Source organism: Dreissena polymorpha, chromosome 11, assembly GCF_020536995.1.
Source record: "Dreissena polymorpha isolate Duluth1 chromosome 11, UMN_Dpol_1.0, whole genome shotgun sequence".
Classification (NCBI taxonomy): domain Eukaryota; kingdom Metazoa; phylum Mollusca; class Bivalvia; order Myida; family Dreissenidae; genus Dreissena; species Dreissena polymorpha.
The window spans coordinates 43,048,837-43,337,194 of NC_068365.1; the positions used below are offsets into that span (position 1 = coordinate 43,048,837).

General features: G+C 35.5%; 4 protein-coding genes and 1 long non-coding RNA gene across 13 annotated transcripts in view; 1 reads left to right on the plus strand and 4 right to left on the minus strand.

The window, feature by feature from the left end:
- Nucleotides 1–2,255: 2,255 nt before the first annotated feature.
- On the minus strand, nt 2,256–31,830 carry LOC127850027 (protein lin-28 homolog). Its single transcript, XM_052382767.1, has 5 exons — nt 31,690–31,830; nt 18,919–19,019; nt 5,583–5,755; nt 5,217–5,337; nt 2,256–4,063 (listed from the first exon to the last, which is right to left on the minus strand). Exons 1-5 carry the CDS (start codon nt 31,700–31,702, stop codon nt 3,968–3,970), a joined length of 504 nt encoding a protein of 167 aa, XP_052238727.1. The 5' UTR covers nt 31,703–31,830; the 3' UTR covers nt 2,256–3,967.
- A 31,024-nt stretch (nt 31,831–62,854) lies between these two features.
- LOC127849791 (probable serine/threonine-protein kinase samkC) lies at nt 62,855–63,730 on the minus strand. The gene has a single exon (XM_052382543.1). The coding sequence runs from the start codon at nt 63,728–63,730 to the stop codon at nt 62,855–62,857; it is 876 nt and encodes a 291-aa protein (XP_052238503.1).
- A 9,560-nt stretch (nt 63,731–73,290) lies between these two features.
- LOC127850016 (synaptotagmin-like protein 5) lies at nt 73,291–219,533 on the minus strand. 8 transcript variants are annotated; one of them, XM_052382750.1, is made up of 17 exons: nt 219,454–219,533; nt 128,998–129,192; nt 122,160–122,297; nt 120,616–120,690; nt 119,597–119,706; nt 110,689–111,974; nt 103,695–103,770; nt 99,282–102,452; nt 94,874–95,046; nt 92,620–92,712; nt 89,236–89,420; nt 88,490–88,592; nt 83,307–83,468; nt 79,300–79,393; nt 77,675–77,792; nt 77,235–77,443; nt 73,291–76,724 (listed from the first exon to the last, which is right to left on the minus strand). In XM_052382750.1, exons 2-17 carry the CDS (start codon nt 129,108–129,110, stop codon nt 76,582–76,584), a joined length of 6,249 nt encoding a protein of 2,082 aa, XP_052238710.1. In that variant the 5' UTR covers nt 129,111–129,192; nt 219,454–219,533; the 3' UTR covers nt 73,291–76,581. The 8 variants fall into 8 exon arrangements, with proteins under 8 accessions (XP_052238710.1, XP_052238707.1, XP_052238705.1 ...); XM_052382747.1 differs by lacking the exon at nt 219,454–219,533 and adding an exon at nt 176,562–176,665; XM_052382745.1 differs by lacking the exon at nt 219,454–219,533 and adding an exon at nt 154,119–154,298.
- On the plus strand, nt 198,969–219,157 carry LOC127850030 (LYR motif-containing protein 2-like). The gene is made up of 4 exons (XM_052382769.1): nt 198,969–199,038; nt 203,000–203,140; nt 205,910–205,986; nt 218,864–219,157. Coding segments are annotated over exons 1-4 (255 nt in total). The 5' UTR covers nt 198,969–199,002; the 3' UTR covers nt 218,865–219,157.
- A 40,891-nt stretch (nt 219,534–260,424) lies between the features above and the next one.
- LOC127850032 (uncharacterized) overlaps nt 260,425–288,358 on the minus strand; it is a 34,135-nt gene continuing 6,201 nt past the window's right edge. The window contains exons 2-3 of one of the 2 annotated variants that reach the window (XR_008035001.1): nt 278,480–278,863; nt 260,425–261,455 (exon numbers count right to left, since the gene is read on the minus strand). This is a non-coding gene — a long non-coding RNA (uncharacterized LOC127850032). Of the gene's footprint in view, nt 261,456–270,033; nt 271,065–278,479; nt 278,864–288,358 lie in introns of those variants that run through there. The other variant, XR_008035000.1, reaches the window with a different exon arrangement.

Sequence of the window (288,358 nt, forward strand, 5' to 3'; positions counted from 1 at the left end):
CGCGTTCTGAGAAAACTGGGCATAATGCATGTGCGTAAAGTGTCGTCCCTGATTAGCCTGTGCAGTCCGCACAGGCTAATCAGTGACGACACTTTCCGCTTTTGTGGTATTTTTCGTTCAAGGAAGTCTCTTCTACACAAAAATCCAGTTAAAGCGGAAAGTGTTGTCCCTGATTAGCCTGTGCGGACTGCACAGGCTAATCTGGGACGACACTTTACGCACATGCATTATACCTAATTTGCTCAGAACGCGACTCATAAAGTAAATGTTGTTGTTTATTTAGATACCAATAACGAATAAAAAACATGTGATATCAATGATACATGTTTTCGTCATAATTTATGTTGTTTAATGTAAAATAAATCAACTCGTGTGAGTCGCTTTTTAATATTTGGAAAGTGGGATTAGAAAGCATTTGCCATTTTATTGTTTTTCTATATGCTTAAAATGATACATCAAATATGCCATAAATTAAACAAATCGCTAATTTTGGTGTTAGCATTCCTTAAAACATTTCCTTAGGATATTCTTCTACGTTTCGGTGATACAATAGAAGCAAATCACGAAATAGCGAGTGTTACTTGGTTCGACCAAATCCTTCCGCCGAAATTAACATTGTGAAATGAAAAACGAATTTTTCCGCGAACATGCTGTTTACTGACCCCAGGTTATTTAAAGAAAATTCGATTGCTAATCTACAAACACGAAATCCAATGTAAACACGATGTTAGATAAACGAGAAAAAACTACATAAATTAACATTTTTAATTGTTTAAAGCAATCCTGCATTTTCTCTGCAGTGTTATTGTTTTCCAAATTTAAATTCATAATAAAAATAAGTTTGATTCTGGCCTTCATATCCCAATCCTCCGGTTTGCATGCAACAAATGAAGATGACGAAAATGACAGAGATCGTTTGTTGTAAGCACATTAACATGTTGTTTTTCTTGCTCATAGTAAAATTTATTAAACGCCCAGTATTAACACATTCTTTATTTAATACTCATTTACATTTCACTACTCTTGTCTTAAAGAATAACCGCGATAATAACATATATAATTTTTTTTTACTTAAGAATAGTATAGTGCGGTGTTTATGATTACAGATCCGTGAAAATTTATAGCTTCCAACATAAAAGGAGAAGTAGGAGATACAATTTAAGTAAAACGAAACAACCGGAAATTTAACTATTTACGCCTTGTCTGAAGAAATGTTTACACAAATAATATAATAAACCTATTATAAAAATAATTGAGGTACTCTGGTTTAAATTGAGCTTCCTTGTGATAACTGACAGAGCCTCAAAAACAATCATCAATAATACACACGCACGTACTATAACCCGTGTTCTGGAAACGCAAAGCTTAATGCATATGCTTAAAGCGTCGCACTGGCTATTCTGGTACGACACTTTCCACTTGAACTGGATTTTCGCTAAGAAGAGACTTTTTTTTAAAACGAAACATACTGTGAACGCGGGAAGTCTCGTCCCTGATTAGCCTGTGCGGACTGCATGGGCTAATATGTGACAAGATTAACGCACATGCATTTAGCGCAGGCATGAGTGTTTGCCAAAATAAAAGAGTCATTATTAGCTACTAATTATGTTACATATTTCTCAAACTTTACACGAGACAAGTAATTTAGACGAATAAACTAAAGAAATGATTTACATCACATACAATATGTACATACAATAATTGTACACGCGTTACTCTTTTGTCAATAAAACTGCGAGGTAATAATAGTCTGAGGTAGAACAGTTAAATTACACAACAACAATGCGGGTGTGTAGCTCGACAACAAAGACCTGGCACTCGGGAAATCAATTAGCATTAGATAAACCCTTCGATTGTTTCCTATATTTGCACTGGGGTTGTGTTCGTTCACGTTTTGCATGGCTTTACTGAGACCATAAAAACAAACTTAGTGATGGACGCTTCTATCGATTATAATCGCTGTCCTTAGAAACTAATTTACTCTTCGTAACAATACTTAAATAAACGAGTCGTGTTCTGAGAAAACTGGGCATAATGCATGTGCGTAAAGTGTCGTCCCAGATAAGCCTGTGCAGTCCGCACAGGCTAATCAGGGACGACACTTTCCGTCTAAACTTGATTTTCGGTAAGGAAGGACTTCCTTGAAACTAAAAATACCATAAAGTACCGGAAAGTGTCGTCCCTGATTAGCCTGTGCCGACTGCACAGGCTAATATGGGACGACACTTTACGCACATGCATTAAGTCCAGTTTTCTCAGAACGCGGCTGATATAAATGCTTACAGGTCAATGCCAGGTATATATTCGCGAACTAGGACAAAACATACAATGGTTCCAGCACTAAATGCCAGCTTTTCTGCAGTTTATCTGTAAGTTATCGTGTCCTCAGATTGTCTATACCATGATCATGTTGGTTACGTACAGCATTGGTACAAATTTCAACTGGATGAAATCTTAATATCTTTAAACATGAGTGAACACTAGAAAGGTACGTTTTTAAAATGCGATATACACAAGATCGCACAATGCACACATCAATTAAATATTACTTAGCCCACACATATAGTAAAACGAAAATTCACGCATGGCCACTAAATAAAAATAATAATTTGTATTAGCCGCCGGAATTATATGCAAATTCTGATCCCATCTGTAAATCATTTATCTAACTTATACAAACAATATTAACGTATATAAACATGATAATTTTGACCCAGTAACTGTCATTATTCTCGCTCGTTTGGTTAAAGCTGCCTTTGTAACACATCTTTGGGTAATGCAATATCATTTTGGAAATCATATCACCAATCAAAATAACAGTAATACGAACAAGGTGATTTTGATGAGTAATGCTGTCAATTATAAAGATCTTCTAAGGAAACACTTTCGAAATAACAATAAAACAATTACCAAAATCAATAAACAGTGAAATTGTGCTCATCTGTTCAAAGATCAAACATGTAAAAGTATATAATTACCTCGTTTGCCAATAAAGGGACATACATCAAGCATTTTATCAATTTCACTCTTGGCAATTTAGTAAAATGCATAAATGCAGCATTAACTATATACAAATTATATATTCACGAAAATGTTCATGATATTTTTCTCCGAATGCGTAAAATGAACGTCCATTACATGGCCACTGCACATGTGAATTATGTTAGCGTCTTTAAAAAAATATGAACCTCATATGTTTGCATTGTATTTCCAATGAATAATATTGTTCATCAAGTATAATGCATCGTCGCACATGATGGAGTTTACCGGGATATGAAACATATTAAAATTGTTAATCTCCAAAATTGCAAAAATTTACTCCTTGTAAATTGTATTTGAAATGTTACTCCCAATTGCATAAAATAAATGTGTATATATCTCTCTTTTTTTGTTGTACTGGCCCCTTACAATAAATTTAAAACAATGCGTCATAAGTCAAATATAGAACAAATTAACAAATATGAGTTACTACATACTTTACAAAAATATATGGCAAAAGTAAAAAATAAAGCGAGATAAAACAATATAAACTAACAAAAGGAAATAAAACGCAACTTCTGATAACCATAAAAAACTTGCCATCAGAAATATTCACTACTATAAAACAAAGTATATAACAAAAGTGACAGAAACATCGCCTCAAGTGTAATAATCAAACAACGTTGCAAAGCAAAATATGGGAATATAAGATTGAATCACGGTATTGTTGTTAAAATATTTATAATTATTTTGACATCTCTTTACTGGCTTTCCTTTCATTTTTCATCAAACAAAAATACCGAATAACGGGAATAGCTTTTAAAACTCTTAGGGTCGTCAAGGTTCGCTAAAATGTCAAACCATAAATCAACTATTTTGAGCTACAATTGTCATTACTACATTTCTATACAACCAAGTATTCTAAGAACATGTTAACAATAATTTTGATTTGGTTTCCAGCTTCAGCAGACTCTCCCACCATTGGGGCTCACGCGTATCCGGCCGCTCCCCCTGGGAAATCGTTACCACTTCCGGTTAAACTGTTACCGCTGCCTTTTCGCGATCCCCTGTTCTCATTGGGGTCCTTCAAGAACAAGAAGTTTTCATCTCCAATGCAGCCAAAGTAATGCAAATACAGGTATAAAGCATTTTGGAAACACTTCAATCAGGTGTAAAAGGGAAACCCTGAAGTGACAGTCTTAAATAAAGATTATAACAGTTTTAGGTTATTCTAAAGTTTATAAAGGCTATTCTACAGTTTACGAAGGCTGTTCTAAAGTTTACGAAGTTAATGAAGGCCATTGCATTTCAAAAGATCTGACATTGGTATCTTATTTGAACACTCACTTATGCAATGAATAAAAGATGCCAACACAATTTTAAATTGTTATTACCTTCGCTAGTTTTATTACACAGAAGAAGACCGTTCTGTTCTAGGAGGAGGGATGAGTTCTTTTAAAAAGTTGGACGTGATCAGGTTAGTTTCTACAATATACCAGGTGTCCTAGAATATAGCCTTTTAGGGATACCTCTTCGTGTCTCAACTTTGTGGAAACTATTTGAGCTTAGGTCTTGTGAAAGGGGCTTTAATGCATGTGCGTAAAAAGTCGTCCCAGATTAGCCTGTGCAGTCCGCACACGCACGTGTCCCCTTTTCCCAGAGCGAGACTCATTTGTATTATCTTTTTTGGATCACAAGATATACAGCTTTTCTCTATTTCAAAATAGTAATAACATTTACATTTAAGATTACTCATTAATATTTTTCCCCGCAAATACACGTGTATGATGCAATACATCTCCGATTGTTCTTATCATTGACCATTCAATACTCTCCGATTGTTCTTATCATTGACCATTCAATACTCTCCGATTGTTCTTATCATTGACCATTCAATTTGAAATGTCATATAATGAGCCTCGTTCTGGATAAACTGCAATGAATGCACATGCCTAAAGGGTGGCCCCAGATAAGCGTATGCAGTCTGCACATGCTAATCAGGGACGACACTTTCTGCTTTTATAGATTTTTTTTTAAAGGAACACCCTTCTAAACGAAAATCCGGTGTAGGCGTCATGTGTCTTCACTGATTATCCTGTTTGGACAGCACAGGCTAATCTGGGACGACGCTTTACGCACATGTATAATATTAGTCCCGTTTTCCAGAACGCGGCTCTTGTCTTTCGACTTTGACATTTTATCACATTTAAGTTTGATCAACATATCGATAAGCGTACCTTCAGCGGACAGTCAGCAATTAGGTGATCGGTTGACTTGCAGTTATGACACCTCTTTGGCAATGGTCCAAAAGGACACTTAGCAGCAATGTGGTTTCCAAAGTCACCGCAGTTATAACATCTGAAAATTATATATGATAGCTATTGATTGGATGACTAACATGACTAAGTGTATGTTGCCTTACCCTTTATACATGTAGATAATTTAAGAAAATATATGTTACCTGTTCATATAATTATTAAATAGTCATTTCCTGTTTGATACGATAACTACAGTAGAAATAAAACACATTAGGTCAGAGGGCTACATGTACTAATTGTGATTAATAACCAATTAAAGTAATCGAAAGGATCATTATGTCAAACCTTATTTTCCTGAACTTCTTCCTGGACATAGGACGCCTATCGGACCCCCTACATTCGATCCCAGACGGACCGGATACTAACGTCGCCTCAACTCCCTTATCCGACGGCACACTTTCAAACTCGACCTCTTCCCCATCGGCAAGGCTTCGGAAACCATTTTTGTGAATGACAGACTGAAAATTCAGTTGATATGTTTACGGTTTTTGAACTCTTATACGACATTTTGATTTTCTGTACTATTTCCTCTCATATGTCCTATTGCCATGGTATTCGGCATCAAACTATTAAAGTTTAAGAATAAATTACCAAATAATTAAAGATTCTTAGACATTCCAAGTTGCCAACCCTCAATCTTTTTCAACACTCTTTTTCACAACCTTTTTTTCCTACAAAATTCACTATAATGAAGCTAAATATTGATAACGCAAGCCTTTTTAGTACATATTTATTAATAAATACCTCATGTAAACATTCATTATAGCAAATGATGACAAAACAAGATGTATAAAGAAAATATAAGCACACAGAGAAAAATACCTCAATAATTTTCTCTGATATTTATTTGATCGAACAGAAATTATACTTTTTAGTTGCACCGTACACATTTTAGGTTCTAGCTTCACTTTCAAGGGTACCCACATTTGCACAAATGAATTTGCCGTTAAAATGCTGAAATATCCATTTCATATGTTACTTAAATTGATTTAAAATATTGAATTTTTATACACAGTTCAGAAAGTAATTTATCACCCAAAACCTTGGAATTTAAAACGCTCTTTATAATGTATAAGACAGGGGAATTTCGTGGACCTTTTCACTCTTTGTCATTTTTTAAAACGTCATGTTATGTATTTATAAACATCACTTTACTGTTTAGAAAATCCTTAACTAAGCATATAGCAAGAGAAACAGGAGGGCCAAGATGGCCCTAGTTCGCTCACCTGAGAAGAGTCGGTTCATTCAATCTTTACCAAACGTCAAACTTGACCTAGATATTGTCCAGACAAACATCCTGGTCAAGTTTCATCATTATTGAACCAAAACTCTGGCATATGGAGTGATTTTGTTTTTGTAAGATTTGACCAGGTGACCTATATTTTGAGTTGACCCCCCTTACCAAACATCAAACTTTGCATACAAAAATAAATATTATGACCAAGATTCATAAAATCTGAAACAAAATTGTGACCTCTAGAGTGTTTACAAGGATTTTGTATAATATAATGAAAATTTGGACAATCTAAAGGCAATAATTAAGGCATTAATTATGTGATATATATAAAACCAATCTTTTCACCAAGTTTCATGATGATTGGGCAAAAAATGTGACTTCTAGAGTGTTTACCATATAAATATGAGAAAACTGCCCCCCCCCCTCCCCCCCCCCCCGGCAGCCATGTTATTCAACTGACCGGAACCATTTTTGAACTCAACTCTCATATCAAGGAAACAAATGTTCTGAACAAATTTCATGAAAATTGGGCCAAAAATGTGACTTCTAGAGTGTTCACATGTTTTCACTATATACATATAGAGAACAAGATGTGTTTGTGAAACACTATGTCCCCGTATATGACGTTTGACCTTGAAGGATGACCTTGACCTTGACCCTTCCCCACTCAAAATGTGCAGCTCCATAAGATACATGTCAAATATAAAATTGCTAGCTTCAATATTGTAGAAGTGACATTACATGAGCAATTTTGACCAATATATTTGACCTTGAAGGATAACCTTGACATTGACCTTTCATCACTCAAAATGTGCAGCACCATGAGATACACATGCATGCCAAATATCAAGTTGCTATCTTCAATATTGCAAAAGTACTCATCAAATGAGCGATTTTGGCCACATATATTTGACCTCTGACCTTGAAGGATGACCTTGACCTTGACCTTTCACCACTCAAAATTTGCAGCTCCATGAGATACACATGCATGCCAAATATCAAGTTGCTTTCTTGAATATTGAAATATTGCAAAAGTGTACATTAAATGAGCGATTTTGACCCATATATTTGACCTTTGACCTTGAAGGATGACCTTGACCTTTCACCACTCAAAATGTGCAGCTCCATGAGATGCATATGCATGCCAAATATCAAGTTGCTATCTTCAATATTGCAAAAGTTATTGCAAATGTTAAAGTTGGCGCAAACCAACAGACCAACCAACCAACAGACCAACAGACAGGGCAAAAACAATATGTCCCCAACTACTATAGTGGGAGACATAAAAATGCCCCGCCCACTGGCGGCCATGTTTTTTCACCGATCTGGACCATTTTCAAACTCGTCCGAGATATCAATAAAACCAATGTTTTGACCAACTTTCATGATGATTGGGCAAAAATTGTGACTACTAGAGTGTTGATAAGGTTTCTCTATAGCCAAATTAGGAAAACTGCCCCCCCCCCCCGGCAGCCATATTATTCAACTGACCGGAACCATTTTCGAACTCAACTCTCATATCAATGAAATAATTGTGTTGACCAAATTTCATTAAAATTGGGCCAAAAATGTGACTTCTAGAGTGTTCACATGTTTTCGCTATATACATATAGAGAAAAATGCCCCGCCCACTGGCGGCCATGTTTTTTCACCGATCTGGACCATTTTCGAACTCGTCCGAGATATCAATAAAACCAATGTTTGACCTACTTTCATGATGATTGGGCAAAAATTGTGACTTCTAGAGTGTTTACAAGGTTTCTCTATAGCCAAATAAGGAAAACTGCCCCCCCCCCGGCAGCCATGTTATTCAACGGACCGGAACCATTTTCGAACTCAACTCTCATATCAGGGAAACAAACGTTCTGACAAAATTTCATGAAAATTGGGCCAAAAATGTGACTTCTAGAGTGTTCACATGTTTTTACTATATACATATAGAGAAAAAAGCCCCGCCCACTGGCGGCCATGTTTTTTCACCGATCTGGACCATTTTCGAACTCGTCCGAGATATCAATAAAACCAATGTTTTTACCATCTTTTATGATGATTGGGCAAAAATTGTGACTTCTAGAGTGTTTACAAGGTTTCTCTATAGCCAAATAAGGAAAACTGCACCCCCACTCCCCAGCAGCCATGTTATTCAACTGACCAGAACCATTTTCGAACTCAACTCTCATATCAAGGATACAAATGTTCTGACCAAATTTCATGAAAATTGGGCCATAAATGTGACTTCTAGAGTGTTCACATGTTTTCACTATATACATATAGAGAAAAATGCCCCGCCCACTGGCGGTCATGTTTTTTCACCGATCTGGACCATTTTTGAACTCGTCCGAGATATCAATAAAACCAATGTTTTGACTAACTGTCATGATTATTGGGCAAAAATTGTGACTTCTAGAGTGTTTACAACGTTTCTCTATAGCCAAATAAGAAAAACTGCCCCGCCCACTGGCGGCCATGTTTTTCAACGGACCGGAACCACTTTTGAACTCAACCAAAATATCATTAACACAAACATTTTGACAAAGTAACATGAAGATTGGGCATGAAATGTGACTTCTACAGTATTTACAAGTTTTTTCTTTTTTTTTACCTAGTGACCTAGTTCTTGACCCGGTACGACCCAGTTTCGAACTCGACCGAGATTTCATTGGGAAAAAGCTTCTGACCAAGTTTCATGAAGATCGGACAATAAATATGGCCTCTAGAGTGTTTGCGAACATATGTGGACGGACGACGGACGGACGGACGGACGACGGACAAAGACCGGTCACAAAAGCTCACCTGAGCAATCAGGTGAGCTAAAAACGTTTGTAACAATATTTTGTCTCTTACGAGAATCGAACTCTAGACTTTAGAGTGCAAAAGCGTTAGTGGTTGATAATTACAGACGTTTTAGTAAATGTGCTATTTATATGGTTTTGGTTAGGGGTTTGACAATTGTCTAAATAAACAATAACATTATCAATAGATGTGAGCCTATGACTGAGAAACTGCGATATGACATCATTTTAAGGTTGCTAAAGATACCCGAATATTTTCCTTCTGTTAAACAAATGATTTTGATGACAATATAATAATTTTAAAATTTCTAGATAAAAGTTCATACATCTTATTACAGGAGACAAGAAAACTCTGATCCTTGCTCTGAGAAAACGTCGTTAGACCGGATTTTCGTTCTTGAAAAAGAAGACTTCATTTAAACAAAAAATACCATATAATTTACAAACGGAAAGTGTCCTCCCTGATTAGCCTATGCGGACTGCACAGGCTAATCTGGAACGACACTTTACGCACACGCACAATGCCCCGTTTAGCTTGAACGCGGCTAAAAACTCTCCCCTGCCACGTTTAATTCTAATTTACGATGACCAACGTGTGAAGTCGAGACTGCTAGCCAATCGATGGATGCAATTCAGTCCAATCTAGCAGCTTTAAGTGTGACGGTTTGCGCAGGACATGCGCCCAGACGCATCGATTGCCAAGAACATGTTTCTGACCAGCGATGGACGAATCAATAGTGAACGAATTGGTAGTGAATGTAATTTCCTCTGAACTTAGACATTAAGTTTTATTTGCCCTAGAAATGGCATGCAAATCCTTGGTATGTGCAAACGATACCAACGATGTTAATGAACCGAATTCACAAGCATGCACATGTGTTAGGCCGTACATTCGGCCTTAAAGAATTCGTCGAGGGTTTCTTTTGTTACATATTGTGATAAACTTGTAGTATGTTAGAGTGTTTAAATAATTTGTTATTCAGAACGATCATCTAGTAACGTGTTTTACGTGTTGAACCATTGCATCCTCTAGTTTACGTTTCATAATCATTCGTCATGTTTTTATTAATTTGATAAAGAACAACTATATTTTCAATATTCTCTGTATTTAATACCATTGCAGTACTCTAATAATGCATATACATTTATTCAAAATAATAATCTCTTTAATTCACTTTAAAAGCTTTATACAAAATATAATTGTTACATTATGATTTTTTTAATACTTGAAAACATGTCAGTAGTGTATATCTTACACTTGGTTAACCCATTTATGCCTAGCGTCAAGAAAAAAGGCCTTGGCAAACAGCGTAGACCCAGATGAGACGCCGCATGATGCGGCGTCTCATCAGGGTCTGCGCTGTTTGCTTAAATGAATTTCTGTAAGAAATATTCTAAACATAGAAATAAATATTTTAGACATTCCTAATTTTTGAAATAAATTGATCCAATTTTGAAGGATGGGAAAGTCCATTAGGCATAAATGGGTTAATTTTTACAGCATGATGAGCTGATAGGTATCGCATATGAGTTTACGTTCGTCTGGAATACCAATTGTTATGACATAAAACTGCTAAAATTTGCAGCACATAATGGCAATCCCATTGTGACTAAAAATAAAGGAATGCAACTCCTCGGGTCTTGCACATGGATTGTTAACATATTTATGTATTTAAGCTTCTGTCCACATGTGCTTTTCATTGCGAGATTTCCTGAATTTTTAGACTGGCACCAAAGTTAAAGCATACATCAGGTATAAACTGGTCTTAAGCAATCTCTATGCAGTGATTTAATACAATCTATACCGTCGAGCAAACCACATAATTATGATAGTTCAAAATCTTATATTTATTTTTTTTAAAGTGTGCATTTAAAAGCAGTTATTTTATGTCCCTTTCGCATTATTCACTGCATGCAATAAATTTATCGAATTATGAAAAACCTTGAATCTAATATATATGGGATAAAAAGAAGACTAAAAGGTGAGAAAAGAGGAAAACTATACAAAGACATCATGGCGATGCACATAAGTGTAACCGTTCGATTCAATTCATTTTTGTCTTTCCTTTATTTCAGATTGTGCAAGCCTTGTATCAATTTGGTTACTTCTAAGAAAATAAATCCCTCCAAGTTCTGAATGGCATAACACAGGGCAGGGTTTCGGAACTGATATTTCGAGACACGCCCAGTATGATATTTAAAGCAACCCAAAACTTCTTCTTTCAACCTAGCCTGTTCAACCTGTTCGGAATTTCTAAGAAATCTGATTACACTATGATGTGGTGTCATAACAGACAGTTCAGGGAGCAGGATCAAGTGACTTTGTTGGGTTCACAATTGACCGTTTCAAGATGTTAAGACACCGGTGAGTGTTGCTTTTTTTCAAATATCTTTTTAAAACAATTTTTCTTAACCATTTCAACTAGTGCATATAAGACAGGTTATGCTGCTTATTTCAAAGTGAAATACATCAGAAATACTTAATTTAAACAGCCTTTGTTCTTGGCCAAACATTCGATGTGTACAGCATATATGTACATGGTTATGCTGCACTCATCGTGACATTTTGGCACCGATTTCAGACGTATTTATGGATTTATTTTTACATTTTAAGATATCGACACAAACTGCAGGAAAAACTGTCGTTAATGCACAAAAGATTTTTGCAAATGTATTTCAATAACTTGATATATGTGCAAAATGAAGTGTTTGCATTCTGTCCATGCCGTGAGTAAACTCCATGTTAACCCCGTTGATCTTGCACCCTTAGATAACTGATGAAATATAACTGGATATATAGGATCTGGCACGAGTTGTTATATCACACCATATTTTATTAAACGAGTTCAGGAATTTTGTTAGTAAGCGAGCCTTTGGCGAGCTTACTAACGAATTTCCTGGACGAGTTTTATAAAATATGGTATGAAATGACAACGAATGTCAGATCATTTTATCACATGTTTTTAAATGAGCTAATAATATAAATATTTACGCAAACATGATGATAAATTCCGAATGTTGTTTACATTTCGTGACGTCATTTCAGCAAAATAACAAAATGCGATTGGTCAATCGAACGAAAATAACCCAATGAAAACGCTTAATAAGTATATTACACATGTGTACGATAAAAATATTCGTAATGGTTATATTACATGGGAAACAGGGTATGGCATATGATAAAAAACAATTCTTATGATCGTATCGGTTTTTTTCAATCATACAATTGTTAGCGACCAGTCTATAACATGCAGCCTCAGCGAATTATAGTATTCTTGGATCTTTTCTGCAGAATCATTTCAACATAAAGATTGTATCACAGCATGTGATTGTACCATACATGCTTCAAAAGTACTTAAAATTTATATCTGGTAAGACGATGAATTTCATTCATAGAAAAACTGGAACAGTTTGTTACGGGTTCAAAGAGTGTATCACTTGTAGTTAAGTTGGGGCCTGTATTTTAAAACTTTGAAGCAAAACATATGATCTTCGCCTTAAGTTAAGTATCGTTTCTTTAGAACAATGTTTACTTATCGTAATATTTGAGAATTTATTACTTGGCAATAATTAATTTGTTTGGAACAATGTTTACTTATTGTCACATTTGAGAAGTTATAACTTGGCAATAGTTAATTTGTTTGGAACAATGTTTACTTATTGTCACATTTGAGAAGTTATAACTTGGATATAGTTAATTTGTTTGGAACAATGTTTACCTATCATCATATTTGAGAATTGATAACTTAGCAATACTAAATTTGTTTGAACAATGTTTAATTATCGTCTCATTTAAAAATGAACAACGTGGCAATACTTAACTCTTATGTTACTCTTACACTTTTAACAAGATGTGTTTGTGAAACACAATGTCCCCCTATATGACGTTTGACCTTGAAGGATGACCTTGACCTTGTGAAGGATGACCTTGACCTTGACCTTTCACCACTGAAAATGTGCAGCTCCATGAGATTCACATGCATGCCAAATATCAAGTTGCTATCTTCAATATTGCAAAAGTTTTCATTAAATAAGTGATTTGGGCCACATATATTTGACCTCTGACCTTGAAGGATGACCTTGACCTTGACCTTTCACCACTCAAAATGTGCAGCTCCATGAGATGCACATGCATGCCAAATATCAAGTTGCTATCTTCAATATTGCAAAAGTATTCATAAAATAAGCGATTTGGGCCACATATATTTGACCTCTGACCTTAAAGGATGACCTTGACCTTGACCTTTTACCACTCAAAATGTGCAGCTCCATGAGATACACATGCATGCCAAATATCAAATTGCTATCTTCAATATTGCAAAAGTATTCATAAAATGAGCGATTTTGGCCACATACACATGCATGCCAAATATGAAGTTGCTATCTTCAATATAGCAAAAGTTATTGCAAAATGTTAAAGTTGGCGCAAACAGACCAACAGACCAACAGACAGACCAACAGACCAACAGACAGACAGACAGGGCAAAAACAATATGTCCCCCACTACTATAGTGGGGGACATAAAAATAGCTACATAAAATAAGGTACATAAAACAATCAAAGTTGGTTTCATATGTACCAGGGCGTTAATTGTATAGTTATTTTCAAGGACTGGTCGATCAAAGATAACTAAATCAAATTGTCATGGGGACGAATTCGTATCCCACTATCGCGTGCAAGAGAAAGATAGTGAATAACTGACCGGGGTCTTCTTTATCGAAAATTGAATGTCCAAAGAAATCTGCGGGTACCATTAACCAGTTGTTTACGACTGGAAAATCACCGGATGTAAGGACAACATCTTATATGTGGACTCCCAACAGGATAAACGGCGATTAATATCAAATACAAGCGTCAAAGAACGAGTTCCATTTATAATTAATGGCAATAAATCTTGCACAAAGTAGGGCTTTTATTTTCTATCTACGGTTGGTTAAAGTAGTGGTTACCATGTTGGCGTCACGCCTTCGAGTCTGCCCTTTTGTAACCCTTTGACCAGAACGGATATAAAGCATGGAACAAGTGAATGTTGGTGCGAACGGACACGTTACGAATTAGACACGTTATTCGCTTCCCCACGGTGCTGTAAAACCTTTCCCTTTCGTTAATGTCTACTGATGAATCGGACCAGCTGCTACCGTATGATGAAGAAAAGGCGGAAACGTTAGCCTCTCTCTGGACAATCTGGGCTTAATGCATGTGCGTAAGTGCCGTCATATATAAGCCTGTGCAGTCCTCACAGGCTAATCAGGGACGACACGTTCCGCAAAAACTTGAATTTTGCTAAGTAGAGACTTCCTTTAAACGAAGATTACAATAAAAGCGGAGAGCGTCTACCCTGGCGACACTTTACGCGCATGCATTCAGCCATGTTTTCCCAGAGCTCAGATATTTGTTCAGTGTTTCATGCATAACTACCATTTCGCAGTCACATAGACCTGGAAAATTAAATTGAATTGTTTTTCTTCTTTCGAATACAAGGAATAAATTGATTATTGTTATGACGCGCGATGAATGCATCAGGTAATAATTACGAGTAAATGTAAAATTATGAAATTCACTTATTCATTACATATAAACAAACAGGAGGATGCATTGGCGCTTCACGTGACATCACTGTGGTTATAAATAAAACATTATTGTAATATATTTTAAGGTAACATTGAAAAATATACAATAATTAGTACTTTTAATAATTTGCAGTATTCAAACGTACTATTTCCATGGCGTAATCTTCAATCATTTATATGTCAGAATTTTATAATGAACATGTTATATGTAATTTATAATAAAATATAATAGTTTGGATGTTATGCATCGTATGCATGCACTACAGCGATTGTTAAGTCGTTGAATTCTACGTTTTGCACACAACACAAATCTTCCCATAAAAAAGCTAAATCAGTGCAAAGCCATTGTCACATCCACAGAAATGACGCCAGAGTTCAATATGACTCACTCGTGTGCATACTACGGCCAACGGACATACATGACATTTACATTTCTCCGGCCAAAGACAAACATTCCTTAATTACAATGTAGAACCAGCGGTGTTTGACAGTTTCGATTACCAGTTTTCCTCGGACAAAGACAGCCCCGATGAGATAATTTCTCTTTCTGATAAATCTATGGTATTGCTGTCCTCTAAAGCATCTCAAAAGCATACCAATCAGATATTCGCAAATTATTTCAAGTACACCACAATCTGCATGGAGATATTCGCCTCGTGCCATGTGGCCGACGAGAGCTGAGTAAACCCATTATGCATTGGTCATCTTCCCAGACCGTTGACATCGTGTTTGGGGACAGTTGGTCACGCGTCGGAGCTCATTAAGATGTCCCTTCTTTTGAATGGTATTAGCAGATGCTTGGATATTTGCAATTTGTTTCGGTCTCAATCTTCTAACACGATACAAAAAGCAATTAATTCCCTCTGTCACAACAGATGCAATTTGAACCAAACATTGGCACCCTGGACAACGCCGCTATGCAGCATTGCATTAAAAGGACATCAGATCAATGGAGGTGAATGGACTTTTTGTAATATTGTTCGAAATCCTTTGGACTTAATATTAACTTGATAATAATTAAAAGCTTGATGTTCGTGCAATATCCACGCCTAACCCTTTGAAGACGCTCGTCAATTCAAACGTCCTGCAACTTCCATATGTTCATTTTCAGTTTACACCGATAGTTCGTTTTATTTGAACAATATCATACTAAATAAAAGGTCCATTAGTGCAAAAGCTTATAATAAATAAATATACAATACGTTGAATATTTATATCAAAGGCTTTCTGTATGTATGTGAAGTTGATAAATCAATTAGCATTTGTCTGAATAAGACGACTTCGTAAAATATAACACGATTTTGATAAACTTTCCATCTAAACAATTCATGTGGTAATTTAATTCAGTACAGTTGAATATTCTTAAAGTTGTTTCTTTAAAAAAACTGGTTTCCTACTACAACAAACAATTGGCATTTCCATCCCTCCTGCTAAATAGGCTTTATGGTTTTTAACTGAACGAAAACGAACGTGTGGTTACTTAGTCACCGAGTTACAATCCCTTCACCTCATCTTGAGGATCTGTTTGCGGTTAACATGTTTGCGGTAATCACTCAAATTTGTTCATAAACTATTTCAGTTACGGGCTGTTCATACTTGCTGCAATTAGGAACCGTGTTTTATTTCTGCCAAGCAGTGATGAAATACCTTCCTCCTACAGTTCTATAAATTAAACTGTTTAGTTTACAATCGAGTTCTTAATTTAAACAAGAGGTGTTTGTATACATGCATCCCCCCATATGGGCTGTCAGTTGTAGTGGCAGCCATTCTGTGAATACGTTTTTTGTCACTGTGACCTTGACCTTTGACCTAGTGACCTGAAAATCAATAGGGGTCATCTGCCAGTCATGATCAATGTACATATAAAGTTTCATGATCCTAGGCGTAAGCCTTCTTGAGTTATCATCCGGAAACCGTTTTACTATTTCAAGTCACTGTGACCTTGGCCTTTGACCTAGTGACCTGAAAATCAATAGGGGTCATCTGCCAGTTGTTATCAATGTACCTATGAAGTTTCATGATCCTAGGCTTTAGCATTCTTGAGTTATCATCCTGAAACCATTTTACTGTTTCGAGTCACTGTGACCTTGACCTTTGACCTAGTGACCTGAAAATCATAAGGGGTCATCTGCCAGTCATGGTCAATGTACCTATGAAGTTTCATGATCCTAGGCCTAAGCGTTCTTGAGTTATCATCCTGAAACCATCTGGTGGACGGACCGACAGACATAAAAAGTTATCAAACTTTAACCAAGGTTAAAGTTTTTCATCCGGAAACCATTTTACTATTTCAAGTCACTGTGACCTTCACCTTTGACCTAGTGACCTGAAAATCACTAGGGGTCATCTGCCAGTCATGATCAATATACCTATGAAGTATCATGATCCTAGGCGTAAGCATTCTTGAGTTATCATCCGGAAACCATTTTACTGTTTCGAGTCACTGTGACCTTGACCTTTGACTTAGTGACCTGAAAATCGATAGGGGTCATCTGCCAGTCATGATCAATGTTCCTCTGAAGTTTCATGATCCTAGGCGTAAGCATTTTTTAGTTATCATCCGGAAACCATTTTACTATGTCGAGTCAATGTGACCTTGACCTTTGACCTTGTGACCTGAAAATCAATAGGGGTCATCTGCCAGTCAGGATCAATGTACCTATGAAGTTTCATGATCCTAGGCTTTAGCATTCTTGAGTTATCATCATGAAACCGTTTTACTGTTTCAAGTCACTGTGACCTTGACCTTTGACCTAGTGACCTGAAAATCAATAGGGGTCATCTGCAAGTCATGATCAATGTACCTATGAAGTTTCATGATCCTAGGCGTAAGCGATCTTGAGTTATCATCCGGAAACCATTCGGTGGACGGACCGACGCACCGACCGACGGACGGACCGACCGACATGTGCAAAACAATATACCCCCTCTTCTTCGAAGGTGGGCATAAAAATGATTTCATTTGCATTCCTTTCATAAATATTTACTATATAATCGATTTCTAAAATTAACAAATGAATTATACCAGGATGTTGGAACACAACGGTATAGACGGCTTACGCATCCATGAAGATACTAACTGTTAAAGGTAGGACATAAGTAACACAAATACCTTTCTAGTGTAAGTGAGCGATTAACGTTGTGAACAGCACAACATGACTTTAAACGCTTAGTTATCTAAGCACGTAACTTGTCATAAGTAATAAACTCATGTGTATTGGTGTTGTTTTTGTTGTTTTAAATAATATGTTGAAAATTATTAATCAATTTAAAATTTATAAGTGGAACTTAAATGTCTAATAGAATATCACTACCATTTATTATTTTAGTTTCATACGTCATCGACGCAAATCACATTCGAAGTAATTACAGTAGATTGGTATGCTTTGTATATAAAATATAGTTTCCTGGACTCGAGAGATAACATTAAATTTATTTCGACAATATGTGTCTTGTTCTGAGAAAACTGGGCATAATGCATGTGCGTAAAGTGTCGTCACAGATTAGCCTGTGCAGTCCGCACAGGCTAATCAGGGATGACACTTTCCGCTTTTATGACATTTTCCGTTTAAATGATGTCTCTTTTTAGCAAAAATCCAATTTAGGCGGAAAGTGTCGTATTTCAATATAATTCAAATATCTTTGACCACAGGCACATGAACTGTTATAACAAATGAGCCGCGTTCTGGGAAAATGAGGCTTAATGCATGTGCGTAAAGTGTCGCCTTATATAAGCATGTGCAGTCCACGAAGGCAATTTGAGACGACGGACACTTTCCACTTTTGTGTTGTTGTTTTTTTTAAAGAAAGTCTCTTCAAAAAGAAAATACAGTCTATGCGGAACTTGTCGTCCCTGATTAGCCCGTGCGAACTGCAAAGGCTAATCTGCGACGACTGTAAAGGCACATACATTAAGCCAACTTGTCCCTGAACAAGGCTAATTTCACGTCAGTTTCGATCACAGGCTCCTATATAGTCTTGATAATGCATAATTAGTTACATCGGGTTTGCCCACGACTAACCTGATGTACAAACACGTCCTGGCCGCCATCGTCCGGCGTGACGAAGCCCCAGCCCTTGGCCACGTTGAACCACTTACACTTGCCTCTCCGCCTGCCTCCACCTGCAATCACGAATACAGGTGATTTAACGAATAAGCGTAAATTGTCGTCCCAGATTAGCCTGTGCAGTTCGCACAGGCTAATCAAGGACGACACTTTCTGCTTTTATGGTATTTTTCGTTTACATAATCTGAATGTCTCCTCTATGCAAAAAATCCAGTTTAGGCGGAAAGTCCGCACTGGCTAATCAGGGACGACTCTTTCCGCCCATGCATAAACCGCCCTTTCACAGAGCACGGCTCAACTATAAGCAATATAAAGAAACACCACGGCGATTACGTAGCATATATGATTCACGTTCGTCTAGCTACCAGAAGGTCCAACGTTTTTAAACGCCAAGAAATAAATAATATAAACGGACTCGAGCTCAGCAAGCCTTCACAAAATGTGTTAACAATATTTTAGATAACATAATGTTTAAAAAAAACTTATTCATAACAATCTTGTCATATAACACCCGTACAGTCGTCTTCAAAAATATTTTAACGGACTAGTTTATGGGAAGGTTAAATTACAATTAACCCATTTATGACTAGCGTCCTAAAAAAAGGACATTGTAAACAGCGTAGACCCAGATGAGACGCCACATAATGCGGCGTCTCATCTGGGTCTGCGCTGTTTGCTTAAAAGGAATTTCTTTATGAAATATTCTAAAAATAGAAATAAATATACTAGACATCCCTAATTTTGGAAATAAATTGATCCAATATAGAAGGATGGGAGAGTCCACTAGGCATAAATGGGTTAAAAAAGACTGTATGCATTACATTCAAACAAGCAAAATAATAATCATGACTTACAAATATGCTAACAAAATATGTTCGTTTATTAAAAATATTCAATCAAAATATAAGTCAATCATTTGTAACGCGTTTCGTCGAAAATTCTAAAACATGCATTGCCGACAGTTTTACTCACAACTTCAGTCTGCGTGGTGCAATGGCAGCGCGTTAGAACTTTTTTGTTGGATAGGTCCTGAGTTCGACACGAGGATTGGCACATCTGTTTTTGATTTTTTTTCCGGGTTATCATAATTATTTCAAACTATTCCAAATGTAACAGATTTGTAATTAAATTCATTTAAGGACAGGTGCATGAGAAAACGAAAATCTGCGAAAAACTCCCATTAATTCATACGGAAACACTACTTTAACACCATGTTAGGTCACTATCACAACTCGAAGTTATGTACGTAATATTATGACAGAATAAAACATGCTCTCTCATCGTAATTTTACGATGTTATGTTACGGTATAAATAATATATACATTACAAATATGCATAATCGTGAACTATACATTCAAATATAAATTTTTAACAGGTACAAAGTGAAAACAATGTAAATGTATGGGTATATTTAAGAAACATTTATTTAAGGCGCGATTTAACCATTCTGCATGTAATAACTCTTAAACACGTATTCATTCTATATACTATTATGAATGCACTAAAAATCATTTAGTAAGGATGTTTATTGTTATCATAATCTTGGAAAATATTGTAATTTTCATAACTATTAAATGTTGTTATATTGGTCCAGTTTAGAGTACAATAATACACGTTGGAATACAAAGAAAATATCAGTTTATATAAATCGACATATTATTATTTATAAGATTCTATTGTTGAGTTTTTATCACAATCTACATAATCATCTTTTAAGGTATTTTAACTAACACATTTTTTTAATCGTTCGAATCACAAATGTATTTATTATTTCAGATTTACACCAAGGTTACTTCCCGCATTCAATTGATATATATAATAAGCACTGTGTTTTTAATTATTTAATATATTTATATTATATTATTTATATATCACTTAATTGATACTATTATTTAAAATATATATTAAGATTCCAAAAATAATTTTTTTGCTTAAACATGCTTTGATATACGCTAAAATTTATATTATATCATGGCATAAAATATGTAATTCAAAGACGCGACAATTTAAATATGGGATCATGAAATTAATTTACATTACCACATATGTTTCTCTATTCAACCAGAGTCACTAAGGAACACATGTCATCCAACAATAATTTCGTATCTAAAGTGAAAGGTGACAGGGTATTATCAAAGAGACCTTAGACCAGAGAAAAGCCAAAAGATACCAAAAGAAGTCAAAGAAAATGTAGTGACGGCTCGGTAATTACCGGTAGCGGGTAACGACTATGGCGTAAATTGAGCACGGGGAAAATGTTGTGTAATTATACGGATGCGGATTGTATTTTGATATGGAATTAGCGCGCAGGGTGCCGCCATCTGACATTTTTAATTTACATATGTGACCTTTCCATTTCTATTTTCTTCGGGCAGTTTTAATGTCTTCAAAAACAAATGTTACGTTATTGCAGGACATTCAATGGAAAATACTTTTTATAGTCGTTACGTCATATAATTAAACTTGAAATATTGATTGAGTTTGTCCGTTCGTCTCAAAAGTATACTTATCGGCACATAATTGTCCCTTATTGAAATGAAATGTCCTTATACTATAAAACACTACACACGATACATACATACATACGATGTTTTACCAGCTATATATGGCGGAATAATCCAAGATTGTATAACACCAAACGACGCTGAAACCATACTTTCTTATGCTAAAACGAAAACGCATAAAGTCACAACCGATGCCGTATTTTTTCCTTTATTTTTGACAAAACATAATTAACATTCCAAAAATGTACGGTACAGTACTTCATTTGCATTTATAATTACATTTTATAATTATTTTTTTAGTTTTTCTACTTTCTCTCTAGTTTTTGTACGTTATTGAGGACACCAATATCAGGCCACGCCTTCGTAGAAACAAACGCTGACGACACCGACTGATTATGCATATGGGCGGCGTTACAAAATATTCCGATCAATAGTCGGTTGATTAACATAATTTTCTCGCATAAAATAGACGCACCCAGCGGAATGGATTAGTATAACTTCTACGAAATTCGAATCGATGATTTCCTAGAGTTCAGTGTTAATCAATAAATGCTTGTATACGTGCATGTTAATGCTCAACACAGCGACGTTTATAGACTGAAAATGGAGGCTAGAGCCATTTATATAGGATTCCACACTATTATATATCAAAGCCATGACTATTAATATATATACCATTGCGTAAATAAGTACTTATTTTCATAAAGCACATAATTCTTTATCCAATATATACATATCATATATATAACCGACAAAATGTTGTAACAATATTTAAGTTTTTGGAGACGATTTGTCATGATAACAGTTACCTGTACTGATATTAAAAATACACATATGATGAATATTATTAAAATATAAATCAGGTCGTTAAATAATTTGTAACATTCAAACATACACTACTACTTGATACTTTATATAATTATTATTTTAGTTCAGCTTAAAGTCTTACATATTATCTTTGGCTTCTTTTGGAGTGGAAAAAGACGATGTGAAAATTGATATGGAAACATAAACATAAAGTTTTTTATGTTTACGCGAATTCCGAGCTATTTTGTACGAGAACATAAGGCTAACATCGTCAGGCAATATCGTTCATTTACAAAGAAGTTTAATATCGCCGTCTAGAGCCATACAAGAGGCGAAAATATTAAGTTGACCTCAGTACCCTGATAATGCATTTGTTTGGCAGGCGACACAAAGTGCGTGGACTCGAGCTGTGCGGCCAGCATGCCAATCCCGTGCATGTCATACGGCAGCACAGTGTTCATGACGGGGATGTGAAAGCCGGCGTTAGTGTTGCTTGCTATTTCTCCCGTTGTAGTTCTGGACGGGCATTATCTGCATGCTCAACATGGATAGGATTGCCGGGTATTCCTTTTCTTCCTGTAGTTTTAATTCTGTAGAACACTTAGGGCACTTTGTGTAAGCGACCCAATAACGTTTTGAAAAGATTCAAGAATATCGAAGCCAGAAGTGTTAATATTAATTGTATCTATTTTGATCTACGCCCATTGACTCTCACGTGATCTATTGGTCGAAAAAAAATTGAATTCCACGTTTTGTTTTCATAAGATTGTTTCAAGTTTTCCAAAATGTAACGCTCCAAACGCTACTTTATTTAAAATTTCTAGTATACACAATTTGTTTATATGAATATTATTGCATAACTGTATTGTAACACTGTCACTGTATTACATCTCAGTTCACTCCAAGTATCCATAAACTTTCAGACTTGGCATGGAATAAAATCCTCAAGTCAAGATTTGAAAATCACTAAATGTTAACCACAAATTGACACCAACAGGCATGAAACTGCTATGAAGCAACAGTCGTTGAAACAGATCTCAGATGCAGGGAAGGGGTTCGTCAGGTCAGTGGATACAAACAGAAGCTTTACAGTCATCGCTGGGTCATGACCTGGCCACGGTGACCTTTCACTATTCTACTACCGTGGCGTCGGTGCGCAGTAACACCATTACGACTTCGTTGATTGAAATGCGGGGTCACGAAGGGTCAACTTCAACATTTCAAACGGCAATTGCATTCAAAAAACATCTCGGAATACGGGTTAGAAAAAAGTCAAAGTCATTGAATCTGTCGCGGCACCTTTATAGGACATGATTTATTGCCACCTAATATAAAGGATGTTTCAAATGTTATAAAATACGGCGTATACATTTCGAGCATGAGAAATTGCCAGTGACGTTTCAATAAAAGTTTCCTTTCGATGATATTATGGTCCGGAGTGTATGATCAACCGTTATATAATGGCATATGTACTTCTTTCATATATAATCTGAGACTTAACCACGTTGGTATTGGCTATATATTGTCATTCAATGTATGCGTGTCGTTGTTGTTGCTTGCATAAACATAGCAAATATTTGTACCGCCCAGGTTAAATTTTATACAAAAAAAAACTGAATTATCATCAAAGCTTAATGAAATAAGGCATAAGTACACAAGACATCCGGATTTTAATTTAATAAATCATTAGAAGTAAAAGAAAAAATATGCGAACAACTGTGGCAGCGTTTCGAGCAATCATGAAGCTGTGTTGTTTATTTGTGTTTTTTGCGCTTTTGCTTTAATATGAGGATTATTAAAGACATTGCTTCGATGCAACAGAGACAAGTAATAGTCAGATGAGGCGACACTAAAGATACCCATATCTCACAATCCATATTCGACAAAGTGAATAGCTTAATTAAGATTGTGATAGGAATAAAATCAATTACAAGTGACGATAACACGGCTCAATTTTCAAACCCGAACGCTCCACATGGCCAAAGCGCTAGGCTAGTTCACTTTAAATAGCTTTTTGAAAAACTGCTAAACAGGCACCTGATTTCGAAAGGCCAGCTTTCCTCAAAACGTCTGACAGGTCCAATTGTGCTGCAAACAAAGAGAGCTGGCCGTTATTCCTTCAGAGAACCGAGAAACGCATAGTATCATAATACAACCCCATGGATTCGCAATGGCCAGTATTGATTTTCTCATGATTTTTCAACTGACCTTGATCAATCGTTCCAAGTTTGAACGCCAACAAAAAGTAAAATTCGTAGCAAAACATTATAAACAATTCATATAGATTAAACTGAGTTGGTGTCGGATGTACTTGGCCACGAAAGTGGCACCATACATTATCATAATTTATCATATTTATAGCGTGTTATTTCTAAGCTTGGTTTTGATGGATACTACTAATAATACATCGGTATGTATTGATTGTTTTAAAACTATCATGTTAACTTAAACTAAGTTTGAAAAATAAAAAATTAACTAACAATTGTACGGTGGTAATTATAAATTGCAATAAAGTAGCATTTATTGTAATATTACTGAAGAGTCAATGTTTATTGTTAAATGCAGACACATAGTATATGTTAATAAAAGAAACGTTATCAACACTAAACTTCAAAAATAAATTTAATAATAAAAATATTTTTTAATAATACTAATTAATACATCAATCCTAAATACTTGTCAATTAAAACAATACCTAATGCTTTTAATTTATCTCAACTTAACAAGGTAAAAGTATCATAATGCTGGAAAAAATATTTTAAAACTATGTTCATACTGGCATATAGTATCAATACATTTAACAAATAGATCACACTGATATCGCTCAAATTGGGCTAAGCATTATACATCATCTAAGAATACTTCTTGTTGTGAACTAACCAATTGCAAAAAAAAAATCATTTAATACTTATAGAATATTTTAATGTCAGGTATTTTAATAGATTTTACAAATTAGGAGTCAAAGGACCATGTGCTTAAAGTTTTAGGAGGTTAGATGAAATAATCAGGGGTAAAAATACCTTTGTGAAGAGTTATTTTGTGCAATATATTGGTCAAATATTCTGAATATATTGTTTTGTATATACTTAAATGAAATAAAATGTAAACAACACAAATTGTATGGTATACAATATATATTAGAATTTACTTCTTAGTCACATTTGCATCAAAATGACTCAAGGCAGATAATTTCAAATTAATTGCATTAAAAAGCAGGAATCTCCTGTCAATGGTTATCCCTGTTATGTATTCATTTATAATTATTACATATAAAAATGATATCAACAAGGACAAACCAACACGTACTAATAGCTTTGTGTACTATACACCGACTCCTTTTTTCATGTGTTGCTAAAAAACATACATGCATGGTTGTAAGATATATTTATAATATGCTCAATATGAAACTATGTTAATTTAGATTACAATAAATAACGCAATTGAGTTATTATAATTTAAAATATATCATTTATAAAGTATGATTGTGGTAGGGTGTTTATCATGGTCAGAATTTGATAAATAAATTTTCCTAAACTTTATAATTAACCAAGAACGATTCAATTGTGGTTGTATTGATTTTATCAAGGATTTGACAATTTTGTTAACATACAAAATGAAGTTATATTTCTGTTTATTTTAATATGTATATGTTTCGAAACTTCTTTTTGTGTTTTGGTGTAAAATTATGCTTTCTCTGAAAAAGCACCATTAATGTCAACCTTTCTAGAAATAATATCATAAATATTTTGATTTTCGAAACTACTTGTTGATAAGATAACGAACAAACTACTAGGAATTAATATATTTGGAGACTGATACTGATGCTGAATGGGAAGTATATAATGTTAAATAAAATCGGCTTATGTATGGTTATAATTAACAACGTCTGACATTATGTAAAAGTATACTATTTAATTATTCGCTTAAATTAAAATGTATTTCAATGTTTCCCTTCAACAAAATGAAATTTTATTTGTTTTACAATGCTGTGTGCATGAAACACATATGGGTCAATCGTGTACATAAAAACATTTTTCTGTGTGCAGAAACCACATATGGGTCAAGCGTGGACATTAAACAACATTAAGGATGTCTCAAAGTTTAGTGCATGCCAACAATGTCTTTCCATACCAATTTAACACATGGACCCAAACTACAACAAAATCTCCGTGTGTGCGCCATATTGGAAAAGCGTGTTGACAAGTTCCAGGCTTTGGCATCTCATTATGTCCGTATGTCTATTTTTCAGCCAATGGTCACTGGTCATGTGACTAGAATCGGCTGGAGAAACATGTACACACATTTTCATAACTACTATTGGACACTCCAGGACCAACGCGTTTGCTGTAATCACACCAACCGCGATTACATACAGCGCAGGGTGTTGAGAAGTAATACGAGACGAAAAACCCGGCTCTTGCAACAACTTCGTAGAAAAGACGTAAATAAACAATAATAATATCATCATGCAATAATAACAACAGGTCAACACGAACTAAACCAAACAGTTAACACCTACAGAAGCCTAGACGCAGCCCATGTGGCGATAGAAATGGTGCGGTATGTCCGTAGAAGAAAAATCCATGCATGACGGCGGTACACGGACACTTCACGGAGTCTTGCATGTCTCCACTGGGGCTCATTATCATAAGTAGCAACGGGCTGATGGAATTCTTGAGGAGAGGTAGTGTACGTGATTTGAAAGGTCGATGCTAAATATGAGTGTTCAATGTGGTTTGTTGTTTAGTTGGTTATGATTAATTTTGTACCAAATCTCAGTATGATCTGCTTCTTGTGATAAGCTAATGAAAATAATAGTCTTAACGAGTAGAGGTTTTTTTTAGAAATAAGTAAGAAATTAAAAATATGCCCAACACTATGTAACGATATATTCACAATATATGCCTGTGATTTTCAGATTGTTTTTAAACTCTCCATAAATTTTCAAATACATAAGCAATGATTGCCTTTTATTTTAAAAAAATTGTCCATTAATTTGCATTCAATGTATCAAGAATTGTGTCAATCAAATTGAGAAAGTTATTTTCAAATCCAAAGAGTGTTGAGTACAAGTAAACAATAATTTGTTAATAAAAGTCACAATGTGTACCGGCTACACCATTTATATTTGAGTATGTATTGTGTAATTTTGAAAGAGTACACAATCTCTTATTACTCTTATCCATAGCAATAGTAACAGCAAACACACTTTGTTTGTAATTCACATGGGATGTGCCACTTCAGCCAATAGTACCTTTGCAAGACTATTCAACATGTATTTTGGGTATGTAAGCATGAAAACATCAGTTAATAACAGAACTGTTTTCTGAATGCAATCATTTTTCAAACTTTCTAAAATGCCTTCCTTTATACTGAGCCATGAAAATACAAATGCACCCTTATACTTTGTTTTGATCCTGAGATTTATTTATAATTGTTAAACGAATCAAACTAGAAAAACTCTTTAAGCAGCAAAATCATACCTGTCCTTGCATTTCGATGACACAAATGAAATGAACTATATTAATTGTTTGCCATAAAGGAAATAATTGTAACTATTGTTACCTCTTTTCCAGAAGTTGTGAAATTTAGTAAGTATTGTTTTGTGGATTGTAAAAGCTATTGATGGTCCGTTGTATAAAGTATGTTTTAATAAGCACATATTGCTTTTCAACTCAGTAAGGTGTGGAGAGGGGTGCCCTCCGCCTTACACACCTATTAACGAGGAAAATAACTATATTTTGAACACTAAAATGAAATTAGGTTAATGTCAGCGGTATTAACCAGTGCAGTAAACGTTTATTCAATATATAATTTTACACATTAATATAAAATGGTATAGGTTTATACGATTAATTATTAACTATCATATTGCTCTGTGAAAAGGGGGCATAATGCCAGACACTTTACGCACATGCATTAAACCCCCTTTTCACAGAGCACGGCTCAAGCCATTTTGTGAAAGATAGTGCACTTCAGGATTGAATCTAAAACTATTTACTGTTCATGTTTAACGTGAAGTAACATTGATCGTAACATATTGTTGTGATAATCTTGATAACACGAGCCACAGTTTTCTTTGGTTGAATACTTAATTTAATATTTTATTTACTTAATGTTAATTTACCAAACAACATTGTTTTATTGATTTGATGGTATGTATTGCTATCTTGTTGTCGCCAATGGTATTTCTGTATTATTCTATTATTGTTTGAATAAACTAAATGTTTGGAATTTATGATTATGCAAGTATTTACACCCAAGTCCTCTCCTTTAAACAACGTTTTGTATTGAACTGTCAATTGATGCGTACTGTATGCAATTTGAGTGCATGGTTTTCCATTTTTAGATTGTATCTATTGTTTACTGCATTCGCAATAACTTACATGTAAATATTGAGTATACATTTAAGGAACAATGGATATGCATATACATGTATTTGTAAAACAAATTTTGTTCTGTTCTGTTCTGTAAAACAAATTGCAAAGGTATATGTGAATTTTAACAATGCAATTTGATTAGCGATATTGAATGAAGAATTTACAATATGTTGCAAAAATGATATGTCTTAACATAACATAATATGGGCCGTGCTCTGTTATGAGGGTGTTTTATGCATGTGCGTAAAGTGTCTTCCCAGATTAGCATGTGCAGACCGCACAGGCTAATCAGTGAAGACTCTTTCCGCCTAAACTGGCTTTTCGCTAAGAAGAGACTTTCTTCAAACAAAAAAATACAATAAAAGCGTAAAGTGTCGGCCTCGATTAGCCCTTTCGAACTGCACATGCTTATCTCGGACGACACTAAGCGCATATGCATTAAACACTTTTCTTAGAGCACGGTCCATATTTAATATAAAGCAAAACGCTTTGATGTAAAGGCTTAGTTTTGATTTATGAATGTGCATGGTTGGCGTAGGCAGTTTACTGACATGTACAAATAGGTCAATGACCCCAAATATCCTCAAAACCACATACCACGTGGGAACGCCGTTGTGCGCAACGAACATGTGAAAGCTCACTTTGTGTTTATAACAGACTACATGTATTTTGCTATAACAAAGGTTGCTGAAAACATCTATAACGTTTGGTCCCTTTTCTTTATGTTTTTTTTCTTAATCACATAAGTTGATTATGCTACATCAACAATAAATGTATTCGGGTAGACTGCAAAACCAATCAAGTAATATTCATATAATAGACTAAACGTTCAAAATCAAATAACAAATGTTGTAATATTTAATAAAGAATGCCGTAAACGGAACCGTTGTTTGTTCTGTTGCAATTGACATTATCCACAATGTTTTATATTATTCTACAAACTTTGCAGACGCCTAGATTAGCTCACACATTGACCACCAAACTCACATTAATTTCGACTTGTTCACAAACCAGCTCCTCATAATCTCACTTCTATCTCGTTACACTTGCATGAATTAATCGGGAAACGAGGTCAAACAGCTTAACGAGTTATGATCATGGTTTATCTAAAACTAGGTCATATGAGTTGCACGAATTTGCACGCATTTTGAAATTTCCGCCTCTATGTATTTGCAACCACTTGGCGTTGTGATAAATTTAACTTGCCAAAGACGTGGGCGCAATAATTCGGTCAACCACACAAACAAACTGAAATCCATTTTGATAAGATTTTCATGATAGAAATAAATATTGAGCAAAATTGAATTTAAATGGTAATTTCCCTACTGCGATATTGTCAAGCGATATAATGAAAACATTGAGAGGTTAACTGGTGCAAATTATTATTATTATTATTATTATTATTATTATCATATACATTTAATTGATAGTAAATTTTATCTACAACATAATAATTTGTCTCCCATGACTCTTAAGTCATTTCGATTAATCATTTGTTTTGTTAATTGATTTATTTGTTACGTTTTGGTATTGGGAACAATGACTAGGCCCTATTAAATCAAATGTGCAATAATAGCGCGTGTTTTATCTACACAAATAGATCACATCGGATAACATATAGTATATTCCATATGATATTTATAACTAATTCCAGAATGTGGTTTGACGATTCAAACATATCAAATGATATTATCAAACAAACAAAAACTGTTACTAATACAATATTATGCTGAAAGCCCATGCACATTCACAAGAGTGTAAAAATTATAATCTGAGCACACACACACAATTTACAAATATAAACATTAACCCAATGTGTTCATGCATGGCGTACTCTGGCGAGTATTTAAATAATAATAAAAATGGAAACCCAAAATAATATATATATATGCCAATCACGTATAAACTTTTAAACAGCATTACAGTGGCAATACATTTGTTAACTATTTTGGCAACACGTTCTTGATTATGTACCTTTATTTATATTTTTATTGTGATGTATGACTATTAATACTTGTTATTTTTGATGCTTTTATTTCCATTTTACACTGACTCTATCTGAGGCTTCCAGAATATATTCATGTGTTGGGTTTGTTAATAATTAAAAAATTAAACATATCACAACATGTTTGCCATCTATATATCATCATGTAAGTCGCATTTTGTTTCAACTGTTGAACAGCATAAAAACCGAATAACGTTTATTCCAAGCAATAAGCTGTTTCTACTCTACATCAATACATATGCTACTTATTTTCGGACTTAGTCAAGACATGGTTTGTGTTCTGAGCAATAATAAATTTCAGGTTAAGTAATACATTCCAGTTTATGTATTATATGTGGGCTAAAAAAACGCACACAAGCTCTATATTCCTATATTTGCTAAAACACGGATACTTCATTATATTAACAAAATTTGCACAATTGTAGTCGTTTCTTACAATAATCAAGCAATCATTCTGGTAATTTTCAAAACAATTGTCACACAATTGCAATATGTATCAGCTGCGTCATTTCATCCCAATTAACCCATTCATGCCTAGCGTCCTGAAAAAAAGGACATTGCAAACAGCGTAGACCAAGATGAGACGCCGCATAATGCGGCGTCTCATCTGGGTCTGCGCTGTTTGCTTAAAGGAATTTCAGTAAGTAATATTCTAAATATAGAAATAAATATACTAGACATCCCTAATTTTGGAAATAAACTGATCCAATGTAGAAGGATGGGCGAGTCCACTAGACATAAATGGGTTAATAGACAACTCATGTACTACTAAGGTGACTGACTCATTTGACCTCATTCTCATAAACGTATCAACCCAAGTACCGCATTTTGCGTCTTTACGACAACAACGAAAACAAAAGAAAGCATGTTCTAATATGTAACATTTCTAAGTAAGAAGCGCTAAACTTAGTATAAGACGTGTATTTCTTAATTGTTGATGATGAACGTGATATCCAAGCAGAACTGTCGTGTTACAAACAATTCGCATTTTAAAACAGTTGGATTACATAAAGTCAGTAAAGTTCAAACCTTGTCCTTGCATTCTTCATTCTGACTATGTTGTTATCGTTTAAACATACACTCCCGGGCAGCATTTATATTTTATCTTGCCTCCATTCAAAACACTGACCATCTGTATCACTCCCGTCCACACCACCTGAGTGAAATCGGTCTTACCTTTATTCTTTAAGATAAATTAAACGTTTAACGCACTCGTTTACGGCCCTGGTAATATTTTTACAACGTGTACATTCATAAATGCGGCCCTGGTGCCAGTATAACGAAAACATGTGTGTTTTACATAGCTCCACCCAATGTTGAATCACATTGCCGCATGTTATCCAATAGTTACAGATCTGGATTTAAATATCCAATGAGGCTTCACACTGTGTTTAATATAAAGTTCACAGCCACTCGTGTTGCTCAGATGCGCTTTACTACATAATAAACTGTTTAAAAACGTTGGCTCACATATGTAAATTGTGTGCCCGTAATATGTATCATTACGCATATTATCGGTATTGAGTAATCCAAAGTTGCACACAGTAATTTAATGCTGGAAACGAAAATAATCAATTTGCATATATATATATATATATATATATATATATATATATATATATATATATATATATTTGCGGAAATAACAGCAGAAAGAATTACCACGCGAAAAAAAAAGTTATTTCAGAAAATATTTGTAATATTTGTCACAATATTCTTAAGACGAAATATGTCCGTTTTTAATTACAATATAATCTTATTGCTATAAATATACTATTATTTTTTTTAATACGTGTCCAGTAAGCGTGTCATAAATTAGCAAATATGTAACATGATTTCAACCAAGATGCGTGGACAGAAACACATTGTTAAGGTATAGTCATCTGAGTGCGAGTATTTGAGTAAAACAGAACTATTTACTTTCGGTGTAATGACATTAAAATGGCCATGTTATAATGAAAGATGCATAAAATGTTGAACAACATTTCAAAAATGTATCAGCTTGTTTTAAGCGTAATTTAACAACATTTGATTCGAGTGGTTGCTATGAAATGGACGTTGCACTTGGAGCAGACAGTGGACGAAACCTCATCGTTCACTAACACGAACGGTTGGCTTAGCCCTTCCCACTCATAAGCAAAGTGCAAATGTGCTAAGTGCAAACAGCATAAAACCAGAACAGAATATCTCGCAGTCTATTCGGGTGTTATGCTGTTTGCTGCTCATCAGTATCTAAGGGTTGGCAATGAAGCCGTTAAAACTTGAATCTAGTAAGAAAGGTCTTAAATTAAAGGTCTACACACGCGTCAAAATACGTATCTAACGTCTAAGTGGTAAAGGGTTTAAACGAACGTGCATCAGTTAATTTCAATTTAAGGACATCAACAAAAAGGGGATAAATGCAATATCCAATAGCTCATTATGTGTAAGATTTGTGCAGACATAACCACTATAAACTAATAAACTTAGTAACATTGTATTAACATTGTAAACCGGAAATACATACATATGTCGATACAAATATATGCAACTGTACAGTTTTTTAAACAAATAATGCCCAAAATCATTGCCGTTTCGAAATGTATTTTCAATTGTACTGTTTTTCATTTACAATATTGAAATTTGAGATGTTGTATATTTTTTTATTTTGGTTCAATTAATCAGAGTTTACAATTTATTAAAGTATTCCAAAATAAAACAGTTTGAATACAAGAAATTATTTACGATCGTAATTCATAAGGTGTGTATGATTTATATATAATTATAATTTTATAATATTTAGATAATTTGGACACTGCTGTTATTTCTTATAGAATCCGTTGAACAGGATGCGACATTTGTTCTCACCTGAGCAAAAAAGAACTGTGCCACATTATAAAACCAAGTCTTATTACATGTAAATCCAAATAGTGCATCCATAACTGCGGATTGTTCACTTTCGAATAAAATGTTACAGTTGTTACATATCTCTTCATAAATAATTGTGTTTACATATTCATAAATTATATGCAAAATGACACTCGAATAAATTTAAAATTAAGCAACTGTGTATACTTAATATTGTCTTATACAGCATACGATGGTCCATCAAAGCCGTGTTGGTTATTATTTAAAAATATTAAATACTGGTGAAAATATGTTATACTTTCATTGCCAATAAATATATAAATATGCAAGTCACTTATTACTTATAATAGAGTCACACATCTACGTATAATTAGGTTGTCATTCGTTCAAAGTGGCATTCATTTGCCATGAAAATTGTCTATTGCTAGCATCGGCCGTTTGTATAAACAGGTATGCATATTCCACACTTAGAACATGATAGTGCTTTTTGACAAAACTGTCATGGCGGAACAGCATATATTACCGAAATAATTGTGTAGAACATTTTGTTAAGCCATCGCATCAAAGGTTTTGAAATAGCCATTCTGTACACAACTATTATTTCACACCGAATTACAACGCGTGCTATACGAAATCCATTGAAAAGTTAACAAAACAGAAACACTAACAACAAAATGGCTGACACTTATTGTGTTCCAGCCACGTCTTATCTACATCTACTGGTCAGCTAGCAATGACCGAAGCGGTCGGCGACCACTGGCCGCAACTCAGTATTGGTCAATAAGCGGTCAATATTGGTACATATATGCTGCAATACATTTGGTCAGTTGCATTGGCTGAATGACATGGAGCAAGTTTCTTGATCGAAAGTTATGTCGAGAAATGGTTCGTACAAGCAATCAGAGCACAACATATTGGATTGTTTTAGTTTGATAAGTGTACGCTGTAAAGATCATATCATAAAGGTCCTGCATTAAATTATGCGCAACTAATACGTCATGTAACACAATTTTGAGGTAAATATAGTTCACAGTTTGTTAACATACTTTCAAGAAATTAAGCAAATATACCTTCGTGGAGGAATGTCTGCGGAGTGATTGTAAATCCATACATTGCTAAAATATGTGTTCCGACTGGACTCACGAGAGAGAATAGCTTTTTCTTGGTGCAATTGGGATTGAAAGAGGAGAGAAAATGTCATTATTTTCTTATTGACATGTTTTTCTGCGACATCTACCGAAACGGTGTGAAGCATTCTTAGCGTTGGCATAAACTATGATGGCCATCTTTGACTTACATAAGGCGAACATATGCAGTTGTAGACCTAATAAAGCAGCAGCACAAATATTTTAGCCGCGCTCTGGGGCTAAATGTATGTGCGTAAAGAGTCGTCCAAGATTTGCCTGAGCAGCCGCTAAAAGCAGAATCATGGACGTCACTCTCTGCCTTAACTGTATTTTTGCTTAGAATAGACTTCTTTTAAACGAAAAATACGATTAAAGCGGAAAGTGTCGTCCCTGATTAGCCTGAGCGGACTGTGCAGGCAAAGCTGGGACGACAATTTACGAACAAATATTAAGCCCCGTTTTTCCCAAGCGCGACGAAAAGCATTCGGCATTGGTGCATGTTTACATTAACAACACAAGACTGGCAAGTTCTCATGAAACACGATACTTTGTTAACAACAATAAATATTAAACACTAAAGATGTGACACTTATTAAATTGGTTGGAAAATGACCGTGACGCCCGCGTTGACCTTTGACGGTCAGCTGTCGGTCACGCCAACCCGGGATATTGATTATGGTTTAAAATTGAAATCGAAACACCCGAATGCAGCGACAAATATTTATTAAAAGGAACATGGCGGCAAGTATAGTAAACACTCACTACTACTGTTAAAAGCGATTACATGTTTATACATGATGACTTTTAATGTCGACATTTTATTTTTGCGATATTGAACCAGCATTTGAACCCGGTATTTTAAATAATAAAAAATCAGTATATTTTAATGATACGATAAATCATGTGTTGCTAGCCAAAATGAAATTCACAACAAGCAGGTTATACCGAGACCAACACGTTCACCCAAATTTGTTGCAGAACCACATATTATGTGGATGTTTCGTATGAACAAATCTGAAATATCAGTGGTGCTTTTACAGCAGTGTCTTTCTTCCATGAATGAGTTTTCGACTGTTCAAACAAAAATTATTTAGTAAAGTGTCTTTGTGGGGTTCCCAATTAAACGTTAATGGATGCAAACACACCAATAAGTGGTGCTTTTTTAAAATTACTTTTTAAAACAATTTTTCTTAAGAACTTCAAATAATGCAAAAAAAGACAGATGTTTTTATGCTACTTACGGCAATGTGAAATACATCAGAATCACTTTATTTAATGAGCCGGTGTTCTTGTTCAAAAATTCCTTGTGTGCTGCACAGTTATGCTTAACGCAACGTGAAATTTTGTCACCGATCTCAGACGTATTCAAGTATTTATTCTTATACCTTAAAATATCGGCACAAACTGAAAGAAAAACTGTCTTTTATGCACTTAAGATTTTTTTTTCGAATGTATCTCATTAACTTGAGATATTTGAAAAAAAAATCTTAACAGTGAGTTTACATTTTGTCCAGCCCGTGTGTAAAACCCCGAAAACCCCGTTTATTCTGCCCCCTGATTACACGATTGATATATGGGAGCTCATGTGCACTAGACCCGTGTTTGGCCGGACAATGACCTTCGGTGATCTGACCTGAAGTGTTTGGGTGCACTGCATACTTGCGGTTTTATGTCACGGCCTCGGTTTTAGTTGTCAGATAAATATGACTTGCAACGTATTTTATGTGCTTTCGGTAGCCTGTCCTCATGAGTGCATTAAGATTGTTTAAAACACACGATGCTATGCATAGAATTATCCATACCATACGGTATTTTTTATATAATAATAAACTCAAAGTGTTTATGTGTGATCATTATACACACACAGCTTCTCGAACATGTACACTCTGTCCAAGATATTGTCAAAATAAACATTCTGACCAAATGACCTTAAGAATGGCATTACGATTTTTTTCTAAGATAAGACCTAGTGAAATAGTTTTTCAACGCACGTGACCCATATTTTAACTGGATCTCAATATTGTGAGGCTAGAGATTTCGACCAAGTTTCATCAAGAAAGGAATAACAATATGGCCAATAGAGTGGTAACAAACTAAACAATACAAAACTGACACAAAGAGTCGGTGCAAATACCAGTTGAGGGATGAAAATATACTGCATAGTTTGTGAAATTGCACCGATTTTTTTGCTTCTTTAAAAAGTACCGAAAAACGGATTTCCCAATTGGGGAAAAAATACAAAACTACAAATTTCACAATTGCTAAAAAAAAAATCCCAATTGAAGGTTTCAAAAAAAATATTTTTTTAAATAAAATGCACTATTAGGTTTCCAAATGCAGCTCTATGGCTTGAACCTTAGTAAATATAATATTCAAAAATTTACAACACTTAGTAATCAATTTTATAGTATTTGTGACCAAAAAATCAAATGAACCAATTTTCCAATGTGAAGACTTAGCGACGCGAATTTTCCCAATTTCAGCGTTTTTTCGCGCAATTTTTCCCACAATTCGCTGACTTATGTTATGCTACATTTTATGCAGATTATAAGTTTAGAACATATAGAAACGACGCAACGACTAATAAATATATATAGTAATTTTTTTTAATTAAGCATTTAAATACCAAGATTGTTGCATGATCGTTATTCACAATGTCGTCAAAGTTACTGAAAAACGCTGTGTTCCTTTTTAGTTTGGTATGAGTCGACGGCAATTTTGTTAAACAAAGAAGTCCATTGCCTCTATAATTTACTTGAATAAATCCCATTGAATGATTTTCTTAAAAAGAACTAAAAATCAAAATTTCGCAAGACGTGCCATGGCTAGTGGTGAGTACCAGCAATAGCTTCCATACACGCTTTATACTTATAAACATTGCAATAAAACAACATCAGTGCAACAAATTCTCTTTCATAAACATGTCTCATTAGTAGAACCAGTCCAATTTTAACCGCGTACCATTTTCCCGAGAACGTCAAATTGCAGGATTAACTTGGCAGCTGTCAAAACCAATTTGTCGGAAAAACACTCATATCAAGAAATAGATAGCAACTGTCAACGATACATTAAGGCCATCTATTGTTCCACTGACCAGCTCAAAGTTTCTGTCGTGTGTCGCGCGTGCGTAGATGACCAGTGGGAAATTCGATATCTGTAATGGCCACTGGTCAGCGACAAATTACACTGGACATTTCAATTATCTTGAAAGAACCCATTAAGCCCCATTATCTTTTGTTCCTATAATTCTTTGAAGATGTACACTTAGTAATTTTCAAGAAAATGAAAGCCCCTCATAACATGTCCATGTACCAAAGGGTCATTTAGTGAATAAATTTTCTTCACAAATTAACATATTTATGGGCTTATTTCAGCATGCGTTTGGTTTCAAAAGTAGAACGTACACAGTTTAATAGCTTCTTCTCAGTCAAATACTTGACGAAAGGGCCGTACACTAGACATATATGGGCCATGCACTGTAAAAAAGGGGTTTAATACATGTGCGTAAAGTGTCGTCCCAGATTAGCCTGTGCAGTCCGCTCAGGCTTATCAGGGACAACACTTTCAGCTCTTATGATATTTTCTGTTTAAAGAAAGTCTCTTCTAAGCAAAAATCAAGTTTAGGCGGAAAGAGTCTCCCTGATTAGCCCCAGAACAGTTACAACCTAATCGAATCTGCTAGCATGTGCACAGCCCTGCACGTGCATGTGCTCGAAAGTATGTTAAATAAGTTGAATGTATTTTGCATATAACGGATGTCTTTGTCTGTAACGCTCATACAATATAGTAGGCCCTTCTTGTCATTTGTTTAAAAAAAGAAAATACCGTAATTACTCTAAGTTTGTGGACACTTAAAAATTGTTTAAAAAATCGTGTCCGAAAATTTAGATTAAAAAATATATATAAATAAAGGAGTCCGAAAATGTATTGAGATAAAATAAAGATGTTCGAAAAATAAGATACACACTCAAATATCGGATACGGATTTTCTTAGTGTAAAGCGTCAAATGTTTCAACCTATAATAGAACGTGCATGTAAAATACCACGTTACATAGTATAAATTGCGTTAATATATGTTTCACATTTAGCTCTTATGTGAAACAATTGTGTATAACAGGTACCGGTATACACAGCTTACCCAATAACGAAAATGTAATAGTCAATTGCCCGAAGGCATTTGTATGTCAGGTTTTGTTACCATAATCCGGTTGTAAAATACACATGATCGAAGATAAGCGCAACCGGATAAAATTCGGTAAAAAAGTATTGTTAAATTAACTTTAATTAATTATGGACGAAAACCCGTATGTCCGAAAAATTAGAGTCACGAACAATAATTACTTTGGTTAAAAACGGGGGTTACCGAAAATTTAGAGTGTCCGAAAACTTAAGAGTTATTAAGGTAGATTATCTAAAATGTTAATATGTGTTACTATTCATAATACAAGATAAGTATTGATGCAAAGCATCAAAGGGCGTCGGGAATTTCAGTGTAAAAGGCACTCAATGAAGTTACATGGAACGATTTTTTTTCTACTTTAAATATTAATATATTGGCCGATTATTTTAAACAAATTTAAAATAGAAAAAGATACTGGTATAACCATTATCTATAATTGTGTGTTATAACCCCCAAATAACCATTATTTATGATGTTGTGTTATAACCCCCAAATAACCATTATCTATGATTTTGTGTTGTAACCCCCAAATATTTCATAGTTCATTTTATTTACATTGGTTTCTTTTTTTTACTGGCTTCCGTGTGCAGTTTTCATTAATGGAACAGAACTGTGTAGGTTTTTAAAAATCTGCTTCATCTTGTAAGCGTAATTTCATATTTTTTTCAACTTCAAGGGGAGATGATTCTGAAATTATTCTTACGTTGCTCATTTACGATAGGGGTTGAGTACTCATTGATATAAAAACACTGTAAAAGTTTGAAAAAAAAATTGAATGAAAACTGTAAATTGCATAAAGAAGCTGCATTTCACAATACTTTGTAATTCAGTAGAAGATCATAATAGATTTATTGCTCCGATATTCATCATTTTCAAAAGGGTTCGAGTAATACTGATATAAAAACACTTACCAAGTTTGGAAAGATTCAGACGAAAGTTGTGAAATCTTTTAAACAAGTCGAAATTGTTTATTTTGTCAAATTTAATCGAAAAAAATTCTGGACTTATTGTCCCGATGTTTCTCATTTTAAATGAGGTAAAAATGTTCATTGATACTGTAAGTTTGGAAAGAATCTGATGAAAAATGTTGACATAATCACCTAACCAAGCAGTTTTTCACTTTTATTTTTAAATTTAAAGAGACATAATTCTGGACTTAAGGTCCAATATTGCTCATATAGAGTTTGGGTTGGGTCCTCATTGATAAAAAACCTGTGCAAGTTTGGGAACAATCGGATGAAAATTTTGGACTTCGAACAACGATTTCAAAATTTCTCAAATTCTAAGGAAGATAACTATGGACGTAATGGTCGGATAATGCTAAAGAGCCCATACCACCTGGATAGTAATACGTGTCGCGCTTCGCGCTCTATATGTGGTTCTTAAAAAAAAACTCCGAGGAGTGCTTGACTCTAGGGAAACTGGTTGCTGGGACACAGCTCCTCCTTGATAAGCGGCTGCTTCCTTTATCGCAACTCATTGTTACAATCAATAATATGTGTCGCGCTTCGCGCTCTATATGTGGTAGGGATAGTACTTAGGGCCTTTGATAGAAAACCATCAAACTACATGGAAAATAGATGTGCTTTGCATTTATTTGTTAATATAAAAACACGTGTATTTTTTTATAAGATATTTAAGTGATGTAAGAAATTTTATTTAACGTTGTCACCACGCGGCATCCATTAATTTTAATAAAAATGTCCAATTGTAGTAAAATGGATTTTAAAAGGTCTACATAAAATAAAGCTTTATTATATTTATTAACCTGACTAAAAAGATTGTCTGCCCCCGAACTGTTCCGTTCGTGCCGGAACCCGGGATTGAACCGGGGGCCTTTAGATGATTGTTGCGTTAACAACTTCAGTCTAACGCTCTCCCAACTGAGCTATTCCGACTGACATTATTTATGTACTGCTATTTGGTGAAGTTGTGTATAGCGATTGTTATTATATGTCTATTAATAAACTAAAACATTGTACGTTTTCGTACCACTACGCCTTCCAATAAACTTGCTTGAACGATAGGTCGTCAAATATCGTACTACATTGATTTTCCACTAAATAAGCAAATAAGAAAAACCACAAAATAAATATATTTTGATTATGGTTTGTTTTTATACAAAACCAGAAAGTTTCGCGTATTTGCCCAGTCCCTGTGATCTTTCCCCTGTGATCAGTTGTGGATCAGTTATTAATTAAAACAATTAGCTTTGCATTATTGGCAATAAATGTTTAATAAATGTTAGGCACAAATGCAGTACTTATTTACACTAATTTACACAAAAAATCACCACTATGCAAGATATTCTTAAAACAAAAATATATACATTGATCCGTAAAATAACTTCTCCCATAAGCGAAAAAAATGCATTACATACTAGTCGCCGCTCTCCAGAGCGACGCCAATAAATGGGCGTATAAATATATTCATGGATTCAAGCTCCCACTTAACTTCGATGTTGCTTATAACGTTATTAATTACAGAGCACGCACCTGCTTAAATTTTAATATGACGTAGACATACGTAGTTTGCGTTTGCGCGAACGTCGCGTGCTATCGGGTTGCGTTAAATTGTGTTTTGTAACATAATCTAAGTTGAATCATGGTTCGGAACAAATGCCTCAATCAATTACAGCGATATGGGAATTATTTCAAAATAACAACGAGTAAACATATTTTAGTAATCTTCGCCAATGGTCCTATCTAAGACATAGGCCGATGACAATATATTTTATTAAGCCGCAACTTAATTTTAATAAAACATGCATGATTCATTGCATTTGTGTATTTTAATATCATACAATTAATTTGTTTTTGATAAAATGTTAAATCCTTTTTCAAGAAATACATTGTCTCTTTGAAAATTTATTTGACCAAGTGGCAATCAAAATATATGCAATAACTATATGGATTTTGTTTAATATAAATATAAATGCATTTAAACAATATGTTTAATAGGATATAACCACTAAATTGCGTATCCGGTCTACATTATTTTATTTAAACATATTTTATTTCCAAAATAGTTACACAACTACAGAACATACATAGAAATACAACTGTTTTGAAAAAAGGGTAGGACCTAAAGTTCTAACAACATTATTGGTGGTCTTTCCCTGTTTTGTTATTTACATTGCATATATTCGTGACGATAGCGTGATTTTGTAAAGCTATATTTTACATGGTCAAGATAACATATGTCTTAAGAAAGCAAAATACAAGTGTGCAAGTAAAATACGAAAGAAAATCATGGTTTGTAAAGCATTGGAAATAAAACATACAGTACAACCTTGAGATAGTGAAGTCCTGTCCAGGACAATAAACATAACTATGTGCTAGAACTACATTATTCTAGAACGTCTGAAAACAAAGTGGGAAACTAAAAACATCAAAGAAACATGATTTGGTGCATTAACTCAATATAAGTTTGCGTATAAGGCAGAGCTTCAGCTGTCACAGTTAGGTTGTTACCATAAGTAAAATATTAGCTGCGTTCTGGGAAAACAGGGCTTAATGCATGTGCCGTCCCAGATAAGCATCTTCAGTCCGCACAGGTTAATCAGTGACGACACTTTCCGCCAAGCTTGGGCGTGCGTTTAGAAGAGACCTTCTTACAGCGACAAAAGTCTATATAAGCCGAGAGAGTGTCAACTCTGATTAGCCAGTTTGGACTGCACAGCCTTTACGAACGTTTTCCTAGAACGAGGCTAATAGGCTGATCAAGTAAGAAATACTTGTTTACAAGTCCAAAAGTTAAATGTTGATAAATTTTCGCTTCAGATAAATTGTTTAACATAAAACAACCGTTCTTTTAGTTGGAGCAAATGATTTCTTAATCAGTACGTACGAAATATCCTCATTTTGACACTATTATTGACTACTGATAAGTGACATGTAAACATGAGGATACCCCTATATCGGACAGCTTTGAATTTTTTATATAAAGAAACAAGACTCGTATTAGCATGTGTTTAAAACTCAAATTTACCGCATGTGTCCACTTACACCGTCAGTCATATTGTTGCAAAACAATATTTCCAGAAAACAAACAAAATTCGCAATACATAATTCTATCAAAAACGGCAACTGGATTTTTATGCTCATATTACCATTACCGTCCTGTGCGTCACTTCCTTTATTTAGCATTTTACGTATATTGTCTTTGATTATGTTTATTGTTTACTTTTTTGATGAGCGCATGTTGTGTCAAAATGCCTTAATTAAAAGAAACCATCGCGTCCGACAGTGTTGTAGTTTACGCCAACCGTAGAATCAATTACGAGCCGGGTACAAAGCTAACGTAAGCAGGCTGTAATCTAGGCCACAGCGATGTAATGTAAATATAAACTGACCAGGCTGACCGATCGTTAAATCACCTCCACTTGACCTGGTCAGTATACAGTATTCATTACTACTGCGTAAATTCAGCGCCGCGCTAAAAATACTCGCTCGCCTGAAAGTATGTCAATTCTGATGATAAACATAAACATACTAGTACAAAGCCACTTTCCTACCTGACATTTTATCGATCCATTTATAATAGAAGTTAATCCAGATTTTTGTTTGCACCCAAATACGTAGAAGCTACATAAAGAGTTTAACAATAAACACCACTACCAGCCTCTAGCACACTTTTTAAACAGTTTATTCTCACCACAAACAGGCGGTCGAGCAGCGCCTGGTCAGTAATGGTCAGTCGGTGTGGACCAGAGTGACCGCATCGCTCGGGGGTCAGGTTTAGAGGAGGGTTACGTAATAGCGTCTGCGAAGTACAGATGGCTTGACCCGCAACTCGGGGTCACGGGGCGCTTGTGGGAATTATTTCAGAGCGAAATGGTTCGTGAGAAAATTGAGAAATGTGAACTTTTTATTCTAATAGGAGAGATCTACAGGTACGTCACTGCTATCTGGGATGTGTACCACGTGATACACACTTGCCTGGAAGTAGGACAAACATTGCCTGTTTGCAATAAGGTTTATATTGGAAAATGTATAGAAACTGATCTACCTGGGGTTTAATTTCTCTCAAATGATGTAACTGAGCATTCAATCATAGAATTATAGAGATGGCTATACAATGCTGAGGTTTAAAATCAACTGGAGATGGACAGCTAATTATGTATATATTATCATGTTGTATCATCAGTAAATAGCCTAACTGATTGTTAGATCTAGATCTATATGATATCATTAGCTACTAAATGTTATGAAATATGTTAATTGATTAAACAAATATTCTGCATATGTATATGGGTAAATGTGTTTATTATTCATCATATACAATCTCAAGGGAATTGACCTGCTAGTCAATATTCAGATGCAGTTTAAAGATTATATCATTGATGATCTTTATACAGTGTATGTGAATAATTCCTGTTGTTTCAGAGAAATTTGGTCAGTTCTTAAAATGTGCTTTAATGATGCAATTACTGTCTTTAAAATGTAACCTTCGTAAATAAAGTGTTTATTTTTAATATTAAATCCAAAGACCTATAGATTGTAATCTATAGGTCTTTGTTAAATCTATTAATATTATTATTATTATTGTTATTATTATTATTATTATTATTATTATGTAATCATTATTACATTGAGTCACTCTTGCATAGTCCATAACAACAATAACTAGTCCTACCAGAACTTTTTTAGAAGAAGTAGATGGCATATCGATACCCATGCTTCTATAAATCTATCGATTTTTTTTCAAATTGATAAATTATTTTAATTATTTATTTTTTATTTAACTCTCGATTTCATATATTACATAAACATTTAAAAAAATTCTATTGAGCACACACGTATGTTATTATCTTAAAACAAAGTTAAACCTGATATGATGATATATGATAAAATTATTACCATCTGTGCAGTAAAACAAAATGCTTATCTCACATTAAAAAACAGCCACTTCAAAATAATGACTATAATTTATATGATTTCCAGTGCTTAACTACTACCAACTATATCACTTTCTATAGAAAATCAGAAGGTAGTACAGAAAGTTTGTCCGACCAGCAACGGTTGCTGTGGTCAGTTTTTATCAGTGGTTCTATTTTTAGCATATTGGCTTACCTGTAAACCTCTCCTATTCAAAATATGCGCTTTTCAACACAAAAAGCCTGACAATGGACACGAAAAATTAACTTTATCTCGAGCTTACGTTCCACTTTCAAATATTGCTCAACGAGTGTAGCCGTCTTTGCACACGTAACTGTTCAACATATGCAATGCATCAATGTTTAACGACCAATATTCAACTGTCGTAGGGTACAAATTATTTACATAACATGCATACTATTTAGTTATTTCAATCTTAGGTTTTTAATATTAATTTGAATATATTTCTCTGGTCAAGGGGAAGCAACCTAACCGTTTAACCTTGTGCATGATTTACTAACATTAGCGTTATCTAACCCTTGCTCGTGATGCACGTGCACATAACTTTCAATTGTCATAGATGGTCGTATTTCTATTTGTTGGAGGAAAATTATAGATTTTCTCAGGTATACTATCCCTTTTCTTTAGTAACTATTAAATAACATATTATTATGATATGTATGTATTATTTGGTATTGTTCGCAGTCCTTATAAATAATGCGTTTATTGTATTTTGACTCGCCGTACCTACTCTTTGTGTATGTGTATTGTTCTATCGTTGTTTTAAGGTTCATGTAGAGGCTTCATTTTGAAAAATGTGGGACCCCAAGCATTGAACTCAAATTTGACTAAAGGAAGAGTGCCACATGGAAAATGTATACATATATGCTTTAAAGGATGTTTTTCCTTCAAACTGCTACAAATTTTGTACATCAACGTATCATACCATCCACAAAATCAATCAAAATACAAAGCGATTTTAACACTAAAATATACATTATTTTCAAAAATCTGAATCATGTTTATTCCACGTATTTCGGCGGAAAATTTTATAACTAGTGAATAATATCGACATTGACGAGGGCAAGTTACGCTTAAATAGTAAAAAAGGTTTACATATCTAGAAATATCAAAACTCGAACACATGTCATTTCATCACCATGGGGGCAGCCATTTGTAAATTCATAAAATAGAAAGAAACATGCTAAAAACTCACTCATCGCCTAATTGACATCCCAAACGGTTGACGATGACAAATGCATTGGATTGTAATCTTTCCGTTGATATTTGCAAACTGCACGATCAGACCTCATAAACATTCAAAAGAATAACTATGTAAGAAGCATTTCACAAATGTTTACAATTGTTGTCGAATCACCATACTTATATTATTGCGCATAAAATAGTACGCTTACAGACTGACAGAAAGATCGATACGTAACTCCGTTAAATTCATCACGGTATACTATTATATTGATAACATATAATAACACATCGCTTTAACAATCTAAAAGGAGAAATAATTCTTTTAAACAAAGTTTTTAATAACGAAAGTGAAAACAACGGAAGTTATATGGATATTCTGTGAGATGCACTTCGGCTCCAGAAAAAACAATACAAATAAACTAGAAAAGACGTGTGGGGGACAATTTTCAGCTGGAAAATATTTGAAATAGGGTAAGTGATTATATCTCTACGTGGTCATTTCTGTTATTGAGTGCGATCTCTTGCTGATTAATGTTAATAGTTGTTTTACTAGTTGCGCACCAACTGTCAAAATAAGTTTGTGTTTTCTCTGGTATGTGTATACACATACCAGGTTTTCTCACCACTGCACGTGGTTTCGACCGATTTGTTTTGCACGTTTTTCTACGGAGCACAGCGATGGCCACGCTTTCAAAATGGGTAGAAGGAATCAAAATATAAAATCAATCGGTTTGCCAATTTCTTTATATTCCTTTACAATTTTATATGTCGCCTGCAATCTATTTCAATTTGAGATGGTTTAAATTTGCAATTTGGTTGAGAGGTAAATAACAAAATTGTAAAGCCTTTGAAAAAGAATTGTGCATCTTTTTATCCACCATACCTGGATTTTTAAAAAGTAGTTACGTTTTAGTTATTTTTAGAACTTTGGTTAGGAAATTTATCCAAAATAGGCAGTTGAATAAAAACTCATTTGTTGTTTTATGACAATAATTTTCTGTGAAATGTTGCTAACTTGAACTTGTATATGTATATAGCTTTGTATTTATTCAACTTAAGATAGTGCATATCCTTCCTAACTTTAGATTGAGATTTTGTAAATTAGTGTAAAAATGTATTGGTTTTAAACCAAAATATGAATAAAGCACACAAATTTTGAATGTCAAAAATGTGTTTATGTTATTCTATCCGTCTTTAGCTTTAAAATGATATATAGTTTGACCATATTGTACCACATTGAATGAAGAAAATCCAAAGCGAATTTTTAATGAATTTTATCCCCCCCATGAACCTTAAAATATGCATTCTTGTTCATTTGATTATCTTATTTAATATTTGTTTCAGAACAATCCTATACGTTAACATCGATTAATACGGTCAACTGCAATAAAATCATTAACATTGCTTCTGTGTTGGTCGAAATAAAACCTCGCAGAGAACGAACTCCGAAAATGGCGCCCAACGTGGTTTGACCTTCGATATCGGACGAAATATAAAGAAATACAAGTGACGCTGATTGCTGAATGCGATATTCACCAAACTGAGTCGTATGGGAACTGTAGTTGTTTCCAGTGATTCTAGAAAAGGAAGTCAGTCGTTTGACTGACCACCGCATCTTATCTGATGTGAGTTGGAAAGACGTGTTTTGACGGAACTGTCCCTACACACGGTACCGGGTTAAACTGACATGTGGAGTTGAAGCCTGTTGACAATTTGAGTCGTGGTGCACCATCTACGTTTCTGACGGTTTGGTACGAGGAGCGACGATCGATTTCACGAGGAGCGACGACCGATATCCGGTTGACGGAACCAAATTCTCGCCGGAGGTTCCGGATTGAAGCTGAACTTTGAAAACAAAAATAATTGTATTACACCGTTTATTTGTGTTAATTTGTGTGATGTGTATGACTTCTAAAGTGCTTAATTTCATTTTAAGTTTGAAGGTACGGTGAGTGATGTTTTAAATTATTTTCAGTTTCATAAAACTGTAAACAAATTTTAGTATTTTAATGAATGCATTTTTAACCAGGTTTTCCGAAGGAAAAAACTGGTTATTAGATTGGCGAATGCGGGCGGGCTGGCTGGCTGGCGGGCTGGCTGGCTGGCGGGCTGGCGGGCTGGCGGGCTGGCGGGCTGGCGGGCGGGCGGAACAAGCTTGTTAGGGCCATAACTATGTTGTTCATTGTCAGATTTTAAAATCATTTGGCACATTTGTGCACCATCATTGGACGGTGTGTCGCGCGAAATAATTACGTGGATATCTCCAAGGTCAAGGTCACACTTTGAGTTCAAAGGTCAAAAATGGCCATAAATGAGCTTGTCCTGGCCATAACTATGTCATTCATTGTGAGATTTTAAAATCATTTGGCACATTTGTTCACCATCATGGGACGGTGTGTCGCACGAAAGAATCACGTCAATATCTCCAATGTCAAGGTCGCCACGACTAAAACTAGATTTAAAAAAAAAAAAAAAACTTACAAAGGGGGTTAATTTTGTTTGTTCATTTCAAAAGTTCAGTTTGAGTTTTCTCCCTTTATCAGATTTTTTTTTCACAATGAAAACCTGGTTTTGTGACAATTTTGTCCCTTGTTCTTGTTTTGTTTATATATTGTTCCGTAAATATAAACATTATTATTTTGCATTTAAAATAAGTGATCGGATTTTTTTAGCAGTTTAAAAGCCTGTTAACAGGTTTATTTTATTAAGTCGACCTTGCACTGGAACACTATCTGCAAATGCATGTTTTTACAAGGTATTAACACATACTAACAAGTACTGATCAATCGATTTACTACTGTCATTGAGATAACAATTTGGTAGCGACCCACATCAATTTAAAACCCCGTGCTTCTCACTGTTTACAAACTAGGTGTTAAATTGGACAGTTGTCAACACAGATTTTGAACTCTTAAAGAGTACGTGCGTGATTGAGTAAAAAAAACAAACAAAAAACTATATAGCAAAATTAGCGGGTAAACGGAAAGAGCCGTTGCTAAGAATATTTAATATTTAATCCTTGCGTTTAATATATATGATTTAAACGTGTATTATAACCGTCTTCAAACTTATACGGAATAATGTAAAAGTTGCTGACTTAAGTCTGTAAATTTTACTGTATTTCGTTAAATACGCGTTGTCGGTAATAGCGTGAAATAATCGACAAATAGTTTTCGCGCGTTTATGAGATATAGGCATTGACCAAAATTGCGCTGTATTATTTGTAAATGAATGTGGTGTTTCTTGTTTGTGTTGTGTAAATGTATTGTGCTGTATAGAGTTTATTTAGTGTTTGGATAGTGTGTAATGTTGATTTAGTTGTTAAGCAGGTAATTTGTAAACTGTGTTGAGTTTGTTTGTATTGTAGTGTGACATTAACAAAATAGAGAATTGTAGTTGTAGTGTTTAAAGTAGAATTTTGTTTATTATATAAACTTTATTACTTGACAGTATGGCGCACTTTTTGTCAGAGAGCGAGTTACGTAAAATCGAGAGTGAGAAAGGAAAAGAGAGTGTTAAGAGAGCAGTTAAGTCCAAGACTGCGGATGTTGATAATGAAATGAGAGATATACGAGAGCAACGTGCGCGTTTAGTTGAAGAGAGAAAAAAAGAAAAAGCCGCAAACAACTGATAAGCGTACCATCGCAGAAATACAGAAGGAAAAGAGGGAAGTGCAGGAGGAGATACGGCGAATACAGGACAGTATAAGCTGCGATGCCAAGATTGTTCTCCCAGAACATGAAAGTACCAAAATAGACGAAGAACCTGGAAATACCCTAGATGAGAATATGGAATGGCTTGAGAAGAAATATGAAGAAACAATGGATGAGTTGCGCATTACTACACCAATCCAGCGAATTAAAGATATGAAAACAGAGACAGGTTCCACACATAAAGATGATGCTGAACTAGAAGATATGAGAAAGCGGGTGGAAAAGTTGAAAGTAAGCGAAAGCAGAATGAAGGAGGAAATTGAACAGACTCATGCAAGACGAAAGCAAGAACAGGATGACTCGCTGCGAAAAAGACAAGAAGAGATGAGGAAATTAAGAGAACAAGAACAGCAGTTGATGCAGAATATTCAGCAGCATGAAGAAACATTGAGCTCGCTCAATGAAGCAAAACCTAAAACAGATGTAGAACGATTGAAAGATGTGCATCAACCAATGAACAATGAAAATAAAGAAATCTTCAAAGGAAATACATAAAACCAACACTACCTAGATTATCAGTAGAATCGTTTGAAGAGTGGAAATTGGAAGTTGAGGTTATGATGGCATCAAGACTGTATTGCTAAAATGCACTTTTACATGCAGTGCGCAACTCGATAAGCAACTCCTCAAGAAACATGCGGCGTGTGTTACCGACAGTGAGAACAAAAGCCTCGACTAAGGAAATCCTCGATAAGCTAGAGAACATTTATGGCGATAGAAGACCGGGAGAATCTCACTTAGCAGAGTTCTACAGAGCTAAGCAAGGACCAGATGAAAACGTTGCAGATTGGGGAGTACGGATTGAAATTATCATTCAGATGGCTGTCAAGAAAGGACAGATAGATGCCCACCAGACGGATACCATGCTGTGTAAACGGTTCTGGAAATACTTATACAACGAGAAACTGAAGCTAAGTCCTCGGTTATTTTATGAATCTTGTAAAAGCTTCGAAAAGTTGCGAAAACACGTTCGCATAGAAGAGAGTGAAATGAATATAGACACCGAGAGTATGATATCACAAGCAACAAGGAGTCAAAAGCAAATTTGAATAAAATATCAACAGTTGACGAACAGCTGCACATTTTGAGAGATCTGGTGAGACGTATGGATCGACTTGAACCCGATTTAGTTGAGAGTAGAAGTCAGCACAGAAATGGTAACACGCCAGGCGGCGATGATAGAAAAAATAGAAGCAATAACTGGAGAGATCATTGGAGACGATCAGGAAATCAAGGACATGATAATTACCGGCGATATGATGAAAGTGCGCCAAGAGGGCAATGGAACAGAAACAATAGAGGAAACAGAGGTAACAACACTAACTACACAAACCATGGTGACAGAAGTGAGAGACAGAGGCCTCAGCAACAACATGGACGTGACATTCCACCGTTAAACAGAGATGTTAACCAGAATGAAAACGGATATGTACACACAAGTAGGAACGAGTCCAAACAGCTTCCTTTAAACCAGTAGACGTCTCTGTTACTGGGCGAACAAGAGACAGTTTCAGTAGTGAATGCCCACCAAATGATTTGTTGAAACGTATTGTTGGTGATAATAATGTCGGAGACATATATGTACAAGGTCAACTTGTGGCAGCAGTAATTAACACAGGGTCAACGGTAACTACCATGTCGGAATCGTGTTTCGAACAATTACACAGGAAACCAACCCTTTTGCCCCTTACACATTTAACAATTAGAGTAATTTCGTCGAATGGTCAAGCTATACCATATAAAGGTTATGTTGAAGCTACAATTTCAATACCTTTCATGACAAATAAAGAGCTTAAAGTACCAATTTTGATCGTTTCTGATTCGGAAGTCAATAAAACCGAACCAGTTATTGTTGGTACAAATGTTATTCGATTGTGTCAAACATGGTCTACTACTGAATCTGTATCATATGAATGGGCTACTGCTTTCAAGTCAATAGCTGATGATTGTGTGGGTACAGTTAAAACCACACAAAAAGTAAATGAGGTTAAGTTAGTTACTGGTATCGTAAGAAGGGTTAGGGCAGTTGACGCTGTGGTGACTGAAATCTGTAGTGATGGTCATTGCTCATCACGCGTAAACGTTTGTCCAAGGGTTGTGACCTTGAACAAACCAGGCAGTTTTGCAAGAATCCCTGTTAAACTGTTTAACATGTCTTCTAAACCAGTCACGGTACCAGCACGAGCTAAGATATGTCAATTAAAAGAAGTAAAAGTTTTAAGAAATGCAATATAAAATTGTAATGAGACCCAAACTGCAACTAAACCCGATGTGAACACTAAGCAAACAATTGATGTTGACCTAGAGGGTAATAATCTTAGTGAAGATCAAAAGCACACAGTCCGATCTTTCCTGAATAAATGGCATTTTATTTTTCAAAAGGTCCTACTGATCTTGGAAACACTGATCTTATAGAACATGCAATTCATTTGACTGACAATATCCCATTCAAGGAACCTAATCGTCCTATTGCCCCAACTTTACTCAATGAGGTTCGAGAGCATTTAAAGGAAATGATTGATTGCGGTGCCATAAGGGAATCAAATAGCCCATATTCGTCCAATGTTGTTATTGTTCGAAAAAAGAAGGTTCTATCAGGTTTTGCATAGATTACCGGAAGCTCAATCAGAAAACTGTAAAGGATGCTTATGCTATTCCAAAAATTGAAAACACCCTTCATTTATTGTCTGGGTCTAGATACTTTTCGAAATTGGATTTACGTGCAGGCTACTGGCAGGTGTCCATGAAGGAGGAGGACAAGACGAAAACGGCTTTTTCTGTGGGTCCATTGGGTTTTTATGAGACCAACCGTATGCCATTCGGGTTAATAAACACCTCCGCGACATTTCAGCGTTTGATGGAGAGGTGCATGGGCGAGTTAAATTTGCGAGATTGTCTTATTTACCTTGATGATGTGGTGGTATTCAGTGATGATTTCGAGTCCCATATTTCGAAGTTAGATGCCATTTTTAGTCACCTTCAACAACACAATTTAAAGCTCAAATGCTCAAAATGTGAGTTTTTCAAGTAAAAAATTACGTATCTTGGTCATGTTGTTTTAGAGCAAGGAATTGAGACCGATCCCGACAAGATTGCAGCTATCAAATCATGGCCTAAACCTCAAACAACCAAGGAGGTTAGACAATTTTTAGGATTCACAGGCTACTACAGAAGGTTCATAAAGGGGTATGCCAAAATTGCCCGACCCCTTAATGATTTGTTGATTGGTCATGTAACAAAGAAAACAAAATCAAAATTGAGTAAAAACAAAGTTTTATTCAAATGGGAACAGTCGCAGCAGAACGCTTTTGATAAATTGGTCGAAGCGCTTACTCATCCTCCCATTCTGGCCTATGCAAATTACCAACTGCCATTTATTGTTCATACAGACGCCTCTGGTTCGGGTCTCGGCGCGGTTCTGTATCAAAGGCAAGGTGGTACCGATCGTGTAATTGCCTACGCCAGCCGTAGTTTGAAGCCGTCAGAGAGACATTACCCAGCTCATAAATTGGAATTTTTATCTCTCAAATGGGCGGTTACCGAGAAATTCAGTGACTATCTGTATGGTTGTCAATTTCAGGTCTTTACGGATAACAACCCGTTGACCTACGTGCAAACAACAGCAAAGCTAGACGCAACCGGTCATCGTTGGTTAGCAGCCCTTAGTAGCTACGATTTTACTATTAAGTGCCGTAGTGGCATGAGTAATGCTGATGCTGATGGTTTGTCTAGACGGCCGGATGTCAACATTTCTTCCGAGCAAAACACCATTGAAACTCCTGTCATAAAAGCGGTTTCTTTAGCAGCATCTGTCAGTAAAGATCAGGCTCCTTTAATTTTCAGTGTTGCTGCTCCAACTGATTCAGCAGACGAGAGGACCATTAGACGTCATAGAGACGGAGTCTCTTACTTCTCGAGATTGGAGGAAGTCCCAGACTAATGATCCTGTTATTGGACAGGTTGCTACTAATTTACGAAACGGAACACGACCGTCCGCTAAGCGGGTCAATTCCGATCATAATGCTCTATCTAAATACCTCAGGTGTTGGGATACGCTTTTTCTTCGTGATGGTGTAGTTTACCGCCGTGGCAAGATAAATGACCAAACGTTCTATCAATTGGTATTGCCCACTGATCTACGTGATGATATTTTCAGGTGTTTACATGACGACTTGGGCCATCAAGGCCGGGACCGAACAACTTCACTTTTCAATTAAAGATTTTTTTGGCTAGGTATTGACAGCTGGATAAGAGATACTTAGGTTGAACTATGCGATCGATGTATCCGCAGGCTACTACAGAAGGTTCATAAAGGGGTATGCCAAAATTGCCCGACCCCTTAATGATTTGTTGATTGGTCATGTAACAAAGAAAACAAAATCAAAATTGAGTAAAAACAAAGTTTTATTCAAATGGGAACAGTAGCAGCAGAACGCTTTTGATAAATTGGTCGAAGCGCTTACTCATCCTCCCATTCTGGCCTATGCAAATTAACAACTGCCATTTATTGTTCATACAGACGCCTCTGGTTCGGGTCTCGGCGCGGTTCTGTATCAAAGGCAAGGTGGTACCGATCGTGTAATTGCCTACGCCAGCCGTAGTTTGAAGCCGTCAGAGAGACATTACCCAGCTCATAAATTGGAATTTTTATCTCTCAAATGGGCGGTTACCGAGAAATTCAGTGACTATCTGTATGGTTGTCAATTTCAGGTCTTTACGGATAACAACCCGTTGACCTACGTGCAAACAACAGCGAAGCTAGACGCAACCGGTCATCGTTGGTTAGCAGCCCTTAGTAGCTACGATTTTACTATTAAGTGCCGTAGTGGCATGAGTAATGCTGATGCTGATGGTTTGTCTAGACCGCCGGATGTCAACATTTCTTTCGAGCAAAACACCATTGAAACTCCTGTCATAAAAGCGGTTTCTTTAGCAACATCTGTCAGTAAAGATCAGGCTCCTTTTATTTTCAATGTTGCTGCTCCAACTGATTCAGCAGACGAGAGGACCATTAGACGTCATAGAGACGGAGTCTCTTACTTCTCGAGATTGGAGGAAGTCCCAGACTAATGATCCTGTTATTGAACAGGTTGCTACTCATTTACGAAACGGAACACGACCGTCCGCTAAGCGGGTCAATTCCGATCATAATGCTCTATCTAAATACCTCAGGTGTTGGGATACGCTTTTTCTTCGTGATGGTGTAGTTTACCGCCGTGGCAAGATAAATGACCAAACGTTCTATCAATTGGTATTGCCCACTGATCTACGTGATGATATTTTCAGGTGTTTACATGACGACCTGGGTCATCAAGGCCGGGACCGAACAACTTCACTTTTCAATCAAAGATTTTTTTGGCTAGGTATTGACAGCTAAATAAGAGATAAGGTTGAACTATGCGATCGACGTATCCGCAGAAAAACCCTACCGTCCAACGCTAAACTAGTCAACATTAACTCGACTGCACCGATGGAATTGATATGTGTAGATTGTATGTCCTTGGAAACATCAAAGGGTGGATACGAAAACATTTTGGTGATCACTGATCATTTTTCTCGTTACGCACAAGCCTTTCCAACTAAAAATCAACTAGCTAGAACTACAGCTAAAATTCTATTCGAAAATTTCATTGTGCACTACGGTTTCCCCACACGTATACATTCCGATCAAGGGCAAAATTTTGAGTCCGAACTGATTAGAGATCTGTGTGATCTAGCTGGCATTGCCAAAAGTCACACTACCCCTTACCATCCCATGGGAAACGGACAGGTAGAACAATTTAATTCGACATTGCTGAAAATGTTAGGAACATTATCCGATTGTGAAAAAAGTGATTGGAAATCGCACATTGCACCGTTAGTGCATGCGTACAATGTCACAATTCACAAAACCACCGGATATGCCCCATTCTACCTAATGTTTGGGAGACATCCCAAACTAGCCATAGACGCACTATTAGGGTTGTCCTCGGAGACCGACGAGAACGTGTCAAAACACGAATATGTCCGGAAACTCAAGGAACGATTATCCTGTGCATACAAAAAGGCTGAAGAATTTGCGAAAAATGCAAATTCCGGTGACAAGAAGCGTTACGATGCTCGTGCTAAGGCCACTTAATTAAGCGTCGGTGACATGGTGCTGGTCCGCAATGTATCTTTGCGTGGCACACACAAATTAGCCGACGAGTGGGAGGAAACTCCGTACATTGTAGTCGGACAACCAAACGCCGACATCCCTGTGTTTGAGGTAAAGAAAGATTGCCCCCACGCTAGGAAAACAAGAATCCTGCATCGCAATCTATTACTTCCCTTACCATACAAAAACAAATCACAGGAAAAATCCCCAAAATATATTATCCCGGCCCTTCGTAAAAATAACGAGCCGCCTAAGCATATAAATGAGCGACCAACTCGAGATCGTAAACCCCCGAAGTGGCAGCTCTCTGGAGAATACATGTTGTAAATAGTATTGTACAATATGCGATAAACATAAAATTGCATTCAAACACAAAATCGATATTTGCAAACGCATATAAAGATGTATTCGTTTTGTAACCTATAATTGTTTAACACTGAGAGTATGTGTATAGTGTATATAGGTACACAAATATTACCCATTTTATTAATCTTGCTTATGCGTGAGACTAATATGAAATGTTTTTTTTAAAGATATTTAAATTGTAAGCATCATTTTATGTATGCACGATGTTTTCAAATGGATTTATTTCCATATGAATCTGCGAGAAAGTGATACAGCGAGTAATTTTGCTGTGGGACGTCGACTGTCAAAACTTGTATATTTTCAACATGGTGACTAGAATTTATGTAATTCAGTAGTTATGAATTTTTCAGTAATAATATGTATTATTACTAGTTTAGATAGATTCTTAGTAGTTGCGTTGAATAAGTAACGATTATTTATGCATATTGTCAATTTTGTGTGTGTCATGTGATATTGTTGTTGTTGTGTTCTGTATCTTTGTTGCTCATATACTCGTATTTCGAATCGCGGCAACAAAAATATCGCAATGCATTAAATACTCATCAGCGGGAGTATGTCGTATGTCCTATAAATGTCTTTTAAATGTATTGTTATTTCAAAATAAATGTCGGGGACGACATTTGAGAAACAGCGGGAGTATGTCGTAGGGTACAAATTATTCACATAACATGCATACTATTTAGTTATTTCAATCTACGGTTTTTAATATTAATTTGAATTTATTTCTCTGGTGAAGGGGAAGCAACCTAACCGTTTAAACTTGTGCATGATTTACTAACATTAGCGTTATCTAACCCTTGCTCGTGATGCACGTACACAAAACTTTCAATTGCCATAGATGGTCGTATTTCTATTTGTTGCAGGAAAATTATAGATTTTCTCAGGTATACTATCCCTTTTCTGTAGTAACTATTAAATAACATATTATTATGATATGTATGTATTATTTGGTATTGTTCGCAGTCCTTATAAATAATGCGTTTATTGTATTTTGACTCGCCGTACCTACTCTTTGTGTATGTGTCTTGTTGAACAAATGAACAAGAATGCATATTTTAACACAACGATAGAACAATGTTCTATCGTTGTGTTAAAATATGCATTCTTGTTCTATCGTTGTGTAAAAATATGCATTCTTGTTCATTTGTTTATCTTATTTAATATTTGTTTCAGAACAACCCTATACGTTAACATCGATTAGTACGGTCAACTGCAATAAAATCATTAACATTGCTTCTGTGTTGGTCGAAATAAAACCTCGCAGAGAACGAACTCCGAAACAACGATAGGGAGCTCTTATTGGCAGGAATCAATACGGCATTGTCAAATATAAAAATAGAACGTCGGGGAGATACTTCTTTAAATATCAACAGTGCGAACATTCTTATATGATCTGACACACATAGGAACTATATTAAAACAAATATAATGAACCGCGTTATGCAAAAACGGGTTTTATTCAATATGCGACCAGCGTTGCTGCGGGCCAATCTGTGCAATCGCGAAGTCTTACAGCTGTAAAGTCACCCTTGGTTTCGTGGTCGCATTAGCAGGTGTAGTAGCTCCGTCACCGACTGCGCAGGCTGGGGTTGCTGTGACATAACTGCATATGCATATTGTTTATTCTTATGATATAAATTTAAGTACAGATAGATTTAATAACAGGAAATTATTTTCAAAATATGTTTGAGTAATTGATTAGTAACTGTTAAAATTACTTATATGTAAGAAAATGTTAAATGGTTATTTACATCAATATTTCTTTCTTATACGTAAGCAGAAGTTAAAAGTTTAAAATGGTCAAACTATTTGAGAGTTCATCTCGTGCATGTAAAGACTAGTTAAAATATTGGAAGGTTTGTCAATAAGCAAGTAAACAGTATATATATATATATATATATATATATATATATATATATATATATATATATATATATATATATATATAGTTATAGTTATAGTTATATATATATATAGTTATATATATATAGTTATATAGTTATATATATATAGTTATATAAGTAAAATGTTATAATCCAGATTGTGAATATTATATAATAAAAGTAATGGTGGAGAATACGTTACTTTTATTATATAATATTCACAATCTGGATTATTACATTTTACTTATATAACTATATATAACGGATTGTGCAGCGTGTTCATGGGACCGAAGAGAGCAAAACTTGAAGAATTGTCTGATTCGTCGGATTGCTCGAAATCAAACTCGAATGAGGAAGTCATGGAGGAGGATAATAGTTGTTTCTTAAAATCAATAGACGATAAACTGTCGCTGATATTGACCGCAATTAACGATTTGAGCGCGGCAATTGCAAAAAATAATAATAATGCCATTAGGAAAGATGACATTGTCGCTGACATAAAATCAGCTGTACATGAAATTTCTCAAAATATACCGAAGCCCGAAATATCCGTGAACCACGAAAATAACGAGGAAAACAATAACATATTTGAAAGAGAAGCACTAAAAATAAAAATGGAAATATCAAATATATGGCACAACAAAATGGAAATACGATAAGTACGTACTGGTCCATGATAAAAAATAAAGGCCATTTTGAAAAATATTCTAAATGGTTAAGATCAACTCCAATGGTAATACCAAAACATTTACAGAAAAAAGAAATACCAAATGAAAATATCGATCAGAAATCAGTTAGAGAAAGGGCCGTATTGAATGACTTCAATATCCAAACAGAATTGCAGTCATTACGTGCTTCTTCAAACTGTGAGAAATTCAAGCGCATCGACGAAGAAATATTCAAATTGATACATTCAAAATGCAACGGAAGAACAGCACGGACACTGGTAGAACTTTGGAAAACGGAAACGCAACGAAATGAAGAAATTTCACATAAAAGATGGGGAAACAATGAAAAATGGCTTTCAAAATACGAAGAAGAATTCATAAAGGAACATGAAAATAAAAATCCATTCTTTAAAAAACAAGACTTCGTAAACAAAAATCAACCCTCTTCATATGCGGATGCTGTCCGAAAAAATACCACCAACTACCAAAATCTGGAAACAACATACAACTACAACAGTCAAGAAAGAAACACCAATAAACAACATTCGCAAAGAAGAAATCTGCAACAAAATCAAACAAGCTGTTTACAAAATATAGATGTGGAAAGTATTGTAAGAGAAGTTCTTTTAAAAATTAATAATACCAACATCGAATTACATAACAATTTCCAAAGAAACAATTCCACTTCAAACAGAAGCAATATAAGAGATAACACAAGGTCTTCATACAGAAGAAACTATAGAAACAACAACAATACGAGCGACGACATATTGCAAGATAACGACGACAAACCAAGCGAATTTAACGTTGATTTTTTAGAAGGAGGCAGGGAGTGGAGCAGTCCGACATAGAAACTTTAGGTAACCTAGCTGAAAATTCAAAATTATTTACAAAAATTTACAATTTTTCAAAAAGATCATTATCTCAAACTGAAATTGACGTCTTATTTAGGGGTTTAAATTTACACCAACACCTAAATATAAAAATGATTCTTATGATCAAATAAAAGATGTGGATGATTTTCATAGATCACTTAGGCTTAAAGAGTTTTTTAATAATAGTGATCATAATAATACAAACAATTCTATTGTAAAAAATCAAACGTCCTTTTATCCACCTAAACATAGAAATAATACACTAGACCATTATATAAATGTTACTCGAACACTTTGCCTTCAACATTCTCAAATGGAAAATGACACTAAACATAACATATCATTAAAAGAAAGAAAAGCTATAGATTTATTAGCAGAAGACAAATCCATAACTATTAAAGAAGCAGATAAGGGTGGCGGAATTGTTATAATGAATACAGACTTTTATAGAAGAAAATTATTAACAATGTTAAATGACGTTGAATATTATAAACAAATCCCTGATAATGGTAGTCAAATAACACTTTCAAAAATACGCAATTTACTAAAGGAAAATAATAAACTAACTAAACAGGAAAATGATTTCTTAGTAAAATTCGAATGGAAAACAAGCCTATTTTATGGTCTTCCAAAAATTCATAAAAGTAAAATCATTCAGGATGCAATTAAACATAGCAATTCAGAATATATAGAGTTAATGGATCCAGACGATTTAAACTTTCGCCCAATAGTCGCTGGAACTAACTGTGAAACAAGTCGTTTAAGTTCTTTATTGGATATCTTGTTAAAACCATTTGTAAAATATGTCAATAGCAATATAACAAAAAACATAGATTTCCTAAAACATATACCTTCACAAGTTCCAGAGTCAAGTACATTAGTATCATTTGATGTAATTAATTTATATTCTAATATACCGCATACTCTTGGTTTAGAAGCTATTGATTATTGGCTTCAAAAATATCCAGATTCGGTTAATGAAAGGTTTTCGCAACGGTTTATAAAAGAAGGCATAAAAATAATACTTGAAAATAATAACTTCAATTTTGATGATAAGTACTACAACCAATCTAAAGGGACTGCAATGGGTACTAAATTCGCGCCAACATACGCTACATTGGTAGTGGGATTTTTAGAACAAAAAATATATGCAAGAATTGGATCAATTTATAATGATGAATTTCTTTCTTTTATAAAAACATTTTGGAAAAGATTTCTAGACGATTGCTTTATTTTCTGGACAAAATTTCCCCATGAACTTCAAAACTTTTATACTATTTTAAACAACTTACATTCGGATATCAAGTTTACAATGCAAACAAGCACACTCGAGTTACCATTTCTTGATATATTGATTATAAAAAACAATACTGAAATTAATACTGATATATATTACAAAGAAACTGATTCTAAACAATATCTTAATTTTACCTCGTGTCATAATAAACACACAAAGATAAATATTCCTTTCACTTTAGCGAAACGGATCTGCACCATAGTTTCGAATGATAAACTTAAACTAAAACGTTTAAATGAACTTAAGCATTCCCTTATTCAAAGAAAATATCCACAATCTATTATAAATACAGGTATTAAAAAAGCACTTTCCATCCCTAAACATGAATTACTTTCAAAATCAACACAAAAAGACAAGAGTAATATAATTCCATTTATTTCAACACAAAATCCAAAAAATAAAGAACTGTTTGGCGTATTAAAAAACAACATTGACATTTTACAAACAGACCCGGTTATGAATAAAATAATTTCAAATCAGAAGATAATAAAATGTAAGCGACAGCCACCTAATTTAAAACGTCTGTTAACCAAATCTTACTTTTCATCTCAAGAACCAAGAGTATCCAAATGTAATGACCCTAGATGCGCCCTGTGTGGTTATATTATTGAAGGGAATTCTTTTGATTTTAATGGCAAAATGTTCAAAATAAAAACTAATATGTCATGTGATATACAAAATGTGATTTATGTATTAGTATGCAATGGATGCAAACAATATTATATAGGCCAAACTGGCGATAAACTTAGAAATAGGCGATCTGTCCATGAACAACAAATGCGAGACCCCTCAACAAGACAGATGCCTTTAAGTAAACAGTTAGATGAATGTTCACATAATGAACCAAAATTTAAAATATTTCCATTTTATAAGCTATTTTCGAACAATATTTCAGCTAGGTTAGCAAAAGAACAACATTTTATACATGTATTTAAACCCAAATTAAATTTCATTTAATATTTATTGACGTTATGACGTCATAATTGATATGACGTTATCTCCATGACATTTTGACGTTGTAATATATTGTATTATGCCCTGAAGAGCTATGCGAAACGCGTTGGCTAAATCAATATATATTTAAAATCCCAGACACGTGTTTTTACTTTTATTATATATATATATATATATATATATATATATATATATATATATATATATATATATATATATATATTTATATATACTTATTTATATATATTTATATATATATAAACAAAAACGCTGTATTATTTTTTGCCGATACAGCGTTTTTGTTTAAATACAACAAGGCTAATAGAGACTTTGTTATATATATATATATATATATATATATATATATATATATATATATATATATATATATATATATATATATATATATATATATATATACTGTGGGGTGAATAAATTGAACCGTTTAATACAATATGCTAAGATTAGGAAATTGGAGGATTATATAACTGACAGACATTTGATTAACGGAACAGGTCAACCTATTGATATATAGGGTTGTTATTACCTCATATTATCATTGTAACGGTACACATGAAAGGGGTCAACAGAAAATCTTATTTGTACAGGCCATATAAAATATTTCACAGGCATTCACAGTCAAAAACACGACATAAAGTTTTATGTCACACCGAGTAATGAGGTTTTAGTATATTCTATAAGCATGTAAAAACTCGAACAGTTTGGGCTATCAATTCCTAAGGTGCAATGTAACATATCCGTAATAAGCCCGGACCTTGGTGACCAGTGGAAATTACAAGTAAATTTATGTAAATTAACCTGGGAATATAATGCAGTGTTTTAGTTAGTAGTGTAAGTCTGCGGGTAGATCTTAAAGGAACTTTGAGATTTGTCACGTCTTCTTGACGTGGCGGCCATGTTGGCCGCCGCGCTGTTAAATTATATGTCATGAACATTAGCGAGGGTTGTGTTAGGAAATATTCAACAGAAATAAATCTCGATAAAAGCATAAATGAACTCTGGTTGTTACTGTGCGTTCTCCACAAACAATACGTAATTACGCTACAGTCGCATTAGCAGGTATAGTAGCCCCGGCACCGACTTCGCAGGCTGGGGTCGCATTAGCAGGTGTAGTAGCTCTGGCACCGACTGCGCAGGCTGGGGTCGCATTAGCAGGTGTAGAAGCTCCGATACCGACTGCGCAGGCTGGGGTCGCATTAGCAGGTGTAGTAGCTCCGGCACCGACTGCGCAGGCTGGGGTCGCATTAGCAGGTGTAGTATATCCGGCACCGACTGCGCAGGCTGGGGTCGCATTAGCAGGTGTAATAGCTCCGGCACCGACTGCGCAGGCTGGGGTCGCATTAGCAGGTGTAGTAGCTCCGGCACCGACTGCGCAGGCTGGGGTCGCGTTAGCAGTTGTAGTAGCTCCGGCACTGACTGCGCAGGCTGGGGTCGCATTAGCAGGTGTAATAGCTCCGGCACCGACTGAGCAGGCTGGGGTCGCATTGGCAGGTGTAGTAGCTCCGGCACCGACTGCGCAGGCTGGGGTCGCATTAGCAAGTGTAGTAGCTCCGGCACCGACTGCGCAGGCTGGGGTCGCATTAGCAGGTGTAGTAGCTCCGGCACCGACTGCGCAGGCTGGGGTCGCGTTAGCAGGTGTAGTAGCTCCGGCACCGACTGAGCAGGCTGGGGTCGCATTGGCAGGTGTAGTAGCTCCGGCACCGACTGCGCAGGCTGGGGTCGCGTTAGCAGGTGTAGTAGCTCCGGCACCGACTGAGCAGGCTGGGGTCGCATTAACAGGTGTAGTAGCTCCGGCACCGACTGAGCAGGCTGGGGTCGCATTAGCAGGTGTAGTAGCTCCGGCATCGACTGCGCAGGCTGGGGTCGCATTAGCAGGTGTAGTAGCTCCGGCACCGACTGAGCAGGCTGGGGTCGCATTAGCAGGTGTAGTAGCTCCGGCACCGACTGCGCAGGCTGGTCTGGACATACGCTTTCCGCATATGACATAAGAACTATATTCGTATTGTATATAGGCAGATCGGCGAGTTACATGTTAGGATAATCTACGTGGTATGAATGTTTTGGTGATTGAATCAACGTGATCAATTTGGTTAGAAATAATCCACCCAATAGCATGTCTGTTATATTTTATTTTTAACCTATTTATTTTAGCTATATTGCATCGAAAGCATAAGGCTTTTTGAGACACTCTCAAGTCTTTTTCTTGGAAGAACCAGTACATGCAGTCTTATGAGAAAATCTGAACAATGCTCCCAGAGTGGAGATCGAATTTGAGACATCATGATCGCAAGGTCGACACCAAAATGTCTACTACCCTACCGTATCCTTTTCAATCATTTATGTATATTATATCATTGATTATATTAATTAATTATATCAAACCTTTTATATCCGTGATCACAACACAGTTATGAAGGAGAATCGTTTATTAATCGACCGATGTCAGCTTCTCAATCAGCTTAAGAAAAGGCGCACTGTTCATAATAAGCGTCTATGCGGTCAATTGGAACTTTAAGAAAAAAGAGAAACCTATTGAAACAACAAAAGAGTGGTCAAGATTGTATAGATTCAATTGATTCCAGAATCGGGATTATTATAGGTATGTCGCGGTCTGGGAAAAATGGGCTTCATGTATGTGCGTAAAAAATATAGTCCGCAAAGGCTAATCAGGAACGACACTTCCCGCTTAGTCTGGATTTTCGTTAAGAAGAGACTTCATTTTAATTTTTTTTTTATAAAAGCGGAAAGCGCAGCCCCTGGTAAGCCTGCATGGATAGCACAGTCCAGTCTGGGAAGATACTGAACGCACAGTCCAATCTGGGACGATACTGAACGCTCACTCCAATCTGGGACGATACGGTTTTCTCAGAGCGAGGCTCATAAAGCCACGTAGCCTAAGGTATGCATGATTATTATATGACAATACTTTATTTAGTTACGTTCACTTAATACGTGAATCGGGTGTGTTTAATGTCAATTTAGGGGACATTTGACATAATAATTTTACGCATATCCATAAAAATCAGCTTATTCATTCGGTTACGAGACAAAGTACGAATACGGACATGGAAATACGTGTATACCGAGTGAACAATCAGGCAGTTATTCTCGTAACTGGGAATCGTTCATAACTTGTAATCGTTAGCAATGTTACAAACGCTCGAACCCTCCACAGGCATCAGGATTTCCATCTTCACAGCTTCATGTCCTTCGAAGTCATCTGAATTCATGTTTCGGTCACATCGTATTGGCAAGTAAGCCAAGTAATCAAAGATGTATCATTCAACGAAATTACTGCTTTTTGTTTGATTAGGTTTTAGGACTTTTTTCCGCCTAATCCCATAATCAGTATTGCTTCAAGTCACGTAACGTTAGCTGCGGTTTTAAGCGTACAGCGAAATTAAATAAGGACTTAAAAGGGCCTTTTCACAGATTTTGGCATGTATCGAAATTTGTCATTTAATGCTTTATAGTGAGAAATGTAAACATTGGATCTAAAATGCTCCAGTTAAAAAAAACACAAGAATACAAGTAAAAAAGAAAAACCAAGAGATGTGTTTTTCAAAACCACAAAGCCCCCTAATGCGCCGCTTTGAATCCATAAATTTGACCTTTGACCTTGAAGAATGGCATTGACCTTAACCTTTCATCACTCAAAATGTGCAGCTCCATGAGATACACATGCATGCCAAAAATCAAGTTGCTATCTTCAATATTGCAAAAGTTATGAGCAATGTTAAAGTTTTCGGACGGACGGACGGACTGAATGACGGACGGACTGACGGACAGTTCAACTGCTATATGCCACCATACCGGTGGCATAAAAAGTAACCTTCAGCTGGACTCGAACCACTGACCCCTGGAGTAAAAGTCTTCCTCGAAGACCACTCGGCCATCCGTGCCCATGCTATGCGGATATATATTTTTTACTTTATATAAGCAATCCTCGTAGTTTCACAAAATGTAAAGAACTTTAATCATTTCGCGTTGCAACGCTTTGCAATTTTCAGGTTTTCAAATCGTCAAACGTTGCATATAATGGATATTTCTTCCCAAATATCATTACTAAAACGAAAATTTGCGAATCTAAAACATCTTTTTTAATTTTGTCAGTTTGCTAAAACGTGAAAATGGCTCTATTGGTGAAAAAAAGATTTCTGCGGATGCGCATTGATGGTTACAGTAATGCACAACATACGAACAACATTAAAATACCTATATAATAAGTAAAAGATAGCATATAGTACTAGTATTGTATATTTATAAATTTAATCGTATCTTTAGAAAAATACGACTAAATAATTAGCAGCAGATGGTCTTAAGACTAATCATCGACTTTTTCACTATCGTTAATACACGAAATATAGGTCAAAGTAAAAAAAGTCAAATACATTAAATATAAAAAATCATTACAATGTCGATGCCATATAGGTAATAATAATGATCTATACACTGGGTGTCCTAGGGTGTGTTCATAAACACGTGTAAGTGTAAACATGTGAACAAATCAACGATTTATCAAATCAATATTTAAATGCTACGTTAATTGTCTTATAAGCCCAGTCCCATATTAGCAGGGATGGATAATGAAGTGCGACCCCCCCCCCCGCAATCCCGTGAACACCCGAAAGTAATATTACGGACAAACACGGCAGACTCACGGACTGTCTCGGACAGTTATACTACTGACCAACACGGCAGACAAACGGACGGTCTCGGAAGTTATACTACGGACCAACACGGTACACTCACGGACTGTCCAGGAAAGTTATATTACGGACCAACACGTCAGACACACGGACTGTCTCGGACAGTTATACTACGGACCAACACGGCAGAAACACGGACTGTCACGGACAGTTATATTACGGAAAAACACGGCAGACGCACGGAAAGCCCCGGATTCACACGGTATGTACACCGACCATACAGTACATACACGACAATGACAAAAAAATCGGCAGCGATACGAACCAAACACGATCTGCTTTTCATGTTTTTCTAAATGTAAGGTTTCGTGAGCCACTTCGAAGCGAATGCGTCATACGCAGCAATGTAGAACGGGTAGACGTCGTTCGGTAAAGGGTAAGGATCAGGCAGGTCCAACAATCCCTAGTCGATGGTTTCAGTCAACTCACTGTTGTTTAACACCTTAGCATCACCGGTTGATCAATAGCTTCATACTTCCGCCAAAATGAACTTAGAGTCGGCGTCGACCAAGGCCATGAGGATAATAGAATTGTACCCCTTATATGTGTAGTACAAGGAGCGACCACGCCAAGGACACTCTTTGGTGATGTGCTTCACGCCCAAGACACCCAATCAGTTGTGCAGCTGCCATCGGTCGCCGAACTGATTGGCGATGTTATTCCACTCATTAGGTATTTCAGGACAGGAAAATAGTTACTTTCCAAAGTCTACAGTATCATTATTCTGACGGATGATCTTTGAGATGGTGTTGGGTGCGACATGGAAGCCATACATCAGATAGTGGTAGCTGTCCACTAATTATCGGTACCAGAATGTTATTGCCAACTGAGTGTGAGCTGTCAGAGGCTTCCTGTAATTTGACTTCTCCAACTTGATTCTGTGCTCAATCCGTGCTAGGATCTTTTGATTTGGTACATTTGACAAAATAAAGAAGCCCTCAGCGTCTTTATTCTACAGTTCGCCCATCAGCCGTGCGAATTAACTCAGGACTGGTCTTCTGACGAGCCATTTTTTGATCCGCATAGTTCTCCTGTTCATTTAATTCATGGGTATAGATACGATCTCTATCCCGAAGTCCCACTTTCTCTCTCGTCGCTTTAGCAATCAAGATACTGATTTCTTCCTAAGCATTTGTAGTAGAAGCTGATGAACATCTGCCATTGTCGTGTCGTTCCATTGTCCTCCATGATAATCCCAGATTTTGCACCGTGAAGATCCTTTTCAGCACTCTGTCTATCCGGCATCGTCCAAGTTATTAGAAGTTCCTAGGTTATAGTTTGTTTATCCGTTGAGATTCGACTGTGTTTGTCCGTGTTTTAATTGAATCGTCAATCTCTGGTGGCATTGCCTTTGTTGTAGTGCGGGAAGGTTCAGATACTTCAAAATTGCTGATACACAATGGGATTTTTTTTACGAGCGGAAACCATGGCTTGGGCGGGTTAATACTTTGTGCTTGTCCAAGAGGCTTTGTATATGACGACATATGGTGTGTTCAATTAGTTAAGATAGCATGCAGGTGGGTAACAATGACATGGAATTCACTGGGCAATGATGATCTCTACTCTAAAAAAACAGGGGCAATATTTTCGTCTGTCAAGCCCTTTGAACGCTCGCCAGTGTTTACTGACCGAGGGAAGATGGCAGGAATAGATGGTGTTGTCTCAAAAGCAAAAGCCTGTAGGACTCCGTTTGAGTGTTCATCATGACTAGCTGCTTTCCGGACGTTGATACAATGTAGCAGCTAGAGTTCACCATCTTTCCATATGTGTAGTGGGGGATTGTTGTTTACCCTGTTTGTGAGTTGCAGAGCTGGCTGATGTATGCCGTCCTTTGTGAAAACTGAATGGAACTTATTTACCACCATTTCTGCCTTCACCTTGCTTTGATAAAAGACGGGTTGGTGGTGAAAATGAGGACAAGAAGGCTGGCGAGCTTGTCATGCATTTGAAAGAGATTGAAGTCGGTTGATATGCCAAGAAGAGTTTGTTGAAAATCTCTATCCTGGGTTTCAGTTCGTACCGATATGTTTGCCAAATCAGTATCAGTTCAATTGAAGTCTCAAGCTATGCTTAGTATATGTTACTTGCCAGTAATCGCCATCCAAACTGATTTCCTTTGTTCGTTAACATTTGACATATTTCTGTGCGGTGATATTATGAGCTTTTCATTGTCTTTTAGCTAGATTTGTATCCATTCAAACTCACAATTGGTGACTAATTTAGCTTTCTCTTCGGCGACAAGCTCTTCGAGTACAATGAAAAATACTCCTTTGCCACGTGTTCCTCTGTCGTTTCTGAATGCCTTATAGTGTGCAGGAAATACCTCGCTAGATTGTATGGCATCTGTCTATGTTGACTTCCCTAGCTCGAAAACTTTTAGTTATGACTCTCTGCCATAGACTATGTCGGGTTTGATGTAGTGGAGAGTGGCCTTATGTTCTGAACTTATGCCACCTCCAAAGCTACGACAAGTGATGTTATTGATGCGCATGTTCCATTTATGGGAGACGGGAAACAATGAAGAGCTGTTGGTGATAGACTGGGTCGCAGAAAAGGAGCGTTGTTACGCGATCTGCTAGGTATTTCTATACTGAATGTAGTGCCCAAGGTGAATGATTCTATATTATTATAAATATTTTGCAAAAGCTTGTAAATACTTGAGTTAACTTAAAAACTTCTGAATGTAAATCTGGCAATACAAATGCTTTGTCATTTGCAGCATAGCCATTGTATATGTGAGTGTTTTGCTAAGGTCGTAATCGGCAAAGCAGAATTGGTGGAACGCTGGATGGCTCCATATATCACAGCCATTACAACCGTAGGCGTCTGGATGTTCCCGCGTAACTGGCCAGTGGAATAAACCGCATGGATAAACGTGAACGTTTGCTATTGATCCTGGTTGGAATGTCGCCGCAGAGAAGTAGGATGCTGAAAAACAGTGAATGTTTTTGTTGGTTAAGATAGATCGCAAAAGGTCCAGAATATGTTTCTCAGAAATGTTACAAAAAACCCGATTTCAAAAATGTTGATATTTGTTTGGATACTTTTTATGTCCCCCACCACTATAGTGGGGGACATATGTTTTTTGCCCTGTCTTTGTTTGTTTTTGTGTTTGTTTGTTTGCGTCAAACTTTAACATTTTACCATAACTTTTGCTATATTGAAGATAGCAACTTTATATTTGGCATGCACGTGTATCTCATGGAGCTGCACAATTTGAGTGGTGCAAAGTCAAGATCATATTTCAAGGTCAAAGGTAAAAAAAACAAATCCAAGGGAAGCAATAAGCTTTAAATGGAGATAATTATCTGAACCTGTGAGTGATGATCAGTTAGTCAAGTTTCATGGTGAAGTGGGACAGGTTTCCTAGCTGCAGTGTAAACTAGGTGGTTGCGGTAATGGCGGGGTACAAGGTAGGTCTCAGGCAACTGAGTCAGCACATTTGGACACTATTCATACATGGGTAGGGCTACGTTACTGGATACAAACCATTTCATGATAAACATTTGGTCCGCAATGTGTTGTTTAAGACTGATATCACTTAAACAGAATTAAAATTTGACTATGTTCACAAAATTGCGACATTTTTTTCGCACATGCGCACACGTTCGAGGCTATATCATTTGTCAAGAAAATATATTTAATGTGTAACAAGCAAAGTTTTCCGGACATATAAAGATGAAATAAAGTTAATATGTATTATGAGTATGGAACCCATTCATGTGTTGTTTGTTTTCATCCATATTTGTTTTAATACATCATTTAATTCCTAAACCTGTCATCTCTTTTGGTAACCTCGTACAACCTATCTAGATGTATCACGTTTATGTGTCACGAGGATGTGAGAGGTAGATGTGTCACGTATACGTGTCAACTAGATGTGTCACACGTATACGTGTCAACTAGATGTGCCACGTATAAGTGTCAAGTAGATGTGTCACGTATACGTGTCAACTAGATAAGTCAAGCAGATACGACACATAGATATCCGCGAAGATGTGTCGTGTGTATTTGTCACATAGTTGAGTCAAGTAGATGCGTCAATATGACATGTAAATAAAATGTTTCAAATAAATGTGCCACGTGGATGTGTCAAGTAGTCTGGTCAAGCAGATGTGTCACGTTGATTTGCCACATAGATGTGTCAATTAGATTTGCCTTGTGAATGGGTCACATAGATTTGTCACTCACAACTTCTGTTTACCCATTACGCAGAGTAGCCAACTGCTAATGGGCCCCGCGTCTTTTAGGAGCCCCATGAGACGGTGGCGAAGGAATTGTTTTACTTACATAGCCTTATATGTATAAAGACTTGACGAAGCCAATTATTTTAATTCAAGGTTATTTTCGGATTAAAGGCATTGTCACATTTATGCCTTGCCAGCCTTGGCACTGGTACGCTTATTTAAACGAGTGAGATCGACTGGGAGCTGGCTCTCTAGTTAGCACTAGGCCGACTAAGAGCCTGGGGCGTGGGCCCCCAAACGTTTCATTTCCTATGTGCCTCCAGGGTGCTTATCCGGCACTGTTCAAGCAGATGCGACAAGTAGATGTCACGAAAATGTGTCAGGTAATTGTGTCAAATACACGTTTAACGTACCTGTGTCAGGTAGATGTGTCACATGGATTTGTGAAGTAGATCTGTCAAAAATGTTTCATGAAATTGTGTCAAGAAGCTGTGCCAAGTAGCTGTGTCATGTACAACAATATTGGTTGAAAATACATACATATACGGAGCACATTGAATACTTTGGTATTTTGTCAGTAAAAACCATTAATAACAACAATATCAATGTTTCAACTCTTAAATTTCTTTCTAGAAATGTTAAGATTATGTTGCTGGGTGATGAAAAGCGTGCAGCCATTCAGTGACTCGAACACATTACCTCCTGCTTACTAGGCTAGTACTGTATCAAGTGAGGAAGCCTGGTCGCTAACACATCTAAACCCGGTTTAAGTTTAGTACAGTGATATTCAAACATCAATTAGTAACAAATATTCGATATATTAAACAACAGCACCACCTTGCGGGTGCAGACCGCTCATCTATTTTTCATTTTAAAGGTGAAGGGACCTATCTCAATTTGAATTACAAAGGAGGGAGGGGTGGAGTGGAGAGGGATGTATAGTGTGTGTGGGGGGGGGGGGGGGTGGTCATTTATTACATTATCTTCCAAAAATGCAAATAAAAAAATGCAAAAAAAAAAATGTTTTTTTTTTTTTGGGGGGGGGGGGGGTGATTTTTTTTTTTTGGGGGGGGGGGGATGGTTGGGCGGTATTTCAAAAATAAAATAATAAAAATAAAATAAAAAAATTGGGGGGTGGGGGTGGGGGGTGGGTAGTGTGAGGGTGTGGTGGTCATTTATTAGATGATCTTTAAAAAAAAATGAGGTTGAGGGGGGGGGGGGGGATTTGGGAGAGGAATTCTGGGGGCGTGGGGGATGGTTTGGGTGGAGTCTTTAGTAGTATGTCAGGTAAGAGTTGTTCTGTCAAAGTATCAATCAAATCTAATCATAAATAAAGAAGTTATGGAAATTTTAGCAAAATTTAATAATTTGACCTTCAGAGTCAAGGTCATTCAAAGGTAAAGGTAAAATTCAACTTGCCAGGTACAGTACCCTCATGATAGCATGAAAGAATTTGAAGTTAGAAAGCAAAAGCCTTGATACTTTAGAAGTAAAGACTTTAAGTGGATATAAACACAACATTTTACCATATATTCAAAGTTACTAAGTCTAAAAAGGGCCATGATTCCTTAAAAATGACAATTGGAGTTATGCAACTTGTCCTTTTGTTGTCCCCTTATGATAGTTTGCGAGTGTTCCAAGTATGAAAGCAGTATCTATGATACTTTAGGGGTAAAGTGGACCAAAACACAAAACTTAACCAAATTTTCAATTTTCTAAGTATAAAGGGCCCATAATTCTGTCAAAATGCCAGTCAGAGTTACATAGCTTTGCCTGCATAGTCCCCTTATGATAGTTAGTTAGTGTTGCAAGTATGAAAGCAATAGCTTTGACACTTAAGGAATAAAATAGCCCTAACCCAAAAATTAACCAAAATTTTCATTTTTCTAAGTATAAAAAGGGCATATAATTCTGTCAAAATGCACGCCAGAGTTATCTAACTTTGCCTGCCCAGTCCCCTCATGATAGTAAGTAAGTGTACCAAGTTTGAATGCAAAAGCAGTGATACTTTATGAGAAAAGAGGACCTAAATGCAAAACTTAACCAGACGCCGACGCCAAGGTGATGACAATAGCTCTTTTTTTCCAAAAAATATATGAGCTAAAAATGGTGATTATAAAGCAGTGGGCGGCTGTCCAGTAAGTGAAGTGACTGGTACACATGCTTCTCACCTGGGCGGCTGTCCCGTTAGTGAAGTGGCTGGTACACGCGCTTCTCACCTTAGCCATCCAGGTTCAATCCTTGTTCCCAAAGCATCTGAATTTGGTTGATGGTAACCATACCAAACAGGTGGGGTTTCATTCTGGTACTCTGGCTTCCTCCCACAACACAAGACCACACCAACATTGAACATCTTTCATTAACAATAAGAAATAGCTAGAAATAGTGGTAAAAAATCAAAATATGACCCAAATTTTGTGATTCTCGATAATTAAGTAGGAGGAGTGAGACACACTATGGGGCCACACATGTTGTCTCGGCAGTCGCAGAACCTCATAAACGTGGAAATACATCCACTCTAACAAGTGGGCTGAGTCTTAGATTTGCGGGTGCATGTGACATCCTTCATAAAAGCAACACATAAGATTATATAATATATTTACTTTATAAACAGAATAATATCAAAGAGGCAAAATTTCAACTACAAGTAATTATAAAAGAATTGTATACATTAGTAGTATTTACAATACAATTGTGTTTGAAATACAAAATGTCGTCAGCAAACAGCACACAACATGTACAGGCATGTAAGTTCAATTGTAAAAGATGTGGGTGTCATATACACCTAATAGTTTCTTGATTACATCAGATAATCTTTCAATTTCAATAACATACATTATTACAAAACCTGAACAAATATGCGAATACTTTTTGCTAAATTAAAAAAAAATAATATGGATGTCTTTATCACCAATCAAAACACTTAACTGTAGTTAACATTTATAAACTTTTTTCAATGAGTAACTGTTGTTAAGTATGTAACATTGAAAACAAAAATATAATATAACATAAATGTGAATTTTTCAATGGCCAAAATAAGTACCCTTCAAAATTTACAGAAAACGACTTATGGTACTCATAACATGTAGTTGTATTTACATCATTGTGTACTATTTTTGAAATGAAAATTCAATCCACTGCCCCAACCTCTAAAACAAAAAGAATTTTATGAATAATGTGTAAATATATGTGTGAATATAGTGTTGCGAGACATGTCAGACAGCAGTGTGCAAGTAATTGCAAAAACACCTTTACATGATAGCTGAAAATACAAAAGACTGCTACTACTTGTTCTAAAACACAGTAAATTCATCAATCTGGATTCTCTTAAGAAAAGAAACTTAAATGCTTCCATTTTTAACAAAATACTATGGGATGGATTATATTCTCATTTATTGGACATAATAAGTTATCTTTAATACAAGGTCTAAAACTTAAATATCAACTATTTTCATATGTGTCATTAAATAAATTATATATGATGTGAATTATTGACATTTTCCTAGTTAAATAATATACTTTGTTCTCCCAATTTTGATATCTTTGACTAAATATAAATTATAATATTGCTAAGTTCAGCTAACTCGATATGGATGGACTTAGCTCTTTGAAAAGGCCCAATGCGGCAATGGGACAACTTATTTGACAATTTTGAATTTGACAAATAAAAAATGACATAAAATCATGATCTTGCGAAACATATTAAGAAAATTATTTATGGTTTCTGACAAAAATCATATTATTGTATGGGGCTGGTTGGTTTGTCCCTTTTTGATTTTAAGCAAAAATGCAATCATTATAGATATAAATAAATATACGTAACTTTGGCCACAACTAATGGCTCAGACATTTGTCACATTTGCAGCACCTAAAAATTGTAAAATGAGAGACAAACTGTTTTATTGCTCTTGCACATGTTCATTTTTCCTTTATGTGACTTTTTTCAAAAGAATACAACAAATTATCGTATTTCAATAAAAAAAACTTGGCCAGATTGTATTTGAATGTGTTTACCAGGAATTTTCAAAACATACAAACAAAATATCTATCTTATTCTCATTTTATTTCTCTGACTTTTATTTTCTTGCCAAATTCCATTTAACAACTGATCAATTTGTTGTAGCCTTAAAATGATATTAAATTATGGATGCTAAACACGATGAAATCTTACCGTATGCAATTTGAACTTAAAACAAAATATGAAATTTCAGCGTGCACCATTAGAAATAACAAATTTGACAATTCAAGAACCATGTTGATATTTACATTTCATTATTTTTTAACAAATAAAAAGTACAGTAAAATGTAAACAATTAAATATGACATGCAGTACAAAAACGTACATGGGAAAGAACTCTTAAATAATACATTTAATTTATACAAAAGTAAGCTCCCTTGAATTGGAATGGTATACATGTGTTAGTATATTGTCATTATTATTGCAATAATAAAATCACTACAGATACAGTTTGAGAAGCGATAATTGATAGAAGTACACAATTATTAGAGCAAGTCAATACATTTGTAATTTGAAAAAAAAACAAAAACAATTTAAGCATTAACATGTGAACATTATAAAGCATGGCTTATGCTTCACTAACTTTCTACATAACATGGTGTGTCTATAATATAGCACTGTACCTCAAAACAAAGGTGTTCACAAATATTAACATGTGAACTTAACATCTGATTAACATGAAAAATGTACTCAAAATATAAACTGCTAATATATTGTCAAACAAGTGTTCATTTATATCTTAAATATGCAGACAAATTAACAATTCTAAAGGATTTTTATGTTAACAAGCCTGAAGCTACTTTGTACACATAAAACATACAAAATCTTTAATATTTGAGCTTGAACATTACACCTTCTTATATACACTTAGGCATACAATTTTAGCTGTAATTTATATCAAAATCTTATGTTATCAAGCCCGTTTGATACCTTTTTTTACAAACAATCAACTCTTCTTACCCTTGAGAACAAATCTTGCATATTTGCACATTTTGATGGGATATTAAAATAAATCAACTATCTAAATTTCCTACTGTCCTATTTCTATAATCTCAAATTATGAATTTGACTATGTCACTAATATATGTTCTACATCCATCATGTCAGAAACTACGAAACAGTAATCAGCCATTTGGTGCATTGTTAAATCAAAACAAAAATATGTTTGGCCATGTGAACAGCCATAATTATTTTTCACTATCTTTGATATTTTCTTATTTTTTAAAAGTTTTTTTCCTATCCTACTTGTCCACATCTAAGTAGTTTACATTTACAACTGCATTATATATTCTATATTAACTATAACTATCCATGTTTGGCCATGTCCTTATCTCCATACTTCCACATCTAAAAAAAGGCATTTTTCTTATTTTCTGTATTTTGTATATATATTTATCTCAAGATCTGCAGTTGTTATAATCTGCTATAATATTTCCTATCTTCTCTAATCGTTAGTTTTCTTCCAATTTTTTTATAATGGTGTATCGCCATATTTGCATAAGTTCATAATCATACATCACAAAATATCTTAGTCAATTGCCTATTTCATATATTTGCGATTTTTTCGCATCTAAGACACAGTATATTAAAATTTTGTTTGACATGCTTGTTTTCCATATTTAACTCATAACAGAACTTGCACTTCTTAACTTGCTTTTTTTCAAGTTTAATATAATATGATTTTTTTCCAAAATAATCTCATTATTTGCGAGTTACCCTCCTTGATGTCCATACTTCCACATCTTACTATTTGCGTTACTCCATGTTTGCACATTTCAGTCTTTATGTCTTGTCATGTTTGTTTTTTTAATTTGAACATGTCATCTTCATGTCCGCTGCTCAAATGTGCACATGTCAGTATTTCCGTTTGTCCATGTTAGCCCTCAGTATGAGTACGCCATCTATCCACAGGTTGGGCCGGTCCAGCATGGCCTGCCACATGGACATCTCCTCTCCACGTGCGTCCATCCAGTCCACCTGATGACCCTGGCTCTCCCCTGCATAATAAAAACAAATGCATGTGCAAAACGTTTTGTCCTAGATTTGCTGTCCTAGATTTGCTGGTGCAGTTTTGTCCTAGATTTGCTGTCCTAGATTTGCTGTCCTAGATTTGCCGGTGCAGTTTTGTCCTAGATTTGCTGGTGCAGTTGGAAAAGGCTAATCAGGTATGGCACTTACCGCCTTTCCTGGATTTTTGTTTAGAAGCAACCGCATTTGAACATAAAATTCCATAAAAGCGGAAAGTGTCGTCCCTGATTAGCATATGCCAACAGCAAAGGCTTAACTGCGACAACACCTAATGCACATGCATTAAGCCCCATTGTCCAAGATTGTGGCTCATTTCAAAGCATTGACATAAGTTAAGATTCAATTTAATTGCTTGAGAAATGTGGATGAACTTCACCCAAAAACCTGAAAACATTTTTTTCGCCTGAATGATTACAGGGTGACTCTGATATACACACCCCCTGACTGCAAAGGAAAACAAAATTCCACTGTTGCTTTACCTGAGCCAAGATTTAGTCGGGCTCCACCCAGGAAGTCGTTACTAGACAGTTTCTCGTAATCCCACACAGTAAGTTCTAGGCAGCGTTCCTTTAGCTCGGCCAATGAAACATCCTCAAAGATGAACGTGTGGTTCCAGCAAGGGTTGCAGTCCTTGCGTATCACCTTCGTCTTTTGCTTGCTGCTTTTGTGACGCTCTGGCAGCAGATACCTGTGTGATGAGTTACCAGAATGTTACCTGTACAACATGATCTTTCAAATTTTGCAATTCCCAGTACAATATGATCTTTCAAACTTTGCAATTCCTTTTGCAACATGATCTTTAAAACTATGCAAAGCGCTAAAATAATTAATATTTTAGTATATCTGATAATATAATTTGTTACATTCTACAAATTTCTGACAAGATCCATTTTTAGTTTAAAGTTAAGGACTTGCATACCCTTTACAAAATGGGTCAGAAAAGCCATTGGACTTGACTCCAGTTAGGTTACGGGCCTCCTTGACTGTGACCTCTAACTGACCTTGACCTTTTACTCCAGACTTGACCTCCTTTTTACCTAAAAATGAGAATGATATATTTTGATTTCTTGGCTTTGTATAAATATAAATAGATTTTATATTTTTATATCACAAAAACAGTCCAAAGTGATGCAACAAATAGTCAAGGGGATATGGATTTGTTAATTATCACATTTTTCAGATTGTAAAGCATTATGATAAAATTGTATTATTACTACTCAAATGAAACATATTTTCCTTGGTTTATTGGATTCAGAACTGTGAATAAAACCTACATATTATTAAACCTGTTCGTTCTGTTTAAATCATTTTAAACTAGAAAAATAAGATACATATAATATATAGTTCTACTAGAGTAATACTGATCCAAAGTGTCTCATTCTTTGAAAACAGTGCTTAATGCATGTATGTTACGTGTTGTCCCAGATAAGCCTGTGCAGTCCACATAGGCTAATGAGGGGCAATGCTTTCCGCTTTTATGGAATTGTGTGTGGACTGTTCAGGCTAAACTTGGACGTCCAATACACACATGCATTAAGCCCAGTCTTCCCTGATTGAGGCTCCAATGTTTGTTATCAGCTAATTAAATATTATACCATATTAAAGATGTTTACTTATAGGCTTCTTAAGACCACTCCAATAACATTGAGCTATTACTTACAAACAAATGCCAACTGGTGTAAGGTATGAATATGTTCTTGATAATACGTAAAACATCAGACATGCAATTCTATTAGTAATATTTTAACAGATTGTAATTGTTCTTTCAAGAAAGGACCGAACAATATATTTGTCATATTTAAGTATAGGGAAATGGAACAGGACCAGTAACCTTTTTCCCCTTTCAAATTTGTCAATCTTGATTCAAAAGACTCAAAGATAAAAGTAACAGAAAAACAAGAGCACCGCATAACGGGTGCCACGCTCGGCTGCGAAAGCTTGTCAGATTTTTTTTTTTTTTAGAGGTCACGTGACCTTGACCTTTGACCTAGTGACCCAAAAATCTGTGTGGCTTGTAGATCTCATCAAGTTGCATCTACATATGAAGTTTCAAAGTTGTAGGTGGAAGCACTTTGATTGTAGAGCAAAATGTCAAGGTTTTAGTATGACGCTGGCGTACGACACGACACGACACGACAACGACGAGCTGGCTATGACAATACCTCGGGGTTTCTCCGAAAACAGCCGAGCTAATAAGCTACAAATGTCACTAATATTCAATAGTTATTTATTATTTCATATATTTATTACATATTACTTGGTAACAGACCATTTGAACTGTAACCTCCATTGCACATCATGCAAAAATTGGTCTTATGCTATATGCTACTAGGAAAGTTCCAGACCAGGCTGCACAATCACGCAGTCTGGTCACGAGCTATGCTGTCCACTATAAAGACACGCAAGGTTTGTGTCCCATAAGCAGCTAGAAGGATAGCTTCAGACCAGATTATGCAGATGCACAGGCTGTGCTTGAGCTACTCTGGCAACATAACCCACATCATTTGTACATGACAATGCTCCTATGGTCTCCTGGTCAATTACCTGATAACTTGCTACTATGTTCTGCAGTGACATATCTCAGGCTTATACTCAGATCTCCTTTGTAAACCATCATTGCAGCAGGCTGGTAATCCATCTGTTGTACAATAGAAATAAAAAAACAGGGTTAACGAAAGGCCAAACATGGCCTAATTTATTTTAATGAATATGATATAAATCAATAGATAAACTTAGCAATTATGAAAAAAAAATTTGTAATTTCTCATTTTGATGCCATGGCACCAAATCAAGTACACTACAATCTAGTAGAATATTTTAAGAACCAAACTGCATAATTATATACAATTATGTGAAGTTAATGTTACCATGGTAAGTAAAAATAGCAACAACATTGATAGATTCAGGTTATTTTCTTTTAGATTGAAACCTTGCTATTAAGACCACCTGTGGGACTTCTAAAAAGCAGTCTTTAAATGCTGAGTTTTCATGAATTTTGATGGACAGTTAATACAAAAGGTAAATATTGAGCTTTAATCTTTTTGTACACAATATAACAATTATCAATCAATACATTGTACAAAGATTATATAGCAGACAGTATTTCACATCTGACAGCAGTTTTTTTTAAACAAAGCTTAAACAGCTATGACAAGCTCATAACAAGCATTTTCTATTGTAAGCGCACATTTTTTTAATTAGCTTATGCTGATAACAAAGTAACTGATCCACCTGACACAACAATAAATCCATAGAAATTATTAAACAAAAGGAGAACCACTTTTATGACCATTTGTTATTTGTCACAACGTTTTCAAAAGGTTATTGGCTGCATAAAATTCTTATAAAGCGTTTTTAATTAGCTTATGCTGATAACAAAGTAACTGATCAACCTGACACAACAATAAATCCATAGAAATTATTAAACAAAAGGAGAACCACTTTTATGACCATTTGTTATTTGTCACAACGTTTTCAAAAGGTTATTGGCTGCATAAAATTCTTATAAAGCAGACAAAAGTCCAACTTTCAAATGACAGAACGGAGCCGAGCAAATTCTGATTGGAGGGATGGAAAAATTATACAACACTAACATACCTGCGTCTTTTCAATGTAAAATAAATTGGCCGACTGCCGTTGAGATTTCCCTATGCTCACGATGATTCAGTTAATCTTTTCTTTCCATTTTCACTTATCCATTGTCAATAACAATTTGGAACAAGTAAGTTTTGATATCCATCACAAACAAAAACCATCTTATTCAATTATCTTAACTAACTATTGAGTTATTTGCCATCTTTGATCTTTTAAGTGTGTACAAAACAATAACCAATTTACCATCAAAGACTCGATCTTATTAGTTAATCATGAATCAAGGGTTAAAAAGAAGAAAAAAAAGACTGAAAATCTAACAACACTCAGTCAATGCAAGTACTGTTGTCGTTAATTTGGTCACCATGGCTTTGTTCACAAACCCAATCAAACCAAAAACCCCAATCAATGTGACATAATCTTTGATACACATAATAAACATACACAAGTCCTTTTCAATATTCATAACGATTTACTTCTATTGATTTAATTGCAACACAACCTTTCCAATGTTTGTGAAATATTCTAAACTGTAAGTTAAATGTAATGGCCTATTGGCCCCATGACAATAACAAATTGTGTAACCGTAATGTTCGGCCGTCTCTTGCTCTAACAACGCTCTACTGACGAACAGTGTATTAATAAAGATTGGAACATCCAATGTGGACGTGTCAATTTCCGGAATCTCGTGCAAAACCACATGCCCAAAGGTAGCGAAGATGATATATGTGATAGAAAAATAAGGTAGTACGCTATTTACATGATATCATACAACATTCAATCTGCAGGTTGCATACCACAAGACAAGACAAGACACTTGGTGTGTTATTCTGGTTGTTATTTATAATTACTAGCTGTATTGGTCATCTGATATTGTTCTGAAGCATGTATTTGTTAATTCATTAATTACCTGGGCTCTTTGAAAGTAAGATATTGTTTAAAGTGTGAATTTTGACCATCTGTTGTTTATAATTTTCCAATGCATATAATATTTTGTATACTTATATTTAATATAATATTCAACTTGGTACGTCACATCAAGCAAGGTTTTAAAGTAATATTTTACTAGTGGTTTGGCTGATGTCAATTTAGAGCAATTACGTTGATTGGTACTGATAAAAGTGGTTGTAATAGCCGTTAAGCAGGTTGGTCGGATAAGTGAGTGTAATGACTATTGAAATATAGAAGGAAAAATTTGGGACTGAAAAATGGTGGTTTTCAAAGCAAGTTGGTCGCAATGACAGGGTGGTTGTTTCAAGATTCTTTTCTGTATAGAATTAATTATTTGGTTATTTGACAGCATTCTGCATACTATATTGATATATTTTAACAAGTGAAAAGCCAGCCAGACTCAGCTATGAACCCCCAAATGAGACACCTTCAAACTTGAAGGACATTAAGGATAAACATTTTTGATGCAATATTTGAAATATCTTGGTTTGGTATTTGGGGGTTCATATTAGTTCATACCAGTGGCAGTTTGAGCTGCAAATGGCCATTTGGGCATTAAGCCAAAAATATAACATCCTACAGGCATACAAAATTGTCAGGAATAAAAAGAAATTATATTTAAAATAACAACATATTTTGGACTACATAAAACAGTAATAGTTTAAACCTATTTATTTTAGCTTGATTGCATTGAAAGCCTCCAGCTTATTGAAACACTTTTGAGTCAGTTTACTGGGCCTAGAACCAGTACTTGTTGTCTTTAGAGGAGAGCAAAAGAATGCTCCCACAGTGGGGATCAAACCCATTACATCCCGGTTGATAGGCAGACACCATATCCATAACACCACAGCAACCTCTAAAACAGTACTATAAAGTATATGCAATTAGATTTTTTTTGTTCCCATATATGGCCAATTATGGCCTTTACTGAACCATGTTCTTCAATCATTTAAACACAACAATAGCTTTGCTTTAACAGCGATTGACTTTTCTCTTGCTTTCGTAGTACGATGTACATTTTCTGTCTGTCAGCTAATATTATGACCAAAACAACATATTTGAAGTTGAAACTAAACTTACCATTTTAACGGCACAAAAAACTATATTTTCAACTTAAAACCAATTAATTTAGTTGAACTCAATTAACTTTATAAGCATGGCATGTATATTGCAACCTGCACACACAATTACAGAGCAACAATTCCATCCAAATTCAAATTTATGGGCCAAAACCATCTTTTTATTTTAATGACATTGACCAACTAGTCTCGAATGCAATCAGACACTGAATCTGCTGTAAGCTTCATTATAAACAAAATTTCAGCAAAATACCCTTATCCAAAATTAAGATATCAAAAGAAAACTCATCATTTTTAGGAAAATTATGTTTTTTTTACTAACAGTGACCTTGACCCTACTTGCCCCACATGCAGCCCATTGCTAGGTCAGCATGTTACCTACATATACACATCAAATTTCAGCCCAATACATTTCAATCCACCTAAACGGAAGTCTTGAGAACAATGTATCTATTTAAGCCACAGTTACCTTGACCTAAATAGGCACAAATGCAAACAAACAAGAGCACCGCATAACGGGTGCCACGCTTGGCTGATAAAGCTTGTCAGAATTTTTTTTTTTTTTTTTAGATGTCACAGTGACCTTGAACTTTGACCTAGTGATCTACATGTGAAGTTTCAAAGTTGTAGGTGGAAGCACTTTGATTTTAGAGCCAATGTAAAGGTTTTAGCACGACACCGGCTGACGTTGGACGACGGACGACGAGCAGGCTATGACAATACCTTGGGTTTTCTCCAAAAACAGCCTTGCTAAAAATGAGCTTAAAGAAATTAAGATTAGTGCCAATCAGATAGAAACTGCTGGAGCAGAAGCAAAAGTGGTTTTAACAGCAACAAATTGCACCATAATCTTTATCGGAGGAGGGGAAATTTAACCTATTTAACCTTTCTTGCATTTGCAGGTGAGATTATAATACTCATGATACTTACCCTCTCTTGCAGCGGATACCATCTCGGGGAGGGGTCATCAAACTTGTAGTAGTCAAAGTTGATGGTGACCTCCCCAAGGAAGACGTTACGTCCAAACCGGTCGTTGTGCCACACTGTCACCCACAGGGTCCGGTTCTCCAGCTCACTCTTGGATATCGAGTACTGAAATGTGCAACATGCTGGTTAGCTATTTCCCGCTCAGAAGCAAAGTGAAAATGGCTACATGCAACCACCATAAAACTAGAGCTTTGTCACAGACAAGACTAATTCCCCCACATGCCGCATTGACACAGAATATTTCACATGTTGTCTTTACAAAAAACAGGGGACACCATACTCAATGTTTAAAACGCACTAAGAAACCATGTGACCTTGTTTTTAACCCGGCATGGCCCATGTTTGAACTTGACCTACATATAATCTAGATACAACTTCTGACCAAGTGTGGTGAAGATCGGATGAAAACTACTTGAACAAGGGCTGTTTGTAAAACATGCATGCCCGCCATATGGGCTGTCCGTTGTAGTGGCAGCCATTGTGTGAATACGTTTTTTGTCACTGTGACCTTGACCTTTGACCTAGTGACCTGAAAATCAATAGGGGTCATCTGTGAGTCACGATCAATGTACCTATGAAGTGTCATGATCCTAGGCAAAAGTGTTCTTAAGTTATCATCCGAAAATCATTTTACTATTTCGGGTCACCGTGACCTTGACCTTTGACCTCGTGACCTCAAAATCAATAGGGGTCATCTGCGAGTCATGATCAATTTACCTGTGAAGTTTCATGATCCTAGGCATATGCGTTCTTGAGTTATCATCCGAAAACCATTTTACTATTTCGGGTCACCCTGACCTTGACCTTTGACCTAGTGACCTCAAAATCAATAGGGGTCATCTGCGAGTCATGATCAATCTACCCATGAAGTTTCATGATCCTAGGGGTATGCATTCTTGAGTTATCATCCGGAAACCATTTTACTATTTCGGGTCACCGTGACCTTGACCTTTGACCTAGTGACCTCAAAATCAATAGGGGTCATCTGCGAGTCATGATCAATCTACCCATGAAGTTTCATGATCCTAGGCGTATGCGTTCTTGAGTTATCATTCAAAAACCATTTTACTATTTCGGGTCACCGTGACCTTGACCTTTGACCTAGTGACCTCAAAATCAATAGGGGTCATCTGCGAGTCATGATCAATGTACCTATGAAGTTTCATGATCCTAGGCCCAAGCTTTCTTGAGTTATCGTCTGACAACCACCTGGTGGACGGACCGACCGACCGACAGACCGACATGAGCAAAGCAATATACCCCCTCTTCTTCGAAGGGGGGCATAATTAGTGAGCGGACACCATGCTCAATGTTTAAAACGCACTAAGTGACCCTGTGACCTAGTTTTTGACCCGGCATGACCCATATTCGATCTTGACCTAGACATCATATAGATACAACATCTGACCAAGATTGGTGAAGATCCGATGAAGACAACTTGGATTAGAGAGCGGACCGACAGACCGACCGACAGACAGACTGACCAACAGACAAGTTCACTCCTATATACACTGCAACGCCGATATATCGCGGACCGGTATATCGCGTTGTCCAATATATCGCGCTTTGGCTATGGATCCCAAAATTCCAACAAGCATGATCACTAAATGACATGTTTTAATCTGAGAATTCGCTAACTTAAGCAAACAAGATGTGTTTGTGAAACACAATGTCCCCCTATATGATGTTTGACCTTGACCTTGTGAAGGATGACCTTGACCTTGACCTTTCACCACTCAAAATGTGCAACTCCATGAGATACACATGCATGCCAAATATCAAGTTGCTATCTTCAATATTGCAAAAGTATTCATAAAATAAGCGATTTGGGCCACATATATTTGACCTCTGACCTTGAAGGATGACCTTGACCTTGACCTTTCACCACTCAAAATGAGCAGCTCCATGAGATGCACATGCATGCCAAATATCAAGTTGCTATCTTCAATATTGCAAAAGTATTCATAAAATGAGCGATTTTTGCCACATATAATTGACCTCTGACCTTGAAGGATGCCCTTGACCTTTCACCACTCAAAATGTGCAGCTCCATGAGATACACATGCATGCCAAATATCAAGTTGCTATCTTCAATATTGCAAAAGTATTCATAAAATGAGCGATTTTGGCCACATATATTTGACCTCTGACCTTGAAGGATGACCTTGACCTTTCACCACTCAAAATGTGCAGCTTCATGAGATACACATGCATGCCAAATATGAAGTTGCTATCTTCAATATAGCAAAAGTTATTGCAAAATGTTAAAGTTGGCGCAAACAGACAGACCAACAGACAGACCAACAGACAGGGCAAAAACAATATGTCCCCCACTACTATAGTCGGGGACATAAAAACCGGTTCTACCTAGTATTAACACCCTATATTTTGCGGCTTACTATGGCACACAATGAAGCGTGAAAAACAGTCGATAAGTGACTGCACTCGGACGGGGTTGTTTTTAACACTTAAGAAATGAGCAATTCGTGTCACTGCATAGGTAATAATGGCAGATTACTGGTATATAAAGCGTTAAATTTTGCAACTGGTCATTCTGTCTCTGAACACGAAATAAATCGCAAATACGGACTGCATATTCTTCTTGCTTGATATCTCGGTATGCGTGTAAATATAAAATAAAAACAAATGTAAACAAAATTGGCATGCAGCCTATGTATTCTATATGACTATTTGTAACGGTAAACTCGTATTTGACAATAATAATTCTTCTTTAAGCTGATTCGCGAGCGATCTTACCTGAAAGTAAAAAAAAAATATAATTAACATTTTGGTTTTATGACAAAACTAATACAGATACGTATGTAGTTATGAAAATGTCATCTAAGAATTGGTTTGCAATTATTACGATACAAATATATAGCAGCGCCGCATATAAAATGAAAACATTGGGGAAATTTGACAAATTAATCGCGGATACGATTAAGTTAGACATTTCTCGAGTTACAAACTCTATATCACGCGCCCGATATATTGCGCTCGCGATCTTTGGACCCCACCAACCACGATATATCTTCGTTTGTGGGGGTAAAACCAGAACAATCTGAGAGTAACACGTAGTCTGTTCAGGTTTCATGCTGTTTGCTGCCCATCAGTATATTAGGATTGGACATGAAGCCTTAAAAACTTGAATCTAGTAAGAAAAGTTAATTTGATTTTCTAAGGGACTACAAACGTAAATCTGGTTGTATACAAATATGCTCCATATAGAAAATTATAAATTGAATAATAATAATATTTGTGTAATTTGTTGAACTCAATATTGAATGAATCTATAAATTTGCAAGTAATTCAATATACATTTTGTGTTCACAATCTTTTAAATTAGGATGTCTTAAGTTCTCTTAAATTTGTTTGTCAGCACTTGCTTCTGTTTTGTCCCCAAAATACTGCAATCTAATAAAGTAGAACAGTAATACATGGAAATAAGCGCCTTCCAGACAAACCAACAGACAAAATAAGTTTAATACGTCTAGTGCGGACCCTATTGTTGGAATATGTGGGCAGTTAATCAATGACTTAATTTAATCTGACCATCAGCTGGTTTCAGGGCATAAACAAGTCTCATGTGTTAGACACTCTTACAGTTGGGAGAAACTGTAAGGAGATGGCTTATAGGCATCTCAATAAAATTTTAGCCTCATTCTAAGAAAAAAGGGCTTAATTCATGAGTGCATAGGGTAATTCAAGATTAGCGTGTGCAGTAAAGTTTCTGCCTAGACTGGTTTTTGTTTAGAACAGACAAAATTGTCACAAAACCAGGTTTTCAATAAAAAAAGTCTGATAAAGGGAGACAAATGCAACTCAAAATGTGCATTGCTACTGATTGTTCATCACAATTACCCCCCTTGTTTCAAAATCAATCTGCTTTTCGACCCCGTGACCTAGTTTCTGACCCGGAATGACCCATATTCGAACTTGACCTAGATATTGTCTAGATACAACTTCTGATCAAGTTTCATAAAAATCCGATGAAAACAATTTGAATTAGAGAGCTGACATCATGCTCAATGTTTAAAACGCACTAAGTGACCCCGTGACCTAGTTTTTAACCCGGCATGACCCGTATTCGAACTTGACCTAGATATTGTCTAGATACAACTTCTGACCAAGTTTTGTACAGATCGGATGAAAACGATTTGAATTAGAGAGCGGACAACATGCTCAATGTTTAAAACGCACTAAGTGACCCCGTGACCTAGTTTTTAACCCGGCATGACCCATATTCGGAGTTGATATTGTCTAGATACAACTTCTGACCAAGTTTCGTCAAGATCGGATGAAAACTATTTGAACTAGCAAATTCGTTGAATTGATATCCCCCGCCATTATTCTTCTGGACACAAAATATAGCTCCAGAGACACAAAAAAAGCATTTTTTCAAAATACAAAGGGCCATAACTCAGTTATTATTCGATGGTGTACAATGCCATTTGGCATGCACCATCCTCTTATCCATATATATACTCATACCAAGTTTCAATGAAATCTGCCAAAGCACTTCCAAAATATGGCTCCGGACACAAAAGTGCCGGAAACCGCCAAAACAATATCCCTCCGCCTATGGTGGGGGATAATTAGAGAGCGGAAAACATGCTCAATGTTTAAAACGCACTAAGTGACCCCGTAACCTAGTTTTAACCCGGCATGACCCATATTCGAACTTGACCTAGATATTGTCTAGATACAACTTCTGACCAAGTTTCGTACCGATCGGATGAAAACTATTTGAATTAGAGAGCGGACAACATGCTCAATGTTTAAAACGCACTAAGTGACCCCGTGACCTAGTTTTTAACCCTGCATGACCCATATTCGAACCTGACCTAGATATTGTCTAGATACAACTTATGACCAAGTTTCGTAAAGATCGGATGAAAACTATTTGAATTAGAGAGCGGACAAGCTTGTTCCACCCGCCCGCCAGCCCGCCCGCCCGCATTCGCCAATCTAATAACCAGTTTTTTCCTTTGGAAAACCTGGTTAAAAACTTCTATTAATTCAGTGAAGACTGCTGAGGCTAATCTGGGACAACACTTTACGCACATGCATTAAACCCCGATTTCCCAGAGCGAGGCTCATTTCCCCTGAAAGAAAGATCTACATACCCTCAGTGTTTCATCAAACTGTGGATTGATAGTAGACTTCTTCACTTTAGTTTTCCTCTTGCCCCCTCTGGTCCTGTCTGGCAGCAAGTAGGTCTTCACATAGCTGAAAACAAATAACATTTAGCCTTACTCTGTGAAAACAAGGCTTTATGATGTGCATAGAGTCCTTCAAGATTAGCCTGTGCAGTCTACACACTTTGGGCTTGTATGGTATTTTTTGTTTAAAAAATCTCCTCTAATAAAACACACTTTTTGTGCAAAGTGCTGTCCCTTATTAGCCTGTTCCGACTGCACAGGCTAATCTGGGATGAAACTAAATGCACATTAATTATGTCCTGTTTTCCCAGAGCGAGGATCAATTGAATTCAACTAGTGTAACAGGGGTCTGTCAATGAAGCTTTTTTTTCCCCCATCCCCCAAAAAGGAGTCCTTTCAATTTTGCTCCTTCAAGACATTGAAACTTTTATGTATTTAATAAATATGTTTAAACCAAACTTTTATGTAGTTGGACCAACTACCAAATCTAAGGATGTGCTTTAAAAAAAATGTTCAACCTGCCCAGAATATAGTGTGAAATCATTTATGTAAAACTGTTAAATGACAAACATACAAACATATGATATGCCTGTACAGAATAATCACACTGAATTGACTTGAATATATTGTGCAAGTACACGAGTCAACAAACAATCAGCTACCAGTATAATATGCCCTCATCAAAGATGTAAATGAGATTCGTCTCTTACGGGTCTGATCGGTTTCTTTTGGCATCAACAACTGCAATGTCTTTGCAGTTCTTGATCCCAACTTCTAGCATGCCAGTCTTGTAGTTGTAACTGATACTGAACAGTATCTCCCCCGTCACTGGTATCTTGCTGTACGAGACGTCACCGGCATCGCTGTAGTAACTGGCGATACTCTCCCGGCTGTCCTGATAATATAGTGAAAAAGAACAATTTAACACTGCTATTTCAAAGCTGTTGTTACTGTCATAAATAGTTCAAAATAAAGGAGTGTAAAAATGTTCATACTTGCAAAGAAGCAAAATATGGGCTGCACTCTGAGAAAAAGGGTTTCATATATGTGGGCAAAATGTCTTCCCAGATTAGCCTGTGCAGTCGGCACAGGCATATCAGGGTCAAAAGTTTTGGCTTTTATTGAATTTTTAGTTTAAAGGAAGACTGTTCTTGACAAAAATTAAGTTTAGAAGGAAAGTGTAGTCCCTGAATAGCCTGTGCAGACTGCATAGGCTAATCTGGGATAACACTTAATGCACATGTATTAAACCCTCTTTTTACAAAGCGAGGCCCATATCATCATAAATAACCAGTTATTCACTCTTAAAAAAGCATTGATTAGGTAAACTAGAAAACAATAGAAGTTACAAAAACATAATCAAACCTTCAATAGACAGCTTAGGTGTGACTTCTAACTTTACACTGATAATAAGGTGTGATTGTTGGGACACAAAGTAAGTACATTACAGACCAACCAACAGACTGTCCCACGGACAGCCAAGGTAATTTCAGTATACCACTTTCACAAACTTCATTGTGCAGGGATACTTTCAGAGCATCATTAAAAAATGAAACAAAAGAAATAAAGGGAATGAAAGGACGAAAATTAACTGTCTCAGCATGATTACCACCTCTGACTTTGAGAAAAATTAACAAGAGCACCGTCTTGCGGGTGCAGACCGCTCATCTATTTTTCTTTTTAAAGGTGTAGGGGCCTATCTCAATTTCAATCACAAAGGAGGGAGGGGTGGAGTGGAGAGGGGTGTATAGTGTGGGGGTGTGGTCATTTATTACCTTATCTTCCAAAAATGCAAAAAAAATGCAAAAAAAAATAAATATATATTTTTTTTTTGGGGGGGGGATTCTTGGGTGGGATGGTTGGACGGTATTTCAAAAATAAATAATAAAAATAAATATTTGTGTTTTAAACCATGTCTGAAAAAAACAAGAGATGTGTTCGTCAGAAACACAATGCCCCCTATTGCGCCGCTTTGAAATTTTAAATTTTTTTTAACCTTTGACCTTGAAGGATGACCTTGACCTTCCACCACTCAAAATTTGCAGCTTTATGAGAACGCTGCTTTGAAATATTTTTATTTGACCTTTGACTTTGAAGGATGACCTTGACCTTGAAGAATGACCTTGAACTTCCACCACTCAAAACGTGCAGCTTCATGATAACATCGCTTTGAAAATTATAAAAAAATTGACCTTTGACCTTGAAGGATGACCTTGATCTTGAACTTCCGACACTCAAAATGTGCAGCTTCATGAGAACGCCCCTTTGAATATTTTTTTTGACCTTTGACCTTGAAGGATGACCTTGACCTTGAAGGATGACCTTGACCTTGAAATTTCACCACTCAAAATGTGCAGCTTCATGAGAACGCCGCTTTTATTTTTGACCTTTGACCTTGAAGGATGACCTTGACCTTGAAGGATGACCTTGACCTTGAACTTCCACAACTCAAAATGTGCAGCTTCATGAGAACGCCGCTTTGGTTTTTTTTTTTTTTTTTTTTTGTTTGACCTTAAAAGATGACCTTGACCTTGAACTTCCACCACTCAAAATGTGCAGCTTTATGAGATACACATGCATGCCAAATATTAAGTTGCTATCTTCAATATTAAAAAAGTTATGGCAAATGTTAAAGTTTTCAGACGGACAGACGCCATATATTTGACATTTGACCTTGAAGGATGACCTTGACCTTCACCTTTCACCACTCAAAATGTTCAGCTCCATGAGATACACATGCATGCCAAACATCAAATTGCCATCTTCAATATTGAAAAAGTTATGGCCAATGTTAAAAGTTTTTTTCGGACAGACGGACAGACTGACTGACATACTGACGGACAGTTAAACTGCTATATGCCACCCTACTGGGGGCATAATTTTTTTTATATTTTTTTTTTGGGGGGGGGGTATAGAATGAGGGTGTGGTGGTCATTTATTAAATGATCTTTAAAAAAAAATAATTTAGGGGGGGGGGGATTGACGGGGGGGATTTTGGGGGGGATGATTTGGGTGGAGTCTATTGTGGCATGTCAGGTAAGAGTTGTTTTGTCAAAGTATCAATCTAATCTAATCATAAATAAAGAAGTTATGGCAATTTTAGCAAAATTTAATAATTTGACCTTGAGAGTCAACTTGCCAGGTACAGTACCCTCATGATAGCATGAAAGTATTTGAAGTTTGAAAGCAATAGCCTTGATACTTTAGAAGTAAAGTGGATCTAAACACAAAATGTAACCATATATTCAAAGTAACTAAGTCAAAAAAGGGCCATAATTCCGTAAAAATGACAACCAGAGTTATGCAACTTGTCCTTTACTGTCCCTTTATGATAGTTTGCGAGTGTTCCAATATGAAAGCAATATCTATGATACTTTAGGGGTAAAGTGGACCAAAACACAAAACTTAACCAAATGTTCAAGTATAAAGGGCCCATAATTCGGTCAAAATGCCAGTCAGAGTTACATAACTTTGCCTGCACAGTCCCCTTACGATAGTTAGTAAGTGTTGCAAGTATGAAAGCAATACTTAAGGAATAAAATGGACCTTAACATAAAACTTAACCAAAATTTTCAATTTTCTAAGTATAAAAAGGGCACATAATTCTGTCAAAATGCAAGCCAGAGTTATCTAACTTTGCCTGCCCAGTCCCCTCATGATAGTAGGTAGGTGTACCAAGTTTGAATGCAATAGCATTGATACTTTATGAGAAAAGTGGACCTAAACGCAAAACTTAACCGGACACCAACGCCAAGGTGATGACAATAGCTCTTTTTTTTTTCAAAAAATAGATGAGCTAAAAAAAAAACAAACAAAGCTATATATAAATAAAACCAAGCTGTGTACAATAATTATGTATGCAAAGCTGAAAGCATGTTCTTACCTCTAATATGCATACTTTTTTTCTAGCCAAAACTGTACATTGTCTACTCATTCTCATGCATGTATATGAGTTTTTTAAGAATTAAAATATTTTAATCAAATTTATTATGTTTTTTAACAATAACAAGTTGAATCCCCAATTCTGATCTGCTTTGGAGCAACATATATATTTCCCTTGAACTGAACTGCAGGCATAATGTGACAACACTTACACCAAACACTGAAAGCAGGTTTCCACGGTTACTCTGCATCATCTGTTGCTTCCGCTGTACTCGGGCAACAACAGAGTCTATGTCCTCATCCTCCTTGCAACAACAACATTGATGTGTATCCATAGCAACAACTCACAACAAAGCCACAACAGAAGTACGCCTTCACAATGATCATGCAATACATGGCAAACAGAACATAAATACAATATGTAGCATCACAAAAATTAAAACAAACTAGCAATATAATAATCAAACTGACTTTATTAATGGTTTGTGCAAACAAAAAAAATAAACATATGCTTTGTTACAAGCTTTACAAACATCAAAGAATTTAATTGTTAAATTTTAATTTCCCAAAAAAGTCACAAACTTAAGGTTACAATCATTTATGTAAAAGTCATCCCCAAAATAGTGTGAACATTTATGATAGAACTTATAGACCAATAAGCAATTATGAGATCTCTAAACAGTTCCCTAATGACTTAGTTCTGCATATCAAATGTAATCCATCAAGAATATCAGAAACATGTCAGGCTATAGTGACATGCTATTCTTCAGAACTAATAGTTGATTCTGACTCTGCAAACAATGAGCCAAGATTTACCATGGGCTAGAGTTATTTTGGGCAGTTTACCATGGGCTAGAGTTATTTTGGGCAGTGTTTTTTCCACCATTTTAGGAATGGGGCAGTCGTTTGACTAAAATTGGTAAATCAATGTGATTATGTGTTTTTTGCTTAAAATACTTTTAAATTGATAGTTTAAGTGTTTTCAATACTATCTTTACTAAGGTTCAACGTATAAAGCAGGATGAGAGATGAACTTTATGTTGAGATCTAAAACATTAAATTTGGAATTTGAAGGGTCCATTTGGGAAAATGTATACTCTTTTCAATTGGAAATGAGGCCAAATACCGGCACCGAATTTTAACCAATACAAAAAAATGTTGGGACGTATGTGGTCATTGAGAAAAAAAGCAACACAGATAATGATTATAATGATGATGTTGTTGTTGCTACATTTGACATTTCAACATGACCTTCACCAACACAGTACCCAGCGTTGGAATATATAGTTTACCATTGAGCAGTAATTTTGAATTCATTAAATGCTTTACGATGCTATGAAAAAGATATGGCCATCTTTGACAAATAATTGTGGTAGTTTTTACCTAGAGCTTGAGAGAAGCCATTTGGTTCTTGCATGAAAAATTTCACGTAAGTCATCATTTGTTTCAAATTATTGTAAATTGCTTAAAAGTAAAATGGGTAAGTTATAGATATGACAAGCCATATTTAAACTAGAAAGTGCTCAGGGCAGACTAGCTACAATTCAAGCTAATGTTAACTATTTAATAATTATTGTTTACATGGGAATCATTTCATTTGGTTCCGGTGAAATTACATCATGTGGCCTTCAAAATGTGTCACATAATTATTTTTTTTACAAATGCAAAAAGTACTTATTTGTGCGTGTTATCTATTGGATAAAAGATTTGATTCTATTTCCAATTAACATTCGTAATTATGCTATATAATGATAACATCACTTTAAGTGCTAAAGATGACTTTTTTGGTCTCATATTTTTCTGTTATTTTTCTATGTATATTGTGCTCCACACTATACTGACAGTAACTAAATGGCACAGAAGGTAACTTGGTGAGTATCAGCTATAGCAATGGAACAGCGCACTTGCATGGGCTAACTTTTCAGTGCTTACTTCCGGGGAACCCTAAACTGGAAGTGTTCCAAGATCTAAAGTTAAATTGAAACATGACAGTTAAAAACTTCTGGCATCCAATGTTTTTATGCACAGACAATGATACAATATTCATCAAGTTTGCAATATTTTATATTTGTTCAAAGAATTTTAATGTAAAAATAACTATATATTCAATAGCAAGACAAACACTTAATAATGTTTCCTAAAATGAGCCTTGTAAAAGCAGGCCCTGGGCCTGGTACCACAAACATACTTAAGTTTATATTCTTACTCAACTTTGAGTTTATTTTCAATATTTGATATGAGTTTGGCCATAATGCTCAATTCCGTGTTCACAAAACCCTTCTTGAATTTAAAGTCTGACTCAACTCTGAGTTTGAGAAGAAATATTTGAGCTGACTGACATTCTCAATACTCATCTGAGTCGAAACTCAAATCTCGTTTCCTGAGTTGTGCTCAAGAATTGGGATTGTTCATGATACTTGGTACTTTTACAACAGCTCAAACACCCATGTAACCATGGCAACTTACATCAGTCACTGTGGAGTGTGTGGAAGGGATAGAAGACTGGGAGAAGCTGCTGTCCGTCCGTTTGTGTTCAGGGGTAGTGACCTGAGAGGCCCCACTACCATGCCCACTGTCTTCATGGATACTGGAGTTCTCAGAAACAGACTGTGGGGACTCGACACGAGTTGCAGGATTCTCTGGAAGATACCCAATCAGTTTGCTTGACTTTACATTTACGTAGGGAAAGATAATTTGATATCATTAATAAAGAAAAAGATATAACAATATTACATGTATCAAGGAATATTGAAATTTCTACTTTTTTTCACATGTTTCAGTTTAAAGTATAATCCTACATTATATTCATGCTTCTTCTAGAAATGGTGAAATTAATATTTGAGCGGTGCTTTGAGAAAACTGGGCTTAATGTCCTAGATAAGCCATTGTATTCCGAACAGGCTAATCAGGGAGGACTATTTCTGCCTAAAAGGAATATTGTCTAAGAAGAGACTTGCTTTCAATACAAAAGACAATAAAAGCTAATATGCCACCCCTAATTAGCCTGTGATCACCCCTGATAAGCCTGTGATCACCCCTGATTAGCCTGTGACCACCCCTGATTAGCCTGTGATCACCCCTGATTAGCCTGTGATCACCCCTGATTAGCCTGTGATCACCCCTGATTAGCCTGTGATCACCCCTGATTAGCCTGTGATCAGCAGGGTTTTCCAGAACAAGGTTCATTAATATAAAAATTGTCTTCGATTAGTAGATCTTGTACAAACAATTAAAATCAATACTCTTTAATTGATGCCTATAACTTGGAGAACTTACAAATGGTTAAATTAGAACAATTAACTGAACTACATCTTCACAACACATGTTAACAGAGTATTTAGAGGACTTATTAACAAGTACATATATATTATCTACATAGTGAACAAGAGCTGTCTCTATCGGAAGACAAAGGCCCCCGCAAGACGCTTTTTCGAAACCTAAACGTAGTTTTTGAAACCTACATGCGGACCCTAAGTTCAAGGTCATGGTCAAACTTTGTGTGCGTATGAAAAGGCCTTGTTAATATACACAAGCATACCAAATATGAAGGTTACAGCTGAAGCAAGATAGAAGTAATGAGCATTTTTCAAGGGCCGTAACTCAGAAGTGCCTATGTAAATTTGGGTGATTATCGAATTTAACCTAGATTTTATTGCCTTACACATTTTTATGTTTAATGAGGTTTGATGAAGATCCGATGACAATTGCTTGAGCTATTGAGCGCAAACGAGAAAAAACTCAATTTTTCGATGATTCAAGGGCAGTAACTCAAAATGTCTTGGGCAATTTGGCTTGTTATCAAACTTAACCTAGCTAGATCTCATGACCTTACACATTTTCCTGAAGTGTGGCAAAGATCCTATGACATTTGCTCGAGTTATTGAGCGGAAACGAGAAAAAACGAAATTTTTCGATGATTCAAGGGCCGTGACTCAGAAGTGTCTGGGTCAATTTGCCCGATTATCGAACTTGACCTTGACGTTATTGCCTTTCACATTTTTATGAAGTTTGGTGAAGATCTTACGAAATGTGCTCGAGTTATTGAGCGCTAGAAAAAACCCAATTTTACAATTATTCAAGGGCCATTACTCAGCAGTGTCTGGGTCAATTTGGCCAATTTTCAACCTTGACCTAGATGTTATTGCCTTACACATTTTAATGAAGTTTGATGAAGATCTGATGACAAGTGGTTGAGTTATTGAGCGGAAACAAGAAAAAACGCAATTTTACAATGATACAATGGCTGTTACTCAAGAGTGTCTTGGTCAATTTGGCCGATTATCAAACTTGACCTAGATGTTATTGCCTTACACATTTTCATGAAGTTTGGTGAAGATCTGATGATGATTGCTAGACTTATTGAGCGGAAACTCATCCGGACGGAAAGAGTAACTAACTGACTGACTAACGGACAGTGCGATTTTAATATAAAAAGGTGAAAGAGGGTTTAATGGTATGCAACACAGACATAAATAGTACATATAATATCAAAAAGGGTTTTAATGCCTTTGCGTAAAGTGTCGTCCCAGAATAGCCTGTGCAGTCCACACAGGCTAATCAGGGATGACACTTTCCACCTCCACTAGATTTTTGCTAAGAATAGACTTTCTTTAAATAGAAAATATCCTTAAACAAGAAAGTGTCCTCCCTGATTAGCCTGTGTGGTCTGCACAGGCTTATCTGCAATGGCACTATATGCACATGCATTAAACCCCCTTTTCACAGAAGTATCTTTTTTGAAGCTGCATAATATGTACTGAACACAATAAAGAGCCAGGACCAAAAGCACAAAACAACTTAAGATCATGGTTTCATGCATTGAAACTTCGTCTTTAATTCCAATTTGAGATATATAACCAAGACTCAAAACCTTTGCCAAATACATTATTTGAATTTAAAAGAAAAGATTGTTTAGTATAGGCAATTAAAAAGAAGCTTAAAATATAAATATGAGCAAGGTAAAGGAACATACAAGTTATGTTTGAGAATATTAATTCTGGACCTTGATTTAAAGCAAGTTAAAGTGACACGTGCCCCCACCAAAGTCTTATAAAAGCATAAAAAACATTGTTAATAGTGCATAATATCTATCTACAACAGACAAACAACGAAGTATTCAAACTAGAGCTGCACCGAATATCCGAAATATCAGAGATTCGCGGATCCAAACGAGGATTCGCGGATCTAACCGTGATTGGTAAAATCGGTTTCGAATCTGGATCTTATTTGAGTTTAATCTTTCGTTTGCGTTAGTTGTTTCTTTCGCCCTAATAAGTTTCGTTAAATTGTTTCTTTCTGTTTGAAAGGCTGGCTGGTATGTAGTTTGTAACAATTATCGCAACTTTTTCGACAAAAACATGGTTCTACACAGTCTACTTTCGTTTTCGATGGTGCAAAATGGCGCAGAAAAAAATCACGATGCACCTAAACAATTAAACTCCTCGGTGTGAAAGCATTTTGGGTTTTATCAGCATACAAATGCTGGCTTAAAAGTGGTCGTTACGAAGTATTTTATTAATACTTATTGCAGATTGCGTGTGATGCGTTTTTTGCTTGTTAAAATACAGCGTTATTCATTTTATATCTGACTGACATAAATGTGTTTAATATGAGACATAATTATTAATGTTTGTTGTTAAAATGCTAACACTATTTCGTCTATGTGCGATTTTGAGAAATTTGCGGAATCTGGACCCGGGTATAATTTTTTTTTCAAACAATGTAAGTCAATTTTGTCATCTACTTAGTATTTGTTTTTGTTTTTGATGTCGTTATTTCTGCTTCCACTACTGCTGTTGCGGCTGCAGCTGCATCTACCAATGCTGCTAAAGTAGTATAAATATTAGTAGCTGTAAAGTTTATAATAATAAAAGTTAATTACTTTTTTCATAAGACATATATATGTTCTGGTGTTTCAAAACATAATTTTGGTTATAACAATATAAATTATAATTTATTTTGAGTATTTTTACTTTCAAATCAGGATTTGAACCGATATTCGATATCCGAGCCTTTGGATTTGAATTCGGATCCGATTGAAATTTTGGATTCGGTGCAGCACTAATTAAAACCCAGTATAGAGGGATGGTGTACCAGCATGCTGTTACATTTTCTCGAGAACCATCACCAGTGTAACCACATGTCTCGACACATAAGTTTCTTTCATTCAAAGAGCGCATTGAAACTTACCGCAATCACTTGTAATATGTGTTACTGATAAAAAAATAGATTACCATCTATAAGTATATGTTAATTGTTATTCTCTTATTGTTGCAAACTCAGTGAAAACTCACCAAAAGGATTTCTTATGAATGCAAGCAAGCGTTACAACTCAGTCTCACGCTAGGAAAACCGGCTAAATGCATGTGCGGAAAGTGCAGTCCACACAAGCTAATCTGGGATGATATTTTCAGCTTTCATGGAACTGTAAGTTCAAAGGAAGTCTCTTCTTATCAAGAATCTGATTTAAGCAGAAATTGTCCATCCTAAATGGGGCCTGCACAGGCTAAAACATGCTAATCTTGAACAACACTTTCTTTACATGCATTAAGCCCTATTTTTCCAAAGTGCAACTCAATTGATAGCTGTTAAATAGAACTCTAGCATCCACTTTACATGAGAATGATCTTAAAACATGCCTTTTAATTTAACTTATGTAGTTTGCAATATTTTCACACACAAACACATGTATACCTTTTCTTTTGATATACAAGGCGTTCATGTTTCTCTTGAATGATCATAATGTGTCCAGACATTTATTGTTAAAACAAGCACCGACACCTGATTACTAAACTGGTAGATGTTAATTTGATGCCGATAGATTCCACAACCCTGTTGAAACTCTTTACACCAGTCAAGCCATTATGAGTTATACCTTCAGTGATTAATTCCTCTGTATCAAAGGCTTTAAGGCTATCATAGTCAGTAGATTTTGGTGATGTGGAAGTGCTTGATTTTTTACGGCGTGCAGGGCGTTCGGGTGGGGGTGGGACCTTAAAGAACTCAGTGTCGCTGACAACAGGTGGAGATACATGTCCACTTTCATCAAGAAACAAGTCCACTTCAGTCTTAAAAACTCCCTTGCTAACATAAGAGGCTGGATCTGCCTTTTCCCCAGACAAACGCTTTAAAGGGCTGTGGCTCGGGCCAACAGTCTTTGAATCATCAGCAGTTTCTTCAGGAATAACACCATATGAATCTTTTGTTGATTCTTTGGATTTGCTTGGCACTGCATCTGCGATACTGTGGCATGCTTCAACCGCTTCATGAACATGGTAGTCCACAGGCTGTTCCTCTTCCGGTACTCTTGCATCAACTTGCCCTGCTTCAAGATGGCCAAGATTAGTAAACACTTCTTCGTCACTTACATTCTCTTTGCATACATAATCAGCATCCTCTATACTATAACACGAGTCATCAGACGTTATTGTCATTCTTTTCTCTTTCCTTTGTGTTTTCACCTCAGCTTCGTTGTCTGATATACTATGACAAACTCCTTGAAACCTTATTCCTTGATGACCTGCATTTTTCTCATTTGCTTCTGACTTTGTGAACGGTAATGCCCAATTAGTAATTGTATGCGTAGTTGTTTGGTTGTTTGAAGTTTCCAATTCTACCTTTTGTTCTGATTCAACAGTTTCATCTATTGCATGAGCTACTGATGCTGTATCAGTATCATCTGGAACAAAGTCATCATGTTCCTGCTTTTCAACTGCAAGCCAATGTTCTTGGATCTTCTTATACTTTTGCTTGTTTTTGTCGATTTCCAAATCCTTTGTTTCACAATCTGTAATCGGAACCTGTTCTGTATAACTCAGTTTTAGAATGGCATCATGCAGCGTATTATGTTTAGCTCTCGGGGGCTTAGGTGGAGGTACAGCCTCATTAATGGTTTTCTGCAACATAGGGACAGTCTGAGGTTTAACATTGACATGTTTTTCAAGAATAGGCTCCACAGTGAATTTCTCCACATTTTGTGGTGTGTTTTCATGATGTGCCAATGCTTCAAAATTCGCAGCTTCTTCATGTATGATAGTTTTCTGGAACATAGGGACTGACTGAGGTTTAACATGGACATGTTTTTCAACAATTGGCTCCACATTTGATTTCTCCTCATTGAATGTTGTGTTTTCATAATGTACCAATGCTTCAAAATGTGCAGCTTCTTCATGTATGATGGTTTTCTGCAACATAGGGACAGTCTGCGGTTTAACATGGACATGTTTTTCAATTATTGGCTCCTCATTAGATTTCTCCTCATTTAATGTTGTGTTTTCATGATGTGCCAATGTTTCAATATGTACAGCCTCTTTAGGTATGTGGACACACTTATCCTCTGTGATGTGCTCACTAACCTCATCAGCATTATCATTTAATTCATGTTCAACATCAGCCTCTTCAATTATACTTAGCATGTCAGAATCAGAGCTGTCACTATCATTTTTTCTTGCGTCTAAAAACATAGCTTTAGTTAAGTTTTGATTAGCTTCATTTTCCTTAGCTTTCCTTGAGGCAGCTACTTCACTTGCATTACCTTCATTGCCATTGTCAACTAACTGACCAGTTTCATTGGCATTGTGAGACGTAGCATGAAGGACACCCAAGTAAACATAGTCTTTAGTTTGTTTTTTGTCCATTGCTTTACTTGCAATTATTCTTTCATCAAACTCTTGCCGTATTGAATCAAGAAAATCAGGATCAAGTTCAGCACTATCGGCATCAAAATCAATATATTTCCCTTGCTTTTCTATCAAAACATCCAAAGAAGACTGTGCTGATAGTTTTGCTTTCGGTTTCTTCTTGTATTCAGTATCAATAAATGAACCTTGCTTTTCAATAAGTATATCGAGCGACGACTGAGTAACAAACTGTTGTCCTGCTTTTGATTCAACCACATGCTTTTTACTAATTTCTGCAGTTTCTTCTTTGGAAACCAAGAGTGGCTTTCTTTTTGGTTTCTTTTTGTTTTCATTATCAATAAATGAACCTTGGTTATCAATAAGTATATCTAGCGACGCTTGAGACACTAACATATTTCCTGCCTTTGATTCAACAATATGCCTTTCACTTATTTCTTCAGCTTCTTCTTTTGGAACCAAGAGTGGCCTATCTAGTTCTAAAACATTTGAAAAAGTGTCTGCCTCAAAATCAGAACTGCTATTTTCTCCATTTTCTCCTTGAGAATATCGTAAGGCACTCTGATATTCCAGTTCAATTTCAGTATTAGCTTCATCTTCACCACCAATTAAGTCTCCTTGTTGGTCAAGAAGTAAATCCAAAGATCCCATAGCTTTTAATGTTTTCCTTTCTGGGGACAAAACTCCAGTGAGTATTTCATCCTTTTCCTCTTGAAACACTTCGTTTGCATCATCATCATCAAGGTTATCATCCGAGATGTATGCAAGTCTGTAATTTGCTGATCTTCTGTCACAGAGTTCTTCAGGGAACAGAGACATGGGTGTATCCGGAAGTGTTGATTCAGAGTTTGTTAGTGTACTTCTCAGTTCTTGTCTTAAAGGTTCAGCTAGCAGTGGGGCCTTTGCCATGTTGTCAATCATTCCTTCAATGGAATCTGCCTCAGATGGGTATCTCTCAGATTCCACTAGTGAACTAGTAAAATACCTTTGAATTGGCTTTAACTGGGACTGTCTGCGAATGACATTGTTATGGTTCAATGTCACATCATCAAACCAAGAGAGGTCTGCCTCAGTTTTCATTGTCGAATCACCATGCAGAAGATTTCTATTTGTATCTGAACCTTCAAGTTTATTCCAAACCTCTGACATAATGCTTTGATTTGAAACTTGCATTGTAACTTTCTCAATAACTTCAGGGCTAAATTCAGGGCGCGCAGAAATATGTATCTCCTCTACACAACCTTTTTTTACATGTTTACCCTCAGCATCCAATTTATCAAAGGTTATATCAGGCGATTCAATTATCTTACCACTGTCACCTAACAAGTATTTTCCCCCTTGTTGCATAGCAACAGAGTCATGCTCCCAGGCCCCACCCCCTTCCACACCATCTCTATCCTGGGTTATGTCTAACAAAAAAGCAAAAAAATACAACCAAGTGCCAATTAATCAACAATTATAACAATTCAAAGCCTCTATAAACATAAACTGGTGGAACTGAGTTTATCTAAACAATATGCCATTTTTTTCCATATTTAATTTAGTCAAAATTACTGAATTGTTAAACAAAAAGATGTTTGATGTTATTGTTTTTCTGTTTAGTTTTTAATAGCAAAAGTCTTATAATAATGTTTCAAAGGATACTTTTTCAAAACTAAATGGATCTCCCAAACAGGTTGAAAAGGAATTGCTTTTAATTATTACAGACAGTCCAAGGCAAACAAAATTTAAATTGTTTTCAATGGCCTACCAACTACAAAAATGTCTCTACTCAAAAGCAAAAGCTGTTTTTATCAGACCTGTTGTGTTCTTCTCAATTATACCACATGTTTGGAGAGTTACATAAGCTTTTTTTTCATTTCAGTCATTATCCTTTGGGTTAATAAATTAACTATAACCACTAAACAGGTGGCTATAGAAGGCCACATGAAAATATACTGTCTTGTATGTCAAATAGCAAACTTTAACATTTTATTTTGTTAGCAAAAATATGTCTACCAAACAAATCATTACAAGCAACCACTGGTAGGCAATCACAAACAACCTGTTCTTAAGCTTGGGCGGATAGTTTATCTTCAAGACTGAGAACACAACATTTACAACAAAAAAGAACTAGCAGAAAAGAAAAAATATTCCCAAGTTCTATTACTAGAGTGGAATGAGCCATGTCATGCGAAAATAGGTCATATGCCATATTCAACCACAATAGATCCAGACCAGCCTGCAAAATTGTGCAGTCTTGTCTAGAGCAATTCTGTCTGATATTATATAAGCCATGCAAGATTTCCTTGTCCCATTAGTAAACAGCGTTGCCACTGACCAGACAGTGGTGCATTGTCATGAGGTACATTGGGCGCACATGGTATAAGACCCATTTTTGCATGACCCTCATTGTATGATGATCCATATAACTGATAAGGTGATGACAATTCTACATGTGTTTCTCCATTTCTCTTTATAGCACATTAAAATTACCACCAAATATATTGGAGTTACTATTAGAAAACTTAAAGTTCCCACATGAAACATAACGTATCTATTCTGAGAAAGAGAAAAAAAGCTCTGTCATATAGCGTCCTATAAATGAACCAAGTATATAGACTTCAACACTAATGGACTTCTATACATAAGTCATAGCTAAATAAACTTACTTCTGTTGGGAGACTTTTTCATGTTAGTCATAAGGGCCATCTTTTCCAGAGTGTTGGCAACTCGCCGGAATCTGACCTGAAACACACAAAATAGTTCCTTTCAAACACATGATACAGCTCCTTTCAAACACATTATACAGCTCCTTTCAAACACACAAGACAGCTCCTTTCAAACACATGACATAGCACATTCAAACACATGAGACAGCTCCTTTCAAACACATGAGACAGCTCCTGTCAAACACACGATACAGCTTCTTTCAAACACATGAGATAGCTCCTTTCAAACACATAGTATAGCACCTTTCAAACACATGAGACAGGCTCCTTTCAAACAAATAGGACAGCTCCTTTCAAACACATGAGATAAGTCCTTTCAAACACATGACAGATCACCTTTCAAACACATGATAAAGCACCATTCAAACACATGAGATTTCTCCTTTCAAACACATGATATAGCTCTCTTTCAAACACACAAGACAGCTCCTTTTAAACACATGACATAGCATCTTTCAAACACATGAGACAGCATATTTAAAACACATGAGATAGCTCCTTTCAAATACACAAGACAGCTCCTTTCAAACACATGGGATAGCTCCTTTTAAACACATGATACTGCTCCTTTCAAACACAAAGGACATATTTCAAACACATGACATAGCACCTTTCAAACACAAGAGAAGTTCCTTTCAAACACATGAGATAGCTCCTTTAAAACACATTAGATATCTCCTTTCAAACACATGAATTAGCACATTTCAAACACATCAGATAGCATCTTTCAAACACATGAAGTAGCACCTTTCAAACACATGGTATAGCTCCTTTCAAACACATGACATATCTCTTTTCAAACACATGAGACAGCTCCTTTCAAACACATGAGACAGCACATTTCAAACAAATGAGATAGCTCGTTTCAAATACACAAAAAAGCTCCTTTCAAACAAATGGCATAGCTCTTTTCAAACACATGATACAGCTCCTTTCAAACACACAAGACATCTCTTTTCAAATTTATGAGATAGCTCATATCAAACACATGAGATAGCACCTTTCAAACACATGAGATAGCTCCATTCAAACATATAAGACAGCTCCTTTCAAACACATGAGATAGCTACTTTAAAACACATGAGATAGCACCTTTCAAACACATGAGACAGCTTCTTTCAAACACAAAGGAGATCTCCTTTCAAACACATGACATAGCACCTTTCAAACACATGAGAAGCTCCTTTCAAACACATGAGATAGCTCCTATCAAACACATGAGATAGCTTCTTTAAAACACATGATATAGCACCTTTCAAACACATGAGACAGCTTCTTTTAAACACAAAGGAGATCTCCTTTCAAACACATGACATAGCACCTTTCAAACACATGAGACAGCTTCTTTCAAACACAAAGGAGATCTCCTTTCAAACACATGACATAGCACCTTTCAAACACATGAGGAGCTCCTTTCAAACACATGAGATAGCTCCTATCAAACACATGAGATAGCTCCTATCAAACACATGAGATAGCACCTTTCAAACACATGAGATAGCTCGTTTCAAACACATGAGATAGCACCTTTCAAACACATGAGGTAGCATCTTTCAAACACATGAGATAGCTCATTTCAAACACTTTAAATAGCTTCTTTCAACAGAGCCCTCAATCCATTTTAGGGGAAGCGGGTCGCTACCCTCATGAGGGGGAATTGTCGCTGCATTTTGCTTATGGGGGGGATTGTTTTACTTACTCTCTCATTATTTCGTTTGTGCATGTTTGCACTATCTTCATTTCTTTTTTTCATAATTTAGTATGTTTGACAAGATTAAATTGAAATAGAATTGAGATATAATAATCAGAGACACTTCTTATTTATTTATTTTTTATTTTTTTATATATGAGATAGCACCTTTCAAACACATGAGATAGCTCCTTTCAAACACATGAGATAGCACCTTTCAAACACATGAAATAGCTCCTTTCAAACACATTAGATAGCACCTTTCAAACACATGAAATAGCTCCTTTCTTACACATAAGCTAGCTCATTTTAAACACAGGAAATAGCTCCTTTCAAACACATGAGATATCTCCTTTCAAACACATGAGATAGCTTCCTACAAACACATAAGATAGCTACTTTCAAACACAGTGACATGAGATAGCTACTTTCAAACACATAAGATAGCTACCTTTAAACACATGAGACAGCTCATTTCAAACACATGAGATAGCTCCTTTCAAACACATGGGATAGCTCCATTCACAGCCATAGTCAAAACATTTTTTTGATAAGTTGCATAAATTGTTTCAAAATAAAATTGACATTTTACTCACCTCCACTGAAATGGATCAAATTATAGTGATATAATTGCCAAGTGATGAGTAATGGGCTACATTTAACATGTGTTATAGCATGTGCAACAATAGTAAAATAATAAATCCAGAAAGTACATTACCTTTGTACCAAGTGTACACTTATGTTTATATTTGGTTCTAACCAAGCGCATTCAAACATAAACATGATCAAGCCTAGATCTTAAACAATTCATTGTTTAAGGTAAAATAACATTTTTTTTTTATTTCATCAGAAGTTATACCATGTTATCCTGCATTTAAACATTTTCAGTGGAATAAAACACGAGTTTTTTTCCCCGTTTAAGTCAGATGGTCAAACAGAAGTTTTGATTTATATTGTGTTTAGCCACATTACTAAATATTGTTCAACAATTTTCTTTAATGATCAATTCTTGAGAGGACCATACACATAAAATGCATGTATATTGTTTGCACCATTATCTACAATTACTTTAAAACCTCTTATATTGACCTCTGGACATTGCGCTTTTATCAAAGTAAGAGTACAAATCCATTAACTACTTTTACATCTTTTAGCACCCCATATAAAATAAATAATAACGTCAATGTCTTAAACTAGCTAGCATACTTTATGTTTAAAGCATTGTTGGTGTAGTTGTGTTGTTTTGCTGCATTTTATACATGGGTGGGGTACTGGCTTACTTTACATGAATGCAAAGGTGTACAGGTTTTGACAAAAAATGAATTTTTCACCCAAACAATGTTTAACAATAATGAATAGAAAAGTAAATTCAGAAAATATCAAATGATTTTTTCTGTAAATCTACCAGGATTATTCTACAATAAAGTTGTCACTATAGAACAAGATTCGTGTTTCTATTCAACAATTCTTAAACATAATGATTGTAAGCACATGCCCAATTTATAAAGATGAAATCTATTGTCTAAAACTGGTTTGTATTTTGTTAACAATGGGACAGTCTACCCTGAAAATTGTGACAGTCTTCCGTTATTGGAGCCTCATTCGGGTAAACTTTTCTTTATGCATGTGCATCAAGTGACATCCCACATAAGCCTGTGTAGTCAGCATAGGCTAATCAGGAGAGACACTTTCCAATTTTACCATAATTTTTAGTTTTCAGTTTAAGCAGAAAGTGTTGTCATAGATTAACTTGTTTAGACTGCACAGGCGAATCTTGGACTATACCTTTAGACTGCACAGGCTAATCTTGGACTATACCTTTAGACTACACAGGCTAATCTTGGACTATACCTTTAGACTGCACAGGCTAATCTTGGACTATAATTTAGACTACACAGGCTAATCTTGGACTATACCTTAGACTGCACAAGCGAATCTTGGACTATACCTTTAGACTGCACAGGCTAATCTTGGACTATACCTTTAGACTACACAGGCTAATCTTGGACTATACCTTTAGACTGCACAGGCTAATCTTGGACTATACCTTTAGACTGCACAGGCTAATCTTGGACTATACCTTTAGACTACACAGGCTAATCTTGGACTATACCTTTAGACTGCACAGGCTAATCTTGGACTATACCTTTAGACTACACAGGCTAATCTTGAACTATACCTTTAGACTACACAGGCTAATCTTGGACTATACCTTTAGACTGCACAGGCGAATCTTGGACTATACCTTTAGACTGCACAGGCTAATCTTGGACTATACCTTAGACTGCACAGGCTAATCTGGGACTATACCTTTAGACTACACAGGCTAATCTTGGACTATACCTTTAGACTGCACAGGCTAATCTTGGACTATACCTTTAGACTGCACAGGCTAATCTTGGACTATACCTTAGACTGCACAGGCTAATCTTGGACTATACCTTAGGCTACACAGGCTAATCTTGGACTATACCTTTAGACTGCACAGGCTAATCTTGGACTATACCTTAGGCTACACAGGCTAATCTTGGACTATACCTTTAGACTGCACAGGCTAATCTTGGACTATACCTTAGACTGCACAGGCTAATCTTGGACTATACCTTTAGACTGCATAGGCTAATCTTGGACTATACCTTTAGACTACACAGGCTAATCTTGGACTATACCTTTAGACTGCACAGGCTTATCTTGGACTATACCTTTAGACTGCACATGCTAATCTTGGACTATACCTTTAGACTACACAGGCTAATCTTGGACTATACCTTAGACTACACAGGCTAATCTGGGACTATACCTTTAGACTGCACAGGCTAATCTTGGACTATACCTTTAGACTACACAGGCTAATCTTGGACTATACCTTTAGACTACACAGGCTAATCTTGGACTATACCTTAGACTACACAGGCTTATCTCGGACTATACCTTTAGACTGCACAGGCTAATCTCGGACTATACCTTTAGACTACACAGGCTAATCAGGGACTATACCTTTTAAGACTGCACAGGCTAATCTTGGACTATACCTTTAGACTGCACAGGCTTATCTTGGACTATACCTTAGACTGCACAGGCTTATCTTGGACTATACCTTTAGACTGCACAGGCTAATCTTGGACTATACCTTTAGACTACACAGGCTAATCTTGGACTATACCTTAGACTACACAGGCTAATCTTGGACTATACCTTAGACTACACAGGCTAATCTTGGACTATACCTTAGACTACACAGGCTAATCTTGGACTATACCTTTAGACTGCACAGGCTAATCTTGGACTATACCTTTAGACTACACAGGCTAATCTTGGACTATACCTTAGACTACACAGGCTAATCTTGGACTATACCTTTAGACTGCACAGGCTAATCTTGGACTATACCTTAGACTGCACAGGCTAATCTTGGACTATACCTTTAGACTGCACAGGCTAATCAGGGACTATACCTTTTAAGACTGCACAGGCTAATCTTGGACTATACCTTTAGACTGCACAGGCTAATCTTGGACTATACCTTAGACTGCACAGGCTTATCTTGGACTATACCTTTAGACTGCACAGGCTAATCTTGGACTATACCTTTAGACTGCACAGGCTTATCTTGGACTATACCTTTAGACTACACAGGCTTATCTCGGACTATACCTTTGGACTGCACAGGCTAATCTTGGACTATACCTTTAGACTGCACAGGCTAATCTTGGACTATACCTTTAGACTGCACAGGCTAATCTTGGACTATACCTTAGACTGCACAGGCTAATCTTGGACTATACCTTTAGACTACACAGGCTAATCTTGGACTATACCTTTAGACTGCACAGGCTAATCTGGGACTATACCTTTAGACTGCACAGGCTAATCTTGGACTATACCTTTAGACTGCACAGGCTAATCTGGGACTATACCTTTAGACTGCACAGGCTAATCTTGGACTATACCTTTAGACTGCACAGGCTAATCTTGGACTATACCTTAGACTGCACAGGCTAATCTTGGACTATACCTTAAGAATGCACAGGCTAATCTTGGACTATACCTTTAGACTGCACAGGCTAATCTGGGACTATACCTTTAGACTGCACAGGCTTATCTCAGACTATACCTTTAGACTGCACAGGCTTATCTCGGACTATACCTTTAGACTGCACAGGCTAATCTTGGACTATACCTTTAGACTGCACAGGCTAATCTTGGACTATACCTTTAGACTGCACAGGCTAATCTCAAACTATACCTTTAGACTGCACAGGCTAATCTCGGACTATACCTTTAGACTGCACAGGCTAATCTGGGACTATACTTTTAGACTGCACAGGCTTATCTCGGACTATACCTTTAGACTGCACAGGCTTATCTCGGACTATACCTTTAGACTGCACAGGCTAATCTTGGACTATACCTTTAGACTGCACAGGCTAATCTTGGACTATACCTTTAGACTGCACAGGCTAATCTTGAACTATACCTTAGACTGCACAGGCTAATCTTGGACTATACCTTAAGACTGCACAGGCTTATCTCGGACTATACCTTTAGACTGCACAGGCTTATCTCGGACTATACCTTTAGACTGCACAGGCGAATCTTGAACTATACCTTTAGACTGCACAGGCTAATCTTGGACTATACCTTTAGACTGCACAGGCTAATCTTGGACTATACCTTTAGACTGCACAGGCTAATCTTGAACTATACCTTAAGACTGCACAGGCTAATCTCGGACTATACCTTTAGGCCAGAATAAGGCTCATTCTTGGGTCGCACAAGAACACTTAATGATGTTAAAGCTGAAATGTGTAATCTACAGCCATGCCCATGGATGGGGCCAAGGCCCATAAATAATAAATAAATAGCGAGAACCAACGCTTGGCTGCGGGTGCAGTTTTGAATAAATGAATGCTTGGCAGAATTTTCTTTTTTTTTAGAGGTCACAGTTACCTACTAGACCATTGACATAGTGACCCCAAAATGGTGCATCTACATATGAAGTTTCAAAGTTGTAGATGGAAGCACTTTGATTTTACAGCAAAATGTCAAGGTTTTATCACGACGCGGACGGCAGACGACACGGCGAGCTGGCTATGACAATATGTTGGGTTTTCTCCAAAAACAGCCAAGCTAAAAAATGAACTGTTAAAAGGTCCAATCTTGATGAATCTAGGCCATTACTCTGCAAGTGGAAGAATAATGTGATCATTCAACTTGGTTAGGATATAACAACCTCATCCTTACCTTTGATAATTCTTCCACGACAAATTCCTCTTCCGACCCCTGCTTCCTTGGGGTATGACGACCTTGAGAACTGGACTCGCTTCCCCTCGACACGGAATCGTTGTCCGAAGAGTCTTGAAGACTTCCACTGTGGTGAGCCCGCCGCTGCATTGTGGGAGATGGATTGGACGAAGGTAATGATTCCATGGAGAACGAATATGGGGAGCCAGCCCTGGGAACGGACATATTTCCAACACTCTCTGTGTCCTCATCAAACGAGGCACGCAATTTTGATTTGGAGCTTATACTGGATGTATCAGAGTCTGATGTTACGTGAACTTTAACTGGTTTCTTATATGGATGCATTTCATTGTCTTTCATTTCCCTTTCATCAGCTGAGGGCCTGATGTTGGCTTCTGCCCCTTGTTTAGAGCTTTTACGAGAATGTTCAGCACCTGTTACAAGCTGTTGCCTAATTTTTGGTCTAGCAGCCATTTCATGGTCATGAGCAATTGAGCTATTAACTTTTTGCACTTGACTTTGTGCATGTTTTTCCCCAAGTATCTCTCTCGTTTTTCTTACATGCTCATTAAGATTGGAATGTAAAGACAGACTATCAGCTTCCCCAGAATGTTCGGAACTTCCTTCAAATGAAACATCATCACCTGGTCTATTCATAGAAGATTGAGCTTCAGCATCTAAAGATGGCCGTTTTGATTGGCCGCCTTGGCTCTGTGCCCTTCCAAGTGACCTTCCCTTCTGATTCATGGCAGAATTCAAGGAATGCTTGGAGTGAGCAGGATTCTGAGATTCAAGGTTAGTGACCTGCTGAGATGACCGAGTTTCCATCTTATCCACATTGTGAGGTATCAGTCTCCTTGGGGAGTCCAAGTCACGAGAAGATTCCCTCCTTTGAGACGATGACTCAAGTCTACTGACTTGGGCCACCTCTTCCATGATCGGAGAGTCTACCCTATGTGTATCAATCTCAGATTCTGTCATCGATAAAGCAGTGGAAGAACTCCGCACCTCACTATCAGAATTTGAGCTTGAATCGCTATCCGAATCACTGTAACCTCTTGTTTTAATGTGCTTTACTTGCATTTCAGCACTCGCTTCCTCTTGGGGCTTTTTAACTCTCAAAACGTTAAAGAGTTCCAATAATTTAACTTGGTCTCCCTCCTTCGGGACTTCAACCTTGGATTTCTGGTCATCATGCTTGCTGACACCATTGCGTGCTATTTTTCGACTCTTATTATTTGTCGCTTGGCGTGGAGGAGAGTCATCAATGTTGATTTCAGTAGTGCCTGGAATTACAAGAATATCTGAGCTGAGCTACGAGAAAACAAGGCTCAATGAGTCTGCATTAATTTAGTAATTAGTTTCTTTACTAACTTGACTTTTACTTAATCCTAAATCCTCCAAACACTTAAAAGTACACAATTTAAAAAAAAAGAAAGAAATCTACCAAGCAAGCAAAGGAGAACAAGTTTTTTTAATTGGTCAAATGCACAGTCAATAAAATCTTCTTGTTAGACTTCATATATTAAAATCATGTATTCGGTTCCGTGTTACCAATACAATGTATGCCAGCAATGCTTAAGACACCTTGGGCATTGCCTTTACTAGTTGAACTAATATTATCAAGTGTAAAATTGTATTACTTAAATGAAAGAAATCAAATAAATTGTGTTTGAGTGATCAAAGATAAAAATCACAACACAAAAGAGCTTCTACTAAGAAAAAAAAAGAAGCAGTCAAAGTTTAAGAGCTCATAGGTGACCAATGTCATGCAAAAATGGGTCTTATGCAATATGAGGCCAGGGTAGCTCCTGACCAGCTTGCGTCCTCTTTTGAAACCATGAAACCTTGATTGACTTTATAGCGGACAGCGTTTCTCCTGTCCAGACTGTGCAGATATATCAGATAACTACTGGTCTGTAGCTATGCTTGCCACAAATATCATAAGACTTGATTTCGCATGAAGTGGCTCATACATAAGCAAGCCTTTAAATTATTGCAATCTTCTTAAAAAAGGCATTGGCCAGAAAACACAATAGTAAAGCAATTTAAGATGGGAAATAGTTACACATAAACAACCTAAGATATAAATGTGCACTGTGTATAAACCACTTAAACACACTTGCATGGCTAGTTATTTCAGCCACTTTCTGGGAAGACTGGGCTTAATGCAATTGTGTAAAGAGTCGACCAAGATAAGCCTGTGCAGTCTGCACAAGGATGACATTTTTTGCCCACACTGGAATTTTGTTTAGAAGAGACCTACTTTAAACAAAAAATTCCATAAAAGCGGAACATATCATCCCTGATAAGCCTGAGCCGAATCCACAGGCTAATCTTGGATGACCCTTCATGCACATGCATTAACCCATTTATGCCAAGTGGACTCTCCCATCCTTCTTAATTGGATCAATTTATTTCCAAACTTAGTATATTTATTTCCATATTTAGAATATTTCTTACAGAAATTCCTTTAAGCAAACAGCGCAGACTCTGGTGAGACGCCACATCATGCGGCGTCTCATCTTGGTCTACGCTGTTTGCCAAGGCCTTTTTTCTAGACACTAGGCATAAATGGGTTAAACATAGTTTTGCAACACCAAGGCTCATTTAAAGACTGATCTGTTTAACCTTTTACAACTGAGATTCGTATTTTCATGCATTTATAGTCCCTTAGAAAGTTAAATTTTATTTAAGACCTTTCTTACTAGATTCTAGTTTATAAGGCTTCATTTTCAAACCTTAAATACTGATGAGCAGCAGTTCTGGTTTTATGCTGTTTGCACATAGCCATTTTCACTTTGCTTTTAAGTGGAAAAGGGTTTAAACGCAGGCAAGCCACTTTTTGCCAAAAGCAGTCATCATGGCCTACCATGCACACCTCTGGTTCACATCACAACTGACATCTCATATCTCTGGTGCATTCTGCCACTGTTTTAGCATTACTGATTACTCAGTCTGCAGTGAAATATCAGATTTCTAACAATCAAATATGCATTATTTTGGCATCATTCAGGCAACAATTTTACTTGACCAATTTCAATCTGCAGACAACTGACAAGAACAAAGTATAAGCAAAGTCTGGTAGCAATAGATATTCAACTTTTGGATGCATCAATCTAATTGTTACAGAGTTAAAACAACAGCACCGCATAACGGGTGCCAACGCTAAGCTGCGGGTGCAGTTTTGAATAAATGAAAGCTTGCCAGATTTTTTTTGAATTTTTTTAGAGGTCACAGAGACCTTGACCTTTGACCTAGTGACCCAAAAATGGGTGTGGTGTGTAGAACTCATCAAGTGCATCTCCATATGATGTTTCAAAGTTGTAGGAGGAAGCACTTTGATTTTAGAGCCAATGTTAAGGTTTTAGCACGACGCCTACGGTGGACGACACAACACTACGAGCTGGCTATGACAACACTTTTGGTTTCTCCGAAAACAGTCGAGTTAATAAGTTGGATCACTTATGTTTTTCCTGTAGAAAAACTGAAAATATTTCACACACACTGATAACCCTAATATGCAAGAGGAACAAGTGAAATGCTTAATGCTTCCCATTCCAGTGTGACATACAAACATATGAGAAATCTTACAAAGGGAATATATACATAAATTAGAGGAGAGATTCTGGAGAAACCTCAAGGAAGCAAAATACCCTACCTACCTTACTCTCAGGTTTACAAATTTCTTCCTTATTTATATAAGGAACATTGTTGCAACCATTCTTGACACTTGGAAAGAGAAAGTCAGCTATAAGGAGAGGATAGACAGTGCAGAAAAAGATGCAGATCTTTAGTGCTACATCATTTAAAAGTAATGCTCATGACAAACAGAAAATTGCTCTGGAGAAACATGAATTAGACAGGGGAATTACATAAAATATTTGTCAGACAGACCAATAGACAAACACACAGGTTAAATCTAGTGAACCACCTTAAAATTCATTGTATAAGGGACATCATGAAGCATTTCTTACGATACAATAGTATTTCATTCTAACATATAGCCATATCTATAACATAACAAGTGTGTATAAAAAACTATGGAACAACAACTAAACTAAATTAATACAGCAAGCTTTTTACTGAACAACATCACAGTAGCCAACATAAAATGAAACAAAAAAGGACAAGGGACAAAATTGTCACAAAACCAGGTTTTCATTGTGAAAAAAAAATCTGATAAAGGGAGAAAACTCAAAATGAACTTTTGAAATGAACAAACAAAATTAACCCCCTTTGTAAGTTTGTTTTTAAAAAAAATCTATTTTTAGTCGTGGCGACCTTGACATTGGAGATATTGACGTGATTCTTTCGTGCGACACACCGTCCCATGATGGTGAACAAATGTGCCAAATGATTTTAAAATCTCACAATGAATGACATAGTTATGGCCAGGACAAGCTCATTTATGGCCATTTTTGACCTTTGAACTCAAAGTGTGACCTTGACCTTGGAGATATCGACGTAATTATTTCGCGCGACACACCGTCCAATGATGGTGAACAAATGTGCCAAATGATTTTAAAATCTGACAATGAACGACATAGTTATGGCCCGGACAAGCTTGTTCCGCCCGCCCGCCAGCCAGCCAGCCAGCCCACCCGCATTCGCCAATCTAATAACCAGTTTTTTCCTTCGGAAAACCTGGTTAAAAATGAGAAACAACAACAACAGGTCACATGACTGGTCACCTGACACTTGGGCTGCAGCTGCTGCTGCGTCCGCAACAAACAAGCGGAAGCGCTCAAGCATGGTAATTCCTCCCGCTTGATCTGTGGTTCTTTCAGTCTTTTCAAATTACGCTGCACACGGAATTATCAATATCATTTTAAACAACTTGTGAGAACAAATTGAAGCTCTAAATAAATGGAAAAACTTGAAAATGGTCAAAGAAGTTTTGATAAATTTGTACAATCAAATTGATCCTTTATAAGCCAACATTTTGTTAAATGATTAGGTGTTGCACCTAATGTGCAGTTTCCAGTTTGGCGGTCTATATGGAATATCTTTTATGTTGCCTTTGGTAGGATTAATAATTATTTACTAGATTTAAATTCATCATGATTTTTAAATAATATTATTGAGTTAGCCATGAGCGATGAATAATTCAGAATACAAAATGAGTCTGGCACATCGTCATCCTACAAAATTTAGTATTCTTTATGATCTTTTTTTAATTGCATGTCTAATGTATTGTTCATGTTGACACTAACATACAAGGAATAATGGCTTCATTATGAGTCGCAAATCACTGCTTTTAAAAGTGAAACCAACATCAAATCAATTTCAATAGTACAAGTCGCCACCTATTTTACTAATTAAATGTTTTAATTTAATCAATGAGTCAGGAATCTTTCCATCACTTCAGTATTGATTTTGTCCTAACCTTATAGTACAGTCATCTGCAGTGAAAATTTATTTTAGCGTTTTATTTCAACTTAGATAGACTTGAAAGCTTGAGGCATGTTTAGAAACCCCACTTGACACATGTTTCGAAGGTTAAATCAGTGCTTGATGTCCGTATGAGAAGGATCATTCAAATGATCGCTGAGAAAATATACAAACTAAGGCGATTGACTCTTTACCACTTAGGTACGTATTATGACACAATTTTGTAGTCCCATGGAAAGTTAAATTTAGTTAAAGACCTTTGTTACTTAATTCAAGTTTTAAAGGCTTCATTTCCAACCCTTAGATACTGATGAGCAGCAAACAGCATTAAACCTGAACAGACTGTGAGTTACTCACAGGCTGTTCTGGTTTTATGCTGGTTGCAAAAGCCATTTTCTTATGGATGAAAAAGTTAAGAGTTACAATATGTGTCTTGTTCTGAGAACACCAGGATTAATTCATGTGCGTAAAGTGTCGTCCCAGATTAGCCTGTGCAGTCCGCACAGGCTAATCAGGGACGACACTTTCCGCTTTAATGGTATTTTAAGTTTCAAGGAAGTCACTCTTTACCAAAAATCAAGTTTAGGCGGAAAGTATAGTCCCTAATTAGCCTGTGTGGACTGCACAGGCTAATCTAGGACGACACTTTACGCACATAAATTAAGCCCAGTTTTATCAGAACAAGACACATATATATGAGCAATTCTCTGGAAATTTGGGGCTTAATGTGTGTGCCTACAGTGTTGTCCCTTAATGTGTGTGCCTACAGTGTTGTCCCTTAATGTGTGTGCCTTAAGTGTTGTCCCTTAATGTGTGTGCCTAAAGTGTTGTCCCTTATTGTGTGTGCCTAAAGTGTTTTCCCAGATTTAAAACTGTGACTTCACAGGCTAATCTGGGACGACACTTTACATATAAGCATTAAGACTCATTGCCTCAAGGTGTTGCTCATATCCGTAACACCACTTCAAATACAAGGAAGTTTGCAATTCACCGTACAACATGATCGTTAAAAATATGAAAACAATAATAATAAAAAAATGTACCACATAGTAAATTCCAATTTGTTCTCCTGTGTAAATATGTCACACATTAGTTCCATAACCCACAGTGGCTCTGTGCCATTTACTTCTAAACTGTCCAATATCTACAAAAGGTTACACCATATAGACACAATTTCTCCATAGTATAGTAATTTCCCTTTTACAACAGCTATGAGAAATCAATGCCAAGCCAAAGATTGACTAAAGCCCTGCCATTGGTTCTATTAGTCCAGAATAAAGCAGAAACTTCCAATACCTAGCATTACAATGCACTAGCATGACAATTAAATGACGATTTCAACAGTTTCTCCTTCTTCATAACATCATTGCAGACAACTCAATTATTAACAAATTGCATGTATTGGATAAGGCAGACATTTTCTATAATACCAATTCTGGTTCAATAGTTTTGATTGGATTACCAATAACTCTGTGCTAACTGAATATAACAAGTAACCCGATTGGCCCATTTGAAATCAATACTCTGGGCCATAAAAGCTTATGTTTCTGCTGTAACAGTTTGTTGCATGGTTATATCAAAGAGCGGGTCATGAGAGACTATTGATCACTCTTCTTCTAGTAACAGAACTTTTCAGTTAGGCAAAATAAAAAAATTATAAAAAATTGTTTACAAATAAAAAAAGAATATTTGCATTGTATTCAAACAAGCAAAATAACACGTCTGAACAAGAAATTTAAAACTTTATATGTGCTAGTTATTAATAATAATCAATTGATATTTAAAAAAGTGTTTGTAACGCTCTGCATCAATATCAAAAATGTTTATTATTGTACTTTTAATTGACAATTAGATAATCACAGGTTTCTACACTATTGTTTTGTAATTTATCCGTTGATGCATAGGATAACAGAACCTGGAGGCTTGCTGTACATCATACCTCTGCCTACCCATTTTGAAAGAAATCATTTAATATAATCCCAATAACCCTGCATTTTTAATGGGAAAGACAACAATGTTTGATGTTTCAAAGTGTTAATAATAACGTCATGAGCAGTTGCAGTTAATATTTAGTAAAATAGTATTTTTACTTTTTCTGTTTAAAATGTTGTCATCTGAAATAAAATAGTTTGTTCAGTTGAATTTCTTTAATCAGATTCTATTTTACTAAAAATGATGACTTTATAGTTGATTCCGAGTAATATGACCTACCTCCAAACATGGACCGATATAACAACTTCCTGTTGAAGTGATATAAAAATCAGTCTTATATCAGTCAGATATCAATGTTGGGGTATGATGAAGTGTTTAAACTACCCACACAATTTAAAAGCCAGCACAACTCTAGAACATCATGTTCGTATTGCAAACATGTTGCATTAACAATTATATCACAAATAACTTGAATGTTGAAAACAGATATTCAATTTGCATGTACTAATCAGTATGAACCCTCAACATTGGTTGTGAATGTTTTTCTTATGTAATATTAAAGTGCAGACAGTTAATATTGGACTGATTAAGTGGAGCCTATTAAAGTGAAGACAGTTAATATTGGACTGATTAAGTGGAGCCTATTAAAGTGCAGACAGTTAATATTGGACTGATTAAGTGGAGCCTATTAAAGTGAAGACAGTTAATATTGGACTGATTAAGTGGAGCCTATTAAAGTGCAGACAGTTAATATTGGACTGATTAAGTGGAGCCTATTAAAGTGTATACAGTTAATATTGGACTGATTAAGTGGAGTCTATTAATGTGTAGACAGTTAATATTGGACTGATTAAGTGGAGCCTATAAAGTGTAGACAGTTAATATTGGACTGATTAAGTGGAGCCTATTAAAGTGTAGACAGTTAATATTGGACTGATTAAGTGGAGCCTATTAAAGTGTAGACAGTTAATATTGGACTGATTAAGTGGAGCCTATTAAAGTGTAGACAGTTAATATTTGACTGATTAAGTGGAGCCAATTAAAGTGTAGACAGTTAATATTGGACTGATGAAGTGGAGCCTATTAAAGTGTAGACAGTTAATATTGGACTGATTAAGTGGAGCCAATTAAAGTGTAGACAGTTAATATTGGCCTGACTAAGTGGGGCCTATTAAAGTGTAGACAGTTAATATTGGCCTGACTAAGTGGGGCCTATTAAAGTGTAGACAGTTAATATTGGCCTGACTAAGTGGGGTCTATTAAAGTGTAGACAGTTAATATTGGACTGATTAAGTGGAGCCTTGTTCTGGGAAAATCTGTCTTAATGCATGTGCAAAAATTGTCCCAGATTAGCATGCACAGTCTGCACAGGCTTATAACGGACAACAATTTCCACTTTAATGGAATTTTTGGATAAAAGGAAGTCTGTTCCAAAGATAAATCCTGTCTAGGCAGAAAGTGTCATCCCTGATTAGCCAGTGCAGTCTGCACAGGCTAACTTGCAACCCCACTTTATGCTCATGCATCAAGCTGGGTTTTCCCAGAGCGCGGCTCAATTCATTGACGACCGAGAAAAACCTACCTGGCATGAGCTGCAGTGTGCCTTGCTTGAGGTCTGATCCTGAAGCCCACTTCCTCAGCGGATTCTGCTCAAAGGAGGCTGCCCATTCTCCTGACAACCACTTGAGCTGTCTGAATTGGATACAGTGTATCTTGTATCATTATTACTTGACTTGGATATATTTTATCTTGTATCATTTATTATCTCATTTTAGAATATGCATTAACTTAAAAACACATATTCTCAATGAAAAGTTAGAAACAATGGATTTTGAAGGTAAAAAACTGTTTTCAATGACTTAAAAGGTCTGTATAGACCCATTGTTACTACATGTCTATTGTTTTTGTTCTTTAAACATAATCATTATTATTATCCTTATTATCACATTTATATCCATAATTAAAACTACATGCATGCATAAATTATGTCTGTTTAATTACATGTAATGGGAAATAAGTAACTTTCTTTATTTTTATAAATAATCATTTAAGTACTTTTATAAACATATACTTCTTAGAAACATGAATATTTTTGAAACAACTTCTGATTCCAACTAGAAGCATATATAGACCATATGCATGGAAGACAACTATTAAATACAAAATGATGAAGTTACTTTGAATGATCTCCCTTTGTCCAGTAATACATAGCACAAACACATGAGTTGAAAAGTGACTATAAGCAATCGCATGAACAGAAATTATAAATATGGTTTATAATAACCAAATCATAATTCTTTGACTGATTTTGATGTGAATCATGCATTTTTTGTTGGCAAGATATACATTTTAACAAACAATTTCGTTGATTTAAAAAGAAAGGCTTCATGAATTGGAAGCCACCCATACAAACTGGAAAGATTTGTATATTGGCAGACATACAACAGCTGAGTAAACATTCTAGTATCTAACATGATAATCTAACAATAGAAATGCTAAATACAAAACATATATTGATTATATTTGACTAGCTGCTTCACTCCCGATAAGAACGTCCTTTTCCAATCAGGCAGTTTAACAATAAACAATTATGGCACATACCGTTGTTTATAGCACAGTATACACAGCCAGGAGCCATTGAACATCACCTCCTGACACTGTTTGCACACCTTAAACCTGGCAACATAATAAAACACACATTTCATTTCATATGGACACAACTTTTCACAAGTAACTTCTAGTTAAAACTTAACCAGAACACAAAATTCAAACAACAAAATCACTGCTCTCTTTTCCTGACGAATAGAATTTTAATCTGTAAAAACTTGACTTAATACTTTTGCATAAAATGTTCTTCCAGATAAGCATGTGCAGTCCCCACAGGCTTGCGAGGGACAAAACTTTACACTTGTATGGATTCTTTTAATTTTCAGGATGTCACTTCTAAACAAAAATCCAGTTCAGGGGTAAGAGTGTTGTTCCTGATTATCCTGTCCAGACTGCACAGACTAATCTGGGACGACACTTTACCCAAAAGTTGTAAAATACTGTATTTTTTTACAATTATTAGTTTATATTGATTGAAATATCACGACTGGTATGTTACATTACTTGAAAAAAGTTGTTAAGTTTTCATATTTTCATATATTTGATAATACAATTTTACTGGGTATTTGTACCAGGTAACTAAAAGTTAACTATAAATAATGCAAGTAGATTGATCATCATCGTCACGTTATAAACCCTGGAATACAAATTGTGCATGCATAGTGAATTGTATATATTTTATATATATATAATGATCAATCTACTTGCGTATTTTATATATAAAATGATTAATCTACTTGCGTTATTTATATTGTGTATATCGTTATGTCTCCTATTTTTGAGATGTACTTTCGATTTCACAAAATTTTATTACCGAATATACTGAAAATATGAACTTTTTTCAAGTAATGTAATATTCCAGTTGTGATATTTTAATCAATTTAAAGTAATACTTGTAAAAAAAATGCTGTATTTCATAACTTTTCTTTTTTCATCAATCTGGTTAACGGTCCCTTTAATAAATTAGTTATGAGGTACATGTACATGCTTAAGTTTGATTAATAGTCAAGTTATTTAAATGTACAGTGATTTGATCTACATGTACATCTGTTAAACCAGGATATGGGTATACATTTGCAACATAGGTTTAAAACGGCTTTGATATACATGTACATGTTATAAGAACAACACTTTGCGCCTACATTGGATTTTCGCTTATAAGAAACTTCCTTTAGTTAAAAATTACTATAAAAGCAGAAAATGTCATTTCTTATTAGCCTAGGCAGACTTCACACACCAATCAGGAATGACACTTGCAGTTACCTTTTACCCCATAAGAAGCAAAGAGAAAATGGCTTTTGCAACCAGCATAAAACCATAATAGCCTGCGAATAACTCGCAGTCTGTTCAGGTTTTTTGCTGTCTGCTGCTCGTCTGTACCTAAGGGTTGGAAATGAAGCCTTTAAAACTTAAATCTAGTAGGAAAGGTCTTTAATCAAATTTAACTTTCTAAGAGACTACTAATGCGTCAAAATACATATCTAAGTGGTAAAAGATTAAGCCTCGTATTCCCAGGACCTGCCCCATATTTAGAATACCTGCATGCTGGACACAGGTCGCCCCGGTTGAAGATCATTCCCAGCTCAGAACGACATCGCAGGCACATCTTGCCATGGTTATCGCCCGCCCGCATCACGCTGCACATACGGATGGTGTTGATTTCATGCTTCAATTCACTGAAAGTAGAGCATGCGAGGGTTATATGCATACAGTACACTCCACGCGTTTTCCTCAATTTCCCTCCATACTCCGCGGGGATTGACCTGGAGGGAGATTGAGAAAATCCCGCTATATGCGGCGTTTGCTTGATTTTGGATGCGGCGGTTAACAATCGGCAAAACTGATAAGCCGACGTGGCGGCCCTCGGCGTTGGCAACGCAGGGGAAACTCCGCGTTTTACGAGATAACGATTAATTTAATTTTGTTTGACTTCCTGATTTTCAAATAAAATTACATTTATTACAAGTACATACATGTACATGTAGTATAATATTTACAATTAAAAAAAAACAACCAAGATAGATCAATCCCGACGTGGTTGTAGAAGTAGTTGTTGTTGTATAGAAAACTCGTTGATTTACGACACACAAAACGTCGTCTTTTAACTAATACTTACCAATTAATATAAACACAGTTTGCAACATTGTTTTTATTTTGATAATTTAATCCAAAGTTTCATGTTAGCAGGTGATTTTCTATACTGAACATGTAAACAAATGACCAAGGACCCTAAAAATCTCGCAAATCTGTGTGAATTGACAGTTTGACATAATCAAAGAAAAGCCGCTTCCTGTCTTAAGGCATAACTTACTCAAGTAAACACGTTCAACGAATGCATAAGGAATGGTTTTAATTGTCGAAACAAAGTCAATTCTCTGCTCGCTAATGCATTTATTTTCCCTTTGTAGGTAGGTTATTCCATTGATTGCTTAAAGAAGGTGGTAACTATTGAGTTGATAGTTGCATTTAATATTCACAGTTGTATTCTTGTTGCGTCGACATTCAAAACAATGTTTTCCAGTAATTATGGACCAAATCGGCAGAGTGACATTCACACATGTTAATCCCTTTTGTCAAAACACCGCAGACAGCAGTCTACACAAAAGGTCAGTAGACAAGCTTTGCGTGTTTTCATAACGTCAAACACTTAAAATCCAGTTCCGCCCAGATGTCTTCTTTAATCAGTTTACAGTACAATTACTGTTAAAATAATTACTCTACTAAAATACCGTAACGATAAAGATTCTGCGTGTTAGATTTGAAAATATTTTAGAGGAATTATCAACTTATTCGCGATATAATTTCGTTAAAAAACACCATAGAAACTTTTAACCGAAATCAACAAAATTCAATGTACTCTGCGCTACAAAGTTTGTATAAAAAATTCAATACACGCACGCTTTGCAGGAGTATACATTGTACCTTGACCTTGTACATGCAGCATAATTTTCGCGCGCTTTTGTCGGGAAATATACATGATAACTGTATATTGGAAGCATTTGTAAACGTCGTGTTAACAATTAAAAATCATAGTGTGTTTCGGATTACTAATTATTATTCTCATTTGGAAATTTTACGGATCCATTTATTCTTATGTTATATGTGTTATGATTTAAATATTAATTTGTCAAATTTATTATATTCATTCATATTGTAGACGTACCTGTGAATTAAAAAACATAATTTTTATACGTATTAATTTTCTATACAATTATCTTTTTTTTTTATACATGTACTACAGTATTTAAACAATTTATTATAACAAGGTTTTTATTTTTTGGCATGCCCAGTAGCACACTGCTAACGCGGCGTTGCGCGGCGGTCACTGATAAGAACGGACAGTGTCTGCATTTACCGACTAGCCTAAAGTAATACACGCCGCGGGAATTAGCGAACGCGGCGTAACGCCGAGCGTTTTATCGAGTTCACCTCGCTCTTCCAACGCCGCGTGAACACTCGCTAGCAGAAAAAAACCCGCGGAGGGAGCGCGTTTTTTGGGGAAAACGCATGGAGTGTACTGTAACCATACTGTTCATTATTAACCGTTTCCCACTCACAAGCAAATGAAAATGCAACCAGAATTAAACCAGAACAGCCTGTGAGTAACTCGCAGGCTGTTCAAATTTTCTGCTGTTTGCTGCTCATCAGTATCTTAGGTTTGGAAATTAAGCTTTCAAAACTTGAATCTCTTATAAAGGGGCCTTTTCACAGTTTTTGGCATGTCTTGAAAAAGTCATTAAATGCTTTATATTGATAAATGTAAACATTGGATCTTAAAAGCTCCAGTAAAAAATCAAGAATAAAATTTTAAAATAGTCAAAAGATGCATAAATTGGCTATATTTGACCATCAGGTAAATGTTCAGTAATATCACAAATATCATAACTAAAACGAAAATTTGCGAATCTGAAACAACTTTTTTCAATTTTGTCAATTTACCAAACCGTGAAAAGATCCCTTTAAGAAAGGTCTTGAATTGAATTGGGCTTTCTAAAGTCAACAAACGGGTCACATTTTATTGCATCTATGCGGTAAATGGGACTAGGGCACTGCCAAAAAAACTGAATTCCCACTGAAATGTCAATTATGTTTTTGTACATTAAGTAATTTATGTACAAAAATATAATTTAAATTCCTTGTGGTTCCTTCTCTTTAAAATATGCTGTGCTGTTGGAATCGTTTGTGATATATTTGGTTAAACTGATCTAACTAGTAAAGTATCAACAATTATATAATAAAAGTACATCTGTATGTACTTGTAATCTTGCGTAAACATGAAAATTTGCCATGTACTTTACAATCATGTATTCCAGTATAATTATTTCACTGAAACTCGTTTATAAGCTGCACTGAGAGAAAATGGATCTTATACCATATTCAGCCTGCATAGCTCAAAACAGCCTGCACAATCACACAGTCTGGTCAGAAGCAAATCTGTCACCCAAGGTTCAATGGTCTCATTAGTGGACAGGGTAGCTAATGACCGGACTGGGCCGATGTTGCCTTCAGCAAATATCCCCTCAGTCTAAAGTAGCTGTATCAGAGCAATGTTAGACTCAATTAGCAATATATCTTTAACTATGTATTTATATATTTATATATGTGCTGTGCTATGTGAAAAGAGGGTTTAATTCATGTTTGAAAAATGTTGACCCAGATTAGCCTGTGCAGTCCTCAGGGACAACACTTTCCGCATACACTGGATTTTTGCTAAGAAGATACTTTTTTAAACCAAAAATATTATACCATAAAAACGGAAAGTGTCGTCCTTGATTATTCAGGGACAACACTTTATGCACATGCATTAAACCCCATTTTCACAGACCATGACCCATATATATAACTGTATCTTAAAATGTAAAAAAAAATCTCAATACAATACACATCGTAGTACACATGGGTGCTGTAGATTCAGAGATGTGTATTTTTGCTAATATAAGTTACAAAAAATCTAAGTTGAAAAGGGGGTTTACATTTTGTAGTTTTTTTAATTGCAAATGCAAAATTTCACATCATGAGGTACAATCAAATTTGTTGAAACGATATCCCTGTAAATCAAATGTTTATGGATGAGTGCACTTTGCAAGCTTGCAACATGAAACTTTGTACACTGCTGATTCACTTAAATAAAGGTTTCATGAAACTTATAAAAGCTGTCTTTAAAGCTTTGCATTAAAAAACCCGAATAGAAGTAAAATATGTTTAAGCATGAAGGATGCTATTAAAAGGTAGTGTTATTAAAAGCTGGCGTCTTTAGATAATAATTATTGTGACTCATTCAACTATCTAAGTATATACTCGCCACCAACTTGAAATTAAATCTACCAGAAAAAAAACTTATTAACATATTTTCAAGGAAGAAATGGTGATATCTCCGATATTTAAATGAAATATAAAATGAAATGTCAAAGTTAAAAGACCTTGACCTTGGCGATAGGAACATGGGACTTGCATATGCCTAACTAGACCTTGACCTTGGACGTAGGAACATGGTCTTGAATATGCCTAACTAGACCTTGACCTTGGCCATAGGAACATGGTCTTGCATATGTCTAACTAGACCTTGACCTTGGCCATAGGAACATGGTCTTGCATATGCCTAACTGTCAGATAACGATGAACAATAAAATCAGATAATTTTAAAATCACTTGGTATTTGGTAGAATCCTAACAAAGTAAAGCATATTAAATCAAAATTTGTAACATTTGACCTCAGTGTGTGACCTTGACCGTGATCCAAGAGACCTGAGTCTGACCTGTGACACACAGCCAGATAAAGGAGAACAATTATAGGAAGTTATTACAGAATCACTTGATGCAAAGTGTAGTTGTGTCTAAATTATTAATAACTCATCAAATTTGTGATCTTTAACCTCAATGTGTGACCTTGACCTTCTCTCTTGGGTTGTGGGTTTTGCATGCGATTCAGCCCGTGATGATTGAGGATAAATGTTTTGTTGTTGTAAAAAAAGAGATGTGTTAGTCAGAAACACAATGCCCCCTACTGTACCGCTGTGAATCCATATATTTGACCTTTGACTGTGAAGGATGATATGACCTTGACCTTTTACCACTCAAAATGTGCACCTCCATGTGATACACATGCATGACAAATATCAAGTTGCTATCTTAAATATTGCAAAAGTTATTGCAAAAGATTAACCAAGGTTAAAGTTTGTGACAGACACATACAATGACATACAGACGGGCCAAATCAAATATAACCCCGATCATTTGATCCGGGGGGCATAAAAAAGCCAAAACTCTGTTATTGACAAAAAGTTTGTGTTGCAATTTGACGTGCACAATGTTTGTTTTTTTTGCAACAGACAATTAATCACTGACAGTTTTAAACTGTACATTCTTCGTAAATCAAGAAGATGTAATCAGACATTATTGAACTCTAACTGGCTCATATCTCTTGGTTTTCATCAATGTTTTATGATCTGATGCAACATTCCTGCATGTCAAATGAGAAGGGCATATTTTTTGCAATTCATTCAGGTTGCAAAGATGTATCTGCAGTTAAACAATTTCAAACTTTTTAAACATCAACAATATAGCATATTTGTTTTGAATTAATGCCTTAAGACAGAATTTGTAAGCAAATTTTGTGTCACAAGTTGGGACATAACATAACTGTTGTTCTAATTTGTAAACAAAATCATTGATAAATCGGTTGGCAGAGCTTAAAAGCTTAAATTTTCATTGGTATTTGTAAGAAATCTTGATTTTTGTTCAACATATAAACTCTAAACAAAAAATGATTTGTAGCTTTTTCAAATTTAACTAAAATTTATGCCAATTATATATATGGCGATAAAACATGGTAAAACACAGAAAAGGGATTGTTATAAATATTTGAGCAATGTCTCCATAACAGGGCTAAATGCAATTGCATATGCCATTGTATAATGAGTTAACCCTTTCCCACTCAGAAGCAAAGTGAAAAAGGCTGTGTGCAAACAGCATATAATCAGACCAGCCTGCGAGTTATTCGCGGTCTGTTCACGTTTTATGCTTTTTTGCTGCTCATGATCGAGTATCTCAGGTTTGTAAATGAAACCTTTAAAACTTGAATCTAGTAAGAAATGTCTTTAAACAAGACTATTGCCAAGCAATAAAAGTCCTCTACCGGCTCCACCATTGTTTGAAATTCCACCATTGTCAGAATATTTTTTTAAATTGTTGCCATAGCAACCAGAAGTTTTGACGTAGGAACAAAATGAAATGACGTGCATAATGTCCATATTGCCATCTATTCATGTTTCAAGTTTCATAAAAAAATATTAAGAACTTTTAAAGTTATCGCAGGATCCAGAAAAAAACACCATTTTCAGCAGTATTTCTAGTCTATTTGTTGCCATAGCAACCATAATTTTAGACGTAGGAACAAAATGAAATGACGTGCATAATGTCCATATTGCCATCTATCCATGTTCCAAGTTTCATGAAAAAATATTAAGAACTTTTAAAGTAATCGCAGGATCCAGAAAACCACCATTTTCAGCATTATTTGTAGTCTATTTGTTGCCATAGCAACCTGAATTCTTGATGGAGGAACAAAATTAAATGACGTGCATAATGTCCATATTGCCTTATATCCATGTTTAAAGTTTCATGAAAAAATATTAAGAACTTTTAAAGTTATCGCAGGATCCAGAAAAAAACACCATTTTCAGCAGTATTTCTAGTCTATTTGTTGCCATAGCAACCAGAAATTTTGATGTAGGAACAAAATGAAATGACATGCATAATGTCCATATTGCCATCTATTTATGTTTCAAGTTTCATGAAAAAATATTAAGAACTTTTAAAGTTATTGCAGGATCCAGAAAAAAACACCATTTTCAGCAGTATTTCTAGTCTATTTGTTGCCATAGCAACCACAATTTTTGACGTAGGAACAAAATGAAATGACGTGCATAATGTCCATATTGCCAACTATCCATATTCCAAGTTTCATGAAAAAATATTAAGAACTTTTAGAGTTATTGCAGGATCCAGAAAAAAACACCATTTTCAGCAGTGTTTCTAGTCTATTTGTTGCCATAGCAACCAAAATTTTTGACGTAGGAAAATGAAATGACAAGCATAATGTCCATATTGCCATCTATCCATATTCCAAGTTTCATGAAAAAATATTAAGAACTTTTAGAGTTATCGCAGGATCCAGAAAAGTGTGACGGACGGACTGACGGATACAAAACCATAATAAATTTGACTTTCTAAGGGACCACAAATGCGTCAAAATACATATCCAAATGGTCAAAATATGTATCTAAGTGGTCAAAATATGCATCTAATTAAGTGGTCAAAATATGTATCAAAGTTGTCAAAATACGCAATTAAGTGGTAATCATTAAAGTCACCTACGTGATTTTGTGTTCCTGGCCTACGCGCAGCTTCTCGTCTCTCTGCAGTACAGCGAGGATGGAGTTCTTCTCCCGCTGGGACAGCCCCTCCACCACACTGATACAAGGGTCCATGTCTGGGGATAGAAGGGTCACTCTAGGGGCTCACTGTCAGGTTGTGCCCTCCCTCAATGTCTGATCATTTGCAAGGCCTTAACTAGTAAAATACAACAAGGAAAAATCAATAAACAGAAAAATTAATATAAAAGCTGTCCTTCATTCAAATCATATTCAAACATGTACTTATTATAATGTTGTTACAGTAGCACACTATTCTATGTAAAAAACAAGATGTGTTTGTGAAACACAATGTCCCCCTATATGATGTTTGACATTGTAGGATGACCTTGACCTTGTGAAGGATGACCTTGACCTTGACCTTTCACCACTCAAAATGTGCAGCTCCATGAGATACACATGCATGCCAAATATCAAGCTGCTATCTTCAATATTGCAAAAGTATTCATAAAATAAGCGATTTGGGCCACATATATTTGACCTCTGACCTTGAAGGATGACCTTGACCTTGACCTTTCACCACTCAAAATGAGCAGCTCCATGAGATGCACATGCATGCTAAATATCAAGTTGCTATCTTCAATATTGCAAAAGTATTCATAAAATGAGCGATTTTGGTCACATATAATTGACCTCTGACCTTGAAGGATGACCTTGATCTTTCACCACTCAAAATGTGCAGCTCCATGAGATACACATGCATGCCAAATATCAAGTTGCTATCTTCAATATTGCAAAAGTATTCATAAAATGAGCGATTTTGGCCACATATATTTGACCTCTGACCTTGAAGGATGACCTTGACCTTGACCTTTCACCACTCAAAATGTGCAGCTTCATGAGATACACATGCATGCCAAATATGAAGTTGCTATCTTCAATATAGCAAAAGTTATTGCAAAATGTTAAAGTTGGCGCAAACAGACAGACAGACCAACAGACCAACAGACAGACCAACAGACAGGGCAAAAACAATATGTCCCCCACTACTATAGTGGGGGACATAAAAATGTATTTTTTTAGTAAATGTTTTTAGTAACTAGTAAAACACAACAAGGAATATTCAGATCGTGAGAACCTGTTTAATGTACATGTCAGTGTTTGTGTAACATCACACTGAAAACCAATATACAATATCTAGTATGTAAAGCTATTGAAATGTATGCCTGTCTGCTTGCTTGTATACATTTTCCCTGTTACAGTGTCATTTAAATATAAAATTTCATGCATCATTAAATTCCATTAAAAATGAACATTTTCTGTACTGTAACAATATATATAAACTTGACTGATGCTGATAACTTAGCTTTCCTTTTCATTGCAACATATTAGTATTCATACGTAAGTGACATTTGAATATGATTTTAAATGGTATTTATACTATTGTATATTATCTGTTTAGATATAAGAGATAGAAACTACTTGGTAACAGTGGGTAGCCCTGAGAGTCAACAATCTCATGTACTTTGGTTGCCTAGCAAAAGATTTATGATGCACCCTGCGGAAATTACCATTGCCATATTATGGATGACCATGTCTGGACCATGGTCAGCAATGAAATGGTGATGTTTGACCATCATAGAAATCCAAGGCAATGGAATGACCATATTTTAACCATGTTTTGACCATGTCCAAATCATGGACAGGTTATGTTTATTTATCTAGATTATGGTCACTTCAAAGTCATAACAATGACATGTAAAAATGACCATGTTGCAACCTTGTTCTGACCATGTCCATATCCGTGATCATCATAGTCAGTTAAGTCATTTGTGCAGAACATGGTCACTTCATGAGCAAAACAGACCCGTCTCTAAACTGACAATGTTTTGACCATGTCTATATCAGTGATTATCATCTATTAGTCAGTTCTTGGACAGGAAGTAGCATTTTGGTGCAAAACAAATATTTAAACAAGAGGGCCTGAAAGGCCCAAAGTCGCTCACCTGAGCGGAAAGGAAATGACCTGTTCTGTGCAGCCCAAGATGTCATTAGAACAAAATGTTCTTACCAACTTTCATGACTAGAGAACAACCTGGCAGCCACGTTTTTCAACAGACCAGAACCATTTTCATACACACCCAAGATATCATTTAAACAAATATTCTGACAAAGTTTCATGAAGATTCATGAAGCCATATAAGGAAAAATGCCCCGCCCCCTGATAGCCATGTTTTTCAAGCAACTGGAACCATTTTCGTACTTGTCCAAGATATCATTGGGACAAATCTTCTGACAATTTAAGTTTCATGATGATCAGACAATACATATGGCTTCTAGAGTGTTAACAAGGTTTTTTCTATAGGTATATAAGGAAAAATGCCACGCCCTCAACCGGAACCATTTTTGAACTAATCCAAGAGATCATTGGTACAAATCTTCAAACCAAGTTTCATGATGATCGGACAATAAATGTGGCCTCTTGAGTGTTAATAAGGTTTTACTACAGCAATAAATAGCCATATTAGGAAAAATGCCCCGTCCCCTGGTGGCCATGTTTTCTGATGACTTCTAGAGTGTTCACATGTTTTTACTATAATGAGCTTAGAAAATAAACTCAGATAAACATAATGTTCCATTAAAGTGACAGGAAATTATATATAGCATACATGACTTCAAATTGATTTATTAGAAAAGCTTCAAGCAAGTGGAAGACATGTGAAAGATTTGTAGTCAATCACAACAGGACAGACTTAAGTGGCAGGGCGGAACCAGAGGAACTGTAAGTGACCCACCAATAACATTTATTGATTGTTTTGTGGTATTAATAATGAATGCATAATAAATTACCACTAAATTTCCTTTTTTTAGTTATGAGCATTCCATGTTACAAGTTCTGAGTGGAACAATGTCCTAGTCAAACAACGCCAGTTCAAGGTCATAACAGGGTTACATCAGAAGCAATATCTGACCATGGTTAAATCTGATTTGGTGGTGATTTTAATACAAAACACATTTGTTTTGACCCTAACTTTAGCCAGGACCATCAAAGTCATTTTAAGTACATTACAACACCAAACCATGGTCAGAACATGGGTATTTTGTAGTTGCAAAAACATGATCAAAACATTGTCATTTTGATGGCATTTGTTCATTGTCATTACATTGCCATATCATAGCCTTTGTTGACCACTATCCTACATGTTCTGGTCATGGTGTCATTTTTATAAACAATTGATCAAACATGTTTCAAACATGGTTATATAATGCTCAAATCAGAGCCAGAACATGTTAAAATAAACGTGGTCAAAACATTGTCATATCATTGAATATCATAGCCTTTGTTGACCATGATCAAACATGTTCTGGTCATGATGTCATTTTGACAAACCTGACCGACCATGTTTCAAACATGGTTATATCATGGTCAAATGAGAGTCGGAAACATGTTTGAAACATGGTCTAACTGTGAACTTTTCCACAGGGGAAGACCAGAACCTAGTTTACGTTATAAGTTATCAAATACTTCGTTTTAATAAAACACAATCTGACAATATTACACAATTTGCTGCAATGTATCAATGCATTATGCCCTTTTATGTGCCTGAAACAATGTCATTTGTAAAAATAAACTAATAAAATGAAGGAAAATTGTTATAAGCTTTTTAAAAATCTTGTTCCCAGCTAGACGGACTACCAAATTTGAAATTGAATTGCTGTGACTCACAACATCAGCCACATATTTTTATCCCAGTTATCAAATGATTCATATTTAATGCACAGCTACAAATCCATAAACAGTACACACTAATTCCTCACTAGGAAGTGATGTACACTGAGACAAATACCTTATTTTAGTTTTACATGAAATACATATGTAACTTTAAGCCGGTTTATAACCAGCAAGAAACACTTAACATTTGAAACACATTTATACAAGTACATTATATAATATAAATATGTATAAAATGTTTCAAACTGATACAATAACTTACCTGTTATCGTACATAGAAAGAACATAATCTAACCCGTGCATGCACCACTGAATATAATACTCCACAAATATGGTATCACTACAGTACAACTGTGCATTGTGTCAAAAATGTTTAAACATTTTCCCCCGATTGTGTTCACATTGCAATTACATCCCTAAGCTAGCATGACAATACTTGCTATTATTTCAGTAATTCTCATATTCCCACAAGCCTCATGTTTGTCACATCTGTTGCTGACAAATGCATGATCTATGTAGGTACTTTTGTTGTGCTAGTATATATGGGGATTAAAAATGAGTGCTTTTAGTGTATGTGTTTAATTTATATTTAGACCAAAGTTTTAATTTAAGCGCTGTTCATATGAAAAACAAGAGATGTGTTTGTCAGAAACACAATGCCCCATATTGCACCGCTTTAAAGCCATATATTTGACCATTGACCTTGAAGGATGACCTTGACCTTTCACAACTCAAACTGTGCAGCCCCATGAGATACACATGCATGCCAAATATCAAGTTGCTATCTTCAATATTGCAAAATTTATTGCAAAACTTTAACCTTTACTTTAACCCAGGTTTAAGTTTCGGGACAGAATGACAGACAGACAGAATGACAGACAGACAGGCCAAAAACAATATACCCCCAATCATTCCATCCCGAGGCATAAAAAGCTCCCTAGTGCATTTAGATCAACTACGTAACTCTTTTTATAGAAAATTGTCCAAGGCCCATAACTATGTCAAAAATCAATTGAGCGGAACCAAACTACAACTCAATCTGTAAATTATTTAGGTAGACTCAGACACCAAAAATCAGTTCTATATCTGCAAGCCATAAAGGAAAAAGGCGCTAAACATTGTAGGTCTTGCAGGTAGTCACACACTTAAAATATGGAAATGTTTAGGAAAAAAACTCCCGAAACAAGACCACACCAACGAACAAACTAACGGGAGCATAAAAAGTTTATGGACATTTTCACACAACATTTAAAGCCATTTAGCTACTTGCAAATAATTGTCAACAGAACACAATAAATGAGCCGTTCTTTGGGAAAATGGGGCTTAATGCATGTGTATAAAGTGCCATCACACATTAGCCTGTGCAGTTAACACAGGCTAATCAGGAACAAGACTTTCTGCCAGAACTGGATTTTCGCTAAAAAAAGACTTCCCTTTAACAAATAATTCCATAAAAGCAGAAAGTGTCGTTCTCAATTAGCTGTGAGGTTTTTTAACTAGGATTTAAACGTATCAAGATCTCTCTCAGGTCCTTGCAAGTTGCTATTACAAGAGCTGTCAGAAGACAGCGGGCTCGACTATTCGAGTGCTTGACAGTATAGCGAAAGCCATCATGGGGAAATTGTTCATATTCAATAAGGTCAAGGTAATATAGTCATATTCTAAGTGGAAGAGGACCATAATTGAAACATATTGATCACTGTTTTAAAGAAGTTGTACTTTATAGACGATTCTGAGTTCAACTATATTTTCCACAACCTATTGAACATTTGTAAAGACATTAAACAAACTAATAGGATTTTATTTCAAGTTTGAAAGCAATAGCGTGGGTGGGATGGTTGGACGGTCCTTCAAAAATAAAATAAATAAATGTTTGTGTTTTTTTTACCATGTTTCAAAAAAAAATCTTTTTGGGTGGGGGGGTTGGGGGGGGGGGGGTTGGGGGGTGGAGAGGGGAGCATAATGTGGGGGTGATTAGATGATCTTTCAAAATTAAGAAAAAAAAGCACAAAAAAAATTTTTTGTGGGGGGGGGGGGGGGTCTAGGGTCGGGCGTGGGGGATGGTTTGGGTTTAGTTCATTGTGGTATGTCTGGTAAGTGTTGTTTTGTCAAAGTATGAATCAAATCTGATCATAAATAAAGAAGTTATGAAAATTTAAGCAAAATTTATTAATTTGACCTTGAGAGTCAAGGTCATTCAAAGGTCAAAGTCAAATTCAACTTGCCAGGTACAGTACCCTCATGATAGTAAGACAGTTTTTGAAGTCTGAAAGCAATCGCCTTGATACTTTAGAAGTAAAGTGGATCTATACACAAAATTTAACAAAATATTCAAAGTTACTAAGACAAAAAAGGGCCAAAATTCTGGTAAAATAACAATCAGAGTTATGCAACTTGCCCTGTACAATCCCCTTACGATTGTTTAAATAGCGAGTTTTCAAAGTCTGAAAGCAATAGCTATGATACTTTAGGAGTAAACTGGAACAAAACACAAAATGTTTAATTATCTAAGTATAAAAGGGGCCACAATTCTGTCAAAATGCCAGTCAGAGTTACATCAATTTGCCTGCACAGTCCCCTAATGATAGTTAGTAAGTGTTGCAAGTATGAAAGCAATAGCTTTGATACTTAAGGAATAAAGTAAACCTAAACACAATACTTAACCAAATTTGCAATTCTCTAAGTATAAAAAGGGAACATGATTGTTACAAAATGCTTGATACAGTTGTCTTTTCTTGTTCACAGATTGGGATCATGTAAGTAAAGAAGTATGCAAAATATAAAAGCAATATGACAAGGTTCATAGAAAATATTTGAGGTGGTACATAAACTTTAACATAGATTTATCAATAATATGCATATTCTATGTGGAAAAAGGGCCATAATTCTTACAAAATGCTTGATACAATTGTCTTCTCTTGTTTATAGATTGTGGTCATGTTGGTTAAAAAGTATGCACAAATATGAAGGCAATAATTCAAGGAACATAGAAAATATATTTGAGGTGGTATGCAAACTTTAACATAGATTTATCAATAATATGCATATTCTAAGTGAAAAAAGGGCCATAATTCTTATAAAATGCTTGATACAGTTGTCTGCTCTTGTTTATAGATTGGGGTCATGTTGGTAAAGAAGTATGCCAAAAAATAAAAGCAATATGTCAAGGGAAGAAAATATTTGAGGTGGTACGCAAACTTTAACATTCCAACGCTCACGCAGATGCCGGGGTGAGTAGGATACCTCCACTATATAATTATATTTCATATATAATAGTCAAGCTAAAAATGACTGGAAAATCCCTATGGAATTACCTAGCAAGTCCAGTACGTGGTTTCACTTTCAAACAAAGTTGTCACCACAAAATTTCAAAACTGGCGACCTTTTAACAATGGTCTCCTAAATTCCATTTGAAAATGGCTTTTGCATGCTACCGAAGCCTAATAGCTTAGCCACAAGTGTCTGTCAGTTATAAAATGAGCCGCGCTCCGTGTACAAAGGGGGTTTCATGTGTGTGCGTAAGGTGTCATTCCAGATTGGCCTCTGCAGTCTGCACAGGCTAATTTGGGACGACACTTTCTGCCTAAAACTGAATTTTTGTTTAATAGAGACTTTATTTAAATGAAAAATATTATAAACAGACGATATTCGTACTGCAATTGAACAGTTTTATTGGGGTTAATTATCGTATTCAAAGTAAAAAGAAGTGAACAAACTGTCACAAAGACCAATACAATTAAAACCATTACTAGTGTCAGTAAAAACTTGATAATTAAAACAAATCGAGTGTCCAAAATCAGACCAAATGTTGTTGTGTTTATGAATGCTAATTTGAAGGCAGATCTTTGATATTCAGAAGCTTGGCCTGATATCTTCCATCTTTTTCATATACAAATTTTGTAGAGTGATATTAAATTACCCAATTCTGACAAATTTATGCAGCATTCTGTTTCATATATGTTGGCATTAAACTTGATGATTTATGTTATTTGTGTTTTCCATGAGCAAAAAATGTCAAAAAAAGCTTATTATAACTATAAACAAGACTTTCAACATTTTATAAATTAGCTTAAAGTGATATTATGGGCATTTTTCACTGTTGAATTGAGCTGAAAAGAATTAACAGGTCAAAAGAGTAAGTTAAAATGTGGTTACTGACCTGAATTATCTGCAACTCATTTTGCTACCAGTTTTTATAAAAATATATTTTATATTCGATATTTTACGTGACTCACCCAGTCATGTAAGCCGAAATGATCCGTAAAACAAAATTGTGTCTGTGTGTCATATAAACGAATCTGCGCTAAAACTAAATTTAGGTTCACCTTGTACATGCGTGATCAGTTGTCAAACGAAAGTACCGTTGATATTCAAATGCATTATTTTTCTCTGTCCGGGATATTGTTTTAGTATGTTGATGCTGCATTAACAAATATATTTCCTGTACGAAAAAGTTTGGGCAGACTGTAACCAGATTATGTGCAGAATAAAATACACAAAATCTGTATAGAACCTGTGCAGAAAATATTTGGTGTCCATTAAAAATGAGTTGAAGCAGATTTCTATTTATAGATTTTTTCAATATAAACAAAGAACGAATTCTGTGCAGATTTTTCGAATTATTTAAATTAAGCAGAATATTTTAGGGGCAGAAAAAAATCTGGGCAGAATTAAATGTGGGGAGAACCAAAATGTGAGAATGGGATTCTGTGCAAAATAAAATCTGTACACAAATTAAAATCTGTACACACACAAAATTCTGTACAGAAAAATGTAGCAAAATGTAAAGTAAAATATATAGACTGTAAATATTAAACATTTTTATTTAATGATATTATGACATGTTTATAAATATATAAGAAAAGTAACAAATACTGACAGTCAATAAAATAAAATAATTTACTCTTACACATCCCGTTAAGAAATAAATCCCTAAATACAACACACATTACTGTATCACTGTTATATGACATAAAAACACAGTAAATAAAGTAAGTTTATGTTTGAAGAAATTACAGTTATTATATTGAGATGAAAATCCCTTTTAGAGATCTTCATTTGCCTGAACTAGACCCTGGTGAGGTACCATCACTCTGTGACTGCACTTAACTGAGCCAGTGGTCATTGTCAGGGGAAAGTTGATACACAATCTGTTTTGATGGTTGCTGAAAGCAAAAAATACACATAACTAATTTTAAATCATTTTGTTTAGTCAATCTGAATGAAACGATCATATGGGATCTACTAAAATTACAACTTAAATAACGCAACATGGTTCACCAACTTGCTTCTCTTTATATTTTGCTTTTCACATTATAAAATAAATTTGACATTTTTTCAGATGTAGGTCATTTCATAGGGTGTTTTATAAAAAGACAATTTGTAATGTTGATTTAGTTACAAACCACATTCTATTAAGTTTTTGCTTCACACCTTTTAAGTGATAACAGCACCATTACTCTGTGACTGCACTTCTGAGGTCGTTGTCAGGGGTAAGTTGCTACACAATCTTTTTTGAAAATCGCTGAAAGCAAAAAAAATACAATTTACTATTTAAAAATTACTTTGTTTAGCCAATCTGAATGAAGTGATCATATGGGATCTACTAAAATTAAAAATTAAATAATGCAACACCTTTTAAGTGATAACAATCATAGATTTCCTAAATATGTAATTGAAAAAAAGGCTTTACATTTTGTGGCAGAGTAGTTATTCATAAATAAATCTAAGTATTGGTTACATTGCCCTTTCATTTGGTCACTGATTAGGCAATTGATTGTTACAACTATATGTTGGTATTGTAAGATAGAGATACCTTTGACTGACTTATGTCTTTTATGTGAACTTACTGCAAAGATAATTGGTTTCATCATTTATTTAAAATGTTAATCACCCACCAAAACAGATCTTTGTAACTGTTAAATTATATCATTAAATTAAACATAACATTATAAGATAACAATGTAAAGAAGAACAATACAAACCTGTTTAACAGTTCGATCAAAGCATTTCCAAAAGGGCCGCTTCATTACTCACTGAATTCCTCTTTTAGAGACTTGTTAACACACAAAATGTTGATTTCCACATTCTAATTAATTGTTTAAGAATGTCCATTAAAGTATATCAGCATATTGTTAAAACTTCAACTTAAAAAATTCCCAACATTGCTTTGAAACTACATTTCAGGTCCTGCATGGATCTATGTTTACACGTTCAAATTTGGCTCCCAACCAATCAGAAGAGATTATACACATTCCAGCAAGCCAGTAAAGATAGCCCCAGTTTCACATTACAAGTATCAAGCGGGCAGGATTTGTTTGTTAGGGGTTTATGATTATTTTCAAGTGAACTGTTACAGAGGTGTATACAAGCACTGACATTACAATTTTTATACGCCCGTCTATGACGTATTATGGTATACCCCGCGTCTGTCCGTCCGTCCGTCCGTCTGTCCGTCCGTCCGTCCGTCTGTTAATGTCGTACGCTACGTCAAATATCCTTTGACAGATTTTCTTCAAATTTTAACACAATCTTAATATTGATAAACCCTGATCCCCTTTCGTTTTTGACGGAATTCTGAATTGTCGTTCCAGAGTTATGGGACTTTGTTCGTCAAAATTTAGTGATTTCATTGAATGTCCTACTGTAGCTCAAATATCCTTCGATGGATTTTTTTCAAATTTCAACACAATCTTAATATTGATAAACCCTGATCCCCTTTCGTTTTTGACAGAATTCTGAATTGTCGTTCCAGAGTTATGGGACTTTGTTCGTCAAAATTTCGTGATTTCATTGAATGTCCTACCGTAGCCGTCCGTCCGTCCGTCTGTTAATGTCGTACGCTACGTCAAATATCCTTTGACAGATTTTCTTCAAATTTTAACACAATCTTAATATTGATAAACCCTGATCCCCTTTCGTTTTTGACGGAATTCTGAATTGTCGTTCCAGAGTTATGGGACTTTGTTCGTCAAAATTTCGTGATTTCATTGAATGTCCTACTGTAGCTCAAATATCCTTCGATGGATTTTTTTTTTTTTTTTTTTAGTATCCCTGAAAAATTGAACAAGGTGAGCTTTTTTCTATTCCGATTGTACACTACCACTTACCCATCTACATTTCTCTTTTATTATTGGTCAAAATATCTATAACAGGTTTACTTCAACTCCATATCCTCTAAAGAAATGCATACATATACTCAAAAAAAGATATGGTATGAATGTCAAGGAGACGGCGCTCCATGCTCATGTACTTATAAAATAAACCATGTATTCAAATACAAATAAACTGAAGTAAAAAAATGATTCAAAGGGTTATTTATTACCTTACTACTTCATTGGCGAACGACGGGCGTATCATGCGCTCATGGCGCAGCTCCTCAGTTCATAGATAGAGTGAGAGGAAGGCAAACTAAACATTTAACCCCAGTGGAAATACATATATACTACCATTAAAGCAAAGCAGTTTTCATAAGTCAGGGGGGGGGGGGGGGAATTGAAAAACAATTTTCAATTTGTATTCAACCCTAAATCAAGTTTACTGTAAGAACCTTAATTCAAAGATATTTTATGATTATAGTAGATCTACATGTACTTTAAGTGTTTAAAGGTAAATTATCATTACATACTCACATAGTTTAATATGATGACATGTTATATATACATGTATGGCAATTATTGTATAAATTGAACTGAACATAAATATTGTTTTTCTTGTATAGGGCAAATGTTTCTAATAATAAACATTTAGAAACTTGAATCAGAAGTCTATTTTTTTTTATTATTTAAGTCCCAGTTTGAAATTTTGTTTCAATAGTTTTCTAAGTCCAATATTCTGCTTTGCTTAATACTGCCAAGTACCAAAATTCTGTCTTGCTAAAATGCAGAGTGCTAAAAATCTGTCTTATAAAAATGAAAAGTATAAAAATTCTGTTTGGTATAGTAATATGTACAGATGAAATTCTGCTTCATTGTAATTCTGTTTAAAAAATCTGTACAGTTTTCCAGGCAGATTCTAGGTCTGTGTCCTCTTTGTACAGAATAAATGAATTCTGTCTTGATTCTGGGCAGATTTTGTACAGACTCAGTACAGACTCTGCAAAGAATTTTCGTACAGGTTTAGTGTATATGAAGTGAAAACACCAAAAATAAACAACAGTTGCGATTAAGACACCTATAAACTGTTAAGATGCCCATAATATCACTTTAATTAACTTTGAAAGCAAGGGTTGCATATAAGCTACCTAAACAAAAATTCCTCAATGACACTATGAGAACACCGTAAGAACGTAAGAACGATATCCTGATGGGACAAATTATAAGTTATCTCAAACAACCTCACATTTGTTGCTATAATTACAGTGTTCAATTTCATGGAACATAAATCTGCCTTTACAAATGTGTTTCACCATTCTTTATTGTGAGCTAAATGGAATTTATGTTTGTATTCACAGAAGGATGATGCGCACATGCTACATATAACTCCTGAAACATGCAATAATTTAAGTTTACAACAAAACTTAATTTATATACCTGACAAGACTATTGTATCTTGTATAGAAATGACATGCAGATACATCGGTTTTACACCAAACCCTCATTGAATGAACAAGTATTAAAAACATTGCTGAAGCATGAATTCAGATTGCTTATCAAAATAAATTTTTCTGTGCAACAGATCAATCTGTTCTAAATTATTAAGAAGTACACCAGTTTCCCATTCAGCCCACGAAGTCTTCTCTCATAGTAGATGGGATGGGTGTTCTGTTTTTAATGTTTTGTAGCCTATAATCCTTAAAAAATATTGACCAAGCACAGAGCTCTTGCTTAATTTGAGATTTCATTTCCATTGTTGAAAAATGTCAGATCAAGTCTAAAATTGGATTGCAGAATGTAAGTTATAGTTAAAGTCTTGGGGCTTGCAAACTAAACCTAACCAATCACAACCATTTTTAGTTGGTCGCATTAGCGGCCGACTAAATTTACAGAGCATATTTTGCAAATCAGTATGTGCTTAGAAGCCTTAAGTACGGTAAGAACCGCAACTCACTCTGCTAGGAATGATTACCGCTGCCTGTCTGCAGCAGACGAAAAATGATTCTGCTCTAGCATTGAGTGTATATACCAGCTTGTAAGACGACATTGGCCAGTCTAGTGTTTATCATTGAAATCTGTACATATTGGCTGCTTTCAGGGAAAACAGGGCTTAATGCACGTCAAATAAGATTAGCCTGTGCACACTGATAAGCCTGTGCAATGCGCACAAGCTAATCAAGGACGACAACAGCGAACAACTTCAGTGTCTTCAGCGCTTTGATTTAACATTGCAATTAGTAGCAATTTATTGGCTGAACACTTTTGACAAACAAGAAAATGCCAGAGGTACAAACATGTATAAAGTAACATCTACTTTAGCAAATGAACTAAAAAGATCAAATCCATTGACAGCATAATTATAACAATAATATGCCTCAGGGCAAGAGCATCCAAATGCTATATATGTGCCGTGCTCTGTGAAAAGGGGTTTAATGCATGTGCGTTAAGTGTCGACTCAGATTAACCTGTGCAGTCCGCACAGGCTAATCAGGGACAACGCTTACTGCATTAACCCGATTTTTGCTAAGAATAGACTTTTTTTAAACAAAAAATATCATAAAAGCGGTAAGTGTCCTCACTGATTAGCCTTTGCCAACTGCACAGGCTAATCTGGGATGACACTTTACGCACTGCATTAAACCCCCTTTTCACAGAGCGTGGCTCATATAAGTAATTTCATTACGATATACTTGAAATATATGTAGTTCAAAAGGTACAGTTTCTATGCAAGCTTGATACAAAATTAACCCTTAAAGCGCTGGATCTGAATTTTAAAGGCCTTTGCAAACAGTTTGGATCCAGATGAGACGCCACAGAATGTGGCGTCTCATCAGGATCCAAACTGTTTGCTATTCTGATAGTGTTCTTTGAAAAAAATCGAAGAAAATGCTAATTTTAGAAATTCAGCAGAAGACATTTTAGCAGACGACAAATTTCCCAGCATGCAAAGGGTTAAATAATAAGTTTCAGCTCAAATGCAAAGTTAAGTTTTTGACCGGAAATAATCTGTTTGCTGTTGTTGTTTTTTTCTAATTAATTTCTCACATTTCTAACAATGTAGTACCGGGTATCCATAAATAATTACCATAAAACGGAATACATAAGAAAGTGTTTGAAAATATGTACCTTTTTTGTACTTTAACATGTCAAATATTTAGCGTATGCGTGAATACATTTTAAACAGTGTATTTTTACGAGACATAGGGGAAAAAGAAAATATTTTACAACAAGTTGTGTTTCAATCGTATTGTTATAAGAATTTGTTTTTTTATTGAGAATGAATATTTTCAATTGTTTTGCCATAAAATTTGTCTGAAAAGCATTATTGATGGTTTGTAGAAGGTATGAATAACCTGAATTGAACCCATTTTTTGTGGTGTTGTTCAAATTTATTTTTATGAGGGCAATCTCAGATTCAATTTTTATTCTCATAATTCAATAAAGTGAGGAAACGTTGGTATGCATTTTTTGTATTTCAATTTCAATATAAAAGATTTTAATAGCATCATAATAAAGTTAAATGCATCCGAGTGTAGTTTTTTTTCAGAGCATTCAAAGAAAGCATTTGTTTTACATGTATATATTTTAATTAATATGTTTTTACTGACAAGAACTGTTTCCATCGTTTTCCATATCATTTGAAAGTGTTGGCACTCCCAAAATAAGTGGTCTATTGCTTGACAAAAATCACATAAAGTGCACAGTTGCTAAGTTTGCATTTAAAATATGTATTTGTAGGGACAATGCACATGATAAATTTATATTGACACCTGCGTTAACCCTTTGCATGCTGGGAAATTTGTCGTCTGCTAAAATGTCGTCTGCAGAATTTCTAAAATTACCATTTTCTTCGATTTTTTTCAAAGAAAACTATCAGAATAGCAAACAGTTTGGATCCTGATGAGACGCCACGTTCTGTGGCGTCTCATCTGGATCCAAACTGTTTGCAAAGGCCTTCAAAATTCGGTTCCCGCACTGAAAGGGTTAAAGACATGTCCATGGTTGAAATTTGGGGCACAATATTAATTTTTTTCCAAGTGGTTGATTCTATATCTGTAAAATTTGTGTTCCATTAGTTTTCACTAATGTCATTGTCCTCGTTTTGCAACTGAATATTGTATATAAATTTATTAAGGTATTTTGTTTTGAATAACGCTTTTGACAAAGTTTTGTCTGGTTGATTGATATCAAGGTCATTTATGCTTTCTTTAGTTTTATATTTTGCTGGGATAGATGTGATTAAGGTATTGAATTTCATAACGTCTTTATTATTGATATCGTAGAGGTATTTAATGTTTTCAAAATTATACATCGTTTTATTTCTAAAGTAAATTATTTTATACCTCTGTCATACCAATCGCGATAAAATTATGTTTTTCCGTTGACAGTTATTTTCTTGTTGATCCATATTTTTTCCTTTTTGATGCGTTTTTGTGAATGCTGTAACTTGTATATTGCATTTGCTGCAGACCACCAGGTAATGATGTCGTGAAGAAGTGTTATCTCCGCTTATTTCTGTTATAGTTTTTCACTGAATTCACTTTAAAAATTTAGTTTGCTTCCATATTTATTTAATCTCAAGTCCCATAAAAGTTTCCATTTACCACAGTTTTCTGAGTCTAAATATCTTTTTATCCACCTACTTTTTATTGAAGTTAAGAATTTATTAATGTTGGTAAGGTTTAGCATCACTTTCATACTTTTTATATAAAAAAATTCTTTTAAATTGTTCGGCTTGTTGTCCCATATAAAGTTAAATATACAGTTTGTTATATTATTCATTATTATGCTAGAAGGGTTGGGTAAAACTGAAAATGGATAGATACATTTTGGCAACACAAACCTTTTAAATGACACGTAATTTTGCCCATTAAGGAAAGTTTCCAGTGTTGCCATTGTTTTAAACATTTGTTAAACTCATTCAGCTTTGCGATTAAATTATTTTGTACATTTAAATCACTTTGGTTACAAAAAGTGATTCCTAAAGTTTTGCTTCTCGAGATGTCCAAATAAAAGGTCTTTCAATGCAGAATTTGGTGTTGGTTTTGTTCAAGTATCCAATTTGTAATATCGTTGATTTCGCGGTGTTAAGGTTAAGGCATGATATCTTTTTAAATTCAGTCAGGGTTTCCACTAATGTTATAAATGATTTCTCGCATCCATTGATGAAAAAAGTTGCGTCATCGGCGAAGGTTTGTTTTATTTCTTTTTCCAACACATTTATGCCTTTAATTTTGCTATTTTGCTCAATTATAGTTTGACAATACATGTAGTTGCAAGCATATGAAAATAATGTGGATGATAATGGGTAGCCCTGTCTGACTCCTCTTTTTATTTAAAAAATAACTGAAAAATGCCAATTGTTTATGATTAGACTTTTTATGATAGTGTTAAATGATGACCCACTGGATGACGTTTGACCCAATATTCAATTTCTTAAGACATTTTATTATTAATTTATGGTTTAAGCTGTCAAAAGCTTTTTCAAAATCTGCAAAAAATACCTGTTTGCTGTTTTACAATTTTAAGTAACAGTGACCTTAATTTTGAACATACTGGTCCTCACTTCAATGCAATCCCATGTTAAGTTGTCAACACACAAAATTTCAATGCCTTAATTATCTCCATCTAAAATAAAGTTACTGAAAGGAAACTGTTCTTCTTTTTGTCTGGTGGTTGGGAAGAGAACACAATGGTAATCTTTAAATAAACCCTGATTTTTCATTATAAGGTGTCAATGATTAAATGGTAACAGGTTCAAATAGTTCTTCCATTGAAAATACTTATTCCAATTGACCAGTAGCTAAATACCCGATCGCTCCACCCACTAAGTAATGTGTTTTCATAAAACGCTTTATCAATTACTCCAACAGTCTTTGTTTGTCGTACCATGTGGCCGCAATAAACGAGATCTGATTGATTATTACGCGAGTTTGATTGACAGCTGGCGAGTGGTCAATTAAACTCCTATTCATGGAAAATTTACTAATCATAACACACACTGCCATTAACATTACAAAAATTCCAGCAATAATTGTTCAGACCTTAGTTTTGCTAATTTAAATCATGTTTTCAAATGCCAACAGTGTTTATGCAAACTAATCAAAGGTTAGTATGGTAATTGCATCCATTTAACATTTACATAAAAAGACAAACAGATCATGTAGTTATGGCATTCATGATAACAAAGTGTGCGCATAATAAATACTTCAATATTCATGGCAACAGATGTGTTGCAAAAGTTGTATTATTGCCTCAGGGCAGAAATTAATAATACAACAAAAATGTTTTGTTAATTGTTGTGGGAAATTTCTAAGCTTACCCTCTATAGTTCATTAAAGCAAAAAGATATAAACTGATAAACTGGTTGTTGATTGGTCAAATTCATTTGGGTTTTTTAATGAGATCTTTGTCTCATAATTATGGGCATATGAACTTCACTTGTGAAATTGAGAAATTTGCATCCATTTACAATACATTGGGAAACAAGAGCTGTCACCATAGCATGACTAATGCCCCCTATAAACGCTTGATAGAAGTTATGAGCTTTTTTCGAAACCTAAACGCAGATTTCGAAACCTTAACGCCGACCCTAAGTTCAAGGTCAAGGTAACAGGGGTCAAAATGTGTGTGCGTATGGAAAGGCCTTGTCCATATACACATGCATGCCATATATGAAATTGCTATTTGAAGCAACATAGAAGTTATGAGCATTTTCCGAAACCTAAACACAAAGTGTGACGGACAGACGGACGGACGGTCCGATCACTATATGCCCTCCTTCGGGGGCATAAAAATTATATTTTTTAATTTATAACAATAATTAAATAACAATATATTAATATTAAAATATTAACAAATTAGTTAATATTAATTATTTAATAATACATAATATTATTAATCACATCAATTAGCAGGCAATTTTGGAACAGGGTCTAAGATAATTGAAAGATATTTTTTTCCATTGGGAATTTGACCAAATAATGTCTATAAAATCAGCCACATAAAATTCCTTACAAGTGTAGGAAAGGATAAATAATGAAAATGTATACATGTTTTGTCTGACATTATCTGTTTGGACAAAGACTTTGGGAGTTTAAACAAAATACATCACGATTTTATCTATATTTTTTCAAAACACAGAATTGAGATATTAATCCTTTCAGAAAACATCATTAAGAAATCAATCATTTTACAAAACACATAATGGCGATATCAATCTTTATATTATGTTGTATTTTGTTTATTTCTTTGTTTTCATTATTTTCTGAAATTAAACTGGTATAAAAATAAACCAGACTGCTCAACTAAAAGGAACCCTGACTGGTGGTTAACTTATGGACCATGTAGAAATTAATCATGTGATAATGTTTTTTGTTAACAATTTGAAATTCAAGCTACAAAGATACAAGACCACAAATGATTGGCAAGATCATATATTGCCTATTATTAAACTACTTTTTTTTTCTCCCAATATTTGTTTAACTACCTTTAAACAATTAAATTCTGATCAATACTCTTTTCAGATTTACAATGAAATACAAAAATAATTTTAAATAATTGCTTGTGTTGTTTTAATTTCAATCACCATTTTTGATTAACCCACCAGGCACTTACAGGTACAAGATTTATTTATCAAGGTGTAAAAAAAAGTACTAAAATCTCACTTGTTTGACAATCCAACAAAATCACTTACAACTAAGCTGACAATGAATGAAATGATTTCCAAATATGGATCTATAAGAGTCCTTTCAGACAGTGTGATAACAGACATTATGTCCCGCTATCTCTAGTGTAGGAAGGAATGACTCAGGATATCTTTAGATATCCAGATTCTCTTGCATAGGTATTTTACATCAAATAAGATAGAGTTTGTTTCAAATCTTTACCTTCATAAATTTTGCATATTTTGGTAACAGAACACTTTGGGATGAGCAGTATAATATAACCAAATTATGTAACGCCCTAACCTTCAAATAAACATCCAGAATTATTATCAACTCTTATACCTTTCATTTTCGGTAACCACATACCAAGGGAAAAGGGGTTATTGTTAACCTAAACATCTTATGCCATATCTTTCAAATATACATCTAGAATAAAACATTATTGTTTGAATTTAAGAGATACAATTTGCAGAATGTAGAAGTCTTGTGGTCTACTGATGGACAATAGGTCACTCACCAACAAACAATTGAAAACATAATTATGTACTTTATCATCTTCAAGGGTGTAAATTAATAAGATTAAAAAAACAGTTATGTTTAACATCAGGAACAGCACAGCATTCCTAGACTGAAAATATAAATAAGCCTCGCTTTGTGAAAAGGGGGTTTAATGCATGTGCGATGTGTTGTCCCAAATTAGGCTGTGCAGTCTGCATTATGAGCCCAAATACTTTTAAGGGATAAATAAAATCATACTCAGTAAGGAAAAAAAGAAGCACAGAGGAACAAAACCTCATCAAACAAGAGATGTGTTTGTCAGAAACACAATGCCCCCTTCTGCGCCGCTTTGATGCATGTTTTTTTTAAACCTTGACCTGGAGGAATGACCTTGACCTTTCACCACTCAAAATGTGCAGCTCCATGAGATACACGTGCATGCCAAATATCAAGTACATGTAGCTATGTGAAGGGACATAGAAGTTATGAGAATTTTTCGAAACCTAAACGCGAAACATAAGCACAAAGTGTGACGGAAGGACAGACAGGTAGACGGACAGTCCGATCACTATATGCCCTCCTTCTGGGGCATAAAAATCGGATAGGACCCAGATGCAATACTAACAACATTTATTTTTAATATTGAAATTTTACCATATCAGCATTGTTTCACTGTGACACAAAAAACTATTATATTATTTTCTTCTTCTCAGGGACTTTAATTAAAAACAATCATTTCAATTTTGTCTAAATTTCAATAATCATTCTCAATTACAAATAATATGACAACATACTAAGGGCTGTTTGTAAAACATGCATGCCCCCCTATATGGGCTATAAGTTGTAGTAGCAGCCATTGTGTGAATACGTTTTTTGTCAAGGTGGTGGTGGTGGTGGTGGTGGTGGTGGTGGTGGTGGTGCATTTGTTTCCCCTGATATAAGAAATATATAATAGTGTATTACCTCCCCTGTCCTGCTTATATCTATATTAATCAACAAAATTAAACATTAACACAATATTTAATATACAAAATATACAAAAAATCTCATATTCTGATAATATTTTTACTGATCCACTGTATTTTACTAATAGGATGATGTTTCATTGGACTGATAATTATAGATTTAGGATGACCGACCAGTTGCTTCAGTAATATTGTTCAGAGTGTGCCCTGTTGGCCGCGTATGCATTCTTGAGTTATCATTCAAAAACCATTTTACTATTTCGAGTCACTGTGACCTTGACCTTTGACCTAGTGACCTCAAAATCAATAGGGGTCATCTGCGAGTCATGATCAATGTACCTATGAAGTTTCATGATCCTAGGCCCAAGCGTTCTTGAGTTATCGTCTGACAACCACCTGGTGGACGGACCGACCGACAGACCGACATGAGCAAAGCAATATACCCCCTCTTCTTCGAAGGGGGGCATAATGATAATTGAGTGGAAACTGTTTATTGCATTTTTAGTAACCAGGGGTCCGTCTTATCAAAGATTGTATGATATTGATAACTTACGATTAATTTTGTAATTTTAAAATATAAGTGATTATGATCTGTATGTTTCAAATATAATGGATATTAGACAGCTTCTTTGAAAATGAATGAAAATGTTCAACAACAGTAAGTATAAATGTGACAATTACATATATAATGTTGTACGATGTTTGATAAGACGGGCCCCTTGACCCAACTGGCCTAACCTTGACCTGACTGGCTCTAAATGCATTCCACAGATAGGTCTGCATGTTAGCTACCATATAACAGAACAATCCCTCCATCCAAAGTAATGTAATTAAGCTTTTTTTTTTTTTTTTTTTTTTAAATCAGAGTTTATTTACAGGTCCTACCGGCCTCTTCACGAGGTCTTTGAGGTCCGCAGAAAGTCCTTCGCTATTTATAGTAACAGTTAGCCTTAGACCCCACTTGCCCCTATTATGAATCCCCTTGCTAGATCAGCATGTTACCCACCTATAGAATCAATTTGTGGAAAGTATCTCCACCATGACTTTTTTATAAATGTATATCCACAGTAACCTTGACCTTGAATCAACACAAAATGGAACCCCATGCTTAAGGTGTACATGTAAGCTCAAGATAGACATTTTCCGCTTTTAGTTGTTCAGTCTGGGTAGTATGAGCCACATTTCCCTTCATTTAACCCTTTACCACTTAGATAGATATTTAACCATTTACCACTCAATTTAACCCTTTACCACTTAGATAGGTATTTAACCATTAACCACTTAATTAGATAGATATTTTACCCTTTACCACTGAGATAGATATTTAACCATTTACCACTTAGATAGATATTTAACCCTTTACCACTTAGATAGATATTTAACCCTTTACCACTTTGATAGGTATTTAATCCTTTACCACTTAGATACATATTTTACCCTTTACCACTTAGATACGTATTTTGATGTGTTTGTATTCCCTTAGAAAGTTAAATTTAATTGACGACCTTTATTACTGGATTCAAGTTTTAAAGGCTTCCTTTCCAACCCTGTGTTACTGATGAGCAGCAAACAAACAGCATAAAACCTGAACAGACCGCGAGTTACTCACAGGCTATTCTGGTTTTATGCTCTTTGCACATAGCAATTTTCACTTTGCCTCTGAGTGGGAAAGGGTTAAAAATGTAAACATTACTATTTACGATGTACATGAATGGGAAAACATGGGGAAATAAACTTTGTTGGTTTGTTTATATTTTAAACACGCAATTTCCAGCAGTCATGAATATAATGTAACTTAGATGTCAAAAATAAATTGAATTTAATGTTAAATATATTTTTAATAGCCCCTTTGGGAAAGTTTAAGTGACTCAGTCTCTTTAATAAAATCCTTACAGATATCCAAAATCTTGACATATACCCTAAATTTGTCTAAATTTTAAGCAAGGGGAAGCTGCGTTTCAATAACAAGAGCACCGCCTTGCGGGTGCAGACCGCTCATCTATTTTCTTTTTAAAGGTGAAGGGACTCACAATTTCAATCACAAAGGAGGGAGGGGTGGAGTGAAGAGGGGGATGGTTTGGGTGGAGTCAATTGTGGTATGTCAGGTAAGAGTAGTTTTGTCAAAGTATCAATCAAATCTAATCATAAATAAAGAAGTTATGGCAATTTTAGCAAAATTTAATAATTTGACCTTGAGAGTCAAGGTCATTCAAAGGTCAAGGTAAAATTCAACTTGCAAGGTACAGTAACCTCATCATAGCATGAAAGTATTTGAAGTTTGAAAGCTGAGTAGCCTTGATACTTTAGAAGTAAAGTGGATCGAAACACAAAATTTAACCATATATTCAAAGTTACTAAGTCAAAAAAGGGCCATAATTCCGTAGAAATGACAACCAGAGTTATGCAACTTGTCCTTATACTGTACCCTTATGATAGTTTGCGAGTTTTCCAAGTATGAAAACAATATCTATGATACTTTAGGGGTAAAGTGGACCAAAACATAAAACTTAACCAAATTTTCAATTTTCTAAGTATAAAGGGTCCATAATTCCGTCCAAATGCCAGTCAGAGTTACATAACTTTGCTTGCACAGTCCCCTTATGATAGTTAATAAGTGTTGCAAGTATGAAAGCAATAGCTTTGATACTGTAGGAATAAAGTGGACCTAAACACAAAACTTAACAAAATTTTCAATTTTCTAAGTATAAAAAGGGCACAAAATTCTGTCAAAATGCCAGTCAGGGTTACATAACTTTGCCTGCACAGTCCCCTTATGATAGTTAGTAAGTGTTGCAAGTATGAAAGCAATAGCTTCGATACTTAAGGAATAAAATGGACCTAAACACAAAACTTAACCAAAATTTTCAATTTTCTAAGTATAAAAAGGGCACATAATTCTGTCAAAATGCATGCCAGAGTTATCTAACTTTGCCTGTCCAGTCCCCTCATGATTGTAAGTAAGTGTACAAAGTTTGAATGCAATAGCATTGATACTTTCTGAGAAAAGTGGACCTAAACGCAAAACTTAACCGGACGCTGACCCCAACGCTGACGCCGACGCCAAGGTGATGACAATAGCTCATAATTTTTTTTTTAAAAATAGATGAGCTAAAAATGGGGAAAATGGGTGACCTCTCGAGTGTTTCACAAGCCTTTTCTTTAATCAGTCTTAAAATGAGAACTACAGAGTTGTTTAAAGTATTGAGAATGCACAAAAGGCTACCACAAAAGCTCAGCATGATAATTTTAACAACATCCACTAAAGTACTACAGCAGTACAGGTTTAATTCTGATTAAATTGCACATTTGTAATCTGTTTCTTTATTTACACAGGCCATGTGTACAAACAGGTATACAAACTTTGCCTTTTCATTCTATTTTGCTTGGTACCTCAGTAAATTACAATTTTGTATCTAACAGTACAATATCGTCGCTGTCGTTCTCAAACCTCGTGGCTCCAAAATTTTCAAATTTTTTTTTTGTCTTTTCCGAATATATGAAGTCTGGCGCGTGTTTTGTGCTATATCTCGTAGCTCTACGCCAATCAGAGCCCTTGAAAAAGCCACGTGACGAAATGTTGTAGAATGATTGTTGGCTTTTTTCCCGGCGAAAAGTCATAGCGACGCCATTTCACCTATAGGTACGTCATTTCGTTTAGACAAATTTGACAAAAACGTTTTTATAAAAAAAATTATTTGCAACTACGAGGTTTCCTATCAGGACGAATTTTTGTACCTCATAAAAATGACAAAACTGTGGTGACAAAATATCGTAGCTACCATGTCTGACTGTCAGTATGACTTATCAGTATGACTTATGCGTCTACGGCTTATACCGTATTTTGCAGCTTTATTTGTTTGGTATTTTTACAGAATTTCAATTTTTAAAACATCGTTATAAAAAAAATGAGACGTTTTTTTCTCTCTCCTGAAAAGTTGGCATTTTGTAGCTACGAGGTTTGAGAACGACAGCGACGATATGCTGGTTACAAATTATATCAGATTTCGTTAGTCAATAATCTGAGGTCAAATTAATTATTTACATTACATAGTAGTTGTACAGCATAATATATGCTCATGGGCTTAATTATGAATAATTACACAAATACAAATGTTAATTGCAAGTACATGAACCTGAATGACTGAATATTGAAACGACAGCCATTAATAAAGGAGGTTACTGGTTTTTTAATTTAAGAAAATCAAGAATATTGCAATAAGTATTTGCCATGCAAATTATACAAGACATTGTACACATCATTTGTTTAAAGTCCTAACCAAAATAATTCATAATTGTTAATAATTTTAAACTCTTGACTTAAAACAATAGTAGAGCTTACATTTTAAAACCTGCATTTTGGTTTAATTTATTTAAAAAAGAATTCTGGATGTAACGTAAAAAAACATGTATTGATAATAACATCCATTTCTGAGATGTACGGTATTTGTTAATATGATTATAATATTGTTTATATTTACAGGAGCATATTGATGGTCATTGAGTTTATTTTCAAAACCATGATCATTTTATGGAGAAAAGTTTCAATGATGATCTAAACCCACATCAGGAAAATCAATGGGAGCAATCAAATCATTACAAATCAAACGTACATGGAGAACCCATGTTTAATTGTGCACCATTTCTCTAGTGTTGGGACATTCTCTTTTACATTCACAATTTGTGTAGTCATCTGTGTGAAAGTCATTGGGAACGTAAAACAAAATTAAACATGAACACTATTTAGTTGCTACATTAAACTATTAGATGTGAGATGAGTGGAAAATGTGTTTTTGAATGCAAGTCTAGATTTCAGGGAACTACTGTTCATATGCACTGTTAAACAACCATATGACTTAAATAAACAAACTGCATTTCGCCTCTGTAATTAAATACATGTATACTGCATGCATATAAGCATCACTGAATTAATCTGTGTACACAATAAAGCATTTAATTCACTGCAGATCACAAAATCTGAAAAATGGTGAAGTACAAATACCTCTATGACATGTAATGTTGAAACTAACAGTCGAACATATTAGAAAACACTTTAATGTCAAGGCATAGTCATTCTCATAAGCAGAATGACTCAAGAATGTTAATTCAGGGAAGAACTGCAATCAAATGTTATAACATTTCAAAATTACAAATACTTGAATGACTATTACCATCTGACATGCCTTAAATCCAATCCGACAATCACTCCAAACATTTAATTTTTGTTAACATTACACGTTAATGGGGTAGAATCAAAATATGAAAGTTTGTCGATAAAATCTTGTTTTCATACACCCCACTACACACAGCAAGATAAGTCCATACAGTATGTTGACAGCTAAGTCTATATAGACCGCTTTTACCTGATGAAATTTACATACTGGTAGTCACGCTTGATTTAATAATGGTTATCATTAAAATTCTTTCCTTTAAAAGCTATTTACAATCAAAGGTGTTTAAACCAAGCATTTTAATCTACCAACTTTAGAACTTACAATTGGCAAATTTCATTAGGCATACATTAACAAAGAATTTGATGTTTAAAAATGTTTCCTTTGGGTGGTAAGGTTTAATGTAAAGTAGAAGAATTAATTTACATCATCAGTGGTAAAATTTATGACTTTGTTAAAAACATAATTGTAATTCCCTAATAGAATGGACATAATGCCTTTTTCCCCAGGAGGTTAAAGCGGGCTTGCACAGTAAATTATAAAAGGGCATTTAAAGGCGTGATTTATGCAAAAGAAGGTCATTCAAATGCGTGATGCCTTTTTTTAACTTAGAATAAACTATTATACATTATTATTACCAAACATTTATAATGGCTTGGATATATTTGTATAGGTTATTTTACTTAACAATGTAATGTTATTATATTATTTATTATTAGTTGAAGAGCTGCATTTCTTTCTTTCCTTCATTTCTTACTTATAATCATGTATGAAACAACAGACAACATGTTGCAGGTAACACAGTTATATTTTATAAGAATTTTTATTTTTGTGCAATAAAAGGTATACCAAAACACTTGCAATTAACATACTTTAATGCAATGGACTCGTAGAACAAGAACATGTTTTGCATAATTATCATTTAGACTTGAATGTGTTTTTCATCCATACAAACTAAGACAGAAATCATACCCTCAATAATTGCTCTGAAATATCATTTATAAATAAAATGGTCAAAACATGCTCTCTTTTTATAATACCATTTGAAATTATACTTGTACATATACATTTTAAATATTTATTATAACATTTGTATTTCATTTTGATATTTCACATGATTCTTATATTCTTTTTCATGAGTGCTGTTACAACTTTTCTCACGTCAATGTCAGTGTGGTTTATGGTGTTCTGAAAGTTTGATTGTGAGAATACAGTTTGTGGTCGGAACTTCAAGGCAGTTCCTGTGCTCTGTCACTATTAATTTAACTCCGGAAAACATTCTATGCACAGCTGCTGTTGAGAGCATCAAGGTGACAGAAGCTTCCTTCCTGACGTTTGGAAACAGATCTCCTATACATTCTTTTTTAGCAACAAGTCACTGCAGGGTGACTTATGGGGATTTTGTCTCAGCCAGGAACTTCACTTTTAGGTGGGCACACTCTGCCAGCAGTTCTTCCTCTGGTAGTTGGAAGTGCCCAGCCAGCTGGATAAGTTCCTGTTCCCCATGCATGGGGATCTGATGGTGCACATGGGCTAGGTCTAAGGCAGCTATGGCAGTTATAAGTTCAGAATGTTTCAGTCATTCTTGAAGTTGCTCCAGGAGTGTTTCGATGAAGCTGCAGCCTCTCTGGACTCTTTAATTTCTGTCCTCTATAATTATTCCCAGCTTTTCTGCAAGTGATGGCACCTTGGACAAGAATAGTCCCCCTGGCTTTTTCATTTTCTAAAAAATTTAAAACTGTCAATTCCAGTTGTGGTTGGACTGCCGAGAGATCAACGTCAACCTGTTTGAAAACAAGGGTTAATTAGGACAGCACTGTGCCAATGTCACACAGAAGTTTTGAATGATGAAAAGCTTATATTGTCATATTGGTTCATTAACTTCAACAGCACTTCAGCAGAAACCCTGGAATTATCCCCAAGCGCCTTGTCCCCGCCAGTTGTGACAGCATTTTCCAGGTCAATACATATTGTTACATACAGTTTTCTGATCGAATGGAGCACATTTTCATGGCTCAGCCACCTGGTGTGTACCGACTTTTTTACAGTTAAGTTCTGTTTAGTGTCAAGGTCACCAAGTTCTCACATTAAGTCTTGAATTGCATCCAAGCTTCCTGACTTGACTGTGCTGTAATGATAATACTTCCAAAGGGCAGTTAAAAGTTTATCCACTAAATCAATTTCACGAACTCTTCCAAACCCCTTTGAAACTTCCAGCTGAAGACCGTGGTTCATCCAATTAACAGGCACTGTCCCTTTTTAATTGCAAAACAACACCGTTGTTCTTTCCCACCATAACAAATGTCCTGTCACTGGCAAACAGCGTCATCTTTGTTGGAATAGATTGATAAAAAAAAAAAAAAAAAAAATTTAAAGAATATTTTGCAGACCTTAATAAAACAGATATACACAATACTACTGAAAATGATGAATATATACACCTGCCGTTTTTTAACAAGATATTATCTACATTTACGCCTCCTAGTGGAAGAGGCATATATCTTGATTTTTACATAGAAGCCATTACAAATGAAATACTACATAATGATAAGAAGAAACGGTTCCGACCAAATATCTCCAAAGACCAACTACAAACCTTGAAAAATTTAGCACATGATCCTAATATTGTTATTAAAAAAGCCGACAAGTCAAATACTATTGTAGTAATGAATAAAAATAAATATATTGAAGAAGTTACTCGTCAATTAAACGATGAGCATTTCTACAAAAAAGTGAACAACAACCAACACCAGTCAGCGAATGTAAATATCCAAAAATGTTTTGAAGAAATAGAGAACAACAACCCCGGTATAAGTAAGCAGTTTGACTTATTTCCAACTAATATCCGTAATCCCCAATTCTTCATTCTGCCAAAGACACACAAGCCATTTGATGCCAGTCTTCCACTTGGATATCCTGGTCGGCCCATCGTGTCTGCATGCAGTTCAAACACGGAAAATATTTCTAAATACTTGGACTATGTTTTAAATCCAGCTATGCAGCATTTACCATCGTATGTTAAAGATACAACAGACTTTCTTAACAAGATAAAAAATATTAAATTGAAAAAAGATTATTACTTTGTAACCTTTGATGTATCTTCTTTATACACTAACATTCCCCATAGTGAGGGAATAGATGCTTGTAAATATTTTTTAAGAAAAGAAACTATAAATAACCATGTAAATGTTGATGATGTTAGCAAACTTTTGCAAGTTGTTCTTGAAAATAACTGTTTTGATTTCAATAATGATACTTATTTACAAACTATGGGTACTGCTATGGAAAGTCCTATGGCACCGTCTTATGCTTCCCTTTTTATGGGTAAATTTGAGGAAGATTTTCTTAACAATACCTCTATTAAACCATATAATTGGCTTAGATTTTTGGATGACATTTTTATGATATGGAATGGCTCTTTAGAAGATTTAAACACTTTTATTAATAATTTAAATAACTTCCATTCAACCATAAAATTTACCTCTCATATATCTCAACAGTGTGTATCTTTCCTTGATGTTTCTATATCAAAAAGTGAACTAGACACTGTGGTTACAAATATTTTTTGTAAACCTACTCATATGCATTTATACTTAGATTTTACGTCATCTCACCCCATGTCCTGTAAGCGGAGTATTCCATACAGTCAGGCAAAGCGCTACAGACGTATTATTTCTGATGATGATGTATTCAATCAGTCCTTATCTAGTTTATTTAAGTATTTTAAAAGTAGAAATTATCCATCAAATGTTATTGAAAATGGATTTTCTCAAGTGAAAAATATGACACAGGAAAGTGCATTATGTGTTACTCAGAGAAATACTGATTCAATAATACCATTTACTGTATGTTTTAACACATCACTTCCTTATACATTGTATTGCTAAAATTTTACACAAATACTGGGATTTGTTCAGATTATCAAACAAGGAAAGTGTTAAGTCTTTACATTCATTTAAACCTATTTTGGCCTATAAAAGACCTAAGAATATACGTAACAGCCTTGTAAGATGTTCAGTGTCTTATAACAGTACTGATATTCATTTATCGGGCAATGTAACCGACCAAGATGTACACATTGCAATAATATAAACATATGTTCAAGTTTCAATAGTAGTGTTACTGGTTTATTGTATGATTTACGCTATGATGTTGATTGTACTTCGCGCAATGTTATATATCTTATTACATGTAAAAATTGTAATAAACAATACGTTGGACAAACTAATCAGAGTGTTTCCCGCAGAATGAATAGCCATAGATTTGATCTCAGAAATTGTTCAATAAATCCTATTTCACATGTTGCTACACATTTTGGATCTACTATCAATGATTGCACTTTATCAGATTTCTCCTTTGTACCTATTGATGTTGTTCAAAACAATCTAGACCGTTTATGTAAAGAAACATATTGGATACACAAATTAAAAACTATGATTCCTAACGGTCTAAATAATAAACTGCTGTATTACATATAGAACATAAACATAAATTACATATACATGTGATGTTTGTCTATTACTATGTTTTTTTATATAGTATATTATTACTAATAACTGGACATGTTTTCAAATAGAAACTAACTGGACAAGCACACACAAATTAGCATTTACATCACCCTTCACCTCTTTAAATGATTAAATTATGCACTTTGAATGTCAAAGGGCTAAGCAATAAAGACAAACGCATAAAAATCTTCAAATGGTTAGACGAAAAAAAATATAGTATATGCCTATTACAAGAAAGTCACTTGACACCTACTTTAGCACAAACCGTAAAAGATGAATGGGACGGAGACATCTATCTCAGTGGACAACATACTAATAAACAAGGCATTGCCTTTTTGATAAAAAATAATATAGGGATCACAGTCGAAAACTTTAACGAAATAATAATTGGCAGACAAGCAAGTATAGATATCAAAATACTAGAAACACAATTAACATTAATCAACGTTTACGGCCCTAACATAGATGACTCCACATTTTACGAAACATTACAATCCTTTATAATTAACAACCAAGATAAAAACATTATAGTCGGTGGTGATTTTAATACTGTCCTTAACCCATTACTAGATAAAAAGAAGGGAAACCTTTATACGCATCCTAAAAATAGAAACATTTTAAATAACATAATTGAAAACTACAATATGATAGACATCTGGCGTACTGTAAATCCAAACGAAAGCAAATTCACCTGGCACTCAAACACAAAACCAACAATATTCTGCAGATTAGACTATTTTTTAATATCTGAATCTCTTTGCAATATTATTGACACATGTAGCATAAAACCAGGATTCATGACTGACCACTCTCTAGTTGAACTTATAATACACAAAATACAACCTGAAAGAGGCCCAGGATACTTTAAAATCAATAACAGCATATTATTAGATACACAATACCAAACGCAAATAAAACAAGAAATACTCAATACAGTTCAAAATAATAAAGATGCAAACCCAAACACCTTATGGGAAGTAATTAAAGGAAATATACGTAACACAACGATTAGATACTCATCATTTAAACAAAAAGAAACACGCAAACTTGAAACTGAAACCATCAAAATCATTGAAACACTTGAAAAACAATTACATGAAACAAACACAAACGATACAAAAGACATTGAGAATGAAATAACATTAAACAAACAAGTATTAGAAGGAATTTATCATACACAACTCAATGGAATAATATTACGAGCACGTGCACAGCATGTTGAACACAATGAAAAAAATACAAAATACTTCGCAAACATCGAAAAACGTAGAAGTGAACAAAAAACTGTACACAAATTAGTAGTTAATGGCGAAGATATAACACACAGAACTCAAATACTAGAAGAACAACGTTTGTTTTTCGAAACCCTCTATAAACGAAAACATGTTGAAAATAACGCCCTCTTTAAAAATACACACCATGCTTTAAATCAAGAAGAAAAACAACTGTGCGACGGATTACTTAATGAATATGAATGTGGAATAGCACTTAAAGAAATGCAAAATAACAAAAGTCCAGGATCTGATGGCATCACAGTCGAATTTTATAAAATATTCTGGAACGATATTAAAACACATTTAATTAATTCACTCAACTATTCATTTAACAACAAAAACCTAACTACGCTACAAAAGCAAGGTATAATATCACTCATTCCAAAACCTGGAAAAAACCTAGAATCCTTATCAAACTGGCGCCCGATTAGTCTACTTAACAATGATTATAAAATTGCAACTAAAAGTATTTCAAACAGAATCAAAAAAGTATTACCATCAGTCATTTCAAGATCACAATCTGGTTTTATTAAAGGACAATACATTGGTGAAAATGTACGTCTGATACAAGAATGCATAAACTATTTCAATCAACCAAACAATTCTGGCCTCATCTTCTTTGCAGACTTTGAAAAGGCTTTCGATTCACTAGACCATTCGTTTATGTTCTCTTGCTTAGAAAATATGAATTTCGGTGAAAGTCTAATTAAATGGGTAAAACTATTTTATACCGATATTAACAGTATAATAATTAACAATGGCTTCTTCTCAAACAGTTTTAACATCGAACGAGGGGTACGACAAGGATGTCCACTCTCATCCTCACTATTTATTATATGCATCGAGTATCTATCACACTATATTCAATCAAATAAACATATAAACGGAATATCGCTAGAACCTGACGAAGAAATTAAACAGTCGCTATTTGCTGACGACGCAACTTATTTTTTAAATGACAGTATTGACTCATTCAATAATCTTATAGAATCGCTTACCCTTTTTGGAATGGCATCGGGTCTTAAACTTAACAAAAGTAAATGCACTGTGCTACGAGTAGGTAAATTTAAACAAAGTAATATTCAACTTAAAAAAGAAATGAAATTCCACTGGACATCAGATGAAGCAACAACGTTAGGAATAACATTCACAAACAATGAAAATGAAACAGTTCTAAAAAACATACTGCCTAAACTACAAAAATTTAAAAATTGTCTAAAATCATGGCAGCATCGTAAACTAACACTAATCGGAAAAAACACGGTGTTGAAAACGTTTGCACTACCTAAATTAATTTATACACTAACAGTTCTCCCAAACCCACCAAAAGATATTATTAAAGATATACAATCAGAAATATTTAATTTCATATGGGACGGTAAACCTGATAAAATTAAGCGAACTCAGTTAATTAAATCTGTAGAAAATGGAGGTATCCAATTAACGGACATCTACTCATTCTTGAATGCAATCAAATGCAGCTGGGTTAAAAGATATCTAGATAATACCAATACAAGTAAATGGAAATTATTCTACCAGAAAATCCTAAAAAAATATGGTGACTCCTTACTTTTTGAATGTAACATCAGCAATACCATATTGCATGAAATTGCAAACGAAAACATATTTCTATCAAATGTTTTATCAGCATGGACTAATGTTACTCATAATCTAGAAACCCAAATTACCAGTAAAACTATTCTATGGAACAATAAAGACATAACTTCAAACAATAAGACTTTTTTCTATAAACATTGGTTTGAAAAAAACATTAAATATGTCGACCAATTGTACGATTACAGAATAAAAGACTTCTATTCTTTTGAGAATATATGTTATATATACGGAATACCTTCGGGCAATTTCCTAATGTATTACACATTAATTAAAAGCATACCCATACATATTAAATCTACAATTAATACAAATAACACACCATGTACTCGAACATCATTCACGGAAAACATACTTGCAAAACAAAACAAAACAAACAAAATATTCTACAAACTACAAATTAAACACCCTGCAGAAAACTCCAAGATTCAAAATAAATGGCAAAGCATTCTTCGAGAACAAGAATTAATTTGGAAACAAATATTTATCATGCCATATAAAACAACTATAGATAGCACAATGAGAAACTTTCAATATAAATATGTCCACAGAATCATAGCTACAAATAAATACCTTTTTAAGTGCAACCTATCCAACACAAATTTATGTGATATATGCAGCGAACACATTGAAACAATAGAACACCTTTTCTGGGAGTGCAAACATATTCAAACTCTATGGAACCAGTTAACAACTTTTCTAGAGAAACAACAATTAAAATTAAAACTGTCTCTCTTAAATATCAGTTTCGGTGTGAATACTTTTAAAATACCAGAAATTAATAACACTGTGAATCACATTATCATATTAATGAAATTTTTTATAATTAGCTTCAAATACAAAAAACAAATACCTACTTTCAACTGTTTTATAAACTATTTAAAACTAAAGATCCAAATTGAAAAAGAAATAGCCCTCAACAACGATAAACTTCATATTTTTGAACAAAAATGGAAACGCATAAACTTTCATAACCCAGTCCAGTTGTCATCCACCTAACTCTACGCAACTCATCTATAGGATTGATTATTACATTTAATAAAAGCTGCGCCATGAGCGCATGATACGCCCGTCGTTCGCCAATGAAGTAGTAAGGTAATAAATAACCCTTTGAATCATTTTTTTACTTCAGTTTATTTGTATTTGAATACATGGTTTATTTTATAAGTACATGAGCATGGAAATCACGAAATTTTGACGAACAAAGTCCCATAACTCTGGAACGACAATTCAGAATTCCGTCAAAAACGAAAGGGGATCAGGGTTTATCAATATTAAGATTGTGTTGAAATTTGAAAAAAATCCATCGAAGGATATTTGAGCTACAGTAGGACATTCAATGAAATCACGAAATTTTGACGAACAAAGTCCCATAACTCTGGAACGACAATTCAGAATTCCGTCAAAAACGAAAGGGGATCAGGGTTTATCAATATTAAGATTGTGTTAAAATTTGAAGAAAATCTGTCAAAGGATATTTGACGTAGCGTACGACATTAACAGACGGACGGACGGACGGACGGACGGACAGACGGACGCGGGGTATACCATAATACGTCCCGTCATAGACGGGCGTATAAAAATAACAGCATACACCACATGCAACCAAAGCAAAAAAAAAACATTATATCCTAGCATATCATGTATAATATGTGTTTGATATTACTACTGTTGTATTATACCACCTTTGTTTTTGCTTATGCACATATTTACATTGTATGTTTTATATTGAATAAAAAAAAAAAAAAAAAAAAAAAAAAAAAAAAAAAAATTATTACTAATAGACTGTTGTATCAGCAATGACCCATCTTTGTATTATGTAATATTATGTACTATATATTTTTGCGCCAAATGACATTACGTTATTGTATGACGTTGACGTCACTTCCTTTGTATTTGTTTATATTAATGTACAACTGATGATAGATTGGTTACCTCCCCTTATCTATCGCTACTCTCTATATAGGGATTGGTACAAGCTAATTTTACCGGTCCAAAATTGGACTGGTTATTTTTAGAAACATATCAGGGGAAGTAATCCGTCTACCATTTCCGGTTTATTTCCCCGAACTTTTTGACAGCTGACTTGTAAGTATAAAAGCTCGTTCTAGTCAAATAAGATTCATAATACATATGCAGCTTACTACATGATACATAATATCATCGCGTAACTTAAAAGTGGAAATGCTTGTTTTGTGAGCATGTGCATCTTTGTATTTGATCTAGTTATCAACAGAATGATAGAGATATTAAAAAGAATAATCTGGGAAACCCCGCGCACAAACCATTACATTGTAACGTCACGTCAAGAACAGCGCTATCGATTGGTCTTCGCGTCATCCAATTAAAATCGTCGATACGTTAGCCTGTACCTGTTGTATATTATAGTCAACGGAGTGAACGGTTATATTTAACAGGGGACCAGTTAATACTGATGAAGGCTATGGCCGAAACATGTTTAGTACAAAAAACATTTTAATAAACAGTGACGTGTTTGTACGATTTATTTAATTTTATTAGAATAGATTGAGGAATAGATGACGTCAGCGTTGCCATTTGGAAGCTGGATTTCTTGCAGGACGGCCAACTTGCTTGATCCATTGTCTTCATATTTTAAAACCACAGCAAGAATTTTTCTACTGCTGACGTCAGTATTTTTGTCCACCATCAATCCGAACACCTCGCTGTTTCGTACCCAATGGCTACCATCTTCTTCCACGGTATCTGCCTGGTATTGACGTTTGCAGTCGTATTGACATACTGTAAACGTATAGAAATTCGTCGGTATGAAATTTCGTGGTTTAATAAAAAACAACTAATTCGTTGACACGTAATTTCGTGGATTTCAAATTTTCGGGAAAGATTGACAGTCATAATAATTAAACTTGTCTTAGACAACCATAGTAATAACGAAGAATAATCTGCTAATGTGTGTTGACAGCAAGGCTTGTGATTAATGTGCACTGAAGCATGAAAGTGTTGCCGATAATTGTCGATAAGAGCGAATAAGCGGCGATCTTGTGGGTCCCCGCTCGATAATTGCCATCAATGTTGTTTTGACAATATTTGCAATTCTCTGCTCAATCAGTCCCCTATTAGTAGCAATTGAGTAATAAGGTCCCCAAAATACAGGTGTGAAAACCGTTATGTCTCTTTTTACTTTAATTGGCACTAATTGACATATGTGATGATTCTGCAAACTGTTAATTTGACGACGTCACGTATAAGAGAAAAATCGTTGATGTACAGTTCAAATTCCGTGCTTGATTTAAAAAGTATTATTACCCAAACACTTAACAAGAAAACAACATATTGTATTACCTTGCATATCTCAATCAAATATCTCAGATAACCAAAAACAATAGAGAATGTCGGCAATGACATTCGGAAAGGACCGATTTCGGATTAAAAATGTAAAAATAATCGTTGGTACTTGAATTCGTGGTTCAGCGGAACAACGAAATCCACGAAAATTCGTACCACACGAAATTTAATGGTTTTACAGTACATCCTATCTTCGTCCACACACCATTGATGTTGCCGACAGACCACTTGTCACAAAAGGCATAAAACATAATTTCATACTCATGTCTATTTGCACTTATGCAAGTTTCATAACAAAGCCATGGACAGCCTTCCTTCCACTTTTCGTTAAAGCAAGTTGCATGGCCGGAATAATTGCGCTTGCTAGCATCGGCGGCGTCCTTCCAATTAATGTTGCTAGACTCAGGCATGGAAACGTGCTCGCATTCCTCATCCGTAGCCGTGTCTGTTCTGTAAAAAGGATGTTTGATCACGACCAAGTTCAAACGCATTAAAATTAAAATGTACCAATCTAGGGACATGATAATTTACACTAAAAACTATGCACATCTAGCTATGCGGCTCGATTTCCGAACTTGCATCACACGCTATGTCACAATATTACCATTACAAAATTCAACATCCATAAACAGGTTTTCTGATGATTATTTTATTAAAAGAACATTCCCAGAATTTTGTGGCATGATTTACATAAAACTAAAATATTAGTTTCAAGCTAAAAATTACAAAAACAACAACATGATAATTCACACAAGACACTACGAATAGTTAGCTATGCAGTTCACTTTCTGCACATGCACCACACACATTTTGCTTGATAATCTTTCAGCGCTCCAGTGATATCATTTAACAAGAGCACTGCATCATGGGTTCCAACGCTTGGCTGAAGCGGGAGCAGTTTGTAATAAAATTTATGAAAGCTTGTCAGATTATTTTTTTTAGAGGTCACAGTGACCTTGACGTTTGACCTAGTGACCCAAAAATGTGTGTGTCATGTACAACTCATCAAGGTGCATTTAAATATGAAGTTTCAAAGTTGTAGGTGGAAGCACTTTGATTTTAGAACCAATGGTAAGGTTTTATTACAGCAGACAGCAGACGCCCAACAGCAGACGCCAGACGATGAGCTGGCTATGACAATACCTCCAGTTTACTCCCAAAACAGCCGAGCTAAAAGTATGTTTAACTTTAAAGCATACATCCGGAGGAGTTTTTGTATTGATAGAAAATTCCTCCAACCTTGTGACATAATTTAAATTAAAGCATAAAATTAGTTCCTTGCTAATAATTTCACAGAAAAAACATGAAAAATGTCTATTTATTCATGTTGCAATATAGTTTATTAGAAATGGTATATATTTATGTTTGTTCTGTAATAAACGTATTTCATGTATTCATTAATTAACTGTACGTAATTATAAGATGAGGTACATGGGAAACAAATTAAGTTCTGTTCTGTTATATGTAATGTATGTTAGTTTACATTATAGATCGAGTCATAACAGTTGCACTGTAAAATTTCATTTTATAAATAATTACCTTTCAGTATCATCTGTCCTCGTAATACATTTTAATAAGCTAATGTTATCTTTTGCGACTTTCAAATTTTCCATCTCCATTTGCGCAAACATCCGTTAACATGACGGCATTTTCAGTCTTAAACAAATATAAGCAAAACGCCTTTACAATTAAATGATTAATTTTTCAATTTAAACATGAGTCTTTGTATATTTATTTATTCCAAATAAATTTGTTCAGCAATTTTTTACAAACGTATAACTTTGAATAAAGCTCGAAGATAATCTAGCATATATATTAATGCATACTTTCGGTGCATTGCGATCAGAAATAATCTAATATGGATATTTTACAAAAGGGTCGGTATATTGCAGCCCCATAGAAGTTGGCAGGTGAGTTACATTTTGACATGCATTCTAAAACAGGAACCCCTTCTTTTCACACCTTTCATGTTTCCAGCTAGAATGCCCATATCTTTTATAAACAAGAGATGTGTTTGTCAGAAACACAAATCCCCCTACTGTTCCGTCTTGATTTATTAAAAAAAAAAATAATTTGGCAGGTACATATAATTTTTACAAGGAAAGTAATATTTGTTAAAGGGATAAAATGAAAAATATTACTTCCCTTGTAAAAATGAGCTGAACCTGCTAAATGATAAATAGAAATTATCTCCCTTTAAAGCTTGTTACTTCCATTGGATTTGTTTTTTTGACCTCTGACCATAAAGAATGATTTTGACCTTGACCTTTCACCACTCAAAATGTGCAGCTCCATGAGATACACAAGCATGTCAAATAACAAGTTGCTATCTTCAATATTGCAAAAGTTATGGCCAATGTTAAAGTTTTTTGACGGACGGACAGACGAATGGATGGACAGTTAAAATGCTATATGCCACCCTTCCAGGGGCATAAAAAAAGGTTTCGCTATTTGAAGCCCAATATGTGTTGGCAGATAAGTCACATATTGACACGCATCTAATGCACTGCCACATTTTTTTCAGCTAGAGGGTCGGCATATTTGGTTTATCTACTTGCGTGAAGTTTTGTAATTTAATTGGCATATGTTAACACATGATTAATATTAATTTATGTTATAACACTGAATATAAGATAAAACACTCAAAATTAATGTTTTTGTCAGATGTACATGAATGCATAGTTATGGGTATTAAAAAGTGATTCCCAAGGGAACGCAGAAATTTGTGTTTGATCTTCATTCAAGAAAATATTTCTAATGCGATGCGATTGTCAACTACTTCATTTTAATGCAGCTTGTTTTAAACCCCCTCGGCTATACTTTTGAGCAATCATGAAAACACATCTATACATCTGTAAGAGTTTTAAGCTACTCCATTAAAATACTTGATAAGATGTGTACATCTCTAAAAAAAATCATGCAGTTGGTTCGTCATGAACAATGGTGGATGCTGTTTTTGCTGACAAGTTAGGTCATAAGGCAATTTAGAAAAGTACAATAATACTAACAAAACAATACAATTCTTAGAAACACCTGATGGCAATATTATATATGAACAATCAAAAAATCTAAAAGAAGCAGAATTATTTTATAAGAACTTATACACTGATGCAACAGAAATAAAAGATATTGACATCGAAAGCTTTTTAGAGAATGCTAATACTAATACGTTAAGTCCTGAACAATCTTTATCTTTGGAAGGTCTTCTATTATTTCCAGAGGTTTCTAACACATTAAAAAATATGAAAAATGACAAAAGTCCCGGTTCTGATGGATTTACTTTTTTTTTTTTTTAAGTTTTTTGGGGGAAACTGGGTCATTTTGTAGTAAGAGCCTTGAACTTTTCATTACCAAAAGGAGAACTGTCTATTACACAAAAGCAAGGAATTATCATGTGTATTCCGAAAGATTTAAAACAGACCAAAACAGTTTTTAAACAATTGGAGACCAATCACTTTGTTAAATATTGTTTATAAATTAGCCTCTGGTACTATTGCTACAAGACTAAAGACAGTTTTAGATCATCTGATAAACAAAGATCAAACAGGGTTTGTTTTGGGTAGATTTATAGGAGAAAACATTCGTCTCGTATATGATATTATGAATTTTACTGAAAAACATAATATACCTGGACTATTTATGATGATAGACTTTGAAAAAGCATTTGACTCTCTATCTTTTGATTTTATTTATAAAACTTTTTTAAAGTTTGGTCCCAGTTTCATTAAATGGATATCACTTTTTTATCATAATACTTCTACTGCTGTGCAGTTGAATGGTTTTATTTCCGAATTCTTTAACATAGGTCGTGGCTGTAGACAGGGGGATCTTATAAGTCCATAATTATTTATTTTATGTGCTGAAATTTTATCAATTAAAATAAGAAATAACAGGAATATCAAAGGTATCTGTATCAATGGCATAGAATATAAAATTTCACAATTCGCAGATGATACAACACTACTGCTAGATGGAAGTGAGGACACAGTTAATAAAACCCTCGATATCCTTTATCATTTTCTCAATTTTCAGGTTTAAAAATTAATTTCGAGAAAACCCATGTCATTTGGATAGGTTCCTTAAAATATAGCACCCGTTCGATAAAAACGAAATGGAATTGGATTGGGGAAACAATAATTTTTAACTACTGGGCATACAGTTTTATATTTATAAAGCTGTTAACCATAGAGGCACATGGTGGTTTTTGCCTTTGAAAAGGGCAGAGTGGCGCTCTGCAACGGCAGCATGGCACAGCGCCATGCAAAAAGGGCCTGGGAAAAACAATATATATATATATATATATATATGCATACTATATAACAAGTTTTTGGAAACTACTGATAATTGTAGTAGGATGCCCAATGTTATCTTGTTTGTTGGTCATATTATGAGTCCTGTCATTTTTTTTTTAATTGTGCTCTCAACTCGCCTTAAGCATTATCACTGTGTTAATACTGCAATCAATGTCATGGTGTCAACGCTACATTTTTGGAGAGTATTTTGCGACCTTCAAGTTTGCACTGTTACAGCACAACAAACCAGAACTCAACAACGCGGTACCGGCTAATCATAGAAGACACTTTTCACCTACACTGGTTTTTAATTTAGAAGCTACCTCTTTTAAAAGAAAAGTTCAATACAAACGGAAAGTGTTGTCCCTGATTAACCCATACTAACTCACAGGATAATCTGGGATTACATTTTACGCCTCAAGTCCAGATTTCCCAGAATGCAGCTCAATTATTCTAAATGGTCTATCAAGCAAAATTGATGCAATTATTTCAGAGCAATTCGTAGAAACAATTGCCTACACAGTCTATTAGCATTTATTAATGACATGCCTCTTAATATAAAATACTAAGTTAGTGTTTTCTAAAAATGTATTTTTTTATCCTCTTTGTATTTCTGTAGACATCAGTTTGCATTATTTCTGCTTAAGAAATGTTCCTGATTAAAACCCAAAATAACAGTTTTGATTTTTTTAAATCAGAAAAGTGACTTTATCTTTAATTCAGAAGTCTTCTATCAAATGCACTTTCACACAGTAGAGTTTCTATATACTGCTTTGAGCAATATCTTGTATGTTAAATTACATGCATAACTATGTTGCTTTTATAAAATACCTAAACTGAAAACTGATATGCTACAAATAAATTGTCTGTAGTGTATTATAACATGCAAAAACCTACAAAAGTACTCAGTATGCATATCCAGTGGTAGCCTTTGCAAAGCTGTACAATGCAAGTATGACACATTTTCGACACATGCCCTGTTGTGCAAAAATTGGTATTACCGTTATATTATATGCTGCCAGTGTAGCCAGTCCCATATAACCACTTTAGGCAGAGTAGGCAACTGCCTATGGGCCCGCAGACTTTTAGGGGCCGATTAGACAATGTCGAAAGAATTTTTACAGACCAAACAGTCAATACCTATCGAAGATCGTAATTAAAGATTTGTGTTATATTTTTCTTAAGAAATGGTTAAATATGTAAATATAGAGACTACAGTGACTGTTTTCATTAATTCTTAATTTAGTAATTATAATGTTGTATTGGCATTTTGGTAATATAATGACATTTTGTAACTATACAAGGCTATTGTCACATGTGTTGTCTTGCCGGCCTTGGCTCTGGTAGGCGAATTTAAAAGAAAGAAATCGACTCGGCAATGGCGTTCTAGTATGCACTAAGCCAACTAGGGGTCAGGAGTGTGGGCCCCAAAAGTTTCACTGCCTATGGGCCTCTGCCATGCTAATCTGTCACTGTGTGTAGCCCCAGAAAAGCCTGAGCATACATGAAGTATGGTCTAAAGCGACCATGTCCACTATAATGGCATGCAAGGTTCATAGGCGTCAGATCTGTAGCTGCAAGCGCCACTGCTGCTGACCAAATACCTTTTAACTAAGCATTTTACAGATAATGTTTCTGCAATAATTTGAATAAATACACAAGACTTTAATTAATGTCATCACAAAACTTTGATATTATCAGGGGTGTCAATGGTCAGAAATTTAATATCCAGAAAAATAGGTCAGGGGTCTGGGAATGCAGGTCCCCAACGGAGATAAAGGGCATTGCCCCCCCCCCCACTGATTGTACTATTTTAATGTCTTTCTAGTTGCAATTTCTGGTGAAAACTATGCGTACTATTATAAATAAGACTGTTCGTATCACCACATATGTATTCATCATTCTATGTTTGTTTACTTAGGACGTCAAACATAAATTAAATTGGCAAACAAGTAGGTAACCATTTTCGAACTCATCAAAGATATCATTGAGACCAATCTTCTGACCAAATTGCATAAAGATTGGACTATTAATAAATCCCCCAGAGTTAACAAGGCAAATGTTGACATCGCACAACAGACGACGGACAAAAGGCGATCACAAAAGCTCAACATGAGCACGTTGTGCTCAGGTGAGCTAAAAATGTAGTATCTGACATCGACAATCAGAAAAAATGTATGCGTTTTGCACATGAAATAAAATGTGCATATCGTTTATATGCTAAAAAATGAAAGCCATTTACATACATGTAGCAAAAAATAAATAAATATTTCATTTGATGAACATATTGCTTTACAATATGCTACTGAACTGCTTTACTTTGCTAATCGATCGCTTAGAATATTTCATGACAGCGGACATGTTAACGTTTTGTTGACTGGTAAGATTTTCGGAAAGTAGCGACTTTTCTTCAGTCACCGTTCATGTCATCTGCTAGCCAATCAGAAATAAATTAATAAAATACCGGGCAAAACCATTTTTCTAAGTTGAGTCACCGTGACCTTGACACCCATTGTGTGAATACGTTTTTTGGCACTGTGACCTTGACCTTTGACCTAGTGACCTGATAATCAATAGGGGTCATCTGTGAGTCATGATAAATATACCTATGAAGTTTCATGAACCTAGGCAAAAGAATTCTTGAGTTATCATCCAGAAACCATTTTACTATTTCAGGTCACCGTGACCTTTGACCTAGTGACCTGAAAATCAATAGGGGTCATCTGCGAGTCATGATCATTGTACTTATGAAGTTTCATGATTCTAGGCATCAGCGTTCTTGAGTTATCATCCAGAAACCATTTTACTATTTCAGGTCACAGTGACCTTGACCTTTGACCTTGTGACCTGAAAATCAATAGGGGTCATCTTTGAGTCATGATCAATGTACCTATGAAGTTTCATGATCCTAGGCATAAGCGTTCTTGAGTTATCATCCAGAAACCATTTTTCTATTTTGGGTCACCGTGACCATGACCTTTGACCTAGTGACCTGAAAATCAATAGGGGTCATTTGCGAGTCATGATCAATGTTCCTATGAAGTTTCATGATCCTAGGCATAAGCGTTCTTGAGTTATAATCCGAAAACCATTTTAATATTTCGGGTCATCGTGACCTTGACCTTTGACCTAGTGACCTGAAAATCAATAGGGGTTATCTGCGAGTCATGATTAATGTATCTATAAAGTATCATGATCCTAGGCATAAGCGTTCTTGAGTTATCATCCGGAAACCATTTTACTGCTTTGGGTCACTGTGACCTTGACCTTTGACCTAGTGACCTGAAAATCGATAGGGGTCATCTGCCAGTCATGATCAATGTATCTATGAAGTTTCATGATCCTAGGCATAAGCGTTCTTGAGTTATCATCCGAAAACCATTTTACTATTTAGGGTCATCTTGACCTGACCTTTGACCTAGTGACCTGAAAATCAATAGGGGTAACCTGCGAGTCATGATCAATGTACCTATGAAGTTTCATGATCCTTGGCATAAGCGCTCTTGAGTTATCATCCGGAAACTATCTGGTGGATGGACGGACCGACATGTGCAAAACAATATAACCCCTCTTCTTTAAAAGGGGGGGGGAGCATAATGAGAAAACTGCCCCCCTCCCAGCAGCCATGTTATTCAACTGACTGGAACCATTTTTGAAATTAACTGTCATATCAAGGAAAAAAATGTTCTGAGCAAATTTCATGAAAATTGGGCAAAAAATGTGACTTACTGTGTTCACATGTTTTCACTATATACATATAGAGAAAAATGCCCTGCCCAGTGGCGCCAAGTTTTTTCACCAATCTCGACCATTTTCGAACTCATCCTAGACATCAATTGAACCAATGTTTTGACCAACTTTCATGATGTTTACAAGGTTTCTCTATAGCCAAATAAGGAAAACTGCCCCACCCACTGGCGGCCATGTTTTTCAACGGATCGGAACCACTTTTGAGCTCAACCAAGATATCATTAAGACAAAACTTTTTGACAAAGTTACATGAAGATTGGGCATGAAATGTGACTTCTACAGTGCTTACAAGGTTTTTTTCTTTTTTTGACCTAGTGACCTAGTTTTTGACCCGGCACAACCCAGTTTCGAAATTGGCCGAGATTTCATTGGGACAAAGCTTCTGACCAAGTTTCATGAAGATGGGACAAGAAATGTGGCCTATAGAGTGTTTACGCGCAAATGTTTTCGGACGGACGGACATACGACGGACAAAGACCGGTCACAAAAGCTCACCTGAGCAATCAGGTGAGCTAAAAAAACAACCATCAACATAAAATCTACAACAATGGAATGAACGCCTAAATGGAACGTTCAATGGAGTATTGGAGGTCTTAACTGGTTAGTGGGCAAACTTAACATAACGCTTAGCCTAGAATTAATCAGAAACCAAACAGGCCAAAAACTTTGTTAGTCAAATCAAGACTGGTGGCTTGATCACACATAATCACTTAAGCTATTGTGTGTACTAAGAAGTTAATAAGGTCCTTCTATGCATGGGGCTGCATTATGTAAGCCGTGTAATTATACTCAATCTTTGAAGACTTTCTGAGATCTCTTGCAGTTAGGGGAAAGGCAGTGGCTTAACATCCCTACAAAGTACAGTAGTAGGAATTGAATGCTGTTTGCCTAAGTGAGATGGTGTACCAACCGCACACAAGTAGGGATTGAATGCAGGTAATTGCTTAAGTGATAAGAGGGTGTACCAACCACTGAGCACTTCTGTAATGTTTTTAACCAGTTCATATGCTCAATATAATATTGAACCTGTTGTAGTAAAGAAACAAGTCTTTTCAAACTTTCAATACATGTGTATTTTATAACAGCCCTTATTTCAATTACTGATCTAATAGTTTAGCTGTGGATCAGCAGCATCAAATTCATACTAATTTTTGGGGTGATTACCTTCTGCAATTCGCCCCGCAGATAACATAATATACATATGCTGACGAAAGAAGTCCGTTACTGCAACCAACCACTTTGCATCTCCAGATTCTGCATTCGCAAACAAAATAGCCCCGATCACATGGTATAAGTATTAATGCGCCACACTGTGACAAAGTACATCGGTATTTTCCGTTGCAAAAATTGACCAATCAGAAGATGTCAAAGCTATTGAATTTTTTTTTTTTTTTAATAATACATTTTGCGGAGATAAATATGTCCGCCCGGCCAGCTCAGTCAGCAGAGTGAGATACTGTTAAACACCGGGTCATGGGTTCAAGTACCAAGTAGGATGATACTTTTTTTCCCTTTTATTCAATGGATTTACTTTATTCTTGGACAGAACACCCCTTTGGACAAGACCTTTCTGTTGACGTTTTTAGCTTGACCTCTGGTTGACATTGACCTTTAGTATCCAATTGCTGCAATTGCTCACAAACTAATATATGCCGTATCTTACTTGATACTGAATAGATTAACTTTATACTTTGACACACACTGATGCCCGTGTACTTAGGCAAGAACGATCCAGAAACCTTAATGTACTAGTTAGGAATTACTGCAATTCTTGTCTTTATCAAATTTATGTCTAGTTTGGAAATGGGTTGACTCTGTTACCTTAAATCCCTGCCTGACATTGACCTTTAGTATTAAATTGCTCAAAAACTAACATTTGCCGTATCTTACTTGATACTGAATGGATTTACTTTATACTATGAAACACACAGAGGCCCGTGTACTTAGGCAAGAACGATCCATTAACCCTACTGTACTATTTAGAAATTACTGCAATGCTTGTCTTTAATCTATATCAAGTTTGGAACTGGGTAAGTGTATTATATCTTCGCAGTTTAGCTATCAATTGGCAAATACGAGAATGGCTTGTTTTAAAGCAGCATTTACATTTAACCCCAATAGCTAAATCATATAATGTTGACAGCCTGTCACCCTTTCTTACTTCCATCTGATTTCTTCAAAAAAGGTGATTGGTTGGCATCACGGTGTATAGTGTTTTAACAACCACAAAATTTAAGCAAAATCGCCCCACTAGTACTTTGAGTACATTGATTTTTATACTTTGAGTACATTGATCCGCCATTAGCTGCCGGTAGCAGTCTCCACAGCCAAGTCCCTAGACAGGCTTGGTCACCCTGCATTAGACCACAAGCACAGTTTTTATTTTGTTTTAACCTTCACTTTGTTGTTATTACCTCACAATGACCTTGTACAGTCACAGTGCTTCGATGCTCCAGAGGAGCCCTGTATTTTTTTTGACAAAGGAGAAGGTCCAAACTTGTTTTTCTAAGTTATGAACAGTAAAACTATCAATGCAAACCGTGCTTTTTCCACGCTTGAAAGTATTGCTCCTAACTTGAGCACTGCAATATGTGTAAGGAAGAAAAACTTTCCATAATCGATTTGATTTTAGGTTGTTAGGCTGGTGTGACAGTATCCCTTACTCTCATAGTATCGGTCCTTCTCATAGGATCATGCCTTTAACAAAAAACCTTCAAGAAGTACTTGAAAGTTATTTATTTTTCAATGTTTAGAAGTTGTAAATTATTTGATGGTTATCCATGACAATTACGAAAATCATTCTCATTATTAACCTTGTCCGTTGGAAAGCAGGTCATGTTTATTCCAGGGTGATGCTATATGTAACACACAACTATGTTAGTTTGTTTATGGATTAATAGTACATTTATCAAATGTGTTATATGCCCCTTATCATTTAATAATACATGTGTATGTAAAAATATTTTAAGAAACACATGAGCAAGAGTTTTGGTTTTCCATTAAGTTACTTTTTTAGAACAAGCACATACGCATAGTAACAAATCTTAGCAACCAATCTGAAGGGCTGATACTATGAAAGGGCCGGTACATGAAACATATGACTACAGGGAGCAAAGTATATCCAGTATTTTGTCAAAACATTGACTATCAAAATGCAGTTTTCGTCATTATGTCCAAGGATACACATTTAACAATAGATTGACATATAACACATGCTTGATTTTGTATTTGTTCACTTCTAAAATTCGTATGTATTCATTGAGGGCTAATACCACGGATATACATGCTGTAATTAAAATTCTTCATGTCGTGTTTTTGTCAAAATTTATCAATTTCTTACCAACGTCTCGATTAAAATAAAAATAAAGACAGAACAAACCAGAGATTGCCAAGCAAAATTGTCCCCTGCCATTGAAACTCCACAGTAAAAGTTTTCTTTAAATATATATTTGTTGCCATAGCAACCAGAATTCTTGACGTAGGAACAAAATGAAATGACGCGCATAATCTCCATATTGCCATCTATATCTCATGTTTCAAGTTTCATTAAAAAATATGAAGAACTTTAAAAGTTATCGCAGGATCCCGAAAAGTGTGACGGACAGACAGACTGACTGACAGACGGAGCGCACACCATAAGTCCCCTCCGGTTTCACCGGTAGGAGACAAAAACATACGCACCGTAAAAAAAGATCTATAAATTCACTGTTCTTGATAGATCTTTGGTAAAAATAATACTACATTTTCGATCAACTTCTGTGCACGAGCGATTTGTTGGAAAATCGGGGGAGGTATAAAACCCGGAACTATCCGGAAATCTTTATGGTAAAACCCGGATCCGATATAAATGGTTATAACTTCATTATTATTCGTCCGATATTAATTATAATGGTACCGTTGTAAAGAAGATCCTCTACAGATTCTAACCATATCAAAATATTTTATGGCAGGGTCGTAGTCGGCCTGTAAATCGCGGACAAAGTCGGCCTGTTTTAACGTTTTTTTTTACACACGCAAATGCCGAAAAGAAAACCCGGATCCGATATAAATGGTTATAACTTCATTATTATTCGTCCGATATTAATTATAATGGTACCGTTGTAAAGAAGATCCTCTACAGATTCTAACCATATCAAAATATTTTATGGCAGGGTCGTAGTCGGCCTGTAAATCGCGGACAAAGTCGGCCTGTTTTAACGTTTTTTTTTACACACGCAAATGCCGAAAAGAAAACCCGGATCCGATATAAATGGTTATAACTTCATTATTATTCGTCCGATATTAATTATAATGGTACCGTTGTAAAGAAGATCCTCTACAGATTCTAACCATATCAAAATATTTTATGGCAGGGTCGTAGTCGGCCTGTAAATCGCGGACAAAGTCGGCCTGTTTTAACGTTTTTTTTTACACACGCAAATGCCGAAAAGAAAACCCGGAACCGATATAAATGGTTATAACTTCATTATTATTCGTCCGATATTAATTATAATGGTACCGTTGTAAAGAAGATCCTCTACAAATTCTAACCATATCAAAATATTTTATGGCAGGGTCGTAGTCGGCCTGTAAATCGCGGACAAAGTCGGCCTGTTTTAACGTTTTTTTTTACACACGCAAATGCCGAGAAGAAAACCCGGAACCGATATAAATGGTTATGACTTCATTATTATTCGTCCGATATTAATTATAATGGTACCGTTGTAAAGAAGATCCTCTACAGATTCTAACCATATCAAAATATTGTATGGCAGGGTCGTAGTCGGCCTGTAAATCGCGGACAAAGTCGGCCTGTTTTAACGGTTTTTTTTACACACGCAAATGCCGAGAAGAAAACCCGGAACCGATATAAATGGTTATAAATGCATTATTATTCGTCCGATATTAATTATAATGGTACCGTTGTAAAGAAGATCCTCTACAGATTCTAACCATATCAAAATATTGTATGGCAGGGTCGTAGTCGGCCTGTAAATCGCGGACAAAGTCGGCCTGTTTTAACGTTTTTTTTTACACACGCAAATGCCGAGAAGAAAACCCGGAACCGATATAAATGGTTATAACTTCATTATTATTCGTCCGATATTAATTATAATGGTACCGTTGTAAAGAAGATCCTCTACAGATTCTAACCATATCAAAATATTTTATGGCAGGGTCGTAGTCGGCCTGTAAATCGCGGACAAAGTCGGCCTGTTTTAACGGTTTTTTTACACACGCAAATGCCGTAAAGAAAACCCGGAACCGATATAAATGGTTATAAATGCATTATTATTCGTCCGATATTAATTATAATGGTACCGTTGTAAAAAAGATCCTCTACAGATTCTAACCATATCAAAATATTTTATGGCAGGGTCGTAGTCGGCCTGTAAATCGCGGACAAAGTCGGCCTGTTTTAACGTTTTTTTTTACACACGCTAATGCCGTAAAGAAAACCAGGAACCGATATAAATGGTTATAAATGCATTATTATTCGTCCGATATTAATTGTAATGGTACCGTTGTAAAGAAGATCCTCTACAGATTCTAACCATATCAAAATATTGTATGGCAGGGTCGTAGTCGGCCTGTAAATCGCGGACAAAGTCGGCCTGTTTTAACGGTTTTTTTTACACACGCAAATCTAGATGACAATATACAATATACGCACCGTGAAGAAACTAACTCACAACTTATATACAGAAAATATTTGAATTAAATCATTAAAGGCACTTCTAGCAGAAGAACCTGGAGTTCGTAAAGACTTTTATTAAAAAGTAAGGAAATGAACTTTCAATTATTACTTTAATCAGCAATTCAACAACAAACGGGCCATATTAAAGGGTTTCATGTGACCTAATGAACTGAACTGTTAGCCCAAAAACCCCGCCCAAAACAGATTGTCATCCTATTCGTTGCCATCCTTGCAACCACAATTTACCTACGAAGGTCAGATCGGGATTCGAACCCGAAACCACCCATTAGCCATCTAAATAAGATATGATTCCGGCCTGGGTTGCTCTACCAATTAAGCTATTCTGACCTTTTGAAAAATATATGGGTAAACTGCAATGCTGTTGAATAGCATGATTAACTTGCTTAGAAAAACGTTTCCAAAGAATTACATGTACATTTCATTGAAATTGTTTTATGATTTAGAACGATATATTTGCAGTTTAAAAGGTCACACGAGGCAATGTTTGAAAAGCCCACAAAAGCTTCCGTTTGTAAAATGGTGATAATTTGCCGACCGTGTAGTTCATATAAACCCTTATTTTGCACAAATCGGGAAGAAACATTTATGGATCGAAAACCAACTGCAGATAAGAGCAACATAACAGTCCTTGTAACTAAGTAACTTTTTTGTTTTAAAATCGCACAAAAGCTGCTGTTTGTAAAATAGATAAAATCACCTTATGTCTGCACTCATCTGAAGTATATATGGTTCGAATACCATCTGCGGATAAGAGCAACTAAACAGTCCGGGGCAATTGCACTTTACCGGTACGCACTATAACCCAAGCCCTTATAATTAGTGTTAAGTTGCGCAAATTTCGGAATCCATGATGGCAGCGTACCGGTAAAGTGCAATATAGCCAACATAAATAAGGAGTTAAAGCGGGACTGCACGATTTGTGTCAAATATGTTAATCAGCAATTAAACAACAAACAGGCCATATTAAACGGTTTCATGTGACTAGACGAACTGATGAACTGAACGGTTAGCCCAAAACCCCGCCGAAAACAAATTGTCACACTATCCGTTTCCAGCCTTGCAACCACAAGTTTACCTACGAAGTTCAGATCGGGATTCGAACCCGAACCCACCCATGAGCCATCTAATGATACCGGCCTGGGTTGCTCTACCAATTAAGCTATCTGACCTTTTGAAAAATATGTAGGTAAACTGCAATTCTGTATTATAGCATGAATGACTTGCTCAGCAAAAGTTTACAGTTATTCGCACATCCCTGCTCATAGCAAAACACAATTGACTAACATAAAATCTTTTTCCGTAAATTTATAAATCTTTAATCGAAACATCTTCATTCATTTTCATAAGATAATGTTTTATTAATTTTGCATTGCCTTGTAGCTTTACATTTAAATTAGGAGATTTGTGACGTATATCGTGTGTGGTCATTTCAGTGACGAAAAAAACTAGTTTAACCTCAAAATATTTAACATACAGTCCACACAGGCTAAACAGGGTCGACACTCTTCGCTGTTATGACATTTTTCGTTTAAATGAAGTCTCTTCTTAGCAAAGATACCATTAAGGCGGAAAGTGTCGTCCCTCATAAGCCTGTGCGAACTGCACAGGCTAATCTGGGACGACACTGTACGCACATGCATTATGCCCAGTTTTCTCAGAATACGACACATAGTTTAAACGCATTTTCGATAGAATTAGCGACGACATATGAACGTGGTTTGTTTTTAACAGTTAATTATTTATTCAAAGCATCATCAAATGCAAAACGTATTTAGGATTGTTTGTTTGTCATGCATTATTGTAAACTTCGATAAGATTAAAAAAAGAGCAGACATGTGTATGTGGTTAAAAAAATGTAAGATAAATTGAAAGAGAGCATAATGTGGATGTGCATTTCGTTTGACTCTCTGGATTTTAATGACAAGTCGGACGTGGCATTTTAGTTAACAGTAAAATATTTGTTAAAAATTCGAACGAGCCCAAAACGCATTTTGGATCTTGTGTTTGTCATGCATACTAGAAAACTTCCATAGGCATAAAATAACTCGCTTCTACGTGATCGCGGGTTTGTAAAAAAATGGTCAGAATGGTTAGCGTTCGAAACAAACGTTATCAATAATGGTGTGGTTTAAATTAAATTGCGAAAAAGTGACTGAAGTACAAAAATGGTTGTGCATATCATTGTAAATATACCTTTAGACTTTTTTTCGTTGTATATTCGGAGTCCAATGCAATCAATGACGATTTGTCCAGTATACTTATTGAATTATCTGTCTATTTGTAAATCCAGTATGAAATTTATCAAACCCATTTTGATACTTAAAATACTTTCAAATATATATGCATTTAAATACAAGCAAAGTTCGGATTTCAATACACATATCTATACTTAGATTCTCAAAACCATACCCATATCAGTAATTTTAGTCGAAAAACTCACCCCGTATTTTCGGCACATCCCTATATACCCGTATATAGGAAGTTATCCCCCCCCCCTTTTTCCGGGGCTGGATGTCGAAGGCATAAATTGCATTTTATTGGACGAGATAGATTAATTTGTTATAATGGAAATGACACCATAAAAGTAACTGTACTGGAGGATATCATTACATTATATCTAAATAGATATCATATTTATAAACATTAAGATATAATTGTTGTACCATAATCACATACCTTTATCTCAGTGCTTGTTCATCTCAAATTACCATGTGCAGTATGGACACAACCATTTTTCATCTTGGTTTGTCATTGTGTACCCAACACATCTTTTGTGAAACCATCTATTCATTTTGCATCTTTTATTGTCACATTCCACCATATCGCCAACTATATCAGGCAACTTACAAGCGCAAAAAATCTTAATAGAACAACTTTTTGCTACTTTACACGGCATTTTTGGCATTTTTTCTATTTTTGGAAATGTTGTAAACTGTTGTTTAGTAATACATTCTAATAAATGTGCTCTCATTCTTGGTATATCATATCTGATAATTGAAAAATCTACATCATAATTGTTGTGTAACACCTCAGTAAGATTGGCAATAGCAAAAACACCACAATCTGTGTAATTAGGTTGACGTTGTACGTCGGGTATTTGTACTTGTACACTGCGCTCTCCATTTTCATAGATTTGAGCGATTTGAATTGAAATACTACTGTTTAGAGTTCTTGGAGATTTTAAACTGTCCACCACAATAACATGTCGATCTTTCTGTGATTGGTATGATAATACCCAGTGATTACTGGCGTTGTAATGTATTTGGGCGGACGGGGGATTTTGTTTCGTTAAACGTTTATTTATATCCCAGGTACCTAAATCATGATTAAAGTACGGAGCAAGAAGTGTGTTCTGCATCCCACTGTCAAGCGCGAATTGTTCTTTTAGCATTTGCTGACATTTGTTTATTATTGGGTCGTTCAGCCACCCGGATGGATTTTTAACTAGCTCTAAATCTATTGTAGATATATTTGCAATTTCTACATTATCGTCTTCCGCGTCATCAATGATCATTTGATTAAAACACGTCTGTTCACTGGTAAATGAATCATCGCTGCTTATATTTAAATGGTTTTCTTCTTCGAGAACGTCTTCTGCAATTGAACTTAAATTGTTGTCAAACTTTATTTGTTTACAAGAAGTGAATGAATTGTTGGTGTTCCGGCTTCTTTTTTTAGACGTTGGTGTTTTTGGGGTTGATGCTATTAAATTGGCGAGCTTTTGTTTCAGCGATGTGTCGCATGATTTTCCAGTTGGTGTCATGAGTATTGAATCGGGTGCTGGGTTAATTTCGAAGTCGGCTTTTTTCGGTTTCTTTTGTCCCGTTTTTTTGGCAACACGCGGTTTGCTATTTTTTCGAAGAAGCGTGAGATTTTTAACCGTGCGTTTATCACAGATTCCATCAATATTCAGAGTCATTTTAACCGCTAGTAGGTGATAACAAAGTCCAGTTGACGGACAACTACATGTTTCTTTTGGCATGATTGTCACCAAACGTTTGGAGCCATGTATTCCCTCAACAATAAAGGTTTTCATGGATGGGATTAATTTTATTTTATCATTATTTATAATAAATTCCGCCAAAGCTTTTTGGGACATATTCTTTTCAATACCCTTCCTTTCCCCTAATTCCTTATCGTCAATACAAGTAATGTTTTTATCTTTAAATATTTCCAAATTATTTTTTTCTCCGTCGATGACATTTTCTCTTGTTATTAAATTGGTTTCAATCGGTTTATCAGTAATTTCACCTGATTTTTGGAAATGCTCTAGTGCTTCTTTCGCTTGTCTTAAAATATCATCCGGTGTACCGGATATGTGGGGTACATTAATTTCACTTCTGTCTAATCTGGCGTATTCACAGTCTTTTCTTAATTTAAAATTACCAAATCCTGCTCGACCACATTGTATGTCTGCATAAACTGATTTTTGACACATTAGTAAGTTTAAACATATTAAATCTACCGGTAGCTCCTTCCTGTGTTGTATTGCTTTTATCATATTATTAATTGATTCGGCGGGGTTACTGGTTATTCCTGAGTAGGGATTGTATATGCCTAATTTTTCTAACACCCAACGACCAGAATTATTCAAAATGGTTTGATGCAAATGTCTGTCAAAATAGTTCTTAAATTCCTGGCTCCACTCTTGTTCTATTTTAGATTTATGGTCAGTGTAATCGTCTTCAGTTGCACATTTCATTAAGTCTTGCACATGTTTAGTGTACACGGAGAAATCATCACTTTTTGCATTAGTTTTCTTAAGCCAAGTAGTTACGTCTGTTCGTATGTGATTCCAGCAGTGAATAATTTGTATGTTGGGTAGCGAATTCTGAATTGCTAATTTTATTCCGGCCTCGCGATCACAAATTAGCGGAAAATGTGTTCTTTTTAAATTTGGAATATGTTCCTTTAAAACACTGAAAAACCTTTCATGGAATTTTGCGTCTCGCCGTTCGTGCATCATGAATGCTACGGGCACTATTTTATTGCCTTCAAACAAAATATGTTGATATGACAGAACACTAACAAACAAGTGCCCCATTTTATAAGTTGTGTCATAAAACATTTTTAGGGGTGTATCGGAGTCGAACATTAGTAATTCATTGAATTCTGTCAGTATTTCTTCCAACCCCGATATGCACACCAGGGATGGAAAGACGTCAATTTGTTTGTTAAAATTTTCTAAATCTATTGAAATTTCACAGAGATTATATATTTCGTCGTTGCTATAACGTTTTTCACTTCTACTTTTGTATAAATGATTTTTTACCTGGCGAACGTTTCTTGCTGTTTTTACACCAAAATCTGTACCTTTCTCAGCTTTGCATTTCAATTCTTTGTCTATAAAATTAGCACTAACGGTTTCATCATCAGCACGTGACTTGATATGTTCAATAACAGAAGGATTTGTTCTTATAAACACCGTTTCCTTACTCTTAGAATTCCCATGTGCTAGTGGTGTATATATGGTGGGGTCTCCAAGGTAATGTATAATTGCAAATTTTCCATTTTCTAAGCGTTCGTATATATGCTTTTGAAAAGATTGTGAATGTTGGTTTTCGACTAATTTAATTTTGAAAAATGACTTAAACATCGTTGGTTTTTTCTTTGGAAAGCGTCTGCGACCGTTATTTACCCACATATATTTGTCCACGCGAACGTCTTTTTTCATTGCTAATGAGTCTAAAGCTACCACATATATATCCCCACCACTTATGTTGAAAGGCATGTCAGTTGATACCTTACCTTGCCCAGCCTCACAAGCACCCATTATGTCGTCAACAATCTGTGCAGACAATGGTTCCTTCTGGTTTGAATGTACTACTGCAGTACCGCCCCCACCGGACTGTCTTTTTCTACCGTGCGGAACTTTGGTAGCATCTTCAATCCATCGGACTATCTCATCAAGTTCGAGATGAGTATATGGAGAAGCGTGCTGCTCGTGTCGCGTCTCACCACCACCATCACCACCACCACCACCACCACCCCTTCTACCACAACCCCATCTACTACCACCCGTACTACCACCACCACCACCATCAACACCCCTACTACTACCACCACCACCACCACCACCACCCCTTCTACCACCACCCCTTCTACCACCACCCGTACTACCACCACCACCACCAACAACAATTACTACATTTAATCTTTAAAAATCACAATTTGGAAAACTCACGTGTTTTCGCAAATATTGCAAGTTCGCGACTCATTTTCACAATTCTGAAGAATTCGCGACTTCAGAAATTTCACAAATTAGGCATGTTTCTTCAATGGCCATTATATACTTTCTTTAGCGCGTTACATGACTTAACGAGTGTTGGTTTCTATTCAAATCTGCTAAATACTGCGCTCTTAATTAGAATCGCATAAACGGTTTTGGTGGCATTGTTGATGACGTAAATTACTTAGATTATAAGACTTATACTACTAAATGCTGATTGAGCAAATACGACGTAAACAGATCATAATTTCAACAAAGTCATAATCTTGATGCAATTTATGTTTTTATGAACGTGTTTACACGAGCATTAATTTGTACCCGCGCTTTCGGTAAATCTAGTAACCGTTGATAGATATATAAATATATTTACGTAAAACAATGACACTGCGATAAGATGCACTAACGCGCATAATATAAAATGGTTTAAGAAATCAAGTATATTATGACCAGGTCGGAAATTAACTCATTAGCAATGGTTACCCACGCTTGATTTATAACTAACAGACCCTAAAAACAACGACAATATTTACATAGCTTACAATTAAAGACTATATCAGTTATAAATTATGTCAACCCTCCTGAACATCAACATACAACGGACAGTGAACGAGTACATGTATTTCATCCTCGATCTTATCTGTACAATGAAAACAAGTTCTGTTACATAGCTCATTATTTTCATTCCGGTCGGTCTCTAGCCTGACTACTGAACATACTAATATTCGCGAATAAACCTGAGTTCACAGAAATGAATGCTATTTACATTATTATTTCATGTTTCAAAATTAGTGTGCACTTAATCAACTAGATCTAATAATTAGCACTTACTCATTCGTACAATAACAAAAAATCTGTATAAATTAAGACTCGTTTCATGAAGACTGAAATCAAAATCATGATGAGAGCTCGAATATACGAATTTGAGTTTGTTAGTGAATTTTACTTTAAACGAGAACATTGCACTATGAATGCATACTAATTCGTTGATTTTGGACCAATTCGTACAAGTTTTTACCCGCAGCCTTGGAGCGTTCAAGTCTCTCTCTCTCTCTCTCTGGTGTTAAATGCAATATACGTTTACAATCTCATATTTTTGTGCAGTTATTTCAGCTTGTGGTCTTGTTTACATAAGACGTTTAAAACGATTTTACTACTAGCGAAAGGCAAGTCAGTCTTTCGTTGATTTTTTTGTTCTAAAAAGTGCTTTCTGCAATGCGTGCTTATACTTTTGTAAGATACGCTAAAGAGAAGTACAATTCCTATTACCAAAATATGAATCATTTTCTGCACACGTGAAATGCAAATTATTTCATTGCGAATGAGATGCTAATAGACTGATGTAATGACAGCGATGAATTTAAAGAATCTGTTTGTCTTACATGTACACTATACATGAAAGGAAGGTATCATTACTCTCGTTTATTTTATATATATTATTATGAAAAATTATTTCGTTAAAGGCATAGTCAAACGGAAATACTTTTCATGGTTATTATAATATATCATTCCTTCACTAAAATGAATGATATATCTTTGGATAATTGTCAATTTTGTGGTTTAAATTTGAAATGTCATAATATGTAACGTCTCTTACAGAGTATATTATATATACGATTTTGTAGTGACTGTCATGTTTTATACATAGCACACACAATGCACCCATATCCGATTTTTCGTCATTTAAAGTCAAAAGTTTCAATTGGTTGCATCAAAATATCACTCACTACAAGTTGGTTTTTAACTACTTCAAAAAATGAAAATGCCCCTTTAATTGACTATAGAGGATTTGACACCATTGAGTTAATGCTGTTAGTACAGATGACATAATAGTTTCAGATTTTAATTCGCACCGTTCGCTTAACTCAACGTTCAATGGCACGCGAACTTATTATTGTAACTAATGCAAGCTAAAAATAATATGTGAATATTTTCTAAAAAAACCACTATCCTGCGAAAATGGATCTTATTTAATTGTGGTTCCCTCTTATGTTGTCCGTCGACTTTAAGAATAATGTGTCAGTAATAAAAGTATTGTACATATTCACATGCTTTGTAATAAATGAAAGATGCAAATGTGTCCAATTCATCTTTTTCAGTGCGCTTAATGTAGCTTCTTTAATATCCAACTTAATTAGCGCCGTCTTTATTAAGGCTATGTCTATTTTAAGAACAGATTACGGGGCGCCTAGATTACAGTGAAGTTTATACTAATGTGCAACAATGATGTGGGTCCACTCTCGTTGTTTATTTTATATGTACATAACAATTTGGCAATAAATGACATCAGTTATTTTCAGTAAATCCAATTTGTTCATAACAGTAGCCAGGTGCCTGAGATAGAGCTGATAAATAGGGATAACCACAGCAGGTGGCTAATACACAGTGTAGACTTCCCCTGTTGTATTATTGGAATTGTTTTTTATCTGATTGGCATTTATGAAGTGTATTAATTCGGGTCTGTTGGCGATCATTTTATGTGCAAAACTGTGTTTCTTACTGACTTTCAATCGTTATGCTTTTAAACACAATTTCATGAAACCATTTAATTAAATACATTGGCGCGTTGGAACATGAATTGTAAATCAAGCTGAGTGGTATCAGTTTTTAAATCGCATAACTCGCTTAAATCTACGTTCAATATCACGCACGCTTAACAAAATTATAAAAACATCACGTGATTCATTATATTGGTTTAAAAAAGTATGTACACATATGATATGTATTGTTATATTTTGTTTTTGTTTTTAATCAACAAGAAAAAATAAAACATTGTCATATATATAGCGCTTTACCTTTGCAAAATTCTACATTACATAAAGAAGTATCGTATTTGTTAAAGTGAACATGCTTGACATATTTATAATGCATTATTACAAGTAATATAGTGCACACGGAATGTGACCTTTAACTTTATGCAATCCACATTTTTAAGCGTCGTATTGTAACAGTAGCAGACAACAGGCATCAGGTTAATAAGAATAACTGATGTATTTATAGAACGTGAATAAAATCACCAAGTAACATGTTTTGAAATTACAAATAATAGTATAACATTATTCATCTATCAATAGTCATTAAAAGCTATGTTTAAAAGCAAATAATATCAAAATGTTTGCCGAAATAAACAATTGTGCTGTGTTTGTGTCACGCTCTATTGGTATTTAAGTCGGTCCATACAATCACCGAAAAGCACCGAAAGGCACTCAATTTCTCTCTCTATATATGCAATATATCGTTTCTAGCGTGTGTTAACGGGTTTAATTAGTTATTAATGGTTATATGAATGTATGTCTATACTACATTTTGCCCAAAATTGGATTAATATCGGCAATATACCGACCGAATAGCAATTCATGTCAAGACCGAAAAGCAATCAATTTCTTGTATATAAATGAAAAATTGCGTTTCTATTGTGTGAGTAACGGATTAAATGAGTTATAAATGGTTATATTTTATGCATACTTATACTACCTTTTGTTTATTATGATGTATTAATGCCCAAAATTGGATAAATATCGGCAATATACCGCCCGAAAAGCACTTCATGTGACGACCGAAAAGCACTCAATTTCTCGCTATATATATGAAAACTTGCGTTTCTATTGTGTGTAAACGGACTAAATTAGTTATAAATGGTTATATTTCATGCATATTTATACTACCTTGTGTTTATTATGATGTATTAATGCCCAAAATTGGATAAATATCGGCAATATACCGACCGAAAAGCACTTCATGTGAAGACCGAAAAGCACTCGATTTCTCGCAATATATATGCAAAAATGCGTTTCTATTGTGTGTTAATGGACTAAATTAGATAAAAATGGTTATATTTCATGCATATTTATACTACCTTGTGTTTATTATGATGTATTAATGCCCCATATTGGATAAATATCGGCAATATACCGACCGAAAAGCACTTCATGTGACGACCGAAAAGCACTCCCGCGACAGCACAGAATCACCGAAAAGCACTCAATTTCTTCATATTTTCATGAAAGTAAGCCATAAGTGCCGTTTATAATGGATTGAAAACATGTACGTATTAATTAAGTAATTAATCACTTCGTTAAATATTGATTTAAGTGTAAAGATCACGCACAAAAGTATTTTTATTTGCAACCGAAAAGCACTATCGCGCCAGCATAGAATCACCGAAAAGCACTCAATTATTCTATATATACATGAAAGTAAACTATAAGGGCCGATTTTAATGGAGTGAAAAAATGTACATATTTATTTAGTCAATAATGACTTCGTTAAATGTTGATTTAAGTATAAAAATAAAAAAGGCAGTTCTTCTTTTCATTTGCATCAAATTAAAGGTTAAAGACCGAATGTTTAAAAAAAAACTGCTATTTTATGAATATATATCAAGCACGTACACTTAACCAAAAAATACGATATTTCTTTATTTAATGTAGAATTTTGAAAAAGTAAAGCGCTTTATACATAACAATGCTTCTTTCTGGTACTTCTTGAGTAAATAAACAACAATGTACAGCATATTATATTTGTACATAATTTATAAAAAGAACTATGCGCGTCCCATTGAACGTTGAGTTAAGCGAGAGTTGAGAATTAAATTACACATTCATTGTTTCATTATTTCTTTTTTACATTGAAATGATTAAAAAATTAAGTCAGAAAACCAGCTTTGCTGCATTAAATGACCTTTAACAAAACGCCATCAGACCCGAATGAATACACGTCATTTATTCCAAGCAGGTAAATAACAAATACTATAATAAAACAGGGGAAGTCTACACTGTGTATAAGCAACCTGCTGTGGGTATCGTATCAGCTCAATACACAGGAACATGGTCATAATGGCTACTGTACTGGAAAAATTGGATTTACAGTCAAAATAACCAATTTCGTTTAAGTCTACACTGTGTATTAGCAACTTGCTGTGGTGATCTTATCAGCTCAATACACAGGAACATGGCTACTGTACGGAAAAAAATGGATTTACAGCCAAAATAACTGATTTCATTTATTGCTGAAGTGGTGTGTATTTAAATTAACAACGAGCATTGATCCACCTCACCGTTGCACATTATATTAAATTAATTAATTTAATGAACTAATTAAAGGCGGCGCTAATAAAGTGTGAAGGTGGAAATTAAGAAATAAGATATATTTTCGCATGACACTGAATACACACGATACATGGATAAAATATAAATAAGACACATTTGAATCTTTCATTTCTCCAACAAAATAGCACGTAGTCACATATATCAGATAGCTTAAAGACCAGAAAACAATATAAGTTAGACACATTTGCATCTTACATATCTTAAAAAAAACAAACATGTGAATCTAAAGCAATACATTTATTACTGACACTACCTTTTCTATATGTTGGCGGACAGCATAAGTTCAAAGAAGGAACCACAATTAAATAAGATCCATTTTCGAATGATAATGATTGTATAGCAAGAAGTCATATATTAATTCTAGCTAAACTTGCATTAGTTAAAATAATTGTGTTCATTAAGTTCACATCAATCTGTTCTGTAAAAAGAGATAGAACAGATTAAAGACGGCGCTAATAAAGTGTGAAAGTGCGCGTGCCTTTGAACGTTGAGTTAAGCGAGAGGTGCGAATGAAATTACACATAATTAAAAACTGATAATATTGTGTCACCTTGCATTGTGCTAACATCAATAACTCAAAAGTGTCTCGATGCTCGCGCAATAAATGGTTTTAATGGAACCATTAAAATCGCTATTATTAATACAAAGCACATGAACTAAAATTCATGCTGCAATTTCTATTTAAGAGTTTCACGTCAATTAGAAAAACTTAAAACATTTACATCAATTTACGTATAAGATGATAAACAGCATGAAGTGCTTTTCGGTTGGTACATTGCCGATATATTTATAACTTGCTACCAGTTGATTATAACTATATATTTTATTTGATATTTTACATGACTGTCTTAGTCCTCTAAGCCGAAATGATCCGTAAACTAAAAAAGTTTCTTTGTGTCGTATTACTTAAACTAAATTTTGATTCACATCGTGCATCGAATCATTTCTGTCGGTCATGTCGGTTGATATTCATTATTTTTCTGGGATTGTTTTAGTATGATGCTGCTGCCTTTGCAAATATAACAGAATAGTTTATTTTTGACTTAAGCATGTGAAGCTCATCGTTATTAACATACATATAAATAACAGCATGCGTTGAAGTACACCCAAAAACACACATAATTTTAAAGAATAAATAATCTAAATAAACACGAAATATATTTCGTGAACATATTTCGTGAGAATGGTACATGGATGGGTTTAATACACAGTGGTCACACAATGTTATGCATATAGGTTTACAAAAATATAGATACAGTTACATATTTCTGACCTTATTTTTTTTTGTGAAAAATGTACTTCTATTTAACACTACATATATATGACATTTTCTCTTATTTTTAAAGCATGTTAAACAATACATGGCTAGCTTTCTTAATACAGTTTTGTTTGTGCTATTAAGTAGTTTAATAAACATGAACATATTCGGTCGGATTCTATAATATTTCGGAATTAATGCATTCCTAACATCATTATAATAAGGACATTTAAGAACAAAGTGAAATTCATCCTCGATGTCATTTAGGTTACATAATATACATTTGCGTTGATCTCTGTCAATAAGTGTATATTCAGTTATTATCCTTTATAAAAGTGCGGCTCGTGTGAATTTGTGAATAGCAGAAGCATTTGTCTGCTTAATTAAGATCCGTGTTAGTGTTCGTGTGTCGTATGAATAGATATCGTTGCAGGAAATTACAATGATCCGTAAATTTAAGATCTGTACAGTATTGACGAAATCAGAATGAAGTATCTGGCTTATTTGGTATTTTTCCACACATGTTTTTCTTAACTTTTATTTAATTTAAATCCGTTTATAGGAACTCTATATATATATATATATATAGCGAGAAATTGAGTGCTTTTCGGTCTTCACAGGAAAAGCATTTCGGTCGGTATATTGCCGATATTTATCCAATTTTGTAGTATAGACATACAATCATATAACCATTAATTAACTAATTAAACCCGTTAACACACACTAGAAACGATATATTGCATATATATAGCGAGAAATTGAGTGTATTTTCGGTGCTTTTCGGTGCTATTCGATGCTTTTCTGTACTTTGCGGTGATTGTATGCACCCGTAAATAACTATGTATAGACATCGTGAACAATACATAGTGAGCAATCTACCCATATATACAATATATAATCATATCATAATATATATATATATATATATATATGTACTGTGCACGGTACTTACCGAAAAGAAAGGCGCAACTTCAAAAACGTCCCTCTCGTACATAAACTGGAGCGTTTTATATCCAGAATACGAGAACACTGTGTACGATCCCTTACACAAATAATCAGACAAGTACTTTGTCTGGCTATGTCCCACTACTAAAGGCATTGTAAGTAAATAAAATCAAACACAACAATTCGAGCACAAGGTCAATTAACACACTTTATATCAACACCGATTCATAAAATGTTTATATGATTTATATCGTGATCAAAGCTAGACTTGTATTGCAGTTATGATTTTTTTCTTAACAAAAAACTTCTTATTTAAGTATTCGGATCGGAACGGTTTGACAACAAGCTGTATATCTACCCAAGACCCAAATCTTCGATTGACAGTAAGTAAGAACAACATGCCAAGAGCAGATATACAAGGGTGGCACTAACCTGTGATCGCGACCATTGTATCCTTAATTGGCAGTTGTTGTTACTGTGTCCCCGGAAAATTTCAGGGTATTGCATGAACCATGTCACGAAATTGACATTTAACTGGTAATATCAATGTCAAAAGTAGCAGTAACAGACATAGTTACCGTGACTTAGTGGTCTAAGGTGCCCATCTACCTACCCAGGGGTTGTGGATTGATATGGCATCTTTTCATATTGGTATTAACACGGCCGTAGGAATAGGTCCATTGTTTACATTACAATGGTATCAAATAATGTATGGTCGGTTGGGAAAGTGATGATTTTATCACCTTTTCCGGGTAGTCCTATAGGCATTTGCGCGTGTACAAAACGTTAAAATAGGCCGACTTTGACCGCGATTTACAGGCTGAATCTGAACCTGCCTTAAAATATTTTTAGATGGTTAGAAACTGTGGAGGTTCTCCTGTACTACAATACCATTATAATTAATATCGAGTCAATAATACTGTTTTATAACCCCGTTTACCTTCTCCGGGTTTTCCTTAAGGCATTTCCGTGTGTAAAAAAAACCGTTAAAACAGGCTGACTTTGACCGGGATTTACAGGCGGACTCTGACCCTGCCATAAATTATTTTGACATGGTTAATAACTGTGGAGTATCTTCTTTACAACGGTACCATTATAATTAATATCGGACGAATAATAATGCATTTATAACCATTTTCGCTTTGATGCTTCGCCTTATTTCATATTATGCTTTCTCACAATATTTTTTACATATTTAGAAACAGTGGAACAATACCGTAACAACGGTACCAAAAATGTATGGTCGGTTGGGAAAAGGATGCTTTTATAACCCCTTTTAGCTTTTCCGTGTTTTCCTCAAGACATTGTTCTGTGTTAAAAAAAACACGGTATTTTTCGGTCAACTTTTACCGCACAGCGATTTACAGGTTAACACTGTCCCTGCCATAAAATATTTTAACATTATTAGAAACTGTAGAGGATCTTCTTTACAACGGTACCATTACAATTAATATCGGACGAATAATAATGCATTTATAACCATTTATATCGGTTCCTGGTTTTCTTTACGGCATTAGCGTGTGTAAAAAAAAACCGTTAAAACAGGCCGACTTTGTCCGCGATTTACAGGCCGACTACGATCCTGCCATAAAATATTTTCATATGGTTAGAAAATGTAGAGGATCTTCTTTACAACGGTACCATTATAATTAATATCGGACGAATAATAATGCATTTATAACCATTTATATCGGTTCCGGGTTTTCTTTACGGCATTTGCGTGTGTAAAAAAACCGTTAAAACAGGCCGACTTTGTCCGCGATTTACAGGCCGACTACGACCCTGCCATACAATATTTTGATATGGTTAGAATCTGTAGAGGATCTTCTTTACAACGGTACCATTATAATTAATATCGGACGAATAATAATGCATTTATAACCATTTATATCGGTTCCGGGTTTTCTTCTCGGCATTTGCGTGTGTAAAAAAAACCGTTAAAACAGGCCGACTTTGTCCGCGATTTACAGGCCGACTACGACCCTGCCATACAATATTTTGATATGGTTAGAATCTGTAGAGGATCTTCTTTACAACGGTACCATTATAATTAATATCGGACGAATAATAATGAAGTCATAACCATTTATATCGGTTCCGGGTTTTCTTCTCGGCATTTGCGTGTGTAAAAAAAAACGTTAAAACAGGCCGACTTTGTCCGCGATTTACAGGCCGACTACGACCCTGCCATAAAATATTTTGATATGGTTAGAATTTGTAGAGGATCTTCTTTACAACGGTACCATTATAATTAATATCGGACGAATAATAATGAAGTTATAACCATTTATATCGGTTCCGGGTTTTCTTTTCGGCATTTGCGTGTGTAAAAAAAAACGTTAAAACAGGCCGACTTTGTCCGCGATTTACAGGCCGACTACGACCCTGCCATAAAATATTTTGATATGGTTAGAATCTGTAGAGGATCTTCTTTACAACGGTACCATTATAATTAATATCGGACGAATAATAATGAAGTTATAACCATTTATATCGGATCCGGGTTTTCTTTTCGGCATTTGCGTGTGTAAAAAAAAACGTTAAAACAGGCCGACTTTGTCCGCGATTTACAGGCCGACTACGACCCTGCCATAAAATATTTTGATATGGTTAGAATCTGTAGAGGATCTTCTTTACAACGGTACCATTATAATTAATATCGGACGAATAATAATGAAGTTATAACCATTTATATCGGATCCGGGTTTTCTTTTCGGCATTTGCGTGTGTAAAAAAAAACGTTAAAACAGGCCGACTTTGTCCGCGATTTACAGGCCGACTACGACCCTGCCATAAAATATTTTGATATGGTTAGAATCTGTAGAGGATCTTCTTTACAACGGTACCATTATAATTAATATCGGACGAATAATAATGAAGTTATAACCATTTATATCGGATCCGGGTTTTCTTTTCGGCATTTGCGTGTGTAAAAAAAAACGTTAAAACAGGCCGACTTTGTCCGCGATTTACAGGCCGACTACGACCCTGCCATAAAATATTTTGATATGGTTAGAATCTGTAGAGGATCTTCTTTACAACGGTACCATTATAATTAATATCGGACGAATAATAATGAAGTTATAACCATTTATATCGGATCCGGGTTTTACCATAAAGATTTCCGGATAGTTCCGGGTTTTATACCTCGCCGAAAATCGTGATTACCTCCCTTGTCACGAAGGCTTCGTATCACTGAATTTTTCTCGTATGCTTGTACGGCTATGGAAGATCAGCCCGTACTTATATTATTGTAGATAAATACATAAATAATATCCAGGCAGTACAATCTATGTGTGTGTCGACTGCACTTATTTCTCTTAATATTAGCGTATATTCGAATGTATTCGTAACAAAACATTTCTAGTAAAAATAAAAATAAATTACCGCAAATGAATAAGGGGTGGTAACATATTTATGCCCCCCCCCCCCCCCAAAGAATGGTGTAAATAAAACCTGTGTTAGGTAAACAAGTTTGCAACTGAATATTGTCAAAGACGGAGATAACTGTTAGAGTGTACAAACTCTTCGATGGTACTCGAGCACGTATTCTTGAATATAGTCCACAGGGTGTTGATGGGAGTACTTGTGTTGTGTTCTTCTGTGAAACGTTGGGAAAATGAGCTGAGTTCTTCATTTATGGCCGGAATATTTGCCTTTTTCCACAAATAGATACGGCGTTGGAATGGTTTCTTCCGTCTAGGGATAATGTTGGAATCCACGAGAACTATGTCATGGTCACTTATACCTTCTAAGATGGCATCAACCAGATTTAGTCAACCCCTTGGCGAACCGGGTTGTCAGACTTCTGGCTAGAAGGAAGAAGAGAGCTTATAAGAAAGCCAGGAAATCCAGAATCCAATCAGACGGGGACATCTACAGTAGCATTCAGAAACAGAATAAGCAGAAATGCCGTGAAGCCAGGAACGAGTATGTTCGAAAAATGGTCAGCGAGCCTGGTACCAACAATAAGAAGCTCTACTCAAACGTGAATTGCATGAAGAGCGACAGCTCGGGATCGAGTAGCAACCCTTATGAAAGATGGCACCAACCAATCCGACCCAAGCTCTAAAACCGAGATTTACAACAGCCAATTCTCTTCCGTATTTACTGAAGAGGATGTTACGAATCTTCCTAACATGACCTTAAGTCACCAAGAATTAAGCAGCACCTCCAGTGCATATCCACGAGAAGGGCGTGAAGAAACTCATTGAGAATCTCACCCCACACAAGGCTACAGGTCCTGATCAGATCTCCTCTAGATTTTTTAAGTAAGTGGCCACAGCCATAACACAATTGCTGACCCTAATATTACAAGCTTCTCACGACCAGAGCCAGGTGCCAGAAGACTGGCAGAGCGCACTTGTCACACCGCTATTTAAGAAGGGAGACAAGAGTAACCCATCAAATTATCGACCAGTCTCGCTGACATCAATCTGCTGCAAGATTATGGAACGCATTATCCATAGCCACGTGATGTGTTTCCTTGACGTCAACAATCACCTCACCGATCAACAGAATGGCTTCCGGAAGAAGAGATCCTGCGAGTCGCAACTCATCACCACTGTCCAGGAGATTGCAGCAGGCCTGAACAACAAACAACAAATAGACTCAATACTTCTTGACTTCTCCAAAGCCTTTGACAAGGTCCCCCATCGACGTCTATCAGCCAAGCTCCACCACTACGGGATCAGAGGCAAGACTAGCTCTGGGATGGATCGAAAGTTTTCTCGCACACCGACAACTACAGGTCGTAGTCAAAGGTAAGGCATCTTCTCCAGCACAAGTGACATCAGACGTTCCACAATGCACAGTCCATGAACTCCTCCTGTTCCTAGTCTACATCAACAACTTGCCATGTAGAGTCCCCTCCACAGCACGCCACTTCGCAGATGACTGCCTATTATACAGGACCATTGCCTCCGCGGAGGATTGCAGTGCACTTCAAGCGGATCTGGACCGCCTACAAGACTGGGAGCAGGACTGATGTTTAACCCAGGCAAGTGCGAGATGATTCGCATCACCAACAAGCGAAAAGTGATAGACAAGCCTTACTCCATCCATGGCCAAACACTGAAGCAGACGAAGAAAGCAAAGTACCTGTGTGTAACGATCGGCAACACACTCTCCTTGAACAGTCATATTGACTCAACAGCAACGAAGGCGAACTCAACAACTGCCTTTCTCCGCCGGAACTTATCTCACTGCCCACATAACATCCAGGCAACATGCTACAAGACACTGGTCAGACCTCATCTCGAGTATGCGTCGTCAGTATGAGACCCACACACAAAGGCCAACATCAGCAAGCTCGAGAACTGCCAACGGAGAGCAGCCAGAATCTGCACAGGCGACTGTCGCAATACCAGCAGCGTCACTGCTTTGATGAATCAACTGAGCTGGGACTACGGTCTTAGCATCCCGCCGCCAATATACCAAAACAGTCATGACATGTACAGAGTCATCAACAACCAGGTAGATATCCGAGCCCAGCACATACTGATCACTACTGGAGTACACAACAGGGGCCACGCCAACAGATATTTACACCCATTCACCAGCGTAAATGCCTACAAGTTCTCCTTCTTCCCCTCCGGAATCCGACTTTGGAACAGCCTACCAGAAGGAGTTATGTCAGCCCCGTCCCTAGAGGTCTTCCATACAAGGATGGGTGCGCTTCATGAGTAACTTTGATGCAAGATGATTTTAACCTGATAACTGCACTGATGTTCCCTTCACTCATGTACATATTCACAATTGTGTAACGATGCTCCAGAGAAGCCCAGCACTTAATCCAGAAGAAGAAGAAATATCAGCGGAGTAGTATGATGAAATTTATATCGGCGCGGCGTCGGACTGAACTTGGAATAGTTGTTATCGCTACAATAATGGCTGGGTATATAAATTCCTTACCATCTTGACGTAAAGAAATCTCGGTCAGCAGCTGGAGCGTGCGCGTCGCGACTGAGGGGAGTCATCCGCAGATTTTCTCACCTGTACATATTTTTCTTATACAGGGGAACTTCTGCGGGCGGCTCTGCTAATTCATCTGAGTCCGCCACCCTCGAGTCGGACGTCTTCTACACTGCTACGTTCGCTGTCTTCTCCAAGATGCAGCAGTCTTGTCAACCGCTGTTTATCGTCGAGAGTTCGTTGGCCCGGACCTTGGAGAGGTCCCGTCCGAAGATAACAGGAACAGCGGGACAGCGAGCTTACCAGTGTGGAGGATATACGGGGCGGACCTGGGCTGAGCGGCCTCAGAACATTGAGGGGGTGGCCTTAGAGAATGGTCCCGGGGCGGCGGTACTTAGTTTGCTCAACGCACTGGGGAAACCGCCTCGGGGTACGAGACGACGGCCGGTGACGTCTAGAGCGGCCATAAAGGCAGAGCTGGGAGCTAGGAGCGGGAAGAAGATCTCTTTGAAGATTATCAGCACTACCTTGGCGGAGTAGCCTTGTCCCTTTGAGGGCGGGGCATCCAGACATGAATTGTGTTGAAATTGTCTACCAGTGCACATTAAGGTCTTATTGGCCACTGTGCACTGGTCTATTCGGATCAAAATGATTTCTTTTGCGAATACCCGGGGTAAATTTGACCTTCTTTGGCTCAAAATTAGATTTTTCCCCTGAAAGGTCACAAGGGCAGGTCTAGCCAAAATTACTCTTTGAAGGGGCGCACTGGACCTGTAACTAAACTCTGGAATACACACAGACGTCAAGAAATATTTTGCTAGCATGTTACTAAGCTCATGAATTGAATGATATGATTCAATTTTCTAACGAGACTGTTTTGAAAATAATTTAGTGGCATAAAGCCTTTTTCGTGTATTATCATTCGTCGTAAGTTGCCTCCCTTTGTTTAGAATTTGTCATGACATATTAACAAAATGTCAGGTGCCAAACCTGTTTTGACATTGAAACAGGTATTTTAGTTCAATGTTTGATTATAAAGAACTCAATATGTAATAACCATGTAAACTCTTTATGATACATAATTTTGGTGAAAATTTATAACGATTAATATAACTATGAAAAGTCATTAAAGAAATACATAATTATGTATGTTAATGTTATCAGAATAATCAGATTATCAAATTCATTATTCAGTCGAAATTAGCGATTTTTTGGTTTCTTAAGTTAAATATAGAATCCTGTTTTAAGTCCATGAATGATGTTTGCAATATTATTTTATGTAAGCATTTATAAAACTGATGTTCAACAAATCTGTCAGAACAATGGGAGGGCAACATAACTTTACAGTCGGCCTCCCTATTTCTTTTTAAATCGATTCGCCATTCGTTAACACTCCCAGGGTTTTTTTTAAGAAAAAGGGGAAGACGCTGGACGCTGGGTGAAAGGAGAAAATAGAGTGCGAATGAGACATATTTGGGGAAAAAATAACAACTGTTTTAATCAATGTCTCAGCGTTTTTTTTCCTTCTTTGAACGGGTCCGGTAAACGGCCCTGTTCCCAATCGGGACCAGACCTGGTCCCACAATCGCTGACGGACCCTTCCCAATTTAGAAAACGGTTTTATCCCAAATAGTTTATATAAAAACGGCCTCGTATCGATTAGAAAATCCCAAATAGACTATCTTTTTTGTCTCAAAACGACTTCAGAAGTTAGTAAACAAGTATGAAAAGGAAACGGTTGTTGTAGTAGTTGTTGTTGTTCTTTTAGAATGAGGCCGACGCAACTTCCGATAGGTGGAGCCACCTAGTTACCAAGTTGACTGTTCCCCGGCCGGCATACATAATGCGGCATTATTGAATGCTGGCAGGGAAACTGTCAACCAAATAAGGCAATAGTAGTAAAATTGACCTTGTTTTGTACGCTTCGATAACAATGTTTCACATGTGCGTGACAGTTGTTTATTGAACGTTCTCGTTAAATACAGATTCAATATGCAAAATAAAACCCTTATCCGAAAAGAATGATAGATATTTCGAAATGCCGACTTTGACAAAATATTTTCCCGGGTTTTGGTTTTATTCGTAGCGACGTCTTTACGTAGTAAACAAACCCAAAAATGGAAATCCGAAATCTCGTTTTACTCTTCAAATACTCGCGGCGAAGTTAAAAAGTCAACTACTTCCGACAATTTTGTACACTCGCATCGTGGTTTTTATATAAATAGCCAGAAAATGAGTCACAATTCAAAATACTACTTGAAGAAAGTGAACAAAACGAAATCAGCCAAGCATAAATTTAGCCACTTAAATTTCTGTTTTCGATTATAACAATGGTCATCTGCTGGTCCTTTTAATTTAGACAAGTTATCTCAAATTGCCACACAAAGTAATTATTCAATTGGGCTTTATGCCATTTTAAACAATTTTCAGTTATATTGCGGCAAAACCCATTAATTCTATCTGGAAAACCAGTTCTTCATTTTTTTTAAATGAACTGGTATTTGTTATACAGACTTATGATCTGCCCTATCCCAGAATGCCATTGATAGTGTATAAAAGCATTGTTTACTACATAAAATAGATTCCAGTTGATGTATTTGTATGATTTTTGATATTTCCCAATTTGATGGATTTCACGACGCGAAAATTCCCAATTTGAAGGATTTCGCGACTCAAAAATTCCCAATTTCTAGGGGACAGGACCTGTTCCCAAACAGGTGAAAAAAAACGCTGTGTCTATATTATATATATACTATAAACTGGTTAATATTTCTTTTAATGACAAAGGCATATCACATATCATAACATACAGTTTTCAATTTAGAAATAATGATTATGGTACTTGTCAAAGTGCAAACATAAGTTATTTTATACATGTTCATTTAACAGTGGTGTTGATTGTCCCAAATTTTTAATCCTGAAAATTAGGCCAGGGGTCTTGGAATCGCAGCCGTAGGAACCCATTAGAAATAAAGGGCAAAGCCCCCCACCCCACCCAGAGCCCTTACTAATTGTTCTTTTTTTATAGTATTTCCAATTGCAATTTCAGGTGAATACAATTCTAAATATAATAAACCACACCGTCCGTATCACCGCATGTGTTATCGCCATTCTATTTCTTCGATAAAAAGAACTTTGAAAATAAATTATAATCAACGAAAAATAATGTATCCGAAAACAACCATCCGAAAAATTATGTGCGTTTGGAAATTAAATAAAATGTGCATATCTTTTGACTGCAGACAACGAAAACCAGTTACCTAGCAAATACGTAATTAATATACTTTCTTAGTAAAAAAAAACCCTGACTCCATTAGTCTTTGTCGGCTAAGGTACTTCTTAGATGTACCCCAGGTACTCTTAAGTATACTAAAATGTACCTTGAGTACCAAAAATATACTTAAACCTACCCTGACAATTTAGACTGTACCCAAGTTTTATTTCTGCCCAAAATTTTATGTTGTTACAGGTATCAGGTCGTTTCGCCCTAAAACCTGTTCGCCCTAGGTCACTCTGAGTCGTTTCGCCCTGGGTCGACTTGTTTCGCCCTTACAAGTGGGTTGTTTCGTCCTAATTTTTAGTTTGAATTACAATTAAAGCCGATTAATAAACGATTACATACCAATTATCTTTAATTGAGTACCCGTGAAATACAACGACCACAAGTGTGAAAGAGACGTTAATTGTTACAATCGTGTATAAAGATAAATAAAAAAAAGAATATATCTGATGTGTTGCATGTATTTGTAATGTCTTGTTGCTGTTGTTTGTAACTCAACACAATCTTTTAATATTGATTTTGTTCGTTTGGTATGTACCGTAATTACTCTATGTTTTCGGACACTTAAAAATAATAATTTTTTTTCGTGTCCGAAAACTTAGATACGAAAAATATTAACAAAATACAAGTGTCCGAAAACTTAGAGTCGAAAATGGAAGTGTCCGAAAATAGCGTCAATTGTATCAACGACTACCGGTAATAGCACGCGCTTGTAAAATACCATGCCGTATAGTGTAAATTACAGTTATACATGTTTGCACTGCATTTTAAATAATTGTAAATGCTTCATTTATTTGACAGAAGGTTACTTCAAGGTTGTACTTTGACCAACGAGTTCAAAAATGAGCATGTGATGTACCGATACACGCTTGTATGAACCTGTAATTAACGCAATAAAAAAAGCAAACTATGAATTCTTTGTTTGTTCATTTCCGATAGTTGTTGTGTAACATCTTCCATTGTTCGTAAAACTTGTATGATTGGGTGCATCACAATTTGAAACATTTAGTATTTGTCACAGTTATTTTACTGAGAAGGGGTAGTACCATTGCGGTAGATAATTGAACTGTTAATTGGCACTACCCCTGGTAATTGTCATAACGCTTATGCTATCGGGCGAAACCATTGTTTAATACCGGTTTACAAGGTTATTTACCCAATAACGCAAATGTAATGGTCCATTGCCCTCAGGCATGCACCCGCAATCTTTTATGATGTTAACCTGGTTGTAAAACCCCATGATCGAAGTGTCATTAGATATCGAAAACAGGTTCGAAATTTGGTGAAATAGCTCTGTAAAATATACTGTCCGAAAACTTAGAGACATAAATAACGGACGAAAACTCGTATGTCCGAAAAAAAAGAGTCACGAAAAATAATTATTTTGACTAAAAAAGGGGGTGTCCGAAAAACTTAGAGTGTCCGAAAACATAGAGTAATTACGGTACGTTCGCTGTCTTCTCCAAGATTTTCTTGGCCCGTTTTTATAGCCAAATAAAGGCTATATTCCCAATGGCAAAAAGTATACTTTTTTCCCAAAAGTTGCTTAAAAATTCCCAATTTCCAAAAAAAAAAACACACAAAAAAAATCCCTATACACATTTTTGGGATAACAATTTGACAGAGTATCGAGTAAAAAAACTTGCTGTTAATGGTGTGGTATTGTGATTAACTTTCTGTTCTATTTTCAGTTCATGCTGAGGTCCCAGGTACTGAAACTCTACAGAGATATTCTGCGCCTTACTCGGAAAATTCCTGATGATTTCTATAGGAAAGAAATGCAATCATGGGCAAGAGACGATTTTAAACGATATAAGAGTTTGAGCGATGAAGTAAGTCAGCGATTTACTCTTGTTACCGTAATTACTCTACTCGGAAAACTCAGATACAAAAAATATTCAAAAAATACATATGTCCGAAAACTTATAGTCGAAAATTGAAGTGTTCGACTACCGGTAATAGCACATGCTTATAAAATACCATGTCATATAATATAAATTACAGTTATATAAGTTTGCATTGTATTTTAAATAATTTTAAGTGCTTAATTTATTTGACAGAAAGTTACTACAAGGTTATACTTTGACCAACGAGTTCAAGATGAGCTTGTGATGTAAAGATACTCTTTTGTAAGAACCTGTAATTAACGCAATAAAAAAGCAAACTATGAATTATTTGTTTGTTCATTTCCGATAGTTGTTGTCTAGTTGTCCTTCACCTTCCATTGTTTGTAAAACTTGCAATAGGGTGCATCAGACTTTGAAGCGTTTAGTATTTGTCACAGTTATTTTACTGAGAAGGGGTAGTACCATTGCGGTAGATACCCCTGGTAATTGTCATAACGCTTATGCTATCGGGCGAAACCATTGTTTTATACTGGTTTACAAGGTTATTTATTTAATAACGCAAATGGAATGGTCCGTTGCCCTCAGGCATGCACCTGCCATGTTTTATGATGTTAATCTGGTTGTAAAACCCCATGATCATTAGATATCGAAAACAGGACCGAAATTTGATAAAATAGCGCTGTAAAATATACTGTCCGAAAACTTAGAGACATTAATTATGGACGAAAACTCGTATGTCCGAAAATTTAGAGTCATGAAAAATAATTATTTTTGCTAAAAAAAGGGGTGTCCGAAAACTTAGAGTGTCCGAAAACATAGAGTAATTACGGAAACCTTTCATCAACAGAATCTGAAATGAGCTTTGAAATACATATGAATTTAATTATTTGATTTCTTCATTTAAAATATACATGCATGTAGACGTAAATATTGTTTGGTATACACTCAAAGGCACTTCAACACTTTTATAAATCTATTTTCTCAAAAACGGCTCATAATATCAAATTGAATTTTCACACATTATCATTTGATATGCAAACAATATTTGTTTTCATTTCCATATGATTCTTTTAAAAGGAGATTATGATCATTAAAACATATTTGTTCTAATATTTAATCAAAAAGCCTGTTTGTGCAGTAAGACAAATTGCAGACTGGATGATGGAAATACATCGTCATAAAAAAATACCCCATCCAAAAGTTATGAAACATTTTTGTTACGAGTTGGGGTTGTTGTAAAGGCACAATCTTCAACCGTTTGAGGTCTTTGGGAACTTGAATGACTGAACATATCATGGGCATTCAGCTCGTACTATTGGTTCTCAACGAGGTAAATATCTCAATTTGTAATCAGATCCATGACTTGAAGTAAATGATAACACTTTCAGGTATGAATACTTATGCCCCCCTTCGAAGAAGAGGGGGTATATTGCTTTGCTCATGTCGGTCGGTCTGTCGGTATGTCGGTCTGTCGGTCCGTCCACCAGGTGGTTGTCAGACGATAACTCAAGAACGCTTGGGCCTAGGATCATGAAACTTCATAGGTACATTGATCATGACTCGCAGATGACCCCTATTGATTTTGAGGTCACTAGGTCAAAGGTCAAGGTCACGGTGACCCGAAATAGTAAAATGGTTTTTGAATGATAACTCAAGAATGCATACTCCTAGGATCATGAAACTTAATGGGTAGATTGATCATGACTAGCAGATGACCCCTAGTGATTTTCAGGTCACTAGGTCAAAGGTCAAGGTCACAGTGACTCGAAACAGTAAAATGGTTTCCCGATGATAACTCAATAATGCTTACGCCTAGGATCATGCAACTTCATTGGAACATCTATCATGACTGACAGATGACCCCTATTGATTTTCAGGTCACTAGGTAAAGGTCACAGTGACTCGAAACAGTAAATTGGTTTCAGGATGATAAGTCAAGTATGCTTACGCCTAAGATCATGAAACTTCATGGAACATCTATCATGACTGACAGATGACCCCTATTAATTTTCAGGTCACTAGGTCAAAGGTCAAGGTCACAGTGACTCGAAACAGTTAAATGGTTTCCTGATGAAAACTCAAGAATTATTAGGCCTAGGATCATGAAACTTCATAAGTACATTGATCATGACTGGCAGAAAGGTCAAAGAAAGGTCAAAGGTCGAGGTCACAGTGACAAAAAACATATTCACACAATGGCTGCCACTACAACTGACAGCCCATATGGGGGGCATGCATGTTTTACACACATCCCTTGTTTATAAATTCCATGTCATCAACAAAAGTGTTGATACAAAATCATGACACAAATTTGAATTTTTGAATTATGTCATTTTGCAATTTGTTTAATTTCTTTGAAGAGCTAGAAGTTGTAATGAGTTACATTTTTGTACTTAAAGCAATAGTTTTACTTTTTTTCTGAGTTATAACACTGATGTTAACACTTGGAAGTGAGACAAGCCAAACAAATACCTTGACTTGCTTCAAGTTGTTAAAGTAATTGTCTCAAAGTTTTTGGTAGAAAAAGAACGGAACAGAACTGGTCTGTTCTGTTAATTATGCAAAGAAATTAATTTAAAATGTATTTTTGACTTGATAAAAGTGTGTTGATGCACAATAGAATGTGAAAAACTTAAAAAGTTGTGTGAATACATCATAACAATTAAGAAGCATAGATTTTATAGACAAAATATGTACATAATGATGTATGTTGTTGTACATCTGGTTTTATATAGGTCTTTGTGTTTATTTCAGACGACTATCAAAATGCACATTACCCGAGGGCAAAAGTCACTTAGAGAGCTTGAACAGTCATTGAATCTGGCAAAGTGGTATGTTATGTTGACATTGTATTTGCCAGTACTGGCCTTATTTTATGTCCAGTTGAACCATACATCGGTGAAGTTACATGATACTACTTTGAACGTAGCCACTTAAATTGTTCAATTTATAGAGAATAATAGGTTTCTATCATTGACTGCTGTAAGAGCTATCAGCCTTTATTATTAGTGACATATTATTCTGTTTCTTCATGCAACAGTGACCTAAAAAGGCTTTACCAGATTAATGTTTCAATCTCCAACAGGAGTTTTTCGATGTAGTAATCTATGTGCCAAAAAGAAACAAATAAAAATAAAAGAATGACAGAGTACAACCAAATACGCTCACACAAATTAAGCTTCCATAACGCTTTTTAGTCCCCAACCGGTTTCATCGGAGGGGACTTATGGTCTGTGTGTCTGTCAGTCTGTCTGTCACACTTTTCTGGATCCTGCGATAACTTTAAAAGTTCTTAATATTTTTTCATGAAACTTGAAACATGGATAGATGGCAATAAGGAAATTATGCACGTCATTTCATTTTGTTCCTACGTCAAAAATTCTAGTTGCTATCGCAACAAATAAAAAATAATATTTTTTTTATTTCTGACAATGGTGGAGCCGGTAGGGGACTTAAATTGCTTGGCAATAGTCTTGTTTTATCTGCATATAGCATAAATAACATCTTTCCTTTCCATTTCAAAACGCTTGATGTATCTTAGTGGACTGTTCTTGTGAATAGATTTTATTTTATGCTTTCTGATGGTTTATGGAGAAATATCAGTGAATTAAAACTGATATTTCACTGTTTCAAACAGTGAAAAATAACTGTGAAAATTATCGATAATTTTCATTGTTTGACCTATTTTTAGATATATTTGGTTTCCAATTGTGACCCAATGTTACCAAGGGCAATTACTATGCACTGAATAATTTATAAATAAATACTGATAAGCTGCCCTGGAACATGCATGTAATAACATTTTTGGGCACCCAAGGGGAACTTATTTTGTCTAGAATGGACAAATACAAAAATAATCATTTGTAAGCATAAAAAACAGAAAGTTTGTTTGCAAGTTACTCGCAGGCTGTTCTGGTTTTATGCTGGTTGCAAAAGCCATTTTCAATTTGCTCCTTGTGGGGAAAAGGTTAAGTCACACAAAGCTTTGTGGTTTATTTAGCAGACATTAAAACTCCTCCTCAGAGTATATGGGTACAGAGGCATGTCTGGAGCTATGTCATATGGCCCATTTTTGCATGACTTGAGTTTTAAAGACTTTACTGTGTGATAAAGCAAACATAGCCTGATAAGACATCATCATAAACCTGTGATATATCATGTCCTTTCATTCTGTAATCCTTCTTATAAAACAGTGGGAAACAAGAAGCTGTTGAGGGCAGTTTAATCTCCCCCAACCTAAATAAATGTAACAGTAAACCTGTTCAATAGTTGAGGTAAAGCGGTAAGAAATATTGCTGTTTTGATAAATAACTATTTATATAAACTTTGGGTTTTATTTGGCTAAGTTTTCTACTCACAGTTAGTTTTATTATGTGACATGGTCTATTTTGAAACAATTTGAGTCTGGCTCTGGGAAAACAGGGTTTAATGCATGTGTATATAGTGCTCTCTTAGATTGGCATGTGCAGTCTGCAGAGGAGACATAAGGGACATAACTTTCCACCTTAACGTGAATTTTGCTATGAAGAGTCTTCCTCTCAACCAACAACCTGTGTGGTCCCTCTCAACCAACAACCTGTGTGGTCCCTCTCAACCAACAACCTGTGTGGTCCCTCTCAACCAACAACCTGTGTGGTCCCTCTCAACCAACAACCTGTGTGGTCCCTCTCAACCAACAACCTGTGTGGTCCCTCTCAACCAACAACCTGTGTGGTCCCTCTCAACCAACAACCTGTGTGGTCCCTCTCAACCAACAACCTGTGTGGTCCCTCTCAACCAACAACCTGTGTGGTCCCTCTCAACCAACAACCTGTGTGGTCCCTCTCAACCAACAACCTGTGTGGTCCCTCTCAACCAACAACCTGTGTGGTCCCTCTCAACCAACAACCTGTGTGGTCCCTCTCAACCAACAACCTGTGTGGTCCCTCTCAACCAACAACCTGTGTGGTCCCTCTCAACCAACAACCTGTGTGGTCCCTCTCAACCAACAACCTGTGTGGTCCCTCTCAACCAACAACCTGTGTGGTCCCTCTCAACCAACAACCTGTGTGGTCCCTCTCAACCAACAACCTGTGTGGTCCCTCTCAACCAACAACCTGTGTGGTCCCTCTCAACCAACAACCTGTGTGGTCCCTCTCAACCAACAACCTGTGTGGTCCCTCTCAACCAACAACCTGTGTGGTCCCTCTCAACCAACAACCTGTGTGGTCCCTCTCAACCTTCAACCTGTGTGGTCCCTCTCAACCAACAACCTGTGTGGTCCCCCTCAACCAACAACCTGTGTGGTCCCCCTCAACCAACAACCTGTGTGGTCCCTCTCAACCAACAACCTGTTTGGTCCCTCTCAACCAACAACCTGTGTGGTCCCTCTCAACCAACAACCTGTGTGGTCCCTCTCAACCAACAACCTGTGTGGTCCCTCTCAACCAACAACCTGTGTGGTCCCTCTCAACCAACAACCTGTGTGGTCCCTCTCAACCAACAACCTGTGTGGTCCCTCTCAACCAACAACCTGTGTGGTCCCTCTCAACCTTACAACCTGTGTGGTCCCCTCTCAACCAACAACCTGTGTGGTCCCCTCTCAACCAACAACCTGTGTGGTCCCTCTCAACCAACAACCTGTGTGGTCCCTCTCAACCAACAACCTGTGTGGTCCCTCTCAACCAACAACCTGTGTGGTCCCTCTCAACCAACAACCTGTGTGGTCCCTCTCAACCAACAACCTGTGTGGTCCCTCTCAACCAACAACCTGTGTGGTCCCTCTCAACCAACAACCTGTGTGGTCCCTCTCAACCAACAACCTGTGTGGTCCCTCTCAACCAACAACCTGTGTGGTCCCTCTCAACCAACAACCTGTGTGGTCCCTCTCAACCAACAACCTGTGTGGTCCCTCTCAACCAACAACCTGTGTGGTCCCTCTCAACCAACAACCTGTGTGGTCCCTCTCAACCAACAACCTGTGTGGTCCCTCTCAACCAACAACCTGTGTGGTCCCTCTCAACCAACAACCTGTGTGGTCCCTCTCAACCAACAACCTGTGTGGTCCCTCTCAACCAACAACCTGTGTGGTCCCTCTCAACCAACAACCTGTGTGGTCTTCACAAGCTAATCTGAGATAAAACTTAAGCTCATGCATTAAGCCCCGTTCTTCCAGACACACACCGTGCAATCGACTAACGCATCGTCTGCGGTTCATCCATCGGCTGCGGAAGTTTATACATGTCGGTTAAAAGCGTAGTGTAAGTATTTCCCTATTCTTTATATTTTACGTATTGAATTGAGCAGATTTGCGTGTGTTCTTTGAGAGCCTAAGTACATGTAAGAATAACTTTGAACCAACGACGATGCGTTCGTCGATTTCACAGTGTGAGACATGTCTCATTTATAAAGTATGACCATGCAAGCATTAGACACAAAAGTCAAGTATTTTTTGTAGTCTTTTTGTGTAATCAGACTTCAAAAAAGTAACCTGATCTGCAAAATCATGACTGTTAAACCTCATCGGACATGAATGATTACTTGTGTACAACTTGTTTAAGTTTTTTTGTTTTTTTTTTTTGCTAATATTTGCGAATAACTGTGTCTCTTCAAATCTTAACATTAGAAACTATGTTTTAATGATAAAATAATATCGTATACTCTGTTTAATCATTATTGTCATAATGACACTATCATTGTTGACCTGAAAAGGTGCGAATATTTTTTAAACTTCCTGTAAATGATTTGCATTCATGTTATTCATGCTTGCCCAGAAAAATGTTAAGGCTTTTTGTAAAATTTGAACTTTGAATTTAAATTCTAACACTACACACGAGTTGTTTTCTATAGACAAAGAAGGAAATCAAGTGTGGGTTATTCTGCAATAAGTATGGGCGGAGCTTAATGTTTCGAAAATAATTCCGAATAAATAAAGAAACTATTGCAGTAAAGTGCTAAAACCCGCTCTAAAAGAAATTTAATAAATTTAGCATGTATATAAATGAAATGAAACAACAAATTGTATATTTGGTGATAAGTGGCATAACCACGCCTACAAAGAATGTTATTTGTTAGGAAACGTTATTAAGAAATTATTTATAGCATGTCAGCTTTTTAGTAGCATCAATAAATGTGATGTCTTTTAGTTTCTACGATTTTTGTTCTCAATGAAAGTGACATCATTTGCAATATTTTTATGAATGAAAACGACGTCATATGTTTGGACAATTCAAAGACGTCACTAAATAGTGAACTTTGTACTAAGAAGGGCGGGGTTTCAGGCCTTTTCCGCCCTATGCCACTGGTCTGAAATTCGGCCCCATTCCCAATGCAAATCTGGTTGTTTTTTCCCAATTGAATTTTTTTTTCCCAAGTTATTAAATTTTTTTTATTATTATTTTTTTAAACCTTTACATATATAAGTTAACCTGATCCAGTGTAGAAAATTGACAAATATTGCTTAATTAAATTATGTGTTGCCTTGAATTTGTTTTAAAAACAGTAAAATATGTTAAATTGATTATTTAAGACTTTCCTTATTTTCTCCATAATCCGGCGTTTGGCGTGGATTTTTTTTCTCCTCAAAAAAGGCCAGGCTCTTTCCCCAAAATCAGATAAAAAACCCTGCACTTATCACACATGTTCATAATATTTTGTAAAATGTTAATAATATGTTATCAAAATAGTCTTTATTTACCAGTTAACAGCTTCTTTGAAATATAAGAAACGCTATTTACATGCGATTATTTTTCCCAATTGAGGCAGTTTCGCTATTATTTTTTCCGAAATGGGGTTTTTCACAACGCGAAATTCCCCAAATTCCAGTGTGGCGTTTTCCCAACATGAAGCGGAAAAGGCCTGGGTTTAAAAAAATATAGTGCACGTCCAAAAGCTTTAACCAAATCAATCAGAATCGTGTAAGAATCGAAATAATAATTTTCTATGATGGTTTGTTGTCAAATAACCCACTGTAAAGAGTATAGATGCATGTTATCAAATCACTTGTGCTTTGCACTCGTGATTTAATTCCTACGCATCTATACTGTGGGTTATTCGACAACAAACCATGATAGAAAAATATTATTTCTTTAATAAACAACAAATATCCTATAAGGTCAAGGTCCATGTAATTTAATTTGGCGTCCTAATGACGACCCAAATTCATTATTTTATGATATCAATTAATTTATAAAACTGGTCCTATGGAAAGAAAAACACAAAAATGTGTCCTCATGAATTCAAAGCATTCTAAAATAGTACATTATTTTTTTTTATATGTAATTGAAATATTTGAATTTATTATGATAAGATTTTTGTTATTCACTGTATTACTGAATCTGCTTTGATTACCGCTTTTCATGATTATAATAAGTACAACAATAAGAAAAAAACTACATTTTACCAATAAGTGTGACATTGAAGTACAGTCAAAATTTAACATAACACACTCAGGTATAATTCAAGATTTAACATAACATGGGTGGGTGAAGGTCATAGTGTTTTTTTTACTCAACCTTACCATGACTATGAGTCACAGACAAGAAATAGTGATAGCCCTTACCATGACCACGAGTCACAGACACGAAATAGTGATAGCCCTTACCATGACCACGAGTCACAGACAAGAAATAGTACATGACCACGAGTCACAGACAAGAAATAGTGATAGCCCTTACCATGACCATGAGTCACAGACAAGAAATAGTGATAGCCCTTACCATGACCAGGAGTCACAGACAAGAAATAGTGATAGCCCTTACCATGACCACGAGTCACAGACAAGAAATAGTGATAGCCTTTACCATGACCATGAGTCACAGACAAGAAATAGTGATAGCCCTTACCATGACCACGAGTCACAGACAATAAATAGTGATAGCCCTTACCATGACCACGAGTCACAGACAAGAAATAGTGATAGCCCTTACCATGACCACGAGTCACAGACAAGAAATAGTGATAGCCCTTACCATGACCATGAGTCACAGACAAGAAATAGTGATAGCTCTTACCATGACCACGAGTCACAGACAAGAAATAGTGATAGCCCTTACCATGACCACAAGTCACAGACGAGATATAGTGATAGCCCTTACCACAACCACGAGTCACAGACAAGAAATAGTGATAGCCCTTACCATGACCATGAGTCACAGACAAGAAATAGTGATAGCCCTTACCATGACCATAAGTCACAGACAAGAAATAGTGATAGCCCTTACCATGACCATGACACACAGACAAGAAATAGTGATAGCCCTTACCATGACCACGAGTCACAGACAAAAAATAGTGATAGCCCTTACCATGACCACGAGTCACAGACAAGAAATAGTGATAGCCCTTACCATGACCACGAGTCACAGACAAGAAATAGTGATAGCCCTTACCATGACCACGAGTCACAGACAAGAAATAGTGATAGCCCTTACCATGACCATAAGTCACAGACAAGAAATAGTGATAGCCCTTACCATGACCACAAGTCACAGACAAGAAATAGTGATAGCCCTTACCATGACCACGAGTCACAGACAAGAAATAGTGATAGCCCTTACCATGACCACGAGTCACAGACAAGAAATAGTGATAGCCCTTACCATGACCACGAGTCACAGACAAGAAATAGTGATAGCCCTTACCATGACCACGAGTCACAGACAAGAAATAGTGATAGCCCTTACCATGACCACGAGTCACAGACAAGAAATAGTGATAGCCCTTACCATGACCACGAGTCACAGACAAGAAATAGTGATAGCCCTTACCATGACAACGAGTCACAGACAAGAAATAGTGATAGCCCTTACCATGACCATGAGTCACAGACAAGAAATAGTGATAGCCCTTACCATGACCTTGAGTCACAGACAAGAAATAGTGATAGCCCTTACCATGACCACGAGTCACAGACAAGAAATAGTGATAGCCCTTACCATGACAACGAGTCACAGACAAGAAATAGTGATAGCCCTTACCATGACCATGAGTCACCGACAAGAAATAGTGATAGCCCTTACCATGACCACGAGTCACAGACAAGAAATAGTGATAGCCCTTACCATGACCATGAGTCACAGACAAGAAATAGTGATAGCCCTTACCATGACCTTCAGTCACAGACAAGAAATAGTGATAGCCCTTACCACGACCAAGAGTCACAGACAAGAAATAGTGATAGCCCTTACCATGACCACGAGTCACAGACAAGAAATAGTGATAGCTCTTACCATGACCACGAGTCACAGACAAGAAATAGTGATAGCCCTTACCATGACCACGAGTCACAGACAAGAAATAGTGATAGCCCTTACCATGACCACGAGTCACAGTCAAGAAATAGTGATAGCCCTTACCATGACCAGGAGTCACAGACAAGAAATAGTGATAGCCCTTACCATGACCACGAGTCACAGACAAGAAATAGTGATAGCCCTTACCATGACCACGAGTCACAGACAAGAAATAGTGATAGCCCTTACCATGACCACGAGTCACAGACAAGAAATAGTGATAGCCCTTACCATGACCACGAGTCACAGACAAGAAATAGTGATAGCCCTTACCATGACCACGAGTCACAGACAAGAAATAGTGATAGCCCTTACCATGACCACGAGTCACAGACAAGAAATAGTGATAGCCCTTACCATGACCATGAGTCACAGACAAGAAATAGTGATAGCCCTTACCATGACCTTGAGTCACAGACAAGAAATAGTGATAGCCCTTACCATGACCCTGAGTCACAGACAAGAAATAGTGATAGCCCTTACCATGACAACGAGTCACAGACAAGAAATAGTGATAGCCCTTACCATGACCATGAGTCACAGACAAGAAATAGTGATAGCCCTTACCATGACCTTGAGTCACAGACAAGAAATAGTGATAGCTACCATGACCACGAGTCACAGACAAGAAATAGTGATAGCCCTTACCATGACAACGAGTCACAGACAAAAAATAGTGATAGCCCTTACCATGACCATGAGTCACCGACAAGAAATAGTGATAGCCCTTACCATGACCACGAGTCACAGACAAGAAATAGTGATAGCCCTTACCATGACCATGAGTCACAGACAAGAAATAGTGATAGCCCTTACCATGACCTTGAGTCACAGACAAGAAATAGTGATAGCCCTTACCACGACCACGAGTCACAGACAAGAAATAGTGATAGCCCTTACCATGACCACGAGTCACAGACAAGAAATAGTGATAGCCCTTACCATGACCACGAGTCACAGACAAGAAATAGTGATAGCCCTTACCATGACCATGAGTCACAGACAAGAAATAGTGATAGCCCTTACCATGACCACGAGTCACAGACAAGAAATAGTGATAGCCCTTACCATGACCACGAGTCACAGACAAGAAATAGTGATAGCACTTACCATGACCACGAGTCACAGACAAGAAATAGTGATAGCCCTTACCATGACCACGAGTCACAGACAAGAAATAGTGATAGCCCTTACCATGACCACGAGTCACAGACAAGAAATAGTGATAGCCCTTACCATGACCACGAGTCACAGACAAGAAATAGTGATAGCCCTTACCATGACCATGAGTCACCGACAAGAAATAGTGATAGCCCTTACCATGACCATGAGTCACCGACAAGAAATAGTGATAGCCCTTACCATGACCACGAGTCACAGACAAGAAATAGTGATAGCCCTTACCATGACCACGAGTCACAGACAAGAAATAGTGATAGCCCTTACCATGACCATGAGTCACAGACAAGAAATAGTGATAGCCCTTACCTAGTGTTTTTCCCAGGCCATTTTAGCGTGGCGAAATGCCATGCCGCCCTCCCGGATCGCCACGCTGCCCTTTTCAAAGGCAAATTTCGCCACGCGCTCTTTTTTTCAATGGCAAATTTCGCCACGCGCCCTTATCTATAACATCTTTATTGCCTTACGATCTAACTTGGTCCGCAAAATCAGCCTCCTTGATTGTCTGTGACGCTCCAACTGTGCTTGATTTACTCGAGAGACGTCAACGTCTAATCGACTATATTTAATTGAGCAGATTTAATCTATAACAGTGCTCGATTTATAGGTAGGTCTTATTTCAAGAGTGCTCCAAAGCTGTGAATTAGTCATGCGTGAATAACCCCGTGTCAGTATCAATCGATAATGCCGGAGGCTATGTTATACCAAGCGCACTTTTCGCTCGGCAATGTGTACTCCTCCACGATATAATCATTACTTCGGAGACTTTTTACGAAAAACTCGATGTTATTCTCGTGGCAATTGTGCTTTGCATGCATTATTTAGTTATATCAAAACGTATATTTTTACGCATAATTACATTTAAATTCACAAACAAATTTATTCTTTATCGTTTTCGTCTTTAAGATAATTAGATCTTATTATTGAAATAATTACTGAGACGTATACCAATTTAACAAAATGCGAATCGCGTATACGATTTAACGTTGCTATGCGCACCTGTCGCTTACATCATTTGACATTTTATCAACATGGCGGACTATACAGAATTAAATTGTGACTCGGCAATAATGGCAAACGATCGAATTAACGATGGAGATTATACATTAAGAAGGAATTAATGAAATGTCTGTGATAATCAATGATGCATAAAAATGTTTTAGATAGCAACAATATTATTTATTTATTTGTAATCTACTCTGTGGATGTATGTCACGGAAACGAGTGTTTGCATATTCTTAGAGATCAATTTACTCGCAATGTTATTTTAAACATCTGTCGAGATTATTGTTAGAAAATGGGATAAGACAAACATGGTTTCATTTATATGTTAGTGGATCTGTGTATAATCAGATTCGTATGCATATATTGCTTTATTATGTTTGTCGTGCTGTACAGTTTATTGAAACAGCATGGAACTTAAATGTACATTGCAAGGTAAATATATTAATATAAATCATAGTAAGTTAAATACATCGATAACCAGTAAATGTACTTGTTTATATGTTATTTTTTCCACAACTGCTTCTGATGCGATTACATGTTTCCCCGTAATTCAGGTATTCAGGGAACATTTTTGCCCTTTTTTGCCTAAACTGCGCGCTAAAATGCCCTTTTTGAAAGTAATGCGCCATGCCCCTTTGCCCTCCTTGGAAAAACACTATTACCATGACCACGAGTCACAGACAAGAAATAGTGATAGCCCTTACCATGACCACGAGTCACAGACAAGAAATTGTGTTAGCACTTACCATGACCACGAGTCACAGACAAGAAATAGTGATAGCCCTTACCATGACCACGAGTCACAGACAAGAAATAGTGATAGCCCTTACCATGACCACGAGTCACAGACAAGAAATAGTGATAGCCCTTACCATGACCACGAGTCACACACAAGAAATAGTGATAGCCCCTACCATGACCATGAGTCACAGACAAGAAATAGTGATAGCACTTACCATGACCACGAGTCACAGACAAGAAATAGTGATAGCCCTTACCATGACCACGAGTCACAGACAAGAAATAGTGATAGCCCTTACCATGACCATGAGTCACAGACGAGATATAGTGATAGCCCTTACCATGACCACGAGTCACAGACAAGAAATAGTGATAGCCCTTACCACGACCATGAGTCACAGACAAGAAATAGTGATAGCCCTTACCATGACCATGAGTCACAGACAAGAAAAAGTGATAGCCCTTACCATGACCACGAGTCACAGACAAGAAATAGTGATAGCCCTTACCATGACCATGAGTCACAGACAAGAAATAGTGATAGCCCTTACCATGACCACAAGTCACAGACAAGAAATAGTGATAGCCCTTATCATGACCACGAGTCACAGACAAGAAATAGTGATAGCCCTTACCATGACCACGAGTCACAGACAAGAAATAGTGATAGCCCTTACCATGACCATGAGTCACAGACAAGAAATAGTGATAGCCCTTACCATGACCACGAGTCACAGACAAGAAATAGTGATAGCCCTTACCGTGACCACGAGTCACAGACATGAAATAGTGATAGCCCTTACCATGACCACGAGTCACAGACAAGAAATAGTGATAGCCCTTACCATGACCATGAGTCACAGACAAGAAATAGTGATAGCCCTTACCATTACCACGAGTCACAGACAAGAAATAGTGATAGCCCTTACCATGACCACGAGTCACAGACAAGAAATAGTGATAGCCCTTACCATGACTACGAGTCACAGACAAGAAATAGTGATAGCCCTTACCATGACCACGAGTCACAGACAAGAAATAGTGATAGCCCTTACCATGACCCTGAGTCACAGACAAGAAATAGTGATAGTCCTTACTGTGACCACGAGTCACAGACACGAAATAGTGATAGCCCTTACCATGACCATGAGTCACAGACACGAAATAGTGATAGCCCTTACCATGACCCCGAGTCACAGACAAGAAATAGTGATAGCCCTTACCATGACCACGAGTCACAGACACGAAATAGTGATAGCCCTTACCATTACTACGAGTCACAGACATATATTGATAAATGTTTACATTAGATCTAGAAAGCTCCAGTAAAAAAACAAGAAGAAAATTAAAGAAAGAAAAAAAGTAACCTTCAACTGGGCTCGAACCACTGACCCCTGGATTAAGTCTAACACTTAGACCTCTTGGCCATATATGAAAATTTGCAAATCTGAAACAATTTTTTTTAATTTTCTCATTTACCAAAAACTGAAAAAGGCTTCTTCAAAACTTGAATGATCTTAAATCTCATTAGATTTTGCAAGGGACTACAAACACATCAATGCTTATCTGAGTGGTAGGGGTTAAACTTAACATTTAAAAACCTAAATCAGTTTTGCTGATAAAGCACATGTCCAATTAGTTTTACCTGAAACACCATCTTGTCAGCTGATGAAGTCAACATTCTTTCAAATTAGTTTGTTTAGTTTGTTATTTTCGGGTTTAAAGGTAGAGGGTAAACCATGTTTATAAATTGATGTAATCTGTCTGTTACCAGCACCTTGATACATTTGGCCAGAAGCCTAAAGCTTCAGGTATCACAACAATCTTAAACAAAACACAGTTGCTTCTTTTTCAAACTAAAACATGGGCAGTGTTTGTGTGTGTGTACATATGCATCTGTATGATGATGCATTACATGTCTCGTACAGTTGATTTTATTCACTGACTTTTCTTTAACCTACATGTTACATACACATATTTGTACTTCAATAGTTATTGTGTTACACAAATACTGCTCCATAAACTTTCCATAGATAAATCAATTATCATTTTATAAACTAAATAATAAATGTTTCACTATATGTTACCATTTTAATTACTTATTAAGTATGAGGTGGCAGTGGTTTAGTATGGTGTCCGCCTAGCAACATTGAGGTCACGGCTTCAATCCCGACTGCACGAGCTTTCTTTAAATCTCCGCCTTGTAACACAGGAAACAGTCTCTAAAGAGTTTCAATAAGAATTAGGTTTTTGATGCAGACAAACTTAAATAAATAGGTTTAAACTAATTCATTATGCATATAGAATTTAATTTATTAAATCAGAAATGTAACAGCTTAGGTTTGAAATTAATTCCTCCCACATAAGAAATTTAGGGTTTCAAATGTTCAAATTAGTTCATTATTTGTGCATTGAAACTGGTCCAATAAATATTTTTGCAATTTTCTGGTTGTATCTGCATTTTCTGTGACACTGTAATGAATTATTTTAAATTTTGTTCTTATTGTTTCAGACAGTGCAGCTGTGTACCGCATGTGTGCAGATGACATTGACATGTACATAGGCAACAGCCATTTTCAAAGTGACTTGAGAAAGTCTGAAGGTTATATAGATTATTGAAGATTCAAGTGCAGTGGACATATGTGAACAGTGTCTAGGAAAAAAAAAAGTTAGCTCTAGTGTTCTTGAAATCTGTTGCATAAGCAAGATTAACAGCTAGACTAAGTGTCAGAACATTATTGTTTGTTGACTCATTTTGTAGGCTGGAAATCAGTTATATGAACAAGTATTAAAACTGCCCTTATCAGTGAACTTATTTGTGATGGAAAGTTTTTAATTAAGTAACAAGTGATTAATATTAATTGAAAAAAACTTCACACCATTTAATGAAATCATTTGCACAGCCAAGAATACGAGACAAAACGCAATAGATTGATTACAAGTGCATATAAATGACAGCTGGTTCAATGTGCTGTACTAAGCTCTGATATTGATTATTATTTGAGATCACATCAGGTCCTTTTGCGTACTGCAAATTGAAACAACATTATCTGTGAGGTTTAACAAGATATCAAGACTACACTGAGAATTAATTTATGTTACCTGGTGTTCTTCCATTTTTGCTGTGGACCTATGTGATATAAAGTCATTTATACTGGATTTGGTAGTGGAAGTTGATAACCTGTTTAGACATTAAGTCATGTGATGTGTAAATTAGGACTTTACACTGAAATCTATTGCATTACATTACATAAACAGTGTTCACTGGAAGGAAATTGCATGTGATCATTGAAGCAATGCAACTGAAGTGTTTGTAAACATTGGTACTCTCAATGTAGTTGCACTAAAGGTTTATGGTGATCATAGGCTATGACAGTAATTATCATGATGACTGTATTGATCATAGAGATAATGGATTGAAAAGCAAAGTGCAAATACTGCAAATAATGTGAATTTATGTTGTACACACTTTCTTTTCAATTTTATGGTAAAACTCTCACAAAAATAACACTTAAGCAACTAGGTTTAAATATTTAAACAGATCCTATTTCAGAAAATCTGTTAACATATATCTATTAATATCTGTAAACTGCTGCAAAATTTGAATCTAGTTTAAACCAGGATGTTTTGAAATTTAGTATCTTAGTATGATATGTTGGATAAAACATGTTTTTGGTCAACATAGGATCACATGGACTCATTGTATGTAGTAAGACATGATTGTGTACAGTATAGTGTACACTTATCAGATACATGTAGGAGAACATAGGTGTGTTTTCTATGCTGGTTTGAAACTACATTTTTATTAACATTTGAAAAGACACTGTTCTGAAAAAAAACATATGAGTTACATATCAAAAGAACAAAAGATATGGATTAAAATATATATGGATATATCAATCTGTAAATTTAAGTCAATATTTAAAAAGATTTGTTTCATAATCTAACAGTTTATTGATATTGACATCAGGTAGGAATAACAAACAACAAGGCCTGCTGCATATATTTTTAGTAATTTACAAGTTTGCCCATTATTTTGCAGACTCAACAATTTTCCTATTGATGATGGAAATGATTTCAAGGTTAGCTTCTTAAATGCCGCATATTTTGACATCAGTGGATAATAAACCATATGTGTTAGATGTGCACAACAGCTATCATGGAAATCAGTATAAATGAACAATTTCCCTATTGATGATGGGAAGTGATTTGAAGGTTAGGATTTTTAATGCTGCAGATATTGACAAATGTGAACAATAAACCCAATGTGTTAGATGTGCACAACAGTTATCATGGAAACCAATATAGATGAAGTGCTGCAGGAAGATGTGGAGACTGTAGACACAACTTTAACTAGTCACACTGAGGAATGTATAGAACCCTTAAATGATGGCCGTGGAGATGCATCATCAGCAAATTCTGATAGTAGACATGGATTAACAACAATTGATAAGAGTGCAGCTTGCATGCAGTTGGAAAATGCTAAAAAGAGGCATGACATGGCTGCACCTGCTTATGGTGTTAGGGCAAAAGAAAGGACGGGTAATGCCAAGATTGTGAATACAGAGAATAAAGTGTTACGCATCAGGAAAGAGACCAATGTGGACACTCTGTTTGACAGTTCTGATGGGATAGTGAATGTTGAACTAGAAAATGAGATAAAGACATTACAGCAGAGACTTTTTGAACAAGAGGGGATATTTGTGAATGAAAAGGAGAAGATTATAGAGAAGAAAACAGAATGCAAGAAAAAAGTGTCTGATCTGTTTGCTAATTTGAGAACAATTTTGGATGAGAAAGAAAGAGGATTAACAGATAAAGTTGAAATGGAATTTAATGATGCCGAGACTTCTTTGATCGTAATGCTGGATGCAATTTTGAAAAATAAAGCATCTATAAATCGGTCAAGGGACACTGGAGATGCATGTCTCATTTCGGATATTAGTTCAGAACTTGCTACTCGAGATAAAATATTTGGACAAATCAGAGTGCCAGACCTAAATCTCAATGAAAATGTATGTGAGACATTACAGAATTTTAACATTGGCAACACTTTACTGTCAGTGTGCGAGACAGCTGGAATGTTGAGCCCTACTGAACAGGCAGTCGGAAATGTTGGAACCTCAAGAAATGAAATCGATATCCAATTTGACAAAAATTTTGATTTGAGTGAATATTCTGATAATTATAGTTCAACTGGATATGAAGAAAGCTATGCATCCACGGAATATGATTTTGATGAGGAATCTGTGTTTGATTCTGAAGAAGGGTTTGCTGCGGGTAGTTCTCAAATGACTGGTGCGTGTGCTATGTCAGTTGCATCGCCTCAATCAGCCGCTGTAGCTGCCCCAATCCCTGGGGACGATCCACCACCATACTGGCAGGCTATTGGTCTCCAGGGTCCTGAAGAAGCGCAGCCAATCAGGCAGCCTGAAATACCTGGTTACTATGACATCGAACATTCAGGACCTGCTATTCGACCTAATAACACGCTGGAAATGTGGCACTCCTTTCCTGTTCGAAGGCAGAATGACCGAAAGCAGCCAATGCCAACAGCATTGCTGTGGAACGGAGATTGGATTTGTTTTGCTGACTGTAATAATATGAAAGTGAAGTTTTTCAAGCCAAATGGAAAACTGGTCTCGGAAGTGTTCCTGACAGGACATCAAATTTCAGATGTGGCCTTCTTGGAGTCATGTGCAGGAGAAAGCAGGTACTTGGTAACCTGCCCTCATATTAATGCCTTGATTATAATTTTCATCAATCAGAAAGGCAAATCTGGTGTGGTGCGTAAATTTATATCATCGTCTGCATACACTTGTGTGAGTCGTGGGCCATTTGAGCAAACGTTAGTGGGAGGTCAGGCCGGAGACCATGGTATTCCGAGAGTGGAGCTCTTCAACTTTAAGGGTAAACTGTTCAAGACTCTAACAAGCACACCTAATAACGTGCACTTCCAACACCCTATGGCCATTGAGATCTGGCACCATAATGTTGTTGTACTTGACTGGAGGCTTCAGACAGTGGCGATTTACAAAGATGACGGGACACCAGTGGGAGAGTACCGTGGAAGTGTAACCTGGCCGCTGCTTAATCCGCTAGACATCACATTAGATCAGGCAGGCAACATCCTGATTCTGGATGAAGAACTCAGCCAAATTCATATTATTGACCAGGAGGCCAATTTGATAGAAGTCATAAAGGTGCCAAATTTCTCCACTGAATCTGTGAGCCTGCAGTTTATTGCTTTTAACACTAACTACAAGCGGATCGCCATAGCACGGAACAATAGTGACATTCTGGTGCTGTCGTTCAAGAACGGTTACGACTGTCTGTCCCAAGGGCAGAGTGCACTGTTGTCGCCACGTCAGACGGAGGTGTTGCCACTGGTGGAAGGCATGCTTCCAAGCACGATTGAAAACATTGTCTCTCGGCAACCCATACGGCACAGGTCTAGACAGTTCCATTTGTAAATATCATTCACATTTGTTGAGGACACAGGCATTATCATGTAGAAAAATGTCTTTCATTTTTGTTTGATTGGTAGTTCTAATGAAAAATACATGTAGATGTATGGATTTTTCTTGATGTTTGAAATAATCTATTATTGCTCTTTTGAGTGATTATTGTTTATTGTATTCTATATAATATAATCTTCAGAAAAAAAAATGGGAGCCATACTTTCAGTTGATTTAAAACCTAATATTTGAAAATTGCATATTTTAATGAATACGTTCTGATGTCATGCCAAGTTTACTTCAATCATCCATTTTGCAAATGGAGTTTTGCTTAGCATTTACATTTTATACATAATAAACTGCTACCGGTACTACTGGTGAGCATGTTTGTGCCCTTAAAATGTTTTACCAGCTTAAGTCCAAATAAATGATATATATTCAATATATTAAAGCCAACACCTTAAAATGAAATACATGACATAGTTCATTTAAGTATAAATAAGAAACCTATTTTATCTATGCCAATTAGAATAAATCTGGTGGTTACAACGTAGAAATTTGTCTTTGTTGTGCTCTAAAACTTAAGAATACCGTCAACCACGACGAAGAAGAAAAGAAAATTTGTAAAATACCACATTTTTTTACAATTATTAGTTTATATTGATTAAAATATTACGACTGGTATATTACATTACTTGAAAAAAGTTCATATTTTCAGTATATTCGGCAATAAATTTTCGCGATGTGAAATCGAAAGTACATTGGAAAATAGGTGACATAACGATATTCACACTATAAATATTGCAAGTAGGTTTATCATTTTATATATAAAATATATACAATTCACTACGCATGCACAACTTGCATTCCTGGGCTTACCACGTGATGATGATGATTAATCTACTGGCGTTAACTGGTAGATACCTGGTACCGGTACCCAGTAAAATGTGTTACCGAATATACTAAACATACGAAAACCTTACAACTTTGTTCAATAATGTAATATACCAGTCTTGATATTTTAATCAATATAATATAATAATTGTAAAAAAATACAGTATTTTACAACTTTTCTTTTCTTCATCGTTGTGGTTGACGGTACCTTTAACAATAATCGCGTTTGTCGAAATGGTCGTATATACATATAGAAATCCTACTTTTGGTTTTTAAAGCGGAACCGTTTGCAAAATAATAAATTTCTTGCTAACTAGGCTATAGATTTAATTTTATCTTTGCCAATAAGAATATATCTAGTGGTTACAAGGTAGAAATCCGTCTTTTTTTGTGCTTTAAAACTAATATAAAAAAAAACCTTTGTCAAAATGGACGTATCCGTATGGAAAGCCTACTTTCGGTTTTAAAATTTAAAAAAATTATTAATTACATGTACTTGCTAACAAGGCTTTAGATTTCATGACAATTTTGCACACTTTCAAATTGCATTTCTATGTATTGATTAACATGTGTTTCATTTCAAGGTGTGTGGCTTTAGTGTTGTATAAAAAACCTTTGGGCTTAACACTGCTTCAATATTTATTTTCTTTAAATGACTTTTGCCCATGATGTTGTTGGCCTTATTTGAAAACGTCTTTTAACAACAAATTACATATAATAATAGATTTAAGTTGTCGTACATAAAATGTGTTTTAGTGATGGAAGTTTAATGATATATCATGAAATATATATGCTGGTAATTATTGTTGTTTCATTTACAGATGAAACTTACTTATCCTGAGATGAGATCTCCTTAATAATACTTTGTAAGTTATATAACTATTAAGTTAAATATTTACCCATTGATTGTCTGTGATTCATACATTTTCAATTGTCTTTTTTTCTAAATGTCAGAATTATGAATTAACACAGCATGGATTTGTTATTCTCTTTCTGTCTTTTTTAAATCTAATTATGTTCACCATTGTCTAATTGTTGTGTTTGTTGTATGCTTTGAAATGATAACCGCTTGTAACCAGTTTCTGACAACAGTGCACATATATATATATATATATATATATAAGTATGGTACATGAATTGTAATGCATATCCCACTCAGAAGCAAAGTGAAAATGGCTATGTGCAAACAGCATAAAACCAGAACAGCCTGCGAGTAACTCATCAGTAACTTAGGGTTGGAAATGAAGCCTTTAAAACTTGAATTTAGTAAGAAAGGTCTTTAATTAAATTAAACTTTCTAAGGGACTACAAATGGGTCAAAATACGTATCTAAGTGGTAAAGGATTTTAGATAGTATAAAAATACGCTTTGCCACAAGACAAATCCTGTATGTGATTTGAGGGTTGGTACATTAATTACATTGTAGTCGTACTGGGGTATACCAATTACAGGGAATCTTATTCTATTTTCTACATGGTTTGCAACACATTTGATAAAAATAAAGACTGTATCATTGTTAATAAACAATAAATCATCCTTTTTATGAAAATATTTCCATGCAATAAATAAACACCACAAGAAAAATCAAGCATTAGTCAAATAATGCTTGTATAGAACCGTTTTTACAATAAACCTATCACCGTAAATGGAAATATCAATCAATCAGAATGATCAGCTATGTGCAAACAGCATGAAACCAGAACAGCCTGCGAGTAACTCACAGTCTGTTCATGTTTTATTCTGTTTGCTGCTCATCAGTAACTTAGGGTTGGAAATGAAGCATTTATAACATGATTCTAGTAAGACAGGTCTTTAATTAAATTTAACTTTCTAAGGGACTACAAAATGCATACAAATACCTATCTAAGTGGCAAAGGGTTAAAACTTCATACTGATACCTACCTTATATCGAGATTGCATGAGTGTGCATGGGTCTAGATCAAGGGGGATTTATTGTTAACAAATTTGAAACATACTTAAGCGTAACTTTATGGCACCAAGAACTTATTTGAATTACACATACTATATTATTTTTTTAAACTGCATTTATTAATTAATGATAAAGCTTAATGGAAATACAAAATAAAAAGGCATAACATCTAAGCAATATTGTAAAAAAAAGAACAAATATCTAGAATGATGTTGAAAATAAAACCCCACCAGAAACACTAACAAGCATAAGCTAAGTTGAGTGCGCTTATCTCTGATAACTTTTGTCTTCAAATACATGTATATACCAATGTTTAAAAAAACCTTAAAACTGTGTTGTCTATTGTGTATTTTGTTGTTGTTTTTTAAGTCTCTGTAAAAATTATGAAATGTATATCTTGTTTATCTATGACATGCCTAATTGACATGTAATGCAAATGTATTATTTCATTGTGTGTATTATTTTGTTTAATTCATGTATATAAATGTTACAGGTTTTAATTTATGTATGCTTTTGAAGGCATGTTAGTCTGTGAGGTATATTGCTTCTTATTACATGTATAATTTTTTAGTTGAGGTTTGTTTAATGTTTTGCTTTTGTGTTTGTTATATGCCAACTTGACTTGATATGAAGATAAAAACTTGATTAAATAGCAGTTGTTTTAATTAATAGGAGCCTTTATTCAAAAATTAAATCACTCCATATGAGATCTCTTTGAGAACAATTTGAAACTGGATCGGTTAGCTCAGTTTGTGGAGCGCTAGCTAACAAATCATCAGATGATCACTGTTTGATCACCCCCTGGTAACATTACTTGTTTGGGGAAAGATGACATCCTTTTTATGGCTATTCTCCACACAAATCTGATTCAAGTAAGGCAGCTGTATGCAACTGGCATAAGCATGTGTACTTAGTACTGGTAAACTTAAAAGGTTTGAGTTGGTTTAGTCACCAGCCAGACAACTTAATCCATTTATGCCCCATATATGCCTAATGGACTCTCCCATCGTTCTAAATTGGATCAATTTATTTCCAAAATTATGGATGTCTAGTATATTTATGCCCCCCTTCGAAGAAGAGGGGCTATATTGTTTTGCACACGTCGGTCTGTATGTATGCATGTCCGTCCACCAGATGGTTTCCGGATGATAACTAAAGAACGCTTAGGCCTTGATCATGAAACTTCATAGGTACATTGCTCATGACTCACAGATGACCCCTATTGATTTTGAGGTCACTAGGTCAAAGGTCAAGGTCATGGTGACCCGAATTGGTAAAATGGTTTCCGGATGATAACTCAAGAACGCATACGCTTAGGATCATGAAACTTCATAGGTAGATTGATCATGACTCACAGATGACCCCTATTGATTTTGAGGTCACTATGTCAAAGGTCAAGGTCACGGTGACCGAAATAGTAAAATGGTTTCCGGATGATAACTCAAGAAGGCATACACCTAGGATCATGAAACTTCATTTTTAGATAGATCATGACTCACAGATGACCCCTATTGATTTTAAGGTCAAAGGTCAAGGTCACGGTGACCAAAAATAGTAACATGGTTTTCTGATGATAACTCAAGAACGCATACGCCTAGGATCATGAAACTTCATAGATAGATTGATCATGACTCGCAGATGACTCCTATTGATTTTGAGGTCACTAGGTCAAAGGTCACGGTCACGGTGTCCCGAAATAGTAAAATGATTTTCGGATGATAACTCAAGAACGCCTACTCCTAGATTCATGAAACTTCATAGGTACATTGATCATGACTCGCAGATGACCCCTATTGATTTTGAGGTCACTAGGTCAAAGGTCAAGGTCACGGTGACCCAAAATAGTGAAATGGTTTTCTGATGATAACTCAAGAACCCAAATGCCTAGGATCATGAAACTTCATGGGTAGATTGATCATGACTCGCAGATGACCCCTATTGATTTTGAGGTCTCTAGGTCAAAGGTCAAGGTCACGGTGACCCGAAATAGTTAAATGGTTTCCGGATGATAACTCAAGAACGCTTACGCCTAGGATCATGAAACTTCATAGGTACATTGATCATGACTCGCAGATGACCCACATTGATTTTCAGGTCAGTAGGTCAAAGGTCAAGGTCACAGTGACCCGAAACAGTAAAATTGTTACCGGATGATAACTCAAGAACGCTTTTGCCTAGGATCATGACACTTCATAGGTACATTGATCATGACTCGCAGATGATCCCTTTTGATTTTCAGGTCACTAGGTCAAAGGTCAAGATCACAGTGACAAAAAATGTATTCACACAATGGCTGCCACTACAACGGACAGCCCATATGGGGGGAATGCATGTTTTACAAACAGCCCTTGTTATTTCTTTATTAATAATATTTCTTACAGAAATTCCTTTAAGCAAACAGCGCAGACCCTGATGAGACGCCTCAGCATGATGTTAGGCATAAATGGGTCAAATATTGTTGACAATGGCAAAAAATCCAACTAAAACATAATGTTCTCAGAAGTGTTTGTTTCCTTGTGATGTGTTTAAAGTAATTCCAGAACTCAGTACATGTACATGTATATGCTTTATAAAATAATTAAAAAAAAGGAAAACAAGTAAGTTCACGATGACATTTTAATACCAATAACAAGTACATGTATTAAGAAAAATTGTTGAGATGAATTTTAAGGCATTACTCGACAACACTTAAACATGATCATGACATAATTATCCTTTGGGTTTTCACCATTTATTTCTACACTGTGCGCATATTTTTGATATGCATGTATTAAAAAATACTGTTGAGATAAATTTGAAGGCATAATTCGACAACACATTAACATGATTATGACATAATAATCATTCTGGTATTCACCGTTTATTTCTATAATGTGCACATTTTTAGCTCACCTGAGCACAACGTGCTCATGGTGAGCTTTTGTGATCGCGTTTTGTCTGTCGTCCGTCGTCTGTCGTCAACATATTGCCTTGTTGCCACTCTAGAGGCCACATTTATTGCCTGATCTTCATGAAACTTGGTCAGAAGATTTGTCGAATTGATACCTCGACTGAGTTCAAGTCATGCTGGGTCAAAAACTAGGTCACTAGGTCAAAAAAAAGAAAAACCTTGTAAACACTGTAGAAGTCATATTTGATGCCCAATCTTCATGTAAGTTTGTCAAAATGTTTGTCTAAATGATATGTTGGTTGAGTTCAAAAATGGTTCCAAAAAACATGGCCGCCAGGGGGCGGGGCAGTATTCCTTATATGGCTATAGAGCAACCTTGTGGATACTCTAGAAGTCACAATTTTGGCCCAATCATCATGAAACTTGGTCAAAACATTGTTTTCATTGATATCTCCGACGAGTTTGAAAATGGTCCAGATCGGTGAAAAAACATTGCTGCCAGGATATGTATATGTATATAGTGAAAACATGGGAACACTCTAGAAGTCACATTTTTGGTCCAATGTTCATGAAAGTTGGTCAGAACATGTGTTTTATGCTCACCTGAGCACAACATGCTCATGGTAAGCTATTGTGATCGCCTTTTGTCCGTCGTGCGTTGTCAACATTTACCTTGTTAACACTCTAAAGGTCACATTTATTGTCCAATCTTCATGAAACTTGGTTAGAACATGTGTCTCAATAATAACTTGGACGAGTTCAAAAATGGTTCCGGTTGGTTGAAAAACATGGCTGCCAGGGGGCGTGGCAGTTTTACGTATATGGCTATAGTAAAACCTTGTTAACACTCTAGAAGTCACATTTTTAGTCCAATCTTCATAAAACTTTGTCAGAACATGTGTCCCAATAATATCTTGGACGAGTTCGAAAATGGTTGCTGTTGGTTGAAAAACATGGCCGCCAGGGGGCGTGGCAGTTTTCCTTATATGCCTATAGTAAAACCTTGTTAACACTCTAGAAGTCACATTTTAAGTCCAATCTTCATGAAACTTTGTCAGAACATGTGTCCCAATAATATCTTGGACGAGTTCGAAAATGGTTCCGGTTGGTTGAAAAACATGGCCGCCAGGGGGCATGGCAGTTTTCCTTATATGGCTATAGTAAAACCTTGTTAACACTCTAAAAGTCACATTTTTAGTCCAATCTTCATGAAACTTGGTCAAAACATGTGTCCCAATAATATCTTTCACGAGTTCGAAAATTGTTCCAGTTGAATGAAAAACATGGCCGCCATGGGGCGGGGCAGTTTTCCTTATATGGCTTTACTGTATGGTAAAACCTTGTTAACACTCCAGAAGTCACATTTGTGGTCCAATGCTCATGAAACTTGGTCAGAATATTTGAACTCATAATATCTGGGCTAAGTTCAAAAATGGTTGAGATCCATTAAAAAACATGGCCGCAAGGGGGCGTGGCATTTTTCCTTAAATGGCTATTTACTACTTAACCTTGTTAACACTCTAGAAGTCACATTCATTATCCAATCTTTATGAAACTTGATCAGAACATTTGTTCTAACAATAGCTCAAGTGAGTTTGAAAATGGTTATGGTTCGTTGAAAAACATGGCCGCCAGGGGGGGCGGGGGGGGGGGCAGTTGTCCTTATATGGCTTTAGTGAAAACTTGTTGACACTATATTAGCCACATTTATCGGCCAATCTTCATGAAACTTGGTCAGAACATTTGTCACAATGAAATTTTGCCAGAGATTGAAGCTGGGTCATATGAGCTCAAAAACTAGGTCACAAGGTCAAAAATAAAAAAAACATGTTAAAAGTCACTTTTTTGGTCCAAAATAATCTTTATGAATCAGCTTGCATTTTTTTCAGAATAGTCTAGTTCCTTTGGCTTTCAGGTGAGCGCCTTAGGGCCTGATGGCCCTCTTGTTTGGATATGACAGTTGAGTTCGAAAATGGTTCGGATCGGTAAAAAAGCATGGCCGCTGGGGGGGGGGTCATTTTCCTTATATTTATATCGTAATAACAGCTTTTGAACACTATATAGTTTATCATATCAAGGGAAGTAACTGCAAGTGAAAAATTATGTTGAATTGACAGAGTTGTCTCCCCTTTTAAAATATTTGTTTTAAGCACAAGAAGATTAAGTGGAATTAATTATAAATGATAGTTTTACATTCTGGAAGATAGCAAACTTTTGAATATGTTTTTTATTGTTTGATGATTCTGTACAATATGGCATTCTTTTGTCAAACAATTAAAGCGAGACTATACGATTTTTATATGTGTTAAATTGTAATATATTGATAGATACATGTTACAATAACACAAAATAGGCAAGATATTGAAGACGAAGTTCATAAAATGCAGCAAAGACAAATTAGCGCCCCGAGCTGATGGTGACGAAGATATTTTGTACATATTTTCCTACAATAACCGAAGAATTCGTCTTTTTATTAGGATCCGAGTTAGTGTTGGTGTGTCGTATGAATAGACATCGCTGCAGGAATTTAAAAACAACCATTAAAATAAATTAAGATTCACATCGTACATGCATGATATACATTCTGGCGAATTCAACTGTACAGACATTTTCGATTTCAGAATAAAATATCTCGCTTATTTCGCATTTTTCGACACATGTTCTTCTTAAGTTTTCTTTTAAATTATATTGAAATGTATGACCGTGTTAACACTCTAGAGGTCACATTTATTTTTCTGATCATCATAAAACTTGGTCTGAAGATTTGTCCCAATGATATCTTGGATGAGTTCGGAAATGGTTTTTGTTGCTTTAAAAACATGGCCACCAGGGGCGGGGAATTTTTCCTTATACATGTATGGCTATATATGGCTTTAGTAAAATCTTGTTAACACTCTAGAGGCCACATTTATTGTCCAATCTTCATGAAATTTGGTCAGAAGATTGGTCTCAATGATATTTTGGATGAGTTCGAAAATAATTATGTTTGCTTGAAAAACATGGCTTTCAATGGGGCGGGGCATTTTTCCTTATACGGCTATAATAAAATCTTGTTGACACTCTATAAGATTTATTTAATTCAGTTGCCCAATCTTCATGAAATTTGGTCAGAACATTTGTGTCCTGTGTAATAAAGTTTGGTTTTATTATGTCAGTATTATGTACCATTTACTGCTTTATTTAATTTTTCATAACACAGAATTTTCATAATTAACAACTGTTTTAGTCATTATTACTTATATCAACTAAGAGTAAGCTGAAATGAAGACAACTTGCAGTATCTATCTCCATTGTTTAACCTGCTGAGTCATATATTCCAATCTATTTTTAGTTCTGCTCTAGAATTTGTTAGACTCCAGATATTGATCATTGCAGTGTGTAACTATTTACCACTCAGCTTACTGACCCTCTCACTGTGCTGTATGCCAGATGCTACGATCAGTGGTCAGTAATAAAAGCTGGTTGAACTGTTTGATATATTTTATTTCACAGTGGGAGTATTTAATGCATGTTTTTAACAATTAACAAAAAAATATGTAATTTAAATGGGAACTTCATATCAAAACAAGATTCCATAATGATTCAGTCTATATAATCATATTAAAGATATGTTAGCAAATATCAAATGGATAGTCTATGAAAACAATAAGGAAATAATTTCAATTATAAGTTTCTTGAGATAAAAAACAAATTCAGAATAATCTTCCAAATCAAGATTTACCTTTCTTATTTGCGGAGTTCATTTATCAAGATGAATCATCTTCAGACTTAATGTTTTTAAACGATGTCAGAAAATTGAAAATAAAACGGTAATGAATGATACACAATATTAATGAAATGAAATGTAAAATTGATACATTTTCATATTTCTAAATTTTTTAGTGTAAAACAGCCTACTGTTGAATAATATGTTTATAAAATGATTCAAGTAAACAGCAATACCTTTACTTAATTGAATTACAACCAGTCAGCAGTGTCATCCTGACCGGAAATAAGCGATTGTGGAATAAATATTTCCGCATTACAATAGTGCTCACAAAGTTACATAACATGTAACCATCCCGTGACCAGTTCACGTACGTAAGTAAACGAGACGGCACTACCACACTGGATACGACATTTGAGTTCGAAAATGGTTTGGATCTATAAAAAAAACATGGCCGCCCGGGGGGGGCGGGTCGTTTTCCATATATTTATATAGTAAAATAGCTTGTGAACACTCTAGAAGTCACATATTTTACTTAATCATCATAATGTTGTTCATTCTTCATGAAACTTGGTTAGAACATTTGTTTCATTGATATCTTGGGCTGCAAAGAACAGGTCATTTCTTTTTATTTCAGGTGAGCGACCTTGGGCCTTTCAGACCCTCTTGTTTTGATATGTGAACAAAATGATCAATACATTTAAATTCAACATAGGAACAAAGTCAAGTGAATTATTTATAGAAAACAATAATATTATTACAAAGTTCAGAAAAATGATGGAAAAATACCACCATCAAACGAATATACAAACAGAAACAAACCAAGTTTGATTTTCTTATAAACAAAGAGAAACATTTTCATAAAGCCCATTAACAAAAAGAAAGATGCATTGATATTGCCCGAATTCCTGGTCAGGTAAGTTTATGTTCATCAAGGTATTGTGTCGTGAAAATGATGATTAGTAGGTACAATTGCAAATCTATAAATGAAAGTTAATTTTTGAGAAACAGAATACATTTCACAATAAGAACAGTCACATTTCGTTAGACATTACATTTTTTCCGCCTTACCTGAATCATTTATTATATTAAAGTTTGTATAGGCTTTAATGCGTTTGGTCTTTGAACAACTAAGAATGCACCGTTTTGCAATACATTGAAAATCATGATAGTTTCAAATGTCTAGATAGATCAAAATTAACAGATAATTTTTTTCAGATTCTGCTTTGTACAGCGTTTATAGAGTTTCAGAAAAAACTTCATTTATGTTTAGAAAGTTTCTAATGATTGTAGCGTAAGAATTCCGCTTCAAAATATTGGCATGGCAGATCTTTCAGTTTTTTTAGCTCACCTGAGCACAATGTGCTCATGGTGAGCTTTTGTGATCCCCTTTTGTCCGTTGTGCGTTGTGCGCTGTCAACATTTGCCTTGTTAACACTCAATAGGCCACATTTATTGTCCAATCTTCATGTCATTTTGGTCAAAAGATTGGTCTCAATGATATCTTGGATGAGTTTGAAAATGGTAACGTTCGCTTGAAAAACATGGCTGCCAAGGGGCGGGGCATTTTTCCTTATATGGCTTTAGTAAAACCTCTCTAGAGGCCACATTTATTGTCTAATCTTCATTTTACTTGGTCAAAATATTCATCCGAATAATATCTTGGAGGAGTTCAAAAAGGATGCCAGCTGGTTGAAAAAATGACCGCAAGGGGGCGGGACATTTTTCCTTACACATGTATATGGCTATAGTAAAACCTTGTTATCACTCTAGAGGTCACATTTATTGTACAATCATCATGAAACCTGGTCTAAAGATTTTTCCCATTAATATCTTGGACAAGTTCAAAAATGGTTCTGGTTGCATGAAAAACATGGCTGCCAAGGGGCGGGGCATTTTTTCTTATATGGCTATATATGGCTATAGTAAAATCTTGTTAACACTCTAGAGGCCACATTTATTGTCCGATCTTAATGAAACTTGGTCAGAAGTTTCGTCCCAATGATATCTTGGACTGGTACGAAAATGGTTCCGGCTGTTTCAACAGCATGGTCACCAGTGTGCGGCGCATTTTTCCTTATATGGCGTTAGTAAAACCATGTTAACACTCTAGAGGCCACATTAATTGTCCAATCATGATGAAACTTTGTCAGAAGATAATTATGTCCCAATGATATCTTATCTTAGATGAGTTCGAAAATGGATACAAGTTGGTCCAAAAACATGGCCAACTGGGGGCGGGGCATTTTTCATTACAAGGCTACATTTGGCTATAGGAGGGTTTGGGGATTCCGATAATGACGTCACGTTTGCGCATGGTCAAATTTTGGCCGTCAAAACTGCGGCCATTCTGCTATTGTTTGCATTGATGAAGCGCATCGTGATAAGGTTACAAACATATTCGCGACCCTTTTGAAGAACAAAAAATACTCAGAAATTGAAATTCTTTCAGATTAAATTGAATCCAATGAACGACGAAATAAGGACGAAAACAAACAACAAATTGATTGATTTTATGTAATCAACATATAGAAACTGATTTGAACCTATTTGTCTGTAAAAACTTACCTTGTTTCAGATTTACTAAATCCTCTTGATAAATGTTAATGTTTTTTATTTAATTGTTCACACCAATTTTGACACTCTTTGTTTCAGCATTTTAACCCAGTGTTTAATTGCCCCTTTCTTTATCACAACCCAATTATCTCAATATGATCGGATACTGTCCAGACAATTACTAGGAAAACAGTGTGTCATAAACCCAGGGATCTATAATTGTATGACTCTGTATGGGGTCTCTGCATAAACCACATGTGTCTGGTCATTAAACACAATTTATGATACCTCCATGTCGTCTCTCGACATATTAAGTTAAAAACTTAACAGTTGCTTTAATAAAATATTTGAACATATTTAAAAATAGACATTTGTCCGAAATGGATTAACAGCTAGGAACTATTAAGTATATATATTAGCCAGTTTAAACATAATAATAAAGTGTTTAATAACTATACATTTAAAATATTGTACACATTTACTGCTACACAATTAACGTATGTAACGGGTACCTGCAAATGTTAACTCTGCTATAATGTGTAAAGATCGTGCGTTACTGCAGTGTTCGAAACATCATCATAAAAACAAGCAATCGCGTTTGGTCATTATAGGGATATAAAATACTTGCGTAAAATAAATTAAATGTGTAGATTAATGGTATCATAAAATGCTAGATTTGTATCGCTCATTATCACTACAGACGAGTTTTCAATATACGTGTACATGCAAAGACAGTTCGATTTGCAAAATATGCAGGTGTTTTTTCAATTTGAATGCTTAAATTTATTAATATTTTCATTCATTGTTAACGAAACGAAAATTCATTCAATGTAAAAGAAAATTAAAAATACATTTCAAGATTGAAATGTATTGAGCTATTTTAGGGCTTTGTTTTATAACTGATTCAATGCACCCCTTACACTAAATTTCAATCGTTGATGAAAAATAACACTATCGCATCCACACCACTTATAATAATATTCAAATTATTATATGTTTTATTATTTTTGAAATATCATTTATTTAATTCTTATTTTAAAAAAGAATACGGATATTTATAGTCTTGTTTTGTGAAATTGTAAGTATTAAGTCTTCCGACGACCTTAACTCTGATACAATGTAATTGGCCGCGATCAAGAAGTTGACGGCCAATCTATTTTTATTAACGGAAAACCCCTCTTGTGACGTCACACAAAAACCTCCAATGGTAGAACCTTGTTAACACTCTGATCTTCATGAAACTTGGTCAGACGATTTGTCCCAATGATATCTTGGACAAGTTCGAAAATGGTTTTGGTTGGTTAAAAAAATGGCCGTCAGGTGGCGGGTTATTTTAACTAATATGTTTATAGTAAAACTTTGTCAACACCCTTAAGACTATATTTATGGTGCGATCTTCATGAAACTTGGCCAGAACAAATGTTCCAATTACTTCGTTCAAAAAGGATGCCAGTTGGTTAAAAAACATGGCCACCAGGGGGCGGGGCATTTTTCCTTATATATATGGCTATAGTTAAACCTTGTGTACGCTCTTTAGGCCACATTTATAGTCTGATATTCATGAAATGTGGTCAGAATATTTATCCCAATTGTATTGGACGAGTTCGAAAAGGTTTTCAGTTGTTTGAAAAAACATGGCCTCCTGGGCGCAGGGCGTTTTTTTTACTTATATGGCTTAGTAAAACCTTGTTAACACTCTTTAAGTCACATTTATTGTCCGATCATTATGAAACTTGGTCAGAAGATTTGTTTCAATTATATCTTGGACTATCTCGAACATGGTTACAGGTGCTTGAAAAACATGGCGGCCAGGGGCGGGGAATGTGTCTTTATATGGCAATATATGGCTAAGAATAACCTTGTCAACACTCTAGAGGCCACATTTATTGTTCGATCTTCATGAAACTTGGTCAAAACATTTGTCCCTATGATATCTTGGACGGTTCGAAAATGGTTCTAGTTCGTTAAAAAAACTGGCATTTTTCCATATATGGCTATAGCAAAAACTTGTTAACACTCTCAAAGTCACATTTATTTCCAATCTTTAGGAAACTTGGTCAGAACATTTGTGTTAATGATAACTTGGATGAGATTGAAAATAGGTCTGGTCTGTTGAAAAACATGGCCACCATAGGGCTGGAAATTAATTCTTTTATGGCTATACTAAAATCTTGTTAGCACTTTATAAGTTACATTTATAGTTCACTCTTCATTAAACTTCTTCAGAAAATGTGTTCCAATGATATATCGGGCTTCACAGAACAGGTCGTTTCCTTTGTATCTCAGGTGAGCGACTTTGGGCCTGTCAGGCCCTCATGTTTACAAAAGCTTTATTAATAATTTGGCGATTTCAGAACAGAACAAAACCAAATATTTAAATGGTACCTGACTATCTTTGCTTAAACTTAATGTAAATCCACGTCTCGTTTTTCATGATAACTAACCGATGGGTAAATTTCACGCAGGGTTGATTTAATCAGACTACACCAACTTGTCGTGCAGGGATTATAGTTTGTTTCAAAAACTCGTTTTCTGATCATGTTTTCACTCGTTGACACCTATTAACCAGATATATTGGCCCCTCAAGAGTGATCACTCCTCCATCTCAGTTTACGATGGCTAGCTATGGTCGCCGTCGATCGCTGCTGTCGGACAATAATAGATTCTTAATGTGTTTTCAACAATACCATGATAAATATTATTTTTGATTAATTTAACAAGAATTATTCCACCACATTGACTAATGTTTAAAGCATGAGCGCGATGATTCTCGATACTGTTAATACTCGAATCAAATAGCAATGCCCGACAAACCACTAAAACAGGTTTGTTCGAAGAACGCGCGTATAAATATTAAAAAAATCTACGGATCCTTCGCGTGTGGCCGGTTGGCTAATATGTTTTAATTTCACTTCCATTATTCTTTTGGTTTTCTGTTTTGTATCTATAGGTTTATGACCAGAAATATTTAATAATGTAAAATAAGCCGCAAAAACTCAGCGTAACATCCCGTACTGCGTGTGATGCAGCTAAGAACTGCACAGAAACACATTCGCTCTCCTTGATCTTATTCATTGAACTCTTTACCTTTCATAAACTCCGACCACAATCAACGCCGTATATCATTTTTTAAAGATATTTCTTTTTTGTTTTTATAACTAACATAATCAATATTGTTTTTAAGTGCATGTTAAGAGGGTTTTCTAGCCATTTTGGGAAAAGGAGTCTGGTTAAATTGGGATTTTTTTAATCAATAAAAGTGGCAAATTTAGGAATTATTTATGACAAAAAAAAGGACTAATTAAAGTTATATATTGTGTAGGATGTTTAAAAAATCAATCAAATTCGTTGAATTGATATCAACCGCCAATATGCTTCTGGACACAAGTGTTATATTTGACATTCAGCTAAAAAGGCATTTTTTAAAAGATACAAAGGGCCCTTACTCCGTTTTCAACAGATGATGTACAATGCCATTTGGCGTGCATCATCCTCTTATCCATATATATACTCATACCAAGTTTCAATGAAATCCGCCAAAGCACTTCCAAGATATGGTTCCGGACACAAAAGTGCCGGACGGATGGACCGAAAGACGGACGGACGGAAAGACGGACAACTCCAATACAATATCCGGATAATAATTATGATTTCTTAACTCTTTATCTACTCTAGATCTCGACTTTAATTCATAAGAGACTTCTTTGTTAACCAAATATAAAAAATTTGGGGTGGGGGGTGGGTGGGGGGGTAATTGGGCTTTTTTGGGGGAAATTTGGTCAGATTTTTGTGGAAAAACGTGGATTTTGCGATTGGGAAGCAGCCGAAAATTGGTGGTAATTTTGGGCAAAAAAAATCACTGGTATGAATAACAGGAAATTTGTTTATAATCAAAAATGGCAAGAAAAGGCAAGGGCAAGGGGAAGATAAGTAAGAATACAATCGAAGAAGAAAGCACAGAAAGTCCTCCGAAAGGATTTCGATTTGGCGCCAAAAAAAGGAAATGAGGTCTTCTTACACATATACGTGTACACAGAAGAATGTAGGTCACATTGCAATGAATGATCGATATCAATAGATATTGGCGCCTAATTCATCGGTGCCTTCGGTTAGGTCCTAGCTTAGTCGTGACCGATCTGCATCGTTCGTAGTACAATCGCAGTAGTTTCTTACGCATCGTAGTGAAGTCGCGACCCTATTCGCAAGACTTCAACCGAACCCCACGATTCGTCGTAACTCAATCTTACCAGTGTCTTAACTGAATCGTAGACTGTCACGAGTCTTTCCGATTCAATAAATCTGATAAATCGTAGCGAATCGTGAGATTGTTTTCGTAGTGGAATAGGGCCAAGCAGTCGACACACAAGCAGTACCGGATTGCGCGGTGCTGTACATAATCCTTCGCTTGGTAGTGTTTGAATCCTTATACATTGGAGCAGTAATATAATATTGGAACAACACAACTATTATAAAGGTTATCGTACGATTTAAATCTGGAGTCTTTAAAAACTATTTATTTTATTGGTGAGGTCCCATAGGGCTCTGTCCGCGTCGGTGCTTAAAGCCTCACGGTGTATAAGAAAGCCGTCTTTAACGGTGGAGAACTCGCCGAATTATTTGTATTCAAAAACTGTTTCAACGACGTTGTCGCCTTCGTGAAATTGGTACGTGATTTGCATCATTCGGCTATTCGGAAATACACGCATTTTGCGCTATATGTGTTAATATACTGAGTACTCGGATTGTTAGCACCATTTTTGTAGTACGTTAATCATGCACTTCGGATCAGTTAAAATGTTCTCTAGTAGAGGAGTGCCATCTTAACATAAAAGAAGCATAGGCATGGAAGTATTCCTTACACTAAAACAAGGTCAATATCATTTATTTCGCTCATTAGTTTGTTTATGAAGGTAGCGAAGATCGTATGTGGTAAATTATTCAAGTTTGTGACCACAGCCTTACAGTTAAACCACTAAGTAAGTTTATTGTCGATGTTAATGGTTGCCACCGTTCTCGCATACTTTAACTTACTAGTGATGTAAACATTACTGTCTATACCTAGCAGCGGTAACTTGTTAAGGAGCATGTCAGGGTCTATGTAGCAAAATGCTTTGTGATGGTCAATACATGCTGCATAGACCTTCGTTGTTTTACATGCTTGAGGTGAGCTTTTGTGATCACCATATGTCTGGAGTCTGTCTTCGTGCTGTGTGCAATGAGTGGTGTGCGTCATCAATTTTACATCTTAACCATTCAAGAAGCCACATTTTGCAGCCAACTATTCATGAAACTTGGTAAGAATGATTACCTGAACAATATATAGACCGAGTTCAAATCTGGGTCACGTGTGTCGAGAAACTAGGTCACCTGGACAAATCTTAGAAATACCTTGTTACCGTTCATGACTCATTCTTGATGGAACTTTGTCATAACATTTTTCTTAGCATGTTCGAGGCAGCGTTTAAATCTGGGTCCCTGCGTCCAAAACTTGGTCACGAGGTCAAAAATAAGGAAAATGTTGCGACCATTTAAGAGGATCAACTAGCACTTAATCTAAATGAACATTGGTAAGAATTTTAATCTTGACAATATCTAGGCCAAGTTTTATTCTGGATCACGTTTGTTCAAAATCTCGGTCACCAGATAAAATCTCACTAAAATCGTGTACATGTGAGACAACTCTTATAAATGTTGAATGTTTGATAGACGCAGTTACTTCAGTTTGACTGCAATCTTATTCACGACAGTTATACAAACTTGTTATTCGAGGTTCGTTTGTTTTTAAACCGTTTTTTGAAATGTCGCACTTTCCGTCTGTATATTTCCTGAAACAGCCATAACTTTGCCCCCTTAAGTTAAAGATCAAGGTCGCATTCGTTAAAGGCCGATATATAAAACAACTTGAAAATTCCTATCTGAGTCTTACCTTTTTCATATACTGAGGGATTTAGAAATAACTGGGCACATAAAGTTAACTGTCATGTATCGCCGATTATTGCTAAGGATGCTTTTGGGTTTATTTTTCTTATGACTTCAAGAAGTTCAAGAGCCCCGAACTTGTTGCGCAAACTCAAAAGTCAATACTTAATTGGTGTATAACTAATATGCCATTTGCCAATTGTAACACGTTCCATTTTAATGAGAGACCAATTGCTTGGCCGGTACATATCTGTAGAATCCCGTATAGAGCGTTATATTCTAGTAGACACGGAGGACCAATGTGCATGATTGAAAGCTTTTTGATATGCTGATTATGGTCTTCATTGTCTTGGGTAATAGAAAATGTGTATTCCCACGAAAAAAAATTTGCCAACGGATTTAAATCAAAGATGGCCGCCAAGATGGGTGACCAAAAACCTAGAAAACACCGTTTTTTCACAAATGACAAAAATGACATATATTGTCCACGATTTTAGTAAGCTTTTCAATTTAAGCAACTGAAAAAATTATTCTTATTAAACAAATAAGTTTTTGTGAAAAAGTATACATGTAATGGAAAAATATACTATTCATATGAAAAATATGCACACAAACATGTGTTTTATGCTCATGAAATGTTTCAATTTGTATCTGACAGGCAGTTTAGATCCAATTATCATCCATACTACATCTATACATAACTATGGGGCTAGGGAATAAAATACTATTATATTTCATGTGAATTTGAACAATAATTGTGATATATAAGACAAGACAAAGGGTGGGATAAATTACAAATATGAAGTAAAAATGTCGTATGTGCATGATGATATATTTTGAGATACCCTAGCCTTTTGTTAATCATTTCTTGACTATACACGTTCATGGCGATAATGAATACAGGTAATACAATTTGTATATACAAAAATTCTATCCGGATTATACCACTTGCTTAACACAAATCAGGATGTGATACGCAAAACGAAGGAAATTAATCATATCAAGTATTAAAATATATCATATTAGAATATATTATAATGACAAATGCGATTACACAAAATTTATAAAAAGCAAACAACACGGTGCCTAACCAATACGGATAATATCGGAAACATTTGAAAGTTTCCGGATAATACCCGAAACGGCACCCGATCATATCAGAAATATATTGACTGTTTTGTGGTAAGTGTGATTTTTTATTTCATTATTCTCTTTTTTACGTTAACATTTTTCACCAAACCAATATTCCACGGAACAACTAAGACATTCATTCAGTAAATTGTATACTCGTGCTCAGTAACAAAAACGTCATTATGCAGTGGGAACATATATTGTCCAACAGTTTATGCACAAAACCTGTGGAAATGGAAGTAAAATGCAGATATTGGTCCAAATTAACAATGAAATTCAAATTTCGGAGCTAGTTTTCTGATGAAAACGGCAGCATAATTGTTAAATCACTGCCATGATGTGTGACGGTTTAGTTTGTAGAAAAAACATCTATTTTATGTGTCGATTGCTGGCACCGGAAAATGCACGAATTAGGCACCGGATACTAGCCGAGACTAATGAATTTCAGTACACGTATAGCACGTTTAAAGAATGTATTGGATTCTGCTGATATGGTAATCATTTTAAGAATTTCTTGATTTTATATTGTTAAATAAAATGGGTCTGTTACTTCTCGTCCCTCAGCCCCAACCACTGTATAAACGCATGAAAGATGTATTGAACCTTCACTAAAAAAGGTTATTAAAACTAGGCATTTAAGGTTACACATGGTATTGGTTCTTAAAACATTCTGATATAGAACACGTGCTATAGTTGAACGACCGATTCCGCATTAATATTTATAAGATATAAGAACCCGTTGATTGTTTAAATATAACATTTATATAGACGATTCGATAACAATTTGAAAAAGAAAGTTTTAAGTTCAGTTCAGCAGTGTTAATTGTTAAATATGATCGTTGTATAATTAGTCTTTTTAAATTATTTTAGTTTACTTTTGTGGGATTATAATTGATTAGTATAGTTAATATAAGGGGAAATAAGTTGTGTGCAACCTACGGTTTAGATTGAGAGATACTTCCCCAATCGTGATACTTCCCTTGTTTATGCCTCGGTCACACTGTCACGAATCAGAGCTACGAATGCGCTACGATTCAATCGGCTACAAATGACTACGAAATTGTCAAAATTCGTAGGCCGCTACGATTTCAGTACGGAGCATAACGAATCTACCATCAAAATGTTGGAAAACGAACAAGTAAAGGTACGGACTGCTACTGATCGACGCGATTTAGTACGGAGCGCCACGAATCGGTACGATCAAACTCGAATCCGCTACGGTATGGTACGATTAAGTACCGATGCTACGCGAATCAGTACGATCTAACTACGGATCCGCTTCGGTCTAGTACGGGTAAGTACGAACTAGAACGGTCCACTACGAAGCAGTGGGAATTGCGACGGACTGGTACGGACAGGTAGGAACGAACTACGGTTGAACATTGCGCCCACAGCCTCTTGTATTGTCATACACAGAATGCCTCCCAAAAAGAGAACATGCAAGCGGCAGCAACAGCGCGTAAAAGAAATAATGGAATCAGCCGTGTCTGGGGAAGAGTCTACCTCCTCCATCCAAAACCAAGAGCCGGGTCGTCTTAAAAGCCAGTCTCTTATCCACCACCTCCTTTTTCTTCTCTGACCTGATAAAGTATGTAATTATTGATGTACAAATGTATGTATGTATGTATTGTATGTATTTCTTTTGACCTTGCAGTCAAGGATTACCCATGAAAGTGCAAGTTCCAATGGGGTCCTTTGGTTTTGCTGAAGAGACAGCAAGCAGAAGAGACAGTATTGGGATACAAGGAATCCGGGTGCGATACCCTAGCTCTTTGCGAATAGATCCCTTGGTTCTTTTACGTGCTCAGTGTAAAGCACCGATACACGCGAGAATTACCTGGGTTTCATACCAGTACATCTCTAGTTGGGTGGGAAATACTTGAAGCATTTCTGAAATTTCCAGTGCCCCGGCCGGGAATTGAACCGGGGACCTCTGGAATGGTAGACCAGAGTGTTACCACTCGACCACCGCACCACCAAATATTGAATATGCTTAGGAAAGTATGATTATTTTTGTATTTTATTATGTCGGCTATTAATTTAACATTTATTAAATCACGTAAAAGTAAGAGCAAGATTCAAAAGGCAAATGAGGCAGACACTTTCCTGCAAAAAAAAAATAATGTATAACTAGTAAGTTACAATTCTAATATTTTCAAAATACATAACCTTTAGCACAAAGCTATACTAGTTATACTATATTGAATCATTATTACCTCTGTGCATATCGTCAAGCAGCTCGACTACGGCCTTGCATTTTGTGTCATATCAATATCCGAGTGTAACAAATTTATCGCAAACGCAATTTACTGGCGGTTCATGATTTTGAACTCAACAAATGCAAGTACGGTTGCTTTATAATATCAATGATGTATTTTAGTAGCAAGTTATTGTAGTGGACCGTACATGTCCGTACTGTTTCGTGCTAAAATGTAGAACATCGTACAAGATCGTGCAAATTCATGCCTATCCGTAGTACAACGTACTAGAACCGTGGCTTTCCGTAGTATATCCGTGGAATAATCGTAGCTAATACGTAGCATAACCGTACCGCTCCGTAGTTCCTCGTATCAATCCTTGAAAATCTTTTGGCCTACGAAAAGGTACGGACGACTACGGTGTCGTTACGAACTAGTACGGTTTTGTACGGACTGCTACGATTACGCTACGGTCGATAAATTCGTAGCAATTTTTTGAACATGTTCAAAATTTGTCAAGAGTCGCTACGGACATCCAAAACCTACTACGACTGATCACGGATCAAGTACGGAGAGCCACGGTCCAGTAAGGATAGCTACGAACTGTGCCGAAAAGTATTCGTAGCTCGTTCGTAGCTCTGATTGGTGACAGTGTGACCGAGGCATTACAATGGCGCTCTTCAAATGCACACATAGTTAGGTATTTGTCGTTTTTGGATTAATTAATTATCAACATTTATAGCTAGTATCTTTTTTATTTGTACACGATGTATGTTTAACATACAAAAGTTTTCATTTTATAATTCATTCATTACTGTATTCTTTTTGTTGCAGACTTCAGTGCCCTAGCATCTGACTTTGAAGTTCGAGATAGAATATGGTAAGTATAGTCTCAGTTGATAAGTTAATTTAATGGACGTATGGCTATTGTTTGATATTTCTTTGATTGGATATAGCAGTGGATTGAGTAATTGTACAATTTCTGAGTATCATTAACTTTAAACTTTATTGGATTAATTTATCCTGCTTTGATTAACTGCTATGCCCATGGCATATGTAAAGTAACCACGGAGGAAAAGTGTGCCAATTGATAGGCTCAAACCCATGACGTCGGAACACTAGCACATGCCAATTGCTATAATTATGATAATTTATTTCCGAATGTCACGACCGACCGATGTTTTTTTCGGGTTTAAAATAGCAGAGACTGAAGAGAAGCAGGAGAGTTCCCCCTAGTAACGAAGACAGATACAATGTTGAGTCTGGAGTGGATAATTTATTGTTTGAGGTGGACTACAACTATCATGAAGATGAAAAAGCCACCGATCAACCATTAGATAGCTGTTTACATGTGGAATGTTCAGTTGAAATTGTTGTCGACAATAATAAGTATATGAGTGCAAACTATGTGACAACAAATATAGGACAAAAACTGGCTACAAACGATATTTAGTAAGCCACATATTTGGGAGATATTTGTTTTAGCTTGTAAAAACATGTTTTGCATCAAAATTTAAGCTTTGTTGTAGATACCAAAAATATAATTATAATTTTTGTTGTGTATTGTTATTGTCTATAGATTTTGTTGAAGTCTGTCAAGGCCAATGTTACTGAAATTATACCGGTAGTTCAATAATGTTTGGAAATATGTAAGTGATTATATGCATGTGGGTAGACCGAATCATTTATCACTCTTATGAAAATAGTGAAGCTGTGCCGACAGTGGTATACAATGTACTACTTATTGGAATCCTGTATTTGTCGAGATCCATAATTATTTGCTTAATACTGATAGTAGACAGTGTCCATATCAATTAAAATATATCAACATAAATAGATAATATCCCTTATCTGGTCATGTTTACAATGTACATAATTGTTACCATTTCAGACATATTTTAATGTTAAATGACATAATTTTAAAATTAATGTTATGAACTCTGAAATATTTTAATAAAAGCGTATTCATTTCTCTATGTATTTAATTAATTAAAAAAATATTTGAAACAAAGATTTTATTCAATTAAAAAAAGAGTTTCACTACGTGGCAAAAGTCTATGATTTGAGGTAAAGTTTAACATTATGGAATTTGATTTGTACAAAATATGTTGAAATTTTGTAGTTTAAAACGTGTCTGTCTATTACTTTAAAAGACACATTCTTATAGTGTTTGTAAAGTAATGAATTTTTGGAATAAACCATGCAAGCATGAACGAACCAACAACATTTCACTGAATAAAATTATTTATTACAGTGTCAAACATAGTTCGTTCTATTTTGTGTTGAACAGTTTGGTCTCCTAATGTGGTAGTTGCAGGTTCGAACACTGACTCAAACTAATTAAGTAAGCTTCAATGTCTCTTTTTAGGTTGACGGAATAAAATTTACACTATCCTATTGTCCTGCAATGTTATGTCTAGACGAGTGGTTTGTGAAGAATCTTCGATTCATCACATTTATGGTGGCAGAGTATTGGCAAACAGCTCCTTTCGGTTTACTTATATCGGACCGTTTAGATTTTCGTTGCCGCTTTCCGCGCTTCGATGGCGAATCAAATGCACGATCTATGTAAACAAAGAAATAAACACCCAAACAAATTACATTAATGTAGCCATCTCCTAAAAATCAAAGTAAAATGTAAATAAATCTAGCGGTTAATTGGAATTTAAAGGTGCCTTTTCACAGATTTTGGCATTTTTTAACTTATTCATTAAATGCTTTATATCGATAAATGTAACCATTGGATCGTAAAAGCTCCAGTAAAAAATCAAGAATAAAATTAAAAAAAGGAAAAGAACATTGCCCGGACCAGGTTGCGAACCAGTGACCCCTGGAGTCCTGCCAGAGTCCTGAAGTAAAAACGCTTTAGCCTACTGAGCTATTCCGCCGAGTACACTTACTTGACGTATTTTATACCTTATATAAACAATCTTCGTAGTTTCACAAAATTTAACGACAAAAACAGAACTCTCCAAATTATTCAATCGTTTCGCGTTGCAACGCTTTATAATTTTTAGGTTTTAAAATCGTCAAAAGATGCATATAATGGCTATATTAGACCATGGTAAATGTTCAGTATTACTGTTTCCTCACAAATATCATAACTAAAACGAAAATTTGCGAATCTGAAACAACTTTTTTCAATTTTGTCAATTTACCAAAGCGTGAAAAGATCCCTTTAAATGTACGACAGGTGGTACTATGATTACTGTACGATTTTTGTCTCCCACAATCTAGAATCCTATATACGCATGTCGTTATGAATATATTTCAGTTACAAGCACAGGGCTGGATATTGCAGCCATACCGGTAGTTCAAAATTCGTCACCAACTTCAAGTACATTGTGCTATATTAAACGTTGAACATACGATGTGAATATGTTTTTTTTTATAAAACATGCTGAAAAGCACGTGTATCAATCGATTTCGTCTATTATACAGTGTTGTGTTTCCGGACTTTATCCGTTGCCAGTATTTTGTGGTTTCGATTGTTATCCGGTGCCCGTGAAATCAATATGCGATCCTTTTAAAACGCAAATACTCATGTTTTTGAAGTTGCCAGTAATTTCCTACAATTCATTTTAATTCTGAATGATTATAACAACAATGTAAAGTAGTAGTATTTATTATAAATGTATGTTTTTTCTCTCCAGTTACAAAAAGCAAGTATTTTAAACTATTTAATGACTATGAATTAGGTATGGTTCATTTGTTTTCGTTCGTTTTGATAAAATGTTTTATTAGCATAACGAATTTTGAAGTAAACCATTAGCTGAAATACCATAATGTTCCGTGAGCAATAGTATTTGGCATTTTAACGCCCTTTTGTGGCCAATTTCGCTTCCTATACTAAGCGCATCCTGCATTTAACTTGTTTATTTTCCGATATGATCCGTTGCCGTTTCGCGTATTATCCGGAATAGTACAAATGTTTCCAGTATTATCCGTATTGCTTAGGCACCGTGAACAAGAGGAAATAATTTAACATACAAGGATCAAGTTCACATATTTGGATTATACAGACTTATGTGCAGATCCAATATCAATTAAGCCTGAACGTATTGGCTGAGTGTTAAAAAGATTGAATTTTGAAATTCGAATAGATTTAAAACAAATAAGAGACAAGATAAGTATTGATGCAAAGCATCAAAGGGCGTCGGGAATTTCAGTGTAAAAGGCACTCAATGAAGTTACATGGAACGATTTTTTTTTCTACTGTAAATATGAATATATTGGCCGATTATTTTAAACAAAATAGAAAAAGATACTGGTATAACCATTATCTATGGTTTTGTGTTATAACCCCCAAATAACCATTATTTATGATGTTGTGTTATAACTCCAAATAACCATTATCTATTATTTTATGTTGTAACTCCAAAATATTTCATAGTTCATTTTATTTACATTGGTTTCCTTTTTTACTGGTATCCGTGTGCAGTTTTCATTAATGGAACAGAACTGTGTAGGTTTTACAAAATCTGCTTCATCTTGTAAGCGTAATTTCATATTGTTCTCAACTTCAAGTGGAGATGATTCTGAACTTATTTTTACGTTGCTCATTTACGATAGGGGTTGAGAACTCATTGATATGAAAACACTGTAAAAGTTTGGAAAAAAACTTGAATGAAAACTGTAAATTGTATAAAGAAGCTGCATTTAACAATACTTTGAAATTCAGTAAAATATCATAATTGATTTATTGCTCCAATATTCATCATTTTCAATAGGGTTCGAGTAATACTGATATAAAAACACTTTACAAAATTGAAAAGATTCAGACGGAAGTTGTGAAATCTTTTAAACAAGTGGAAATTGTTTATTTTGTCAAATTTAATAGAAAAAAAATCTGGACATTTGTCCCGATGATTCTCATTTAAAATGAGGTAAAAATGCTCATTGATATGAAGACACTGTAGGTTTGGAAAGAATCTGATGAAAAATGCTGACATAATCACCTAACCAAGCAGTTTTTCACTTTTATTTTTAAATTCATAGAGATATAATTCTGGACTTATGGTCCGATATTGCTCATATAGAGTTTGGGTTGGGTCCTCATTGATAAAAACCTGTGAAAGTTTGGGAACAATCGGATGAAAATTTTGGACTTGGGTCTTTAGATGACTGTTGCGTAAACAACTTCAGTCTAACGCTCTCCCAACTGAGCTATTCCGGCTGACATTGACATATGAACTGCTATTTGGTGAAGTTGTGTTTAGTGATCGTTATCATATGTCTATTAATTAACTAACTAATACATTGTACGTTTTCGTACCACTACGCCTTCCAATAAACTTGCTTGCGCGATAGGTCGTCAAAGATCGTACTGCATTGATTCTCCACTAAATAAGAAAAGTAGAAAAACCACAAAATAAATGTATTTTGATTATGTTTTGTTTTTATACAAAACATCATTTGTTTTTTTTACAAAACCAGCAAGTTTTGCGTATTTGCCCAGTCTCTGTGATCTTTCCCCTGTGATCAGTTGTGGATCAGTTATTAATTAAAACAATTAGCTTTGCATTATTGGCAATAAATGTTGTAATAAATGTAATAGGCACAAAGGCAGTACTTATTTACACTAATTTACAAAAAATTCACCACTATGCAAGATATTCTTAAAACAAAAATATATACATTGATTCGTAAAATAACTTTTCCTCACATAAGCGGAAAAAAAAAGCATTACATACTAGTCGCTGCCCTCCAGGGCGACGCAAATTTTTTCTTAGACGAAAACGCCTAACATGAATTCATTAAAATAAAATAATACATGACTCAATTTGACCGGATACGTTAAAAACAAAATAACACCATTGCATTAAAATTATTTGTACCTAATCAACGAGTTCTGAAAGACTTCGCTACGTTTGCGGAAACGCCCTAAATCAGAATCCGTTTTCAACTTTTTTCTTATCACGTACGGTCCTTTAAAATCACGAAAAACAAATTCGCTATCTTTTGTCACATTCTTTTTACTAGTTTGTCTTCAAGGATTTTGTCGTTAAATCCGCTATAAAAATCATTAAAAATTGATTTCAAATATAAAAAAATACGTTTTTAACACGAAGACGACCACAGTTTTTTTTTCAAGTTTCACGATACATGTTCATAATATAGAAATACATTATTTTTTTATAGAATGACTTTTCGACCCATCCGCATCTGCTTTGCCGTCGACAGCAATATAATCAGTATTTGCCTGTATTCCGACCAAGCCTGGCATACAAGTCATGTTCGACTCGCCAATGATGTAGTAGACATCTTGGTCCATAGGAACAGTTGGATTCATTGTTGAGTGTTGAAGACATGTTTGGTTTATTTTACTGGAATTCTTATCTTCTGAATTATCGGGGAAAATAGCATTTTCAATATCAATACATTTGTTTGTTGAACTAGCATCGTCGATTGTTGAAATTGTTGAATAAAAGGTGTCTGTGTGACTGTGTCCATATAGTAGTATTTAATGCCCTCATGTACTTTCAATAGTCGAAACATATGTAGAAAGACCTGTTGGTGTCTCGGAACAGTTATAGTCATGTGTTAGACAAGCTTCGTCAATCATGGTTGAATAATAGATGTCAGTGGCCTCACCTACTGTGTAATCAACGACGTTAATAATCGATGCTTCAATCAAGTTCGATTTATCAGTGACAAGGTCATCGGGTAATGCATAATGAGGCTGATTAGTTTCTACTGCAGTTTTATCTTCTGCGTTTACCACATTTATTTGTTTATGACATCGTTTGTTGCTGGATGCCGGATTATAATCAATATCCGTTCCATGACTTTTCTTCTTTTTTTTTTTAATTCAATATAATACATACAATGTATACATGAATATATACAACATAGTGATTGTACAAAGCAATAAAGTTCATGACTTTTCTGCAACGGCTGTATGTCTTTACATTTCAGATCGATATGCTCTTGATCGTCAGTACCCGTGAAGGCGTAGGAATATTCGGTCCCTTCTGGTTCTTTGCCGTGTCATTGAATCACATTTGCATTATCAGTTTGAATATACTATGAAATATTGAATATTATCGTCAGCGTTATATAACGGGTTTTCTGTCTCTATATCGGTCTCATCCGGTAGATTGACTAGGGCAGTTACCTCAATTACTGCATGATTATCGTTGATAACATCAGCGTTGTATAATGGGTTCTCTGTTCCTATGTCCCCTTCGCGAATGTGCGGCATGGCTTGTTTTGCACAACATCTTAAAATATAAACATAAGTTTTATATTGTGGTTTCATCAATCTCGGTCAGATCGTTCACACTTATTTTAAATTGTATAAATGTTTATTAAATAAGATTGACTAGTTTACACAAACTCATCAGCAATGCACTTATTATTATTTTCTAACACTTGAACGCAAAAGTCAACATGGTAATCGAAATTAAGGCGATAAAAAAAGTCAAGGTGTGCAATTAAGCCTTTATCTGTTTTGTATATTGTACATTTGTTGTAAACGAAAGCTTGATAGGTATAATATACCTGCGTCTCAAGATCACAAAAGCCACTACCGCTACTATGAACAAAACTGTTCCACCCACAGCGAATGCTACTACAACAGTAACTGTGAATAAAAGTTAGTCATGCCATTACATTAACAATCCTACACATGCTTTTAATTAATTATATATGCTTTAAATAAATTCTTAATATCAAACTGACATGCAAATGATATCAGATTAAACGCACAGTATTATCAATTAAAAAAATAAACTTAAATATAGTGTATAGACAAATAAATTAATACATTTAGCGTGTGAAAAATCTATATACATGTATATGAGTAATACCTTGAGAAAATATACTTGTCGGATGCGCTTGTTTATGGGTGCTCACAACTTTGTTGTCAATTTTGTGCGAAGAAGTCTCCGTTGGGTTGTGGGTGTGGTTATGTATTGTTCATAAAGTGTCGTTTGTTGTGATGAAACTGGATTCCTTTGAGGTCGTAAAACTTGCAAAACAAGACACGTTGATGCTAGTGCTGGTTACTACAATAAGTAAATAAAAATATTATGGTTCACTAAAATGACACAGATTTAACAACATACACAAGACGGCTGTATATTTTGTATGCAATTTAAAAAAATATATTTTCGTATGAGTAAATTAAACTTACACCAAAGACATAGAACAAGCTTCATTTATACTTAAACGTTGTTCGTGGTAAATTATAATACACCAACAGCGAACAGTGGGTTAAGTCTAATACGCGCCAAGAAGGTCACATTTTTTTTGTTATATGAGTTTAATATCACAATTGCCTGTGCACATTGCACCTTGCGCACAACGGTATAAACAGTAATCATATAATTAGAATGTTTATTTGAATCCCCTTTTTCTTATCATAAGGTCACATTTAAGGTTAGCAGTTAGCCACACTAACAATAATTCGGCACAAATATTTATAGCAAAAGTACTAAAACTTAGTACTACAACTATAACCAATGTAATAATTAAGTTGTGCAATAGTTTGTTTACACCGACATGCGTATTATTCCTACATATAAACTTCATATTTATAATAAACGGACTGATAACGATAAGTCTTATCTTTGAAGACCAGTAACAATTGATAAGCTGTGTACTTCACAAATGTTACATATTTAACAATAAATAAATAATCATCAACAACATATTTTGTAAAATACTTATCTTTAAGGAAATGGCCGTTTATCATGCGTAGCTGTTTGTTTAGAAGTAATATGACAATAATCATTTTAATAAATAAATATTGGTAAAAATAGGTTAACCTTTGATTTCCAAACATGCTTGCCTGGTGTTCTGCAGTGAAGCATTTTCATAAAATATTGTTGTAGAAGCATGCATTCTTAATGATTTGCCAATTTAGACACATTCGATCCAATATTATGTTCAAAGGTAATTGAAAACGAATCTGTCACTGATCCATCTAGGTACTTGACCCAAGCAAACGGTGCAGTTACACGAGACATGTCCGTTTTCACAGTACATCGACATCGTTCGTACTGCGTTTATGACGAGCTGATGTCAATATACATCGTACTGTTGTTTGGGGACTGATTATCTTTGCATATTTCCAATGCTGCAAAGTGAATGTAGTAATTGTTGAGACTAATCATGTAGTTTCTTAAGAAAACATTATATACAGTTCTTTCACTAAACACATAATATACAGATTTTTTTACATTAATTAGAGTCAAAGCATTGGTTCAACGTATCGGTGATGATGATTCTGATGATAATGATGATGGCGGTGATACTTATGATGATGATGCTGTTGATTTCATAGAAAAGCCGATGATCAAAACAACTAGTATTTTATACCTGGTTCTTTATTCATTTCCTTGCAAAAGTCCAAACCGACAACATAGATCAATGAAAAAAAAAACGAAATTACAAGTGTTATTATTTCTCGTAAAAAATATTATAAAAGTAATTTATGTTCTGTGTAAGTTGGCGTTGTTTAAGCACATATACATTCATGCTATAAAATTATAAAATGTCCTATTCTAAAATTTGGTTCATATTCGCATGAACGCAACCAAATTTGTTTTCAATCCTTTAAAAAGGTAGTGCTATTTTAGTACCCGTACTCCAATGATATAAAACATGTTATGCCAATATAATAACATTAAATATTTCCCAAAACTTTATTTATTATGTTTTAAATCACATACGTATAAGTCATATGATGTATACCGTACGAGACTGGGGTATGCGCACTATTGAATAGCGTCAGTAATAAAACAATTGTTCAATCTAGTACCCTCTCTGTGACATAACATTATTAACATGTTATGATTTTTAACCGTGCGTATACATATTTGTATAATATAAAAGGCCCATTTACTTAGCCTGAGAACCTACTTAAACTTAAATTGTAATGACGCATTACTGGGAATAAGCCCATCGTCCTCGATCCTATAACATGTGTGCTGTATGTAATGTACCAAATAATAACCTGTTTACCGCTTTTTTTTATCATTATAGTCAATATATATACAAAAATCAGAACTTGTTTACTAAATAGACATTGATGTGTATTGAAACTTTGACAAATGCAAAGATGGTGTGAACGATAATGGATACTATTATACAAGAAACATACCTTTTGTTGCCGTTAGCACGAGTAAAACCAAACACTCCATAACGATCAGTCAATATTATCTGAAAACGTGTATGTAGTTGTATGTAGTTGGCGAAAAAAAAGTACGCATATTTATGCGTATGAGGAAGTGTGCAATTAAAAAATAAGTTCGTGTGGAGGATGGTGATAATACAGATTTTAATAGGAAGATAAAACGTTTGAGCGTTTTGAAGAAATGTGCAATCATTCTATTTATACCGAATGGTCCCAAAAGTGTATTTACAAGCCAATGATTCTTAATGACGCAAATAATGATATTTTATTATAATATAATGCATATAATTAATACATATATGAACTTTTACAACTTGTATATGAACATATCGAACATAAATATGAAAATATATACGCATATTTTTATACCATATATATGAAGGATATAAATATATGACGTTATGCAACATACAGTATATATACAATTACACCACACAAACATGGAAATATAGAACCTATATATACAAATATACCACATTAATATCGGAACAATGTATCTTGCAACGTTTGACACGCCTTACAATTCTCCAGATTAAATTCAATATTTTATGTATTTTCCGAAGTGGCAATGAACAGGTCATAAAACGGACAAACTGGTATGTCGTGAAGGAAGGAACAAACCCAATGATGTTGATTGAAAAAGGGGCATTTATAAAATGCCATAATATAGAACATATTCTTTCCTGAATCGCATGATGGGTGATATAAACACGAACAAATTCTTTCCTGAATGCCAATTGCATAATGGGCGGTAAAAACACGCCATGGATTTTCGAAACATACCTGTATACCATAAAGCTGATACGATCATATCCAATTTATGCTAACAAGTATAATTGATGGTCATGTCATTACATTTGGTCCATACATGCATGCTCATGTAAAATATGTTGTAAAGTTACCGTAAATATACAAATTGTTCAAAACTTACGAGTTCTATTAAAATGAAAATACTTACGATAAAGACAATTATTTTAAGATTACTGCCGATTTTACAATATATATTCTTCACAAGAATAGTAGCCGCTCTTGAGAAAATCGCCCAGTGGAGTTAAAGGTGTTACCTTAGCAATGCAATTGTGTCCATTCTTCAGATAGAGGAAATACGGTCTTTTACCGAGCTTGCTAGGAACATCAACACGAAAATGTATACAATTGATATATATATATACGTGTAATTATATACAACACATGAATCCGAATTTGATGTTGCCACTCTTTACTGAATGGCATACTGGGCGGCTCCAAACACGCCCCTTTATACATATAATAAGTATTCAAAACAATAGAAAAAAACCTTAGCGTCGTTATAACTATGCAATAATATCAAAATAATATTTAGTAACACATACAAATACAGAAATTTCACGAGCCGAACCTCATGGCGGAGAAGGGGTGGAGGTGGGTATTTATTTCGACCACAGTGGAATGTAATGCCACAGAGTTTGAAGAATAAGAGCCACACTGACCAAGATCGAATTTGATGTGTCAAAAAAGCTCATGTGACCCTATACTTATGTTAAACACAAATTATTAAATTTAAGGTTTTAACAAGTATTCAAGTATATTGGTAACAAAAAATGAATACAAGTTATTTAGAACGCGTACAAAATAAAAAAATATGTGTGCATTAAATATTATACATGTCTCCGAGATTGCTCCGCATCTACTATACGGAGCACAAGACCAACAAGTACGTCCAGAACATGACTTCAACACTTGTTCGTCCACAAGAACCCCTAATGGCGACCGTCAAACGACGAAAGTTGGCTTGGTTTAGACACGTCACCAGGCACGACTCTCTGTGCAAGACTGTTCTCCAGGGTACGCTAGAGGGAGGTCGACGTCGAGGCCGTCAGAAGAAAAGTTCGATGGAGAGTGTGGACATCCATTGCCATAGATAAATTACTCTCAGCAGCACACAACCGACCTGACTGGAGGATTTCTGTATCGTCGTCCCTCATTTACATGTATCACAAACGGCCAAACCGGTCAAGGGATTGATGATGATGAGAATATTATATATTATTCTAGGTGGTAATGAAAAGGAAAGAATAAAAACAATATTGTATAAATCACCTTCATTCTTTTTATTATGACTATAGTAATGGAGCGAAACTGACATATTAATAAATTTCGAATGTATGACTTGTGCTTTGTCACAAACATAATTAATCAAAGCGCTGTAGGCACTGAAGGCCTGGAGCTAGATTTGGTGTGATGTAAAATGCATTTAGGATGTTTTGTCCGAATTTCTCCATATTGTCCGAATTTATACAGATTGGCCCTAGCGGTTGAGTGCAGCAGCTCAGAGACTGTAAGAAAGGACAATATGTGAGTATATACTACAGTGTACATAGACGGTGGAGGGCTACACGATACTGGTGGTGGGAACGATAACCTTATGCTCAACTCTACTGATCGTTGAGGTTCGTTTACAGAGGCGGTGAAGATATACAACAACAACAGCAACAACAACAAAATGGCCGCAAATAAACTGTAAATGTTGGCGTCAAATAAATCACTTTTAATAGCCTAAAATAGCTTTCTATTACATTATTAACAGATCAGGAAAACATTCATACTTCCTTTGCTATGTGTATACAAAATAAAATCCACTTACCCTGATAAAGAACAGTGTACAGATTGTGTACCTTGGCTCACGTAGAACTTTTCGCGCTCGATTTGCGCGCTCGATCTGCGCAGTGAAATACTATATCCGGTTACTGCGTCTATTTCCGAGAATGATCGTGAATATTTGTTGTTGTTTTTTATTTTCTTTTTTTCTAGAATGTCTTGTTAACGCAAAATAAAATAACATTATTTTAAAATATGTTTATAAATACCAAACATAATGTCTTCCAAAAATGTCTCAGACAAAAATTCTTCTTACTGTCTCCGTAAAAACTCGTATCTTTTCGGCCTAGACCGTCAAGTGAGGAACTTATTCTCGTAGCCAATGCTTAGCAATTTTGCTTCAATAATATGTTTTACTCTTTTTTATTTTATGACACTGTTATATTATAATTATAGTGATGTTCTGTATTTACAAGGCGGGTTATTGAGTTCTGCGAAGAACTACTTTTATTGCGCATGCATTTAGTGGAAAATCGGAGTTTTGGGAATGTGGTTTTTAGGATAGACTCAGAAATTGGTATCATTACTATGGCCTTGGGGCTAAGCCCCAGGCCTAAAACCCTTATTTAAGATCGGTTTTCTAAACTATGTTTTGGGGAATATGACTCAGGAAAGTGTTACTCATTGAACATAAGAAAAGAGGCAGTTACATCCTTATTGCATGGTGATGATATATTTTAAGTTTCAATTTAGTCTACTGAGAAACGTTACAAAGAGCCCGTGTTTATTATCGGTTTAACGGGAACATTTATTTTATAACTGAGTCGATGGTGGTTGTCTAACCGATCAACAAACAATTAAGATTAAAATATAACAACTTTTTGTTTAGTTTTAAATCAAGGCTACAACAAGCTAATTGTAAACGAGCTAGTTTAAAATTGACAGATAACTTGGTGTTTAACTACATGAATAAGTATTTAAGTAATAAATATACAATTTTTATTTAAATATGTGTTACATTATTTGTAACCATTGCCCAACCATTGTTATGTCTTTTCAGTTCCATGTTCTATGAATAATATACCAAGTCGGATTGGAAATGATAATTAAATTACTCACAATTACTATTTAAACTTATTTGGTCGAAAAGTACTGTGAGAATTATCGTAAAGTTAAACTTCTCTGAGATGTAAAGTTATATTGTAGATTCTTGTTGACACGTGTGTCTCTTCATGAGAAAACCAACCTTAAAAACATCTGATTTTCAATTTTCAATCGCATAATTGTTAGATTTTTAAATGACGTCTATTCAGGTATTTCTAATCATTTATACATAAGCAAGTGACGTGTATACTTAATAAATGGTTTGATTGTTTCTTCAAATATAAATTTAAATATGTCTTCAAGAACAATATCAATATGTTTAAACGCACACCCTCTAAATCACATGTCTGTACGAAAGCTACCGTTCAATAGCAACAATGGAATGCAGACGATGTCAATAACTATGTTTTTTAAGCTCTTAAAACAATATGTTGAAACACTACGTCAGTATACTTTTTTTCGTCTCGTTATTGTTCATGTATTGTACCCGATTTCTCACTGGGCATTGTCGTAAAAAACTAACAAAAAAATATTATTAAAAAAGATATTGTATGGCTTCGGGAAACTTAAAAAACAAAATCGTACTCACCGTTTGCATCCATTTGTTTTTAAATGCCACCACAACGGAAGCTGCATTGCGATATTTTACGTACATAACACGAGCGTTATGGTTGCAATGATTCCACCCCGTGGTCAGGAGCAACGCTGTCCGCTATAAAATTACGCAAGGCCTCATGGTCTAACTATGTATCCTCTGACCAGACTGAGCGATACGCAGGCTAAGCTATAGCAACGCTGGTCGCATATGGTATAATACCCATTTTCGCATCAGGCGGGTCTTTAAAAATCGTATTTCGTCGTGTAAAAGAAACAACTAAGCACCATACTTTTCGATATAAATTGAACTCAAATTGTATTAGTTTAGGCTTTCATGAACAATTTCCAGACGGCAAACATTTGTGGTTAGATAATTAAACGATTTCCCTGTTATCATGACACTATACTGTTGCTGTAGTGTTTGTTTTTCGTCTTCGTAAAGGCAATACTGTGTAATCAACGTTTATCGATAGTCCATTATGTATTCCCCTGAAGATTAAGTGACCGAGTACTGACGCTAAAATTATGCGCAGTGGAGCGTGAGTGTAACTGGGCAAAATTGGTTTCTATGTGTGGTATGAACATGCTCGTCCGGAATTCCTTTCACTGAGCAGTGTTACATGCTTTACGGTGTACACCGACGAAGAGATGTTCCAAGTTCTGAGGTATTTTTCTCGAATCAGCCCATGCAATATTCGAATGTATTCATTCGGGTCTGATGGCGTTATGTAAAGGTCAAGGATGGTGAAAAGGTAGGTTAAACCGCTACGCCAAAAAGGAAAAATAATCAAGGGAAAGTTATTATACCTCATGGCTCGGCTATCATCACGTGGTTGGTTATAACGAAAAGGATTTTATCGATCTATGCTGATTCCTGTCAAATCTCTGCGCACTGGTTGGCTCAGAACATTAGTTCTTATACTATATTGGCCAAGTTCGAAAACGGTTCCGGTATATTCAAAAACATGGCCACCAGGGAGTGTTTCATGTTTCCTTATGTTGCTATTGTGAAATATTGTGCAAATTCTAAGGGTTACATTTTTTCCAATCTTTATGAATCTTGCTCCGAACATTTGTTCTTATATCTTGGCCGAGTTCAAAAACTGTTCCTGTCCATTCAAAAACATGGCCGCCTGGGAGCGGGCTATGTTTACTTATGTGGCTATTGTAAGAATTGTCACCATTCTAAATGTTACATTTGTTCCAATCTTCATTTATATTACTCAAAACATTTGTTCTTATGATGTATCAGCCATGTTCGATCCGGTGAAAAACACGGCCGCCATTTTGTTTTCGTTATGAGGATGTATTTAAACATTATCAACATCCTCGAAGTCATAATTGTTACATAATAATCATGAAAAAACGTTCAAAAATAAGTTTAAATCATATCTTGGCAACGTTCAAAAATGGTTTCGGTCCAGTTTTCAAAATATGGCTAACGGAAAACCTACGAAAACTACAGAAGTCATATTTATTCAGGTCAATTTTCAGGTCAAAAGGCTTGTTACATGAAATTAAATTGAAACAATAGTTTTTTGGTACCGCAAAATACGGGTAACCCGAAACAACCAGGCACAAAGACTTTCAATTCTGATAAGACATTAAAATCGCAAAATTCCATAAAATGTTGATAGATTATGGTCCTGAAAACGGTTGTGCGTTCACGCATGTCATCAAGTTTGACATGATTTTACATAAATAGCTTTAGCTATTTTAATTACCCATGGGGTTATTTGTATTGCAAGTTGTTATCTTACTGAGGCATTGAAACCAAGTAAAATTGTATTCAAGTTGGAGGAGTGTAGTATTCATCTTGTTAGTCTTTTCTTCAATTGATGCAATATTTTGGTACATAATAATTATAAATACTTGTATTTCCTGTCAGTTTCAATGCAAATGTTACTTCCCAATTTAAGGCGAGGAAACTATTAATATGTGGGTGAATGAATATTGAGTAAATTTAAACAAATTTGTTATAAAGATTTATTGTAAAACGGTTTAAGCAATCTAAAGTATTCCAAAACAAAGTGCTATTTTTTGGAAAATAGAATCTACATCTACATCTACATCATACCATCTTTATGAATATATTGCAAGATAAGAAGAACTTGAATAAAGTATACTTTAATTAAATAATCCAATAATTGAAATTACACATTTAAAAACATTATATTTCTCACATTTGAACAATGTTAATGAATGCGATTATAATATATTTGAAGTATAATATATTTAATGTGTATCCGTCTTTTCCATACCTCCGGTAGGTTGGCAAAAAGCATTTGAACTGTCTGTCAGTCTTTCCGTCCGTCCGTCCGTCCGAAAAATTAAACATTGCCCATAACTTTTGCAATATTGAAGATAGCAACTTGATATTTGGAATGCATGTGTATATCATGGAGTTGCACATTATGAGTGGTTAAAGGTCAAGGTCATCTTTCAAGGTCAAATGTAAAAAAAATCAAAGCGGCGCAGTAGGGGGCATTGTGTTCCTTACAAACACATCTCTTGTTTCATATGATTTAAACATATTAGTTTATATGTGCATACAGTAAATACATAATGAGCGTAAATATCACAAAACAAATATAACGTACACTAATATCATCATCTGTTTCATTATCTGTTTCGGGGAAAAGTAAGTCAAATATCTTTTTGTCCTCTTTTTCTCTGACTTGCCTGTTCTGCGAAGCGGCCACAACCAACCATCGGCCTTGGTCATTTTCCGGAACACGGTTAGCCTTCAGAAACATCTTCCACATTTCTTCTCCGATTACTGGCTGTATCTCAGCACCTTTCTGCCGAAGGTTCTGTAAACCTTCCATATGTCGTTTTCCGATTAGTTGGACGTTGCTAATACGTAGAATTAGGTAGAAGTTGCTGAAATAAATCTTTAATTTACACCTTTTCTTGTTCTTTCCAATAAAACCCCCGAGTATCTCTGAACATTTGGAACATGGTGAGTAGCTGATGTAGATCGTGACTAGGGTACGTGTCTGCCTAGAAAAAAAAGTTTACAATAAAAGTATGCATTGTTTAGATAGTTAAGTAAGAGTTCTTCTAACACGAAATATCCTATTCTGGTAGGGTTTGCAGTGCAAATATGGTGCACTTACTAGAAGAATTTTTAGATTTTTAATATGCATAGATTGCAAAGTGAAAATGCTATTATAATGTACACGTGTGTGTTTTTGTCGATAGCTCATTCTGGTTCTTTATCGACAAAACATTCTTTATTTTTTGTTTGTATTAATTATATTCTTGCATTAAATTAGCGTTAACATTCGTTTGTTCGCGGACGATTCTTCACTGTCCATTGGTATTGCAAATCCGGGGCAAGTGGCTCATAATTGGAACTATTTTCTCAAAAAAAGCTCTGAAATATTGTATCACGATCCATACAAGAACATCTCACGCCATATGTTGCATGAACAATACACCATTCAAAGAAGTTTCAACAAAAAACATTTCACTGTGACACTGATATTTGTTAACAAATGCATTAAATTGGACAAGTCGTATTGAGAATACATTTGCCAATTTGTGAAAAAGAATAAAGTTAATAAGAAAACACTCAATTAAGTTCGAAAGAAAATCCACTGAAACTGTTTATATTTTATATTGTGATTGAAAATTTTTTGACATTTTATTTGGTTATTGTTCACATACCGCAGAAAATGTACTAGAAAAAAAATCAATATTTAGCTTAGAAAATTGAAACTGGCGCTACTAACTTGTATCAAGAGAAACCTGTTCGGAATCTCTAGAAGAAGCAAACACAAAGTCATAGTATTTTATAAAAATGAAGCATGACCGTGTCCCCGAATATCTTTCAAACCTTATGTCACCAATTGCAAATGATACATATTCTTATATTCGAAAATAATTGATTATCCGAATTGTTTATGTTGAGTTCATAGTACACTGTGTGAAGTGAAGTGTCACATACTTGCTATCCTACCCTATATGTCCTACTGTATTGAGATATTCCCATTTCAGTTGATAAAAAAACAAACTTTATTCAATCATTATGAGAGAAATTTTAATAGATCCAAGAGATTATAATTGTCCGCCCACTTCCTGCCTTTTTAATCCCATTTTCTGTAATTGTTTAAAAATAGTATATTGAATTTCCACAAAATTGTACCCCATATGTCTTACGATATGGAAATACTCCTACTTTTTGCACCCTCTCTTCTGTAATGTTTTGATAAATCAGGGTGCAGGATCAATGGGTTTCACAGGGGTTCACACTCGGGCTGGACAGAATGTAAACGCAACGTCAAGAACTATATTTTTGCATATATTTCAAGTTATTGAAATTACCAAATTGGGTACTCTATTTTGTTATTTGCTTAACATAAATGTGGAATTAAATAACTTCTGTTTTGTTTAATCTTGCACATATTTTCTTATTTCGTTTTGTGCGATTTCATTTTGTGTTTTATGTTCACACATACTTTTCACTTAACAAAGGATAAAAATAAGCCCTAAATAAATATCATACATAAGATTCAGTCCTACATAAGTACCATCGTTCAGCCTTAATTATAATCGTGATTTAAGGATAATTGTTCATGTCTAAATAAGGATCATCTTTCAGCCTTTAACAATACTCATCTCTCAGTCCTTAATCTGATCACCTTTCAGCCTTTAACAATACTCATCTCTCAGTCCTTAATCTGATCACCTTTCAGCCTTTAACAATACTCATCTCTCAGTCCGTAATCTGATCATCTTTCAGCCTTTAACAATACTCATCTCTCAGTCCTTAATCTGATCATCTTTCAGCCTTTAACAATACTCATCTCTCAGTCCTTAATCTGATCATCTTTCAGCCTTTAACAATACTCATCTCTCAGTCCTTAATCTGATCACCTTTCAGCCTTTAACAATACTCATCTCTCAGTCCGTAATCTGATCATCTTTCAGCCTTTAACAATACTCATCTCTCAGTCCTTAATCTGATCATCTTTCAGCCTTTAACAATACTCATCTCTCAGTCCTTAATCTGATCATCTTTCAGCCTTTAACAATACTCATCTCTCAGTCCTTAATCTGATCATCTTTCAGTCTTTAACAATACTCATCTCTCAGTCCTTAATCTGATCATCTTTCAGCCTTTAACAATACTCATCTCTCAGTCCTTAATCTGATCATCTTTCGGTCTTTAACAATACTCATCTCTCAGTCCTTAATCTGATCACCTTTCAGCCTTTAACAATACTCATCTCTCAGTCCTTAATCTAATCATCTTTCAGCCTTTAACAATACTCATCTCTCAGTCCTTAATCTGATCATCTTTCAGCATTTAACAATACCCATCTCTCAGTCCTTAATCTGATCATCTTTCAGCCTTTAACAATACTCATCTCTCAGTCCTTAATCTGATCATCTTTCAGCCTTTAACAATACTCATCTCTCAGTCCGTAATCTGATCATCTTTCAGCCTTTAACAATACCCATCTCTCAGTCCTTAATCTGATCATCTTTCAGCCTTTAACAATACTCATCTCTCAGTCCTTAATCTGATCATCTTTCAGCCTTTAACAATACTCATCTCTCAGTCCTTAATCTGATCATCTTTCAGCCTTTAACAATACTCATCTCTCAGTCCTTAATCTGATCATCTTTCAGCCCTAAACAAGGATTATCTTTAAGCTTTAAATACGGACCATATGTCAGCTATAAATACGGACCATCTTTCAGACCGAAATAACTAATAAAGGAACATCTCTCGGCCCTAAGTAAGGGTTATCGTTCAGTCTTTAATAAGAAATCATCGTTCAGTCCTAATTGGGGTCATCTTTCAGCCCTAAATAAAGATCATCTTACAGCCCTAAATATAGAATATCTTACAAACCTTAATAAGGATATTCTTTCAGCTCTTTGTAACGATCATCTTCAAGCCGTAAACAAGGGTAATATTTTAGCCTAAAATAAGTATAATCGTTCAGCTCTAAATAAGGATGATATCTCAGCCCTAAAAAGTAACATCTTTCAGCGCTAAATAAGGATAATATTTAAGCCCTAGATAAGGATCATCTTTTAGCCCAATCCAACGTTTAACTTTAAAATATATGCTATGCTATAATGTCTAAAAACATCAAGTTTATCGATGATAGAAAAATAAAACGGCTTGTTATGACATTTTGATCAAGCTAAAAAATATCCAATATTTCGAAAAAAAAGCTAACCCATACAAAAATCATTGTTCCTTTTAGCAAGATGCAACGTTAGATGTTGTCTGTTAATATTGATTTAACGAGAAACGAAATTCTCGTGTTTTTTTTTGTCATAAATAATTCAATTTTTATTTCCCGCGAAGTATCCGATCGTTTACGGGCGAACGCGAGATTGGATTCGGTCAGCGTCGGAAGCATGACGGCAGCAGATTTCTGGGATAGATTGTATACATTATGCAAATGAACGTAACCCGAATGAATCCGATCGTGACTCGATATCATCCACAAAACGAAAGTAGATGACAACGTAAAACGATATTTAGATGCTTAAAGTTGCCGAATTTTTGTATTTTAACGTGTTTACACCAATGTTACTTGTGTTTAAGGTCTTCCTATTGTAAATAACCATCGTATGGTACTGTTCGTTGATGAAATTTTTTATAGAGCATAATACAGTACGTATGTAGTATTGGTGAGCGTGATAGTGGCTTTAACCCATTTCAAAACTCTAAATTATACATGTGATTGCTCAAGTATTTTTGGAATGAATTTGGTGTACCCCTTCTTTTAAATAAGCCTTACAATAAAAAAGTCACCGCTAGTAAACAGGAAAGATTTCTCGTAAAAATGCAAGGCATTCACCTAGTTTTGGGGAATTAAGATTAGTTTATGAAAACATCAAATATAACAATAGAAAGATCAAATATGAGAAAGGGAATTTTCTTTGAGAAAATCATAGTAGTGTAAAATATGGGACACACAAACAATACAGGATTCGTATTTATAAAGACAATGCTATTCTTTGCACCGCTTCAACATCGACACAAGTACCAACAAGTACGTCCAGAACATGACTTCAACACTTGTTCGTCCACAAGAACCCCTAATGGCGACCGTCAAACGACGAAAGTTGGCTTGGTTTAGACACGTCACCAGGCACGACTCTCTGTGCAAGACTGTTCTCCAGGGTACGCTAGAGGGAGGTCGACGTCGAGGCCGTCAGAAGAAAAGTTCGATGGAGAGTGTGGACATCCATTGCCATAGATAAATTACTCTCAGCAGCACACAACCGACCTGACTGGAGGATTTCTGTATCGTCGTCCCTCATTTACATGTATCACAAACGGCCAAACCGGTCAAGGGATTGATGATGATGAGAATATTATATATTATTCTAGGTGGTAATGAAAAGGAAAGAATAAAAACAATATTGTATAAATCACCTTCATTCTTTTTATTATGACTATAGTAATGGAGCGAAACTGACATATTAATAAATTTCGAATGTATGACTTGTGCTTTGTCACAAACATAATTAATCAAAGCGCTGTAGGCACTGAAGGCCTGGAGCTAGATTTGGTGTGATGTAAAATGCATTTAGGATGTTTTGTCCGAATTTCTCCATTTGTCCGAATTTATACAGATTGGCCCTAGCGGTTGAGTGCAGCAGCTCAGAGACTGTAAGAAAGGACAATATGTGAGTATATACTACAGTGTACATAGACGGTGGAGGGCTACACGATACTGGTGGTGGGAACGATAACCTTATGCTCAACTCTACTGATCGTTGAGGTTCGTTTACAGAGGCGGTGAAGATATACAACAACAACAGCAACAACAACAAAATGGCCGCAAATAAACTGTAAATGTTGGCGTCAAATAAATCACTTTTAATAGCCTAAAATAGCTTTCTAATACATTATTAACAGATCAGGAAAACATTCATACTTCCTTTGCTATGTGTATACAAAATAAAATCCACTTACCCTGATAAAGAACAGTGTACAGATTGTGTACCTTGGCTCACGTAGAACTTTTCGCGCTCGATTTGCGCGCTCGATCTGCGCAGTGAAATACTATATCCGGTTACTGCGTCTATTTCCGAGAATGATCGTGAATATTTGTTGTTGTTTTTTATTTTCTTTTTTTCTAGAATGTCTTGTTAACGCAAAATAAAATAACATTATTTTAAAATATGTTTATAAATACCAAACATAATGTCTTCCAAAAATGTCTCAGACAAAAATTCTTCTTACTGTCTCCGTAAAAACTCGTATCTTTTCGGCCTAGACCGTCAAGTGAGGAACTTATTCTCGTAGCCAATGCTTAGCAATTTTGCTTCAATAATATGTTTTACTCTTTTTTATTTTATGACACTGTTATATTATAATTATAGTGATGTTCTGTATTTACAAGGCGGGTTATTGAGTTCTGCGAAGAACTACTTTTATTGCGCATGCATTTAGTGGAAAATCGGAGTTTTGGGAATGTGGTTTTTAGGATAGACTCAGAAATTGGTATCATTACTATGGCCTTGGGGCTAAGCCCCAGGCCTAAAACCCTTATTTAAGATCGGTTTTCTAAACTATGTTTTGGGGAATATGACTCAGGAAAGTGTTACTCATTGAACATAAGAAAAGAGGCAGTTACATCCTTATTGCATGGTGATGATATATTTTAAGTTTCAATTTAGTCTACTGAGAAACGTTACAAAGAGCCCGTGTTTATTATCGGTTTAACGGGAACATTTATTTTATAACTGAGTCGATGGTGGTTGTCTAACCGATCAACAAACAATTAAGATTAAAATATAACAACTTTTTGTTTAGTTTTAAATCAAGGCTACAACAAGCTAATTGTAAACGAGCTAGTTTAAAATTGACAGATAACTTGGTGTTTAACTACATGAATAAGTATTTAAGTAATAAATATACAATTTTTATTTAAATATGTGTTACATTATTTGTAACCATTGCCCAACCATTGTTATGTCTTTTCAGTTCCATGTTCTATGATAAATATACCAAGTCGGATTGGAAATGATAATTAAATTACTCACAATTACTATTTAAACTTATTTGGTCGAAAAGTACTGTGAGAATTATCGTAAAGTTAAACTTCTCTGAGATGTAAAGTTATATTGTAGATTCTTGTTGACACGTGTGTCTCTTCATGAGAAAACCAACCTTAAAAACATCTGATTTTCAATTTTCAATCGCATAATTGTTAGATTTTTAAATGACGTCTATTCAGGTATTTCTAATCATTTATACATAAGCAAGTGACGTGTATACTTAATAAATGGTTTGATTGTTTCTTCAAATATAAATTTAAATATGTCTTCAAGAACAATATCAATATGTTTAAACGCACACCCTCTAAATCACATGTCTGTACGAAAGCTACCGTTCAATAGCAACAATGGAATGCAGACGATGTCAATAACTATGTTTTTTAAGCTCTTAAAACAATATGTTGAAACACTACGTCAGTATACTTTTTTTCGACTCGTTATTGTTCATGTATTGTACCCGATTTCTCACTGGGCATTGTCGTAAAAAACTAACAAAAAAATATTATTAAAAAAGATATTGTATGGCTTCGGGAAACTTAAAAAACAAAATCGTACTCACCGTTTGCATCCATTTGTTTTTAAATGCCACCACAACGGAAGCTGCATTGCGATATTTTACGTACATAACACGAGCGTAATGGTTGCAATGATTCCACCCCGTGGTCAGGAGCAACGCTGTCCGCTATAAAATTACGCAAGGCCTCATGGTCTAACTATGTATCCTCTGACCAGACTGAGCGATACGCAGGCTAAGCTATAGCAACGCTGGTCGCATATGGTATAATACCCATTTTCGCATCAGGCGGGTCTTTAAAAATCGTATTTCGTCGTGTAAAAGAAACAACTAAGCACCATACTTTTCGATATAAATTGAACTCAAATTGTATTAGTTTAGGCTTTCATGAACAATTTCCAGACGGCAAACATTTGTGGTTAGATAATTAAACGATTTCCCTGTTATCATGACACTATACTGTTGCTGTAGTGTTTGTTTTTCGTCTTCGTAAAGGCAATACTGTGTAATCAACGTTTATCGATAGTCCATTATGTATTCCCCTGAAGATTAAGTGACCGAGTACTGACGCTAAAATTATGCGCAGTGGAGCGTGAGTGTAACTGGGCAAAATTGGTTTCTATGTGTGGTATGAACATGCTCGTCCGGAATTCCTTTCACTGAGCAGTGTTACATGCTTTACGGTGTACACCGACGAAGAGATGTTCCAAGTTCTGAGGTATTTTTCTCGAATCAGCCCATGCAATATTCGAATGTATTCATTCGGGTCTGATGGCGTTATGTAAAGGTCAAGGATGGTGAAAAGGTAGGTTAAACCGCTACGCCAAAAAGGAAAAATAATCAAGGGAAAGTTATTATACCTCATGGCTCGGCTATCATCACGTGGTTGGTTATAACGAAAAGGATTTTATCGATCTATGCTGATTCCTGTCAAATCTCTGCGCACTGGTTGGCTCAGAACATTAGTTCTTATACTATATTGGCCAAGTTCGAAAACGGTTCCGGTATATTCAAAAACATGGCCACCAGGGAGTGTTTCATGTTTCCTTATGTTGCTATTGTGAAATATTGTGCAAATTCTAAGGGTTACATTTTTTCCAATCTTTATGAATCTTGCTCCGAACATTTGTTCTTATATCTTGGCCGAGTTCAAAAACTGTTCCTGTCCATTCAAAAACATGGCCGCCTGGGAGCGGGCTATGTTTACTTATGTGGCTATTGTAAGAATTGTCACCATTCTAAATGTTACATTTGTTCCAATCTTCATTTATATTACTCAAAACATTTGTTCTTATGATGTATCAGCCATGTTCGATCCGGTGAAAAACACGGCCGCCATTTTGTTTTCGTTATGAGGATGTATTTAAACATTATCAACATCCTCGAAGTCATAATTGTTACATAATAATCATGAAAAAACGTTCAAAAATAAGTTTAAATCATATCTTGGCAACGTTCAAAAATGGTTTCGGTCCAGTTTTCAAAATATGGCTAACGGAAAACCTACGAAAACTACAGAAGTCATATTTATTCAGGTCAATTTTCAGGTCAAAAGGCTTGTTACATGAAATTAAATTGAAACAATAGTTTTTTGGTACCGCAAAATACGGGTAACCCGAAACAACCAGGCACAAAGACTTTCAATTCTGATAAGACATTAAAATCGCAAAATTCCATAAAATGTTGATAGATTATGGTCCTGAAAACGGTTGTGCGTTCACGCATGTCATCAAGTTTGACATGATTTTACATAAATAGCTTTAGCTATTTTAATTACCCATGGGGTTATTTGTATTGCAAGTTGTTATCTTACTGAGGCATTGAAACCAAGTAAAATTGTATTCAAGTTGGAGGAGTGTAGTATTCATCTTGTTAGTCTTTTCTTCAATTGATGCAATATTTTGGTACATAATAATTATAAATACTTGTATTTCCTGTCAGTTTCAATGCAAATGTTACTTCCCAATTTAAGGCGAGGAAACTATTAATATGTGGGTGAATGAATATTGAGTAAATTTAAACAAATTTGTTATAAAGATTTATTGTAAAACGGTTTAAGCAATCTAAAGTATTCCAAAACAAAGTGCTATTTTTTGGAAAATAGAATCTACATCTACATCTACATCATACCATCTTTATGAATATATTGCAAGATAAGAAGAACTTGAATAAAGTATACTTTAATTAAATAATCCAATAATTGAAATTACACATTTAAAAACATTATATTTCTCACATTTGAACAATGTTAATGAATGCGATTATAATATATTTGAAGTATAATATATTTAATGTGTATCCGTCTTTTCCATACCTCCGGTAGGTTGGCAAAAAGCATTTGAACTGTCTGTCAGTCTTTCCGTCCGTCCGTCCGTCCGAAAAATTAAACATTGCCCATAACTTTTGCAATATTGAAGATAGCAACTTGATATTTGGAATGCATGTGTATATCATGGAGTTGCACATTATGAGTGGTTAAAGGTCAAGGTCATCTTTCAAGGTCAAATGTAAAAAAAATCAAAGCGGCGCAGTAGGGGGCATTGTGTTCCTTACAAACACATCTCTTGTTTCATATGATTTAAACATATTAGTTTATATGTGCATACAGTAAATACATAATGAGCGTAAATATCACAAAACAAATATAACGTACACTAATATCATCATCTGTTTCATTATCTGTTTCGGGGAAAAGTAAGTCAAATATCTTTTTGTCCTCTTTTTCTCTGACTTGCCTGTTCTGCGAAGCGGCCACAACCAACCATCGGCCTTGGTCATTTTCCGGAACACGGTTAGCCTTCAGAAACATCTTCCACATTTCTTCTCCGATTACTGGCTGTATCTCAGCACCTTTCTGCCGAAGGTTGTGTAAACCTTCCATATGTCGTTTTCCGATTAGTTGGACGTTGCTAATACGTAGAATTAGGTAGAAGTTGCTGAAATAAATCTTTAATTTACACCTTTTCTTGTTCTTTCCAATAAAACCCCCGAGTATCTCTGAACATTTGGAACATGGTGAGTAGCTGATGTAGATCGTGACTAGGGTACGTGTCTGCCTAGAAAAAAAAGTTTACAATAAAAGTATGCATTGTTTAGATAGTTAAGTAAGAGTTCTTCTAACACGAAATATCCTATTCTGGTAGGGTTTGCAGTGCAAATATGGTGCACTTACTAGAAGAATTTTTAGATTTTTAATATGCATAGATTGCAAAGTGAAAATGCTATTATAATGTACACGTGTGTGTTTTTGTCGATAGCTCATTCTGGTTCTTTATCGACAAAACATTCTTTATTTTTTGTTTGTATTAATTATATTCTTGCATTAAATTAGCGTTAACATTCGTTTGTTCGCGGACGATTCTTCACTGTCCATTGGTATTGCAAATCCGGGGCAAGTGGCTCATAATTGGAACTATTTTCTCAAAAAAAGCTCTGAAATATTGTATCACGATCCATACAAGAACATCTCACGCCATATGTTGCATGAACAATACACCATTCAAAGAAGTTTCAACAAAAAACATTTCACTGTGACACTGATATTTGTTAACAAATGCATTAAATTGGACAAGTCGTATTGAGAATACATTTGCCAATTTGTGAAAAAGAATAAAGTTAATAAGAAAACACTCAATTAAGTTCGAAAGAAAATCCACTGAAACTGTTTATATTTTATATTGTGATTGAAAATTTTTTGACATTTTATTTGGTTATTGTTCACATACCGCAGAAAATGTACTAGAAAAAAAATCAATATTTAGCTTAGAAAATTGAAACTGGCGCTACTAACTTGTATCAAGAGAAACCTGTTCGGAATCTCTAGAAGAAGCAAACACAAAGTCATAGTATTTTATAAAAATGAAGCATGACCGTGTCCCCGAATATCTTTCAAACCTTATGTCACCAATTGCAAATGATACATATTCTTATATTCGAAAATAATTGATTATCCGAATTGTTTATGTTGAGTTCATAGTACACTGTGTGAAGTGAAGTGTCACATACTTGCTATCCTACCCTATATGTCCTACTGTATTGAGATATTCCCATTTCAGTTGATAAAAAAACAAACTTTATTCAATCATTATGAGAGAAATTTTAATAGATCCAAGAGATTATAATTGTCCGCCCACTTCCTGCCTTTTTAATCCCATTTTCTGTAATTGTTTAAAAATAGTATATTGAATTTCCACAAAATTGTACCCCATATGTCTTACGATATGGAAATACTCCTACTTTTTGCACCCTCTCTTCTGTAATGTTTTGATAAATCAGGGTGCAGGATCAATGGGTTTCACAGGGGTTCACACTCGGGCTGGACAGAATGTAAACGCAACGTCAAGAACTATATTTTTGCATATATTTCAAGTTATTGAAATTACCAAATTGGGTACTCTATTTTGTTATTTGCTTAACATAAATGTGGAATTAAATAACTTCTGTTTTGTTTAATCTTGCACATATTTTCTTATTTCGTTTTGTGCGATTTCATTTTGTGTTTTATGTTCACACATACTTTTCACTTAACAAAGGATAAAAATAAGCCCTAAATAAATATCATACATAAGATTCAGTCCTACATAAGTACCATCGTTCAGCCTTAATTATAATCGTGATTTAAGGATAATTGTTCATGTCTAAATAAGGATCATCTTTCAGCCTTTAACAATACTCATCTCTCAGTCCTTAATCTGATCACCTTTCAGCCTTTAACAATACTCATCTCTCAGTCCTTAATCTGATCACCTTTCAGCCTTTAACAATACTCATCTCTCAGTCCGTAATCTGATCATCTTTCAGCCTTTAACAATACTCATCTCTCAGTCCTTAATCTGATCATCTTTCAGCCTTTAACAATACTCATCTCTCAGTCCTTAATCTGATCATCTTTCAGCCTTTAACAATACTCATCTCTCAGTCCTTAATCTGATCATCTTTCAGTCTTTAACAATACTCATCTCTCAGTCCTTAATCTGATCATCTTTCAGCCTTTAACAATACTCATCTCTCAGTCCTTAATCTGATCATCTTTCGGTCTTTAACAATACTCATCTCTCAGTCCTTAATCTGATCACCTTTCAGCCTTTAACAATACTCATCTCTCAGTCCTTAATCTAATCATCTTTCAGCCTTTAACAATACTCATCTCTCAGTCCTTAATCTGATCATCTTTCAGCATTTAACAATACCCATCTCTCAGTCCTTAATCTGATCATCTTTCAGCCTTTAACAATACTCATCTCTCAGTCCTTAATCTGATCATCTTTCAGCCTTTAACAATACTCATCTCTCAGTCCGTAATCTGATCATCTTTCAGCCTTTAACAATACCCATCTCTCAGTCCTTAATCTGATCATCTTTCAGCCTTTAACAATACTCATCTCTCAGTCCTTAATCTGATCATCTTTCAGCCTTTAACAATACTCATCTCTCAGTCCTTAATCTGATCATCTTTCAGCCTTTAACAATACTCATCTCTCAGTCCTTAATCTGATCATCTTTCAGCCCTAAACAAGGATTATCTTTAAGCTTTAAATACGGACCATATGTCAGCTATAAATACGGACCATCTTTCAGACCGAAATAACTAATAAAGGAACATCTCTCGGCCCTAAGTAAGGGTTATCGTTCAGTCTTTAATAAGAAATCATCGTTCAGTCCTAATTGGGGTCATCTTTCAGCCCTAAATAAAGATCATCTTACAGCCCTAAATATAGAATATCTTACAAACCTTAATAAGGATATTCTTTCAGCTCTTTGTAACGATCATCTTCAAGCCGTAAACAAGGGTAATATTTTAGCCTAAAATAAGTATAATCGTTCAGCTCTAAATAAGGATGATATCTCAGCCCTAAAAAGTAACATCTTTCAGCGCTAAATAAGGATAATATTTAAGCCCTAGATAAGGATCATCTTTTAGCCCAATCCAACGTTTAACTTTAAAATATATGCTATGCTATAATGTCTAAAAACATCAAGTTTATCGATGATAGAAAAATAAAACGGCTTGTTATGACATTTTGATCAAGCTAAAAAATATCCAATATTTCGAAAAAAAAGCTAACCCATACAAAAATCATTGTTCCTTTTAGCAAGATGCAACGTTAGATGTTGTCTGTTAATATTGATTTAACGAGAAACGAAATTCTCGTGTTTTTTTTTGTCATAAATAATTCAATTTTTATTTCCCGCGAAGTATCCGATCGTTTACGGGCGAACGCGAGATTGGATTCGGTCAGCGTCGGAAGCATGACGGCAGCAGATTTCTGGGATAGATTGTATACATTATGCAAATGAACGTAACCCGAATGAATCCGATCGTGACTCGATATCATCCACAAAACGAAAGTAGATGACAACGTAAAACGATATTTAGATGCTTAAAGTTGCCGAATTTTTGTATTTTAACGTGTTTACACCAATGTTACTTGTGTTTAAGGTCTTCCTATTGTAAATAACCATCGTATGGTACTGTTCGTTGATGAAATTTTTTATAGAGCATAATACAGTACGTATGTAGTATTGGTGAGCGTGATAGTGGCTTTAACCCATTTCAAAACTCTAAATTATACATGTGATTGCTCAAGTATTTTTGGAATGAATTTGGTGTACCCCTTCTTTTAAATAAGCCTTACAATAAAAAAGTCACCGCTAGTAAACAGGAAAGATTTCTCGTAAAAATGCAAGGCATTCACCTAGTTTTGGGGAATTAAGATTAGTTTATGAAAACATCAAATATAACAATAGAAAGATCAAATATGAGAAAGGGAATTTTCTTTGAGAAAATCATAGTAGTGTAAAATATGGGACACACAAACAATACAGGATTCGTATTTATAAAGACAATGCTATTCTTTGCACCGCTTCAACATCGACACGTTTATTCGTATTTGTAACTGGACCCAATTGTGTGCACATATATGTCTTATTGATTTACGAAGACGAGAAGGGATTTACTAACACTGCACAGTGTACATACTATACGCTATATTAATTCATTCCGAAATGGATGGAGTGTAAAGCTAATAATTTGGGGAATTCTCTCAAAACAGTCAGAAAAAAATATTGGGATTTATTGACTCGGGTCTTCTGGTTAGAAATTTATTATTTGTGTTTGCGCTTGCAGAAAATAAAATAAATTTGAATACTATCAATAAATGTGCCTGTTTAACAACTATTTAAACAACATATTTAATGTTCAGGAAAGAGCGTTCTAGATTAAATCATTACTAACAAAATATTTACCTTCCACTTATAGTATAACGCCGCGTAAAAAGTTTGACTGTATAAATGTTACGTTACCTAAAGAAGAAATATATCATGAATCATGCCAATAGAAACACGTTGAAGTATACCGTTTGAGACCCTGGTTGTCTCCTTAAATGACAACTCGAATACTATAAAAGAATAGCTTACACATCTGTAGCTATACATGTATGATTTGCTGAGTCAATGATAAACATTTGTTTCAGAGTTTATTTCATTCATTAGTTCCTAAATAATCGTATAGTATATTTTCGTTGAACATATGACGGGATGGGCGTGACGGGACACGAGAGGACGAGAATGTAAACGGGTCCCGGGATGCAATGGACCAGGTGATGGACCAGACCCGAGCCGTCCTTATGCAACTGAGCCAGCTGACTTATGGTTAAGTGGTGGTGCCGTGAGTCGGGAAGTAGTGTTTTTCCCAGGAGGGCAAAGGGGCATGGCGCATTACTTTCAAAAAGGGCATTTTAGCGCGCAGTTTAGGCAAAAAAGGGCAAAAACGTTCCATGTTATTTGCTCCACGAAGCAGTTGTGGAAAAAATAACATATAAACAAGCACATTTAATGATAATAGATGTATTTAACTTACTATGATTTATATTAATATATTTACCTTGCAATGAACATTTAAGTTCCATGCTGTTTCAATAAACTGTACAGCACGACAAACATAATAAAGCAATATATGCATATGAATCTGATTATACACAGATCCACTAACATATAAATGAAACCATGTTTGTCTTATCCCATTTTCTAACAATAATCTCGACAGATGTTTAAAATAACATTGCGAGTAAATTGATCTCTAACAATATGCAAACACTCGTTTCCGTGACATACATCCACCGAGTAGATTACAAATAAATAAATTATGTTGTTGCTATCTAAAACATTTTTATGCATCGTTGATTATCACAGACATTTCATTTATTCCTTCTTAATGTATAATCTCCATCGTTAGTTCGATCGTTTACAACGTTATTTGCCATTTTTGCCGAGTCACAATTTAATTCTGTATAGTCCGCCATGTTGATAAAATGTCAAATGATGTAAGCGACAGGTGCGCATAGCAACGTTAAATCGTATACGCGATTAGTATTTTGTTAAATTGGTATACGTCTCGGTAATTATTTCAATAATTAGATCTAATTATCTTAAAGACGAAATCGATAAAGAATAAATTTGTTTGTGAATTTAAAAGTAATTATGCGTAAAAAAATATGTTTTGATATAACTGAATAATGCATGCAAAGCACAATTGCCACAAGAATAACATCGAATTTTTCATCAAATGTCTCCGAAGTAATGATTATATCGTGGAGAAGTACACATTGCCGAGCGAAAAGTGCGCTTGGTATAACATAGCCTCCGGCGTTATCGATTGATACTGACACGGGGTTATTCACGCATGACTAATTCACAGCTTTGGGGCAGCCAGTAAGACCAAATCGAGCACTGTTATAGATTAAATCTGCTCAATTAAATATAGTCGATTAGACGTTGACGCCTCTCGAGTAAATCAAGCACAGTCGGAGCGTCACAGACAATCAAGGAAGCTGATTTTGCGGACCAAGTTAGATCGTAAGGCAAATTTCGTGGCGAAATTTGCCTTTGAAAAAAAGGGCGCGTGGCGAAATTTGCCTTTAAAAAGGGCAGCGTGGCGATCCGGGAGGGCGGCGTGGCTTTTCGCCACGCTAAAATGGCCTGGGAAAAACACTAGGAAGAGGAACGCGCCATCAAGAACGCGCTCGCGTGTATGATCTTTATAGTAAAACATGTATACACATTTTTTTATTCATTTTAACAGTCATTCGAAAAGTGAAAAAAAAAATTATAACAAAACAAAACGGTTTCTAAAGATATTAATTACTGTACGTCACAGTTTTAACTTATAGGGTATTTGAAATAATGGACTATATGTAGCGTTGATTCTTTGTCATTTGAATGTTATGGTATTGTAAAGAGTTTTAAATAATTTTGTAATTGTTATATCCAATTTTTCATACCGATAAAGGAAGCACCGAACATAATCATGATCATATAACTTCAGAAGAACACAGAGCATGAACCCATAGTTTAAGGCATTAAAAACTTTGTTGTGAACTTTATAACAACCTGGAGTGTTAAACTAGTTCCGAACCATGTATTTAAAACTTGTTGCAAATGACTGGTTGGATGCAAGACCTGGTACGAGAATCCAACGCCAGCCAGATGCCAAAAGTGTAGGACCCAGGACGGCACACGACGTACCGTGACAAGGCTTCATGAGGCCGTGCATTCCCGCAGGGGAACAGTTCACCGTAGTTATTGAATTTTCATGTTTAACAATAATGTGGAACTTGTTTCCATTTGTTAAACAGATATGGATACTTTGTAAAAAAATTGAGTGTTTTAATTACTTGAAGAGAAAAGCTACGATTACCAAAGATAGTGTACTGCGAATTGATTATTAAAATGCATATTATATATTAAATTAAATGATTGGACACAAACGCAGGCATGTTTATTGTTATCATAATATAACGTTACTATTCATCCTCTTTTATAGTGTACGTTTAATGTATTTAAAATAATAATATCAAAGGGAAGATATGCACACGCAGATCAGTCATGATTAATCTCCAAAATACAGCAGCGCCAGTAAACCCCTTTTATAGTTTAAGCAAATCAAGAACGATGAATGGGGACAGGCATTTTGTTTCAATTTTCAAACATTGATTTTTGTCATATTAATATTAATTGAAAATAATATTAAATATTAAAATAAAATTAATATTGAAACAAAATATGAATATGGAAAATAAGTTTTATGTTTTGTTTTATAAGTACAAAAAAGTATAAAGAAGTCAATTTGGTTTTCGTTATGTTTTTGTTTTTATTTCGGTTATAATAAAATCAGTAAATTAACTAACATGCGTTGATTTTCGTGTTTCGTTTCTTCGAATGCAAAATGAAAAACAAAAAGACGGTATGTATACAGACCCAAATAGTACAGGGTAATTATTTAGCTCATAATTAATCATTTTCAGCACATTATCAAATGAAATACAATTGTTTAAAAAGATGTATCAGGGAGAGATTTTAATTATTAACATGTTTATTCCTCCAGGCATGATTCAATGCTAACAACTTGTTCCTTTTGACAGATTGTAAGACCTTGAAAGAATACACAAATAAAATAAAACTAATATACCATTACCTATTTTCTATCTTATTGCGTATTTTTTTAAGTAATACGATCTCGGCGTGATCGGCACCGCGTTCGTTTTCTTCACATTCGAAGGGACCGTCTTCTCCAAGTCTGTAAATTAATAGTGTCTTTGATGGCCAGTTCCGGGTTGTGTCTCCATACATAAAGTCATGAGCAAAACACTGTTTAAAATCGTCTTCAGATACCAAAGAACCGAAATTGAGATTTCCAACAGCGCCTACTAAATCTTTCATACTTATTTATAATTCAATGTGAATATCGGTAGTTGGTGGTAATGTTTGCATTCACCTTGGCGAACAGTGTTCCACCTTTATTGTCTCTCACTGAGGTTGATTCGACTGTAGATTTTTTTTTCTTCGTTGTCTTTGTTAACTGTTGAATACAAATATACAAGTTATTGCACATTCACAGACTTCATACAATGAAATGTTTACGATCGCTTAGTGTTAATTGCTTAAATAATTTTAAATATAACATGAACAAAAATACATTTACGCATTAATGCTTTAAGTTCTCCGTGAATACAATTTTAAACATTCACATTACAAAATCCAATTACAGTTATTTCACGTCTTCCTGTTTCATAATCTAATGAATACTTAAAGGGACATCACTGTAGTATACTTGACTATTATCTGCAAGAGTTGTCTTTATATATGAATATGCTATACAGTTTATTGCACACTTGTAGCTTAGACATTACTGAATAAACATGTAGCCGCATACGCCTTGAGTTGTAATAACTACACCGGCTAGACTACAACATGGTGTCAGAAGTTAAACAAACTTCAGATACAACCAATGGAATTTTGATTTTAATACAATCATACATTTCCAGGATTTTTGTGCTAATTGTGACATTCTGCTCATTTTAAAAAGATGGAAAGCGGACACAATATAGGCCAAACTCCGAGGATGAACTGGGGCAATGCGGACTTACATCAAGCATTTAAATCGTTCAAATCGCACTGTGATTTCATGTTCAAAGGTCCATTAAAAGGAAAGACGAAGAAACCAGATGTAATTATTTAATGCTATAGGTTGGCGAAAAAGGACGTTCAATTTATAGTACATGGACATTAACTAATGACCAGAAGAAAAACTTGCAACATCATTTTGATCAATTTGAACAATATTTCAAGCCAAAATCTAACACAATTTACTCCATATATGTTTTCAAGACCAGAATAAAAAAGGATGGAGAAACATTTGAACAGTTTGCTACAGAATTGAGATTATTAATCATGGATTGTGATTACCCTGATGGAATCATTGATGAAATGATACGGGACCATATCATATGGGACCATATCATATTTGAAATACGTACCCAGAAATTACGCGAAAGAATTATCAGTGAAGGTAATGATCTAACACTTCAGAAATGTCTCAACATTGCCAGAACATACGAGCTGACGAAAAGCCAGGTGAAGTCCATGGACAACAGTGGCATACATGCTGTCGCCAGTGGATCAAAACGTCCAACAAGAACCGAATCCAAGCCAAAACGGAAGGGACGGGATAAGCCTCACTACGCGAGGGATAAGCTTCACTACGCGAACAGGGGAAAATGTACTAACTGTGGTGGTAGTTGTCATCATACACGTGAACTTTGCCCGGCAAATGGAAAGACATGCAATTATTGCCACAAGATGAACCATTTTGCATCAGTGTGTTTCCAGAAAAACAAGGACAACAGCACCAGACCTAAACATAAAGCCACAATTAATGAGGTAAATGATTTTTCTGACTCAGATCAAAGTGACACCAATGATCAATATTTTATCAATTCGGTTGTTAATGATAAGCAAAAGAATCAAGCTCATGTTAAACTCAATGTTGGTCCACAAGAAACAAAAATAATGTTTAAAATTGACTCCGGTGCACAGGTCAATATCATTCCATTGCATACATTTGCAGCGTTAGGGATTAAAGGTCCACTCAAAAACACTAGTTACATCAAACTATCAGCTTACAATGGAACATCACTTAAGGTTCATTGCATGATTCGTTTCCAGTGTTGCTACGACGGCAAACAGTCATATCAGGAATTTTACGTTGTAGACAGCCCCCCCCCCAGTCCCATATAAGGTTTAGACACATGCATGTCTATGAATCTCATCAAATTTGTGTAAGAAATTGAACCTAAACAGTTTTACACAAAGGACAGAGTTGTAACTAAATACTCTGATGTATTTACTGGTCTAGGAACTTTTCCATGGGAATCTGACATTTGCATAAAACCCAATGCTGTTCCAGTTATTCACCCACCTAGACGTGTTCCTGTAGCAATCAAAGACAGACTCAAAAAAGAGTTAAACAGAATGGTTAAGGATGGTGTAATAACCAAAGTTACTGAACCGTCCGAATGGGTCAACAGTATGGTCACTGTTGAAAAGCTCAGTGGTTCTTTGCGGGTGTGTATTGACCCAAAAGACCTCAATGACGCTATACTGAGACCGCACTGTCCATCAAGATCAATTGACGACATTTTGCCTGACCTGACTGGCGCTAAAGTGTTTTCAAAATGTGATGCACGTACAGACTACTGGTCTGTCAAATTGAACAAAAAGTCATCTTTCATGACAGTGTGCAATATCCCATTTGGGAGATATAGGTATCTGAGACTACCATATGGAATAAACTGCGCACAGGACATTTTTGTTCGGAAAATGGACGAATGCCTTGAAGGTCTACAGGGCATTAAGGTCATTGTAGACGATATAGTTTGTTTTGGACGTAAAAGGACTAGAGCATGACAAGAATCGCGAACTATTGATGGACAGGTGTCGACAGATTTGTCTAAAGCTCAATGCCGACAAAACTTAGGTCGGGCAGACAGAAATTCCATTCTTTGGTCATGTACTGACAGAAAATGGACTGAAAATTGATCCTTCAAAAACAAGGGCAATTCAGGAAATGTCATCTCCAAAGTCAAAGTCTGAACTCGATACAATACTTGGAATGGTAAACTATTTGCAAAGATTTGCACCAAATCTTGCTGAAATGACTAGTCCACTGAGACAATTGTTGAAAAAGGAAAGTATTTTCCGGTGGGACCCGGAGCATGAAACTGCCTTAAACAAAATAAAAGGGGTTATCACTCAAAACCCAGGACAAATACTCTCGTATTTTGATCCAAAAGTTGATGCTGTGTTGCAAGTTGATGCATCACAAAATGGACTTGGTTGCGTTTTACTTCAAAACGAAAAACCCGTTTGCTTTGCATCAAAAGCATTGAAGGAGACAGAACGTAACTATGCGCAAATCACAAAAGAGCTCTACGCTGTTTTATTTGGCATGACAAAGTTTCATCAAATGACATACGGACGACACGTAGTAGTCCAAAGTGACCATTAACCACTTGTTGGCATAACACGGAAGAGTTTGCTAGCAGCTCCGCCAAGATTGCAGAAAATGCTATTGCAATTGACCAAATATGACTAAGAAATAGTGCATATACCTGGAAAACAGATTCCAGTAGCATACACGCTAAGTCGCAATTTCTTGCCGGAAGAACAGACTGACGTTTGTCAAGACATGGACTCATATGTTCATATGATTATGAAAAATATTGCTATGAGTGATAAAAAAAATCCAACTGCTTAAAAGCAAAATTGAATCTGACTCTGAAATGCAGTCACTAAAACAAACCATTCTAAATGGTTGGCCTGAAACACAACAGGAATGTTCAAAATGTTTGCTACCATATTTAAATTTTAGATATGAATTGGCATTAATTGATGGTTTATTGCTCAAGGGAAGCAATGTTATTATTTCGACGGAACTCAGACAGTTGATGTTGGACAAAATACATGACTCACACCTAGGAGTTGAGAAATGCACACACCGGACACGAAGTGTTATGTTTTGGCCCAATATGACAAAAGACATTAAAGACAAAGTTCTCAATTGTCCTATTTGTCTAGAGCACCGCAACAGTAACACAAAGGAACCTATGATTCCAAATCAAATTCCTGCAGTTTGGCGAATAGCCAGTTACCCGAGCATGTCTCGTGACGCATCTGTATCAGCACACATGACTTTGTTATTAGGGTTGAAAATTCAATACGTGCGTCATGCTATCTCTTATCAATGTATTAACCATTACCCAATGGGGAGTGTTTTGCGATTACGCGTAGACGTAGTTACAGAGTAATCTTTTAAGGTATGGGGATACTTATAAATTTATAGAGAAACCTTGAGTGTTTGACAATCGCCATTTCCTTTTGCATTTTCAATTTAAATCGCCAGTTGAAAGTTTCAATCGCCATTGGCGATTTTTGCAATCGGAAACGATAATATATAATATCTTGACTTTGATGTAAAGTAAGACAAAATACGGTTTTAAATAATTAACTAAACAAGGTTTATATTATTGTTGATTTTTGTAACATATAGTCGCATATTCGCCGCATAAAGGTTGTGTTATTAAGTGCACGTATATTCAAAATTGTTTGTATATTTGTTCGTAAATAAAAAATATATTACGGAAGATTGTATCATATGTGTCCTCACAGTGCTTGTTATGAGTATATTATTCCATTATCAAAATATAAAGAATTTTAATATTTGATTAACACGCACTTTTCTGTCGACCAATTCAAATCACTCTTTAAAAGCCTCGTCATGCGAAAATGGATTTTATGACACATCGGCTAGCGTAGCTCAAGCTTAGTCTCAGCAATTGCACAGTATGGTCAGGAGCTGCGCTGTCTGCTATAAACCAAGCAAGGTTTCGGGTTAGCATAAGGTATCTGCTTACCAGATAGCGAGATGCATGCTGGGCTATAGCTACGCTGACCGCATATGGCATGCGACCCATTTTGCATGACGCGAGTCTAAACTTATCCTTTTGTTTATAATAAATGAAACATGTAAGCACAATACTTTTCTATATAAATTTAGTAGCTCAAGACCGATTTCCATACCGACTCACCGAGCACAGCAAACATGTGTAATACGGCAATGAAACCATTTGCGTCTCATCTTGACACTATACTATTACGGTAGTTTTTGTTTCCTCATCTTGAAAGCAATACTGTGTTATCAACGTGTATCGATATTCCATTATGTCTTCCACGGCTGAAGTTTCCAATCGATGCTAAAAGCTGGTTTTATTTGTAATATAAGTATTATTAAAAATATTTCAGAAGTCGTTTTTATGAAAAATACATCGTACTTTCAAACTTAAAGATTACCCAATTACAATCATCAGTATCAAAAGTACAAAATCACAAACAGATCAAAGAAAAGATGTCAAAATCACAAAAAAATTCAAAGGCAAGATACGACAAACACGCAAAATCACTTAAACATTTATCACAGGGAGTAACTGTCAGAATCCAAAAAACTAAACGTTTGAAACCTTCTATCGTAAGAAAACAAATACTAGTACATGACAGGTCATTTATTGTTGAAACTGAAGATGGTGGTGTTTATAGACGAAATCGTGGCCATTTGTTAAAAACAAATGAAAAACCATTGCATATTTTCGATCCACAATCACTACATATCAGTGACAATCCCAACAACATCCCAAATAATGACATACAACAACAACAGCAGCAGCAGCAACAACAGCAACAACAACCAGCATCGGTACCAAAAGATAGTAGCAGCCGAATACAGGCAGGAAAACAATATGTCACTAGATCGGGCAGAATAGTCAAGCCACCTCAGAGAATAGACATGTAAAATAACTGTAATTTGATGTTGAAATGTGTAACAGCTGTGATATCGATATGGTTTCGGCTGAGATATGCAAATATTTAACCGCAAATATGGCAGATATATCAATAGGGTTTCTGGTGTATATTTAAGTATTTCAATGAAAGTCTGGTAGTGATATCAGAATGGTTTTTGCTGTCAAATCTCAATATGTAACTGACATTGTTGCTGCGTTGTCGGAAGGGTTTATGCAATGGCTTAAAACCTTTCATATTCATGAAGAGATTTCCATACTATGAAAATATAAAAACCATAGGCAGTTGAGGGGCAGAATACGCGCGTGGCGACATGACATAGAGGCCGACATCAAGTGGTTGGGATACACGTAGAGAAACTGGAGCAGAAAGCCCAAGATCGAGGCGCTTAAAGATTTTTTTTTCGGCGACCTATGCCCCTGATGGGGTAAAAAGCGCATGTAACCATTTTGTTGGCGCATATCGATCAACATCTGATGTTACGATCAATTCCCGCATTCATAAGCATTTCTTACTTAGCAAATAAATCTGGGTATGCTCTGACTGTCGCTCGATTGGTCATTTTCGGCTCGGGAACAACTTAAATGTACCCCGGTTACTCTACATTATACGTAAATGTACCACGGGTACGGAAATATACAAAAAAGTAACGCTACAGTGGTCGTTTTGTCGGCTATTTTATTTTTCTAATTAATTACATGTTTGTTCATATTATGTATGTCAATATTCTGTGTAATGGCCTCTATATTGTCGAAAATCATAGTCAAAAAGAATGTTCAAGCAGATATTGTTAAAAAAGAATGATTCATATCCTGTAGCGCGTTTTACGACATCGGATCTTAGGCGGGAAAAAACTCGCGTACAGTTTAAATTTTCCGGGTACGTTTAAGTACATGCTTTGCACCCGGGGATTTATAACCAATCGAGCCTTACTGTCAAGGTATCCACAATTCTTTTATTATCTTATCAGGGTTTAAGTGGGTATGCACGATTTTGATTAGTGTTAAATTGTAATACCGGCATATTGATACAAATTAGGGATGGGACCGAATATCCGAATATTCGAAAATCGGCCGAATATTCGAATCCAAAATTCATATTCGAATATTCTATTTTTATGCAAAGACACTTCCAAAAAAGTACATGTACAAAGTCGCAGTTTTGGTTTCCATTATAAATCATTGCTTTGATAACAGCTGCCATCAATGAACGAGGTGATAACTGGCAAACGGGAGGGTATAAGGAGAGGCACCAGTCGTCAATTTTCTCTCAATTTAGAGTTATGCAATATGCAAACATTATTTTCTGAAAATCAGTCAAATATGAAAGTCAATTTATGTGAAGCACTAACGTATATTGATAAACATTTAAAATCTGTGTTTTTACAGGTTTTTTAACCTCAGCGGTCAATTGTATAAACAGTGGTTAATATTAGCTGTAGTTACTTGATTAGCGCAGTTATTTACATGGATATGTTGCCACCATATAGTTGTATTTGTATAAACGATGGTTACTCCGTTAAAACCAAACCATTGAACTTTGTTAACTTACCACTGTAAAATTACCAACAACGCAATCCTGAAAATGACATCGTTTTCGCGCAATTTGTCAGACGAACATTGTCCAATATAGCCTTTGACTCTGTCACAAAAGAAATAAGCGAACAACGGGCTTAAACCTTTAGTGACCGAGAGGTGGACGTTTTTAAGAACCTATTGAAAGAAAATCTTTATAAAATCAAAGCAAATAAAAGCGGGCACTCGTTACCTTATAAGTAATGGACACCATGCTCGTTGTAGTCAGAATCTTGGTACAAGACATTATTTAAAGCCTCATTAACACTCAAAATCAACGAATATTTCTTACACTATTTCATAACATAAAGTTAACCCATAAAAAACCAGTGTTCCTTAAACCAATAGCCAAAATTCGAGCGCGAGATGTGGTCTGGTAACATAGATTTAACAAGATACAATGCTGCCAGACCACATCTATCGTTGAAGTTTTGGCTATTATAAGTAACACTGATTTTTTTATGGATACACTTTATTTTACGAAGTAATTTACGAAATATTCGTTGATTTTGAGTGTTAATGGGGCTTTTAAAGGATCTTTCTGGTTATGATGTTTACGCATTAAAACGCAAATCTCATTAATATATTGTGATGATATAACTATTTTGGTTAATTACATTAGCGACACGGATTCAGTTCACATGGACCGAAGTATGGTGCAACGTAGGAATATAACAAAACGAACTCATAAAGTTTATTTATTTTATATATATATTATGTTGTCACAAGATTTATTATCGAATCCCGGGTAAATACAGCTTCATGCAATTGCAGTGCACGTTTTGCAGCAATAAAACGAAACTTAAACATGCTTTTTTCATAATTTCACGAAATTTATTATCGAACAATGTTTTAAGAAATAAAAGTGTGCGTTTTGCAACACTGCGTTTTGCAATATAGATTTTGAAATATGAAATGAGTAAAATACACATAAAATAATTCTTTGGAACGAAAACACTTGCATTTAACATCAAATTAACTGCAGTTTGCATTTAAGAAGCTAATATGTCTTTAATGTTCATGCCATTAAGCATTAAATATTGGGGACTTAAAATGATAATTACATTCGTTTCAAGTTACCGAATTAATATACGTACTACGGCAGGGGTGGCGAAATCAAATGTCCGAGTTGCCCGAGTCGTACATTTGCTTGTCCGGGCAACTGATTTTTTTTCAATTAAGTTGTCCGTGGACAACCAGTCGGGTTGAGAAATACAAAAAAATAGATTGTATTAAAGCCGTTTTTAAGTTTTACAAAACCGGATGTTGATACCCGATAACATTGTCAGTGCTATTTGCGGAGCAATCAAGCTAAAATATGGGCACTCTCCTGCACAGTGGTCTCGCTTATTCTATAAGCATGATAAGAGACCAGGAGGCTAGCATGCCGCATTTTCAACATTCGGCCCGTCTGTTTAATAGGCAGTGTACAGACTGGTTCGCTCGTTCATTCCGTACCTAAATGTTGAACGTTCGTCTTAAATTTTAAAATGCATTATTAATACCAAAGGGGAGGTATAAAACCCGGAAATGTCCGGAAAACCCAGAGTGTGTCACATCGCTCCTACCTAACTAATATTCTAGACTCACAAACGTCGGGACGTTGGGACGTAAAAAGCCGAAAGCCGAGTTGGATTACGTACAGTTTCGTTGATTGGGTGAAGTGTTCCGTTTGAATCAACTACAATTTATATTAAAGTTGAACTAAGACGGTAAAATAGTCATTATGTATAAAAACATATATATAATGTATAATTTGAACATTACATTTCCTGGCTTATTTCATCTGCAAAAATGAAAATTATATATTGAAATACTGTTTTAAAACACCGCTGTGGTTTTAACCGAGTTGAATGGTAGAACTCACTACATACAATTACGACTGGCTTATAACATCATGACGTATTTTCAGGTGAGCTTATGAAGCAATATTATACATTTAAAGCAAAATCACACTACTTCCTGAAGTACAACTTACTCGCGGGTGCTTGATTGGTTTTCCAATTTTATCATTCAAACCCGAAACTAAAACAGACAGGAAGAAAATTCATTCAAATTCAACTGACATGGATGTAAAGACCGGAATATTATGTTGAGATAAAACACCAAATAACACGTAAACAGGAAAAAAAAGTTTTCCCTGACAAAGAAGAAAACTTGAACAATTTATCATATGATACGACACAATTGGACAGGAAGAAAATTCATTCAAATCCAACTGACATGGATGTAAAGACCGGAAGATTATGTTGAGATAAAACACCAAATAACACGTTAACAGGAAAAAATAGTTTTCCCTCACAAAGAAGATAACTTGAACAATTGATCATATGATACGACACAATTGGATGCGTTTGGCCAATCCGAAAGCAATGGCGTAAATATTGAGCGTAGATATTTGGTAAACAAAATAGTAATGTCAGCAATATATTTCGGCGTTTAACTCACAATATCCCGCTTATAAATTCGGTTGTGTACGCAAATATAAACACGTGTAATGTTACAAGTCACTTCATTTTTATACTTTGTTAATCAGTGCTTGCTAGTCTTCCTAATGCTTCATTTCTTATCAATGGCGTTGATACCAT

Coding starts and splice junctions, on each gene's coding strand:
- LOC127850027 (XM_052382767.1), bottom strand. Junction 5,756..18,918: donor AGGACGTGTTTGTACATCAG/GTTAGTCGTGGG, acceptor CTGAATTTTCAG/TCTGTCATTCACAAAAATGG. Junction 4,064..5,216: donor TTGCTGACTGTCCGCTGAAG/GTACGCTTATCG, acceptor TTGTTCTTGAAG/GACCCCAATGAGAACAGGGG.
- LOC127850016 (XM_052382750.1), bottom strand. CDS start 129,110: ATGGACCCTTGTATCAGTGTGGTGGAGGGGCTGTCCCAGCGGGAGAAG. Junction 102,453..103,694: donor GAAAAAGTCTCCCAACAGAA/GTAAGTTTATTT, acceptor CTTTTTTGTTAG/ACATAACCCAGGATAGAGAT. Junction 92,713..94,873: donor CACACTCCACAGTGACTGAT/GTAAGTTGCCAT, acceptor TGTTGTTGCAAG/GAGGATGAGGACATAGACTC.
- LOC127849791 (XM_052382543.1), bottom strand. CDS start 63,730: ATGCGACCCCAGCCTGCTCAGTCGGTGCCGGAGCTACTACACCTGCTA.
- LOC127850030 (XM_052382769.1), top strand. CDS start 199,003: ATGTCAGGTGCCAAACCTGTTTTGACATTGAAACAG. Junction 199,039..202,999: donor CTGTTTTGACATTGAAACAG/GTATTTTAGTTC, acceptor TTCTATTTTCAG/TTCATGCTGAGGTCCCAGGT. Junction 203,141..205,909: donor ATAAGAGTTTGAGCGATGAA/GTAAGTCAGCGA, acceptor TGTTTATTTCAG/ACGACTATCAAAATGCACAT.